We start from the raw sequence: 243,800 nt of genomic DNA on the forward strand, positions 1-243,800 counted from the left end.
CCTCCCCCGCGAGGCCAGTTGTTACGACTTTGTTCAATTAACACACGTGGTGCCCCTTGGGGAGCTGGCTGGACAACAGGCCCCGAGAGAAACGGAAGCAGAGCAGTTTCCCCCTCGGGGCTGGAGGGGCCCGAGCGCGCCTGGAGGGGCGCGGGGGGCGCGGCAGCGAGCAGACCCCGAAAGGTAGGACGGGCACAGGCCTCTCCGGGGCCCCGGGGCGCGCGTCGGGGCCGGGCCGGGCTGGGCAATTCAAGCCAGATGGGCCTGGGCTTGGTCAGCGCCATGGGGTCTCAGCTGGGGCGCACCAGGCACCCGGGAGGCGGGGGAGGCTGTTGACCACAAGGGCTGCTGGGGCCGTGACAGGGCCTTCCAGTCGCTTGTGCCTGCGGGGACAAGTGTCCTTCAAGGCCCTGCAGACCCCAGGCTAGACTGTAGATCCCAGGCAGCAAACCCACCGAGTAACTTATCTACACTGTGCACAGATGAACGCTCAGGCGAGAATTTATAATTTACCCAGCGAGGCACACACGGTGCCGCCTGGATCTAAGTCCTGTCTTCTGTCGGGTCTGAGCCACTGTCTCTGGACAGTTATTTTTCTCCCGGGTTCTGTGCCTTGTCTGTTTTCCCCGGTTGGCTCTGACCGCGGCCCTGTGCCTCCGGCCCATCCATTCCCGGTTCCCTCTCTCTGCACCGAATTGCTGAGCTCTGCCTCCCTCTGCTTTCTCTTCAGCTGAGTCTAATCTACCGTTGGGACACGGTCGTTGAGTCTTTTAATGTTGAGTTTTAAATGTCAGTGGCTGTGTTTTCCATTTCTATACGCTCTGTGCGTTTCTTTCCCAAACAAACCAGTTACCTTTCCTTTCGGCTTTGCTTTCATATGGTTTTCAGTTTGGGGTGGTTGTTTTTTTAATTGTTTTTTTAAAATCCTCTTGGGAGGATGTTCGGAGAGAGTGGGGTGGGGGGAGAGAGACAGACAGACAGACACATCCATTGGTTGCCTCCCCCTGACTGGGGCCATGGATCAAGCCTGCAGCTGAGGTGCGTGCCCTTGGCTAGAATCGAACCCGGGGCCCTTCAGTCCATGGCCCGATGCACTAACCACTGAGAAAAACTGTCCAGGGCTTCAGTTTTTGTTATTAATCCTTTTTAAAGATAGTTGTTTTCATAGAATATCTGGTTTTTCTATCACCTAAAATACTTGGGTTTCTTATTTCATTTAAACGTCTGTTGACCTTCCTGGTGGACTGATTCCTCGCGTTGTGTAATTTTGCATCGTGAATTCATTTCGGGTTTATATGTCAGAATTCTGACAAGCATGGGTTAAGGGTGTCTTCCTCCAGAAATATTTTGTTTGCTTCTGTAAGTTGTTTTTCAAAAATCAGGACAGATTTCTATGTCAGTTGTTCAGTTTTTCAACTGGGACAGGAATTCAAGATTCTAACTCATAGGATGTGCAGGTCAAGGCTTACGAATCAGCAGGGTAATGACTCTTTCGCACCCAGAACCCAGGAAGAGACAGACAACGTTCCTGTGCAAAGGAGCAGGTTTTTCTCCAGTCTGCCCTCTCCCCAGATGCATAGATTTTGGACATTTCTGAATGTATTTCAGTGCCAGTTCTCTGCCCTGTGTGCCCAAGGCCGTGTCTCTCATCCCCCTAAAGTCTTTAACACCCAAGTTGTTGCATAAACGAAATTAAACCCACAGGGCAGCTGCACCATCAACTCACTAACTCAGCGCTGGCTGTCAGTTCCCTCCGCCCAGCTGGCACCTGGAGCTTCACTTCTTTCCTTGCGAGCTCAGTTAGGCGCGGGAGAGACTGTTCCCTGTTACCCTTCATCGTTTCCACCTGTCTACCGTCAAACGGTCTTCACTTTGGGCAGCCTACCATGTTGCCAGAGAAGGGGGTCCTAAGCTTACACATTTAATACAAACGAAACATATAAGCCAGTTGATTGAGAGATATCAGGAGATGTCATGAAATTGTTGGTTTAACAAAAATGGTCTGTGGTACAGTGTGTGGCCGTCTGGTTTAATAATAAATCCATGTTGTTCCAGTTATCATATATATTACAAAGACAAAAGGGTACAATTTAGTGTGGAAATTCTTGATAGATGTCATTTTACACATTATGGTGTATATGTCTACAAGTTCACAGTTATGTTCCATTACCAATGCAGTTCAAAAATGAATAAAATTCTTTTTAAATAGATCCGCAGGCACATAACCCCTATATAGCATTGGGATTGTCCCGATACCTAGTAGAGCTGTTGCTTAATGGTCTGATTTATTCACATACGTCAAAACTCGATATTCACAGTTAGTATAACTACAGATACACTTTATAATTAAGTCTATTCTAGAAAAACACCTCTCTCTAGAGAACCATTACCATTCTAGCATTAGTTTTAAGAAAGCAGGCTTTTCCTAATTCTCTAACTTGGTAACTATCACCTCGGGATGAATCTCTGCACACAGTGACACTGCACTTCTTGCTGAAGGATTTCCCACATCCAGGATGTTCATTCCCAGATGTGTCGGGACTTCATGATAAAAACCCTCTCATGTCACCCACAGTTTCTCCCCAGTGTGGGTTCTGTGAAATCTGATGGAGTTTGCCTTCTGAGAGGAGGTTTTCCCACAGTCAGAGGATTCACAGGGCTGCTTTCCCACGCGAGTTCTCCCGTGTATGATAAGACGTAAGCTCTGGGAGAAAGCTTTCCCACGCTCGCCGCACTCATAGGGCTCCTCTCCCAGGTGAGTCCTCTGGTGCAGGACCAGGTGTGACTTCTAGAAGGTGGCTTTCCGACGCTCGCTGCACCCAGAGGGCTTCTCCTGTGTGGGCTCTAGAATGGATGGTGAGGCGTGGCTCCCGGGAGAAAGACTCCCACATTCTTCGCAGCTGTAGGGTTTGTCTCCCATGCGAGATTGTAGTGTTTGATGAGATATGACTCGTGGGAGAATGTTTTCTCACATCTGAACACTTCTGAGGCTTCTCTTCACCGGGAACTGTCTCAGGCACAGACAGGCCGGTCTTCTGGGGGAATATTTGAGCGCAATTGCTGTTCCCACCGGGTTTCTCTTCCGTGGGATTTTCCCTACATTTGTGGAGGCGGACCTTCTCCCTGGAGCCATCCTGTTTGGATTTCGTGCTCTGCGGATGCTCGGATATGCCGTGAGCGCTGATTAGTGGGAAAAGCCTGCCCCGCATTTGGCGCACTCGTGGGCTCTCCCACCGCCGCGGGTTCCCTGGCGGGCAGGAAGGGCCCGGCGGCGGCTGAACGCTTGGCGACACCGGTTACACCCGTGCGGCTGTGCCCCGGGCGGTGGCGCTTCGAGCTTAGGGTAGAGAACCAGGTTCCCCCGCACGTCGCACTCAAACCGCCGTCTGGCCAGGTACGTGTTAGGGCGGCCGGCGGCCTCGCGCTGCGGGCTCGGCCCACAGGAGGCACATTCGCGGGCCCGTGGTCTTGAAGGAACGAGGCTCGTATTCCGAGGGGCTTCTTTTTTAATTGTATTTCCTTTGTGGGGCCCTTTTTTGGTCAATTTTTTCTTGTGTAGGAACACCACTTGCCTCAAAGGTTTGTCTCCACGTTCCTGTTGTCCACCTGCTTGAGTATCAACTTGCAAAACTTCTAGGAGAAAAAAAAAAATGACACAACCGTTACAATCTTTCCAGGATCACATTAGAACTAAATTACTTGAGACGTGTTTGCAAAGAGGGCTAACCTCATGGTTTCAAATCTAGTTGCCCAGAGTAAATAATACTAATCCTATTACAAACACCTCCAAGTTCCGGGCTTTTGAATGGAAAAAAAATTAGATACTGGAAATAGGGATAAAACGTTGACAACGACTAACGGGAGCCTTGCTGTTAACAAGCCTGACACAGCACGTTGGGACGCTGAAAACACACACAGGAAACATTCGGGCATCCCACGTTCCTGGGCCAGATGCCACAGCTGCTTGCAAAGACCTAAGGCTTTTACAGAACAGTCGCCTGAAGCATGAAAAACCCAAGGTTCTGCTTTGTGACCTTCTGGAACCGTATGCCCGCGGTCCCCCTGCAAGCTGGTTCTCTTACCTGGAAGGCTCCACCCTTGGATTTCTTCTTCCTCCATCCATGGCTCTTGCCCCAGCTCCAGCCTGGAGATCACAGCTGGTTTGGCGGCTTGACACCCTGTTTGTAAAAAACAGTGACCCGAGTTATGCTGAGCCATCGAAGGAAGCGGGAGGTTCAGGTCGCACAACGGACATTTACATCTCGGCCAAAGAACAGATATTTCACTAGGGAGGTAGATTCACAAATAACCTGGGTGAGATGAGAGCAAGGCTCTTTGACGACAGAAACCCGAGGCCAAACGCTTTTAGAGCTTAGGAGGTTTTACATAACCGAGGGAAGGAAGGAGCTGAGGCATAGCTGGGGAGCACGGGCGCCTTCCTCACCCACTGAGACCAGGTGACTGTAGTTCTCCAGCATCACGTCCCGGTACAGGGTCCTCTGCACAGGGTCCAGCTGTTGCCACTCCTTCTGGGTGAAGCCCACGGCCACATCTCTGAATGACAGCGACGCCTGGAACGGCACATCCCTGATTAACCTGGTGCACTCCGCACGGGCTACTAGGGCGGAGGCGGAGAGGAGAGGGACCTCCCCACCTTCGCACTCAGGTTTCCCCGGAAGTTATACAGGAACTTAGCTTGCCCCTGACACTGTCTATTTTGTGGAGAGAGAAAAATGATTAGAAAAGATCTCACTCCTGGATCTCCATTCAGTCGCTCCTTCACTCAGTGGGCAAGCATCTATTGAGGACCTGGCATGTGGCTGGCATTCTGCTCCAAAGCTGGACGCAGCACTGCTCCTGTCCTAACGGGGTTTATAGTCTGGTGGAGTGAGACGGACGGAAGAGACTTCTGTACGGTAAGAGTCCGCCGAAGGCCGTGACGCAAAGATGACCGCAGTCAAATGCAATGTCTTGCTGTCAGGCCAAGCTCCCCTGGAGGCCGTGTCTGAGCCGGCACGGAGAATGAACAGCGAGTCCTGATGCTGGGAGGATGTTCCTGCCGAGAGGCAAGTAGTTCACGGATCCGTGTCCTTGGGGTCCCTTACTGGACCTTTATTCAGTGCCTTTGGCGGCGTTATGTTTACTTGGTTTTTCCTGATCCTTGTAGCCCTGCATTGGCACCGGCATCTGAAGGAACGGTCACCTCTGCCAGCCTTTACCAGCTGGTTTTGGCACCTTCACCAGTCATCCTGGTGAGAGATCCTGGGAGGGGCGGTTGGTGGGGTCTGTGGGCAGATGACTGCCATGGCCCACAGGGGGGCCTGCAGGCAGGCGGGCTGGGCTGCTGGTCCACAGGCAGGCAGGGCAGCCTTTGGGGCCCATGCCTGGGTGGATTGCTTGGCTGGGGATGTGGTATTGGTCAATAAAACCACCATTCAGCTCGGTCGGTAAGAGCCCAGTTCTGTGTGTGTCTGTCTGTATTCAGATCTCAGCCCATCACCTATTGTGCGATCTTCGGCAATTTGCTTAATATCTCTAACCTCTGTTTGCTCATCTTGAAAATGGGAAGGATTAGTATCTACCTCCCAGGATTATTCATGAAATAATAGAGAAAAACAGTCTGGCACATACGTGCTCAACAGATGGAGTCCTGTGACTTTCACTGCCATTATCTTTACTGCAGACGGCCCTCACAGAGGGAGGTTCCCAATGAGGCCGGGTTTCCTACAAAGCAATAGCTTCCCCAAAAAGACACCAAGTAAAACCTCTGGCTTCGTGTACAGGCCCAACAGCCTCATGTTCCAGTCACCTCTTTAGAGAAGGCTGTGGAGTTAGCACCTAATTTTCAACCTCTCATGCTGGCCTGCCCCCCCCACACACACACACCCCATCTCTGGTAGCAAACATCAGATAGTCCCAGCCTGACTAAGCGCACATACTCCCATTGAGATCAAGACGGGTCCCAAGCTAGAACCTAGGGCCCTGTGACTGCGCTTCTCCCTGCAGTGGACAGCTCTCAACGTGTGTCTGCGAGGCCTTGTCTTCCTCGGGGACTAACATTCTCCCTCCCTGCACGCCCCCCCCCAAGCACGTGGCAGACCCAGCACCTCAGCCCCAACCTGGACTCAGCTGGACCCGTCCAGATCTTTCTCAAGGGCCCTGCAAACGGGCTCTATGAAAGCAGACCGGTCCCTTTCTGTGCAGGATTCATGCATGTGAGGCGTGCACAGCACCTAATGGACGTCCTATTTCTGGCCACATGGATGAAGTCAGTATGACAGAAGGAAGTAACAGAAATAGGGACAAGGGACATGAGACTCCTGGCGACCCCTGGGCTCCTGGATGTCACCGTCTCTGAGTCCCACAGTGCGCGGGCTGCCTAGATTCTGCCTTTGACCTAAAGCGGTTGGTTCTAGCTGGGTTTCTGGCTCGTGATCTCTGAGCAGTGACCATCCCTAGAGCCCAGGGACAGAGAGGGCCTTTGGGAACAGAGAAATGTGAGGATGCAGACGGGCTGATGGAAGACAATGCCAGTGAGTCTGAAGAGAAGGGATGACGACTGAGTGAGAAAGGGCTCCGAGGAGGCCGAGGGCAGATGTGTGAGTCTAAGTCCTGAAAATGGAGACGGAGGCGCCGCCTCAGATGTGAGAGAAAAGGCCAGGACGGCTGGGCCACCTTCCCTCCCGCCCGGCCGAGGGCTGAGATTGGGAGCTGTTTGCTCTGTCAAAAGTCACTGGAAAATCATCTGAAGAGCATGCTGTCCATCCGTTCCTCCAGACGCCGCAGTGTTTTACCAAGGTCAGCCCGAGCCACACCCGGCTCTCCACGTAGACCCGGGTGCTAATCCCCTAACTGGGGCCACAGGTTTCTGCGCTGCCGTAAGGTCCGCTGTTCACACTGAAGAGAAAGGTCGCTGTGGGGCTCGTTTCAATGTCATGGTCGAGGACCCACCGGCTAGATCGCACGGGCGAAGACCCATCACATACATTTCTAAGTTCCCCAAAAAGCTTGATTTCCCCAGAGATGGTGACATGCTCGCCCCAGACAGACCTCACAAGTCATATGTTGGATGGAATCTGACTTTTTTAAGTGCCAGGAATGCCAGGCGTAACTGTACAGGGCAGCTCATGACGCCAGCGGCCCTGTACGGCATCCGCCCGCCCTTCCCACGGCCTTGGCTCTCCATTCTCTCCGCATTTTCACTCATCCCGATTTCGGTTTGCATTTTTAAAAATTTATCTTTATTTTTGAAAGTATTACAGATGTTCCTGTTTTTCCTCATTGACCACCCTCAACCCCACCCCCAACCCCGTTTGCATTTTGTTTTATAAGCAACCTGAAATCCATGGTTCAGCAAAGCCCAGTATAAAGAAAGGCCACACTCACCTGGTACATGGCGCCCCCCTGCCGGCTGGGAAGAGCAGACACCTGCAGAGGCAGAGAGGGGGTGGGGAGGGAAGGACGTCAGGCCAGGCTCCCTGGGCCTCAGAACCAGCTGCCACGGCCCCGGCACAGGGGGAGGGCAGGCTGGTCCCAGGGACCACTGGCCTTGGAATGTGACTGGGAGACTTGATCTTGTGTTTTCCTAGTTAATGAATATCCATATAGTATATCCCTGTGTCTTGGTAATTAATTACTACCCTCTGTCTACCATTACCCAAAAGTGTAATAGAAATGTTTTTCTGAAGAAATAGTCATGTGCTCAGGCAAAGATTTAGTGGCCAAGATCTTTATTACAGATTTGGTAAAACTCTGAAAAAACAGAAGTAACTAAATATCCAACTGCAGAAGACTAGACTGCGTCCAAAGGGAAATAAACGTTTTGCAGCAAAAAGGTGAAATCACAGAAAACTATTTAATAGCATTCTGATCAATGGAAGTAGTTGAACACTATGGGATCCAGCACCCGCACGTGCGCACATGCACACACGTGCACACACATGTACACACGCACATGCTCATACGAAACGGTCTCTGGAGTGACTGGAGACCAGAGGCTCGTAGTCGTTAGCTTTGGGTAGTTGGATAATGACCATGCAAAGTTTTTTTTCTTTGTATTTAGGTGAATTTTCTAAGGTTTTCTATGACCAATGGGCATTTAGTATACGATCGTTTCTGAAAAGTTATTTTTAAAATATCAGTAGCCTACTAATCTTCGAACCCAAAGCTCTGTCACCGGTCCTGCCCTGGTGCTGAGCAAATTGACAGGAAAACACAACACGGGCCTGTGCAGCCTGCTGAGCGGAGGCTCGCGAAGGCCCGCGGAGGGCGAACCGCCTGCGGCACTGGGCTCCGTCCCTGGGCCCCGCTACGTGTCGTTCGCTTCTCCTCTCGAGGCTGCCGTTGTCCACAGTGACCTGTACTGAGGACTGTCCTGGCTTAGGAAGCGGTCCTGGTCTGGCTCTGCCACTTACCAAATACGGGACAAGATCTGCCGCCTCCGCCTGAGCCCTCCTGCTTCCTCATTTTCCCCGGGAACAGGAGCGTGAAGGTTCAGGAGCAAGTCTACTGTGGCCGAAGCGTCCACTGGGCCCCACACCTATCTGTCCTGAACAGGCACGAGGCTGGCCTTAGGTATTTCCTACGGGGGCAGTGGCCACTGCAGTCTGATCCAGGGAGTCTGCAGAGACACTGAAACTCTAGGATTACAGAAACTTCACGGAAAGTCCTGAGGGTGTTTTTTTTTAAAAATCAGAGACTACCTAAGTTCTTAAAAATAAAAGACTGGTTAATAAATTATGATACAGTTGAAGCATGCCAAGCTAGGATCAACTTAAAATATCGTAGAAGAACTATCTGGCATGGCCAGACCTTCCAGCAACACAGAAACTGGAAAAAGCAGGTGCGTAAGCATGTGACCCACAGATGAGGAACAGGCGGATGGATGGAGTTTTCCCAGGTGCCTGGGAGTTTTAGCCAAACCCTAAACACCCCAGATCCTAAGGAGCAGCATGTGGGAGGCAACAGATCGATGTCTCGCTCTCACATCGATGTCTCTCCCCCCCCCCCCGCTGTCCCCTCCCTCTCTCCTTAAAAATCAATGGAAAAAATATACTTGGGTGGGGGTGAACAAAAAAGAAATAGAGTCTTTGCAGATGAGGAAGTTCAAATGAGGCCCTGAGGGTGGGGGACCCTAACCTAACGTGGCTGTGTCCTTACAAAAAAGGGAATTTGGACCCAGAGACGTGCACAAGGAGCTTGTCACGGGAAGACAGAGGCAGAGGTCGTGGTGGTGCAGCAGAAACCAAAGAACAACAAAGTTGGCCGATAACCCTCCAGAAGCTAGAGGGGGGGAGCCTGGAGCTGCCCCTCCCTCCGGGCCTCCGAAGGAACCAACCCTGCCGACACCCCGATCTTGGACCCTCTGGCCTCCGGCGCTGAGAGAGGTTTCCGCGTCGGAGCCACGCAATTGTTGGCACTCTGTTGCTGCAGCTCCGGGAAACTAGCTCAGGAATTTGGGGGTAAAATATAGTAACTGGAGAGGCTTTACTGCGTTTCCTGTTTGTAAACATCAACTTCAGCAGGTGGGATGGGCTTTTATAAACACAGAAAGAACAACTTCTGTAGAAAACACACAAAATGTTAACGGCGGTCACCCCTGCCTGGTAGGATTCTGTTTGTTTTTACATAGTGGCATTTCCGATTTTTTTTAAACAATACGCGTGTTCGTTGTTTAAGATTTAAGTATTTCAGAAGAATAGATATATACCGTCTTACTGGGCTTTCTCTCCAGGACCTCCTATCAGAGTCCTTCCCCTGGGGGAGAGGAAGGAAACAGGAGGCCTGAGGGGCGGAGGTGGGAAGGGGTGGGTTTTAGGGGTGCATTGTGGACAGGAGCCCTGGGGGCTGGTGCTGGCTCTGTCTCTCGTGAGCTGGGTGGCTCCGAACACCTCTCTCACGCTCCTTTGCTTTCATCTTTAACATGAGAAGGAAAAATGAAATACTCTTAGATTAAGAAAGCAGCTTCAGCCCTGGCTGGCTGGCATGGCTCAGTGGTTAGAAGGTCGTGGGTTCGATTCCCAGTCAAGGGCATGTACCCAGGTTGCAGGTCAGGGTGCGTGTGGGAGGCAACCAATCCATGTGTCTCGCTCACATAGATGTTTCTCTCTCTCTGTCTCTCACCCTAACTCTCCACAGCGGTGGTCAAGGTCGTCCTTAGTCACGGGGACCCCGTCTCTCCTAGTTCATCTTCTAGACCCTGCCCCCCCCCCCCCCCCCCCCCCCGCACGGCGTCCTAACCCAAATCCTAGACGATCCCTGGATGCGGTGACATCACCCAAATTCGCTCTGTCAGCAGGTGGGTCGGGCTGTTTTAGGGACACGTCTCTGGAGGCCGCCCCATCCTACGAGCTCCGCCTTCAGCCCTAAGCTACAGAGGGGCCTCAGAAGAGGGAGCGCTCCTTCCAGGAACGCTGCTGCTCCCCGGGTCGCTGTCCTGGGGAGAGTGGCCTGTTCCCGGGGACTCCGGGGACTCGGACTGGAGGCCAGGGGCCGGTAGTGCCCCAGCTCGGCTCTCCCGCTGAGAACTTACCGTCAGTGCGGGCTGGGCTCCCGACTCTGCGGGTAGAAGTGGACTCGGATACGCGGGCAGGACCGAGCGCCCAGCTACAGTCCGCTCCTGAGCCTGTGCAAAGACACTAAGAACACCTGGAAATAAACAGACGACACGTGAGGCTCGCGTGAAGACACCAGCAGGACACTGGACGTCTGAGTCGGAGAGCGGGCGGGGCAGAAGGGAAAGTCAGAGAGGGTGGAAATTGGAGAAGACTCCCGCATCCCGTTTCTGGCTTTAGAGATGGACACACCGTGTGAGGAGGAGCTGGGGGAGGACCTCCGCTGACAGCCCGCAAGGACTCGGGGGCCTTCGGCCTAAGCCCACTCTGTGCGCCCCTGACCGAGCCTGAAGCACACTGTCCCTCGGAGGGGGTCCCAGGGAAGAGGCCAGCCCGTCCGACTTGACTTTGGCCTTGGGAGACCTGAGCAGAGCCCCTGCCCCCGCCCTGCCCCCAGCCTTCTGCCTGCAGAGCTGTGAGCCGAGAGGCGGGTGTGACCAAAGCGCTCAATTTGTGGTCATTTGTTACAGGGCCGCAGAGAACACAACACAGACCCCACTGAGCGCTGGGGAGGGAGAAACGGGGCCGACAGCGAGCAGACGGGCGGGCTCCTGGAGGCGGGGACTGGCTGCCCCACTGGGAAACACAAGCCCCATCCTTCTAGAAATTTCTCTCCTGGGGAACAAAAGCCCCCCACTGCTGGGGGAAGGGCAGGCAACCCTGAGGCTCCCAGAGCCCGGGTAAGACCGACCACAGACGGCAGGGAGAGGAGGGGCTGGCACATGCCCTGGGCTCACACCTTTAGAGCCTCCTACAAGGGGCGGGGGGGGGCATCCCCACAGGCCCCAGCCCCGACTCAGGGCCCCAGGGCCCTCCTAAGCCTTGAGGAAGCAGGAGCACCCCGGCCCTCCACCACCAGACTAGCCGGCACTGGGGGTGCATGGGCGGGAGGAGAGCCAGGGCCGGAGGCCTGCGGAGGGGGCGACAGTGATCAGCCCGCCGCGTGCACAAAGCAGGGCCGGCGGTAACCATAGCAACAGCAAACGCTGCCCGCTGGACCCGGAGCGCCGCCCCTCCAACACCCTGCGGCCTCCCAGCTCCGCCCGCGGTGCCCGCTGCGCGCGGGTCTCTCTTCTGGCCAGCACGCGGTGCTCGGAATTCGTCAGAAAAAATACGAGCGAGACACACAGAAAGCAAGAGGGAACCACCCTCTGCAAAGGGGCACAGCAAGGGCCAGAGGCCAGCCGGACCTGAGGCCCCTGTCACCAGTAAACGCTCCCCGCGCGCCGGGGCGCAAATGCGTGAAGCACACAGGGAGGGGCGCGGGGAGCCGGGCGCGCGGGCCCCGCGGGGGAAAGTGGGCAGCGAGGTTCAGAACTGACCGCCGAGGGGGCGGGGGGGGGGGCGGGGGTGACTTAAAGGCCGCTCTGCTGGGTCGGGCAGAAGCGTGTGCTCCATAATCCGAGAGCATGTATTCTTTTTAGGCATATTTGGGGTAGCTATAAAAGCTGGCAGGTGAGCTAAAAAATAACCCTCAGCGCCCGGCCGGCGTGGCTCAGCGGTTGAGCATCGACCTAGGATCAGGCGATGGGGGTTCAATTCCCGGTCAGGGCACATGCCTGGGTTGCGGGCTCCATCCCCAGCCCGGGCGTGCAGGAGGCAGCCGATCAATGACTCTCATCACTGATGTTTCTCTCTCTCTCTGAAATCAATAAAGATATATTTTTTAAAAAATAAAAAATTTTAAAAAACACTCAGCAAATACATTGGAAAAACAATACCGCACAGATGCCACCCTCTGAACCAAAAAGCAACCAAACTTGAAAATAATAAAAAGGCAAAAATAGTTGATGACGACCGCAAGAGCACCACACATCAAAACCGGTGAGCAGTTAACAAGCCCGCCCGTGAGGGACGGTCACAGCCCTAGGATACGCATGAAATGGAACTGAACGTCCCTGACCCTCCACTCGGGAGGGGGGCGCAGGGAAAAAGAATACACCCGGAAAATGTGAAAGAAAAGAAACAGGTTTAAAAGAAGTGATCAAAGAAATAGAACAGATAAAATAAAATAAAAAATACCCTGATGCAAATGTATTATCCGAATCTACCCGTTATGGAACCTGCGGATCTTTCTATAATAACTGGCCCGGACTCCTCAAAAATGTCAGTGCTGTTAAAGATGATGAAAGGCTGCGCCCGGGTCCAGAGCCAAGGAGACTGAGGAGACTTGGGGGGAAAGTGTGATGCGTGGTCTGAGATGTTCTTAGCCAGAGAGGGCGTTATAGGGGCAGACCAGTGAAATCCGCATAGGGTCCGGGGGTTAGATAACGGTACTGTGTCACCGCCAATTCCTGGTGTGGACCATTAATTCCTGGTGTGGATCATTACTGTCCCGTGCTGGGGTGACAGAACACCTCTGTCTCGGGGAAATGCACACTGAAGGGGGCACATGCACACGTGTGTGCGGGGAGGGGGGAATAAAGCAGGCGGCTGTGTAAGTGAACCAAAGACAGCTCCGCGCAGCCACCCAGGTCAGCTGGCCGAGACCACAGCTTAAAAGACCGAACTGAAATGTGGACACATGTAAGTGCTGTAAACAGCCCAAAGAGAGGCCAATTTGTGGTCATTTAGAACTTGCCTGCTTTGCCCACCCCATGAAACTGCACCCAGTATCTGGTAGGCACAGGTAAAATACACAAGACCCCAAGAGGCTCTGGCCCAGAGATGTCTGGGGGCTCCCTTGTCCTCCCCCCGGGAAAGTGGCCCCTGGGCTCCAGCCTCTGGGGGTATCTGTACTTCCAGGGACACCCCCCGCCCCATGAACATTTCCTAAATAAAGCTTGTGTATGCTCCTGTCACCTCATGGTTATATCTTTTCCTAAATCAGCCCTGAAATCCCTTGACACACACACACCCCCGTACAAATACGGTAAAATGTTAATATTTGGAGCATTTAGATGAAATGTATTTAGGGATTCTTTGTACTATTCTACCATTGTGACTTTTCCTTAAGTCTGAAGTGCCCCAATAAAAAAATCTTAAAGAGAAAACTAAAATCAATTTTTAGAGTATTATTCAAGCCAATAAAATAATTGGTTTGTATTTAAAACGACTAAAATAGACTAACTTCAGGCATGACTGATAAAGAGAAGGCAAATATATACACTATTTAGACAGGAAAAAAGGCTGTTTCAGCAGAGGTATTTTTTAAAAATTATTAGACTACATTATAAATGTCATAAACCTAAAGTTAAATTGGACAACTTTCTAGAAAAATATAAATTACTAAAAAAGACAAAGCAACAGGAAACCGAATAAACCAGTAAACAGGAAATGAAGTGGATCCATACTAAAAAATACACCCATCAGAGAAACCCAGCCAACTCCTACTCAAGATTTTCTCAATGGCCATAAACCAGAACACATTGGTATCTAGAATACGTGAAAAAATACTAAAAATAAATAAGAAAACGACAATCCCAAAGAACTGCAGGCAAAGGTAAAGAATACACTAAACAAAACCTGTTGTTTGCAACTACGTTAATACTTAGTAAATAAAAACAAGCAGGGACACATTGTAACTTCAGAACGCCTGACCTCGCTGTGACAACACATGGGCTCCCGCGGTATTTACAACGTTTCAGTTCTTCGGAAAATCGGAAACAAACTTTCAACATTTGCTCAGTCTGGACGGTGACTCCAAATGTTTTTTGGGGTTTTTCTTTTCACTTTGCCATGCATCGGAGATATTTTCTATGACTCAGTAAACATTTTTTAAAAAAGAATCATGGATTATAGTAGGAAAAATCTGTAATAAGACCCAAATTCAAGTCGTAAAAAAACAAAAGCCGATAGTTGGCCTTGTCAAGATGTGAAATCATAGTCCCGGTGTCATTTCCCCCCCAGCTCAAGTCTGCCCCGTCTTGAAAAAAGCATCGGAGACGCGGATCCATCACCTCGGCATCGCTTCCCGCCCGCGCCGCCGCCGCGCACCACAGTCCACACCGACCCGCCACCTGTTCGCGCGCGGGCAGGGCCCCCGCACCTCCGCGAGCCTCCCGGGCGCCCCCCTAACTCACTTTTCCCGCTGCCCTGGTTCAGCCGCCATCCGCTCGACTCGTTGCCGGTAGATTCCGACCAAAGACAAATAGAGCTGCGCCACTAACTCCCTTAAAGCGCTCCGGGCACCAACCGGACCCAGCCCGCACCCCCGAACCACCGTGGCCCTGGTGGGCTCCCCGAGCCACCCCCAGCCTCACCTCCCCGAGGCTCCTCCAGGGCGCCGGACCCAGCGGCGGGCGCGGGGTGGTGCCTCTTACCTTTCCGCTGTCCCTCCTCCTGGGGTGATAACCCCCCCCCCGCCCCCTCGCGCCCACACGGACCTTACTTTTCTCTGCTCTTTCGTCACACCTTCCCCGGCGGGAACTGACCTCCCTCCCTGTGTCCACGCTTCCAGCAAAGGTAACTATCAGGGCGCCCACGCGCGGGAGCCCTCTCTTCTGTTCACGTGACCCACGTGGCCACAGGACCCCCGCCTGGGAGGGGACCCGGACACTCAGTCAAGGTTTGCCAAATGAAGACAAGACACTGTAGATCCTTGGAATAAAGGATCATGTCACAGCCTTCAGGGCGCAGAGCCTACGGGTGGCTGCGCCGCGGGGTCCACAACACTGAGGGAGGGGCGGGGAGGAGGGGGCCTTTCCCCAATGCTGCCCCCTGCCCAAAGGAAGCCTGGCCACCTGAGCAGAGTTGAGGGGCCTGGATGGGCAGAGGAGCTCGGAGTCAAGGGACGAAAACAAGTCCACCCTCGGGAAGGAGGGGTGACCATCCCGGGGACAGCTGGCCGCCAGCTCACCCAACCAAGGCTGCCCCTGGGTCCCCTGCGAGCGGTGAACTCCGATGGGGCCGAGCTGCGGGAGGGCAGAGATGCAGTGAGACCCCGCCGGCCTGCGGCCCCCTCCCCCAAACCAGACGGGGACCCTGACCCTCTGCAGAAGACGTCAGAGGCAGCCGCCCACCGGACCCCGCCTGGAGCACCCTTCCCAGCGTGGAGTCTGCCACACGCGTCCGCTCTACAGCCTGGCGCGCGGGGAACCGCCAATCCGAGGAGCAACGGGGGCCTCGGAACCCACCGGGTCCCAGGTGTTGGCCACCCCAGAGCAGCCCGGGGTCCGGAAGTGCACAGATCACAGTGGGAGACCTCCCAGCACTGCGTAGGTACCCCCGGGACTTGGGTGGGATGGAACTACAACTCCCAGGAGCCTCCGCGGCCAGGCGCTTCCGGCGAGCGGACAGGCACTTCCTGCCACGGCGGCTGCGGTGGCGAGGGCGTGGCGGCGGGCGTGGCGCCGTGGACCGTGGACGGTGGCAGCCCCGGTGGACCCGCGGGCTGTCCGGAAACGCACCCTTTTCTGCACGGTTGCTGGGCGGCAGTGGCCCCGGCGGCTTCCCGCCAGATCTGCCCTGAGCCCCGCGCCATCTGGGGGCGGGTAGGGCTGCCCCAGCCCTCGCAGGTCCAACCTGGGCCGGGCCACAGGCCTCATCCCAGAAAGGCTGCCGCCTGCAGGGGCTTTAGTTACAAACAAACAAACAAACAAGCCGCCTACCCTTCAGTCCTCGTGATAATCCCCCAAAGAGGTATCATTCGCCCCATTTCCCAGGTGAGGAATCAGAGGCAGCCCTTCTCGCTGTATTTACTCTGAAGCAACCCTTTTAATAATTCCCAGGCCGCAGGGAACCCCTGCCTCAGGGTTATGTCTGCAGCTCCTGCCAGAACAAGGCGATCCTGAGGTTATACCCCTGAGGTGCTGAATATACACGGGGACAGTGGCCAGACCATTTATAGAAACAGGACTCTGACCTGCCCCCTCCCCGCCCACGGGTGGGGGGGCACGACCAACCCCCCTCATGTACAATAAACACCCTGGGGAGCCCGATTGCTGTCTCTAGAACAATCCAGGAAGCTAAACAGTAACCTCTGTAACAGTTTGCCCCAAATGGCCAGGGCTTAATCAGTAACTGACAGCTTCCCTGATTTTTGTCCCCACTTCTAAGTTAGAACCAACCAGAAAAAGTGAAATATGCACCCCTAACCAATCACATAGGGCGCCCCACTTCTGGGGAGCCGCCTCCAGCTTCCCCAAGCCAACAGCCTGGGATGGGAGCCTCCTGTGGGCCCCTGGGACGCTTTCCCTTTCCTCCGCCTGCCTCTGCGTCTCTGCTGAACCCTGAGGGGCCCGGGCTCTGAATCAATAGCTTTGGCCTGTTCTCATTTGGTTGGTCTCCGTTTATTTTCAAAGATGTAACTGTCAACATTTTTCTGTAGATTCTGTTTATCTTGGCTACCTAGCCTTTTGTGTGGTTTTCCCCTCATTTGCCATTAAAAGTTTTATTGTTCGAAATTCACAAAGAAAGGGAAGGTAAAAGAAATTTCAACTTTAAAACGATGCTCTTTATATGTTTATACCATTTACGCTGTTAAAGTTACGAAAACCTAAACTTTGGGATAATCCTGTATTACATTATAGTGTCAATAAACTGGAATTTTTATTTTACAGTCTTCCTGGAATTGCCTGTAGAGTTTGAATAACCAAGTATGTTATTGGTCTAAAATAGGTATTTTTTTCTTTCTTTTTTTTATCCTCAGCTGAGGATATGTTTATTGATTTTAGACCAATTTTAGAGAGGGAGGGAGGGAGAGAGAGAGAGAAAGAGAGAGAGAAATATCAATGTGAGAGAGAAATAACCATTGGTTACCTCCCATACGCGCCCCAACCTGGGACTGAACCTGAAACCTAGGTACGTGCCCCAGCCAGGACTGGAACCCACAAGCCTCCTGGTGTCTGGGACGACACTCCAACCAGCTGAGCCACCCGCCGGGTCAAAATATCCTTTATGTTATGTACGGTTTGAGAAAGAGAAAGGTTAGGGGCAATGAATGTCATCATGTGATTTTAAAACTGTTGAAACAAGTTTAGCTACTTACTAATACGTTCAAGTCGTAAGTTGCAGATCAGTACTTCGCATTAGTATTGGAAACAGCCCATTAGATTCAGCTCATGCTTTTTGGGGGGGGGCAGGTAATGTGTTTTTGTAACATGGAATCGCTCCTTCTTTTGTATCCCTTATCAGATGTGGGCATCAGGAATTTGAGTCCTTTGAAAGGTCAGCTACATAGCTTTCCATCCTTTGGTTTGTTCTTGAGAGAATTATAAACAGACATTATCTCCTTAAAAAACTTTCAAGATTCATTTGTGAACCTTCTGAGTACAGAACCAATTATTGGATAATTCTTTTGGTGTGTTTTTTTCTTTTTCCTTTGGTCTTTTGTTTATTTCTTTCTGTTTAAATGATTTTGATAATATATTTTTTCTTCCAAATTGTCCTTTAATTCAGTATTTTCAAGTTTTTTACTAAGTTATTTGTTACATCTATTTATTACTTCATTTAAAATTTGCAGATCTATTTTTAGAGAGCTTTCCAAGAACCGGTATCACTTCTATATTGATTAGTACAACCAGAGATTTGTTTATCACTTGTATATCTTTTCCAAAGATAATGCTCTAGATTTCTCTATTAATTCAATTTTTTCTTTTCTTCTCTGATGAGAGAGAAAATTAAACTCTCACAGTTATCATCTTCTGACATCTGGATTACACGCTTCTTGAAGGGGAACATTCGCTTCTAATTACAAACGAACAACTAAGAATGGATGGAGCCGCCCTGGCCGGTGTGGCTCAGTGTTTAGAGCGTTGACTCATGCACCCAAGGGTCACGGGCTTGGCTCCTGGTCAAGCGCTCGCACCCAGATTGCAGGTTTGATCCCCTGCCCACAGTGTGCGCAGGAAGGCACCCAACTGACGTGTCTCTCTCACATCGACCCCCCCCCCACTCTCTAAAAATCAATGGAAAAAGTATCCTCAGGGGAGGGTTAACAACAAAAAAGAAGGGATGGAGCTGTGTTATTTAGACGTGGATACGTGGATAGAACTGCTGTGATGGAGACGCCAGAACAGCAGCGCCTCGTCATAGGAAGTCATTTCTCATAAACGCACCTGGGCAGCTCCCAGGGAGTCGGAAAGCAGGCCCTTCTAAATGACTGCCCTGCCGTCCTTGGGTGTCCCCCGCCTGTGTGGTTCCAGGTGGCCAAGGCTGTGTCTGCGTCTCAACCGGCAGCCAGAGGGGAGAGGAGATGCCCGAACGCCCTTCCTTTAAAGGCACAATTGGAAGGGGCGCGTCACCTCTGCTGGCATCCCATGGCCAGGTCTTAGCCAGGCGACCGCTGTCACCTGCAGGGGAGACCGGGAGATGAAGCCTTTGTTCGGCGAAGGCAGTTTCCAGCTTCTGTGGCCGTAGAAGCGGAGAGCAGCTCCTGGGAGATCAGCAGCCGTCCCTGCCACAGGCGACGAGAGGACGCGAGGTGGCACCGAGAATGCCGGCCCGGCAAGTAAAGTAGGTGCTGGTATCGACCGCGAGCCAACTCCCGCCTCATCCAGGTAGACGCCAGGATAGCACTGAATTCTATTCATTTTCTCCATTTCGCCAGAGGACCAAATTTCATCTTGTAGGAAATGAGAAGCAGTAATAGCTGCCCAGGATATGCTGGCTGGAGCTGCAGACAAGGGCATCTCGCTGCTCTGATTGTCGATTTTCATGGTTTTCGATTCATTTGAAGGACACAATGTGTGTGTGATGTAGCAAATCAAACAATACAAGTACATAGAGAAAGCTAACAAATATAAATAGTATCCATTCTTTCATGTAATTCCCCTGCCCGTGTATCATATAAAATCCTACCAAGACCATTCACATTTCATATGATTGTTAGCACGGTTGGGTTTAAAATCTCTCATCTTGCTGTGTGTTTTCTATTTGTCCCATTTGTTGTTTGTTGCGGGTGGCAGTGGGGGGCATAGATGTGAGAGAGAAACATCGAATGCTTTCCTCCCCGACGTGCCCTGACAGGGAGTCAAACCTGCAACTTTTGGGTGTACAGGGCGCTCCAACCAGCTGAGCCGCCCGGCCACGGCTCCTTCTCATCTCCCGCTGGCTTCTTTTGGATGAATTGAACGCTTTTCGTGGTTCCTTTCTCAGTCCCTTTCGGCTGCTGTAGCACACCACCACTGACTGGCTGGCTTATGAGCTGGAATTTCTCACAGTTTTAGGAGCTGGGAAGTCCAAGATCAAGGCACCAGCAGCTCCAGCGCCTGGTAAGAGCCTGCTTTCCGGTTCACAGAGGCAGGTGTTTTCACTGCGTCCTAATGTGGTAGGAGTGGGGAGGAGTTCTCTGGGGTCTCTTTTATATGGCACTAATCCCACTCATGAGGGCGCCTCCCAAAGGCCCCACCTCCCAGTGTCATCACATTGGGGTTAGGATTGCAACAGAGGAATTTCGGGGGGACACAAACATTCAGTCCATAACAATTCCATTTTGTCTCCTTTATTAGCTATAACTCTGTGTCTTTTTTCATTTTGCCGATTGCTTTAGATTCATAGTATCCATTTTAACTTATAACGTATCTTCAAGTGACATTATATGACATCCTGTAGAGCCATCTCTGGCACTCTGTCCTGACTCTCAGGTCCAGCTCAACTCAGGGAGTCCCCTGGACTTCACAGGGGTCACCCTCTTTGTGCCTAAGCCTTAAAACTCTTCCAGGGCTGTAAACTAGGACCATCACAGGCTCCTTCGTCTGTTCCCCAGCTCTCAGGAATCACTGTTCATGTCCTGACGTCCCGTGTGTCACAGGTAAGTGTTTCAGAGATTTTGCCTGGTTGCATTTTCCCTGTTGGAAGGGTGAATCTGGTTCCTGTTACCCTCTCTTCACTGGAAACAGGATTCATCTTCAGTTTTGAAAGGTATTTTCCCTGGGAATAGAGTTATAGGTCGACGGGGGGCAGTTCTGTGTTTTCTTTCGGCACTTTAAAAAATGCTGTTCCGTTTCCTTCTGACGTGTAGAATTTGTTCTTTTTCTGCATAGAAGTTGTCTTTACTCTTTCACTGTGTTTATATGTGTATGTTTCCATGTTAGGAATTTTAGGAAAAGAACAGCAAACTAAGCCCAAAGAGATCAGAAGGTGAATTATAGTAAGATTGGAAGATAAACTGATGAAACAAAATAAATGAAAGTGGAGGGGAGCAAAAGTTCAAAAGACCTAGTTGTGAAAAGGAAAATTATATCACTCTGAGAAGATACAGGAGACTATCTTCATGATTTTTAGAATGGGGAAGTTGAGCCCTGGCCAGTGTGGTTCAGTGGCTAGAGCACTGGCCCGCGGACCGAAGGGTCTCGGGTTCGATTCCTGGTCAAGGGCACGTACCTCGGTTGCTGTTCCATCCCCGGCTGCCTGGTCGGAATGAGCGTGTAGGCAACCAGCCAACGCGCCTCTCACATCGATGTCTCTACTCCCCTCCCCGCCCCCCCCCTCTAAAAAGCAATGGAGCCTGGCCGGGCGTGGCTCAGCGGTTGAGCGTCGACCTAGGATCCAGGCGATCGGGGTTCGATTCCCGGTCAGGGCACATGCCCGGGCTGCGGGCTCGATCCCCAGTCGGAGGCGTGCAGGAGGCAGCCGATCAATGACTCTCATCATTGATGTTTCTATCCCTCTCTCCCTCTCGCTTCCTCTCTCTGAAATCAATAGATATAAATCAAAGATATATATATATATATAAAAGCAATGGAAGAAAAAACCACAAAAGTCATTAACTATAAAGGAACAGCTTGGTAAGCTCATATCAAGAGCAAGGATGCCATGAAGAGAATGGATGAGCCAGCCGTAGAGTAGGAGAAGATGCCTGTATTATGTCTCCTTTACAGACTCATCTGTAGAATTAAGATTTCCTACAGATCAATAAGGAAAAAGCAGATGATGTGACAGAAAAAAAATTGATTAAAAAAAAAACACACCAACATGAACAGGCATTTTCCAGAAGAGAAAATCCAAATGGACAATGAAGGATCCAAGAAGGTGCTCAGCTTCAGTAATGACCAAGGACATGCCCACTGCAGGCCCCAGACTGGCACCAGCAACACCAAGGACGAGCAAGGCTGTGAAACCGTGGACCACTCATTACGGCGGGAGCGGAAACTCATACAACCACGTGGGCGACATTTCGGCCTTCTGTCCCCTGCATCCCAGCAAGCCCGCCTTTAGGTACAACCTGTGGAGCGGGGATCCTCAACCTCAGCACTGCCGACATCTGGGGCCAGATCACTGTTGTAAGGGGGGGCTGTGCTGTGCATGGTGGGCTGCTGAGCAGCACCCAGATGCCAACAGTGCCCTCCACGGCTCTAACTAACAAAAAGTTCTCTAGAGTTTGCCAAATGTCACGGGGGGGGGGGGGGGAGAGGTGAAATTGCCCCAAGTTGAAAACCACTGTTGATCCAGTCCAGTCGTTTATGTGACTTGGGCAAGGAGTTTCTGCCTCAGCAGACTAGACATTTGGAAAATTAGTAGCTTGAATCTAGAGTGCGTGGCCTGCAAGGTAGGGTCTGTTTTCCTTCATCCACAGCTGAAGCCTGGGCCACCTTCCATGGGAACTGACAGGCCCTTTGGAGAGCTGGGGTCCCTAAAGCGACTACAGAACAGGGTTTATCACTCATTCCTGTGGGAAACGGTGCCCAAATCTCAGCTTCAGCTTCAAATCTCTTTCCAAACACGGAAACTTACCCAGAAGGTAAGGTACTTTCTTGAGACAATAGCAACTTAACAAGTGGTCAATGACGACACAGTTAAAACATCACAGTGAAAACACTATCAAAGTCCCATATTTCAATAATAGGATCCCCTGTTATCATCAAGCTTCAACTAAGGAATCAGTGTCCCATAATGAAATCTCCTCGTTCTAGAATTTAAATAAAATAAATCTCTTAACCCTTACTTTAAAAATTCTACACAGCCCCACTTTGTGGGTTTCAGGCGCCAAGGTGAAGTCTGCACTGTTTTCCATTAGACATCACCAGGCGTCGATTCATTCTCCCCAAGGCTATTGTGTTTTCACTTTTCCAAAATCCCAACTTGTATATTATGTATCTAAAAATACAGAGCAGATGTAAGGAGCTTAGAAGTTGCCACTCTATCCACACAACAAGCTAAAAAAAAAAAAAAAAACTGAGCAAACTGAAAAATCTATACCTCTTAGATCCATCAGAGAAGTGAGGTCACAGGGAAAGCTGCTGCCCCCAAACTGGAGCGACAAACAGGTAGACTCAGAGAATCACAACTTACCGGAGCAGAAAGCTCCGCGTGGACCAGCCGGGAGTCGGAAACCCTGGACTGTGATAGATGAGTGGCTGTAGGCCCGGTGCAGACAAGCGTGAGAGTCAAAATCTCCAGGGAGGTCCCCACACTTTTGTGAGTCTGACCTCTGGGAGCTCGACCAGGAGAGAAAAACCCCCTCGTGTTTCCATTTGAAATACAGCAGAGCATTGTGTTCTTAACAAGGTCTGCCCTCAGGAGAAACTAGTTAACCACGGCCTGCCTGCTGGGGTCTTGCCAGAGCCCAGCTGGCCTGGGGAAGGGAACCATCCCGCCCCAGCTGGCTGCAGCCTTCCACGTGAGAGAAGGGAAATGCCCGACTCCTGCCCACTAACTGGACTGCCCCAGGGAAAGGGGGGGCCCGAGAAACCCTTGTGAGCTCGCAGCCCGGAGGCGCAGGCTCACCGAGAGACTGAGGCCTGGCCATTGAGCTGGGATGCTTCCCCTTACCCCTACGTTACTAAAGGCCCATTTGCAGCAGTTGTTTTGTTTTTGTTATTTTACCCAGTACAACCGGGTCCTCAGGTAACGCCGGTTCATCCAGTGTCCTTGAGGTGTAACACAATGCTTGCTGCATCCATCAGCCTGGGGTGAAACCGGCTTCATCCCGGTCGTCTTGCTTGAGGTCGAAGAACCTGCCGACTACGCCAAGTGGGGGGTTAGCACAGGTCACGGCCAGCACTGGACAAGAAACCACAGGGCGTAGGAGCTAAGAGGCGAGAAGCGCCCTCCGAGGAGACCGGGCAGGCATCAGGCCGAGCGTCGGGCGCGGCAGGGATGCGGGACGGCCCGCGCCGGAGGCTTCGTGGGCCGGTGGACAGGCTGGGGCTGCCGTGGGAAGAGCAGACGGCGACAAGGCCAGACGGGCAGTGCGGGGAGAGGGGGAACCGAGGACAGGTCAAAACACTGTGACCCCAACAAGGATGCCTTCGATGGGCTCGGCGCTCCCTCGAGTGAGACCGGGCAACTTTTCATGTTTAGAAGCATTTGCCTTTCTTTCTCTGCGAACCGTCGGTTCCTACCCGGTGCGCGCGTTTGTGGGGGGCTTCTGCCTTTCTCTAACGGTAGGAGCATTTTCTGTATTACAGATAGTAACCCTTTGTCTGTGACACACAGCACAGATGTTTCCCACAGTGAGTCAGTCATTTGTCTTTTGACTCCGGCCATCGTTTTCGTGCTATGTAAATGTTTTCCATTTTTATTCAGTCAAATTTTTTAATGTTTCCCACTATCGTGAGTGGATTTCAGGTCATAGGAAAGCTTTCACCACCCCCAGCCGTAGAGGAATTTCCCCAGGTTCTCTTCCAGTACTTGTATGGCTTCACTTTTTATTTTACATTGAACCCCCTGATTTATTTGACATGACTGGGACTGTGGCTCGAGGAACCCGACTCCCAGCACTTGGTTCTGAGACGCCCCCACCTGATCTGTTTCTTGATGGCCCTCAGAATAGAAGCCACAGAGGCCTAGTGCCGTCTCTGCCTTAAGCCCATGTTCTCTGTCGGCGGCGGCCTCTGGCCTCCTCCCCGCGAGCTCCCCTCTCCCCTCCCCGAGGCCTGAGAGCACCGACCCCGACCCCCGTCGCACCTGGGGAAGCTGCACCCCCAGCCGTTAGCTATTACTCAGTGGGTTAGGGGCCAGGTGCGACTAGAGCCTGATTTCCTAACTCCTGCTCCCTCTACGCCCTCCGGACACCTTTCCCTGGCCTGTTCGGAAGGGAGGCGGCCAACGAAGAATGGCGAGGCACCCAGGGGACTGGGAGGACAGGGAGGCTGCGCCGTCACCCCAGAGGCCGGAGCAGGAGTGGACGCTGTGCGCGGGAGACCTGGGCCCAAGCAGCAGCCCTGCCTTGAAGACGCAGGCGACGCGCACTGCAGCTCAGGCCAACCTACCTCTGGCCCTGGAAGAGGCGTTTCAGAGCCGCTCTAGAGCCGTTCTCCTGTGGTGCCCTGAGGCGGCCGTCTCCCTGTCTAGCCCAAAGTATTGCTTTTGTTGAGATAAAATTTACATTTTCTGTGAATGCACAGGACAGAAGTGTGCAATTTGGTGAGTTTTGACAAATGTATACACCTATGTAACTAAAGCCCGGTCAGGATATGCAGTTGTCCACCATCCCAAAAACTTCCCTCATGTCCCCTTCGCTCCGTCTCCATCCCCTCCTTGAACCACGGGTCTAAATGGTCTGACCCCTTCTGGAGCACCCCAGCCTCCTGGGTCACTCCGCTCGCCAGTGGCTCCTGGCAAGCCATCCAGCCGTGGTCCAGCCGGGTCCCTGTGAAAGGGCAGTCACGGACTCTGACCCTGGCACCAGCTTTGTGAAGACACCAGTAACCACACCATCTGTGTTGCTGGCTGTCACCTGAGGCCGCCCAGGTCAACCAGTGGGTGTGATTTTTCACTTCTTCCAGGACCTTCCACGAAGCTGATTTTCCCTCCTCTCCCGTGGCCCCGGAAGGCCCCCCTCTCTCCGAGCTCATTTTATCCCGTGGTTAATATCTGTGACCACGCAGGCCCTGATTGAGAGGGTGAAGATGCCTGCAATTACCTCAGCCACAGAACACGCTGTACACTTGAGTCGTTTAGTCCCATCCCCATAGCAACACAATCACAGCATCCCGGCCATTTGGGGCCCAGCGGCAATTGTGCCCACTTAGCCCAGCCCTTTAGGTTCAAACAGAAACAAAAACAAAACACAAAAAGCGTCATTTACTGCTCAGATGGCCTTCGCAGCCTCAAACATTTGCTCTGTTCAGATTGTTTCTAATGGATGTTTATGATGATTAAAATAGGACAAGCCTGGGAGTGTCCATTCTGGCTGCTAATTTCAGGGCTGATTTTCAATTTGAAGCTTTTGTGCTGCACTGTTAGGGACAGGGGAGGGTGCTCGCTTGCTGGAGGCAGAGCGAGTCTGCCAGAGAAGAACGTTCCTGGGAGGCGGGCAGTGGAGATGTTTACACCAGGGCACACAGTAGGGATTCCACTTAGCCAAAAGCTATGGCTGCCACCTGGCCACTTGGGTCCCCTTATGCCGACAGACCAGCAGGCACAGAAAGGAGTTGCTCCGCTGGTCGGGGTAATAGACCCTGATGATCAGGAGCCACGGTGCTGATGATATGTGTTGAGCAGGAGGTAGGAGTATGTCTGGGGCTCCAGAGATGCACTGAGTTCTGTCTTAGGGCTTCCCGCCTAGTGACAATCGGGAAAAGGCGAGAACAAAGGCCTAACAAGGGTGCAGACCTCTCAGAGAGGAACGTGGCCCTCCCCAGCAATCAATTTAGATCAACGGCAGTGCTGCTTGAAGAAGAGGCACTGAGTGGGAGAAGCGAGGCCGAGCGGGTCAGTGTCGGACGGGGGCCTGAGCTGGCCTTACCTTCACTATGTCCCTTCCTCTTGTCGCTTTGGGTTTGCCTCTGGAGTTCAATATTTAGACTCTTTCCTTTCTTAAATGGGTTAAAACTAAGCAGCTGTCACTATGGACTTCTTTGACATGAAGCGGTTTCTCGGTCATTCTGCCCTAAATCTTGCTTGGTTTCCTTGCAGTTCCCATTTCGCTTGATTTATTTAGTAATATGCTATTTCGTTTTCAAACGTGGGCGTTTTCAGCCTGCTTTTATTATTAATTTCACATTTTATTGCTTTAAGGGTGGATTGAGTATTTTAATTATTGTAGTTCCCCTCCATTAACACGTTATATATAATTTCATGATTCTGGAGTTATTTACCCCTGAGATTACAACATACATCACCGGGCTCTTGTAGTTTCATCTGTTCCCGGGACAGTGCCGGGACGTCAGAACACTCCAGCTCCGCTTCCCCGGCAGGGTGCAGCAGGAGCGGTGTGCTGAGAATTCCAGGCTGAGGCCCTCGGCCCGGCTGGCAGCTCCTGTTGCTTCTCTCTTACAACGTTTGCTCTTGGGAGGCTGCCTTATGGAATCCAGCTTTCTTTTTTTTTTTTTTTTCTTAAGAATCATAGCCCAGCCCAGCCGGGTGTGGCTCAGCGGTTGAGCGTCAACCTAGGATCCAGGCGATCGGGGTTCAATTCCTGCTCAGGGCACATGCCTGGGTTGCGGGCTCGATCCCCAGTTGGTGGCGTGCAGGAGGCAGCCGATCAATGAGCCTCTCATCAGTGATGTTTCTCTCTCTCTCTCTCCCTTCCTCTCTCTGAAATCAATAAAGATATATATATATATATGTATATAAGAATCATAGCCCACATGGAAGGCTGTAGGGAGAAAAACCAAGGCTCTCTGGTCCTCAGCTCCTGCTGAGCTTCCAGACATCAGCCAGCACCAACTGTGAGCCCAGGCCGTGAGCGTGTAGGCCATTTCGCCTCAGAGGATGCGGTCCCAGGTGACATCCTCAGGAGCAGAACGGCCCAGCTGAGCCCAGTCAATGCACAGAGTCAAGGGAGATGATAAAATGTTTTTGTGCTTTAAGCCACAGTTTCAAAGGTTATTAGTTTCAATACCCTGTTTTCTACGGAAATGGTCACCAGATTTTCATCTTACTGGTGACATTATAGACCTTAGTAATTGTTAATAAATGTTTATTTCAAGAGGGTAAGTTCTCCACGTCAGCTGAAACAGGTAAAGTTAAATGCAAATGAAACTTAGAGCTATAGAAGTATTTGGAAATGTGCTAAGTAAATTACTGTCTCAAATATGTTGCAATACTTCAGCAGAAATCATACTTAATTTTCGTCAACATGTAGCGTTCGGTGCCTCATACCTCAGTTTCTCACCAATAGCACACTCCTTACTATGCTTATCATCAAATGCATTTGTAAATTTTACCTAGTTGCAGCCATTCACATGCATCATAATTCTGGAACTTTAAATCCAGGGCTGGAGATCGTTTTTAATTATCTCAGCCCCAGAAATTCTACTTGACTCGTGATGGTGACCAAGAAGGTTATGGTAGGTAAGGTTAGAGCAATCCTGACCTGAATCTGGAACGGAAAAATTCACACAGAGCAGGAAAATGAATCGGACATTATCAAGTGGCAAGGGGAAGAAAACTCTGGAAACGAGAGAAATGGTTTGGGAGGTAAATCATTGCCTTGCGATGGAGGCCATTTGATTTAATGAGGTGCTCGTAAAAGTTTAACTACCGGCTCTCTGGGGGGAGAGCTCAGGTGTGTAGCACTTGTTGATTCCTATGGTGTAAATGCTCCCACCACGGCCTACTTCAAGCTGCCAGTGTGACCTCACTGAACACAGAGTTGGGAAGAACTGCGCACCGTGGGCTCTGCCTGCTCCTGCACACCGCGGACCTGGTGGTTCACCCCAGGTTTGGTGGGGGCAGACCAGGTCTCTGGGGTTTAGGAGCAATTGGAGGTTCGGGAAGTGAAAACAACGAACAGGGACTATGTTTTTATGAAGATGTACTGCAAAGGGAGGGTGGGATGTGGAATAATAGCTAGAGCAGGACCCAGAACTGATGAAGGGTCTGTGCGTGTATGTGTGTGTAAAGAAAGGAAATAGTCCAAGGATGAATATGTTGAGGGAAGAACCCAACTGAGAGGGAAAGTTTGGATATTCAGGAAAGAGAGGATAGACCCTGATTCAAGAAAGACCCTGTAGAAAAGAGAGGAGATAGAAACTAGAGGGAGGGTAGAGGAGTCAGCCTCAATTAGAAGAAGAGGCACCTTCGCCTCAAATTGAAGGGTAAGGAGAGATAGTGGGACCCTCTAGAAATCAGTGGGCAGGCTTGGAGATGGAAATTTGAGGGAGTCTAGGCAGGATATGCCAATATAGCCTTTCAATTGAGTTAGGTAACATGATTGTCCTCAGTGTATTGGCAAATAAGGTCAGATGATGAGAAGGCATGAACAGGTATGGAGGACTGGAAAAGCTGACGTGGAAAACATGAAAGAGACCTGACCCAGGAAAAATAAAGTCTTGCAGAGTGACCCTGAGAGCCCCGCAGAGTGAGAGACCATGAGTTGCAGTAGTCTCAACCCACACTGTTGTGGGAAATTTCTCTGCAGCGTACGGGAGGAGCAGAGCAGTTCCAGGCTTTTCTCGGGGCTGGATGCGTTCAATTAGCAGATGTGCCATTCAGCAGGGGCATCCTCATAACTCCAGAAAGCCTCTGAAGTGCTGAATGGTCAACGAGACTGAGCCAATACCCTAGAATTAACACCAGCTGTGGATTGGAGTGGAAAGGTTGAGGATGGATGGGGAAGTTTACAGGAGTAACCAGGGCTTACCCCAGTGTATCAGAAACAAGACCTGGAACAACAGGAATAATTTAAGACTCAAGTGCAATAGGAGATTCCAGAATACCTCCTGTCTTGGCAGTGAGGTGCTGGATCCAGCTCATACCATGTTGCAAAAGATGGCTTTTACATTTTAAAGAATTTTTCAAGGCAGTTGACATCAAGTTGGTGGTTGAAATAGGCCATGGTGGGAGAACTTACCCATGGAAGTCACCAAACAATGCAAGTTAATGCATTTGAGTATATTACTCAAAAATAACAAGGAATAAAGCACTGACATACATAAATAACATAGAGGAATCTGGAAAAACTTATGCTGTGAAAGACTTCTACAATGAAAACTATAAAACACTGTTGAAAAAAGACAAATAAATGAAAACACATCCCATGTTCATGGATTGGAAGACTTAATTTTGCTGAGATGTCAGCCCTACTGGAAGCAATCTGCAGATTCAATGCAATCTGTATCAAAATCCTAATGATGTTTTTTACAGAAACAGAAAAACCCATCCTAAAATTCATATGAAATCTCAGGGGACCCCGAATGGCCAAAGTGGTCTTGACAAAGAAAAACAAAGCTTTTTAAGAGAAGCCACACTTCCTGATTTCAAAACTTACTACAAAGCTGCATTTATCAAAACAGCATGGTGCTGGCATAAAGACAGAAATAGAGACTAATGTAGTACAATAAAGGGTCTAGAAATAAGCCCTTGGGTATATGGTCAAATGATTTTTGACAAGATTGCCATTCAATGGGCTAAAGGACAGCCTTTCAACAAATGATGCTGGGAAAACAATGTCCGCATGCAAAAGAATGAAGTTGGACCCTTAACTAACTCCATACACAAAAATAAACTCAAAATGGATCAAAGCCTAAATGTAAGACCTGAAACTATAAAGCTCTTAGAAGAAAACATAGAGGAAAACCTTTATGACATTGGATTTGACGATGATTTCTTGGCTATGATGCCAAAGGCATAGCCAACACAGCAACAAAATAAATGAGCTGAGCTTCATGAAAAAGTTTTTAATTGTGTATCAAAACCCAATATCAACAGCCCTGGCCGGTTTTTCTCAGTGGTTAGAGCGTCAGCCTGAGGACTGAAGGGTCCCAGATTTGATTCCGGCCACGGGCACATACCTGGGTTGCAGACTCGATCCCTGGCCCCAGTTGGGGCATGTGCGGGAGGCAACCAATCGATGTATCTATCTCACATCAATGTTTCTTCCTCTCCCTCTCTCCCCCTCCCTCCCTCTCTTCTACTCTCTCTGGAAAATCAGTGGAAAAATATCCTCAGGTGAAGATTTAAAAAATAATAATAAAAATAAAAAAGCATTGGCAAGAATGTGACAAAATTGGAACCCTTGTGCACAGTTGGTGCGAATGTCAAATGGTAGAAAACTATGTGATAATTCAAAAATTAAAAATAGAATTACCATATGACTCAGCAATTCCACTTCTGGGTATATACCCAAAAGAATTGAAAGCAGGGGCTCTAAGAGATACTTGCATACCTGTGTTATGCAATAATGAATAATAGCAATATTATTCACAATAGCTAAAGCACAGAAGCAGCCCAAGTGCCCATCCAAAGATGATTGGAGAAGCAAAATGTGGTCCATCCTCTTAATGGAATATTATTCACCCTTAAAAAGGAAGAAGATTCTGACAAATGCTACAATGTAGATAAACCTAGAGGACATTATGTTAAGTGAAATAAGCCAGTCACAAAAGGACAAATTCTGTATAATTCCACTTACAAGAGGTACTTAGAGTCGTCAAATTCATAGAAACAGAAAGTAGGATGGTGGGTTACCAGGGGCTGAGGGGAAAGGAGAGTTACTGTTTAATGGGTATAGAATTTCAGTTTTGCAAAATGAAAAGAGTTATGGAGATAGATAGTGATGATGGTTGTAAAACATTACAAATGTATTTTAATATACTTTAAATGGTTAAGATGATCAATTTTATGTGTATTTTACCACAATAAAAATACCTGAAAAAATAAGCATGTGTTGAGCAAAAGAAACCAAACACAAGAGTACATGCTTTATGGTCTCATTTATCTGAAACTACAAAAAAAGCAATTCTAAAGTGACAGAAAACAGATAATTGGTTGCCTAGCACCAGGGATGGGGGTGGTGGATCGGCTAGGAAGGAGCACAAGGGAATATTCTGGGGTGATGGAAATGATCTCTCTCTTGATTATGGTGGTGGCTGCACGGGCATATAAATCTGCCCTAACTCATAGAAATGTACACTTAAATTGGGTGCATTGTATTGCATAGAAATTATACTGCAGTAACATTGATTTAAAGGGGAAAAAAAAGCAATGGGTCAGAATGGCAGGAAATTACTACTTCTGAATGCAGATGGAGTTCAGGAATAATTCCCTCCATGGCCAGACTAGCACAGCCTCATCTAGATAACGCTGATGGCAATACCGCAGGTAAGCTCTTGGGAACGAAGCCATGATGCGGGAACTGTGAAAACAGCCGACCTCTACTATTCTGAGTGATCTTACAGGTCACAGGCACATTACCCTAATTGTAACCAGAGAATGAAATAAAGGAAGCGGTGCGGTGGTGACTCATTGCGAAGGCTCGGAGAGCTCCTGTGTGTTGCACACCTCCGCCAGGACCTCGTGGATGTAGAGCCAGAGCCAGTGCAGGTGACGTGGAGTTCCATAGAATTTCCATGCTTCTTCCCAGAAAAATAGCCAAACGTCACTTGTTGACAATAGTTTTATCTGCAGGGTGGTATCTTTCTCCCCTTTTGATTTGTTTTTTTAATTTTTATTGATTTCAGAGAGAGGAAGCGAGAGGGAGAGAGAGCAATAGAAACATCAATGATGAGCGAGTCATTGATCGGATGCCTCCTGCATGCTCCCCACTGGGGATCGGGCCCACAACCCGGGCATGTTCCCTGACCTGGAATTGAACCGTGACCTCCTGGTTCATGGGTTGATGCTCAACAGCTGAGCCACACCGGCCAGGCCCCCTTTTGATTCTTGATGCTGGTTAACATTAAAAGCAAAAAGAAAAAGTGACTGTTCTTACTGACATTTATCCTTTAAACTAAACACAAGGACCAAATATCCCTTTGCTTCTGACTGATTACAAATAATTCCATTCTTCCCTTAACAAAGCTTATTTTCAGTTATACATTTCACACCTTGATTTAATTACCCCTGATTTAATTTTTATTGGTAATTCGTTAATTTGTTTAATTATACATTTTAAAAAATTTAATAACATTTTATTTCATAGAATCTGTTTTTATGGTTACTTTCTGTTTATGAAAAGTGAGACTTGTATTTTATTTATATAGTGAAATAACATTTTCTTTTAAAACAAATGTATTTTAACAAAAAAATGAATCAGTCTAAAGAAAAATATTACTAATAGGCAATATGTGGATTAGGCAAATATTGTGGTGGGATTGCTCACCTATCTGAAGTTTGGGAAAAGCCATTCCCTTTGCAGCTCAGCTGCTTTGTTGTTCAGTGAGAGGGTGGCTGTGACCTCCTGTGTGGCATCTTGATAGGGTGGAAGCAGGGTTAGCAGTGCCCTATACAGGTGAGACTTCTTTTAATCTTTTATACCATATTTTTACTGTAGCTTTTCTATGTTTAGATATGTTTAGATACATAAATATTTGCCGTTGTGTTATAATTGCCTACAGTATTCAGTACAGCATCATGCTGTATAGATTTGTAGCCTAGGGACAAGAGTTATATACCATATCGCCCGATGTGTAGCAGGCTGGACCATCTAGGTGTGTGCAAGCAAGTGCTCTCTCTGATGTTTGCACAATGATGGAACTGCCTGAAGAGGCATTTCTCAGAACACAGCCCCACTTAAGTGATGCACAACTGTAACTGCCTATTGAAATTGCTACTTAAGGTTTGCTGGCAATTTAATATGTCCAAAACATCTTCCCTTCTCCCTGCTCTGGCTGAAATCTGCTCCACCTGATTTCTCCCCATATTTGAGAATGGAACCACCACTGACCCAGCTGCACAAGCCAGAAAACCTTGCAGTAATCCTTGGCTCCTCCCTTCCTTTCTCACCCACATCCAATCCATCCGTGAGTCTCTCTGTTCCACCTTTAGAAAAAATTCTCCTCTAATTCTCTCTCCCCACCTCCTCCCTGACCATCCTGGTCTGAGTCACCGTCACCTCTTACTTAAGACTCCTGCTTGCCCGGCCGGGCGTGGCTCAGCGGTTGAGCCTCCACCTAGGATCCAGGCGATCAGGGTTCGATTCTGGGTCAGGGCACATGCCCGGGTTGCGGGCTGGGCAGCCGATCAATGACTCTCTCATCATTGATGTTTCTATCTCTCTCTCTCTCTCCCCCTCCTTTCCTCTCTCTGAAATCAATAAAGATTTAAAAAACAAAAAAGACTCCTGCTTGTTGCTTCTTGACCAACCGCCTTTCCTGCTCCTGATCTTGCCTCTTCATAGTCTGTTCTCTAAACAGCCACCGGAGTGACCTCTGCCCCACATGAGCAGACAGACTCATGCCCCTGCTCTTCCAAGTCCCTAGTAGCTTCCATCACACTTTGCAGAAAATCCAAATTCTGTCTTGAGACCTTCTATGACTTGGGCACCCCCCACCTGGCCAGCCTCATTCCCTACCCCTATCGCCTGTCTCAGCGCCCTGCAGCCAGGCCGTTTTCCCAGATGCCAGGCCTATTGCCATGCTGGGGCCTTTCCCCCTTCCATGCCATCCGCTTGAGGTGCTCTCCCTCTGGGTGCTCACCTTGGCTCCCCCCCCAACCCCACTCAATTTTGTGCTCAGTGTCCCCTCCCTGACCACTCTCCTACCCCCATCACTCTCCATCGCTTTCTCTGCTTTATTTTTCCTATGGTGCTTTTTTTCCCTGCACACTTCCTGCCTGAGCCAGTATCTTACTGAGTCCACTAGTTAGCTACTGACTTACTTGCCCGCTAGAAACATAAGCTTCGTTAACACAGCGACCACCAGGCCTCTGCATCCCCGGGCCGAGCACAGCGTCTGGCACACGGGGAGCCCTCCGAAAACACGCCCTGAAGGAACGAGGGACCTGTCAGAGGCAACGGGTGCAAGCAGGTGCACACCCAGCAGCTTTCCGTGGCCACCTGCCCCCGCACCCTTCTCAAGTCCCGGGCCCAGGAAGTCCTGACTCAGCGGCGGGAGTCCCAGGTCGTTGCGGCCTCCCGCCTGGCGGGGGAGTCAAGACTCGCCGGGCGGTGAGCGGGTGGAGCCGCGCACGGGCGGCCCTCTCTATGGTCCCGCTCCCCAGGCCCCTCCTCCTCGCGCCCGCCGTGCCTCTATGGTTCTTCCTGTCATTAGTCGGGAGGGGGCGCTGTGCGCAGGCGCGAGGTGACGCCGCGGCAGGGCCGGAAGGAGCGCGGCCGTGGCCTCCGCGGCGGCGACGGGCGCTGTCGGCCGCGGCTTGTGGTGACTGAGAGCTCGGGCGACAGGGGCGGCCGAGCCCGCCTCGCGAGCCGGCCAGTTGAGTGGCGAGTAAGTGTCGGCCGCGGGCGCGCGCGCGGCTCCTCGGCGGGCTCCGGGAGGCGAGTGGCGTCCGCGCCCGGCGCCTCCTCCAGCGCGGGTCGGGCCGCGGGGTCGGGAGGGGGCCTCGGCCGTGAGGGGCGGCGGGTCGCGGGGCTGCGGGAGCGATCCAGGCGCGCGCGGCCGCGGACCCTGCGCCGCTCCCGGTACTTCGGGAAGTTTCGCGGGCCGGCCCGTCAACCTGCGGCGCGAGGGCGAAAGCGCCGAAAGTCCCACTTTCCTGGGCGACACCTCACGGGAGGCGGCGGCCGTGGTGCCGAGCGGGCCTGGAGCGCGGGGGGCGAAGCGCCGTGACTTTGAACTCGGGCGGCCCGGGCCCCGCGGCGGGCGGGCCGCGGCCCCGCACCCTGCGGACTCAGCCCTTGGAGGGGTGTGTCCCCAGGAAGCCGGCGACAGCTCCGCTGCCCTCGAGACGACTTGCAGGGGTGCCCGAGCCCGCGGCGCGGGGAAGGCGACCCTGAGGGATGTACCTGCAGCGCCGGGCGCCGAACCGGAGCGACGCTCCCGCGCGCGACGCGGCCGCAGCCCTGGGCACGGCGGGCCCAGCACTTCGGGCCACTCAGTGTCGTGACAACCGAGCGCCCGCGGTCCCGGCTCGGTTTCTAGGGCCGCTTCCCACACAAGCCAGCCCGGGGGAGGTGTGAAAAACTCGGGCGCGCGGCGCCGAGGGCCCCGCTGAGGCCTGACCCAGCGTGTGCCTCGCGGAGAGGGAAGCTGCTTCGCCCCGGGAGAGGGCCGGGGACTCGGGGACAGGCTCCGACTCCAGCACCTTGTCCCGAGGAGGACCGCCCCGAGGGATTTACTGCGGCGCCGCGCGGGGTTGCCTTTGAGGAAATAGCTGGAGAGCCGGGGGCCAGCCTTCGGACCTCCTTGCAAAACCTAAAACAGAGGTTCAGCCCCTGCAATAAAGGAAGTTGAGATGTGCGTCAGGGAGACCGAAAGTTTATGAAAGTACGGCAGATGGGAGCATCCGTGTTTGCTAACTCTGAGAGCTGTTTTTTTAATACTATATTTTTATTGACTTTTTAGAGCGTGAGAGAGAGAGGAGAGGGAGGGAGGGAAACGTCCATCGGCTGCCTCCTGCAGGCCCCACACCCGGATGGAGCCGGGCTTGTGGCCTCACCGGGAATCCAGCTGCCAGCCCCTCAGCGCATGGCATCTGTGCCCAACCAGCTGAGCCACACTGGCCAGGACAGCTAATTTGTTTTCCTTAATCCTCACCCGAGGATATGTTGATTGATTTGAGAGAGAGGGAGAAACCTCGATGTGAGACAGAAACGTCGATCCGTTGCCTGGCCTGCATGCCGGGACCCAGGCTCAAACCCGAAACCTAGGATGTGCCCTGAAACCTAAGGATGTGCCCTCACTGGAGTCAAGCCTACAGCCCTGCGGAGTGTGCCCGGAGCTCCAACCCACTGAGCCACGCGGCCAGGCTGGGAGCTGCTGTTTAACCAGCGTGGACTATCTCCTGGGCTGTTAGGACTTTCACAGACAGCGTAACTAACGTCACACCTACCCATGTTTTGCCCTCATTGCTACTGGTCACAGGACAGAACATGATGCTGTGCTCCAGGCACTGTTCTGAGCGCTTTCTGCACCGCGACTTCTCACCCTCAGTGCCTGGGGTTTCGTTCTTCTTACTTTTTAAAGGGGAAAACGGGGTGCTGAGAACAGCTTAGCTAATAACAAAGCTCACAAGGGGTGGCTGGAACTTGAACTCAGCCTGATCCCAGAGTTCATGCTCCTAATTATCCTGTTACACCTGTGAATGTTTATTCGGAAGGCTCTTATGGAGTATTTACTTCGTGCCATGCAGTGTGCTATATCCTGGGGCTATGGGAACGAATAAGATGTAGGGTCCCACCCTCTTGGAGCTTGTTTTAGCAGAGGAGATGGATATTAAACAATTGTAGCTTATTACTGTGCCACGTCTCCTTTGAAGGAGTGAGAGATCTGTGCATGAATACTGGGGATAGTCAGGAAAGGTTTTTCTTTGAGGAAGTGACATTTAAGATGCAATGAGGGATGATAGAGTTCATTTGGTGAAAGAGGTAGTGAAGGGTAATCCAGCCAGAGAAAAGAGCAGAAGTGGAAAGAAGGAGCATGGCACGCTCAAGAAACAACCATTGCCACTGCCAAATGGGGAATGGAGGGGAGAGGTACAAGGTGAGGCTAGTTGTGTCAGCAAGGGTCATATGAGGCAGCGTTTTGCAAGCCATGGCAGTGATTTTGGTTCTACCGTGATGAGATTTGTGGTTTAAAAAGACCTCGCAGCACTATGTTAAAATGTAGAACCTGTAGGCAGTATTGGGATAGAAAGGACGGTGTCAAGGGGATTCAGTTATAAAAGGTCATTGAAAACATTGATATATTTTTTAAACCCCTTGTAGATGAGGATGTGCTTAACTATCCTGGTTTCTTTTTCTTTTTTTTTTTTTTAAATATATCTTTATTGATTTCAGAGAGAGGAAGGGAGAGGGAGAAAGAGAAAGAAACATCAATGATGAGAGAGTTGTCATTGATCGGCTGCTTCCTGCACGCCCCCCAACTGGGGATTGAGCCCACAACCTGGGCATGTGCCCTGACCAGGAATCAAACCGCGAAATCCTGGATCCTAGGCCAACGGTCAACCGCTGAGCCATGCCCGGCTGGGCGCTATCCTGGTTTCTGAACCAATATTCAGTTGACAGTTAAGGGAAATGTTTTTTGTTTGTTTTAGAGAGAGTGGAAAGGAGAGAGAGAAAAACATGGATGTGAAAGAGACACATCGATTGGTTGCTTCCTGGGTGCGCCCTAGTTTGGCGGGGGATCGAGCCTGCAGCTGTGGTACGTGCCCTTGGCTGGAATCGAACCTGGGATCCTTCAGTCCTCGGGCTGATGCCCTAACCACTGAGCCAAACTGGCCAGGGCTTTTTTTTTTAAGGGAAATCTTAATGTTACATGTTAAACTCTTTAGCCCACCCAATGAAGATTTTTAATTTAATTTTTGGATTAAAATCTCTCCTATTGTAGAAAGATACTTATTACAGGATTTTTAGAGCTCTTTTAAACTCTGCTTAAACTCCAGACTGTTTGTATAATTGTATGCGTAATTATGGATGATATTCTACCTTAGTTCTTTTTGTCTATGTATTAAAATTAACGTGCATTGCATTTTCTTGTTCTGAACTTATCACCTGCCTTTTTCTTCGTTAATATTATCACCATCCTGCCCGGCCGGGCATGGCTCAGGGGTTAAGCATCGACCTAGGATCCAGGCTATCAGGGTTCGATTCCCGGTCAGGGCACATGCCCGGGTTGCGGGCTGCAGCCGATCAATGACTCTCTCATCACTGATGTTTCTAGCTCTCTCTACCTGTCCTTTCCTCTCTCTGAAATCAATAAAGATATATTGAAAATATATATATATTATCACCATCCTTCAGTCACCTGATCTCAACATCTAAGTTACCTTTGACTCCTTTCTTTCTCTTGCCTTGATGGCTAATTACATTAAAAAATCGCATTGAATCTAATTCGTAGTCAGTATCTTACATCTTTTTCCTCCCCTGCTTACTGTTAACTCTAGTTCAGACTTCACTAGCTCTTGTTTCTGGGTTTCCTGCCACCAGATGTCTTCTACAGTTGGCCTTATATGTTGCAACTAGGTTGATTTTCCTAAAGCTCAACTCTACATTGCTTCCCATTGGATAGAAAATAAACCTTAAGCTCTGCTTCAGTTAGCTCTTGACGCATAGCAAACCACACCCAAACTTAGCGACTTAATGCAACAATTTTATTAAAAGTTTTGTGAGTCAGGAGACTGTGAAGTGCTCACCTGGGCTATGTTTTTTCTGATCCACATGCTGTCAAACGAGGTGGCTGGGGCTGGAGGACGCACTTCCAAAATGGCTTCTTCACTCCCATGTCAGAGACTGCGGGAAGGCTGGGCTCTGCTGGCCTTTCCCTCTCCATGCTATGTGTCAGGGCTTTCCATGTGGTCTCTCCAGCAGGGGAGTTAAACTTCTTACATGGTGACTCTGGCCTTCAAGAGCCGGAGGTGAAAGCTGCTGCCTCCTTTAAAGGCTAGGCCTGGAGCTGGCACAACATTCGGTTTAGCTTAAATACTGCTGTCTCCACTAAACATTTCCTGACTGCCTGCCTCTCCCCAACTGGAATAATCTTTTTATTGCACTAATGACTTTATACTTTTTAGTATACTTAATTATATGCATATTTTTTCTCATTGATGGGACTCCCAAGTTCTTTGAAGCAAGATCCATGTTGGATTTTCTTTGTATTTATTCACCATGATGTACAACACATTATTTACACCATGTGGTAAGCCCACAATAAATATCTTGAATTCTTTTAATGTATTTTAAGTGTTAATGTAAATAATGCCAATTTAGTATAGGAAAATCAGGAAATATAAGGAAGCGAAAAAGATAAACTACCTTAAACTTATTACTTAGAAACAGCCATTATTAACTTTTTGTTGTGTTGATTTAAGATTGATTAAATATTAGTACAGGCTTATAAAGAATGGGTATCCAAATATTGGTTAAGATGAGAAGCTACAAGTTGAATGAAAAGCAAAAATAATTTATAGACAATTGAAAAATATGCTAGAGCCAGCCGGGCTTGCCTCAGCAGTTGAGCATCAACCTAGGATCCAGGAGATCAAGGTTTGATTCCTGGTCAGGGCACGTGTCCGGGTTGCAGACTTGATCCCCAGTCGGGGGCGTGCAGGAGACAGCCAGTCAGTGACAACTCTCTCATCATTGATGTTCCTCTCTCTCCCTCTCCCTTCCTCTCTCTGAAATCAATAAAGATATATATATATATATATATATATATATATATATATATATATTTTAAAATGCTAAGGAGGCATTGTGGGGGGCTTGATGGATGTCAGCTTCTCCCAGCCTGTGTTTCACTCTGCTTTGCCCACCTTTCCCTGGAATGTTAAGAGATTAACTCATTAAATTTGAAACATCTTTTATTACCCCCAAATAAGTGTTTGCAGCAGTGACAGGCATATTCATGGAGATTACTCTGGAAAACGGGAACACTGCAGAACTCCAGGACCATGCATGTGGAAGGAGAAGTGGAGAAGCAGCACAAATAGAAGACTGAGAAGAAAATGATTGTTAGAGACAGACCCGACCAGTCAGTCTCTGGGCACGAGGAAGCAAAGATGCAAATCTGAAAACCAGAAAATTGTGTGAGGGAACCAACCATGGATGATACCCATTTTTTCCCCAGACTTTGTTTTCCAAATTTTCTATAATGGGCCATACTTTATAATTGAAGAAAATCCTAATAAAAACTGATTGTTGTCACTTAAGCCACTTTACCTGACTCTGGTTACATATGGCTGTGTTTCACAGTTCCAGTCTCTGAAAGAAAGATGTTTTTGGAGTCACTCATTTATAAGTCACCTGTGAGATGCTGGAAATACAGCTGTGAGTAAGACATAGTCAAGGGCATAGGGAGGAAACAAAATGTGAACTCTCTCATATGTTGATTCATCCATAAAAGGAGGGACAGTTGTAGGAGTGGAAGAGAACATGGAAGAACTGCCATCTAATTTTCTTAAAGTTTTACCATATAGTAGTACTACCGAAGATTCTCTACAGTTATGAAGTGATGAAATAAGTGCTAATTTTTGGTTTTTATTTTGGAAAGCATTAACTGATACTTGACTATAAAGTAGAGTCATAAACATACATATAACTTTTATAATAAAGGGAAGAGGCAAGAACTGAAATAATCTTTCTTGGGTGGCATTTACAATTTCTGGACTTCACTTTTGTTTATTTTCTTTAGTTGTCTGATCAAGAAGCGAAAAGACATAGATAGCTTCGTGCTACTTCCAGAGGGGAAATGATGTCTCTTTTATAGAAAGAAGTAAACGTTTTACTGTGAATAGCTATAATACTAGTGAAAAGTAACTTGTAAGAGGAAAATACAGTGTCGTTCCCCCCCCCCCTTGTTTGGCTATATTACCAACTCTTATTAATAAACACCACATCTATGTGTACTTGAGATAAAGCTCTTGTTTTGATGGCTCCTACCATATACAAAGTGCCTTCTTATGTATATACTTTTTAATCCTCACCAGAAGATTTTTTTCCCCTTTTCTTTTTATTTTTTAGAGAGAGAGAGAGAAACATCACTGTGAGAGAAAAGCATAGATTGGTTGCCTCCCATACGTTCCCGACTGGGGATTCAACCTGCCACCTAGGTATGTGCCCTGATTGGGAATTGAACCTGCCACCTTGTGGTGTACGAGACAATGCTCCAGCCACCTGAGCCATCCGGCCAGTGCTGCCTTCTCATATTTAATCTTCAACACAGCCTTACAAAATAAGAATAGCTATTTCCGTTTCACAGATAATAATAATAGTCATAATGTGACACTTGCTATTTCCCAGGCTCTATGCTAAGTACTTTATACATATTTAACTCAATTGAAATTTAAAATAACCATATTTTTATTTTACAAATGGGGGATCTAGGCCCAAGAGGTTAAGCAATTTACAGTTACTGATTTACTAAACAGTGACACCAGGTTTATACCTTTGCAGTCTGATCTGAAACCCAGATGAGAGGACCGAACGTCGGGGTTGAGGGACCTTTACAGAGAAATTAGTCAGAAGTAGAAATTTCATCAGATTCTTTTTCTCAGTGCAGCTTTGGGCTGCTGTGTGTACCATTCATGAGGAATGTTACTTTTAAAGCACCACTAGTAATCTGTTTAACTACAAGCTTGACATTCTAACTAAATTAGATGTAAAATAAGTCACATTTCCTTTTGATTTCCAGTGTAAAACTGAAGAAACCTAATTGTGGTAAAAGAAGAAATAAGGAACTTGGGTATTATAATTAAGTGTTCAAGATACTTTTTTAAAAATTATATTTGAAAGAAAAGTATTTGAATAAATGCAGTTCAAATTTGACACCAGAGCTCTTTCCTTTATACCATGCTATTTATAAGTAACATTACTGTTATTTCAAGTGAGAGAACCAAACTATTGCTTGGATGTGTAATTTTTTAAGTTTGAGATACCTTTGTCTGGTTATAGATAACCAGAAAGTTCTGTGGTAAAACAATCTTGATATACAACTTTGTATTCTCTAAGTTGGAAAATTCTGATATTATTTGACTGTTAACTCTTTGTGGACGTTAATGAGAGAAACCAGGATTTGGAGCTTACATCTTAAAGCACATGATTTTTCCCAGGAAGGCAAAGAAAATTGAGCTTTTCTTAGGGGTGAAGGAAAAAGTTGAGTGGGTAAGCTACAGATGGGGTCTTGAAACTAAAGAGGTCCATAGCAGTCATAATTGTACCCTTTTGGTTCTTATTTATTGATTTTCATTCTTGTCATTTTTATCAAAGTAAAGCATGAAAATGGTTCAAAATCAAGCTACAGAAAATTAAAAGCAATAATCCTGTCCTCCTGATCCCCAACTACTGTTTCATGTAGGCAACCACTTTTTCCCCCCTTATAATGGCTTTGTTTCCCCTAGCTTTTACATTGTGAAATACAACACACCAATAAGTTTCATCCCAAACAACTAAGTTTAAGCCTATGCCTAAACTTTGTCTAAATGGGAGTCATTATTTATACACATATATATATGCTCTAATCAACTGAGCCACCTGGCCAGGGCCAGTCATTATGTTTTAATATCTATCCATGTTGTATGTGACTGTAATGGCTTCTTTTTTTTGGTATTGTATGAATATACCATAATGTATTTGTCCATTCTATCATTGATGTGTGTCCCTTTCAGTTTTTGGCTTGTAGAATTAATGCTGCTGTATTGTGCATAGACTTGCTGCATGTAAGCATATGATTTTTGATGTTGAATAATATGAGTTCTTTATATATTTTGGATTTTAACCCCTTATCAGATAAATGATTTGCAGATATTTCCTCCCATTCCACAGGTTGTCATAATTGAGTTTTTAAGTATACTTTTTGTTTTTTATATGTCCCATCTGTTCTTCGATCTCTCATTTATCTTTTATATGTTCTTTTGGAGTAATTTGGTTTTTTTATTATTCCATTATTCCCTCTTTTATTAGCTTTTTAGTTATGCATTCATTTAGGGGTTTTTTGTTGTTGTTTTAGTGGTGGTTTCACCTTAAGCTTAGAATGCTACTGCCTTGACCAGATACGTGGGAAGAGTTTTGATCCTTCCCTCATTCTTAATGTTCTTTTTTTCTTCTTTTTCAGACCCTTTGGAACAGGTAGTCACACCATGTTTAGATATTAGCAAGCACATATGTGTGTCCGCATTTCAAAATGGCAGAGGGAAATAACAATGAAGAGGTAATTCACTTGAACAACTTTCATTGCCACCAGAGACAAGGTAAATGTTGGTTCTCACTTTTTCCTTTTCACTGTTTTTTCCCTTAGTACTATAGTTATATCTTTTTCAAAAATGAACCTGTTTTGCACCATGTAGAACCCAGAGATGTTTCATTTTTAGGCCTCAGAGCATCAGGTATAAATGGACTCATCAAACTAGAATTTTGTGTCAAATGGTGATACCTGAATGCATGACTGAAGTTTAAGAATCTTCTCTCACAAGTAGATTAATAAACTATGAATTATCAGGCTAAAAAGAGCTGTGAACATGTAGTCCTTGGATCTTAAGAGGCTAGAGTTTGAGAACAGTGGCAGTTACCTGTTTTTGAAGGAATGGTGACTGCAAAGGAACACTCCTCCTGACCTAAAAGTACTAAGGCTGCTGCTAAGCATTTGCCAGAAGATTGTGGTTTAGCCTTACACGGAATTTTAGGACATGTATTTTTTCATTTTATGGTGTTTTAAATGTGGGGAAATTTATTGATTTATAAAAGGAAGGAAGCCTGCACTTCTATAACTTCATTCCTAAATGCATACAAAATTTCCTGCCAAATCCTAATTCACATTTATACATCACTAAAAGAAGAAATGTTATGCCGATGAGTAGGAAAAGTTCATTTTTTGTAAGTATAAATTTCATGAAAGAGGTTGTACCATGTTTTTTGGTGTTTTTTCCCATTGGTAATATTTTGTGCTTATGATGACTTCTTTTCCAGCAGAGGGTAAATTATATGTATTTGGCTTTCAAAGCATTTAAAATTGAGTAAATTTTATTAAGCAAATAAATTGAGAAAAATAAAATTGCTTAAGCTATGTAAATTATGAGTACTACAAAAGAAATACTGATTTTTTAAAATATATATATATTTTATTGATTTTATAGAGAGAGGAAGGGAGAGGGAGAGAGAGAAACACTGATTGGCAGCCTCCTGCACACCCCCTGCTGGGGATCAATTCCCCCATCCTGGGCATGTGCCCTGACTGGGATTGAAACCAGTGGCCTCTTGGTGCATGGGATGGTGCTCAACCAACTGAGCCACACCGCCGGGCAAGAAATACTGATTTTTTTTTTTTAAGGGTTGTTTTTTTTTAAATATGTTTTAATTTATTTTAGACAGAGGAAGGTAGAGGGAGAGAGAGATGGAAACATCAGTGATGAGAGTCATTTATTGGCTGCCTCCTACATGTCCCTTGCTAGGGATCAGGCCCACAACCCAGGCATGTGCCCTGACTGGGAATCGAACTGGGATCTCCTGGATCATAGATCAATGGTCAACCGCTGAGCCACACCAGCATGGCAGGGTTTTCTTAATAGTATATTCTAACTTGATAGTGATTATAGCTATAATTTATTGTGAATAAGAAAGTTTTAAATATTAGCTATAATTTATATATGTGATCATTTCCAAAATTCCTGAACACGTATAAATTAATGTTGTAGTTTTTTAATTGGATCTTAAATATACTTGAATGTTTCTTTAAGCACAATAATATTCTTTTGAGAAATCATTGACTTAGGAGGCGTGTTTTTTTTGTTGTTTTTTTTTAAAGCTCTAATTGGCTTTATTAAGCAATTCATGAATCAGGGAGCATCCCATCAAACAACTAGAAGGGTACTCCCTGGAGGTATATTTTTCTGTTAGACAAGTTTTATGTATTACACCCATCATGAGGATTTTTTTAGGCTACAAAGTTGTGTGGTTTTTTTATTAGCTGTATTAATAATTTTTATGCCAACTTTTATAGTTATCTTTGCAATCATCTTTATTGAGCTGTAATTTATATACAGTAAATTCACACATTTTAAATGTATAGTTCAGTGAGTTTTAAAAAACAAATACACCTATATAACCACCACCTTAATCATTATATAGAATATCACCCCAGAAAGATTCCTTTAATGCCCCTTTTCCATCGGTGTTTACCCCAGTCCTGGATTAATGAAACCACTGATCTGCCTTTTGCCACTATACAATTTCATATCAGTGGAAGCATGCAGTATTTACTCTTTGTGCCTGAATTCTTCTGCCCAACATAATTTATTGTGAGATTCATCCATGTGTTGCATATATAAGTAATTCAGTTCATTTAATTGCTGAGTAATATTCACCTAGAATTCTATACCCAGTGAAAATAGGCTTAAAAATTAAGGTAAAATAAAGGTTAAAAGTACAGGAATGAAAAAGATACATTTTGCAAATAGTAGCTAAAAAAAACCAAACTGGTATGTCTATATTATCAGGTAAAATAGACATTCCAGCCAGAAGTTTGTTTGTTTTTTAAGTATATCTTCATTGATTTCAGAGAGAGGGAAGGAGAGGGAGAGAGAGATAGAAGCATCAATGATGAGAGAGTCATTGATCGAGCCCACAGCCTGGGCATGTGCCCTGACCGGGAATCGAATCCCGATCGCCTGGATCCTAGGTCGATGCTCAACCGCTGAGCCACGCCCAGCCGGGCCCACCCAGAAGTATTAATAAACATTTCATAATGATAAAAGCGGATCAGTGCACTGGAAAGATAAAACAATTCTAATCCCTACACACTTAGTAACATAGGGTCAAAATATACAAAGCAAAAATTGACAGAGCTAGAAGAAGAAATGAACAAGTCCACAATCATAATGGGAGATTTTAATATATTTCTTTCAATAACTGGGAGAGAGCAAGCACACACAAAAATTGTATGAATGTAGAATATTGGAAGGCATGATCAATAAACCTGACATGTTAGACATGTATGAAATAGTGTACCCAATGTATTTACCAAAATTGATCATATTTTGAGCCACAAAACAAGTTTCAAGTTACAGAGAATTGAAATCATAGATTATGTTCCCTAACCACATTGGAATTGAGCTATAAATCAATTATAGAAATATAATTAGAAAATCCCTATATGTGTGGAAAATAGGAGTACACTTCAGAACAACCCATGGTTCAAAGAAATCACAATGAAAATTAGGAAAATTTTTGAACTGCATGATAGTGAAAATACAATCTATTGAAACTTATGAGATGCAGCTAATGTCATGTTTTGAAGAAAACTTATGTGTGCATAAGAAAAACAAAACTAAATGTCAAGAAAACTAAAATGCACATATGGGTAAGAAATAAAGCTCGGAAATTAGTAATCTAAACTAGGCTCAGCAAACTGAAAGAGCCAGATAGTCACTGTTTCAGCCTTGCAGATCATATGATCTCTGTTGCAACTACTCAGCCTATTATACCATTGTATCATGAAAGTAGCTGTAGATAATATATAAATGAATGAACATGTCTGTGTTCCAATAAGGACATGAAGTAACAGGTTCTATTTTATACTGCTGGTGGGAGTGTAAATTGGTGCAGACAATTTGGAAAATTGTTTGGCTTTGTCTACTAAAATTGAAAATAAGCTTTCCATATGACCCAACTGAAATGTGTATGCCCAGAGACATGTCCAAGCATGTTCCTAACAGCACTGTCCAGAATAGCCAAGACTGGAACCAACCCAAGTGTCCATCTGCAGAAGAATAATTAATTTAAGGTATAGTCATATAGTGGATGACATAGAGCAACAGAGCTACTACAGCATGCAGCAGCATGGTTACATCTTGGACCTGTTATTTGTAAGGAAGCTAGAAACAAAAGAATACACTCAAAAACAAGCAAAATTAATCTGTGGAGTTAAGAAGCTCCTAAAGTGCTAGAAATGTTGTATTTACTCGCCTTAGTGATGGTAGTTCCACAGGAATATACCTTTTATATTAGTTCATGGAGTTATACACTTGATTCATAGACTCTGTTATACTTTTAATTTTTTTAAGTATATTTTTAAAAAGCTAATGTGTTTATACATGGTGTGTTGAGTATCTTGTCAACTACTGGGCTTCATTGTAAGGTGATGGATTTCAAATCAACTTTTTCATTGGGTCCTTTTCTTAGGCTGATTCTTTCAGAGAGGAATCTACAGTTTCCTGCATCTGGAATCTAAGACTGCCAGCATTCAGGGTGCCAAGCAGCAGAAAGCAGCTGTGGTCTCATTCACTGTGCTATTTCAGTGGCACCCCTTTCCTTTCTTGATCCCCTGCCTGGTGTCTAGTGCCTCTGCCTCAGAAGCTAGAATGGATCTCCACTGGATGGGTCTTCTGAATGGCCAAGTGAGGAGCTTGGCAAAGCCTCTCTGCAAAGTCAATGATAAAGTTAACAAAATTGTCAAAAACAAGTATTTAAAGACTGGAAATGACCAAAGACATACAATAATTGAGAATATTTGCTCAAGAAAATCTAGGATTCTGCAGCATGAATTAGGCCACTGCTGGTTGGTTGCCTCCTCTGCAGACTGGGTTTAAGCCTTCTCCACCCTGCTAGAGCTCTTGCCATCTGTTTAAATCCCTTGCCAGCTATCATTTCCTTTCCTTTTCTTTGTGTACTTGAGAGGTTATACCTTAAGTTCCTTTTACTATCATTTTAGTGGTATTTCAGGAGGTAGTGATGATAACCACTTGAATTCATCCTGCCAGATTTAACCAGAAGTCCTCTATCATGTACTTCCCAGGCTCTCTGTTCAGTTGGTTATTAGATTTATCAGCCTACAATGTAGGTAGCAATGGACTTAAAATCCGGCAACTTACTATGTGTCAGGTACTAAAATAAACAGACATTTTATGTGAGCTTTCTCAACTAATACAATTACTTGAGGTAGGTACCACTGCTAACCTTTTTTTAGTGTTAAGGAAATGGATGTTTAAAAAAGTTAGATAACAGCAGCATGTAGCTAGCATGTGGTAGAACTGAGATTTGAACCCAGGCAGTTTGACTTTAAAGCACACAGACTTACCTGTTTTAAACTACCATCCCTGGCATTACCACAGCTCTGTTGCAGGAATGAAATGAGATAATTGATTTTAGATTGCTTTTCAAATTGTTCGGTACCATAAAAATACATATATGAGGCATTAACCTTGAGAAAGACATTAGAGCTTTAATGGAGGAATTTCAAAATTTGTAAGACCTCTTTCTGTTTCTTTTTTTAAAAAAAACCTTTTTTTCTAGCACAGTCAATGCGTTTTCTCTTCATTGCCCATTTTAGCTTTAACCATCCCATGGAACCAGACACACAAAAAATATCAGTTTGTGTTATTCAGTAATTCACATCCAACATGATCTATTTTCAAACAAATTAAAGGAGTTAGAGACCTTGAACAGAATTACTATATCTAGATAGTGTTTAGCTCTAGTTACATTTAAAAAGAAACTAGAAGAGTTAAATTGCTTACTGTCATAGATGCTCTATGAGTGTTTGGCTAAAACACTGAAATATGTTTGTATAAATAATACTTAAGGTTATGTCTAAGGTGAGCACATTTTAATATTAAACAAAAATTTTACTATTTTTGAGTAAATTTTTTTTCTGATCAGTTTGAATGACAGTGTTTTATTCCCTGGAAGGATTAGACATGGGATGAGTTCAAGGCCATGATTTCACTTTTAAGGAATTGACATATTTCATCAACATTTTTCCAGCCTAATATAAGAAAAAGTTGATAATCTTGAGCATAGTAATTGTCAGATTTTCTCAAGTGATTCCCAAAATGTATTATTGGTAAAGATCAGAATGGAAACATGGCTCTTAACGCTTAGGTATGTGTCACTTGAGGAGATACCAGTAGCCATGAACTTTGCTTTAGACACGACCTTTTGCATGCCAAAACTGAATTAAAGGACTGAATGTGATTGTGCCCACCTCCTGGTAACAGTGTTTTCTGCCTATTTTTAGACTGGATCAATCTCAGAGAAGGACCCATCACCATATCTGACGACTCTGATGAGGAAGGAGTTCCAATGATGGTCACCCCAGCTCCTCAGCAACATGACGAAGAGGACCTGGATGATGATGTCATCCTGACAGAAGTGAGTTTTCTTAAACTTATCAGGATGAGGCATTATTTCAAGTTAGTGATCTGATTCTTCAGCCACTCAGTAGTGGCTATTGGGGCCTTGTGTAGGATAGTCGAGAGCACTGCTTGTGCTACACATGTGGCACTCTTGGCACTTGTTCTGTGTTTCTGAGATCAGCCGCCTTCCACCCTTCCTGATGTCCCCTTACTTTTAGAAGCCACATGTTTTCATGTTTCTGGACTTCTGTGCACTATTGCTTTATCTGACTCTTCATGTACCTAGTATACACTATTGTAATTACTACAACCTTATAGTGTATCTTAATCTCAGGTAACGCTCATCTCCCCTTATTACTCTACATTTTTCAGAATCCTGGATATTTTTCTGTTTGTATTTTTATATAAATTTTAAGATCAGCTTTTTAAATTCAGATAGATTCACAACAAATCCTATTGTTATAGCACAATTATTATAATATTGATGTTTTCTAAGAGCAAGTTTTGTCGATTTAAGTCTGTTGGTTCTTATATTAATTTCATACTCAGCCACCTTATTTTTGTCTATAGTAATTTTTTCAGTTGGCTTTCATAATTTCTTAATGGATGGCAATTTTTTTATCTGCCAATAATGATACGTCTAGTTTCTTCCTTATGTAATTATGTTAAGTGATACCTCCTCAAAAATTTTAAGTAACATTAGTAATGGAATAAGAAAAATAGCCACTGACATAAGTGGGAATTCTTTAATGTTTCTTCACTAAGTGTGGTGGTGGCTTTTTTGCTTGAGATAAAATTTTTCAAAATTATGCCAAGGAAGTAGCCATCTACTTTGTTTCACGTTTTTATTAGTGAATGTAGAATTCTGTCAGATTCTATATATTTATCTCCCAATTTAAATACTGTTTTTTTAAATATGTTTAAATTCTGTATACATTTTTTAAAACACTGCAATATGTTTTTTGTTTATACAGTCAATTATTCACTTTGCCTTGTCCAAATTTTTTTGTTGTTGTTGCTGCTCTTTATTCCTTTCATCATTTCTGGCCTTAAAACTGAGATTATTTTTCTTCTACCTAAAGAACACTATTTAATACTTTCTTTACAGTAAATCTAATATTTTCACTGAGTATAAATTTTGTGTGGAAGTACAGAGACTATTCCAGTGTTTTCTGGTTTCCATTTTTTCATTGAAAAGTCTGTAAATTTATTTTTTTCCTTTGAAGGTAATATGTGCTACTACTTTTAAGAATTAATTTTTTTGTATTTGATTTCTGCAGTCTTCCAATGCTATACCTAGGTTTCTGTTGTTTGGGGTTTTAAAAATTTATCCTGCTTAGATCTTTAAAACAAATCAAGTCACTGTCCTTCTTGAATATTTGTATTTTGTCTTCAAATATTGCTTATTTTTCTCCTTCTAGAACTCCAGTTATATAGTTGATAAAACCTTTTTTTTAACAAGAGAACATATCCATTTTATTTATTTACTTTTCAATAAGTTTAAATCCTTGGGTACAGCATTACATGGATTCTGTGTCCAGTAGCCTTAACAGAAAGATTGCTTTGGAGTTTAGCACAAACTATCCACTGTTTCCATGAGCACGAGTTACCTTTTCCCAGGTTACCTGGTTTTGTTTGGTTTCCGACCAGGAGTCACTGTGTTGTTTTTGCTTTGTATACATAAGAACATATCTTGCCTAGATAGAATTCATTTTCATCTTGAGCATAAACACCTTCAATTTTAAGAAGAGCCATGTGCTCTCTCTGGTTCCAGAGACCCCACTTATAGCCAGCAAAAATGGCGTTGGACCACAGTCTTCCAGATATATTTGTCATTACAAAAGTCCTTTTCCCAGCAGGCCTCCACAGGCTCCAAGATGGCAGAAAAAGTTGGTAAAAACCTTTTCACTATATTCTTTATGTCTTCTATTCTCTTACCTAATTTTCAATCATTTTATGTCTCTGTGCCTTATTCCATTTTTTTCTGACCTGTCTTCTAATTCACTGATTTCTTTCTTCAGCTGTGTTTATTTAAAATGCTATACACCCATCCATTGATTCCTAATCTCAGTTTTTATATTTTTTCATTCTGGGACCTCCCTCCCTTTTCTCCTTCCCTCTCTTTCTTTCTCTTTTTCTTTCGTTTTTTCTTTTTTCTTAAATTTCTAGTTCTCTGCTGAAATTCTCAATCTCGTATTTTATTTCCTTAAGTATACTAAGCGTATTATTTTAGAATCCATGTCTAATAACTTTACTATCTGCAACCTCTGTAGGTGTGTTTTTGTTGTTTGTTACTTCTCTTGGTTTGGTTTTCTATAATGTTGCATCAACTTCTTACATGCCTAGTTATTTTTTATTGAATGATAGTCATCGTTGTATATGAAAAATTTGAGGTTCTAGATGATGTTATCTTTCTTCAGAGACGGCAGGCTTTTTGCTTCTCAAAGAAGGTTATGGGGCCAGCAATCTCAGATTCAGGAATCTAAACTGTGCAAACTAGGATTTAATTTTATTTTTACTTTTTTGTTAATCCTCACCTAAGGATATTTTTTCCATTGAGAGAGGGTAGAAAGGAGGGAGAGGGAGAGAGAGAAAGAAACATCAGTGTGAGAGAGAGACATCGATTGGTTACCTCCCACACGCTCCCCATCCGAGGTCAGGGAGGGAATCTGAAACCTAGATATGTGCCCTTGAACAGAAATCGAACCTGCAACCCTGGAGTGCTCAGCCCTGCGCTCTAACCACTGAGCCACACCAGCCAGGACTAGGATTTAGTTCCTGGGAGGTCCAGCATGTTTCCAGTTTGCCCTTATTCAGTAGTGTAGCCCTTCAAGGCCTTATACTAGAGCTTAAAATTTACCAGAACCCTTACCCATGGTGAATTCTGAATTCCTATTTTTGTACCCTTAGCTCCTCATTCTTTAGCTAAATCTGGAATTGGCAGGTGCATCTGTAGGGAAAAAGTACCCCTATGTGGGGCTTATTTTGCTGTATTTCTTCCTTCTGGTTTCTGTTCCCCTGGATCTGAGGCCTTCAAGTAGATGTTTTGATTTTGGTTTTGCTTTGATATTTTGACCAGTTTTTCTGCTTTTACTCTATTGCAGGGTTTATCTGAATGACCTAGCATTCCATTTATTGGAATTGGAAGTCCACTGTTGTGCTTTTTCCTATGTGCTTTCTGAATCAATGTGTTCCGGTAACTCTTGATTATATAGTTGGGTTTTGCTTAGAGGTTCTATTTAGAGATACTTTTCAATTAAATAAGGTGAATTGATCTTGTATTTATTAATGTGGCTATTATAGTTTGTTTTTAGTTTCCTTGTAGCATTTAATATGCTTTGTGTTTTTATTGCTTTTAAGAGGAAATTTTCACTATATCCCTTGAATCTTTGAGGTTATCTTTTTATTTATATTGAAAGCATGTGTTCTTGGTTAATTTGAAAGGTTTTTATCCATAGTTTTATTAATTTTCGTTTTTCAAGTAGTTATTTTTATACTTTCAAATGTTGTTCTTATGTATATAATTTGATTTATCAGCTTTAAGTGTATCATTTGACCCCCAGCTTCTCTGCTTCCTCTCCTGACTTTTGATGGTTACCTTATTTCTACAAAACCATAACTTAAAACATTTATATTAAAGAGGTAATTATTTCATTACTTCTTTGTGTCCTTGTTTTTATATTTTGTCATTATTTCATCTGTGCAATGCTGATTTTCTAGTACATGTCACACATCTACTATTCTTTTTTTAATAGGCATCTTTATATAGTTTCTGGGTTAGTTGTTGGTTATTATTACTCAACTTTGAATGCAATTTTAGTTTTCTTGGGCCAGTTTTTTATAGGCAGTTATATTGGGAAAGGGCTCAGGCTAGCAGTAATTCTCCTTATGACAGAGAACGTGTGGGGGAGAGTGTTTACATACATGTGCTTATATTTGTTTAGCTTTTACTTCTTTCTTTCTTTATTTAATCCTCACACGAGGATATTTTTTCCATTGCTTTTCAGAAAGAGTGGGGGGCGGGGGGAGACATTGATTGGTTACCTCCCACACATGCCCCAGCCTGGTGCTGGGGATCGAGCCTACAACCTAGGTATGTGCCCTTGGCCAGAATTGAACCCAGGACCCTTCATCCACCGGCTGGCATTCTAATCACTGAGCCAGACAGGCTAGGGCTAGCCTTTACTTCTTACCTCCTGGCATAGATGGCTAGTTCAGAGCAGTCCAATTCAAAGTTCTCTCCATCCTGCCTCCTGCAGCGATCTGTTCTCTTAGGGACAAACTTTAGAATGTCTAATTCTTTCCTTTTTATATTGCAAACATTGTGGCACTGAATATCCTTGTATATGCCCCCTTTAGACACTTAAGGGGGCAAAGCTAGGAAAAAAGTGATGTTGATAGAGCATAAGGATATATATTTTTTATTTTATTGATTTTTTTTTTTTTTTTAAGAGAGAGGAAGGAAGAGAGAGTGAGAGAAATGTTGATTGGTTGCCTCTTGCATGCATCTTGACTGGGAATTGAACCCACAACTAGGGCATGTACCCTGACTGGGAATTGACCCGGTGACCCTTTGGTGCACAGGCGACACTCAACCAATTGAGCCACATCACCCAGGGCTCCATTTTTTATTTTAATAAATAATGCCAAATTGCTCTTCTAATTTCTTTTTTTATTATTTTTTTTAATTTAAAAATTTTTAAATTAAATATATCTTTATTGATTTCAGAGAGAGGAAAGGAGAGGGAGGGAAAGAGGGAGAGAAACACCAATGATGAGAGAGTCATTGATCGGCTGTCTCCTGCACGCCCCCGACTGGGGATTGAGCCTGCAACCCGGGCATGTGCCCTGACCAGGAATTGAACCCCAATCGCCTGGATCCTAGGTCGATGCTCAACTGCTGAGCCATGCCCGGCCGGCTGCTCTTTTAATTTCACTGGCAGTTTTCCCACATCCTTACCAGTACTTGATATTATCTAACTAAATTTTTCTAGCCTTGTGGGGAGAAAAAGATCTTGTTTTAGTTTGCGTTTTGCTGATTACTAAGGAGAGTTACATTTTTTTTATATGTTCAACATTTCTCTCTTTTTTTTTTATCCTCATTGGAGGATACTTTTTCAGTTGTTTTACAGAGAGAGTGGAAGGGAGAGGAGAGAGAGAGAGAGAAAGAGGAACATCAATGTGAAAGAGCCACATCGATTGGTTGCCTCCCACATGTGTCCCCACTGGGGCTGGGGATTGAGCCTGCAACTGAGGTACATACTCTTGGCCAGAATCAAACCCGGGACCCTTCAGTCCAAAGGCCAACGCTCTAACCACTGAGCCAAACTGGCTAGGGCAACATTCCTCATTTTTTCACTGTGTTTTCATTTTTTCATTATCTCCTGTGCAGTTGTTTTTGATTTAGTGGTCTCAGGTAAAATTATAATTGAAACAATAATTCAGACTTCGGTATATGAATGGCTATTTTAATTCTTATAGTGAGTGTAGTATGATCAGATTTCAGCGTTACCATAAGTGTGAAGAATAGGTTTTGTGGACGAGAGTGTTTTTGTTTCTTTCCTGCCCTATCTCAGAAGCTGCATATTAATACATAAGGAGGCCATAGACATAGGAAAGAAATTGAATTATTATTAAAATTTCATTTTTTCTTAGACAAGTAAACCTCAGACATCACGACCCAATCTCATCAAACCAGCTGCCCAGTGGCAAGATCTCAAAAGTTGGGGAGAAGAAAGGCCTAAAAAGTCTAGAGCAGCTTTTGAATCAAATAAGAACAACTATTTTGCAGTGTGTAACAGCTCATTGTTTGATTCTGGGGCACAGGATGATTCTGAGGATGACTACGGTGAATTTCTGGATCTTGGGCCTCCTGGAGTTTCTGAATTCATTAAGCCAAGTAGCCAGACAGAAAGAGAACCCAAGCCTGGACCAAGTCATAACCAAGCAGCAAATGATATTGTCAACCCTGGATCAGGGCCAAAAATCTTTATCTGGAGAAAAAGTGGCCTTCTTATTCCAGATAGCGATCCTTTGGACATTCAGAACCAGTCTTCTGAAGACTCAGAGACAGACCTTTTATCAAACCTCGGAGAATCGACTGGTATCCTAGAAGATCAGACCATCGAAGAAGACTGCTGGTTAGAAAACCATCCTTACTTCCAGTCCCTAAACCAGCAGCCCCGTGAAATAACAAACCAGGTTGTTCCTCAGGAGCGGCAGCCTGAAGCAGAACTGGGTCCATTGTTTTATCAGCATGAGCCCCTAAGGCTGGCTTTTCCAAGGCCGGCTTTTCCAAGACCAGAACCCCAGCAGGATGGGATTCCGGGCCCCTCTTCTCCTCAGCCTGCCCATCCTCTAGGAGAACTTGAAGACCAGCAATTAGCAATAGACGATGAAGAGCCAGGCCCAGCCTTTCCACTACAGGGATCCCAGGAGCCCAATTTGGAAAACCTTTGGGGGCAAGAAGCTACTGAAGTAGACCAAGAAGTCATTGCACTATTAGTGAAAGAAACAGTAAGTTTGATTTTATTAAGTAAATAATTATTGACACTAAATATACTGAGTTTTCTTTTATTGCAAAAACATTGTGTGTGTGGACGTAACTTTCCTAAGGGATATATAGCTACATTTATAGAAGAAAAGAGAAACACTGAAAACATGAAAATTAAATCAGAATTTCTTAATCTATTTTTAACCCCCCAGCAAGTCCTTTGGGATTCTAGGTGTAGGTTATGGATAACTTAGTGCTGTCATAATAGCAATCCCTCAGTTTTTAAAAAGGCATTGAGTTAACTCCGAAGTCAAACCCTTAAAGCATGTTTACCAAATTACCTAGAGCTGCACTGTCCAAAGTTTTGTTTTCAGTGGCATCAGTCACATTTTAAGTGCTCAATAGCCACATGGGGCTGAACAGCTGCCATATTGGAAAGCACAGAGTAGTACATCTCCATTGTTGTAAAAGTTCTGTTGGATAACACTGATCTAAAAAGTAGTGCAGAGCCCTGGCCAGGGAGCTCAGTTGGTTAGAGCGTTATCCGGATACAGCAAGTTGCAGGCTCTATCCAGGTCATCCAATGAATGCATAAATAAATGGAAAAACAAATTGATGTTTCTCTCTCTCTCTCTCCCTCTGTTGAGAAGAAAAAGCAGTGCAGAACGTTATGTCCTGGCTCTGCTGCCCTTCACCTGTGAACATTCACTTAACCCTTCTTCCCCCAGGTTTTTTCATTTGGCCCACTAGGTCATATGCTTCTTGAGGGTAAACACTAGATTGTGCTTTATTTGTTTTTGGACTCCCTTGCCTGGGCAGAAATGTTCAGTATTTATTAAAAGAGTGAAGGACATACCAAATGGGAGCAGAGGACCAGATGATCTCTAGGGACCTTTCTACATTCCACATTCTATGTATACAGATAAATTTGGGCACCTCGTATGGAGTTTTAAGCCAGACACAAACCTGCTTTATAGCCCTTTCCTAGTTTGTAGTCATTTATATACTTTTTGACATCTGGTTTTTATTGCAATTTGAAACCATTCTAGTGGATGAAATATAAATGTTTTTATTCCTTTCCAGGAAGCAAGATTTCCAGATGTAGCAACTGGATATATTGAAGAAATAATTCGTTTGAAGAATTATTATGATTTGAATGTGTAAGTATACCGCCATGCCTTTTCTTTTTTTATTGTAGTAAAAATATACAAAACATAAAAATTTATAATTTAACCATTAAGTATACAGTTGCATTAAGCATATTCACATTTTTATACAACCATCACGACACCATCTCCAGAACTTTCTCATCTTCCCAAACTGAAACTCCATATCCATTAAAAAACAACTCCCCATTCCCCCTCCCCTAGCCCCTGGCACCCACCATTCTACTTTCTCTCTCTATGAATTTTACTGTTCTAGGAACCTCATGTAAGTGAAGTCACACAGTATATGTCCTTTGTGACTGGCTTGTTTTACTTAGCATTACATCTTTTTGCTGTTGTTAATCCTCACCTGAGGATATGTTTTTTCCATTGATTTTTTTTGTTTTTTTAGAGAGTTAAAGGGAGGAAGGGAGAGAGAGAGAAGACAGATAAGATATTGATGTGAGAGAGACACATCTATTGGTTGCCCCCCGTAGCGCCCCGACTGGGGCCAGGGATGAAACCTGCAACCCAGATACGTGTCCTTTATTGGGAATGGAACCCGCAACCCTTTGGTGCATGGCCAATTCCCTAACCACTGAGCCACACTGACCAGGGCAGCATTACATCTTACTTAATGGTCCTGTTAGAAGAGTTCTAATTGTAGTCAGAGATAGACTTTTTTTTTAATCCTCACCCAAGGATATGTTTTTAATGATTTGAGAGAGAAAGCGGGGTGAGGGAGGGAGGGAGGGAAACATCCATGTGAGAAACATCGATCAGTTGCCTCCCAAGCATGCCCTGACTGGAAGTCAAACCCACAACCTGGATATGTGCCCTTACCAGGAATTGAACCTGACACCTTTTGGTATATGGGGAAGATGCTCCAACCAACTGAGCCACACTGGCCAGGGCAGACTTTTTTTTTTTTTTACTTTTCAGAATTCTGCACGTTTGGTTAATTATGAGCATTGCTACTATCTATATTTTGGTTGGGATATTAAAAGAGATTATTTTTCCCAATATTTGTACCCGAAATGTCCTACAACCAGTTCACCTGCTTAATAAAAGTTTCCTAAGGGATACAAAGTGAAAAATCAGTCTCTGTCCTCTTACATCTTTTCCCTCTTTTTAGTCTGCAGGACTGAAACAGTTGTAAATTTATAAAGAACACTATAATATTGGAGTTAATCAATTTTCAACTAATTAATACAGGTGGTTTTATTTATTTTTTTAATCCTCATCTGAGGACATGCTTAGATAGAGGAGGAGAGAGAGAGACACATCGATTTGGTTGCCTTCTGCACTCACCCCAAGCGAGGCCAGGGAATGAACCTGTAACCTAGGTATGTGCCCTTGACCGGGAATCGAACCCACGACCTTTTGGTGTGCAGGCCAACTCTAATCACTGAGCCAAATCGGCCAGAGCAAATACAGGTTACTTTAATTAAACAAAAGAGGTAGTATACTTCCAACACCCTAGATCATTTTCCATGCATGCCGCTTGGAAGCCACAGGCTTTATTCATGGGTGGCCATTCTAGCAAAGATTGTTTATTATTTAACCTTTTTATCTTTCCCCAAACCTCTGGTATCTCGCAGTTTTTTGGTCTGTGGTAGCTACACTTACCAGAACATTACCAACAGCCAAATTTAAAATGGAAGAGCTGCCTGGCCAGGCGTGGCTCAGGGTCGACCTGGGATCCAGGCGATCAGGGTTCAATTCCCGGTCAGGGCACATGCCCGGGTGGTGGGCTTGATCAGTGACTCTCTCATCATTGATGTTTCTATCTCTCTCTCACTCCCTCTCCTTTCCTCTCTCTGAAATCAATAAAGATATATTTTTAAAATAAAATAAAATAAAATGGAAGAGCTGTTCCACATCCATTTATAATACATCCAGGTGTGCACATGAGAGGAATTATTGGAAACTCTAGGCCTTTCCCCACAGATAGTGGATTTTTTTTTTTTTTAATATATCTTTATTGATTTCAGAGAGAGGAAAGGGGAGAGAGAGAGAGATAGAAACATCAGTGATGAGAGAGTCACTGATCGGCTGCCTCCTGCACGCCCCCGATTGGGGACCAAGCTCGCAACCGGGGCATGTGCCCTGACTGGGAATTGAACCCTGATCCCCTGGATCCCTGGTCAATGCTCAACCACTGAGCCACACCCAGCTGGGTGATAGTGGATTTTTAATGGTGGCTAATTCTCAGATCAGCCTTCAGAGCTCTAGAAAACCTACAGTGCTTATCATTTTATTCTAGAACAAAGAATTACCATCAATGTGGTGGTTTTAAAGGGAGGTGTGCTCAGAATTCTTGACTAGAGGTGTCTCCCTTTGCTATAACTATAATGTGGGAAGAGGGGCTTTTTCCCTCACCAGGCTGCTGGTACTGTGTTTCAGAAGAGAGGGCATGCCCAGCCGGGTGTGGCTCAGCGGTTGAGCATCGACCTAGGATCCAGGAGATCGAGGTTCGATTCCCGGTCAGGGCACATGCCCGGGTTGCGGGCTCAATCAATGACTCTCTCATCATTGATGTTTCTATCTCTCTCTCCCTCTGCTGCCCTCTCTCTGAAATCAATAAAGATATATTTTAAAAAAAAATTTTAAAAAAAACAAAAACAAAAAACCTAATTGTTAAAAAAAAAAAAGAAGAAGAGAGGGCGTTGTTGATAGGGAAGAGGAAAGCTTAGAGAGAAGAGGCATTTGGGGCTCCCAAAAGTGATGGTGAAGAAAAAGTGTTCAGGTGTGCTGACCAGTCCTGGAGCAGGATGAGGAGGGTGCTTGCAGTTGGGCCAGTGCTGAGGGTTCTCGGGCTTGCAGAGGAAGTGTGCCTCCCCTTTTTATGGTCCCTGAGTGGGTGAGGAGAGGAGCTAGAGGTGAGCACTTTACCTCTATTCTCTTCCTGTTGTCCCTGTCTTACTGTTAGAAGCTCCACTATTAATGCTAGATAGGAGGGACCTGGAACGAAGAGAGTCATGTGAGAATTATGGGTGGGGCACCTATGAGCAGTTGGACTCATCCTGAGAATCTGCAGGATCAGAGAAGGAAGGATGAGGGCAGGGGAAGCTCCACTTGCCCTCTGAACAGAGGAGCTTTATTCGTACTGAAGTGACTCAGGCTGTACACTGCCCAAGCTGACCTCAAACTATGGAATCTTCCCACTAAGCACAGTTTGTTGCCTGATTTGGTTGTTACAGGCTGAAGAGTCTTGCTAGTTAACATTTGTTAAATGTGGGTGTGATACATTTGTGTGTGTTACCTTACTCTCTCTATTCTCACTGGTGCAGTATTTCATAGTAATGAAGACAAGGCTGTGGGTTTGGTGTGAAGAGCAAACATGATCTGTTCCTCAGCCTTGTACTTGGCTAAATAAGCTGAGTGTCACTCATATTGCTTATAGGGATTGATGTAACCACAGGGTTACAGAAGTATTAATGATTCAGGAGGACTCTTATATTCCATTCACTTATTCTCTTAGCAAACTATTGTAATTATGAATGAGAGTACACACTTTTTCACACCCCTTATTTGTTGAATAGTTTTTTAACAAATAGATACTTTATATCTAAATTCTCCAGTTCTGTACAGTTCAACCAATAAAAATTTCAACAACTTCGTTGCATTGATACCCCACTAATAGAAAAACTTCAGAGGGCTTTGCATTCATCAGTATGCTTATTGCTTTTTAAACTAGCAAGCAAAAAATAGAAAGTCAATGTAATTGTCTTTTATTTGTCTATTTGTTTTGTTTTCCTGATCAGCAGACATTTTAATTTCTTGATAGGTCACTTGTAATGTGTAACTAGGGACTTCATTTTCAAACATTGAGTTTGAATCAATGGGCAGGTGTGGAATTTGGAAACAGTATGAAAATAACATCATTTATTTTTGTAGACTTTGTAATTTTCTTCTGGAAAATCCAGATTATCCAAAGAGAGAAGATCGAGTCATTATCAACCCCAGCAGCAGCCTGCTTGCTAGCCAAGAGGAGACAAAGGCAAGTACCAAGCTCTTGTTTTGCAGCCTCTGCCTGGAAGTGCTCTGCTTTTCATCATCTTTACGTGAAGAAAGTGCTTTGTCAGGACACATGTTTAAAGACTAGCCAGGAAAATAGGATTTCAGAATATATTTATACTTCAGTGGTATTTCCCAATTTGAGCCACTTTGAATTCTGTATTTAACTTCTTTTATTGTTTCTCTTTCTCACAAAAAATTAAACAAATCCTCCTGTCTGGCTGGTGTGGCTCAGTGGTTGAGCATCAACGTATGCGGTCACTGGTTTGATTCCTGGTCGGGGTACATACCTGGTCAGATTTCAAGCTAGATTCCCAGTTCGGGGGGTGCAGGAGGCAGCTGATCAATGTTGATGTTTCTCTCTCATCGATGTTTCTCTCCTTCTCCCCTTTCTCTCTAAAATCAATAAAAACATATTTTTTAAAAATCCTCCTATCTTTAATCCTACAAAATAAGTTCCTAAAATGAAACAAGAATTGGCCAGGATTTTTTATATCATATCAGTTATTTTTTACCATTGAAAATTGAAAGTATATGAAAAAGTTTAATTATATAGTCATGTTAAAAGATTTTACATTGATCACCTCTATACCCAGCAGCGGTACTGTTAAAAGTTAACATTTTATTATATCCATTTTGTCACATATCTGTCCCTCTGTCCATCAGCACCTCTCTCTTATATTTCATTTCATTATAATACATTTAAAACGAAATCGCAAAAGCATTGATATACTGCCCCAAACATACTTCAACCTGCAGATCACTGCTTAGAGTTCAATATCTGATTATAGTTTTCTGTTTATTTGTTTTTTCCTCACCCAAAGATATGTTTTTTGATTTTAGAGAGAAAGGTGGGGGGAGGAGAAACATCGATGTGAGAGAGAAATATCGATTGGTTGCTTCCGATACGCACCCTGACCAGGGATTGAACTCGCAACCCAGGCATGTGCTCTGACTGGGAATCGAACCCACAACCTTTTGGTGATGGGACGATGCTCCAACCAACTGAGCCATCTGGCCAAGGCTGTTAATAGTTTTAATATAAAAATTATATACAATGTGTATACCTGTGTAACCAAATCCTGTATCAAAATATAAACAGTTTGATTTTTTTAAATCTTAATCATTATCACCCCAGCCGGATGGCTCAATTGATTGAAGCATCGTCCTGTACACCAAAAAGCTTGTAGGTTCGATTCCAGGTCAGGGCGCACACCTAGGTTGCAGGTTCGTTTCTCTCTCTCTCCCTCTCTCCCCCTTCCTCTTTTGCTCCCTCCCCCGTCCCCCGTCCCCCTCCCCCCCTTCTCTCTTCTTCCCTCTCTCCCCCTCTCCCTAAAAGCCATAAACATATCCTTTGGTGAAGATTTTTAAAAATCTTAATCATTATTTTCATTTGTGGTCCAAATGAACATTTAGGGTACGTGGTGAAGGAGAATACAGTTCAGAACCACCTCATTGGGGTCTGTTGCTCCATCCTTCTGTTCCCCACAAATTCTTTGGACTTATCTCTTTTTTGTATCTTGTAGCCAGAAAAATTTAATTTTTCTAAACATTGTGTGGAAAGAAGGTGGCTGAAAGATTGGGTTGAAATCCCCAGCTATACTTTTTTACTAGTAAAACTGGCCTCCAGACAGCCATTTAACCTCTCTGAATCACCATTTCTTCATCTCTATTCAGGGCTGGTAATCTTATGAGTAAATATGAATGAGAGTATTCTATTCTTTAATCAGCAAACCTTCAGATGATTTCCCTCTGGTCTCTAATGCTGTGCCTCTCTCTCATTTCAGTTGCCTAAGATAGACTTTTTTGACTATTCTAAATTGGCTCCCCTTGACCAGCGCTGCTTCATCCAAGCTGCTGACCTCCTGATGGCCGACTTCAAAATGCTCAGCAGTCAGGACATCAAGTGGGCCCTGAATGAGCTCAAAGGACACTATGCAATCACCCGAAAGGTGCTCTACTTCGTCTTCTGGTGGGGTTACACCTCTCGAATACTTCTTCCTGTGATAACAGAATGGAGTTCAGCTTGTGGAAATTGGGGTGGTTTATGATGGCAAAGGGCTAAGGAGTTTGTCAGGGTGAAGATAAATAGAGAAAGGTATTTGCTGCTCAGGAAGAACTGAATGAAAAGAAATAATACATTAGAAGCAGCGGAGTTCTGGCTTGACTATAAAGTCTTGGAGGGTAATGAATTTTATCGAGGGATGCAGGATGACTAGTGTGTGAAAGATGTGTTCCAGTGCTGCTCCTTCCAGATGTGCTTTTTGGCTTAGGGCAGGCCACTCAAATCTGCCCCAGACGGGTCAGTTGTCAGGTACATGAGGCAGGGTCTCTAAAAGAGCCCGGGAATGCAGCACTGCTTGGTGAGTAGTGTTTGCCTCACAAGAGAGTGGGCAGCTGCTTGAAAGCTCCCACTGTGCTGCCCACCCCACCCTCGGGCCTAAATAAGACTCCGCTTGAGCGCCTCTGTTCCAAGGCTTTGAAGAGTCCTGGTGACTAGTGGCTAATGTGGACATGCCTCATTAGTAACGTCCACTGCACAGCACCTGTTTCATGGCAGGACAGGAAAGAACACCAGCAGGTCTTTGGTGTGTTCCTCTTCCTTTCTTCTGCTGAAGTTCTTCTGATTCCCAGCAAACAGTATGCTTTTTTCCAAATGACAGACAAAAATGGAGTTGTTTTAATGGTTAAAGCACCCACTGTGTCTTAACCTGAAGGATGGTAAGCCCCAAGTGAATGTGACCTCATGCTGAGTCTAAGATCCTTCTACCTTTAGATTGCCAAGAAGATCCAGACTACTGTCAAACTCCTGATCGTAGGTTAATTTTAGGTAAAATTTTTCTGAAGGAATACAGAGTTAGTGGTTTCTATTTCCGAATTTCATTCCCCAGGTCAGGTAACTAGGGGATGTCTGTACTGTCACTGAAAAGTGAATGAGCTTTCCCACAGAAATAGTAACTGCAGGAAAGCTGGGACTCTTATCTTGAGGCCTGCCTGGCGCTCTACTGCTGCAGTGGTTCCTTAGACCTTTCCTGAGCTCCCAGGGAGCCCAGAAGAGAAGTTATCTGGGGGATGGGTGGGTCTTCATTAGTAATGTCCATGCCAAAGTTTTGATCATCCCACAGCCCACTTGTTATTTGGTGGGAGGTTGTAGAATTTTGTGGCTCAGTTTCCCTCATTTATACCTTCATTATCCCTTTCCTTATCTTTCTGGCCCTTTACATCTTTTATGGTGTCTGCTTGTTTTGGTGGGTAGTTTGAAATTTTACATGTTATTTGAATGAAAGCGGGGTGTTGAAGGGAAAGTACTGTTAGCTAAAATCTGGTGTGCTCAGTTACAACTTCTCTCTGCAGTGTGCAGATGGTGTGCAAGAGTTCTTCCCTGTAGAAAGTGACACTCGTGGACAGGGATGTAGAATGTACACCCAGAGATGTTTTGTAATTATAGAATAACACGTCATCTCTGTGTGTGCTGTTCCTCAAACATGATGATGGCTTAGGGGAAGTATGTTCACTGTGAAGACAATCACATTTCCCTGCATTTTTTTTTCACTTTTTATTATAAACATCAAACATATATTTTAAAAGAGATCATATTATAATAAGCCCATGCTTACCCATCACTCAGCTTCAGTAATTATCAGCTCCTGCACAATCTTGTTTCATCTCCACTGGCTCCCCTCCCTCCCAGACTGTTTTGAAGCAGATTAAGAATTTTCTCTTCAGTCTGTAAGTTCTCACTCTCCCCTGCCCCAGGCTTGAGTCTCTATCCATTCCTCAGCTTTTATGTCATCAAATGCCCATTATAGTGTTGTTTTTAAGATTTTTTTATTGATTTTTTTAAAGAGGAAGGGAAAAATATCGATGTGAGAGTGAAGCATTGATCAGCCGCTTCCTGCATGCCCCATCACCAAGGATTTAACCCGCAACCCAGGCCATATGCCCTGACCAAGAAACCAGCAACCTTTCAATGCATGGGACAATATCCAACCGTCTGTCTTTAGGTCCTCCCTTAAAGGACCTTTGGCCATTTTCACAAATACCCTAAAAATCCTAGTAGGCTGTATCCTTGATTCTCAGAACTTATACCTCGAATGGGTATTTGATTTGTGAACATGAGCAAACTAGAGGGAGAAATGCCAGATAATAGCAACAGGAAAAATTATGCTTCAACATTTGTTCATATGTTCCCTGGTAGGTTTTTTGAGCACTTACTGACTATCCCTTGAGGACACTGGCATCATGAAACAAAATTAGCTTCCTTCCAAAGAGCTTTCAGTCTGTTTGATGAGATATTTAAAAGGATTAAAGCAGTGTGATTGTATTATGAACGAGAGGCAGGTACATGAGAACACTAGGAAGGAAATGAAGGTGGCATTTGAACAGTCTCAAAGAATAGATGTCTTCACTAGAGAATGTAGCAAAGGCTACGAAGCAAGAAAAAGTAACTGTGGTGCCTTTGGGGTGTGTGGGTGTGAATTATAACTAGCAGGTCTCGAAAAGAAGGAATTCTGATAATCTAATTTTATCTGGTCTATATGACTAGACCTTCAGTGGCAAAATCTTTAGCACATTTAAATACTTATTAGAAAGATCTAAGAAAGGTAGAAGTGGAAAGGTATGGAAGGTGGGATTATCATTGGCATAAGAACTTTGTGCTCCAGGACAAAGATGAAAGCAACGAGGAATGTGAGGGGAGTGGAATGGAGTGTTGACCTGAGAAACAGCATGTAGGTAATCCCTGTGAAGTACAACTCGCTAGCTATTTGTTTTGTGATTTAACCTGTACTCATTCAAGGACAGTTGAGCAGTTTCTGTTTTCTTATGTTGCCCTTTAATTTGTTAGCAAGTATTTTGGTTCTGCCATTGTAGTAGTTTATGAAAGTCAGAGAAAACAAAAATAAGTAATTAAATGCTACCTGTTTATTTTGCCACTACCTATTTCTGTAAGCCATGCAGGGGAGATAGCTGAGACTGAGTTAAAATGAGATTTTGGAATTGCCTGTGTTTCCCATATTCTTGTGTCCCGTCTATCGTGGTAACCTTTCCCTTTCTCAATTTTTAGGCCTTTTCTGATGCCATTAAAAAATGGCAGGAGCTATCGCCAGAAACCAGTGGAAAAAGAAAAAAGAGAAAAGAAATGAATCAGTATTCTTACATAGATTTCAAGTTTGAACAAGGTAATGGCAAACTGTATGAAGCTGCTGTGCAGAACCACCCCCTTCCCACACACACGGAAGGGACGTCATGGTACAACTGCTTAGGGAATGTCCTGCAGACGAGCCCAAGGAGTGACCTTAACATGGACTGCTTGGACCGCACATCAGTGTTTTAGAAAGTGGCTACAGTTGTCGCCCTCCTTCTTTCTGCTGAGGAGACACCATGACAGGAAAATTTCGTGCAATGTTAGAGAATTCGCGCATGGGAAAGTGTTTGGGGCACCCTTAAGCTTGGGAGAAAAATGGTCTTGGATGTTTGATGAGAATTCGCTTTATCACTAGTAAAAACTATCTAGACCAGAGATTGCTTACTGCTGAGGGATCACTTATACACCTGAGAGTGGCTTCTCACAGAACAAAACAAACAGCTCTGAAGTAGTCACTTGCTTATTTAAAATTCTGTTATTCTTATTGATTAAATAACTGCTGAAAACTCTTCCAAAAAGGTTACGTTAGGTCTAATCTCCGCAAAAGGTAAACTTGTTGAACTTTACAGCAAATTTCATCTGTGTTGCTTATGTTCAAGGAAAGAGTCCACTACAACTTTTCCTATAGATTATGTCATAAAAAGGAACATTTCCCTTTCCTTTTCTGTATCTTACTGTTACATCTGTACTTAGTTTTACAATTTGATTTCAGGTGTGACTAAATGGAAACTCCATGATATAGCTGTAGGGTTGAAAAGTATTTGGATTTCTGAACTCTTCAGGACCTAAAAGAAAATATTCTAGGCCCTGACTCCTAAGGTTCCCAAGCTAGTCTGTGGAGCAGTGCTCTCCTGATGTGATGTTCTCACAGGTCTGTGGCAGAATGAGAAAGTGGGGACTGTGCGAGTGGCTTTTTTCATTCAGCTACATATGTTCGCACTTTAGACTAGGCGTCCCTAATGCATAGTTATGTCATATTTGTTTCTGACTTCTAGTGGTAGAGAAAGGAAAGTAACACATTGTAAGATGGTCCACTCCCTTGTTAGTCAGCTCTGTCGTTTAAAAAATTCTTTTTTATCAAGCCAAAGGGAAAGGGTACTTCCCGAGATTTCCCACCTTGGTTGTCGCTTTCGCCTCGGAGAGCCTTGGAATCTGCCTGTTGCCGCTTTTCTTCCTGGTTTCCGTCTCCGTGTGCCCCTCACTAGCATGTCGGCGCCTCTGAGAGTTGGGTGTAGCGGCCTAGACAGAGTTTTCCAAGTGAGGCCCGCTGTGAGGACAGAGCTCTGATTTAGATTCTGCTCTTAAGTCTGTACAGCCTAAGAATGTTATAGCTTTGTAAAATCAGGTATGTCCCACCTTTGGCTCACAGTGAGCCCTGGTCTGTTCATCCTCCTCGATTTTACCTCACTGATGTCTCAGTTTTGATGCATCTGACATTTTTCCCTGTTAACTTGGTCTTCCTAGTTTTACCCATTGTTTCAGGTATATCCTTTTTAATTTTAGATTCTGGTTCTTATATTGCACTTATTAGATCATCTTTAAGAACACTGGAAGTTAGAAAGAGAAAATACACTTGATTTACATTAGTAGTCTAATGTTTTTGACTTAGAGATACATTTAACTATTTTTTTAAATCCTCACCTGAGGATATGTTTTTATTTATTTTAGAAAGAGAGGAAGGGAGAGAGAGAGAAGCATCAGTGTGAGAGAGAAACATCCATTGGCTGCCTCCCACATGTACCCTGACTGTGGATCGAACCTACAACCTGGGTATGTGCCCTGACCAGGAATCAAACTGGTGACCTTTCAGTGCACGGGACAGTGCTCAACCGAGCCACACTGGCCAGGGCATAAAAAAATATATATATATTTTAAACATATCTTTATTGATTTCAGAGAGAGGAAAGGAGGGGGAGAGAGAGAGAAACATCAATAATGAGAGAGTCATTGATCGGCTGCCTAGCCCGCCACCCAGGCATGTGCCCTGACCGGGAATAGAACCCCGATCTCCTGGATCCTAGGTCCATCTAGGTCGATGCTCAACCGCTGAGCCACGCCCAGCCGGGCAAAATATTTTTTAATATGCATCAAGAACAAGTGGAGTGTATTCCAGATATGGAGTGTATTCATATTCAAAAATGAATCAGTGCGATCCACCATGTTAATAGAATAAGGAGTAAAAATCACCTGGTCATATCAGTTGATGCAGAAAAGGCATTTAACAATATTTAACACCTATTCATGATTACAACTCTCAGAAAGTTAGGAATTAAGAGGAGTTTTCTCAGCTTGATAATGTCTACAATAAAATCTATTCCTAACATGCTTAATGGTGGGTGAATCCAAATCCTTCTCCCCCACCCCCAAGATTGGGAGCAAGGAAAGGATGTCCTCTATTCACTGCTATTCATCATAGTCCTAGTCCTAGAAGTTCTAGCCCATGTGATAAAGAAAGGGAAATAAAAGGTACAGATCAGAAAGGAAAATAAAACTCTTTGTAAGCAGATGACATGATAGAAAAAACTTTAAGGATTCTACCCTAAACTCTTAGAACTGTTAAATAAGTTCAGTAAGGTTGCAGGATATAAGATCAACCTACAAAAGTCAATTATATTTCTGCATACGAGCATGTGGAATCAAAATTAAAAATACACCACCACCATTTATAGTCACTCCTCCTGTAATTAAATACTTAGATGTAAATCTAACAAGACATGTACAGGACTTGTATGATGAAAACTACAAAACTGAAGAAAATCAAAGAAGATGTAAATGAATGAAGATACATACTGTGTTCATGGATTGGAAGGCTCAACATAGGAAGGATAAAAATCCTTCCGTAATTATATACAGGCAGACCTCATTTTATTGCACTCTTTGCTTTATTGCGTTCTGTATTTGCATCAGCATTGAGGCGAGACCTACCACCAGCAAAAAGATAACAGCTTGCTGAAGGCTTAGGTGATAGCTACCTTTTTTTAGTAATAAGGTATTTTTTAATGAAGGTATGTACATTGTTTTGTTTTTTAGGTATAATGCTACTAAACTTAATTCCAGTATGACATAGATGTAATTTTTATTTTATTTTATTATTATTATTTTAAAAATATATCTTTATTGATTTCAGAGAGAGGAAAGGAGAGGGAGAGAGAGAGACAGAAACATCAATGATGAGAGAGTCATTGATCCAGCCCGCAACCCGGGCATGTGCCCTGTCCGGGAATAGAACCCGATCTCCTGGATCCCAGGTGGACGCTCAACTGCTGAGCCACACCCGGCCGGGCATAGATGTAATTTTTATATGCACTGGGAAACCAAAAGGTTTCTGTGACTTGATTGTGGTACTAGCTTTATTGTGGTGGTCTTGCACTAGACCGGCAATATCGCAGGTATGCATGTACAGGTTCAGTGTAATTCCTATTTGGTCCCAGCAGGATTTTTTCGGTAGATAAAATAGATAAGCTTATCCTGATAGGGAAAGGTAGGTACTAGAATAGCTAAAGTAGTTTTTAAAACGAGTAAAGTAGGACAAATACTTGATTTCAAGACTTACTACATAGCTACAGTGATTAAGACCAGGTGGTGATGGCAGAAAGCTATACACATGAATAGATGGAAAAGAATAGAGAACAAAAAACTGGTTTTCTAAGTAATAAAAACTTTTTAATTTTTAAAAACTACTGAGAATGAACAAGAAGAAAAAGAATATCTGGAACCTGATATAGTAAATATTGATAAAAATCAAAAGATTTACTAAGAACAGGCTTTTGTGAGTAAATAGAAAGTCTGGATGGAGTAGACAATTTTCTAGAATTGAAAATTATCAAATCAACAGAAGAAATAGAAAATCTGAACAGACCAATTTTACATGATGTGATATTTATCATTCTGTTACCTTTTATTCTAAGATTTATTGTGAATCTAGGTCTTATATTCTTTCAGCTTTTCCATTTGAAATCTTCAAGATACAAAGTTTAAAAACATACATAAAACACATGTGCACCTACCAGAATGGCTAAATTTGAAAACTGATGATACCAGGTGTTGATGCAGATATGGAATGACTGGGACTCATACGTTGCTGGTGGAGGGAAAGTGTAACTTGGAAGAACCACATTGGAAAACTGGCGCTGTTTTCTAAAGCTGATGCAGCAATTCCATTTCTTCCTGTGTGCTCAACTGAATTGTAGACATATGTTCAGTAGCCCAATTTATACTAACGCCAAACTATAAACCCACCTGTCCTCAGTAATAGAATGGGTAATAAGCTGGTATATTCACAGCACGGTACTGTCGGGCTAGGAGAGTTGCTCCAATTGGAATATAAGAAGGGGAAAAATACATGAAAGTCAAAAAGTGCATATAGGTTAGGGGGTGGAATAGAGTCCAATTTCCCCAAATGGTGGCACATGCAAGAGAGGAACGAAATGTGCTTCTAGAAAGTAGGTGGGGCCCATGCCACAGAAGACTGGGATGACTGGCCTAGGTTCCTAGCAAACAGTTGTCTGCATGATTTTGCATTGTCATGTCTCCTAGGTGACATAAAAATAGAAAGAAGGATGTTCTTTCTGGAAAATAAGCGGCGACATTGTAGGTCCTATGACCGGCGTGCCCTCCTTCCAGCTGTGCAACAAGAGCAGGAGTTCTATGAACAGAAAATCAAAGAGATGGCAGAGGTAGGAAGATGTGTGTAGAATGTGTTTCTGGGAGTCTGGTTTGCTTTTAGGGCTTACTATAAAATTATCTTTTAAGATTTGCCTTTTCTTTTGTGTGATTGATTTGAATAAACTTTTTTGTTTTGTTTTTTAAATATATCTTTATTGATTTCAGAGAGAGGAAGGAAGAGAGAGAGAAACATCAATAATAAGAGAGTCATTGATGGGCTGCCTCCTGCACACCCCCTAGTGAAGGTCAAGCCCATAACCCCGGCATGTGCCTTGACTGGGAATCAAACCTCTATCTCCTGGATCATAGATCAATGCTCAACCGCTGAGCCCCGCTGGCCTGGCAACTATTAAGTTTTTAAAAGGAAAACTGGGTTTTGTAATGATACTAAGTTTCACAGTTTCATAAGTCAGATTTATGTCAGGATTTTAATTGGAACTTAGCACACATTCTATTTGACCTCCCTCGGCCTCTAATAGTGGGTAAAAACCAGAGAGAGAGGCCATTGAGCTCTTTAATTCTTCCAAATCTACCATCAAATGCCAGTCAACCAGAATATGTATTTTGGGTTTTTTAATAGATATTTTCTAGACCAGCAGCCCTGAAAGTATGACCCACGGATCCCTGGCTTCCCCAAGACATTTTTTTTTAATTGATTTTTGAGAGAGAGAGAGAGAGAGAGAGAGGAAGGGAGAGGGTGAGAGAGAAACACCGATCAATTGTGTCCCACATGCACCTGACCAGGGATTGAACCACAACCTAGGTATGTGCCCTGACCAGGAATTGAACCTGCTAACCTTTAGTTTATGGGACGATGCTCCTACCCACTTAGCCACACCAGCTAGGGCCCCAAGACTCTAGGTGTTCTGCAAGGTTACATCTCTTGTAATAATGATAAGACATTATTTATCTTTTCACTGTTGAATTTTTACTGACAGTACAACTGTGCCTTAACAGGAGTCAAGCCAGTGGCACCAGATTGTACCAGTAATCATTTTCATCACCACCATGCACACATTTTTTTTTTTTAAAGGCAATGTCACCTAATGTAGCAGATGACAGGTAGGTAACTCTGTGACGGATTGATCAAGATGATTTCTCCAAAATTCTAATTTCTGCTTGAGTTCTAGAATTTTATCATTGGCCACAAATAATCACTTCATTTGGTTTCGAGAAATGTCTGCCAAATACCTAATTTTGAATAATCAGAGTTTTTCTGTCATTTTTTTTTTTTCTGTTAAAAAAAAAGAAAAAAATGCCTGATTCAGCAGCTTGCAACTCAGTAGCACAAGGGCTTCTCCTTGAGATGACCATCATAGGGTACAGCAAAAGCACTTTGCACATTTTATCAGAGTATTGAAAAGATGTTTTTGAGGGTCAAAATTTGATAAATTTTAAACTACTAAACCATGTAACTAAAGAAATGATTATTAATTATAGTTCTTTTATGTCTGTGGAAATAAATTCTAAATGGTTTGTGACATCTTTACTAAATTTTTATCTGCATGTCTCGTTTTTTTGTTCCTCAGCATGAAGACTTTTTGCTTGCTCTGCAGATGAATGAAGAACAGTATCAAAAGGTATTTTGAAAATTCACCTAATTCATTTATCCTGGTATTTTTCATGGGCCGTTTTCTCTTATCACATTTCCTCAGCATTTTGATGGCACACTGGTTCCCGGATAATCTGTTGATCTGCTGAGTTTGTAATCGCATTGCAGTCAGGTACTTGAAACATTGTCGCTCTTAATACCAGACTGGATGAGAATTGAAGGGGAGATGATAGAAATGTTCCTGTTAAGGAACACTGCCTAGAATCCATTGGAATAAACTCTTAGAGGAAAATTTAGAACTCAGGTATTGCTGAGAGTTAGAAGGCAGAAACCGGTATAACCTCAGGGCCGGATGGGTTTTGTACTCTTAACTGTTCCTCGCATAGTGGCCTTTTCTTTCATGGTAGGAATTTGCTTGTGATTGCTGCTATAGTTAGCTTCAGTGGTTCCTTAAGAAAAAGTTTGGGTTGGGAAATGATCTTCTCACATAATTATCCTATAGCAAAAAAAGAAAATCCAACTTTTGAAGCTTTTTAGGTAACATCTGTCATGCCACTTGTCCCTGACTCTTACAGTCACGTTAGCAATATAATCTGATTGCAGATGGTGCAGTTCTGCTGGCACCATGGAATTCATAAATATGATCATTTTAAATAAAGGATGACACCAAAAAATACCCAAAAAAGTGAAAATCTCACTTTCTTTATGTATTGGTATTTGTACTGGCATTTCAAGTTACATTTATACAACAGAAAACAGCTCATCGTTGTTCTGTGGCTTCTAGGGGTTGCTCTTTACCTCTTGGTGAGGGTGGGGTGGGGAATATGAGACCTGCAGGCCTTCTACTTGAATGTGGGAAGTTTCACATGTGTTTGTGACGGCCTGCAGGACGGCCAGCTGATTGAGTGCCGCTGCTGCTATGGGGAATTTCCATTTGAGGAGCTGACTCAGTGTGCAGATGCTCACTTGTTCTGCAAAGAGTGTCTCATCAGATATGCCCAGGAGGCAGTCTTTGGATCTGGAAAGGTAAGAACTGGAATACACCCACAGACAGGAAACATTCAGAGTCTGAGGAGACCATGTTTATAGACAAGTATAAATACCTTGTGGAAGTGCCTTTGCTAGAGTGAGGTGGACCTTAAGCTACGCTGAAACACACCATTGGTTCAGCACCACTGACTTAGAATTTAGAACAATGGGTATAATGTAACAAAGAAAGTCCCCCGACACAAAGGACACCACATAAGCAAGGAGACAAGCAATCGCAGAGAACTTGACTTCCTCCTGATGATCCTGAACATCCCTCGCTCCTCTGGTTGAAAGCATCCCTCTGCTAAGACATATTAATGTGTGTGATTCCTAGACAGTCCCTGATTTGTGTGATTATGTTGGTTCCAAGCACAGCAGATTTCTTTTCAGGGGGTGGAGTTCTTCTGTGCCTCTATCCTTCCATGTCACAGGAGCACCTGCTTCTTCCTTCATCTTCCAGTTCCTAAGAAAAATGAAGGACAAACTCTAAAAGAGAGAATCTTGCAGCCTGTTTGAATGTATGGGAGAGCAAATTAGTAATTTTTAACTGATTTTTGAAGGATTTTATAGCTGTATTAAAATCAATAACTGTTTTATACAAGATCACATTTCTCTTTCCAGAGTTAGTTTCTCTTGACACTGTCATAACACAATACGGAAAGGAATTTATTTTGTCTTGATGAATACTTAAAAACCAAAATTGTTTTTCATAAACACCCAACCAATAATCAAATCACTCATTATCATCAATTATTCTAAGGTCAGTTGTGGTGTAGTCAAGGACTGAGTAACAGTGATAAGCAGAGTGGTTGTGATTGGCAGAATAATGTCCCCCCATCCCCAAGATGTCTACCTTCTTATCCCTAAAACCTGTGAATATGCTACCTTACATGGCAAAGGGAAATTAAGATTGCTAATCAGATCACCTTAAAATAGAGATTGTCCTGGATTATCCAGGTAGGCCTGGTATCATTACAAGGGTCCTTAAAAATGGACAAGAGCAGCAGAATTGGTCAGAGTGCTGTGGTGTGAGGACTCAACCTGTCATAAGTGGCTTTGAAGATGAAGTCCAGAGCCCTCTGGTCCAGTGGTTCCAGAGACTGTACTTTCTCCTGGAAGAGTTTAAGTCACCTGACTCCATCTGCAGGGGGTAGGAACTAGAGACTTTTCAAACAGTCCTCCAGTTTTTATTCCTGTCATTCCCTCCCTTCCTACTACTTACATCTGCCTTCCAAGATGTCTAGACCTCCAGCCTTTCCAGGGGCTGTAGAGGGAACCAGTTTGCTGCTCACGAGTATCTCCTTTTCAGACACTGAGCTGCGACCTTCCCCCTCCAGTCTGCTTAGACTTTTACCCTTCCTCATCTACTTTCCATCGTCATGTATTGTGGATTGGGCTGATAGAGGTCCTTTGGGGCAATCAAACATGGGCTTTGTGTTTTTGTTTCATGGTTTCCTTGTTGTTTGGAGTATGGTTTCTCAGAAAAGAGAGGACAGATATCTTTATCATCTCAGACCCTGTGTTCTCCCCCCCCCCCAACCCAATGTTCTTAATCACCATTTATTTGCTTTAGATGCATTTAACCACTGAGGCTTTTCATTTTTCTGAAACCATGGTTGAATTTTCTTTTTTCTCTCTTTGCCTCCTGACTTTATCATTCTAGTCAGAGCTCAGCTGCATGGAAGGTAGCTGCACATGTTCATTCCCAACCAGCGAACTGGAGAAGGTGCTTCCCCAGACCATCCTGTATAAATACTACGAGCGGAAGGCTGAAGAAGAAGTCGCTGCAGCCTACGCTGACGAGCTTGTCAGGTGAGTGCTCAGAGCTGGAGTGTGTCGTCTGTCTGCTCATTCTCTGTTAGGAAGGCTGCCTGAGCACTTGTACCAGGTGGTTAAGATTCTGTAACAAAGCTGTATTTTCCAGATTTTCTGGCATTTGTTGCTGAATAATAAAAGAATAATTTTATTAATGGAAAAAATCTGCAGTTCAAATTTTTGCCTATATCCTTTGGCATTTCTTAGTCATATGGCTTATTGGTACAAACATTGTATATTGGGCTGGAGGAACAGCGACATGTGCGAGGAGTTCTCAGAAAGGTATGTTTATTGAATAGTTTGCACTGAGGCAGGACTCAGAATGGCACCTGCATTTCCTGGTAAGAGCCAGAACAAAGGAGAACCTCAGTCCATGTTTTAATGAAAAGTAAGGAATAAAAGGAAATGTGGCCGTCCAGCTGAAAACTCCATTGTGTATGAACAGTCACATGGAACCACATCAGGGTTTACTATTCTGAATAACATTCTTTCTGCTGTTTGACTCTAGGTGCCCCTCCTGTAGCTTTCCTGCTCTGTTGGACAGTGATGTGAAGAGGTTCAGTTGTCCCAATCCTCGTTGCCGAAAGGTAGGAAGGCAATTTTTTTTCTACCTTTATATCTGAATTATGGTATTATGAGCTACCCTCATGGCACACATATCTACTGGTTATCTGTGTGCTGACCCATGAGAAGGTTTTGAGTACTTTTTTTTTTTTTTTTTAATGAAAGCAAATGAAGATCATACTTTGTGAATGGTGGTTGACATGGTTACAGAGATGGGGGCCACTGCGGAATTGCAGTCACAAAGCTCTGGATCTCTGTTTTATGCCATCTTCCTGTATTGTAATGTGAAATATGGAGAGTTTTGTGTTTCTTCCACAGTGCTGGCATTATTCTTGGTTTCCCTTTTCACCACCCTGTTGTACTCAAATAGTTTCATACCCTGCAATTTTCAATGTCTTAACCTCACTTCTTTGACTAAAGAGCTGGGCATCATGGTGGCATCTGTTATGGTAGATTATTCACTCAACTGTTCTCATGAGAATTGACTGTGTCAGGTGAGATCAAAGCTATTTAATCACCTCACTGTTGAAAATCTCTTTAACTAGACTCCTATTCTGTGTACTAAGAATGTCTTAAAATTTGTGAGCTATCACTTAGAGTTGTTTTTTCTTGACTTTTAGAGAGAGAGAGAGGAAGGGAGAGAGAAATATCAGTTTGTTCCACTTATTTATGCATTCATTGGTTGGTTCTTTTTTTTATTGATTTTAGAGAGAGAGAGGAAGCGGGGGGTGGGGAGAGAAACATTGATTTGTTGTTCCACTTATTTATGCATTCATTGGTTGCTTCTTTTATGTGCCCTGACTGGAGATTGAACCTGCAACTTTGGCATATTAGGATGATGTGTTAACCAACTGAGCTACCTAGCCAGGGCCAGCCACTTAGAGTTTTTAATGAATATTGGCATCCACTTAGACAAGTATCTTTTAAGCCATTTTTCTAAACTAGCATGATCAGAATTGAATACTGTATCTCTGCCTTGAAATGAAAGTGGATATTGGAAAAGGAAGAAAGAAACTAAATCAATGGACTAAAACTTTATTTGTTTTGTTTTCAACATTAACATTTCTGTGTAAAACCTGGGTGTATTCTCATAACTAATGTGTTCATTTACTAATTTGTCCCCCACCTCAGGCTGTTGCTATATAACAATTGTCCTAAGAGTCTCTGGCATCTTAGAAGTAAGAAATTGGAGTAACTGACGATCCAAAGATACAGAGAACAAGGAGGCAGTAACCAAGGGAAGGAAAGGGTAGGAGTGAAGTGTAAGTGAAGATGTTGGAATGTTCTGAGTCCAAGGAGCAGTAGCATCCTGGACACTGACTAGTTCTGGGAGTGTGAAGGGAAAGGTTCATGAGCTGGGTAGGGCCAGAGCCATGGGGCCTTGACACCATTCTGAGGCGCAGGGATGAGGGGACTGAAATATCAGGGAGATCTCTTTGGCTATTGAGTGATCCAGGTGAAAGATACATGCAGAAATCAGTTGTTTCTTTACACTAACGACAAACAATCCAAAAATGAAATTAAGAAGGCAATCTCATTTACAGTAGTATCAAAAATAATAAAATACTTAGGAATAAACTTTAACCAAGAAGGTGAAAGATTTGTACACTCTAAACCACAAAACATTGTTGAAAGAAATTAAAGAAGACACAAATAAGTGGAAAGACATCCATGTTCATGGATTGGAAGACTAATATTGTTAAAATGTCATACTGCCCAAAGCCATCTACAGATTCAGTGCAATCCCTGTGAAAATCCCAAAGACATTTTTTGCAGAAACAGAAAAAACAATCATAAAATTCATATGGAACTACAAAGGACCCAAATAGCCAAAACAGTCTTGAGAAAGAACAAAGCTGGAGACCTCACACTTCCTCACTTCAAAGCATATTGCAAAGCTTATAGTAATCAAAACAGTATGGTCCTAGCATGAAGACAAACATAAAGGCCAGTAGAATAGTCAAGGATGCCAAGACTACACATGGGGAAAGGATAGTCTCTTCAAATGTGCTGGGGAAACTATATAACCATGTGCAAAAGAATGAAATTGGACATTATCTTATACCTTAACTTAAAAAGCAACTCAAAATGGATTAAAGACTTAAACATATGACCTGGAACTATAAAACTCTTAGAGAAGACATAGGGGGAAGTTGGTGATTTTTCTGGATATGACACTAAAAACAGATAGCAAAAACAGTAGATAAATGAGATTACATCTGCACAACAAAGAAAACCGTGAAAAGGCAACCTATAGCATGGGAGAAAGTATTTGCAAATCATTTATCTGATAAAGGATTAATATCTGTAATATATAAGGAACTCCTACAGCTCTAACAAACAAAAAACAACTCTATTAAGAAAGGGGCAAAGGACTTGAATAGACTTTTCTCCAAAGAAGACATACAAATGACCAACAGGTATATGTGAAGGTGCTCAACATCACTAATCATCAGGAAAATGCAAATCAACCACAGTAAGGTATCACCTCACATCTGTTAGGATGGCCACTATCAAAAAAACAAGCAGCCCTGGCTGGCGTGGCTTAGTGGAAGAGCATCAGCTGGCACACCAAAGGGTCACCAGTTTGATTCCTGGTCAAGGGCATGTACTTTGGTTGCTAGTTCGTCCTGGCCCTGGTCAGGATGTGTGCAGGAGACAAGCAATCAATGTGTCTCTTTCACATCCACGTTTCCCTCTCCCTCTCCCTGTCCCCCTCCTTCCTCTTCTTCCCCCTCCCCCCTTCCTTCCACTTTCTCTAGAAAGCAATGGAAAAAATATCCTTGGGTGAGGATTATGTTGAGTCTTGCTATCGAAGTTCAAAGTATGTCTTTCCATTCAAGTCTTGTTACGTTTCTCGGTAATGTTTTGCATTATAGGGCATTGTCTATTACGGTGTGCTTCAGAACTTGATCCTCGCCTGTGTATAATACCATTCACGTTCTAGACTTGCTTTCTACTCTTAGGGGAAGGTCTTCCAGTGTTTGGCCCACCATAGAAAATAAAGTGAAAATTAAGTCTCATGGGAACCTGAGGCAGGTTGCAGAGCAGTTCCCACCCTGTCCTTTGAATAGGGAGAGCTTATAATTACAACCAAGACCCATCCTTATTATGAGCTATGGAAAGAGTTGCCACTAGGTGGCACTGATGCTCCATGAGGAAAGGTTTTTCTCTTGAGCAGTTTAAAATGTATATGTCAGCAGAACATTGTCTTGTAAGCAGGATTGACATAATTCTTTTAGGCTTAATACTGAAGCAAACCACTACATGCATTCTGAATGTAATGTCAAAGATGTCAGTATTATTCCTCCAAATTCTCCTTATAACATCCTTTCTCTTCAGCTAGGAGGCTAAACCAACCGTTAATCCCGAGGTAATTTTGTCCGCTGTGAGACTAAGGGCATCAGCTTCCTCATTGTAGTGATTTTGCCAGTAATCATAACTCCAGTTAGATTTCCAGGAACTTGGCACTCTGAGATGAGGTGTTTATATTAATGCATTGTCTGGAGGAGGGCTCGAATGCCTGCAATCATTCCCCTGAAATCCCTGAATACTAAGACACTGTATCTCTGATGAAATGAGGGAAGAGTCTTGGTTTCATTGGTGATTTGGAATGCTTTGTCACGGCCCTCAGTACCTGTTTCACCCATGTTCTCAGGTAAAGGAGTCATCAGTTTGTTTTCAGCATGTTACTCTTAGGAATGAATTGGATGTGTTGGGTTTGGGACTGCAGTGTTGGATAAAAGGAAATTTGAAAGCAATGCTCCTGGAATATTTATTCTTAGGGTCAGAAATTTCCGTGTTGAGTCTTTTCTATCTTTCCAGAACCATAACTTTGCTCCATAAAGTAGAGCTTTCCAGAAAGGTAGCCAGGGCCCCAAACAAGGTGGAAGTTTAAGAGTACTCAGGAGACAAGTGCTAAAGAAGGGGATGGTGACACTTTAATCAGAGTAACTGAAGAACACTGAGTTTGGAGCCTGAGAATGTGAATGTCTAACCCCTTATCTCTTCTGTATGTCACATATTTGTTTTTAATGTCTCTTTCTCACTCACCAACTCTCTTACCTTCTTTTTTCATCTTTTCCCACCCTTTCCAGGCCCCTTCCCATCCTTTGTAGCATTTAGTGTTATTGACTACAAAAGTGAAATATAACCAAAATTCACATCTGCAGTGAACCAGTTTGTTGCTTTAAAAAACTAGGCATCTGCAGCCGCCTACAGTAGCTGAATGACTATGTGAAGAGAATGTAAATGAGTCGGGACCAGCTGTCAGTGCCAGGGCGGCACCAGCTGTGACAGTGGACGGTTGGCACTTATTAGCAGCACTATAATTTGAAGCCCAGCCAGTCAGCTGACTTGTGCCCTGAGTATAGGACTTTACATTTATCCAGATATGAATGAAGCTTGATCTTCTTGTTCCCACTGTCAGGGAAGAGCTTTATTCAGGAAGTAATGTTGACAAAAACTAAATGTCTAGATAACAAAAGGAGTTTTTTGTGTGTTTTTTTTAATATATCTTTATTGATTTCAGAGAGAGGAAGGGAGAGGGAGAGATAGAAACATCAGTGATGAGAGAATGGTCATTGATCAGCTGCCTCCTGCACGCCCCCAACTGGGGATGGAGCTCACAACCTAGGTTTGTGCCCTGACCGGGAATCAAACCACAATCTCCTGGATCCTAGGTCAATGCTCAACCTCTGAGCTACGCCTGGCCGGGCAACAAAAGGAGTTTTAAGTCCCCAGAATGAGGGCTTATTTACTGGTGTGGAAGTCCATGCTACATAATGCAAGTCCACGAAAGAAGTAGGGGGAGGGGTCCTTCTCTGAAATTTAGCCTGTTCCTGTTTTCTCTCAAGTTGAGGTGCTTCCTTCAGAGCCTCAGGGTTCCGGCTGAATAGCCTAAGATCTCAGGCTGCAATGATTTTCAAGAGTGCCTTGCAGAGTCCTTACTCTGGTTGGTCCCCACAGCCACCCTGTAAAGGACACCAAAGTGTAGTCAGGTGATGATAAACTGTGGAGCTAAGAAGCCAAAGGGAGGCCCTCCTACCCCAACATAATTCCAGAGTGGATCCCAAACGCCAGCCCTGTGAGCCTCCCTCCCATCAAGCACTGAGCAGAGCTGGCATTGTAGCAATGAGGTTTCAGGATTTAACTCTATTTTTGTCAGTTTGCACTCTTTAAAATTCACCATAGTAAACCGCATAGTGAATCTGTTCATAGGCATTCTCAGTCCTTGAGAGATTTGGGCTGATAATCATACATACTTCCTTACTTGACATTTCATATATCAAGGGCTCTGATTAGAGAACCTGGTTCTTTCATTTTGTGTGTGTGTGTGTGTGTGTGTGTGTGTGTGTGTTTCCTTGAAGAACAAAAGCCACAAAGACAAATACTGCTTACCTCTCTTGCCACCCTACCTTTCCAATAAAAGCCAAATAAATACCCTATCTGCTGTTGTTTGCAGTGCTTATTTAAAAAGGAGATAAACATCTACCCAAAATAGGGAAAGGTAAAAATACACATGTTAAACTAAAATGTCAACCTGGATAAAACATTTATTTTTGGTTCCGTTCAGCCCCACAGAAATAGTTTTTATTCCTATATTCTATCCTCTTTATCCCTTGATTTAGGCATTGAATGGTGAAAATAACTGCCTCTCTCTCTTGTCCTGTTTTATAAAAGACTACGAGACTGGTGCGCGGCATGAGCGGGCACTGCCATGCCTGCCCCTCCTGAGGGCTGATGCAGCTCTCAGATTCTTCCCCTTGAAACTCCCAGAGGCTAACTTCTGGCTTTCCACCAGGTGGTGGAGTGCAACTTTAAGTGAAGCGGCCTGGCGGCCTGAGCTGTTAGTGTGGGCTCGACTTCCCTGACCCCTAGAAAATGGGCATTGTTCTGCCTTGCCCCCAGAGAACATTCTGGAGCTTCTTTTCTCACCTAGTCAAGAAAAGATGGTTAAAATATTGTCACCTTCCCAGAGACAAATCACAGAATTTCCTATTCAGCTCAGAATGAAGAGGATTTTGAGTTTCTCCTCTGTCAGCATTGCTTGGGAAAAGTCCTTTTGCTGGTCTCGATTAGTGAGTTTTCTGGTTTGCAAATTCTTTTGAAGACAGTATGTGAGAAGTATTTATTGATGTGCTACTCGGTCCGGCACTGTGCTCAAATATTAGAGAAATCGTGGCTCTCACTTATATTGCAGCTCAGGAGACAGTCTTGCCCGGTGACTAAGACAGATTTTGACATTAAACCTGCTCATGCTTTAATTCCAGCTCTTCTACTTCTTGGCTTCGTGACCTAGGATAAATACGACACCTCCCTGAGCCACATTTTCTCTCTATAATGAGAACAATTGTACTTCCATCATAGAGCTTTGGTGGAAAGTAAATGGCATGTCTGTTGTATCTCAGTGAAGCGGGGGGTTGGGGAATTTGAGGGCATGAGATAGGTAAAGCGCTTACTCCAATACCTGGCACTTCCTCAGTCAGGAAACAAGGAAGGCAGAGACTGATGCTGACAGGTTTGCAGGTGTTGTACCAGCTCAGGTGAGGAAAGGAGTTCCTAAAAAGGAGGAACTTCTCCCAAGTTTGTCAGTTTGCTACTATAAGATCATAGAGTTCGCCTAAAATGGGCAGATGGGGGAACCAAAAGATGTCTCCTCAGTTACCTTAGTTCTTCAAATCATGTACAGTCACATATTGCTTAAAGACAGGGACACATTTTGAGAAATGTGTCTTCAGACGATTTCATCATGCAAACATCGTAGTGTGCACTTACACACACCTAGATGGTACAGCCTACGTCACACCTCAGCTGTGTGGTGTAACCTACTGCTCCCAGGCTACACACCTATACAGCAGGTTACTGTACAAAATCACATGAGATTAAATCAAGGACAAGAGAAGATGTGATTGAGAGATGTGGTAAGCACAGGATGTCTGGGAGCTGCTGCTGGCATACTGTTTTTCAGCAAACTTTTTATATGTGTAGAAAGTACACTCTAAAATGACACAAGTATAGCATAGACCTGGCCAGTGTGGCTTGGTTGGTTGGGCGTTGTCCTGTGCACCAAAAGGTTGCTGGTTTGATTTCCAGCCAGGGCACATGCCCCAGTTGCAGGCCCAATCCCTAGAAGGGAGGGTGTGCAGGAGGCAGCCGATCATTGTTTCTCTCTCACATCAATGTTTCTCTTTCTCTCCCTTCTCTCTTCCTCTCTCTAAAAATCAATTAAAAATCTTTTTTAAAAGTACAGTAAATACATAAACCAGAAACATAGTTGTTTATTACCAAGTATGTAGTATACATAACTGTATATGCTACACTTTTATATGACTGGCAGTACATAAGGTTTGTTTACACCAACATCACCACAAACATGTAAGTAGTGCGTTGCCCTGTGATATTACAGTGGCAATGATGTCACTAGGTGATAGGCATTTTTCAGCTTCATTATAATCTTAAGGGACCACTGTCATATATTTGGTCAGTGACCAAAATGTTGTTATGTGGCGCATGACTGTACTCAAAAAAACTCATTTCTTACTAGCATCTACAATATAGAGGGGATAGACTTTTTAAGCTAAAATTTTTCCTAACCAATATGTTCTGTAAGAAATAATCACTCTCACTTTAGCCCACTTATTCAAGTTCAGAGAAGGACCCCGTGCTGCCCTAAGGAAGGCTGCCTGTGGGTTTGCCTCCAAAGCCTCAGTTGCCTGGTTTACAGCACTTCTGTATTCCCCTCCTCTTAGGGTTCTCATTGATGTTTTTTTATCTCTGTTCAAAAGGATTAGTATCTCAAGGAATGATGCTCAAAGAGAGGAATGTAGAAAGGGCCTAGAAACAAAAATGATAGTACATTTTGCTTGAGATCTCAGAATTGGGTGCAAAATGAGGATTAAAAACCCATGGTTTGTCTCGATGACTCAGTGGTAATATTTTTTGTCTTCCTGGAAAGGCACTCACCTTTGAGTCCTGACCACCCCACCCCACCTCCAGTGCAGCAGGCAGGCCTGGAGATCCAAGCTATCACCATTTACTGTCCTTGTAGTGAAAGGACATACCTCCTTGTCTCTCTCGTTTTGGTCTCTACTATAATGCACTGTCTATAGTACTTAAAGAAATAGGTTTGTATGGGCACTTATTAAAGTAGAATTCTGACCCTGTTCCATGGTTTTTGTGGCCACCACTTATCAGTCTCATCACAGCCTAACCCTGTTCACAAACCATAAAGGATCATAAGCTTTGAGTGCCTCCACTTCTGGAAACCACACATTACTTGTTTAGTGCTTTTATATGTTTTGCTAAAATGACTTAATGTCATTTTTCTTTTGCCTGTGGCCTCATCAAAGGAGAGCTGCATTTTGATTCAAAGTCTTTAGAAATCTCACTTTAAAAATCCCTCAAGAATTGATATCTACAAAATATCTTTTTATAGTCATTTGCCTCCTTTTTGTCTTTACACTAATTGTGTGTTACCAGGTGTCAGCATCTTAATTTGATTTAGTGATTCTCATTGCGATGACCTTGAGGAAGGAGTGTATGCACGCGCACATGTGTTGGAGTGCAGAGCGGTAGTGTCCCCTGTTTGCATTCTTGGCACAGAGCACTGCGGGGCTTCCAGCCTTTCAGGTAGAAGAGAAACTGTTGCTATGGTGATAACACAAGCATGAAAACACCCTATATCCCTGTGGGTGCCTGTGTCGGAGGAGGAATGTGGGCAAGGGAAGCTGTAGTAAAGAGGAAAGAATGTTCAGAGAACATGGAGCAGAATCAGAGTGAAGCCTAGGCTAACTCTGCCGCTGAGGGGGAATTTCTTGTGTTTACTGTTGAATTCAAGGTCATTTTCCGATTGCTCTGTGGTGGCTGAGAAATGTAAATAGCCTTTGACTCCTCAGCGTCCTTCCCACAAGCATACAGAGAATGAGAAGGGCCTCTGTCACCTTCCTAGTCCCCATAAGTCACATAACTTTCTCTTAGACCACAGTTAGAAAAGCATGTTTTTATCTGTGGCCAGTGTACCATTCCAAGTGGGATCAGCCACCCAGACCCACTGTCCTTCGTGTAACTGGTTAAGGAGCCAGCCCTGCCATCTCTTTGGAAACTAAATGGCAGCTATGTGCTCTCTGCATGCACTGTGTGCTAATGTCCATTGAGAAGATAGACTCAGAATCACCTTGGTAACTCAGAAGAGCAGTGCTGAAAAACTAAATCCGGTCCTCTGAGGTTGGAGTGAAGACCACAACCCCAAGCTAGTGTGCTGTTCTACCAAAAAGAGCACATGTAGTCAGTGTTCCTTGAGGTGGGCATCTCACATTATAGTTAAAAAAGATGGAAATCAGGGTACCTGCCAATAGAACCCTTAGCATGTTGTAGGGGCTTTCTACTCCTCATCTGCTCAAAGTCACACAGCTAGCAGGTGACATCAGGGGTCAAATCCAGGGCCTCCTTACTGTATTTGTGTTTTCAGGTATGATTTTGGTATGATAGGTTGACTTTAAGAGTCCTTATTTTGTGGAGGTACAACCTAAAATACTTACAAATGAAATTATTTGTGATCTGGGATTTGCTTCAAAATTATACTGGAGGAAAGAGGGTAGATGGGGTCTAGATAAGGTTGGATTGAACATGAGCGATAGGTAATGGGGTTCATCATACCTACTTTTGTATATATTTAAATATTTTCCTAATAAAGAGTTAAATTTTAAAAACACCAACTAAAGAAATCTAGGTCTGTTCGACATTCTTTATCTTTGCTCGTACCTATATTGTTTTGCTGCTCTGAGGCACTTCACTCTCAGAAACTGGAAAGACCCTTACTCAAATGTTTTCCATATTCTGTGGCATGGTCACTGTTTTTTGGGTTTTTTTTTACTTTTTTAAAAACTGATTTTAGAGAGGATGGGTGAGAGAGAGAAACATCAGTGTGAGAGAAACATCAATCAGTTGCTTCTGTATGTGCCCCAACAGGATTGAACCCACAACCAGAGTATGTGCCCTGAGTGGGAGTCGAACCCCTCTTTGATGCATGGAATGACACTCCAACCAACAGAGCCACACCAGCCAGGGCAGTATGGTCACTCTTTTAAGATATGAGGAAAATTTGTAACATAACAGGAAAATGTCAACAGCTATTTGTGGGAAGATTAAATGGCTAGTCATCCTGGAGCAGGGGAGGTTTTGTGGGTAGTTTCTCTATTTGTACAAGGTTGTTCCCTAGAAGTGCTGGTGACCTGGTGTTTTCCAACTTCTCTGAGAAAACAGACTTCATCTCCCCATAAGGAATCCAGAATGGATCCTAGACCATAATATAACCAGTGAATTGGGTTCTGGGAGCCTGGGGCCCTGCACGGGCACTCTCTAAGGACTCCTGGACAGCTCCTACCACAGACTCCTTGCTCTAGCATGACTTTCAACAAGAAGTCCAACCTCGAGGCCAAGAGAGAGACCAGGTGACCTTTCGAGTGTCCTTCCAGTCCAGGGCCTATGCCTTCTAGAATACTGAGAGTTTTCAAACTGCCATTGGCATTTGGTTTTCAAAGAGAAATAAGCTAAGGGAATTTCTCAGATCAAATCCCTGTAGCCTCATAAAAGCACTTTTCAGTTTTATTTCCCATCAGAAGTTCATATGAAAAGCATTTAAGTTTCAAAAGCTCTCTGTGTCTGAGAAGCTGATTCAGATTCTAGCCCAAGGAGAGATAGGTTACAATTTTTTCTTCTCTTGTTTTTGCAGCTCTCCCCTCTTCTGTCAGATTTTGCAGCTAAAAACATCTCCTGTGGCTGCTTCTTGTGTTACCACAGTCATCTTAGCTCCAAGGTCCTCTCCTCTCACTTCCCATTAAAAAAAAAAAACACCTTTTCTTCTCCAAGGCCAGTGCCCATGCTGACCTAAGCTCATCTCTCCCAGCTTGGACCTTTTCTCCAGGCAGGCACCCTAACCATTACCCATGGTTCTGCCTGCTGTGCAGCTCCTTCCCACTCTTCCCCCTTTTCTCTGGACTCACTTTTCCCTAAAATCTTTTGCCTAGTCATTGTGTAGAAGAAGCTGATGAAGGCCTTGCCCCTCAGCCTCCCCGACATTTCTTTCGTCTTTGAACACGTTCATTAGCTGCTCCCTCCACATAGGCTTGTGCCAAGACAGGTGGAATATCACTGCTTTGGTTGGAATTCAGTCATTCACTAAGCAGCTATTTATTGAGCCCTGTGCCTGAAGAACTACAAAAGGGGCTACCACAGCCCTAACCTAAGAGCTGGGCAGGGGAAGCCAACTCAGACACAGACATTTAAATAGTGAGACGGTGATGGTGATGGCCATAGGCAATCTGATGAGGGGATAGTCACTGATTTGGCATGATTGGGAAATTACTTCATGAAAGAACTGGGTCTTGGCCTGACTGGGCCCTGGTGGGACCTAATGGGTAGAGATAGGGAGAAAGTACTCCAGGGCCAGGGAAAGACTCCAGCAAAGCTGTGTAAAGGGTCAGCCAGTAGACATGTGACAGAGCAGGTGGAAATGGGACTCAAGATAAATAGACCCCAGATGGAAGAGGACTTTGCAGAGCAGAGTTAGGAAGGTGGATTTGATTCCAGATACCTCAGGGAGCTGTTGCAGGCCTAACGCAGAGCCAGTGTGACAGAATGCTATTTGGGGAGGATGGACCTTGTAGAGCCATGAAAGAAGGTGGGAGTTAGGGAAAGATTAGACACACATGTTAGGGCACCTGGCATCTCTTCAGTTTAGGTATAACGGGTCACTTCTAGTAACCTAGTGATGAGACCTGGGAACACACAGTGCTCCCATAGTCCTCAGTTGGTAACCTCCAGTCCCAGGGCTCGTTCTTGTGCTGGCACAGGTCTTTGCTAAGGTTCTTTCCCTTCTCCGGAGGCCTCTGTGGAACTGGATTGCCTGAAGAGACAGTGTGTCTCCTGAGGGCTGGCTGGGGGGTGCAAGGGAGAGATGGCAACAGTCAGGAGCAATGGTGAGCTGGCTTGTCCACGGCTGATGGTGGGCACAGGGTGGGCACATGTCCGGGAGGCCGTCTCACGTTGCTCTTCCCTCCCATGGTAGCTGTCCCTGGAGCACAGCCCACAGGTAAAGTGAATGGCGTGTTGGAGGGAGCCACGTTTCTACTGCAGAAAAACAGGAGACTTGGCCCTTCTTTCCTTAGCTGCTGTGTCGCTACATTTGTGTTGCTGGCCTGTGTTTTTAGTCCTTGGGTGCCTTAAATATGGAAGAAATCGTGCAACCATCACAAGTTTTTTTTGCCACTCATTTAAAAAGACTTGTTTTCCAGCCGAAAGCATGTTGGATAAGTTTAATTTCTCTCACTCAGATAAGCGTAATTTCCCTAACTCTGATGTGCGTACAGATAATTGCCTAATTCTCCTTTTGCAACATGTTTTCCCAGCTGCTGGGAGGCCTGCTTTTTTTCTGTGGGCCTCCTGACAGAAATGCAAACAGTTTAAAGCACCATGGTATCAACTGCTGTTTGTTACCATAGGAGCTTGAATGTTGGTGTGTTTTCCCAAGGAATGTATTAACTGGAGTTCAGGACCATGCTCCTGTCCCTGTGTACCAGACAGGGGAGAGGGCTCAAGGCTGGGCAGGGCCACAGCAAAAGCCACAACCCCTCTCAGTGAGCTCTCTCCTTCCTGCCCAGCTCCACTATGTCCTTGTTATGCAGGGAAATGAATTCTGTTCCTTGGATGCATTCCCACTGGAGCCCTGTTTTCTGGGGCACCTCTGCTTAGATCCTTCAGCAGAACACAAACAGCCTTTTTATACCTTGTTTTGTGAAACATGCACTTGCACAAAAATAAGGCTTGACACTGTTCATAAATAAACACATCTCTTTGCAGGCAAGGCAGGAGGGGACTGCATCTGGGAGAAGTTTGGTAGGGTTTTGCTTTCCCTCACTGAGTGCCTGGCTTGCACTGTCCATCCAGGGGTGGCTGAGGGGAGAACACTATTTTCTCACTGCCAAAACCACAACAAATGGCAGCTTTCCGTTCTGTCATCTCTCTCAGCTCCACTGCTGTGCATGCAGTTCATTTTTCTACCATAAAAGGGCAGTGGAGCTTATGCAGAGCTGCGGTGCCTCCACTGCAGGGAAAGAGCACAAGACAGGGCCGAGGGATGTGTGCTGCACTAACAGCGGTGCTCACCCGGCTCACAACGCTGCAAAAGCCAGGCTGCAGGCTGCAGTGTGAGGTCCGAGCAGGCTGCGGTGGCATTGACACCTCACACTCAGCTGTGGCACATGAGTGTGTCGTTCAAACCCTGTTAAGAGGAACTGCACAGAACCTGCCCATTGTTTCTAGATTGTGGGCATTTGGTTCGCTCCATTTGTAATTGCAGGTGCTGGACTTACAAAGGGTCCTGGAGATCACATAGCCCAGACACCTTCACTGGGCAGAGGTTCAGGCAGCTTGAAGAAATCCTCAAACTTCCGTCTTCTGGTTATATGTCTGTTTGACTCAGTTAATGGTGAGTCACAGAAACTTTGACAGTAGAAATACAGCTTTTAATTGGTGGGTTTGGTGGGTTTGTGTGCCAATCAACCAGGGTCTTCAGAAAGTATCTCTAGGGGTGGGCAAAAAGTAGGTTAATAATAAATAATACATGTACTTACTGTAAACCTACTTTTGCCTACCGCTGTATTCTTTGTATTGATACATGTAAAGTTCATGGGTCCTTTAGGTGATTGTAAATAAATGTTCAAAGTCAGTACAGGAGCAAGTAGAGAGCAAACACTTAGCTATTTTGACACTTAGAGGACTTTGGAAACATGGACTGCAGAACTCCTGCCCCATGCAACCTGACGAAGGAACTGGGATCCCAACTCAACACACACTGAGCAGCAGTACAGAGAAGGTCATTTCAACAGGAGCCCTATGGTCACCCACACGAATCTGTGCTCCAGGCCTCTGCCTTCTCTGCCAGGAGAGAGCAGTCTCTCAGCTTCAGCCAGGAACAGTGCCCACCTCTTTTTGCCTGGCTCCCTTGAAGCTTTTTCTGTAAAGAACTGAGATTCGTTGTTTAAACTTACCTTGATTCTAACTGCGTGTCTGACCTCATAGCAGATGCTGGAACTCCACCAAGCACATTCCTAAGGGAATAAAAACCATATCCAAGAATCTTGCTGATCTGGAAATTTGGGAGGAAAGCAAGGATTTTCAAGGTTAAATTTTATTACCCAGATAAGTGCTGGTGGTCAGAATAGATAGATTCTGAGCTCATTGGCCCAGAATCAAAAGTTAACTCAGAAGTCGTTCCTGAAAGAATATCACTTGAGTAGCAGTGGCGGAAACCATCTCAGTATGAATGAATCAGTATTGCGTTCCTAGACCTTGCTGGAAACTGTAGGACTAGTTTAAAACCTTACCGTTCCTGCAGATAAAGCGATCGACTAGGCAGTCGTCAAATGGAAAGTGTACAGTTCTTTTTTAGCATGACCTTTCTAAATTCTTTCTTTCTCAGTAGTGTAAAACTGAATAGCTTATTAACCTATCAAAGAGCTAATTGGTAAATTTTTTCTCTGATACTTTTCAAAACCTTCACTGCCTTTGGAATAAACAAAAGGATTTGTCTCCACTGTGCACCTCACACATTCTTCCCATGTGAAAACCTTGGAAACTGTTCTTTTGTCATCAGCAGCAAGTAAATTTTGTCTTATAAAACAATTATTAATTCTCGTTCAGTGTAATTTTTGTAAGGCTAATTTCTTGAGCAAATAGCATTTCCTTCTTAGACTGAGTCTCCTTCCTCATCCATCACTGTCTGTGCATGCCAGTGACCAGCTTAGAGACATCAGCCTGCTTGCTTCCTAATTTGGTCACAGTATGCTTCAGGCAGCCTTGCCTAACTTAGAAAAACACAAACACAGGGATTAACTTTGATATAGCAAAGGGGAATTTCCTCTTATCAAGAGACCTACAGTTCTCCTCTTACTTCCTCTAAAAAGAGGAAGTGACACTTTGGGAGGTTAGAGCTCAATCACCCTAAGTTCCCTCTTTAAGTCTGCTGCTTCCTGCTGGCCTCTTCCCAGCTAGTTCGTGCTCTTCCTTTCCTCATCCTTCTTAATGCCTCTCAACATTTAGAGTTTATTCTTAAGGAATTTTAAGGAATGAATATTCATTAACAGGGAACAGGTTAAGTACATTTTGGGTACATCCATACAGTGGCATGCACCTGGGGTTGGCAAACATTTTCTCTGAAGGGTAAGATAGTAAATAGTTGAAGCTTTTCAGACTATGTAGTCTCTACCACAGCTACTCAGCTCTGCCTTTGTAGCTCCCAAGTAACTGTAGACAAAATATGGGCAAATGAGCATGGCTGTGATCCATTAAGATGATACTGTATTTACAAAAACAGGCAGCAGGCCAGATTTGGCCCATGAGCTGTAGTTTGCTAACCCCTGGCATACACCATAGCATTAAAAAGAATGACATGGGTCCAATTGTGCCAGCATAGAGCTGTTTCCAAGATGTATTCAGTAAAAAAAGCAAGGTACAGAACGGTTGGTATAGTGTGCTTCTGTTTGGGTCTCAGCTGGGAGGAGGAGGAGATGTGCTGTGACTTGTACGTAAAAACTTTGTGGGAGGGTAAATAAGAAATTGGCTGCAGAGCATTTCTGTGGAGGAGGCTCACTGAGGTGTGTGTGTGTGACTTTTTCAATTAAAAAAAAATTGCACCCATTTTTATCAGCCCAGTCATCTCTGACTTTTAAAGCAAAAGGATTTTATTTTGTATTATTTAAGAGAACTTGAAAAGAAGGATTTTTAAAATGTGATTTTTAAAATATTCTTGTATGTTTTCAAGCCCATAGTCATTTCTCCTGGATCCCTGTGGGGGCCGACTTTACCACCCTCAAAAGGAATGCCTTGCCTCAGTGTAGGTGAGGTGATGGGATTTTGTGGCAGGTAGGAAGAGCTGGATCAGCAGCCCTGCATTTCTTCTCACTGGCCTTTTTGTAGGAGCCCCGCCCACAGCACATGCTCTGGAACTGCTAGGCGGGTATGCAGCCAATGAGAAAACGTTGGCCCAGAAGTCAGAGCCCCATGGGAATAAACACAGCTTTCAGGAATTGTGATTCAGGACTGCTTCCAACTGCTTCCTTTTCCCACAGAGACTATTTCTGACTAACAAGTAAGGATTGATTCTGATTCACCCAAGCATTGCAATGACCGATTTTAAAAATATCTGCTTTGGGCGGTGAAACCAGCAGAGAGTTGTCACTTTTCTAGTATGTAAAACAGTTCATGTTTGGTATGTGAGGGACACATGAAAAGTCTAGTAGCAAACCCTTCCCTTTGCTCAGAAGGTGGTGTGAATATGAACAGCTCAGGTCACAGATGGTATCGGCCTTGCTCCATTGCCCCTCCCCCATCTCTCAGACAGATATTTTTCAAGTAGCCATACTGATCCTTTTCTAGGCATGGCTTGCAGGCTTATTTACAAAGCTCTGTGCTGGAATGTCAGATAGTGTACCTTTTGAATGCCCCCTTGGAAACACACTGATGTGGGGATTTGCAGAGATGAGGAAGCAGTTAAAACAACATGGTCCTCTCTCTTCCACTAAAGGAGTGCCTGGTTGCCAGGCCTATTCTGCACCACTTGTCTTGACTTTCCTGTAAAAGCAGTAAGTGGGCCCTGGCCAGGCATGGCTCAGCGGTTGAGCGTCGACCTAGGATCCAGGTGATCGGGGTTCGATTCCCAGTCAAGGAACATGCCTGGGTTGCAGGCTCGATCCCTAGTCGGGGGCGTGCAGGAGGCAGCCGATCAGTGACTCTCTGGTCATTGATGTTTCTCTCCCTCTCCTTTCCTCTCTCTGAAATCAATAAAGACATATTAAAAAAAAAAAAAAAAAGCAGTCAGTGGGAAGGTACCAGTTCTGCTGAACAAGCAGGCATTGCCTTTTATAAGAGAAGTCATTTAAAACATTGAAAATATGTTTGAAAGGTACTGGTGTAGTTTTCTCTGACCTCAGTTTCATACACTAGTAACTCTCCAGTGCTGGAGACTTAGTGCTGACACACTCCCTGCCAGGTGGCCAGAGACATGTGTCCACTCCAGAAGAGAAAGGAAACTGTCCTTAGCTTGATCAAGGACACTAAGAAGTTGTGCTTTGCAATACATATTATTGCCCCTAAGGGAAGCTGGGCGCTTTATAAAGTAGATTTCAAACTCTCTCTCTCTCTCCCTCTCTCTCTCCCTCTCTCTCTCCCTCTCTCTCTCTCTCTCTCTCTCTCTCTCTGGAGCACACATACACACCCACTCTCTCCATTACTGCTTTTAACCTTGAAACCTCTGTTGTACACTTATGCATTCATCCTGTTCCTGCTCTTGAATTATTAATGGACCTGCAGCAATCCAGCCAGAACACTGACATTACTAATTACTGCTTATAACTGAGAAGTAAGGAGCAGGGAGTAAAGTGGGTCATGAGACAGTGTCATGACAATAAAATACTGTTTTCGGGCAAAATCGCTTGGTGTCTGTGCTCTTTTTGTTCAGGGTTTAGGTAGGCCTTCACCAGAGACCCACCCTGCTGCAGAGCCCCTGCTGGCAGGAGCGGTGTTCTGCTTCCCATCTGTCACCCCAGGCTCAAGTCTATGCACAGGATTAGAAAAGGGGATTTGTTTCTATCAAAACTTACAAACATCCAGAATTCCTGTTCTGGCAGAACAAGCCCTTTGCAAACAGGCACTTTGTGTTGGTCATGTGAGCCAAAAGGAGACTGCAGGGAAAGTGCAGGCGACCACACAGCTGTGTGCTGTGTGCTTGGATCAGTCCTTCACCTCCAGGTCAGTCTGCTCATTTGTTAGTTAAGTCTCCTGACTGCCTCAAGTCCCAATTCCATGACAAGCGTGTACATCAAGGCAGGTTGACATGCCAATGTGAGCTGGTATGATGGTTTCTGTGAGAGATAAGGGCAGCACTTCCACCCACGGCCTAAGTTGTATATGCTTCAGGGAGAGAATTTCATTCTGCCATAGCCACTGATGAATCTCAGGCCCTTAATGTCACCTGGGAAACTTTAGCAAAAACCCACCCAGCTTCTGAGGAACACAACAAATCTTCTAGAGGAACAGGAAGTAGAGGGACTTTAAAGATTTGAGTAAAATAAAATACAGTCAAACTCTGTACACATGGGTTACCTGCCCCCTTGCATACCATTTTCTTGAACTCTGAATACCTAAGTTATTTTATTCATGTCTACTATCCTGGAATTACAACCCCAAAACTACATTTCTTATGCTTTAGAACTTTACTTGTGGAAAATCCAAGAAAAAAAAGGAAAACTACTTTGAAATAAAATTTAATTGTTGAAAATCAGGAAAGATCATTTCAAGAGTACATAAAGCTTAGATTTTTCTTGAAAAGAAAACAGCTTTGTGAAAGTGACCAATTATTGATCACTTGACAACATAACCCAGAGGATGTGGGCTTCTAGGTGCCTTGCCTCCTGGTCTTGAGACTTTTTTTTCTTTTGCTTTCTTTTTTCCTTTTTAATACTACAAATGTAGCCATAGAAGAGAGTATTGGGGTGAGTCATGGTTCTCAAAACTGAAAATAAATCCTGTCACTTTTCCCATGTCTCAGGCACCAGCAAGATGCTGAAGGTGGCTGTGTGGGCAGGGCAGGCGCTCTGTGAGAGGGGCACGGAGCAGCGCTGGCCCAGGGCCCTCCTTCCTTGCGAGGCTTTGAGCTCTCCTAGTGTGCACATGTGCACTGATGGTGACGGAGCTGCATACTGGGAATTCATTCTTACAGTCTTGATTTCCTGTTTTTCTTCCACAGAAGGATCATATTATCCAAAGTTTCTCCAATCCACTTGAGGAAAAAAGGGCTATTTCCTTTATTCAGTTCTATGGACTTTTTTTCCCTGTTCCTTCACTCTGTTAACTTTTGAGTTCAGGGTCTCTTAAATTTTACTTTAAAAAGCACAGTGATATGCATAATGTTAGCTGTTATCATTTAAGAGCCTGTATAAAAGCATTTTATCCAAAGCAATGTTTTTATTGATAAGAAAGTGAAATACTTAAATTGAGAATTTCCCAGTGCTAGAAAAAATCACCAGTAAAATTTCACATAACCCATTCCAAAAAAATGAGACAAACCTGTAGGTACCAACCGGGAACTTATCCAAGAAATGCACTTACAAGTGAAAGTGAGGTACAGTGGGTGCAGTGTGAGCTTTTGGCTCCTTGAATATAAATGTAAAAGATTTCTCTGTTAAATATGTATATTTTTCTGGAATGAAACAAACTGCAGCCCTGGCTGGGTTTCTCAGTGGTTAGAGCATCAGCCCGAGGACTGAAGTGTCGTGGGTTTGATTTCAGCCAAGGGCAAGTATCTCGGTTGCAGGCGCAACCAATCGATGTGTGTGTCTCTCTCTCCCCCCTCTCCCACCCCGCTTCCACTCTCTGAAAAGCAATGGAAAAAATATCCTTGCGCGAGGATGAAAACACCAAACTGCAGAAGGAAGGCTTGAAACAGGAAGGCTGCTGTCACTCTTTTTTTATATTTTTCTTTTACCAGTGTCAACAGAGATTTAAGAAGAAAAAAACCTAGCAACTCTAGGATGGAAATCCAGGTTTTAGCATCCTACTTCGTTTACTGTCTACTTATACTTTCTGTAGCTTTTTCTCTCAATTTAAAAATAATTGAAAGAAGCCGGGTGCAGTGGCGCACGCCTTTGTCCCAGCCACTCAGGAGGCTGAGGCAGGAGGATTGCTTGAGTCCAGGAGTTCTGGGCAGTAGTGCGCTATGTCGATAGGGTGTCTGCACTAAGTTTGGCATCAATGTGGTGACCTCCCAGGTGCAGGGAACCACCAGGTTGTCTAAGGAAGGATGAACTGACCCAAGTAGGAAGTGGAGCAGGTAAAAAATAATTGAAGCCTACTCATAGCTAGAAATAACTTCCATTTTACACAATTCTGTGCATTTAACAGCAAAATGAAAGCCTGGTGTCCTTGCTGGCCAGTGATAGGAATTCAGAACTTGAAGCATATAATATCCTCTTGACTGTTCCAGGAAAGCTTGGCAGGGCTTCATGCAGTTTTTTAGATAGTAAAATTCTATTTTACTCACTTGAACTGAAGTGCACCCTCCACCTGTTAGACCTAGAGTTGTGTTAAGGTCTTTATTTATAATCGTGTAGAAGTAAGTGAAAGTCATTAGGCAGAAACTTTGATATTAAAATAAGCGTTTTAAGTTTTCTCAATTAGGGAACAGAATCACTACACAGAACACAAAGATTCGTTCCTCTGATGTTTATTTACTGCTCCAATCACATTTTTTAATTTATTTTTTAAATATATCTTTATTGATTTCAGAGAGAGGAAAGGAGAGGGAGAGAGAGACAGAAACATCAGTGATGAGAGAGTCATTGATCGAGCCCGCAACCCGGGCATGTGCCCTGACCAGGAATCGAACTCAGATTGCCTGGATCCCAGGTAGATGCTCAACCGCTGAGCCACGCCCGGCCGGGCTCCAATCACATCTTTAGTTTCATTTCCAAAAGCCCCAGGATTTAACATCAAATGTAAGTAAAATTGTCAGAACAGCAAGGTGTGGTTTTTTTTATAGAAAACAGAGAAGAGAGTATAGTAGGGTCTTAATTGTGGTATGACATTGAGAATTTTAGGCAAAATCTGTGTGATCTAATCAGGTCATTTAGTCTCTTAGTAGCTTGGTTTTCTCACCTGTGAAATGGGTATAATGATGAAGGAAGGGATAAGTCCTTGAAAATGTGGGTGGGTTCATTTATGTTCTCTCTCCCCTGGAGCTTAGAAATTAAAAAAAGATGAGTGTTTTTATTGTTCTTGATTTCTCCTCATTTGCAGTATTTAGTTTCTCTGCTTTGGTTTTCTCCTCTGGAATGAGATCTTCTTACCTCACATCTTACTAGGGACAGAGGAGCTTATCATAGACTTTTGGACCTAGAGGAAACTTAAGATGATGTTTAGATGCACAGGTATCAATATGAGAATCCTTTGTCCAGAAATTAGATATGAGTAGACTCTTTGGTTTCTAAAGACTCCACCTGTTTTCTTAATTTCTAGGTTTTGTTTTTGAATCTGGTATTCCTGACAGATTTATGGTAATGAATCCAATTGGAGTAATCAGGGCTTCTGCTTTTATCTTTTAAGATCTTCTATCGATAAAATTGACAAGTTTTCCAAACCCAGCAGTCTTAGCTCAGACTTCTATAGCAAATTACCACAGACTGTCTGGCTTGAACAGACATTTATTTCTCACAGAAGTCCAAGATCAAGGTGCGGGCAGATTCATTTCCAGTGGGAGCCCCCCCTCCTTGTTTGCACATGGCAGCCTTACATGGCAGTGAGCAGAGAGAGCTTATAATGAGTCCCATTCATGAACCATCACATTGGGGGTTAGCGTTTCAACATATGAATTTTTCAGGGAAACAACACCACTGTGTATTTTAAATAGTTGATAACTACAGTTCTAACAAAGTCATGCAGTGCAGACAAATCATGAGAGCCCTTTGTAGGTGACTTGCCTGCATTGCAACAGCCTTTCCTAAAAGCACCGATGGTTGGAACCAATAGCGCTTAATCAGAGAGCTGATAGCATTCAGACTCTCCTCTACTTGCTTTGTGACCTTCAGCAGATTATTTATTCTGACTTCCCATCAGAAAAATGGGCTTGCTAATTCCTGTTCCAACTCCCTTTCATGGTGCAGGGGAGGGTGGGCAGCTCTTTGACTTGGTCAGAGAGCATGCAGCAGCACACTGTTTTAGAAATGGAAGATCGGGGACCTTCCCTCCAAGACACACAGTTTATTGGGATGACCAGTCTCAAAAGGTTGATTATTATAGAGAGATTATCCCCAGATGATGATACAAAGCTGTCCCAAGACAGTAGAAGCAAAGGACTTTCAAGATGCCTTGGGGGACCCAGAGGGGTGAGGATCAGGGAGAGTTCAAACTAAATGGAGATTATCATTAGGTAAATAATGTGGAGCCTGAAAGTGAAGATGTTTAGGGACATTTTTCTGAAGCCCATTGTGGACTGAGATTGTATCTGCATTCTTTCTGCCATGTAAAGAATTCACACTTTGAAAATGTTTTGCTTTTATCCAAGCCTTCTTATCATACATATTTAATTACAAGGCATGAGGATTAATGGAGCTTTGAATATTTAAAGCTCTTTTCCTGAGATTAATCTGATTTAATTACTCCTGAGATAGATGTTTGCAGCCTTGGTGACTTGCCATTTGGATGTGACTGTGAGAGGAGAGGGGCTAAACCAGGACTTCTGTCAGGTTCAGCCTTTGGCTTTTTTCTTCTCTCCCCTCCTATTTTCAGCACATCACTTTTTCCTTTCAGTTTGGGGAGGAAAGAGGAAAGGTAATAGAATTTGTCCTATGGAGTTTATCTTGTAGTTTGCTGTGTTTTCAAAGTAGTAGCAGTTAGTGTGCATCCATTAGCACCCAGGAAAATAAAGCAACAGAACAATTTCTGCAGCCCTGCTGTGCAGACTGGAAAATCCTTTCTTGCACCCTGAGTCCCTTCGACCCTGGTGCCCTGTGTGGAGCAGAGGGAAAAGGCACAGGCCCACAAAAGAGCTTGGACCCCAGACTGGGGCCAGTGGGAGTCTGCCTCTCCTAACATTCATCATGTTTATCCATTTAGTTCTACAGGCAGAGGTCAGGGAGCCTGTGGGGCAAGAGGAGGCGGTGGCTATTCAAGTTCACTGTTTCCTTTCAATCTCAGCTGCCACCACCAGCAGAGCCTCCCCTGTGTCCACACAGCTGTGGTAGATGACGATCATGGGGGGCTTCCCAGGTTCCCACAGCTTGAGCCCAGCGACTAATTGCTCATCCCTCTTTCTGCATGAGTCTGGCTCCTTGTAAGAGTCAGAGTGGAATGCCCAGCCAGTGGCAAAGGTGGCTGGGTGGAGGGGAAGCAGAGGCACGGCCTGCAGAAGCTGGCTTCATGCAGTGTGCAGCTCACCACCAGCAGTCCCCAGCACCCTCTTCCACACCTCACCAGTGGTTGGGGAGCAGCAGCAGGCTGCCCCAGCAGGTCTCGCTTTCTCTCGTGGGGAGATAAATCAGTGTTTTGCTGACCTCTCCTTTATCCACCTCAAAAAAAACTGTGGCATGGTACTTGATTTGCTGACAGAGAGTACCTTACAAAAGTAAAGGTTTTATTTCCCCTTCCTGCTTGTGAGGTGCCCACTGGAAGAGCTGTTACACTCTGTGAGTCCCCTCCCTCCCCCACTGCTGAGCCGCCTGGGCACAGGCACTTGGACCTGAGTGGAACTGGGGACATAAAGGACCACCTGAGGTAATCTTCACTGCCACTGACATAGCCAAGCTTGCATTTCCAGAAACTGCAGGGAGCCCCCTAGGGCGGGAGTGGTGCTTCCTGGAACAGGTCTGAGACAACAAAATCTGGCAGGAGTTTGAACCTCAGGATTTTCTTTCATTTTATAATGCAGGGGTTCAGCTTACAAAGCCCAGCTAATGGAAACTCATGTTCAGCCATCACAGATCAGTGCCAGCTACTGACCAGATAGAAGTGCTTTTCTACCCCTTGTTCATCACACATCACCATCTACTTTGCTTTTTTTAAATCCTCACCCGAAGATATTTTTCCCATTGCTTTTCAGAGAGAGAGAGATGTGAGAGAGACACATCTATTGGTTACCTCCCGCATGTGCCCCAACCAGGGCTGGGGATTGATCTTGCAACCAAGGTATGTGCCCTTGGCAGGAATCGAACCTGGGACCCTTCGGTCCAAGAGCCAACATTCTAATCACTGAGTCAAACTGGCTAGGGCATCACTGTTTACTTTTATCCAGGCCTTAAGTCAGCCATGGCCAGCCTTCTCACCATATGTACCTTGTCATATCATAATATTGCCATATTTCTGTAAACAAAAGCTACCCCCATCGCCATCCAGAATGAAGCTGGAAAATCCTGTCTCTTGTTTGTCTCTGGTAATTGCCAGAGTAACCAGGCCGTAAACTGCTCAGCTCTTCCTGAGCTTTTTATTACGATTTTATCCCAAGACACTAACTACCACCCCACTCCCTCCAATAGTAATTGTATGATTCATTGATTATCTGCAGCTGTGCCAAGCACTTTAAAAACTATTCCCCATCCACAAAGTAACCCTGAAAGAGGCAGTGGCATTATCCCCATTTTACCAGATGGGGGCACTGGAGCTCAAGGTTTACGTACCCCTTTACACACCTGTGAATTGCAGGGCCAGAATTGAGGCCAGCACGTCTGTTTGGAAAGTTCTAGTGAGAAATGGTTAAGATTATGATGCCCGTGTGCCTCTGGCACCTATCTTGGGATGTAGTGAGGAATGTGACAGCACCGTCTGTCTCTCTGTCACTGCTGTCATTTACAGAGCACATGTATTTTTTCATTTATCTTTACAGAAATCCTGCCAGGTACTTTTTCCCCCCATTTTTATTGATGAGGAAGCAGAGGGCAGGACTTGCTCAGGGTCACACAAATTCCTCTGGTCCCCTGTCTCCTGCTCCTTTCACCATGTGACGCTGCAGCTTTAGCTTGTGGTCCAGCATTTGGTTTTTGTTTGTTTTTTAACCCTCACCCAAGGACATGTTTTTCATTGATTTTAGCAAGAGAGGAAGGGAGAGAGAAAGAGAAGAGAGAGAAACATTCATATGAGAGAAACATCAATCAGTTGCCTCCCATACGCACCCCAACCAGGGGATCAAACCTGTGGCCTAGGTAGGTGCACCATGACCCTTTGGTGCACAGGACGATGCTCCAACCAACTGAGCCACAACCTGCCAGGGCCCACTATTTGGTTTTCACCATATGGTTGTAATCATTCCATATAGACAACACTATACCCTGTGTGTGTGGGGTTTTTTTGCTTAGTATGATATAAGTACCTTCTGCATTCTTAAGCAGTTTGTAAACCTATGTTATGCATGGCTGTCATTCCATCAAACAGATGTGCTTTGATTGACTTACACACACCACCGAGTTGGAAATGTAGTGTGTTTTCCATTCTTGCTGCTGCAAATAATGTAGTGCACAGCTTTGTAAAGCCTTTTCTTTTGTAGAATTATTCCTAAGGATAGATCCCTAGAGTAGGACTCCGGGGTTCAAGATAATCAATTTTTTTAAGAATCTTGAAACAGTTCCAAATTTCTTTCCAAGGGGTTTCACATGGTTCTGTTTCCTCTGGTACATGCTGATTATTTTAAAAGGAAAAAGTCTGTTCTTTAGCCCCAAGCTGAACAGTAGCATGTGCTGCATGGCTGTCCTTCCAGAGGGACATAGGCGCCTGCAAAGGACTAATTTGTGGTGATTCCAAAGGAATCAAAACATAGGAATTTGTTCAGATTTGAGCAAAAACAAATGTGGGCCAGCACACAGGTACAGAATCTGACAGCTTCGCAATTTAGAAAAGGGGGGAAACACAGTTTGTCCTGACAGCATGGCACCCATTATGGTCTCAGTTGTCCTCCTCTGAGTGGACAGCTGTGCTGGCATTTCAAATGCAGGCATTTCTTTATTTTCTTTTTTTCCCTGTCACCATTTATCCCCCCTACACCCTCTTCCACCTCCACCCTCTTGCTTATTTCTGCCATGAGGATAGCAGCTGCTGGGGTGAAGAAATGGCGTGAGAGAGAACCAGAACAGACGGCTGTACCTCTGAAGCCATCACCATAAGCGTGTATGCACGAGTCCATCAAGATTGCTGTTGGCTTGGAGTTTGTCACCTTTGTTCACTTTTGTAACATTCTTTAGAAGATCCCTGGGGCCACCACCCTTTGAGGCTCTACAAATCCTGTCTCAGCTCTGAACTTGCTTTTAAGCTTGGTCTTTTCTCTTCCTGTTCTAGGTCTGTTTCTTTTCTTTTTAAATATATCTTTATTGACCTCAGAGAGAGGAAGGGGGGGGAGAGAGAGAGAGAGAAAAATCAATGATGAGAGAGTCATTGATCGGCTGCCTCCTACCCGCCCCCCGCTGGGGATCGAGCCCACAACCCAGGCATGTGCCCTGACCGAGAATCGAACCGGAATCTCCTGGATCCTAGGCTGATGCTCATCTGCTGAGCTACACCCAGCTAGGCTGGGTCTCTTTCTTATTTGTAAAATTGGGATTGAGGGGTGGGCCTCATCTGCTGAGCTACACCCAGCTAGGCTGGGTCTCTTTCTTATTTGTAAAATTGGGATTGAGGGGTGGCGTTGATTGGACATTTTGATCTAAGCTGTCTGTGTCCAGTGAGGCTTGGGCCAACACACCAGACAGAAAACTGTCCCAAGCTGAGGTATGGGATTCATCTTTGACGCTTCTAAGTGAGAAGGACAGATAAAGGGTCTTGACATGGTCAGTCAGTAGGCTGAAGGAGAGAGGAGGACACCTGTCCTTGGTGCTGAGGGTCCTCCCTGACCCTTGAGGCTTTGAGAAAACCCTTAGAATAAACTAGAGAGAGAGAGAGAGGTGCTGGAACAGGACCAGTGGTTTTCTTCCCAGAAGCTTAGAAGCTGTTGAGACACCATAATCCAGTCATTTCTCTGTAGCTATAAATGTGACACTTGTTTGAAACCAAGGATCGCTTTTTTTTCCTAAAGTACTCTAGATAAATGATGGAAGATAAAACAGGATTAGAATTTAGATTCTGGCCCCAAATAATAATAGATTTCCTGACAGGAAAGATATGTTACAAGAAACATTTTAGTGCTGGAATAGCTGAGCTGGCTGGCTCTTCAGTGCCTCTGAAGAACAGCACACAACTTGGGTACAGTACAGATTTCATAGCAAGAAAGTGCAGTTTTCTTGGCCTAATGTAGTGAGAAGCTGACAGTTACAGCAGCCAGCCAGCAGAGGGCCCCAGAGCCTCACAAATACTGTAAGCCTGGACTTTGGCTTTCTCTGGGATGCTTGCCACTTGGCAAGCAAACACACACTGGAGTGCTCATCTCTGAACTGGGAGGAAACTCCAGCACCTCTGTGCTTGACAGGAGTCAGGTAGAAGGTAGAAGTTACAGTTATTTACAGAACAGTTGCAGAATCTGGTGACCTGATAGTCATCTGTGGTCTTACATTGAGGGTGGGGCATGGGGCTGTGTGCCATTGTATGTAGAAGAAGAATCCACTTGCCTCCACTGGAACTAGGAAAGGAGCAAGAAACTATCCAATTCCTTCATGTTCTAGTATCTCCTTGCCCTGATTTTTACTGGGTCTTGATTCAGTCAGTAATCCTAATGGTCTCTGCATGTATGACCCTCCCCCTGGGCAGAATCTTTTTTGCCTGGGAGATCCTGAGCACTCCCAGGACTGTGGACAGTCAATGCCAGAACAGGGTTAAGTAGTTTGGCTCTTAATCCTCAGTATTAGCAATTGAGTGACAAGATTCCAGACTGGTTCTTAGTAATTTTTTTCTAAACTGAGTATCCTGAGGATAAGTATGATTGATAGCTTAGAACAATGCCTTTATAAGTGCTTGCTATTATTACAATCTAACCAAAACTGTATGCAGGCCTTTGAATCATGGCCTGGATCTTATACTTCACTCCCTTTTATGTATGTAGAGAGGTTTACCACTTTTTTCTCCTTGATAGTAGAAAGCTTGAAGGGATCTGAAGAATGCAGAAGAATGCAGATATATCATTAGCAATCACACCCTACAATGGGTAGACCTTATCTCATGTTCACCTTTAGTGAGTGTGGGAGGTGTTGCCTGTGCCATAGCGTTCAGAGGCAAGGGAAAACAGAATAATTGGTGACCGTTTGATTGACACAGTGGCAGTGTGTTTTCAGCAGTCTCTAAGTAATGTGTTTTCTCTGAAATGAACACCTCAACAGATAAGAAATTTTCCAGTACAAAATAAAATCATTTCCCCACTATATGAGCTCTGTCATAGTGCTCTCAGAATGGATGGGAAGTACATGCACTCATACACGTGTGTTTTCTGTAGTGGTATTTTACTTAAATCAGGCCATCAGTTAGATTCCTTAAGAACGGCACTTATATGGTTCAGTTTGTTTTGGTTTTGTTTTGGTTTTTAAGAATGAATAATCCCACCTTAGCCAGTGTGGCTCAGTGGCTAGAGTGTTGGCCTGAGAACTGAAAGGTCCTGGGTTCAATTCCGGCCAGGGATACGTACCTCAGTTGCAGGTTCAATCCCCTGCCCCAGTCAGAGCACATGCAGGAGGCAACCAATCAATATGTCTCTCTCCCTTTCTCTCTCTCTTTCTCCCACTCTCTCTGAAAAACAATGGAAAAAATATCCTCAGGTGAGAATTTTTTAAAAAGAAACAACCCCTACCCACTGGAACTATGGGCCTCGAATGAGATTATATCTGGCATTGACTGGTCCCATTTTGGAGCACCCCAGCTGGACACACACCTGGTCTAGGCCCACCACGGTCAGCCTTGAAATAATAGCATAGGATAATGGCTGGAGGGGAAGCGCTTTGAACCTGAGGCCCAAGGAAGACTGGTGATTTTCTGAATGTCACAGTTCTCATACTGTACTGTGTTTGTGAGTCCTTTATTTCTTTCCCAGTTGTTAGGCCTGAAGTGCCGTGCTTCCAAAAGAATAAGGGCTTTGTTCCCTGGCCGGTGGGTTCAATGGTTAGAGTATTGGCCCACAAAGGGTCTTGGGTTCGATTCCCAGTTAAGGGCACGTACCTGGGTTGCAGGATCCCCAGCTCCACAGTCAGGGCTCATGCTGGAGGCAACCAATCAATGTCTGTCTGTCTGTCTCCTTCTGTCTCTGCCCCCTCTCTTCTCCCACTCTCCCTCCCTCTCCCCCTCCCTTTCCCCATCCCTTCCACTCTCTAGAAATCAATGGGAAAAAATATTCTCAGGTGAAGATTAAAAAACAATAATAATGTCTTTGATTGGACCAGCTTTTTCTGGCTCAAAGCTACTATTCCCAGTTGTACACCACCTGTGCCTCTCAGGGTATCCAGGACGCCATTTTTGTTCCAAAGAGCACCCCTGAAGCAGTAGCTGGGCAGACAGGACTGAGGCAGTGGATCTAGAGCAGACTGCGCCGTGTGTTCTGCACAGACATGCTGTGCAGACGGGCTGTAGGGACGGGGTCACTGCCTCTGCTGTGAGTGTGGCTTGTCTCATTTCAGAGCAGTACTTCTTGCACCTGCTGTCAACACTTTTACTGTCAGCTTTGTTTTGTGTTAAAATTTGCATAAATTTTTAGGGTATGGCACTGGGGAGGTAGGAATTTCTTTGGAAAGAGAAAAACTAAGAAGTGGTTCTATGATCTGTGTGGTTTTGCCTCTTTCCCGCATCCACTGAGATACAGCGAAGGAAAGTCCCCTTCAACTTCCCCTTTGATTGACTGATCCTGAGCCTTCAGCCTTCTGAATCCAGAGCCTCAGGTTCTTGTCTGACTGACCTGATGTCTATGCAGGATAGTTAGGAATTGACGAGATGCTGGTTGTGAAGCTCTCAGTACAGCAACTAACACAGAATAGGCACTTAACCAGTGGTGCCTTATTAAAGTGTTCCAGAGCTACTTCTTTCTGTTCCATTATCTTAAAATCAAAAACCTTTCAGTTAGCCCGGCTGGGTGTGGCTCAGCTGTTGAGCATTGACCTAGGATCCAGGAGATCGGGGTTCGATTCCCAGTCAGGGCACATGCCTGGGTTGCGGGCTAGGCAGCCAATCAATGACTCTCTCATCATTGATGTTTCTCTCTCTCTCTCCCCTTCCTTTCCTCTCTCTGAAATCAATAAAGATATGTTTTTAAAAACAACAAAAAAACACAACCTTTCAGTTAAACTGTGGGAGGTCTGCTGTGTTACATAGGAAGCTAGCTTTTTCATACATAAACTGTTTCTTTGGGGGTTTTTTAATCCTCACCCGAGGATATTTTTTCCATTGCTTTTCAGAGAGTGGAAGGAAGAGAGAGAGAAACATCAATGTGAGAGAGACACATCAATTGGTTGCCTCCTGCATGCACCCCGACCAGGCTGAACCTGCAACCAAGGTACGTGCCCTTGGCTGGAATCAAACCCCGGACCCTGCACTCTGCGGTCCAACTCTCTAACCACTGAGTGAAACCAGCCAGGGCCATACATGAACTGTTTTTTGCATCCACATTACTTTAAAGTCTCCCCTTTGTGCTTCTGCAGGTTGAGTGAGCATCAGTGCCCCTTTGACCAGGCTTCCCAAGAATTCCATGGCTAGCAGGCTTTTTTAATAGGCTGTGATGACTTAGAGTTGTTTGGGTTTGGGGGTTTTTTGGGGGTGTTGTGTTGTGTTGTTGTTATTTTCAGAATGGAGCCAAATGGAAGAATTCCTTCAGAACTTCACATCCTTCCATTTCATAGGTCTACTCTCTCACTCTTGATGGTATCCTTGGCCTCCTGTACTTGGTTCCCTGACTCTCTCCTCCTCCCTCCTGTATGCCCTATAATGTCAAGTCTGCCTTGCTGTTCCTTCATATCACCCCAGTTAGATTCTACAGTGGCTCCTAGAACCCCAGGCTTTTGTCACTCTCTCTAGTCTGGCCCCTTCCTCCTGATTTCTCACAAACCAGGCCAGGCCCCACCTGCTTGCATCTGTTCATGTAGATGCCTTCACCTTAGACCATCTTCCCCCATTCTCTTCACCTGTTTTCCAGTTATCTCCACAAAGCCGTTTCCAGCCTACACTGCTCAGTTGGTCCTACCACACTAGGTACCATATGTAAGCAGTCAGGCAGAGGATGTTTTACTCTTTGGGGCTCCATAGAAGAGTCTTAGTAATTACTGTATGTTTAACCTACTTCTCCCACTCAGGCGTAGGGCTGTGCCAGATGCAGTACTGCCCACAGGTGGGATTTGGTGTTGGAGACAAATTGGTCAATAAACTGGCTCAGAGGGTCCAGATAGAGTAGAGGGGATACCCCCACCGTGCATGTGTGTGCCCGTCCCACCGTGAGTAGGTGAAGAGGCTGATAGACACCAGTCCATATCTCTTGTTAAGACACAACAAAACCTATAAATCGCAGCTTCTTAGGCTAAGGCCCAGGAAATCCCAGTACTTATGTAGATTTTTCTGACCAAGGGATCCCCAAAGGTCAAGCAATAGAATCCAGAGAGATAAACTCAAGGACCTCTGGCCAGAGAAGCACCTTAGCAGTGTCCAAGCAAAGATACATGCTCCACGTGTCCTGAAAGGCATTGGCTTCTCACCTGCCATCCTAGACCCCTACCCTCCCTTCTCCCTGCAGCCCCACCTCCACTTTCCCAACCTCTCACCCCCTGTCCTTCACCCTGTACCCTCACCTGCATTTCCACAGCAGCCTCCTAACTGGGTTCCTGCTTCTGGAGTGGCTGGTCTTCCTAAAGAGCAAACTTAGCTGTGTTACCTCTCACCTAAAACCTTCCGGTAGCTCCCCCTGGCTCTCAGGATGTCCCTTAGGAGGCCTTACACATCTGCCTGGCTCTACTCAGCCTCGCCAGGCTCCTCCCTACCACATATACCTCTCCCAGCATCTCATTACAGCCACACACTCCCTGAGTTTCTGCACTAGCGAGGCTTTCTCCCATCTCCACATTTGTACTTATTGCACCTTCTACCCTCTCCTGGGCGACTCTTCCTCAACCTTGGAGCCTCAGCCAGACCCTCTCTGTGCGACCTTCCCTAGCCCCACCTCACCCATACCCCTCCCCTGAACACCTAGAACACCTGGAACATCTGAACCAACTTCTTCCTTGCCCCCCACTACTCTGCAGGATCCATCTCTTTTAACTGGTACTTGCTCAGGACTTCGTATAAGCATTTGTTTGAATGAACACGTGAGTCAGTCATGAGGAGTAGATCTGAGAGGCTCCTGCATCCCACCTGGTCAGCCGGGTTGAAGCCCAGCTGAATAAATAAGTCTCCCAGCCTGTTACCAATCTGGTCTTGGGGAGGAATGCTAATAAGATGGCCAGTATCCCTGCTTCTTGGGCCTGAATGGCAGCGCCTGGTCTTTCCACTTATCTGGCTCACAGTGTGTCATCAGACCTAAGCTGAGATAAAGTGGACAGAAAGAAGACCTTTCTTTCTAAGTTTGGCAAAGAGTAGTAGCCAAAGTATATGTGCTGTCTACTCAGGAATCCACAGAAGGAAACTAGGCAGCCTGTTGGGTGAGGGTCATTAATTAGCATTTATTTGGGAAAATCAAATCATCAAGGGAACAGTCATGACTGTCCTAGAGGAAAGCCACCAAAGCAGGGCCTCCTCACAGGAAGATAGGGCTGTGATTCAGGTGTGCACTAGCTGTAACAGAGTATCCCAAGAGCTGGTCCTGCACCCACCCAGGGCCACTGTGTCAGAATCGGCCTCTCCTGGTAGCAGCCCTGGTGATTCTTCTACACACAGGAAACAAGTGCCAGGGCCAAGGGTTCTGTTCAACAGCACTGGTCCAGAGGCTGGATTTTCTCACACTGGCCCAAACGAAGTCCACATGAGATCTGTACAAATCAGAATGTTAGTTTAGTTACAGATGTAGCTGCCACATAAGATACTTAAGTCGGCCTTCCAGCACATGCTGCCCAAGGAAGGGAGAAAGGTCCAGTCATCTCATGGCCAGGTGTCAGCGCTGCAGGATGGTAGCTGTGACAAGGCCAGAGCTATTGAGCTGCCGGTGCAGTTCCCTCTCCCTTAGAGTATGTGGAGTCAAGCTGACAAATTCTTTGATTTCCCCTTTTTCTAACCTCAGCTAACTGGAGTAACATGTCTCTGTTCCTCAGATCTGTTGGAACTTGCACTAGCCATAATGCCCTCCTGTTTGATTTGCATTGCCTCTTCTGCCACTTGTCTGTCTCCCCCACGAAATAGGGGCATTTCTCATGTTAGCCCTGAGGAAGACAGTACCTCCTCTCCAAGTTCTGCCCTGTGAGGGGCCCTTGCTCTCTGCCTCCCCCAACACCCTTGCCTTGTTAGCTGACTCCTTGAGACTACAGATGCAGTCTTGAGTGGGAGGTACAGCTTTTGGTTTTAATGAGATCTGGAGCCTCGTTTCCAGGGAGTGGAAATAGTGGGGTCGAGAAGGGAGAGCTGGCTTTGCTGGCTGCTTCTGCCAGGCCCAGCTTCCAGGAAGTCCAGGAGTAGCCTTGCAGGGAGCAAAGAGGTCTGCTTGAATTTGTTTTTGCCCAAGTTCTAGCACTGTTTATTTTTGACAGGTGGAAATGATCTCTTCCTAATAGTTGCCACCACTTCCTAATAGTTGCTTTGCTACTAAGCCCTTCTAAGCGCTACTGTGCTGCCTGATTCTCATGCATTGTTGCTCACTAGGAGCATTCCCTCCAGGGAAAACTGGAGATGGGACCATTTTTCAATTCCTCACAATGGTCCCTGGGAGTTCCTATTATGAGAAAGATCCTCTCTGATCCTTTAAAGAAACTTTAGGTTTTTGAATGAATAAATGAATTGTAAGTTAATGGCTTTCAAACTGTTTTTAATGTGACCTGTAGTAAGAATATATTTTATCACAAACCAATACATACATAAATGTACACAGATATATATGTGTATAACAGAAACAGTAGTTTTACAAAACAAATGCCTGACATGTGGAATGCACTCTAGTATCTTCTTTTCTGTTCTAGTTTTTTTTTAAAAAAAAAAACACAACACTGGTCATTATCTACTAAAATGATTTTGCAACCCACCAATGGGTTGCAATTCTTAGTTTAAAAATCATAGCTGTAAGTAACTTTGCTTCCACAAACTTGTATTGTTGTATCAAGTATCTGCTGTCAGCAAATCCTTTGGGTGGGGCTTAGTCACAGCCTCTGCCCTCCTGCCCTTTCAAGCCTGAGTGAAGTACCAAGGCCTGAGCTCTCTCCATGAAAATGGGTCCAGCACAGAGGGGTGCTTTGGACCAGCCTCACTCAAATCCTTGTAGAGAGAATCCTCTTTAACCTCTGTTTACTCTGATAAGCGTCAAAGTCCTTATTACCTCCCAGGCCCCAGATACCTTCCATTCAGCCTCTACTGGCCCTCTGCCCCACTGCTTATGTTTCTTACTCAGCCTCTAGCTCTTTTCTCTTTGGCACCACAAGACTCACTTCCTCAGCTCTCAACTTTTTGCTCAGACAGCTTCTCAGAGAGGCCTTCCCCAGCCACCCACTTTATAATTGTGAACAATTTCCCTCTCTGCACCCCAGCATTAGCATTCTTCCTTTCTGTATTTTCCTCCTTAGCACATAAATGTCCACTTCCTGGCATTGCCTTGGGTGTTGCCAATATCCCAGTGATTCTGTTACATAAATGGGCATTTGAGAAAAACAGTCATCAGTATTTGAATAACTGCTATATAGGAACTGATATTTTTGTTTGTATTATTCTGGTAAAGGTAAAATAGAACTTGTATGTATTCCAGGAAGCATTGACCTCCCACTTTTTCTTAAAAGTCCTAGTCCCCATAGTAGTCAAAAGCTGGCAGCTGTAGCTTTCCCAGTCAGTATTTCTCAAGCATTGCCCTCTCCCAGACAGTGTAAACCTGGTGGGTTTCAGTGCCTTTATAACTTTCTGTCTCTAGAGGGCAGCATTAGCACAGAAACCAAAGTTGTGGCCACCTGTTTCAATTTGTCACCACCTACTTCTGGTGGATCCAAAGGAAAGAAGTGCTTGACTTCTTTCTAATCTGCAGGAGTAAGACTTGGAGATTTCTTTCTTCAAACTCTGCTTCTGTACATAGAAATCATAGGGTGCACATCCAGTGCACACATTTTTTTAAACCCCCCTAATTTAGTGCATGACCATTAAAAACAATAATATGAAATCTTACCCAAAGAAGTAATTTCCTCAGGAATGTTTCCCAGATTTGAATTTCTTCACTTAGAAATCTAGGCTCTCCTGCCTCCAAGAGATGATTTACTCTGAGGAAAAGAAAGAAATCCTCTACAGAGAGAGCTCGGCTTCTCTTTGTGATGCAGTCAGATAATTACAAGACAGCACTAAAAGAACTAATGTTTGAATTTTGTTTGCACTGTAAGAAAAGTGGACTCAGGCAGGCTGGATGTCTTGTTCTGGTCGGCAGGGGTAGGAGGAACCTATGATCTAACCTTGGGTGGTAGCTGACTTCTAGAGCCCCTGGATTGGGGAGGTAGACCCAGGCTGATTTTTCATCCTGACCCCTCTTAAACTAGAGGTTCCAGGCACAGGTTGGCAGGCACTACCACTTGTAAAGCTCCTTTTACGAAAATGAAGAGATCAGTTTCCACGTATTAAAGGTATAGGAGAAAATCAATAGAAACAGCTTAATTGAAATATATTTAGCCCAGCCCGGCTGGCATGGCTCAGCAGTTGAGCACTGACCTAGGATCCAGGAGATCACAGTTCAATTCCTGGTCAGGGCACATGTCCAGGTTTCGGGCTCCATCCCCAGTCGGGGGCATGCAGGAGGCAGCCGATCAATGACTCTCTCATCAAGGATGTTTCCCTCCCTCCCTCCCCCCTTCCCTTCCTTTCTCTGAAATCAATAAAATATTTTTTAAAAAGAAGAAGAAAAGAAACATATTCAGCCCTGGCTGGTATGGCTCAATTGGATGTTGTCCTATGCACCAAGAGGTTGCTGGTTCGATTCCCAGTCAAGGGAATATGCCTAGGTTTCAGGCTCAATCCCTAAGAGTCAGCTGATCGGTGTTACACTCTCACATCAGTGTTTCTCTCTCCCCTGCCTCCTCTCTGTCAAAATCAATAAACTATTAAACAGAAGAAGAAATATATTCAGTACTTTCTCAAGCACCATCTGCAAGCATTTGGCCATTAGCTTCTTGGTAATAACTGATCTTTCCAGTTTTGTGCATTGGATTTCAAAAGGGAGATAGGGAGCAAAGAAAGGAACCACAATGAAAAATATGTATATAACCTGTATCCTTAAGACATAAACCCTAATGAATTAACCTGAAAGTGTCTTATATGTAACTTGATTTTCTCATAAAATCATCATACTTTACGTAATTATAAATTTGAAGGCCTGAGAGGGAGGAAATGACATTATTTTGGGCAGGAGTCGTCAAGAAGTCTCGTGGCTTTTTCCCCTGTGTGAGTTCCACGTCCCTGGAGCAGTGGCGGGGCCTCTGCCTGGAGGAGAGTGTGCTTTGTCTTGCCGCCTTCTTCTCTCTGTCACTTTTCATGTATTCAGCCCCTCCTGTGGGTTAGACCTAGTGTGAGGCCCTAGAAATTCAGAGATAACTGGGGCATAGAATGGTAAGTAAGCTCTTTGCAATCAGGAATTTGAGGCTTTTTTTTTTTTTTTGCGTAGATGAATTGAACCCTTCATTCCAAGCCTGTCTACATTGACCAGCAGGGCATAGTCTTTGCCTGCAAGGAGTGCTTGGCTTCTTAGAGTTATGATGTAATCAGATAATTATAAGACATTATTAGAAGTGCCATAATAGAGTGGGAGTCACATGCTCCAGGAGTCCAGGAAAAGAGTGCCAACTTTTGCCAGGTCATTTCAGTTTCCTAGAGCCCCTGGTATTTGAAATGAGAACTGACGAGTACATGTTGCCAGAAGAAAAAGGACATCTAGGCAGAGCATTGCATGGTTGAGGATGTTGGGCGTGTGGCACTGGCAGGAGGCCGACCATACTGGCCCTGGACAAGCTATGCTGCCCGCTGTGGGTGCTACCTCTCTGAGCTCCTCTCACTCTACTCCCCATCCTGCTTTTACTGCTCTACTAGATACCCTCAGGTTTGAGCTGAAACGCCAGCTCTGCATGAGGTGTCCTTCACACCAGTGTAAGATGGCAGCCTCCCTGCCTGCACTCCTGCCCCAAGCCTCTCCTACAGAGTACATGTCCTTCTGTCTGTCTGCCCACTCACCCACTGCCTCCCAGAACGTAGACTCTAGGAGGGCAAGGCCTTTATCTGTTCACCGATCCTTTGCTGAGAACAGAGCCTGGTCGCTATGGACACTCTAGGAAGTATTTGTTGAGGAATGAAAGAGGAAAAGTGAGAGTTTTGTCATTCCTTTCAGTGCAGAAATCGCCTCCATTACCAGTACCATTCGGAATAGGGCTTTGACCCAGAGCAGTGTGGGTGATGGTAATGATCACAAGCATTGTCATTAACAAGTCTTCATATATCATAGTCCTGGCCACCTTTAGAGAAGTGAGTGCAAGTACTTACGAGTCTGGGCCCAGGGGCTGGTTGAGAGGAGGACCAGGTAGCTGATTTGGCTCTGCTGTGGCACACCCACGTGGAGCCTGCCTGTGTCTGTGCATCTAATGGGAACCTAAAACGTGCCTCCTTCTGTGTCCTGCCGACATGCAGCTGGCTGAAGGTGACAGGACCAGCTACTTCCTCATGTGTCCAGTCTAAGGTTGCTCAGTGATTAGAAGTTTCCTATCACCATTAAGAAATCCCAGTCCATCCTGCGTCTTAATGGGTCATTCCTCGCTCTCCGGGAAGCATGGGGAGCTGGTGTCCTACACAGCTGTGGCTGGGCGTCCACGTCCTCGAAACCCTGACACTCGGTTCTCCGCAGCCATGCTAATCTTTCATTTGTGGTCTCCTTACACAAGATACCCATTGTAACCTCAGGGTTTGTCTCATACCGTAGTGCCCTTGCGTTTTCCAGTAAACAATGACCTGTTCTTGCTTGCAAACATGAGAATAGAGGAGAACGAGCAAGTGGATTTGGAATCATGCAAACTTGAGTCCATAGCTCTGTGATCTTAAACAAGTTAATATGCCTCTCTGAGCCTTCCTTTTCTCATTTACTTGGGGGGGGGGGAGCTATGTTCTAGTACTTCCCTTATGGAGTTGCTTTTGAAAATTGAATGAAAAGCACCCTGTACCAGAAGATGTTTGAATTTGGAACCCAGAGCCAGTAGTGGGGTAGTGGGAGGGATGTGAGAGTTCAAGGTGCTTGTTAAAGGTGCGCCTTACCTTGCCCTGGCCAGTGTTGCTAAGTGGTTAGAGCATCAGCCTGCACACCGAAGGCTTTCAGGTTCAATTCCCAGTCAAGGGCACGTACTTGGGTTGCAGGTTCGATGCTTGGCCCAGTCGGGGCACGTGCAGGAGGCAGCCAATCGATGTGTCTCTCTCACATTGATGTTTCTCTTTCTCTCCTCTCTATCTCACCCACTCCTTCCACTCTCTCTCAGATATCCTCAGGTGAGGATTAACACTCAAAAAAAGGTGCCCCCTACCTTGTAGATGACATCCAGCGAGAAATTCATCTAATGAGCCAAAATTGAAAAAGAATCTTTTAAAAATAGTAATCAACTCCATTTCTGAAACCATATAGGAAAAGCAGTCCTCTTATTCCCAACAAGAATAGACAGGCATGCTGCCATTTCCCCAGTTCGAGGTTGGTCTCAGCCCTGCCAGGCTCAATGTTGGCACAGCTTGGTTCAGGAAGGAGTTTGTGGGGGGCTGTGGAGGAAGTCTGGCCAAGAATAGAATTCAGACTCTAGGGCTTGTTCTCCTAGAAGTTATCAACTTGGTCCTAGTGTAGTGAGGGGAGTTGCTACAAGGTCCTACAGCCTAGCTATCCATCCCTCCACCATCAGCAGCCAGAGTGATCTTTTGCAAATGTAAATCAGATCACTTCACCTATTCAGTCTGGCTTTCCAAATTCCCACTGCAGCCTCAGTGTCTGCACGCAGGATTGACCACTGTCCACTCTAACTCCCTACCCTACCCCCACCCCGCCCCTTGGACTCCGTTCACACCAACTTCCTCTGAGCTCCTGGAATGAGACAGGCCCTCTTCCTTGCCAAAGCCTGCACACATCCTCTCTTCCCTCTGCTCAGAACACCCTTCCCCCATACCTGCTAACCTTGCTCACCCTTCAGGGCTCAGCTTCAGTGTCACATCCTCAAAAAGGCTTTTCTGACCCTGGCTAATTTTTTTTTTCTTTTCTTTAAATCCTCACCCGAGGATATTTTTCCCATTGCTTTTCAGAGAGAGGGGAAGGAAGAGAGAGGAAGGGGGGGGGGAGAGAGAAACATCAATGTGAGAGAGACACATCGATTGGTTGCCTCCTTCATGTGCCTTAACTGGGGCTGGGGATTGAGCCTGCAACTGAGGAATGTGCCCTTGGCAGAAATCGAACCCGGGACCCTTCAGTCCATGGACCAGTGCTCTAACCAGAGCCAAACCAGCTAAGGCTGACCCTGGCTAATTTAACTCTGCTGTTTTACACTACATCACCTGATGCTTTTCCTCTGAAATGTTCCTGTAATGGTTGTAGTTTTGTTTGTTTCATATCTATTGTTGGGTGTGTGTTTTTTCACTAGAACATAAGCTCCAAGAAGGTAGAAACTGAGTCTAACTTGCTTATTGCCTTATCCCCAACATCTCATACAGCACTTGACAAATGATAGAAATTCCTCAGATACCGAGAATGAATAAAGACTCCAGTCTAAAATTAAACTTATGTTCTCACCTGTCCTCCCACCCTCACTCATATCTGTTCCTCCTGCATCACTTGATCCAGGTTTATGTTGCCACCAGCCCAGCTGGAGTCCCAAGTTAGAAACCCAGAAGTTACTCTAGACTTCTCCCTCATCACTCTCAGAGACTCTTCCAGTTGTGCTTAACTGTCTTCCTTCCTCCAGTCTCAGCCTCTTCAGTCCACCAAAGCATTAGCAAACCAAGCCCGGACAGCTTGCTGCCTTGTCGTGACTTCCCATATCTAGAGCAGTAGGTGCACAGCTCTGTAGTCGTGATTTCTCACTGTGTAGAGCGGAACACCCCGCATTATATGTGTTCATTTATAAGTCGTGTGTATGTACTACTGTTGTAACATACATTACAAAACATGAGGAAATATAGACAATTTTAAAGGGTGATTTTAAATAGATCTTACTTTAAAATAATTTTATTTAATGATATGAAAACCTTCTATGCTCGTTAAAATGTTAACAGTAAATATGTATCATTGTTGAAATGTTTGATTGAAGGTCTGGTTCTACATTTTATTTTATTTCTTTAAGTATATCTTTATTGATATCAGAGAGAGGCAGGGGGAGAGAGAGAGACATCAATGATGAGAGAGTCATTGATCAGCTGCATCCTGCAGCCCCCTACTGGGGATCGAGCCCACAACCTGGGCATGTGCCCTGACCAGGAATCGAACCATGATCTCTTGGATTATAGGTTGATGCTCAACTGCTGACCCACGCCGGCTGGGCTGGTTCTACATTTTAGTTACGTGACTGTAATGGCTGTCATAGCTGGGAAAGGTACTCCACAAAGAATGTCAACCCAGATGGGAAAAGTTCTTTACTAGTTGCCTGGCTGTTCTCACCGCTCACAATATTCTATTCAGTCCCATGAAGATGCCAACTCCTCCATCTGACATAGCCCCTCCCCCTCTCCTTTGCTTTCTCTCCCAGATGTGCATGTGCGGGTGTGTATACTATTACGTTTAACTCCACTGTGCTCTACTTGGTTTGCTCCAATATCTGTCTTCCTCAGGAGACTGTGTGCATCCTTGCCCAAGGCAGAATAGAAGTTCATGGATTCCGTTAAAGAAAGGAAGGGAAACCCACTGATTTTGCCTGAGCTTTGAAGTTTCCAGCATGTCTCACTGTCTGTTTTTCTGTCTTAAAATTGGTCTCTTTCTGGACTTAGCTGTTATCCATATGTCATTGGAGCCTGGAATTTCAAAGATTAGATTTGGATTGGACACCAGCTCATGTCCCATATCTAGGTCAGCAACTTCTCCCCTCCGGAGAGTGAGTCTATAAGTCTCACCATTCAAAACTTGGTGAGCAGTTTCTGCTGTGTGCTGCTTCTGAGACAAGGCTGGAAGTCAGGCAGGTAGATGCAGCGTGCATGGGGAGCTAAGCAACTTCAGATAGTCCTGGAGGCATAGAGAGCAAGGAGGGCAGTCTGCTGACTTGAACCCTCAGTCTCATCTTCTCTCAGGTTCTTTACCAGCAGCAGGAAGCTCTGCTGAGTGTAGACAAGGTGATGAGACTTAATCTTATGCCTTACCCATAAAATGTTTAAGCAGCAGAAAACAAATGAAGGGAGGCTGTATTTTCCTTATATTGCAAAGTTAAGACCTTTAATGAATAGTCAAAACACCTCAATGCATCATGAGGACTAAAGGGCAACATAAAATTTAACCAGAAATCTCTCTGATGTCATGAAGAACATGGACTGATAGCTGCTTAACCAGTTAACCAGTGTGTACACAGCCCTCTTCATTTGGAGGGAAGGAGCTGCCTCCTTTGTTGTATTTGGGTGACGATGAATTTAACTGTTTCCTCCTTATCTAAAAGTGCACACAGGTGATGAAAAGCATGGTCTCCTATTCTGTTTGATAGCCAGGATGTGCATGGCCTTTGTGTCTTGAAGTTACTTGTTAAAATGTACTCTCCCTTCCAAAATGGTCCTTGGGACTTTCTCATTAACCTCACTGTGAAGAATGTGATTTCTTCATGTCAGAAACACTCAAGAACATTTCTTCTGCCTAATATCGTTTAAGCGTTTGTTGAGTCTAGGAACAAAGCCTAGCTGTGCTTGAGAGGAAAGAATTACAATTTAGTAAAGTATATACTGTGTTTAGAAGTGGTCTTTTTTTTTTTTTTTAATTTATTTTTATTGATTTCCGAGAGAGGAAGGGAGAGGGAGAGAGAGAGAGAAACATCAGTGATATGAGAGTCAGCATTGATCGGCATCCTCCTGCATGCCCCCTTCTGGGAATGGAGCCTGCAACCCAGGCATGTGCCCTGACCTGGAATAAACCTCTATCTCCTGGATCTTAGGTCGCTGCTCAACCGCTGAGCCATACCCAGCCAGGCAAGAGGGTACATTTTTAAAAAGAAAGCTCCACATGTTAAATTTACTCAGCCTGCTGTATGCTTACCTTGTTTTAATTGTGGGCCTCCATGTGTAACTAGCTAGACTCTTCAAAAGACATTTTAGCCTGGCCAGCTTGGCCCAGCAGTTGAGCATCGACCCTATGATCCAGGAGATTGTGGTTCAATTCCTGTTCAGGGCACATGCCCGGGTTGTGGGTTCAGTCTCCAGTGGGGGAGCATGCAGAAGGCAGTCAATCAATGACTCTCTCATCATTGATGTTTCTATTTCTCTCTCTCCCCCTCTCCCTTCCTCTCTATGAAATCAATAAAGATTGTTGTTTGTTTTTTTAAACACATTTTAGTTTTATTCTCTGGGACCCCTGGGCCCTTCAGTGAGAAGTACCATGGCTGAAAATCCACACATGGACCTAAAGGAGAACCACTGTGATTTTAGAAATGAATGGTAGCTTCACAGTGACCGCTTACAACTGACTCAGCTTGGCCAGGTCATCTTGCTGTTGTGGACCTGTGCCTCACCTGGAAAATGGGTTCTTCCCTTACGAAGACGGTCCCATGAATTAATAACTGCATCTCCAGGAATGGCACAAAGTACTATCTAAATGCAGTGCATTGTTTTCAAGCTGCTATTCCTGGAGTGTGGCTAGGTTAGTATTGTTTTGAAGGTTAGGATCCAGATACCAGCTCATCTATTCTCCAGCTGTTGTTTATCCAGTTTCCCAGAATAGTCAGGCACAAGGTTTTATAAAAATGGGGTTTGTTCCTGGCTGGTGTGGCTCAGTTGGTTGAGCATCGTCCTGTGCACAAAGAGGTCACTGGTTCAATTCCCTGTCAGAGCACATACCTAGGTTGTGGGTTAGATCCCTGGTTGGGGTTCATATGGAAGACAACTGACCAATGTTTCTCTTTAACATCTGTGTTTCTCTCTCTCTTCCTCTCCCTTCCTCTCTCTCTCTAAAATCAATAAAGAAATAAAAAATTTTAAAAAACATTTTTTAAAAATGGGTTTTATGCTGCTTTTGGTGTGTAATAATTAAGTCACTACTGATTTAGCCTCTGTTTACTGACAGGGATGTAGTTAGTTAGTGAACTGACAGAGAACATCGTTCATATTGGAAGCAACAGCATTTAATATAGAATTTCTGATCAGCTCATCTCCACCCCTACCCCACCTCATTACATTGATTGAACCTTTTTTACAACACCCACCAAAGGGTTGTTCAAGTTCTCAGCTACCCATTACATTTTTCTCTCTTTAAATTTTGTTTTGTCTTTTAATTAGATAGTGCATTTATATAGTATAAGATTCAAAAGGCCTACAGCCCGGCCGGGCGTGGCTCAGCGGTTGAGTGTCGACCTAGGGTCCAGGCGATTGGGGTTCAATTCCTGGTCAGGGCACATGCCCGGGTTGTGGGCTTGATCAGTGACTCTCTCATCATTGATGTTTCTGTCTCTCTCCCTCTCCTTTCCTCTCTCTGAAATCAATAAACATATATTTAAAAAACAAACAAAAGGCCTACAGTAGTAAGAAGTCTCACCCCTGCCTTCCAGCCACTCAGGACAATCAGTACTACCAATTTCTTGGGTATCCTTTCAAGTTGGTTTTATATATCACTATCTTTTCCCACCACCTTTTTTATGTAGAAATGGTAGCATCTATATTGTACATTCTATTCTATGCCTTTTTAGAATCATCTTAGCGGTAGATATTAGAAAATTTTCAATAATAAGTGGAGAATACAGTGATCAATGTTTTTAGAATTGATGTGAAGATATAATCGAGTAACTCTTCTGGTGATCTCTAGCCCATCTGCTCCCAAATGCTTAAACATTTACTCCCAACTACCTGCCTGACATCTCTGCTGGGTGTCCCACAGGTTCCTGTGCCATCACCACCCAGATCAAATTCTGGATCTTAAAGCCTGCCCTCCCCCTACCCAATCCAGTCCTTTCCCACTGTTCCCAAGCTCCATCTGTGTTGCTGTTACCTTGTGTTGCACAAACCAGAAACCAGGGTGTCATCCTTGACACGTCCCTCTCCTTACTCCCAAAGCCAGGCCATCACCACACCAGCAAGTATGGCTTCCTAAATTTTTCTCAAGTCACTCAACTTTCCTTCATGCCCTCACCTAACTCCCTATGTCTGGGTGGGCCTCCTTGATCTCTCTCCTGGATGACTTTAAATAGCTTCCTAACTGTCCTTCACACTTTCACTCTTTCTTCCTGTCAACCTGTTCTTCACGAAGAATGATCTAAAATCACAAAGCTAATGATACTACTTCCATGCTTGACACCTTTGGATGCCTTCCTAGTGCTCTTAGGATTAAAGTCAAACTGATCATCACACCCTACAAGGCCCCTGTGGGCCTCACCAGGCCCACTGTCTGCAGTTCAGCTACAGAAACCAGACTTGCCCTGCTTCACCTCCCAGCTCCTCTTACTTCCTTTGCCCCAATGCTGTTCTTTCACTCCCTTTGACTCACCTTTCAGATCTGTCTCCACCTCCTCAAGCCTTCACTGTCTCCCTAGACTAGAACGGTCCCCAGTTAAAGGTGATCGTATCTTTTCCTTCACTGTATTTACTGGGGTTGTAATTTCTACTTATGGAAATTAAATTGGGTTAATTTTTTTAAAATTATTATTGATGTGACAATTTATAAACTACAAAGGATCCTAGAATAAAAAGTAGTAATTTTTAAAAATTCATGTTTATAAATGAAGTTAAACTCTGGAGAATGAATCCATGTTTATGAGGGAGGAGTACCTCTGTTAAGGACCTCTAGGTATCCTGTGTAGATCATTCTTCAGTTCAACAAGAGTTCTCTGTGCCAGACAACACTGGAACACTGGGCATAGGAATTGCAGAAATTTATAAGACCCTGACAGACCATGCGCTCAGGCAGCTCGCATGCAGTATTTTATTTTTAAAAACTCAAAATCTCATCATAAGTTTGTCCTTTATGGGCGTTTTCCAGGTGGCTCCTGGCATTTTAGAAAGCCTTATACAAATCAGTGTTGGAAGCAATGCATCCTTTTGATCTAAGGAGAGAAAATTTTCTCATGTTTTTGTCTAATGATTCTTCCTCTTATATTGAGATGTCTGTAGAAATATGCCTGCTGAAAGGGAGGGAGAGCTTCTAAAAGAATTCAGGCCAAGTGAAGCTTATTTCCATTCCCTGTTGTTGAACAGAAACTTGCATGGGTTCTATCACCAGCAGCTGTGTGTCTCTGCTTTATCCCCAGGAAACCTGTAGGAAGTGTCAGGGACTCTGGAAAGAGCACAATGGCCTCACCTGTGAAGAGCTGGCTGAAAAAGATGACATCAAGTACCGAACATCTATGTGAGTAACATAATTCAGAGGTGTTTGTTGACTAATTTGCAACACATACACAAACACACATGCATTAAACTGCCTTTTTGGCAAAGAGGGGCAGTGAGTATTGAGGAGAGAACTTGTTCTCAAGCTACCCCAATCTAGACTGACCTCAAGGAAGTGACCTGATCCCTGAGCCTTCATTTCCTCATCTCTGCATCCTCATAGAGCTATTCCCAGGATCAGTGTAACATAGTAAATGCCTGGCATATATGAATTCAATATATGTTGGTTCCTCTTCTTATTGTCTAAATAAGCAAATAACACATTTTAATTAGGTTGCTTTTATCTGTATTTCCTATAGGATACTGGTGGCCTGTGACATTGAGTAGAATCACAACCTCCAGAATGCAAATTAATACAATTAGGAATAAGAGCCATTATTGTGTAGCACTCCCTGTGTGGCTGAATGCTTTATACATATTAATTTATTAAATACATTGACTTAACCAATACAAAAGTTTATTTCTCTCTCATATAATAGTCCACCCTTGCTAGAGGGTGGAGCAGATCTGTCCAGTGAGGTCATTCAGAGACACAGGCTCCTTTATGTCATTGCTTCACTGTTACCTAAGGCAGTGTTCTCATCTGCTTAAATGTGACTGGGCTGCAGCCACATTTATACTCCGGCCCGTAGGTGAGGAGAGAGAGACAACTTGCCAGCCAGGCAGCTTTTCTTTGATTTTTAAGTTAAAGAATATATATATACACACACACACATATATACATATACACATATATGTGTGTGTGTGTGTATAAATATATACATAAATAAATTGTGTGTGTGTGTGTGTGTGTGTATCACTTCTGTTCATACCCATTTGTCTAGACTGAGTCACTTGGCCACAGCCTGCTCCAAGGCAGACACTGTATGTAGCCTCTAGCTGGGTGATTTTATGTCCAGCTTAAATCTGAAGGGTAAGGAGCAGGGTTTTTTCTTTTGGCAGGGTGGTAGTGGTGGTGGTGGTGGTGGTTTTTTAATCCTCACCCAAAGGTGTTTTTCAGTGCTTTTCAGAGAGAGTGGAAGGGGGAGAGAGAAACACTGATGTGAGAAAGAGACACTTCTATTGGTTGCTTCCCGCACAAGCCCCGGCTGGGGCTGGAGATGGAGCCTGCAACCCAGGTATATGCCCTTGGCCTGAATCGAACCCAGGAGCCTATAGTCCGCAGGCTGACGCTCTAACCATTGAGACAAATCAGCTAGGGCAAGGAGCAGGTTTTGTTACTGAAAATAATGAAGTGGGAAATGCCTATTTGGGGTAGTTAACTGTATCCAAATCTGCACCACAGGTAGATACTATTACCCTCATTTTGCAAATGACAGAACTTAGACACAGAGAGCCCAGGTAACTTATCCATGGTCATGCAATTTGTAAGTGGCATAGCAGGGATTTGAAACCTAGGCAAATGGCTTACCTCAGACTTGGTAGGCAGAATAATGGTCCACAAAATGTCCATGCCCTAATCTCCAGAGCCTGTGAACAGTGAATATACTACCTTACATGGCAGAAGGGACTTTCTGGGTGTGATTAAGGTTATGGACTTTGAGATGGGGAGGTTATTCTGGATTATCCAGCTAAACACAATCTAATCCCATAACTCCTGAAAAGCAGAGAGAGAGCCTTTCTCTGATCAGATGGAGATGCAGTGATGGACAGAGTCAGAGACATGAGAAGGACTCAACCTCTCATTGCTGGCTTTGAAGATAGAGGAAGAAGGCCATGAGCCAAGGAATGCGACAGCCTCTAGAAGCAGGGAACAACCTTCAGTTTCCAGCCACCAAGAAAACAGGGACCTTGACCCTACAGCTTCAAAGAACTGAATTCAGCTGACAGCCCAAATGAGCAGCAAACAGATTCTCTCCTAGATCCTCCAGTAGGTAATGCAGCCTGCTAGCACCTTGATTTTGGACTGACGAGACTTCAGTTGTGCTAGACTTCCAGCCTGCAGAACTGTAAAATCATAAATTCGTATTAGATTAAGCTGATAAATTTGTGGTGATTTGTTACAGCAGCAAAGGAAAACTAACACAGATTTTGGTACCAGAAGTGGAGCACTGCTGTAACAGGTGCCTAAAAATGTGGAAGTGGGTTTGGATTTGGGCAATGGGTAGAACCTGGAAGAATTTTGAGAAGCATTACAGCAAAACACCTAGATTGCCTTGAGCAGACCGTTAGGAGAAATATGGACATTAGAAACTCTACAATTAGGGGCTCAGAAGTAAATGAGGAACATTCCAGGCAACACCTAAATTGCCTTAGAGAATACTTAGATGATGATCACCAGACTGACTATTAGTAGAAATATGGGCATTAAAGACAATGCTGGTGAGGACTTAGAAGGAAATGGGAGCATGTTATTGGAAATTGGAGGAAAGGGAATTCTTTTTATATAATGGCAGCAAGCTTAGGTAATTTGTGTCTTGCAAAGTGTTGAAGAGTGAAAAATGCAAATGGAAAGAGATAAATTGAGGGGAGGGCTATAACAGAAAGGGACAGGATGTGATTGTTTCTGAAATTCTCATCCAGATTATAAAAGACCCTAAAATGGATGGATTCACTGTCAGGAAAAGCATGCTTTAGAGAAAAAAGCAAGGACTTGTTCAGAATGTCGAGAGTGTTCAGTCATACAAAGGCTCTTTGAAGAGATTGCGGGAGTGACTCACAGATCCTCGCAATCTAACCAGTCTCTAGGAAACTCGGGCATTAGCCCTCAGCCATCCCAGCACAAGTCAAAAATAAAGGTGGGGTTATCTAGGAAATACCTATGAATGAGCTTCATGCCTAATGGAATGGATTCCTGTGACATAAATGGTAGATCCACAAGGTTCTTGAGAATTTTATATCAGCAGAAACACTATCAGCTTGGACTGGAAGAGACAGGGAGTATGAAATGAAGTCTGTCAGACCCCCAAAATTCTACAAGCAGGAAACAGGCTGATTAAAAACTGCTGAGCTGCAAGCATACTCTACCTTTTTTTGAAAAAAAGGAGGATTACTCAGAAAGTGGAGCCATGAACCAGGAGGGCAGAGCCTCAAATCTCAGGATTATTGTCAGGTCTGAAATATAAGGGAGTTTGCTCAGATGAATTTCCAGATTGATTGGGAGTGGTGACTCCTTTTCTCCTTCCATTTCCTCCCTTTTTGAACCAGAATATCTGTAATTTATCCTGTACCTGTCCCATCATTGTATTGTAGGAGCAAGTAATGTTTTTCTTTAGTTTCTCAGGCCTACAAATGGAGAGGAAGTGTGTCTGAGTGAATCATATCCAGAGTCTTACCTGTACTCATTTTAAATGATGAGATTTGGGACTATTGAACTGAGATTTAGATAAGATTTGAGACTTGAAGTTGATGCTGTAATGGATGAGATCTTTAGGGTTCTTGGAATGAAGTGGCTGTAATTTGCGTGTGGGATGGATATGAATCTTTGGAGGCCAGAGGACAGACTGGTAGGCAGAAGAAGGGCCTCCAAAAATGTTCATGCCCTAATCCCCACCACCTGTGAATATTGTCACCTTACATGGCAAAGGGACTTTGCAGATGAAATTAAGGTTATGGTAACAATAGAAAACTAATACAACAACGTACATAGAATCACAAATGCCACTCCAACTAGAAAAGTCTAACATTGCTTCCTCAAATCTAGGCTTACCTTTGTGTCAGCCAGCCTTTATAATTCAGAGTGGCCACCAGCCTGACCAGAGGCATGGCCTTGAAGTGATTAACAGGTCAGAAATTATTCTTTCTTCAAAGTAGTTCTCTTGTCAGGCATGTACTGATTTCAGCAGTTTTGCTATTGCCTAAAACACTAAAACACTTTAAACTTCTCATTTGGACTTGTCTTTTAGCCGATTTATGAGCCAACTCCCAAAAAAATCTGTTCTCATTACTGTGGACGTGTCATTTCTGTTTTGAGTTGGGAGCAGGGGAGGATTTCTTTTGTCGCTGTTTGGCCTTTGTTTTTCTCCTAAGGAGGATGTCTTATGTAGTCAATATGGATTTACTGAGTGCTCACTATGGATAGCCATAGTTAAGAACCTTGAACAAATTTCTTAATTTTTCTGTGCCTGTTTCCTCATCTATAAAGTACAGAGCATAATCATAATCAACTTATAAGGTTATTATACAGATTACTGTGCCCAGAATGATTTTTGCCTCATGCTCAGGCTTCCGTAAGCAGAAGGCCCTGATTTACAAATGTGATGCAAGAACATAAAAATAACTTATTGCATTCAGGGCCTTTTAGACCTGGTCACATATATTCTACTTGGAGTTGGTGGTGGAGTGTCGTCCCACTCTCTGTACTGGTTCTTGATGCCCCAGGGTCAGGCACCTGGACTATTCCAGGGCTCAGTCATGGGCTAGGAGATGTTCTTAGAAGGAAAAGAGCTGGTTACTTTTTGAAGCAGAGCCCCCATTATTGTCCTGTCAGTTCCTGCTGCTGGCTGCATTTAGTGTCTTGGTCTGCCATAAACCCTTGGAGTACCACTGAGGCCAGGAGCATCTGGAAAGTCTCGGTCTGGACCCTGTTTAAACCTGGCAACCTTTTATATCAGCAGTAAATGGGCCAGAGCAGCACATCCAAATGTGAAATATGTTGATTCCAAAATCCAGAAAGGCTTCCCACGTGTCTGACTTCTTCCTTCATGGTAGGGGTTACAAGATACAGCAACATGTGCTTAGCTTTGGAAGGACTATCCTAATACACACACCTGACCTCCAGATCACCAGAACTTCATAAAGATTACAGATCTCAATCATTTTGAGGGACTTATCTCTCACCATCTCACAGGCATACACCTTATTAATGTGTCGTAGAGTACCTGCTACTTCTTGTTCACCTGGTTCTATCTGCACATCATTTAAATAGTAGGCCAGTGTGTGTTGTCCTGTTGGACAACGAATGACCAACGTCCTTCCCAACTGCTTCTGGTGTTCTCTGCTTATCAGACAGAGAATAAAAGCATTTTCCAGATCAACAGCTGCATCCCAGTTGCCAGAGGCTCTGTTTACTTGCTCTGGTGAGAAACGACATCTGGAACAGCAGCTACAATTAGAATCAGCATCTAATTAGGCTTCCAGTGATGCACTGGGTCCAGGACCCATTCTCTGTTCAAGCCAGAGAAGTAAAAGGAGATGTGATGGCAATCAACAGCCCTGCAACTTTGAAGTCTTGTTGGTGGCATCAATCTCAAAGATGCTCACAGGAACTTAGTATTTTTATAGTGTGGGGTGCTCTAGAGGCTTCCACTTCCTGTCCCCACCACACAGTGCTTTCTCCATGGACCAGAAAGCCAAGGAATCCTACCAGTTGTCAAGTGGCAAAAGTAAGAAACAGCAGGGTACACACAGGAAATTCTAGGAGTTTATTGTTGCTGAATCATAAAATAAAGCATAATAAATGATATGAAATGAGTCAGGTCTTCCAACAAAAATGTGTCCAACAATGATCAAAGCAGCACTACTTATAATAGTCAAAACATAGAAACAGTCCAAGTGTCTATCAACTGATGAATCGTAAACAAAGTGCCATATATCCATAGAATGGAATAGTATTTGGCTGTAAAAAGGGAATGAAGATACATGCCGCAGCATGGATGAATCTTGAAAACACGCTAAGTGAAAGAAGCCAGTCACAAAAGGCCACATCTTATATGATTCCATTTATATGAAATGTCCATAGGCATGTGAATAGTTACCTATGTACAGAATAGACAGATCCATTAGAGACAGAAAGGGAGATGGGGGGGTGACTATTTAATAGGTACGGAGTTGGATGGTTGCACAACTTAGGCAATATACTAAATACTCCTGAATTGTGCACTTCAAAATGGTTAAAACAGTAAATTTTATGTGTATTTACCACAATTTAAAAAAAATACATACACACACTCACAAAGGAAAGCCATTTAAGATTTGAATAGTATATGCCACAAGAATGAAGACAGCTCCCAAAGTGGAGTTCCCAGCATATTTAAATAGTGGTGAGAAAAATAATCATGGAATCATAGGATCTCTGTTGGTTATGTAGAAGAGGGCAGCACGCCTTCCTGTTTGAACATGAGGTCAGCAGACACAGCTGCAGCTCAGTCCTCTCTTCCTGTTCTGAACAGGAACACATCCTGTGGGGCTGTTTGTTTTCTGCCTAATTTAGAATCTACTTGCCAAATCACCTTCCTCCCAAAAGAATCAACTGATTTCTCCCCTGTTGCAGTTTGCATTTTTATATTACTGGATAGGTGGCCACCGCATCCCATAATAGCAGTCCTTTTTTGGTACAAGGCCTTTCTGGCCCTACCCAGTACTGTTCTTTTGCAAAAGCAAAGGACTTGAATGGATATTGATGCAGTGTTGAATAGCTGTTTGAACACTGTAGCAACCAATGTTGAGTTGCATGGATCTTTACATATTCCTCATCCATTTAGGAGGGCCTTTTCTCCCTTACCACACCCACTATTATTTCACATTGGCAGCTGACAGTGTGGTGGGACAGAGCAAGCAAATGCACCCTCTTTCCAAACCTTCAGGAAGAACTGTGTAACCTTGATTCTTTTTAGTCACTTCTCTCCCACACTACAACCTATTAGCTGCCCAGGAAATAAGTCAGTCAGCCCCAGGCAACCGAAGTACAGTGGCTGAAAGCCACACCTCAGTCTCAAGGGTGCTCTTACACAAAGTCAGTGCTGTAGAAGATTGCAATTGTGTTTTGGTCATAGCTTTTCAAAATGGAAGCTTTTTCATCAGAGCCTTGTGAGGCTTAACGTGGAGCATTGACCAGTGTCCTCACAGTTGCTGAGTAACTGAAATCATGAACGTGTGTATTATATTAGTTGGCAGTAGTAAACTTTGTCTCCTTGACAATGTTTCCTATTCAGCAAAACTTAGAACTCATTTGTTCTGTAACTTGAACTGGATTTAAATTCTTTTCAAGACAGAGTTCTGCCTTCCTTCATTTTGGGTCATTCAAAAATTAAACCTAAATGAATAGCAGCCAATTTCCTAATGCATTTTTCTATTTTTAAAGAACGGTCTGGCTTCTAAGGAGCATACTACCACAGCAATCTTCTAAATATAAGTAATTAAAAACACTTGCCTATCCCTGGCTACTCTTATTTAGCAGAAGAACTTGGAGCAGTGGGAGAAAAAAGGCTGCTTTTTCTCAGCCTGAGGAGTCTGCAGATCAAAACTCATCCCCAGACTGTTACAGTCATTGCCATGCATGGAGCAGTGGCATGAGTCCCAACGTCAGGGCTGTCCACTGTTTGGGTCCTACATACTCTTTCCAGGTCTTGGTAGTAGGCATACCTTTTGACACCTTCCTGTCAAGACCATACTTCTTCATGCCAGCTGGGTATACCAGCACAGCCTCTGCTCTCTACCTTCAAGGAACTCAACTTAGAGGAAGACAGACACATAAACAATTATTGGCCAAGTAGCAAATGTTATGAACAGAGCACCATGGAAGTGACTTAGTTCAGCAGTGGCAGCTCATGACGAAGAGCCAAGACCTATCTTCTTGATCCTAGTCATCTGCGCTTCCATATCAGTTAAAGTGCTTCTGGTAACAAGTAGCCTCCCTACAAGCTACCCACTGAGCCATATGTGTACCCATCCCCTTGCTGCCAGGGATTCTGGGAATGTAGGATTCCATTGGCTATTGGATCATTCCCAGCTGTGTCTATCACACCTGCATGCCAAGTATTTAAAAATCCAAGGTGTGAATATAGCTAAGATTTAGGCTTACTGGCTCACCATTATCCAGCTTTGTATGTATAAAACACATTATTTCAGAACACTCTGAGTGTTTCTAAGTGCTCTGTGCCAGGGTACTTTGTATTTTACCTGTAATCCTCAAAACACTGTGAGAAAGTTGGATTTTCCCTATTTAAAAGTGTGGAAACTGAGACTCCAGTGAGTTGAGTAATTTACCCAAGGTTAACAACTGATAAACTGAACCCAGTTCTCAGACTCCAAAACATAGGCTCTTTTCACTCTGAATGTCAACAAAAGGAGAGGCAGTCATATGTGGTAAAAAATAAACACTTAATAGCCATTTTTTCTTTCTTCGTCTTCCCTGCTATCTCCAACCATGTGTTCTTTTTTCAGTGAAGAGAAAATGACTGCTGCTCGCATTAGAAAGTGCCACAAATGTGGGACTGGCCTCATCAAATCCGAAGGCTGCAACCGCATGTCTTGCCGCTGTGGGGCCCAAATGTGCTACCTCTGTCGAGTATCCATCAATGGGTATGACCATTTCTGCCAGCATCCTCGCTCTCCAGGAGCCCCCTGCCAGGAGTGTTCGAGATGTTCTCTCTGGACCGACCCCACTGTAAGTGAACGCATGACTGCCTGTTGCTTTGTAGGGAAATATCAGTAAGGTGATATAATGAAGCGAGGTTTTATGTATACGTAACGTATTGTGACCCATGAAAACATAGGAAATGCATAGACCAATAACCAGAGATAAAAACTGAGTAAGTCCTCAAAAAGCTAGTCCTCAGAAAACAGCATGCCCATTTTATGAGCAAATTCTTTCAGTCCTTTAGGGAATAAAAAAAAAAATCTTTTTAAAATATTTCTTTATTGATTTCAGAGAGAGAAAGGGAGAGGGAGGAAGAGATGGAAACATCAATGATGAGAGAGTCATTGATCAGCTGCCTCCGGCACAACCCTGCCAGGGATCGAGCCCGCAATCTGGGCATGTGCCCCAGCCGGGAATCAAACCATGATCTCCTGGATCCTAGGCTGATGCTCAACCGCTGAGCCACGCCTGGCTGGGCAGGAATAAAAATATTTTATGCCATCTGAAATATTTCAGAGCATAGAAAAGTGAGGAAAGTTTTACATATTATTTGCATAAAACCTGCATAATGTTGATACCAAAACGTGATAGAAATAACCCAAAAAAAGAAAATTACAGCCCGGCCAGCATGGCTCAGCAGTTGAGCATTGACCTAGGATCCAAGAGATCACATTTTGATTCCTGGTCAGGGCACATACCCAGGTTGCAGGCTCGATCCCCAGTTGGGGGCGTGCAAGAGGCAGCTGATCAATGACTCTCTCATCATTAATGTTTCTCTCTCTCTCCCTCTCCTTTCTTCTCTCTGAAATCAATTAAAAAAATATTTAAAAAAAGAAAAAGAAAACTACAGATTCATTCTACTTATGACTGTAGGTTTTAAATTCTCTAAATAAAATACCAGCAAATAGAAAACAGCTAGTGAGATTGTTCCAGAAATGTAAGGATGGCTCAATATTTAGACCTCTTAATATAATTCACCATATAATAGCTTAGATGGTAAAAAGATATTGAATAAAAATCAGATATCCAGTCTTAATTTTGAACTTTAAAAAATAGAAGGATTCTTTACTTAATAATATATTTTTATTCACAGTCCATATTTCAAAACAGTCATTATTAGGATGTATTTAAAAATGACATACAGCCCTGGCTGGTTTGGCTCAGTGGTTAGTGTCGGCCCACAGACTGAAGGGTCTTAGGTTCGAGTCTAGTCAAGGGCACTTATCTTGGTTGCAGGCTCAATCCCTGGCCATGTGCAGGAGGCAACCAATTGATGTTTCTCTCCCTCTCTCTCTCTCCCTTCCATTCTCTCTGAAAATCAATGGAAAAAATATCCTCAGGTGAGGACTTAAAAGAAAAAAAGGAATACATAGAAGCATTCCCAAAAAGTCAAATGTAAGATTATCACCACTGTTTTGTTCTGGAACTGCTAGTCAATACAGTTAGCTAAGAGAATGAAATAAAAGGTACAGATATTGGAGGAGATAATTGCTAATGTTTATTGGGCACCCACGTGTATCAGACACTGTTGTAAGCACTTTGATGTGTAAAAAAAGAAAAGCAGATTCACCATGTTAGACCTGAGAAAAGACAAAATAATCAACTAGAAGGCTATTAGAAGTAGTAGATGGCTAGATACAAAATAAATATACAGAATGCCACTCAGTAGTAATATAAATCATAAAATACCCTAGAAATGAATTTCAATAAGAAATGTGAAGAAAACTATATCAAAGGACATGAAGAGACTTGAACATATAGACAGATGTGCTTTGTTCCTAAATAGTTTTATATATAAAATGTATCAATTCTTAAAATAGTTTTAAATTTGAAACTATCACAGTCCATTGTAAGTTGCTCTATAAGGATAGCAATGTGACATGGAGAAGACTTATTCTACCAAAAGGTGACTCAGCCTAACAGTGAGTACCCTGCCAATTGGGAGCAAATGAAGGTCCTTGAGGAAGGGCACCAGAGCCCGTGGGGTGCCTAGTGACAGCCAGCACTCCTCAGCTTCCACCTGAGATGAGCGAAGATAACCAAGGTTGTAGAGAAGCATCTTGTCCCTCAAAGGGGAGACTCAGTATTATAGAGAGATTAGTTCTCTCTAAAGTAATCTAGAAGTTGACTGCGATTCACAAAACCGGGCTGTGAGTGGGTCTCAACGGGTGTGGTGGGTGCTATTGCCGGGCTTATGTAGGAGAGTGACTTGGCCTGATTTACGTTTTCAAAGTCACACTGGCTACCATGTGGATTGAGAAACAAGGGAAAATTGTTGTAACATATATATGATATAGGTTAATTAATATGTTAATGTATAAAAAGTAATGTTACTCAATAAGAAATCAGTAAAAATCCCTATATTAATAAGGATCATTTTGTCTCTTACTATCTGAAAGCCCAAAAGTAGCAGTGGCTTGTACAATATAGAGGTTTATTTCTCCCTTATGTATAAGTAATAGTGGTAGACAGCCCAGGGGTAGGATGCTCACATTAGTATAGTATACAGCTATATAAAGCAATGCTATATATCTATGTTTAAGAACTCAGAGAAAAAAAACATGGAAAGATTTACACATAAAATACACACAGCATGCAGCTGGGGTCACAGATCCAAGTTACCATAGGGACAAGTAGTAACATTAATGATTGATGAATATGAAGTAGGCCAGGTCTAGGGCACAGTAGGGTGTGGTAGGGACTGTGGCAAATAGGAGAGGGTGTGGGCCAACTTAAGCGGCTGCTACTCCCCACAGCTTGTTACCAGATGAGATTGTACTCAGTTACCATGGCTTAAGATTTTCCAGAGAGGCTGGAAATCTGTACTTTAATGTGAAATCTCCCAATTTTTATTTTCTATTTTTTATTTTTTTAAATATATCTTTATTGATTTCAGAGAGAGGGAGGGAGAGGGAGAGAGAGAAACATCAATGATGAGAGAGTCATTGATCGGCTGCCTCTTGCACGCCCCGACTGGGGATCGAGCCCGCAACCCGGGCATGTGCCCTGACCGGGAATCGAACCCTGATCGCCTGGATCCTAGGTCGATGCTCAACTGCTGAGCCACGCCTGGCCAGGCAAAATCTCCCAGTTTTTAAAGATTGATTATTAATCCAGTATCGTTAAAACATGGTTCAGTGAGAGACAACAAGATGGCGGCGTAGGTAACAGTGGTACCCGCTGCCTCCCACAACCACTCAAAATTACAACTAAAATACAGAACAACCGTCATTCAGAACCTCCTGAAATCTAGCTGTATAGAAGTCCTACAGCTAGGGAACTGAAGAAGCATTGAGACCAGTAGGAGGAGCGGAGACGCAGAGCAGAATCTGGGCTGAATCTCAGGTACACGGCCAAGGTCCCACACCCAGGTGCTGCAGTTTAAAACCAGGAGAGATATCTTGGTGGTGGAGGTTTTCCGAAGTGAGGGGTCCCAGCCCCACATCAGGCCCCCCAACCCAGGGAGGTTTCCAGTGTCGGGAAGAGAAGTCCCCACAACTTTGGACTGTAAAAACCAGTGAAGATTGTGGCTGAGTGACACTGAGGCTGCGGGAGTCCCAGGCAGTTCCTCTTAAAGGGCCCACACACGGACTTACTCAGACATGCTCTCTCTGAGCTCCAGTGCTGGGCAGCAGCTTGAAAGGAAACTGGGACATTCAGGGAGGAACTAACTTGCCTGGAATCAGGGAAAGAGCTGGAGGGGCAGCTTTCTCCCAGACAGAAGAGCTGGCAGAGGCCATTGCTCCTTTGATGAGCCCTCCCCCCACAGAGCCCACAGGCAGGCACCATATCTAAATCTCCATCAACCTGACTCACACTTATCACCCACCCTGTTGATTCCTGGAGATCCCACCCCTCCCTACTTGCAAATTCATCCAAGCCATTTCCAGTGGCTTTTCTATGCAAGCGGCCTCTCTAGCCTCATACTTAGGACTTTCCTAAAATCTCTCAAACAAGCAGCAGCTGGCCTCAGCGTGCCCCATACCTCTCAATAAGTGGCCCCAGGCCTGGCACTAGCAGCAGCCTGCATTGGTTCATAGCTTGACCTCTCCTGGATACCTCCAAGACCAGCACAAGTAGCAGCCATCAATGGTTTGCTATGTAGTTAGGTGGCCCTGGGCAAGGCACAGGCAGAGGCTGACTTTGCACCTTCCGGGAGGCCCCAGAGACAGTACCCTGGTGGTCAGCTTCAACCATGCTGAACTCAACCCTTCCACATCCACGAGTGACACATTCAAGGGGTGGACTCAGTGAACACCAAAGCTCCACTGAAGTAAATCCTGCTCCATAGGGGTGTCTCCAGCACAGGAGCTCTTCAGCTGCAGCTGGTCCTCACAGCAGATTGGCCTGGAGATCAGTTCCTCCCAGTGACGCCAGTAGCAACCAAGGCTCAACTATAACAGGACAGTGTACACGACCCACACAGGGGAGCACCTAGAAGACCCAGCTAAGGTGACTGGGGAGGCTGAGCCACTGGGCCCTACAGGACACTTACTACACAAAGCCACTCTACCAATTCCAGGGGACATAGCAGCTCTGTCTAATACATAGAAACAAACACCTGGAAGCAGCCAGAATGTGGAGGCAAAGGAACATGTCACAAAGGAAGGAACAGAAGAAATCTCCAGAAAAAGCACTAAATGAAATGGAGCCAAGCAAGCTACTAGATACAGAGTTCAAAACAATGGTTATAAGGATGCTCAAGGATCTTTGTAAGACTATTAGGGAAACGAGTGAGACCATCAATGACATAATAAAATACCAATCAGAAATGAAGGCTACACGAACTGAAATGAAGAATAATTTACAGGAAATCAACAGTAGAGGACGCTGAGAATCAAATCAACAATTTGGAACGTGAGGAAGCAAAAAACACCCAACCAGAAGAGCAAAGAGAAAAAAGAATCCAGAAATATGAAGATAGTGTAAGAAGTCTCTGGGACAACTTCAAGAGGCCCAACATTCGCATCATGGGGGTGCCAGAAGAAGAAAGAGCAAGAAGTCGAAAACCTATTTGAAAAAATAATGACAGAAAACTTCTCCTACCTGGAGAAAGAAATAGACTTACAAGTCCAGGAAGCACAGAGAGTCCCAAACAAGAGGAACCCAAAGAGGCCCACAGCAAGACACATCATAATTAAAATGCTAAAGGTTAAAGACAGAGAGAATCTTAAAAGCAGCAAGAGAAGAGCAGTTAGTTACCTACAAGGGAGCACCCATAAGACTGTCAGCTGATTTCTCCACAGAAACCTTGCAGCCAGAAGGGAGTGGCAAGAAATATTCAAAGTGATGAAAAGCAAGAATCTACAACCAAGATTACCCAGCAAAGCTGTCATTTAGAGCTGAAGGTCAGATAAAGAGCTTCACAGATAAGAAAAAGCTAAAGGAGTTCATCACCCCCAAACTAGTACTACAGGAAATGTTGAAGGGTCTTCTTTAAGAAGAAGCTAATGAACACAGTAACCTGACAAACAAAATAGAACCAGAGACATTGAAGCATGCAGCAGACAGTCGTATCTCAGAGGGAAGGGGGTGGGGGGTGGGAAGAGATTATCCAAAGAAGTTATATGCATATATGCATAACCCATGGACACAGACAATAATGGGGTGAAGGCCTGGGGAGGGGGTGGGAGCAAGGTGGAGGGTGTCAACAGGGGAGAAAAAATGGGACAACTGTAATACTTTCAACATCAAAGATAAATTTAAAAAACAAAAACACGGTTCATCCCTGGCCAGTGTGTCTCAGTTGGTTGAGCATTTTCCCATGCACCAAACGGTCACCGATTCAGTTCCTGATCAGGACACATACCTGGGTTGAGTGTTCAATCGCCTGTCAGTGCGTGTACAGAAGGCAACCAATCGATGTTTCTCCCTCTCCCTTCCTCTCTCTCTAAAATCAATAACAAACTTTTTTTAAAATACACAATTCAAGCCAGTACTTTCAAGACCAAGCCAAAGACAAGGTCTTGTTAGCTATCAGTCTTTACTCTGGTACAGGACATCTTCAATATGCCTGACAAAGAGAAGGTGTCAGGGTAACAGGCAGCCCCTGTGAAAGCACGAAGACTCTGCTGGTGGCCACACACTAATCCTCAGAGCCACCAGTTTTGAAAAGCAGTGAGTGGTCTAGAAACTAGGTGTCTGCATATCAGGAACAACCTCCTCACTGGTCAGGAAATTGGGCTGAGGCCCCAGGAGTTGCTTTTATTCCATAGCTCTAGGACCCCATAAGTTCCTTAGTAAGCCCCCCTACCCCCCCCCCCCCATTGCTGAGGAAAAACTGAAAGGGGAGACTTAGTAAATAGAGGAGTCATCCTTCTGTTGTCGGTTGTGTGAGGGGTGTATGGGCCGCAATGGGAGCACTCGGCAAGGTGATCCATGCTGCTTTTTGTGACAGAACTTCACAGGACATGGCAGTTGACTCACTCCTCTGTCCCATCCCACTAGCAAAGGGGGGCCTGAGCCTCTCTAGGAACTTCATGAGGAAATAGGATCCCTTTTCTCCAGCTGCAGCTCCTGTGAAGTATTCCCCCCACCCACCCCATCTTATCTCTAGAAACAAAGAGCAGAGTGGGAGTTACCATGGGAGGGAGGGTGCTTGGCAGTCTGGCCTGTTCTCAGTTGTTTTTCTTTTTTCTCCCTTCTCCCTGTTCTTATTCCCTCTCCTGCCACCTCCTCTTCTTCCCACGCATGGAATTGATTATAAAGGTTTCTCGTGTTCTGGCACTGTGTTTGGGTGCCATAGTATGTGACTGCCCCCTTGTTTTCTTGTTGAATTGTCTTCTACCCTGAGAAAGGTTCTGGGTTTGCTCAAAATAAAGCTGGAAAGGAAGGTCAGGCAAATACAAACCCCTTCGATTTCCTCTGGTAGCTACAGCCAGAGATTTTGTTCCACATGTCCCGTTCCCATCAAAACTGGGATCAGCCCTGTTTCCTTGATTCTCACCAGGAGACCGATTGAATTCCAACCCAGCATCTGTTGGGGCTTCTGAGAACACAAAGCCATTCTGAAGTTCAGGGAAACAAAGCATGCCCTGTCGACAGAGCCTGTTTTCCGCTTAATGAACCAGTGGAGCCAGGAAGAATCTCTCGTTTGTCAGCAAGGGAATTGTCCCTTCATGGTTTGGAGAGAAGTTGAGATTTCATCCTTAATTACGAGATTGCTTGGGAACCCAAACTACATATTAGAGAACTAAATTGGTGAATAGTAATGTACTTTTTCTGTTATCAAAAATCAAAACATTCAACCAAGAATCTTACAAAAACAAGATTTTTTTTTTAGAAAGAAAAAAACAGAGAAGCAAACATAGTCACAGCAAACCACAGTTCTTGGTTTAGGGGTCAGAATGCAAAGCCAAATCTCGACACACACATGAACAAACGTCATTTCACAATGGGGGAAGGGTTCTCCTGGGACTCGACTAGATCCAAATATGCTGACTCTTCTCTTGTCCGTGTGCGGCTGGCTACATGAATGGTAGGGGCTAGCACTTTCTATCCGACATTTGGGATTTGTGTTCAGAAGTCACCTGGCAGTCTGGATTCTACAAGTGGGGCAAAATTCCTTTAAATACAAAGCAGAGGCAGTGTTGAGCGAGTGTCTTGGCTATCAAACTGCACAGAATTGTTTTCCACAACTTTGTTTTCTGAATGTAGGGGTTTGAAGCATGTTCAGTTCAGATAAAACCCAAGGCTTTTATAGCCAGTTTACAATTTGGTACCGTTATCTCCTGGCCATTATGGGAAAACCGATTTATTTTTCCCAAGCCTGCTGTGGATCCGACTGGACATCCATATGTGTTCATATATTTAATTCTGTAGCAGTTCCCTAAGGCAGATGTGTCATCCCTGTTTTACAAATGAGGAAACTTGCTGAAGATTGTGGTCAGTAAACGGGAGCATGAGTTTCCATCGCAGTTCATTTGTTCCCAGTGTCTTAAACAAGCCACTGCCTGCCTCCTCCCCTCAGTGGCTCCACCTCTACCCAGACTAGACCAGTGTGCAGGTCTTCCTGATAGACAGGCATGTAGAGGGCTCTGGGCATCTTGGAGACCCTTCCTTCAGTGGCCAGGGAAAGGAAGAACTGATTCAGTAATGGCAGGGAAGAAGGATATTTCAGGGAGGACTGATGAGGAAAAGGTGGAAACCTACCTGGAGGAAAGATACTCCAGACTTGAGGTTGGTAACTAATTTTTGGTTTCAGTATTTTTTTTCCTAAATTTTTTTTTTACTCCTCACCCAAAGACATGCTTTAGAGAGAGAGAAACATCAATCAGTTGCCCTCCATGTATGCCCCAACCAGGAATTGAACTAGCAACCTTTCAGTGCACAGGACATCACTCAACCAACTGAGCCACTCCAGCTGGAAACTTCGATATGAGAGAAACACATTGATTGGTTGCCTCCCTCATGCACCCCAACCAGGGGCAGGGATCGGAACCTGCAACCCAGGTACATGCCCTGGACAGGGTATCGAACCCATGACCCTCTGGTGCCCAGGCCGACTCTCTAACCACTGAGGCATGCCAGCCAGGGCTCTAGTCACTGTTTTTGTTTCTTGTTTTTAATTTATCTTTATTGTTGAAAGTATTACAAATGTCCCCTTTTTATTTCTCCATTGATCCCCTCCCAGGCCTTCACCACACTATTGTCTGTGTCCATGGGTAATGCATATATGCACATAAGTTCTTAGATTAATCTCTCCCCACCCTCCCCCTCCACCCCACCTTGGTAAAACCGGATTCAAGCTCACATCTTGTTCCAGATGTCGGCTCCTTCCACTCCAAAAATCTCCACGCCCTGGAGTGAGAGGTCCCAAATACAAGTGCTCTCCTATAGGTGCCCACGGGATCCCTGAGCCCAGTGAATCAAGCGGGCTGCCTCAGGGGTGGAACCCTCATGGGACCCCTTCCCCATTGAGCAAGCTGCAGATGGTGGAAAGGGAGCCTGACAACTCCAAACTGAGTGCCCCTGATAGAGTTTGGATGTCACTAGAGGACTTTACCAAGGAGGGTGGCAGCATGGTTTGGTCCAGTAAGCATGGCTTGTGGGTATGTCTCGTCTTCAGCAAATACCAGCTGAGCACTTGACCCTGACAGGAGTCAAAACATGGTCACACTCCAGGCTGCCTCCAGATCCCTGTGGGGGAGCTCCAGACAGAAAGGTGTTTGGGGGCTGGGCCCTAGGAGATAGCTGCAGAAGCCCGCCAAGAGCCTTGGGCCTTTGCTTCTCCCCAGCACATTGTCCAGACCCCAGCTGCACAGCATGTGCCCCTCCTGGCTGCGCTTCACCCTCCTCCCTGCAATTTCCTGTTGCCGGGGGACAGCTGGAGCTGTGGGTTAGGGTCTGGTGTTGCTCTGCGATCTGCAGCCGATCTGGGAATAATTTGAAACTAAATCCTCAGCTCTTTGGAAGCCTTTTATGAAATCATTGCAAGTTTATTAACAACAGCTGTGGCCACACATGACCTGGATCCCACCCCCACCCCCAATATCACAGGAGGGAAGCAGCAGTTGACTTGCAATTCCCAGTCACCTTTTTATGGGGGGGAAAGTTAAATGAAGAAAAGTCGCGCATCTTTCCTCCCTGGTCACAGGACAGCCGGCAGGCAAGCAGCCAGCCCTGCTGACAGACATTTTGAAGAAAACAGGCTCAGAAGAACTGTTCAAAGCTTTAACAAGACAGCCCTGTGCCAAGTGCTAAATGTCTGTCTTAGGCACCTTCAGCCTGTGGCTGGCAGTCATCGTTAATACGGATTGGGAGAAACGTTCTCTCGCTCCATGAACCACTTGTAGTTTCTCTGCCTTCATGTTCTCCTGTCCAGACCCTGCTGCCCTGGTAGAGCTGGCAGGCTTGTTGAGAGACAAGGAGTGTTGGGTTTTGTGGCAGTTTTTTTCTTAATTAGAACCTCTGTTGAATTCTACCTCACTTCCTGCCAGCGCCTGCATGCTGAGTCGGTATTTGGCAAGGCTGGGCCCTGCCGTCCACCTCATGCTCCCGCCAGGCCTTACTCCCCACCCGCCTCCCCTCCCCATGAAGCAGGCATGCCAGAGTCTCCCTGTCAGGCCGGTGCTTTCTGCATCCTGCTGAGCTCAGGAATTCAGGGAAAGGAAGGAAATAAACCCTTCTCCTTGTTAAGATGCAATCTGCTTGGTTCTTTATTTTAAGTGTCCTCCAGATCTGCTAGGCAGTGAGGCTCCATGTCCCATTCTGCTTTAATGCTTTGTCCCATGTACTGACCCACCATGGATATTGTACATGCTCCTGGCATGGTTCTCAGAGTGGCATACATGGCTCACTTCTATTCCACCTGGTGTTTTTTTACACTCAGTCTTTTGAGACCCACCCATCTTGGGACATCTTGATTGCTCACCAGTGTCCACCCCCTCCCACCCCAGCCTAGCCTTGCTTATACATACACATTCTGTGGACTGTTGGAAAGTTTTCGCTGAGATTAGGAGTGGCCAGAAAGGGCAAAGAGGATTCATCCAGACCTACTGGATGTGTCTTAAAGGCCAGAGAGAGTTGTGCTGGGTGGGGGGATTTAAGCCTCAGTGGCCATTCACTAGGGCTGTTGGGGTGTCCAGCACAGAGTACGTCTGTTCCTCTCACAGTTCCCTCCTGACCAGGACAGGCAGGGTGTGAAAGGGAGCTCAGGTCTCAAGCTCCCTCCAACCCTATTGAGGGCAGAGCAGTTGGAGGGGCCCTAACAGCTCACTCCTGGGGTCAGCAGCCTCCAGCTTCCTACAGAGTCCAGAAGTGACCAGGCACCCCTGGCGTGTAAGCCCAGAAGGAGCGCCAGCCTCTGCCCAGGGCCTGATTTCACTCCTCACCACTCGGTGTCTTCGGCACATAACCGCATCCTCAGAGCCAATTGCTCCTGGGTAGAGTCCCTGCCCACCCCCTGTGGCCTGGAGAGGTACTTGGAGAGCGGGCATGTATGAACAGGAGCAACACACATAGGGAAGGGGACCTGTGTGCAGAGACAGCCTTCTAGGAGGGAACCTCAGGGACTTTTTGAAAGTGAGATGTGGATACAAAACCAATGGGTATTAGGCCAAAATGTGCCCTGGAGTTATCTCTGGTGAGGTTAATGTGTGTGAGGATCAGAACCCTGGGGTTTTTTTGTGTGGCAGAAAAAGGAAATTCCATGGTACACCATAGTATGTATATAAGTAACTCGGATGCCTCGTGAGAAAATGTGCTGGGCAGGGAAGTCTGGAAGTGTTCATTCCACATTCAAGGTGGGCCAAGAGCAGTACCCAGTCAGGGGTGATGGGAGACTCAGTTACCATGAGCCAGCAGGTCCTCCAGCCTCAGGGATGGGGCCCAGCCTGCAACTGAGGTTTCTGAGCTCTCTGGGTCAGTGAGGTCTGCTGGTTTCATCTCAGAGGCTGAGTGCCAGGGAGACCAGAGATCTTCGAACGGGTCATTTTAAGGGATGGCATATGTACTTCTAGATGAGCTGACCCCAAAAAAGTAAGATTTTCCTAAAACTTTCCAGGGACATCACCCCCTTCTCTGCTGTATTGGCTACTTATCTCCTTGAGGAGAGGCATTTTCTGTTTTGCCCTATTCTGCATTTAGTGGAGAAAGGAGATTTCAGAGTTCTGCCCTTCTCAGAAAGAAAGAACCCTCTTGTATTTCAAGAGGGGTAAGATACACTCTTTCTAGAACAAAGAAGGGCCTAAAAATAGTCACCTCTGACAGTGACGAGGGTGGGGCGGGGCAGGCAGGGTTCCTGGGCCTCTGGTCGCACTGCTGCAGAAGCTCCATTCAGAAGCCTGTAGTTTCTGTGGGAAAGAGCTCAGGCTCTGAGACTGGGCCTTGGTTTGCTCATCTGTAATATGGGAATTAGTTGATAGTACCTAACTTGTGGCGTTATGGAGATTACTTTTGTACAAGCTGCTTAGAATAAGAGCTGGCAGATAGCCCTCCAGTACGCCTGGATTTCCTGTGAGTGACTCAGGCCCTGCTGGAGAGCTGAAGGACAATTAATTCTGTGATCCAGCCCACGCACCTGGCCCTCACATCCTCTTTCCTCCTGTTCTCTGTTTCCAGCAGCCTAGGTGTGTCCTAGATTTGCAGAATGGCAGGCCTTTTTCAGTGTTCTTACTCACTGTGAATGGTGACCGTCGAGGTGCTTAGAATGTTTCCCGGGGGAACTCACCTCCAGGAGGCCTTCAGTAGCCCTGTCTGACACTCAGCCCCAAACCCAAGAAGTGTTTTAATTGTGGTAAAATATATATAAAATAAAACTTTACATTTTTAAAGTGTATAGTTCAGTCTGCCTTCACTCTTTACTTGAGGAATTTAAAATGCTTAAGGGAAACTGCTTGTGAAAGGAACTTACACCCCAGATGAAGAAATCTTCCATTTGGAGTCTAACACATTTGACTGAAACTATAATTAAAAATAATAATAAATATATATATGTATATATGTGTGTATATATATACACACACACATATATATGCGTGTATATGGCAGTGTTTTAGTTCTTAGTTTCTAAACTTGGTGTCCTGTGACTTCAGTCAGTTGGAGAAAGTTGAAATCTGAAACCCCTGACCCCTATTCTAGGCGTAACTGACAATTTACTCATTATTTATGCTAACAATCACTGCACAAAATAGTTGAGCACTGACATTATCTGGTGAAATACAGACTGAATTCAGACTCCAAGGGCACTGCCTACCAGAGGAAGGACAGGGCTTAAGGACAAACGGTCTTGAGTCCATGTACCAGATCAGGAGTGATCAGAGCAAAGGAAGGAAAGAAGGGAAGAGGCTCCAGGTGGCTCTCTTCAAAAGGTGAAGAACTCAGAGTTCCCAGGCTCCTCCTCCCCCTCCTTCAGGAAGAGTCTCAGTGGCAGCCTGGGCGTCTCTGCCAGCAGGCGCACCTGGCCGCTCTGTCCTCCAGAAGCTGGCAGATCCGTATCAGTAAGCTCAGCTCACACTCCCCTCTGCAATGGCCTCAGACCCCTCTGAGGGAATTCTCACACTGCGTTTATTCAGTGCTGAACTTCCACCAGGAGCATTGGATTTGTCACAGGAAGCAGTGTTGATAGCAATCAGGCAGGTGCCCTGCCCACCCACCCTCAGGAGTGTGATAAGGGACCTAGAATCTTCTACCCAAAAAGGAAACCTCTCTTATCCCTCATTCCTCGATTATCCTGACAGAAGTATGTGGAATACCAGCTAAAACTGATCCCAGAGCAAAAACAGAAGCTCCAGGAGGGGCGGGGCCAGGTCTGCCTTATTCTCTGCTGTGCACCCAGCACAGGGCCTGATGCACTCAGTACTGACTCTTTGTTTTTTGTTTTTTTAATCAATAATTTAAAAAAATTTTTTTATTGACTTGAGAGAGAGGAAGGGAGAGGGAGAGAGAAACATCGATGTGGGAGAGAGACATCAATCAGTTGCTTCCCACACCAGGAATCAAAGCCGCAACCTGAGTATGTATCCTAAGCAGGAATCAAACTGGCAACCTTTTGGTGCAAGGGATGGTGCTCAACCAACTGAGCCTCAGCAGCGCTCAGTGCTCACTCGTGAAAGAAGGAGCACATACACCCTCCCGATTTTCCCATCAAATAAGCAGTGGGGACAGGGAAACCTTCACGACTACTCTGTGCGTTTTCTCCAGGAAAGCTATTTGAGTGACACTGTAGAACAATATAAAGCATTTGCCTGGTCCTCCACCAGCTAACCGTAACATTGAACGCTGGGACCTCTGTTTCTGTGCTATAAGAAGTTGGAATGGGTGATTTCTAAGGTACCTTCTGTGCTGTCAGAGGCTTTGAGCCGTAAGCACAGTTAGGTGATGCAGTAGAAACAGGGACACAGTGGTAGTGATGGTGAAGGTGGTGAAGGTGATGTAGTACCAATAGTTACGATTAATAAATGACCAGTCAGGAAACCTGTCACTTGTACCATAAAGAAGCCATTGAAAGAAATGTTGGAGGCAGTCTGTGCCACTTTTTCTTGAAACCTCTCATCTTTCTGCTATTTGTTGGAACTTCCTACCTTTAATAATGAGCACTTACTTTTTGCTGAGTCCTTTACACACATGAGCTCATTCAGTCCTTCCAGCAGCTTATTTTACACGAGGTGCTGAGACTCAGGTGGTCAGGACTTCCCCCAGGTCACCTGTTGAGAGGTGTAGACCACAATGCTCCCACTTCCCTTCGTCTTGACCACTTTCCTCTTTGTTTTTGTTTTATCTTTTTTTCCGAGGCATGCCACTGGCACCAAAATAAAGAGGCTTGCCAGCTCCTAATCTGGATAATTGGTAGAATTTATCTTAACATTCACATGGAGACCTTCAGACTGTCCACCAAACCCTGAGTTACTGGAGCCCTTTGTGTTGATTGGCTTAGTGAATACATTGTAGAGCAGTAAGTTCCCTGTGTGGAGTGTTTGCAGAGAGGCTGGATGACCGTGTCTTGGATTTTTTTTTAGCATTTTTATGCATTACCTGGGGTGGACATGACACCCACCAGGATCCCTCCTATACTTAGGATTTTCTGATATGCATAAGCACTTGGCAGCTTCTGAAACGCATGATGGGATCTTAACCTTTCCTCTCCTCTTCCCCTTGCCTTGCTCAGAACACCTGGCCAGCTGAGGCTAGAAAAGACTTGAGTGGCCCTGGCCAGTTTGGCTCAGTGGTTAGAGTGTCAGACTGCAGACTTAACTGAAGGCTCCCTGGTTCAGTTCTAGCTAAGGGCATGTACTTCACTTGCAGGCTCGATCCCTGGCTGTGGTCGGGGCGCGTGCAGGAGGCAACCAGTCAATGAGTCTCTCTCACATTGATGTTTCTCTCTCTTCCTTCCACTCTCTCTAAAAAGCAGTAAAAAAAATATGCTCAGTTAAATACTTCCAACAATAAAGATGAATTTTTTTAAAAAACCGTAGAAGTGGATGAGAATAAATGAGAGATGATTGGAAATAAAGAATCAAGGTGGTTTTCAAAAGGAAAAAAAAAGTGAGACTACCATATCAAAAAAAAAAAAGAAAAAAAATATCCTCAAGTGAGGATTATAAAAAAGAAAAGACGGGTGTATATGGTAAGAATTTCCAAATGTTGGAGTTGGAAAGAATCCTTGGGATCCTTGAGTCCAGACCATCATTTGGCGTCTGAGGCCTGGAGAATGTAAGCAGAGTTAATGGGGCCTCCCACTGTTTCCCGCAGAGCCCACTCCCCAGGGACTCTGTCCTAAAATTTTTATCTACCAAACAAAGGGAATATATTGTGTTGCTATTTACTCATTCCATCAGTTTCACTGTTGATCAGAAGTTTAACACGTAAACTTAGGATAGTGTCTAGCACAGAGTAGGTGTCTGACATGCTGATTGGGTAAACTCATGATTCCAGAGTCATTGAGGGCTCACAACTGTACGGCAAAGTCACAGATTGCTGTCTTGACTTTGACAGTAGTAACATGCTTAAGTAAATCTGCAGGCTGTCCATTGCTCAGCTCCACACTGGGGCTGCCACACTCTCCTCTGGTCCAAGGATTTCCAGGGGTCCTTTACAGCTCATGTTCTGCTCTGTGGCTCCATTCACATCTGAGAAGTTCCATGGGTGTCATCAACCAGTCAGAGCCTCAGGTCAGATGGAAAACCCAGACCCACCACTGATCCTGTCCCACCCAGAGTCCACCCAGCCATGAAGAAGGCTCTCATGCCTGGTCTGGGGAAACACAGCTTTCCAGCAGGCTCTTAAAGTACCAAAACTTCCTTGTGCCCTCTTGCCCCCATTTTGGTCACCACTGCCCTTCCCCATACTTCTAGTGTGGCTGCTCTTAACTCCTAGAGAAGCAGCTGGAAGACACCAAAGAACAAACCAGGCCTGCCTGTCACTCAGTTTGAACCAGTGGAGCTGATGCGCGTCATTCAGGTTTGGGCTGCAGTGTCCTACCTACCGTGCTCCTCACTGAGCCTCACTCTGAGGGCGAGGCCTTACTCCCATGGCCTACACATCCTTGCTTGTGCAGCAGCAGCCCTGCCATTGGCCAGCAAAGACATGCATCTTGGGGTTTTTCAATCTAGCGCGTGTCCTTTCACACTCCAGATACAGTGGTACCTGAGTTTTCTAACGTCTCTGTTGATGAATGTTTCGGTTTATGAACGCCATAAACCCAGAAGTAAATGCTTCGGTTTTCGAACACACCTCAGAAGTCAAACGTGCCACACGGCTTCCGCTGAGTGCAAGATCCTGAGGCCTAGCTGTTGATCCCTTGGTTTTAGAACGTTTCAGAACTCAAACGTTCTTCCAGAATGGATTACATTCGAAAACCGAGGTACCACTGTAATTGGAAAGCCTCTGCTAGGCCCCTGAGCGGTGGGTGAACTTAGCACATAACATGAGGCAGCAGCCCAGTGCTCCCACCATAGTGCACAGGGCAGGTAGAGACGTGGGAACTACACAGACCTGGTTCCCTGCTTGCCCAGAGCTTCCCTGGAGAAGCCCACACTTCTGCCTGTGCCCAGAGCCCCTCTTTGGCTCCTTCCCAGGCTGGGATAACCCAAGTCTGAAGTGCCAGTGAGCACAGCGGGTCCACCAGGTGTGGGTTTGGGAAGGGGAAGTGGCAAGGTCTGTTCTGAAACTGGTGCCCTCCTGTGCCCAAGGCCTGCCCAGGCCACCGTTCCGCTGGCAGGTGCTGCTGGCCCGGTTCCCAGGAGGAAGCCCCTCTGAAAGACTGGAATGAAGGAGCGGAGCAGGGTCTATGCATGACAGGTGGCCTTCTGGGGGCTGGGCCCCTGCTTCTACAACCCGCCAACTGTCAAGGAGCTAAAGTCCAGCTTGAGAGCTTGGCCGACCTGAGTGGACATTTGTCCAGCCCACTTCAGGGAGTTGGCAAGGCTGCTGGGCTCAGAGTCTATAAGCTCAGGATCCACCAGGCCCTGCCCACACCAGACTTACTAGCTTCCCAAACCTTCAGGTTCTTGGTCTGCCCCTCCGAGCTGCATGAGACAGGTTCTCCCTGTGCTCACCCTGCAGCTGAGTGAACAAAGCAGGCTCTCGGCTGGTCGGCAGCAGATTGCTGGCTTCATCCCATCGCTGACCAGCGGCAGACTGGTGTCCCCAAGGGGCCTCCACACAGCATGCAGTTGGTTGAGCGCCAGCTTATCTTGTTATTCTTCTAGGAAGATGATGAGAAGCTGATTGAGGAAATCCAGAAGGAGGCTGAAGAGGAACAGAAAAGGAAGAATGGAGGTAAGTGCCCCCCTACTCCCAGCACAGGCCCCTCGCCCAGTGCACTCCCCACTGCTGGCCCACCCTGGGGATCCTGGCACTCTTCCCGACCAGGGACCACCCAGGTAGTGCGGTTCCTCAGGTGGCTCTAGATATGCTTCAGCCCCATGTCCTGCACCCTGTGGAAAGGCCATGAAAGCTTAGATACAGTTCTAGCATCTCCTTGATGGCAAGAAGGTCCCAAGGGGTAGGTTTCAGCTTAGGAAGCAAGTAGCAGCCAGATCAGACTAAGACGACAGTAGGCCCACCCTGAGGTTAAAAGGAATGAAATGGTATTCCTGTGAGGTGCCCTCTGGGCCCTGGCTCTAAAGGGGAGTCTCTCAGAACCTCATCCTGTTCTGAACTGGATCAGTCCCCCCACTTCCAAGGTGATCACTATGGGGTGTAATACTCGGATGAAAATGTGATTTTGTTCTTAGTGACGGCTGGCGGGGGTTGGAGGGGAGGTCCGTGTGTCTGCTGTTTTATACTTTAATTGCCAGCCCTCCTGTGTACCCAGGTAAGAATGATGCTGAAGGTCACAGGTTCCTTGCCTCGCCTCCTTCTCCGGGCTCTCAGCCCCCAGCTCAGGGCAGGTGGGACCAGGATCAGGATGTACACCCAGGTCCCAAGCCAGATCCAGGCACAATTGACTTTAACTGTTTTCTCTACTAAACCCCATCTCCTTTTCAGAGAACACCTTCAAACGCATCGGGCCCCCCTTAGAGAAGCCTCCAGAGAAAGTTCAGAGGATCGAAGCCCTGCCCAGACCTGTCCCGCAGAACCTGCACCAGCCTCAGATTCCCCCCTATGCCTTTGTTCACCCACCCTTTCCTCTGCCACCTGTCAGGCCCATGTTCAACAACTTCCCCCTCAACATGGGTCCCATCCCAGCCCCCTACGTGCCTCCTCTGCCCAACGTGCGGGTCAACTACGAGTTTGCCCCCATGCACCTGCCCCTGGAGCACAACTTGCCCATGCACTTTGGTCCCCAGCCACGCCATCGCTTCTGACACCTGAGCCCTGCCCCTCCTGGGAGCCCTACTGTGCAGCATGTGCAGGCAGGGGTTGGATAGATCCCTGTTCACCCCCACGGCCCTTGGCTCTGCCCATGCTTTTTAGGAGGGACGATGGGCTCGGCTCCTGAAAGCATAGGCTGGTCTTCCCACCCCTTCCTGGGAAAGCCACTTCCCCTCAAATAGGAGCTGGCAGGCTAGTTCTTGCTGGCCAGAGAGAAGGGGGCAGCAACACCCTTTAAAGAGTTCTGCCATCCTAGAGCCAGTGCAGGGGCCTGGCCACAAGTTCATCTTTTCTGCTGTTACCCACCTCCCTGCAGAAAGAGAAAAGGGAAACATTTGCCTCCATCCCCTCGCCCACTAGACAACAGAAGTCTCAGTTACAAACACAAAGACCTTCCTTACCATAGCGCTGTCTGGTTCACAATAAAGCTGAAGTTACAAATTGTGCTGCTTGGAGAGAGCTGAGGCGTGGGCCAATCACCAAGGCCAGGGCCTGCTGCCACCCCCTTCACTGAGGCCCACCCAGAGTGAGGTGCCCGGCTGCTCTGAGTCCGCTTGCCCCAGTGAAGAGGGCAGAGCGGCAGCCACAGGCCCAAGAGCACCACGCAGGATGGGGAAGCTGCAGACCATTCCCCCACATCCAGAACCCCAGGACACCACCATGGTGACAGTTCTGGGGTCTGCCCTCTTCCCTCTTGGCCCTCTCAGATGAAACCATCTTGTGCTGTGGGCTCATTTTGTGATTTACCTAAGATGTTTGCCTTTGACTTTACCCAGCTCTCTGTGGCCCACTAGACTCTCCCCTGGTCTCTGGAAAGTCACGTGTTATCCCAAATCAGGCAGCCTGTGCCGTCCAGATGGCCTTGGAGCTTTTGCCAAATAAAAGGTCCTTTTGAGGCAGCTGTAACTGGTCTGGTGGCTCTCCCAGGCAGCAATTACTGGGGAGTCTTCTCTGTCTCCAAACAGGCAATGAACAGCTCCCCTAAGGTTTGGTGGGGACAGTGGGTTTCCCCAGGCAGATAGGTGACCCAGATTATGCTTAGCACCCACCCAGCGTGCCGCCCCACCAGGTGCTCTGCAGGCCTAGCAGCTGCCCTTTCCTGAGGTTAGGTGAGACTCATTCTGGATCTGCCTGGGGTCCTTGCCATGTCCTCACTCCCTTGTCTCATTCGGCCCCAGCCTGGGGTTTGAGCCACATCTGAGGCTTCACCCACCCCCTTAGTGGTATGTCATACCCCAGCCATGTGCAGAGCAGAGGCTCAGCTGTGACCGAGCCTGCCCAGCCCTGTATTGGCCTCTATCTGCTGCTATGTCTCTGAGGCCTGTGGGGTTCCCAGAAGTTCAGAGCACACTCACAGGCCTCCGAGAGGAGGGGGAGCCAGTGACTCCTCCCTGACCCTGTTTCACTCTCCTGCAGCCAGAGGCCTGCACCGCCCAGGCCTGCTCACTTCTATCGGGACACTAGCAGCACTATTTGGTCACCTGCTGCCAATGACTTCTCAGATGTATTTTAAGAATTTAAAATGGAGTAAATGTGCTGAGTTGCACCTGACTGCCTCCCCCAGTGGAGGGCTGTGCAGCAGCTGGTCATCTGGGCATGGGATGGGGCCCATGGGACAGGCCTGCACCGCTCTCCACTGCCGGAGCTCCTCCATGGGGGCTGCCTTCACCTCACTGCCAGCCTGAACGGCAGTGACAATACCTTGAAAGCATGTGCCCTGTGCTTCCCCAAGGGAGGGTCTCAGAGCAGTGAACCCCCAACAGACATCCTACCAATGTGGAGAGTGAGCTCACACACTGTCTTGCCCCACTAGTGACAGCGCTCACCCTGGCCTCCTAGGCCTGAGCGGGTTCATTCCACCGCTTCCCCACAGCTGGGGGTATGTGGCTTCATGGAGGGCCGGAGGCGGGTGGCATGCCCATCATTGCCATTCAGCAAGTCCCTTAGCGCCTGGCATACAAAGGACCATAGTAATGGTTCCCCCCCAAGGCCAACCCGAGACCCTGTGCTTTGAGAAGGATTCTGCCTATTTCTAGGCCCACACGGCTGCTCAGGAGGCATTCCTGCCAGCACCAAACATTCTGCTCACCAGACAGGGGGATTCACAGGTCTGCAGATGTGGGATAGTCACTTGCCATGAGTTCTGACCCTGCATGACCCTCTAGGCACCTGTGTCCTAGAGGCAGGACCTGGATCCTGGGCTCCTGGAGAAGCAGGCATACTAGCTCACAGGGTTTGGGGAAGAGATGGGGCCATAATCATCTTGCAAGCCAGCAAGTGGCTGCAAGATGCAAATGACAGGAAACCCGCAAAGATCAGCCCCTTTCTGGGGGACAAAGCAGGACCCCCAGAGGCACCTGGCACCTTCCCCTCTCTGGGCCAAGTGCTTGCTCCCCCGAGCAAGAGACTGCCCAGCGACAGTCCCGTTCCACTTGCCTTAAACTGGAGAGAGGAATCTAGTATTTGCACTTAGTAAAGGATTTTAAGAATTAAAAAAGTGCATGACCTGTCACTTTGTATAAAAATAGTAAAGATAATTACTAGATGTTTTCTTTACTTTCTGGTAGTAAAAATACATAAAATAATTGTTTTAACTACTGTGTGTAAAAAGCCTGTATCATATATGTACCTTGGACTTTTTGTAAATAAATGTTTGTGCACTCTGCTCCCTCTGATTTTGTTTCTTCGCACTCCCCCCCCCCCACCACCACCACCACCATGGGCTACACAGACAGGGTTCCCAGATTCCGGAGGTGATTAGATCTAAACACCACTCAACGGAGAGATCACGGCAGGATTTGATCCCAAAGTAGCAACCCTGCTCAGGAAGAAAGCTTTTCCCACCCCTCCCCTGCCCAGGGGGAAAACGGGTGATCCGCTATGCCAGCCCTGCTTGCGTGCCTGCAGAGGCCCAGGGTGGGCACAAATGGCTTATTTTTTTGGTTTTTTGACACAGAATCCCCTTTGAGAAATTGTGGTCAGCCCCTCTCCAGGCCACTGCAGCAGATTCACCCTGGAGAGCAACTTGCAGAAGCTCTGCCTCCACCTCCCGGAAGGTTGGGTGCGAATGGGAGAACCTGAGACAAAGGCAGGAGACCGGAGCACAGCCCTACTGCCAGAGGGCCCCCTCCCTCGGGCACAGCCTCAGCCCCATCACAGCACCTTGTATTGGGTGCCAGGCTCCCACCTGCAGGAATCAGCCCCAAGTCCTGGAGGGCATTCTGGGCTCAAAAGGAGCTTAAAACTTTAATAAAACACGGGGCTACCCTTTACTGCCATGTGCAACTTTTTATTCAATGATCTTTTTTTTTATGTCTGAAAAAAGTACAGCTGACCCTTGAACAATGCATGAGGGGGCACCAACTGCCCACACATGGGAAATCCAAGTGTAACTCCAGATTCCTTCGCATACCTGGATTCCCAACTGCCAGCTGACCCTTGAGCAGCGCAGGTTCAAACAGAGGGTCCTGCGCAGTTCAAGCCCGCGCTGTTCTAGGGTCACCTATATACTGAAATCAATCCAAGACAAAAGTGACCTGGGTTCTCACCTTCTGAACGGGGCAGTGTGTTTTTAAATTTACCCGTGCCAACTAGTCCTTGTTCCTGGGCATGCTTTGTATTCTGCAAATTTGAGGGAATATAGACTTTCTACAGTTTCAATAATTTTAACAACAGAAACAGAGCCTCTTTAAAATGGAGCTGGAGCTGCCATCCCAGAGGAATTGCCATGGTCGCTTCAGGCCTCCAATCTTTGGAACTTAAAAACCACAAAATAACCTTTGGACTGGGCCTAGGGCGGCACTGTGAACTGTCCCTGTCCCCTTCTCATAAACACCCCCTGCTTTTGTCTCCTAATCAGAACACTATCTGGGCTTCTGCCTGAATTAATAATTCTTGAATAGCTATTCTTATTGATCTCGAATAAAGGCTTGTTGCCCCTCACTTTGAAAGGCCTTTTCATTTTTAAGTTAGCTGTAAGTAGATAAGTAATGGCTATTTTTCTAAACTGCTGCAATCTTTTCTTCCATCCAGGTAACCAGAGCCACAGGCACCTGCTGGCACGTTACAACGCGAAGACCTGCAGAAAGGGTCAGGCCTTTGTTTGTTTGTTTGTTTGTTTTTAACCCTCACTGGAGGATATTTTTTCCATTGCTTTTCAGAGAGAATGGGGGGGGCAGTATTTTGATGGCTTTAGCCAGCTTCCTCTCCTGCAAAGCCCCGCCACTCGGCCATCACAGGGGAGCTCTGCGCTGGGCTCTGCCCCCGGCTGGCCCACTGCGTGCTCGGTCTCCTGTCCTCATGGAGGCGTCGCCTGTATCGACACCCCTTTCTTTAGATAGAGCTTTCAGGTCAGGAGCATTTGTAATTCTAATGTCCAAAATTTTCGTTTTCCATCCTTACGAGTATCTCTTTTTATATACACACATTTATCAGTTATAAATGTTTTCAAATAGAAAAAACTTGAAGACATGGAGAAGTATAAAGAAAAAGAAGTGCTCCGTTGTACAAAGGTAGCTACTGAGAGCCCTGGCCAGGTGGCTCAGTTGATTGGAGTGTTGTTTTCTCACACCCATGTCTCTCTCTCTCTCTCTCTCCCCCCCTCCCTTCCTCGCTCTCTAAAATGAAGGAAAATATACCCTCCAGTGAGGGTTAAAAAACAAAAGGTGAGCCCTGGCCAGTTTGGCTCATTGGTTAGAGCATCGGCCCGAGGACTGAAGGGTCCCGAGTTCGATTTCTGTCAAGGGCATGGACCTCCATTGCAGGCTCGACCCCCGGCTCGGTTGGGGCGTGTGTGGGAGGCAACCAGTCGGTGCATTTCTCTCCCATCGACGCTTCCCTCCCACACGGGATCTGCTAGCCTTCTCTTTGGACTTCTCAAAATCACTTTTCTCAAGGCTGGTGCAAAGCTACCCCTGCCCAGCCTGCTGGCCCTTTGTTCTCATGACCCCTGGGGGAAATGTCACGGCTAAACCCCCATCTGTGTTGTGTGTTCCCCCACTCAGGATTAAGTCATGGTGTCCAGAATCTTCCCTGTGGACCCTGCAGCTGTGCAGATCCCAGCTCTGCCCCTTCCAGCTGGGAAGGGGTTAATCACAGCATCTTTTCACCAGGCTGTGAGTCTCAGAGACAGGAAACATGCTTGACCTGAGGCCCGCACCTGAGGATGGAGCAAGGGAGGAATGCTGTGGAATCCCCTTCTCGCTGGTCCTCAGAATCCTTTCTGGGGTCCAGTTCAGGCCCTTGAGCATCCACAGGCTGTTGTCCCTCACCCCTCTGCTGGGGGCTCTTTGGGGACTAAGTACTGTCACTCCTGAGGTGTCTGGTGCGTCTGAGATTGCATCAACCCCCACGCAGGACTCTTGAGCACTGAGTCCGTGTCCACGCCTGCACATGGTCCACGGCCGGCCACCACCTGTGCACGTGCAGCTGAGGGGCACAAGCCTGGGCCGGACCCTGGGAAGGCGCCTCTCAACTGGGCAGTCAGGAGAGGGCCTCTGCTGGTGCGGCCCCGCCCCCAGGTCGCCCTTCCGGTCATCCCTTGTCCTGGATTTGGGCCTCCTCCCCGCACGGGTGCGAGCACCTCCCCCATCAGCCTGAGACTCGTCCCCCTCCGGGACCCACGGCCTCCAAACGCGCAGCCACGTGGCAGGCGCCCAGCGCTGCAGAATCGTGGCTGAGAATCCGCCTGGCTGGAGGGTGCGCGCCCCGCCCGCGCCCCACCCCGGGCCTGGTCGAGCTCCACTCGGGACGTGCAGCTGTTCCCTGCGCGTCAGTGCACCTCCTCTGGCTTCCAGCCCGGCTTTAACGGGCGGTGGGCTGGCCGCCAGGACCCCGCTGGAGACCCAACATCCCTTCCTAGCTCCCATCTGCCCTTGTCAATCTCGAGAATCCCCCCAGGGACCACCAGTCACAGCACAAGCATCTCAGTTGCAGCAGCAGCAGCAGCCAATCGGGGCTTCCGCTGACTGCTTCCCGCAGCGGGGTGGGAACCAGGCGCGGCTCAAGGCCGGCGGGCCCCCAGGTCCTGGCGGAGCCCCAACTGCAGGGCACCCCCGCTGCCCACCCCTACCGCGCATCCCAGTCCGTCCTCAATCACCACCTTACTGGACATCGACGTGGCACCATGGTCCTCCTGACACTCTGTAAGCTGGGAGCCCAGCTCCTCCCACCCAGGGGTACCCTGGGTTAAATGAGGGACAGCAGAAGGGACCGCCCAGAGCTTGCCTGCTTAGACCACGTGGTGGTCAACCCTGGGCTCAGGACCCAGGTCCCCCCTCATAGCTGGAAACACACACAGCTTCTTGTCTGCAGATGGGAAAATGCCTCCCTCCCACCCACCCACCCAGAGCTGGGCCAGGGGTCCTGCTTTGTTGTAGGGACCCACCCTGATCTGCAAGCTTGACCAGCCAGCCAGCCCACTCTTCCCAGGCCCTGTGCTCAGCATAGGCCGCCTGCACTGCTGGAAGGGGCCGGCCCAGGGCCCCACACCTCCAAGTTCTAGACAAGGCGCACCTGCCTTGGCAGGAGGGCCTGCTCTCCTGGGTGGGAAGAGGTGGGTGCCCATCTTACAGAGGGGCAGGTGGGCCAGGGTGCCACGTGGATGTCCAGTAAGGCGGTCTGCTGTTGACTAGGGCTCTGCCTCCTAAACATGCAGACGCAGGCCCGCCGCAAATGCCTCCTGCTCCAGGCAGGGCATTGAGGAACCAGAGTCAGCCACCTCCCCACCATGGAGCTCCGGTCCCATACTGTGTCGTGCGTGCGTGCGTGTGTGTCCCCACTTGGGACACCGAGCCAGCCTCTAGGATGAAGCAGAGTCCACACCTTTGCAAGGCCCTCCAGTCCCTGGAGGTGCCTGGCTACTCAGACCACCCCTTAGAGCCCTGGGCCCGCCCCTGCCCGCTGCCTCCATCCCCAGACACACACAGGCCAGCCTCGGTGCTGGATTTGTGTTATTTTATTTTGCTCTTTCCAGTCTTAAGCTACTATCATGGGCATTTAGAGTTATACAAATGACACAAAAATAAAAGACCAAGACACCCAGAGTGAGATGCATGGCGGAGACAAACCACGGTCCAGTGGGGGGGAAGGCTGGCAGGGGCACGGCTGGGAGCCAAGGGTCGGGGGCTGGGTGGCTCCTCACAGGCCCCCAGCTGAGGGTGACACCCGGCTTCATCCCACCCCGAGACCCAGAGTCCAGTCAGACAAGGAGCACCGATCACGCTGGCTGGAGGCTCTGGCTGAGGCAGCGAGCGGCCCAGCACCACCAAGTAGGGATCCAAGGCTGGGCAGGTGGGAGGGACCAGCGAGAGCCCCTGGGATGTGGGGGCAGGTTCTGGATTTGGGGAGGTGCCCTCCCTGCCACAACACTAGCAAGCAGAGGGCACCAAGGTCTGGAGATGTTGTCCCAAGACCCCTTGAGGACCACTTATAGCTCTAACCAGGCTTGCCAGAGCCGCCTCCAACAATAATATTTCATTAAAAAAAAATACTGATTTGGTCATTTTCTGTTTCCAGTTAGGCCAGGGTGAAAGAGACAGAACAGGGTCCCCAGAGTACAGGGGACTGCAGTGGGCAGGCCTGCTCCGTGCAAAGGGACAGGTGATGGGCACTCCAGTTTCGGCCCCCTGCCCTGTAGGCTGTCCTGATGCAGGGCTGGTGCCCCCAGGGGGCCACCGAGGAGCTTGGGGCAAGTGCCCGGTTCCTGGCAAGTTGGGGGGAATCTCGGCTGGGGGGGGCAGGAGTTTCCAGTTACACCCCCGCCACACCCAGGGCTCCCAACCCCCACTGCTCCTCGGCCACTTTAGGGAAATAAGGCTCAGAGTTGTCTGAGGTCAGAAAAAAGAGGTGCCAGCCTCACCCACTGCAGAGAAGAGAGGGCAGAGGGTCCCTGGTCCCTCTGAGGGCCAGGCCGCAGCCGCCCAAGGAGAGGCCACACGGGACAACAGGTGGGAACACCGTTTTCTCTGGGTTTCCAGTTTGAAAGGCAAGGGGCTCACCACCCTCGGTGGCGCCCACCTGGAGATTTAGCAGGAGGGGTCGGGGCGGGTTGGGGACAGGGACTCAGGTGGCAGGGCCTAATACTCCCACAGTGTGGCGGGGTCGATGGTCTCGGCGGAGGCCTTCAGGACCCCCGCGTGGTCCCCCTTCAGGTAGCGCCCACCCACCTTGATGGCCACCTTGTTGTAGTCGCAGAACTCAAAGAAGAAGTCGACGGGGGTGTCACTGCTGCTAGTGACCAAGGAGTCACTGCCCACCGTCCAGTACTTGCCTGTAGAGTCTGGGGGAGAGGGAACCCTGTCAGGCTCTGTTCCCTACCCCGCAATCATGGCTTCCAGAAGGGGGGTGAGGTCGGTTATGCCCACCCAAGCCTCCCACCCACCCATCCTGGATGGGGCCCATCCCTACCCCCAGGATTTTGGTCCCATAACTCAGGTGTGCGTCTTCCCCTGCCCACCCCTCCGGAACCCGGCTCTCTATCTGCTCTGGCTCTGTCTGGGGTGGCTGGTTAGTCTCCCCCCTATACAGACAAGAAGGGAGGGGACTGCTCCCAGTCCAGAGCCCCTGGTGGCCTCAAGACATTTATCCCCCTGGGACTTGGAATGGCCCAAGCCAAGTTACAGGGAGGCCAGGCTGAGCCCCAAAACGAGGGCCATGCACAGCAGGGGGACCATCCCTGGCCCGGACACTGCCCCCACCCAGCACGGCCCTGAGGAGAACCTGCCTTTGATGTTGTAGGCGCCGTCGTTGAACTCGAGCTGGAAGACGTCGTAGTTGGAGCGGTTGGCGTCCAGGGTGCCCGTGACCTTGCGGCAGCCAATGAAGCCGTGCTCCCCACGGAATACGATGATGGGGCGATTGATCAGCTTCATGAGGAAGAGCTCCGTGTCCCCTGTCCCAGAAAGGGGAGGGGCTGTGAGCCCTGTGGGGGTGTGGCTGCCGCTCAGAGAGGGAGAGCAGGGGCCTGGGCTCACACAGCATGCCAGCCTGGGGTGAGACTGGGCAGGGACTGCAGGGGATGCCCAGCACAGGGCGGGCGTCAGGGTGTGACCACACGGTCAGACCTGCAGGGAAGGGGGCTTAGGGCTACCTGCTGTCTCCACGGAGGCGGCCAGCTGTCCGTTCTTCTTGGCCGTCACAAACTTGCCGTTGGACGCACGCAGTGTGATCCGCCGATCACGCCACTCGATGTCAAAGTAGCAGCTGGCATTCCTGGGTGTGGTGGGACAGAGTCAGGCAGAGCCACCCAGGCCCGGTCCCACAGGAAGGGCGGCCTGGCGAGCGAGCGAGAGCAGCCACCGGCAGGCCGGACACTTACTTGGTGGAGGCGGTGGACTGCACGCCCCCGGTGGCCGTCAGCGTCCAGTACTTGCCCGTGTGCGTGCGGAAGGCGCACTTTTTGGTGTCCCGGTCGATCTCCAGTTGGAAAGTCTCCTGGTCAGTCTCTTCGTCCTGATTGGCCGACAGGTCCATACCTAGGGGGAGAGCCTCCAGCTGGTACCCACGCCCTGCCCTCCTCTTGCCCGGGTCCCCGAGACCCTGCGGCCCCCGCAACAGAGGCCAGAGCCAGGGCCAACCCGGGAGCAAGGCCGGCTGCACCAGTGTCCATGTCACCTTCTCTGACAACAGACCCGACACCTTCCAGCAAACCAACTGCAGAAAGACATTCCAGAGCTGATGGGGGGGCCATCAAGTGACCCTCGATTAGATATGAAAGGATTAATTATTGTTAATCATGTTGTGGTTATGTAAGAAAATGGCCTCATTTTTTCGGAGATACAGACAGAAACGTTTCGAGATGAAACGCTCTGATGTCAGGGATTTGCTTTAAATACAACCAAAAACCATGACTACAGGGACAGATGGAGAACTCGGCAGAGTATCGCTTCCGGGGAGCGGGTGGACGGGGTCACGGCCTCCTTCCCTCTTCTGTGCAGGTGTGACAGCCACAGAGTGAAACCCGAGAGCACAGGTTCTCGGGAAATTCAGGAAACTTATAAATGCATAAACATGAAGCCACACGTCGGCCCAAGCACCCCAGGACAGCACCGGGACAGCACCGGGGCCTCAGCTTCCTTCTGCAGACACCTAAGCCGCCTACAACCTCGATTTGCATATGATCTGCATCGTTTTGCATACCAATGCTGACTCCTCCAGCGAAAGCCTGAAACTGGGGTCTTTGTCCCAACAGAGGCGCTCTGGGCTCTAAGAACCACAGCCACCAGACCTCTGCCCAGGGCTCGGGCTTGCCAGCATGTCACCCTTTGGGCCTTTATAAAGTCGAGACCATGGTGGTGGGTGTCAAGTGTCCCTTTGGCTAGGGAGCTGGGAGCTTGAGGGTAGTGGAGCCCAGATCTGAGCACACCCTCCCCAGGACCCATCCTCAGTTCTCCAGCCACCCCTCCCAGGGCCTGAAAGGTGTCAGCCTCTTCTAACCTAGAGACATGTCCCCACATCAGCACCAAGGGGTTGCAACCTTCACCCCCGTTTCACAAAGAGGGAATCTGAGGCAGAGAGGTGGTGTCCTTGCCCAAGGTCACCCAGAGAGAAACTAAGGGGTCCTGGTGGATCTCAAGAGGGAAGGTGGGCACACTTAGGCTCCTGCAAGGCCCTCTCCCCCAGCCCTCCCTCCTCTCCATGGAATACATGGAATAGTGGATGTGGCCTCTGTGGGTCCCCCAGGGCCCTGAACCAGATCCTCTAGGAACCCCTTAGGCTCAGCCCTCCAGGTCCCTGGGTCTCCTTGGCCCCAGTGGCAGGGATCTAACAAGCTAGGACCAAGGTGGTGAGCTGGACTCACCATCACCTACACCCCAGAGAAGCCCTGAGCCAGGACCAGGTCAGAAGGGCTGGGCCTGCTGAGCACTGAGGCACCACCAAGAACAGACCATCCTAAAGCCACACCCAGGAGCATAACTTGGGATTAGGGTCCCCTCCTTGTTCAGACCTCACCCAGCAAACTGGACAGCCTGCCCCACCCCCACTTCGGCAGAGCTGCTCCACCCCGCTCTCCAGAAACCCACCCTGGGGGCCCCAGCCAGTCCCAAGCTGCCCAGGGCGTGGGGGGCTGGCCAACCCGAAGGGAGGGGAGAGACAAAGGAAAAGCCCCACCAGGTACACCCAGAAGCAGGAGAGAGAGAGAGAGAGAGAGAGAGAGAGAGGGAGAGGACTCCCCAGAAAGAGGGGCAAAGTGGGCAGGGAAGGGACCTGGGACGGAAGTCTAACAGTCACCCTGGGATTCGGAGGGCTCGTCCTAACCCAGCCTGGCAGGCCAACCAGGCCCTCACCAGCCTGTCTGAGCTCACAGCTGTCGAGTCAACAGGAGATCAATGGGACCTCTGGTTGCCCTGTGCTACCTGTGGGCACGTGTGGGTGTGAATGTGTGTGTGGAATTGTTACTGAAACCCTCCTTCCAAGAGGAACAAAGGGAGGCTCCCCAGTGCAGGTCACTTGCCCAGGGCCATAACTGCCACCATCTGCTCTCTTACTCAGACCCCATCAGCCTGGCGTGTCCAGGTTTGATGGAAAGACCCTGGCCCCCGCTTTGTGTCCCAGGCTGAGGGACACAAAGCGGGGGCTAGGCAGGCACCCTTGGGAGAGTACCTTCCCCTCACTCGGCCTCAGCTTCTCTCTCTGCCCATCCAAAGGGCCCACCCTCTCTATTCTACCAGGAGGTTGAGAGAATTTAAGGGCCTGGTGCCACATGGACACCAGGTCTTCCAACCCCAACGAGAAGGGGTGGGATAAGGGGAGCTGCCCACCCCCTACCACCCAGCAGGCCCCTCCTGGCTCCAGGGCCAGGCCCAGACAGGAAAGGCCCCTCGGCCTTGGAGTCTCTAATTGGAGCTGTGTTACTATGGAAACAGGGTTTTGGGATTTTTCTTTTCATCAACAGCAGCACAGAAAACCTGAGTCACAGGCCCACAGGAGCCCTGGGGAGGCAGGAGATGCTGGGGGAGGGGGGCTCAATGGAGCCCATGGGCACATCTCCTCCTTCCTCCAGAGAGCCCTAGAGAGACACCTGGGACCTCCCCACCCCCCTCCACCATGGCTTTCTCTGTCCTCATCCACCCCCTCCCTAACATTCCCCCCCCCCCGTCCCCACCCCCCTCAGCCTTAGCATTTCCCAAAACTCCCAGGGAACTCCCCCCCCCTCATTCAGTTTAGGGGAGGGGTCTGGAAGCATCGGTGGGAGGTGGCCTTCCCTCTTTCCAGCCACTCTTACCACTACCTGACCACTTGAAATCCCTCCTCCATTCTCTCATGAGCCATTCCCTGGGCCTGAAATGTCCGGCTTATGAAGAGAACTCTTACACATCCTGCAAAGCCCAGCTTGATCAGTCTTTCCTCAGCCAGCCAGCCTCTCCTTCAGGCGGCTGGGACAGGGCACTTCCTGAGTGTGGAGTCCCCCGGGTGCAGCTGGCCAGATGCAAGGAGGCTGTGGGACCAGCTGGAAAATGTGGTGAGACACTGCCCAAGGTCTGGCTGGAGCCCAGGGCAGGTGAGGTTCCCAAGGGGCAGTGCCCCTGCCATCCTCCACCCCTGCCCAAGCCATGTCCTCACCTATGGTGACAGCCAGGACCAGGGATGAATGTACATGTGCCATCTGCCACTCACACCAGCTCTCCGGCCCCTGGACCCCACCCCCGGGTGGCAAATCCTGCCTGGAACAGTGGCCGTGAGGGCCTCCTCCCAGAAACAAAGCCGGGTTGAAAATGTGCACAGGCCAGCCTGGGGCCAGCCCTTTACAGATGGGGAAACCGAGGCAGGAGAGCAGGCTGCAGCTTCCTCAGGGAGCACCCCGCCCCCCACAAGGCCGGCGGAGGAAGGCCTGCGGGATGATTCACATCCCACAGCCGCTGAGCCCAGGGCCCTCCTCCTTCCTGGCTGCGCTTCCCAGCGTGTGTGTTCCCCGGCATGTGTCGGAAGCAGCCTCCTTGCCACGCAGGCCTGTCCAAAATGGCCTCTGCAGACACCCCCTGCCCCCGCACACACACCCGGTGGCAGCTCTGGGTCCTCTGGTCACCCTCATCCCGCCAGAAGTCCCAGGGTCAGCAAGGGTGAGAACAAGATGAAGACCCCAAGATCTGAAGCCAATGGAGCCCGGGCATCAGCCCCCAAAGCCCCTCCCCCAGTTCCAGATCCCCCTAAACTCGAAGATGAGCCAACACACCTCTCTTGGCCCAATTTCCGGCTGCTTCTGCCCCGTCAGCCTGAATCACATCATGACACCCCCAGCGAGCTTTACTCGAGAGGAGCGGGCAGCTGTCCAGGCTCGCCCGTGGCTGCCAAGAAACGAGCTCACTCTGGGCTTTCGGCTCCTTCCTGCCTCGGGGCCTTTGCACCAGCTGTGCTGCAACCACTCCCCGCTCGTTCTCAGGTCAGCTCAAGCCTCGGCCTCAGAAAGGGAACCCCCCACCGAATCTGGAACCCTGATATACTTCCTGGGCTCCAGGCCTTTGCTCCACACCTCTGGAGTGTTGCTCATGTCCCGGTGAGAACAGCAGCCCCAGGGAAGGATCCAGGACATGCCCACTTGCTCACCACTCAGGCCTCAGCGTGTCTAACTGGGCAGGGGCTCAAAGTCTGCTGAACAGGTGGGGAGACCTACCCCACCCAGCACAGTGTGAGAACAGAAACGGGAAGCCCAGGTGTGCCCCCGAGGCTGCAGGGGGTCCAGATAAGAGCCCACTGTAGAGTCAAAAAGATGCAGCTCTGCATGCTGCTTCTTAGCTGTGTGACCTTGGGCACCAGGCTTCACCTCTCTGGGCCTAAACCCACCATCTGTAGGATGGAAGCATCCGGCAGGAGTCCATCAGCAAACTCGGGCACAACACTGCCTTTACCCCCACTGGGACAGGAGCTGCGGGAGAGTGGCCATCAGAGGAAGGTATCCCTCAGCAGGAGGAGGCCACTGACTGGGCTCCCATCCAGCCACCTCCAGAGGTGGGGTCCAACTTCCCGTCCAGGGGAGCAAGACCCCCCAGAGGTCCCTCAGCGGGGCCTCTGGCTGCCAGGAAACAACTGCCTTCTTCACTAAAGAAAGGACAGGAACCCCAGAAGGAAGAGAAGCCGCCTGGGGGGGGATCTGAGGAGGGAAAGAGGGGGGCCTACTTCTGGTTCGGAAATGGCCAGGTCGGCAGGAGGCCCTGGGAGAGGGGGCAAAGGAACTGCAGCCAACTGTTGCGGGCAGGGCCGCGGGGGTGGGCTCACTCGAGGGAAGGGGCTTCCAGGGGACCCGGGCTCACGCTGAGCCATGCGCACCGGCCCCGGGACGCACGGCGCGCGCAGGGCGCGGTGCCTGGCCGCCCGCCAGCCGCGCCACGCCGTCCTGGGTCCCCGGCGCGAGGAGCGAGGCTGCCTCCCGGAGAGGCTCCAGACCCCGGCCCGGCGTCCAGGGCCGGCGCGGGGGAAGTCCTCAGCAGGGGGACCCGCGGAGAGCCGTTCCCCTCCCCCGCGCGCCGCATCTGGTTTTCCCATCCGCAGAGGCCGAGCAGGACAAAGGGGGCGAGGGAGGGCCCTGTCGAGGAACCCGCCCCCCTGTTCACAAAGGCCGCGGCCTCTAACGAGGGCAGACGCGGGAGGAGGGGCTGGGGGAAGGGCAGGCACTCGGGGGCCCCCACCCCAGCACAGCCCGACCCCTCCCGACAGCAAGAGGTGGAGAAAGGCAGGGAGGGTGGAGAGGTGGAGCGCACCCTGCGGGGATCAAAGCCTTCCCGCCCGCCTTCCAAAGGCTGCTCGAGGGGGTTGGGGGCGCGCCCAGGGTGCGTTACGACCCTCGCCTCCGCCCTTCGGCTAAAGGCCGGCTGAGAGGGGGAGGGGATCGCGGAAACGGCGAGTGGTGTCCCCTCCCCAAGGGTAAGCCCGCCGACCCCAAGGGTCAGCGCGCTTGGGGAGACCCCAGATTGGGCAAAGGGGTCGGAGAATGGCACACAGGGCGGCGCACATGCGGAGCCTGTGGGCCCCAAAACCAACGCAGGGGGGGGTAGCGCAGCGGCGCCCAAAGCTGGGCGAAGCCACACCCCTCGCCCCCTCCTCCGGGCCCGAGCGCACGTCCCGCAGCTAGAGGGGGCGGCCTGCGCGCCTGGCGGGGGCGCACCGGGCCCCGCGCGGAACTGCTGCGGCGCCGCGGGCGAGAAAGGGCGGGAGGCTGGAAGGCCGGGGGTGGGGTGCGCTTTGTGCGCCGGCCGGGAGAGGCGGGGGCGGCGTCCCCACTCACCCTGGCGCGTGGACACGTTCCTCTCGTTGGCGGCCTGCAGCACGACCTGGGCGCAGCTCTGCTCCAGGGCGAAGAGCTCGTCCTTGCCCACCTTGGTGGCCTTGCCCGCCTTGAGCGTGCCGCTGGGCCCCGACGGGGCCAGGTAGCGGCCTTCGCAGTCGCGGAAGGCCACCTTTCCCGAGCGGAACTCGAGCGTGTAGCCGGTGGCGGGCTCCGGGCGCGCCACCAGGCGGCCGTCGTGGCGCAGGAAGCGGTGGTCGGCGGTCTGCACGCTGTAGCGCTGGTCCTGGAAGGCCAGCGTGATGAGCGAGTCGACGCCCCAGGGCACGTCGCGGTCCACGGCGATCTCGTCGGCCGGCCGCGCGCTCAGGTGCGCGTAGCGCTTGCGGGTCAGGCTGTAGATGTTGACCTGCGGGTGCATGGCGATGTGCACGCTCCACTTCTCGGCCGGCGACACGGTCTGCGCGAAGCACGACAGGCGGTCCTCGGTGCCGCCGAAGTAGCGCCGGTGCGCCTCGGACTGCAGCGACCAGCGGCCGTCGTCGTGCGCCACGATCAGGAAGCGGCAGTCGGCGCCCGGCGCCTCGCGCTCGCAGCTCACGTTGCCGTCCTTGTCGGCCGCCAGGTAGCGGCCCAGGTGGCTGCGCAGGCACACGGCCGCGCTGCCCGCTTCGTCGGGCGGCTGCTCCAGCGTCCAGATCTGCTTCTTCTTCAGGCTGCTGGCCGACGCGTTCACCTTGAACCCGAAAGCCTCGGCCGTCAGGTACTTGTTGCCGCAGTTGATGAGCCCGAACTGGATCTGCACCGCCTCGGTCGTGCCGTTGGCGGTCATCGTGGCGGCGGGCGGCGGGCCCCGGGACGTGGGTGGCGGGTCCCCGCGGCGGCAGCTCCCGGCTCCTTTGTTCGGCGACCGCGGCCCCGCGCGCACCCTCCCTCCGCAGCGCTCCACAAAGCCGGCTGGGGCGCCCCGGCCCCTTTATAGGCCGGGTGACGTCAGCGCCGCGAGGCCCCGCCCCGGCCTCGCCGCGGGGCTCGGCGTGGGAGGGGGCTGCGCGCCCTGCGGCCCCCGGGGGCGCGGGGGACGCTCGGCTGGACCGTCCCTTCCTTCTGCACCGCGAGCCCCCGCAGCCCCCCGCCTAGGCCGCCGGCCCTGCCCCCACCGCCAGGGCCCCGCCGACGGAGGACTCCCCCGGAGCCCCGGACCCCTCGGAGGCCCCCCGCCCCAAGCCGGGCAGGGAGGATGCACCAGGCAGGTTTGAGGATGGGACAGAGGTTGTTTGAGGTTGTAACTGGGTGGGCGGAGGTGGTCCTGAGGCTGCTTGGAGGAGGCGGCCTGGGAGCAGAGCCTTCAGGGAGCCCAGAGAAGCCCCTGCAAGGGGCTGTGGGTTCATGGGGTGGAGGGCGCGCAGCCCAGGAGCTGAGGAGGGGTCTGCAGACCCCAACTCACCCAACCCGGGCCTTGCAGTCAGGCCCTCCCGAGGGGGACTGTGGTTCCCTGAGGCTTCGCTCCCAAGGGCACTGCCTTGAAGGACAACCAGACCCCTCCCAGTGGCCCAGGCACCCAGCCGGGCTGGTCTCCGTGGCAGTGGCCTCAACAAGTAACCAGTGTTCCCACTGTGGGGGCGCCGAAGCCGCAGGGTTGTGGTCTAGGGGGCAGAGGAGTGAGCAGCGCCTCCTGCTACTGGGAGGGTCAGAGAGGGGCTACAACTCTGGGCGGCCCTGCAGGTCTGAGCCCAGGTCCCGCCTCGGGCCAGTGTGCCTTCCACTTTATACCCCGGACCCCAACGTCAAAGGCCGCTGAGCCAGCACAGGGAAGGGTGACACCCCCATCCTTCTGGACCCCAACTCTCCATCCGCCATCGAGGGGGACTTTCCCTACAGACACCCACCTCACCCCTGTCTAGGAGCACTTCCCTTTTCTGAGCCTCCCCGAAGGCCAAGACTTTTGCTGGGACATTCCCCACATGCCAGGCAGGCCCCTGGAATGCCAGCGTGACCACAGGCTGCCCACAGGTCTCCAGACGAGAAAGCAGAGGGCACTGCACTGACTCCCCAGCTGGTCTTCTGAGCCTGTGCCTCCCCCAGGCAACCCCCTGGAGTTTTATCTTCCAGGGGAACAAATGTGGCACGACCTTCTCACCTTTGTGGATTTATTGGTAGGGCCTCAGAGCCCCAGGCTGGCACACCCATAGCATCCCCTCCCACAAAGCACACCCCTGGAGAGCTGGGAAGCCGCATTTCTCATTTTAAGGTCATCTAATAGGCTTGAAACTCAGGCTCTCACTGACTGTGTAACTTAGGCCAGTTACTTAACCTCTCTGAGCCTCAGTTCTCCCTTTTGTAGAAGTTATAAACCACTCACTCAGGGTAGCCAGAGAGTCCCAGGGGGCACTCTCAGACACTGTTTCTGATCACTGTCAGGATCCAGGAAGACCTGTGTCGCCTGGCCAGTGTGGCTAAGTGGTTGAGTGTAGATCCATGAACCAGGAGGTCACAGTTAGATTCTTGGTCAGGGCACATGCAGGGGGTTTCAGGCTCTATCCCCCGTAGGGGGCATGCAGGAGGCAGCTGATTGATAATTCTCTCATCTTTGATGTTTCTATGTCTCGCTTCCTCTCTGAAATCAATAAAAAACATATTTTTAAAAAAGAAAAAAAAAAAAGGCCTTTGCCTAGTTAGGGAGACCCCAAATGTCTGGCCAACTACTAGACTCAGAGGCGAGGGGGTGAATAACAGCAGGCATTTAGGAATGGCGGTGGGTGCCAGGCTGAGTATTGGCGGCATGGCTGGAATATGCTGAGAGCCATTTTTTCCCCAAATAGACAATACATTCACATAGTTCAAAAGGCCTTGGTCCCCAGCCCACTCCCACTCCACCACCTTGGTACCTGCTGTTAGATTTGCTTCTTGTGTTTTCCTTTCTTTAAACAAAGACAAGCAAACGTGGGTCTGTTTATTATTATTATTATTATTATTATTATCATTTGCATTTTTAAACAGTATTTTCAACCCTGCTTTTATTACCTGATGTATCTCAGCACAGTTTCTGCTTCAGCATATAAGTGGCTTCCTTGCCCTTTTTTACAGCTGCGTAATATTCCATTGACTGAATATGCCAAGTCTGACTGGTACCATGTGGATAGACATTTGGGTGGCTGCTTTGACCAGAACCCCCTCCCAACAGTGAAGCCCTCAACCACAAACCAACACTGTTTTTGTGCTTCTCTTTGCCCAGCCATGGCTTATGCACAATGTAAAAAATTAAGGCTGTCCAGTCTTGGCTTGAATGCCTTTGGTGATGCGGAGCTCACTCTTCTTTGTCCATGGCAATTATGCATTAAGGCCTCCTGACTCTGGCGTCCAGTCCGTGACTTTTGTGCTGCGGTGCCCCTTGAGATTTATTTTCAGGCAGCCCCTGCTCATCAGGGCTGGGCGCAGGGAACTCTCCGAGGCTGCTCGGCCATGGAGAAGGGGTCTTGGTCTCCAAGACTCAGGAAACTGGGTTCCGGCTGGCTGAGCAGCCCTTCCCAGTGGCCTCATTTCCCTCCTCAGCTCAGGCAGTAGGGAGCCCAGTGGCCAGCCCAGGAGTGGCTCGGGCCTGGCCTCAGCCATGCCCTTGTTCCAGGGCAGTTCAGGTGGTGCCTGGGACAATAGCGTCCCTGTTCCCATCCTTCCCCAGAGGGACCCAAGGCGGGGCCTACAAACAGGACATGTGACCTGCCGGACACAGAGGTGCCCAGTGTAACTGAGAGTCAGGGAAGGCCAGAGGAGGGAGCCCAGATGGTGCAGAGCAGGGAGTGTTTTTGGATGGATTGATTGATTGATTGATTGATTGACAGCTACATAGGCAATGTTGATAGGTACTTAGATCTAGAAATGCATAGCTCTGTTTCTGAGGACTTTTGTTTTATTTGGTTTTGGCTTTGGTTTTTTCGCCCTGCATCTTGCTTCCATGCCTTGGTGACTTGTCCCAGTGTGTCCCCCTGTCACCACAGCTACTTCCACCCCATTTTCGAGCAGGTGGATGGTCATTGAATTCCTACTGTGTTTCCTACTTAACCCTGGGACAAGGACTGCCTGCCCCAGCTGGGCCCTCGCCTCTACCTGCCCCTGAGGTAGGCCCTGTCACTTGGGCCGAGGCTGAGCAGCGCTGTCGGGGGGTCCGACACCTTGGGCTCCTCCTTGCAGGAATCTCCCAAAGCCCCACTCTCCCAGCTCCAGAGGACTGGGTCCTGACACCTGGGCCCCCTGCTCCCACCAGACTCTGGGGTCGCTCCCACTGGACCCTGCCCTCAGAGCATAGAGTCTGTCTGGTGGGGGAGGCAGGCACGAAATCACTGACAATCATAAGAATTCCAGGCATTGTGCTTTATCTGCTTAAACTTCTAACAGACTTGTTATCCCCATTTCACAGATAAGGAGACTGAGAGGTGAAAAACCGGAACCAGGAGAAAGCAGATTGGGGCACCCTGGGGCTGGCACCCTTGGGGGGATAAAAATGCTTAGAACTGGGGAGATGTGACATTATGAATGTACTAAATGCTGCAGAACTGTATACTTAAAAGAGTTACTTTGATATTATGTGAATTTCACCGTAACAAACAAATCGATCCATCTTGGAGAAAAGAAAAGGGAATACAAGTAATTCCGCCCCTGGGAGGCGATCGAAGCAGGACTTGAACCCAGGCCTTCAGCTGTCGACTGTGTGCTCGAGGCAGCTGCTGTGGCTGCGCCCCCTCCCTCCCTGAAGGTACTTTCCTGAGTCTCCCGGCTGGGGTGGCCCCACACCTCCTGCCCCTTCTGGGCCCCCCTTTGACTCCAGCTCCGCAGACTCACGCTCGCTCTGCCTCCCAGCATCCCAGCGAGATACTGGAACCCTCACCCCGCACCTGCGGGGGTTTTGCCCGTTTTCTTGGTGGGTCACCCAGACTCCAGGGTTTGGGGCCTGCCAGGTGGCCGTGGGCAAATCGCAGCCTCGGTCTGTGAAAGGACACGGGTGTGACATGGCCCTGGGAGCTTCCTGCCAGCATCACATAGAGCTGCGTGGTGGGGAGTGAGGCCTTGTCCTCTCTGAGCCTCAGTTTCCCTTTTCTCAAAAGGTGACAAGTGCAGCCCAGGTTTGCATAAGGGGCAGAGGTGCCATCCGTGTTACAGACGCACGAACAGCCACGCTCCATCCACCAGAAACGACCGGCCTTGCGGCGCGAGCCTGTGAATGGCGCCTTTGTGGTCCTGCCGCCCCTGCAGCGCCCCCAGCGCAGCCTGGTACGGCCGTGCCCTTCCCCGGTGCCTCTGCAGTGGGAGGAGCGGCTCCAGGGCTGACCACGGGCCCAGGCCAGCTGTGGCACCCAGGGCCACAGGCCACATCCCAGGACTCATGGGTCAGAGCCAAGGAGGGCAGGATGAGGCCATCACCCCATTGCCCCTGCCAATCTCAGCCTCCTGGTTACAAATAGGTAAACTGAGGCATGGATAGAACAGAGGCTCTGGCTGAGCTTGAAGGAGAGAAATGCAGTTTTCAAGGACCCAGGCTCATGGCTCCCATCAGATTTGCCAAGGGATTTGCGACCCCCGACCCCTGCCTCTAAACTGTAACCCCTTCAAAGGCAGGAACCAAGCCTGTGAGTGCCCAGGGCGTGGCCCACCTGAGGAGCTGCAGGGGGGACTCCAGAGTCACCTGTGAGCTCCAGGAGGGCCTCCAGGAGGAGGTGATGCCTATGCTGGGTGAATAGGAGTTCAGCAAACGTATGACGTCTGGCCTGCCCTGTGTCTATTACTGAAAATGCATCCCTAGAAACCATTTCTTTTTCTGTCACCCTCCTGGGTGGTGATGCCCAAGGGGAGGAGACCTGGATTGGCCTCTGCGGGCAGCTCAGAGGCCCCACTTGGCCATCCACCCGACTCACAGTGTGGCAGACGCTGGTCCAGCTCTGAGGCCTGAGCCTGTTTTGCAATGAAGCCGTAGTGGCGGGCGCCTGGCAAGTGCCTGGCTAATTAAGAGGACATTAGCACCCCAGGCAGAGCCCTACTCCTGCCAAGATGTCCTTGCCAGGAGCAGGGCCGGATCCCCTGGCCACGGAGAGGCCGCGGGCTGGTGCCAGGCCTCAGCGTCCCCCACCTGGCCGCCACCCCACTGCTGCTCTGGACGCCTGCGGCTGCCCTTGGGACTCCCCCACCCCTTCACCAGGGCCTGAAACCTCAGCAGCACAGGCCTGTCTCTGGCCTCAGCTCCATCCCTCCCCCAGCCCACACGGAGCCCTCTCTGCCACCAATGCCCACAGGCCCAGGGTCAGCTGCAAGGAACGGGGCCACCCTTCCTCAGCTCAGTGATTCTGAGCTGTTCTGACCAACTCCTGATGCTCAGGCACAAGAATAACAGGAGCCAGCTCTCCCCTTTGACCTCCACCCTCAGGCCTCCAGTCCAGCCCCAAAGCAGGCAGACGGCTCCCTCAATGGCAGGTCTGATCCTGCCCCCTTCAGCTTAAACCTGTCCCAAGGCTGCCAGTGCCCAAAGCCCAGAGCCTCAGGGCCCCTGGGGTCCGGCCTCTGCTCACCTCTCCTGTCTCCACTCCTCCTCCCCTTCACTCATTCACACCTGGTCCACATGGGGCTGCTGCTCTCAGCCTCAGTGCCCTCGCACATGCTGTTCCCATTGCCTCTACACCCTTCCCTGTATTCTCCAGCTGCCAACACCCTGCTCACCCTAAAGACCCAGTTCAAACCTCACCTGATGCCTCCAGGGAGGCTCCTGGCTCCGCTGAGTGCCCACAGAGGGCAGCTTTGGCACTTTTGACCCAGGTCTAGGTGTCCCAGGGTGGAATCTAGCCCAGTGCCGTCCAATCGAACTTTTTGCAATGATGGAATGTTCTAGAATCTTCTCTAAGACAAGCGCCTCCAGTCGCACACGTGGCCACTGAGTATTTGAAGTGAAGCCTGTGTGACTGAGGAGCTGAACTTTCTATTTACTTCACTGGGATTAATTTAAATGGGAAAAGCCACACGGGACTGGAGGCAACTGTATTGAGTGGCGAGGGTCTGGGCACCCCTGGGGGCCCCGCCACAGCCTGGGCAGCCCCCCTGGGAGGCTGGAGCAGAGTTTGGGCACTGGAGGGATGTCTCATGAGTTACAGATGTTGGCACTCCAGCAACTTTTGGTGACTTTGCTTTTTTGCTCTCCTGCCGCCCCAGTGGGCAAGGCTGTGTGTGTCCCTGTGCCAAGCTGTGACACCCACGTCAGCCTGTGGAGACAGAGGGACACAGAGAGGCAGGAAGGGGCCATGAGGGCAGAGGGCCCAGACCTCCCTCCCCTTCCCGGCCTCCTGGGCCTTTCTTGGTTGAATCCTTCTGGTGCTCTGGCCTCCCGGGCTCCAGGCCCCAACAGTTCCCTAAGCGGGCGTGTGGCCCCCAGACCTGCACTCTGCCTGCTTCCCTGAGGGACCCTGCCGCTGGGGTCTGCCCACCGAGCGGGGCGTTTCAGGGGATGCCCGCTGACCGGGAACAGGGGCCAGGATGTTTGAAAATCTCGTAGGGGGACTGGGGAAACATCTGTCTGCCTGGCTCGGGGGTCCCAAGCTGGCACAGTCAGCCTTTCCCTCCCCCACCCAAGGGTCAAGGACACTACAAGGGTCTGGGGCATTGATGGGTCTTTGAGTGGGGACAAGGGTAGTTTGGGGGCATGAACAAGAGGCCCATCTGCTAGGCGGTCCCTGGCAGAGGAAGTGAGGTCCTCGCCAGCAGGGGAACGGGACAGGCAGGCTGAGAGTGGAGCCTTTTGAGGGTCTCCCCCCAGCGTGGCTGTGTGCATAGAGGCTGGGGGAGGGCCAGCTCAAGGCCCCCTAGACAAGGCCTGCACCCTAGCTTGGGGGCTATGGCAGCCTGGACGGAAAGGGACTTTATTTATTTATTATTTTTTAAATATATCTTCATTGATTTCAGAGAGAGGAAAGGAGAGGGAGAGAGAGAGAGAAACATCAACGATGAGAGAGTCATTGATCGGCCGCGTCCCGCACACGCCTGACGGGATCGAGCCCGCAACCCGGGCATGTGCCCTGACCGGGAATCAAACCCCGATCACCTGGATCCTAGGTCGATGCTCAATCGCTGAGCCACGCCCGGCCGAGCAGGACTTTATTTTTGCCAGAAGTCACAGCCCCAGCCAGGGCACCTTCCCGCACCTGGAGGAAGCCGGCGGGATCCTGTTCTCACCCTGCTCGCCCGGACCGTTCCCGGACCCCTTTGGAAACCCCCTCTCTCAGTCATGATGCCTTCAGCGCGAAAAACAGAAAACTCTGACTCAGCTGTTCAAACAAGGCTGTCAATTCTGGCAAGAAGCAAGAAGTCCCGAAGAGGGGAGTTCCCAGGAGTGGATAATTCTGGTATGAGCTGGGAAAGGTCCCTGGAACTTCCCCCACCCCTCACTCCACCGTCCTTACCCAGTCAGCTTGGCCCTCAGGCTGAGCCCCTCAGAGTCACAAGGTGGCTGCCGGGGCTCCAGACATCAAATCTTCCCTACATTATCTAAACTAGGCTTTTGACCACTTGTGAGCAGGAGAAAACAAACAATTGCGAAGGAAATCAGTGCCATTGACGCTGTCCGCATGTTGTTTAACTGGGACAGGCCGACATGAATACATTAAATAGCAGCAGCTAGCCGGGGTTCGAGAACGACCGTGATTGGAATCTGAATTGCTGCAATTCGTGTAATTCGGTCTAAAGTCATCGGTGCAGCTGGTGGGGACAAAGCCACGGGTCCCCCGGGGCTTGCCGCTCACGTTCATAAAGGAGGGAGATGCTGAATTCAGCCCACGGTCAGTCTTCTGTCCAAGTGCACAGGCTCCAGGCTCCCTGACCCAGCAGCTCGCGTGGGAAACCGAGACCCCGCTCGGGGCCGCGCAGCCCACCTGCCCTCACCCAGCGCGCCCCTCGGCCGACCGTGGGGTCCAGCAACTCTGCACTGGGTTCCCGCCCCGAACCCCAAAGCTGGGCTCAGGCAGGGCTGCTCGCCTGGGCTCCGAGCAGCTGGTCACAAAAGCCAAAGGTGGGAGCAACCCAGGTGCGCGGCGTCGGACACTCAGAGGCAAAATGGGAACCGTGCCGCGGCCAGCTTGGCTCCGCGGTTAGAGTCCCGCCCACGGACTAAAGGGTCCCGGGTTCGATTCCAGCCAAGGGCACGCACCTCGGGTGCAGGCTTGATCCCCAGCCCCCATCAGGGCACATGTGGGAGGCAGCCAGTGGATATGTCTCTCTCACATCGATGTCTCTCCCTCTCCCTCTCCCCCTTCCACTCTCTCTGAAAAGCACTGGAAAAAAATATCTTTGGGTGAGAATTTAAAAAAAAAAAAGTGCCCGGCCAGCATGGCTCAGCGGTTGAGCGTCGACCTAGGATCCAGGAGTTCAATTCCCGGTCAGGGCACAGGCCCAGGGTGCGAGCTTGATCCCCAGTCGGGGGCGTGCAGGAGGCAGCCGATCAGTGACTCATCATTGGTGTTTCTCCCTCTCTCTCTCTCCCCTCCTCTTTCTGAGATCAATAACACACACACACACACACACATATATGGGAAGGACATCCTGCCACCTGCCACAGCATGAATGAACCTTGGGGACATTATCCTCAGTGAAATAAGCCACAATAAAGGACAAATGCTACACGATTCCATTTCCATGAGCTCCCTGGAGGAGTCACACTCATAGAGACAGACAGCAGAAGGGTGGGTGCCAGGAACTGGGAGGGGGAGGAGATGGAACAACGCTGGTGAACTGACATGGCCTGACTTGGTGACTTACTAAGACACCCCAGCAATGACGACAGTGAAGGCCTGGAACAGGACCACACACAGAGCACCGGAACGGGGAGCTCCGGTGGACATACCGGTCCATTCTCAACGAAGAAACAGAGGTCTGCACGTGGACACGGAACAGTTACCGAGGGGCAGTGGGGCGGCGCTCGGCCACCTGGCTTCAGCCCGCGCCTGTCCTCTGACTTCCTTTCTCTCTCACCTCAACTTTGTCATCCATGAAATGGGTATAATACTTCTTCCCTCACGGGGTTGTGGGGAAATGTTCTGACAAGGGTGATGCGTCCGCTGGAGCCAGCAGGGGAGGAGGAGCCCAGGATCCGGCACAGGGGAGGGGACAGGTGTTGGAGAGGCCAAACCCTGCAGGTCTGCGCTCCGGGGTTTATCCTGAGGGCACTGGGAGCCTGGAAGGTTGGAGCCGGGGAGGGACACGCGGCAGTTCCCGCCTGGAGGAAGTGAATGAAGGTGCGGGCCTGGGGCTGAGCTGGAGCAAGGAGGTGAGGGCGCAGGACAGTGAGTCAGCCTGGGGGGAGCCGGTTCTGAGGGTCACAAGGGCGGAGTGGGGCCCAGAGGATACGCCTGGAAAGCAGTCATAGTTCAACCCAGTCCAGTCCAGATGTGGGCCTTGCAGTTTCGGGGGGGAGAACTTTGACACCGTGTGAGGCCCTGGCATAGGGGAATGTGAGTGGGGCCAAGACAGCCTTTGGGAACCACAGCCTGCTGAGACTGAGGCCCCCAGGGCTGGACCCCACAGTACCTGTGCCTCCCACTCTCCCCGACTCCCATCTCCTCCTCACCTCCCACCCCACGAGGCCATGATCGTGAGGAAGGCAGCTGATGGGGGGATGGGGTGCAAGGCCCAGAATGCCCACAGTGGCCACTGCCCCCCAGTAGCTGGGCCAGCCCCTGTGGGGGTGATGGAGGGGCCAGAGGTCTATGGGGTCCCCAGCCTGGTCTGTGGCCCAGTTACGGGGTTTTCTGGTAAAAGCAATGCAAGACGAAATCCTAACAGAGGGACCCCTTAGAAACTGCTTCTCCCCGACATCCACCCTCCAGGCTGATTGCAGACTGTGGCGCTGGTCCTGGAGATCCCGCTTTTCATTCCCAACGCATCAGGAGCCCAGCTGGGAGCACCTCTGGGGGTCAGGGACACGGGTGCCTGCTGCCTGCCATCTGCAGTGCCCTCCAGCCCTGGGTCTGTGTCCACCCCAAGCAGCACCTCTGCCAGGAGGATGGTGGGGCTCAGAGAGGTGCAGTGACTTGCCCAGGGATGCCCAAACGGTCAGGCTGGGTCTGGGTGGAGCCAGGGTCCCAAGCCTGTGCTCTGTGAGGAGATCTCACTGGTCGCTCCCAGTGCCCTAGTTTCCCTTCTGTTCCTGGGTGAGCGTTGCTCCAGGGGCTCCCCAGCTCCATGTATGAGCTTCCTGTGGCTGCCGTCACAAATGATCATGAACCAGTTGGCTTAAAACAACAGACATTTATTTCTCACAGTCTGGAGGCCAGAAGTCAGAAATCAAGGTGTGGGCGGGCTGCTCCCTCCATGTCTTGGGGGAATCCTTCCTCCAGACTCCCAGCTCCCAGTGTCCCTGGCTGTGCTCACGTCCCCCTATTTCTGCCTCGTCTTCAGACGTCCTTTCTCCTTATGGCTCTCTCTGTCCAAAGGCACATCCGGAAAGACCCTGTTTCTAAAGAGGTCATATTCTGAGGTTCCTAGGGGACATGAATTTGGGAGGTCACAGTTCAACCCAGGCCAGTCCAGACGGGGGTCTTGCAGAGCTCAGGTGCCCTTTCTCTTCTGCTGCCCCGCAGACCCCCTGCCGTCATTCCCATCATTCACGAGCTCCCGAAGGCCAGGACCAGGCAGTCGGGTGGCCGCTGTGTCCCCAGGCCCCGTGCAAGGCCTGGCTTGTTAAATCCCCAGGAGCGTGCCATGATGGGAACACCAGGGACCGCTCCACAGACAGGAAAGAGCACTCACTATGTGACTCCTCATACCTGAAGTTCAAGAACAGTCAGGCTAGCCCTGGCCGGTGTGGCTCCGTTGGTTGAGCATTGTCGCAGTCAGAGCACATGCCTGGATTGTGGGTTCAGTCCCTGGTTGGGGTAGCTGATTGATGTTTCCTCTCTCTTCCTTTCTAAAATCATTAAAAACATATTTAAAAAGAAAAATAACAGGCTACTCTGCAGTGACAGGGGCAGAGACCTCTGGGGAGGTGGAGGTGCTGGCTGAGTGGGGCCCAAGGGGGCTTTGGGGCCGGAAATGCTCTTTACCGGCCCCAGATATAACTTAAAATGTCCAGCAGCCACATCAAAAAGTAAAAATAAACAAAATCAACATGAATAATATATTTTATCTAACCCATTCATATGTCCACAATAGGACCATTTCAACGTGTAATCAGTATAAATACTATTGAGAAATCTTAGGTCCTTCTTCTGGAACCAGGCCGAGCCCCACCTCGAGGGGTCCCCACCAGGAGGGTGACATCTCTCAACACAGTTGTACTGAAGCCCTGCACAGTCCGGGTGAGTTAAGCCTCAATTAAAAAAAAATAAGTAAAACACACAAAAAAATAAATAAAAGAAAAGCATTTTCCTTGTGAGTGACTGAGTCCTGGAGCCAGGGCAGGGCCTCTGCTGACCCTGCAGCGGCTTGGCTGGAGGCGCAGAGCGACGGGGACCAGAGGCTGCGGGTTGGGCTGTCCCAGACAGCCGCCCAGAGGCCGAGATTCCACCCAGACTGGGCCCCTTATCTCCAAGTCACAGACGCCGCGGCCCATTGTGTCAGGAAGGAAGGGGAGCGGAGAGGACCTCGGGCCTCTGTCCAAAGGCCTGGCCCTGCCCAGCCCTCCCCAGGCACCCCGTCCCCTCCCGCCCCCTCCAGCCTTGTCTCTGTCTCTAGACCCATAGGGGCGGCCCTGGCAACACCCGGCACCCCTCCCGGGCACAGTTCTACCTGGAGACCTGTAGGAGAAACCCTGTCGTGTTAAAGCAAAGGAAGCACATTAATCATGGAGTAAAGTGCACACTCCCAGTGACTTTTCAAGACAAAGCAAGACACGGAGGAGGCCTCTTCCTGCCTCTTCCCTTTGTCCCTTCTTTCCTTTCCTCCCAGAACAACTGAGTCCTAAAGCCATTAGCCAGAGCCAGGCAGCATCCAGGTACAGGGTGGGGAGCGATGGTGCCGAAGGGGGGTGGAGAGGGCTGCTGTGGGGGATGCAGGAGTGGAGGGGCTGGCGTGGGGAGTCGGGTGGGAGTGGGGAGCGCATCTTGGCAGGAGAGTGAGGAGGGAGGGGGAGAGGCCCTGTGGGCCCCTGGGCCTGGATGCACCAGGGACTGAGGTAATAGGCAGGGGCATTAGGACTAGAGCAGCCAGGTTCCCGCTGGCAGGGAAGGGAGCTATGTGTAAGTATGGAAAGGGGGGGCTGGAGTGGACGCCGTGAGCTGTCCGTGAAAGCGCACTTTCAATTAATACAAATATTTCCTCAGCTCACTCAGCTGATGACCCCCCACTTGGCTCCCAGGTGAGAGTCACAGCCCAGCTCTCCCTCACATCTGGGCAGAGACCTCCTTATTTATGCCTTTCTGACTCAAGGAGCGTGGAGGTCACTTCTGGTCAGCGCCCCACAGACACAGTTCCCCGACCTCCGTCTGCCAGGCAGTGTCCAGCTGCCACTGGCAAGGAGGTTCAGGCTGAGGCCCCGGGTTTTGTCTCAAGGGCCCTGGGGAGCTATGGATGATGTTAGGTCGGGGGAGACAGGCAAGCCCACTGCATCCCCAGGCCCAGGCCCAGCCGCAGGGGCCCCTCTTCTGGAGTGGACCCTTCGCGGGGACGAGTCCAGCCCCGCCCAGCTTGGCCGGGCAGGCGCATCTCCGGCGCCACCTGGTGGCCGCCAGGTGCCCACGCAGCCTAATCGGGAGGTGGGAGGTGGCGAGGGTTCTTCAGGGGCTGCTTACGGGGGCGCCTCCCGGCCTCGAGCCCCAGGAGGAAACTGGCCGCCTCTTTCGTCGTTGGAGTCGTGGACGGCTTCCCTAAGGAGGGCAAGGTGGAGCTGAGCCATGCAGGGCACCTGAATTCGCCTGCTCCGTCCGGCCACCCCGGGGTGCAGGGGCCTGAGCGTGGTCTTGCCCTGAAGTAGGTGGACAGAGTGCGGCTTGGCCGCTACCTCCAGCAAGTCTCGTTCTTGGGGTCGTTATACCCATTTTATGCATTGGAAAACTGAGGCTCAGTTCTTAGAATATTGGCGCACTGCCCTGGTCCAGTGCTCAGACCTTCCCTCAGGCCTGCCTCATCAATGCCCAAAAAATGCCCAGTCTGCCACCGGGGAATTTGTGCTCATCCTTGAAGATTCTCTTTATTTAGAGGAAGGAAATTAGTCCTGGACAGGGCCTCAGGAAGTCCAGACGGGGCCAACTCTGCTCGTCCAGCCACCGGCCAAACGCCTGGGCCCCGGGATTGAAAACAGAACCAGCCGCCACCCCCAGCCCAGATCCTTCCAGTATGCCTCACCCCACCCAAGGCCAGGCTCAGAGATGGAGGTTCCAGGAGGCTGGGGAGAAACCCCTTCCTCCCTAAATCCTCAGGCTGCTCTCCCACCCCTAGTGACCCCCAACCCCGGGCAGGTGCGGGCAGGAGCCTGGAAGGGGTGGGGAAAGCGCGGGTTGGGCGTGCCCCACGAGAACGTGGGGGTGTGGCCTCCGCAGGGCGACGCCCCCTCCCCGGCGCTTTTGGAACATCCCACCAGCCAGCCCCAGTTCCCAGGAATTCCGCTGAGTCACTTCCGAGGCTACAGCTGCGACCAAAGCGAGAACAGTAAGTGCCATTCAGCTCTCTAACGGCGGCCGGCCCGGGCACTGTCTGGTCTAAACGCCTCCCCGTGGGCACACGAGGCCAGCCCCACCCCCGGGCCCTGCCGTTCTCCCCGGACACCCTAGTGGTCGCGCAGGCTCCCGCCTCAGGGCGCTGCACTAGCCGTGCCAGCTGCCTGGCACTCCCCCCCCAGCACCTGTAGCCAGCGCGTCCCCCCCACCGTCACTGCCAAGGTCTCTGCCCCATCGGGGATGCGTCAGGGGACATATGCGAGCCTGACCGGCAGGCGCTAGGATGGGCACTTAGATTGGCAAACGCGTCCAGGTGCAAACAGCAACCCGGGGGCGCCACGTGCTTCACGGTGCAAGCGAGCAGGTGTGTGCGCCCCGGCCGCGTAACCGTGTGCGGGGCCGCCGTGCGCGGCGTGAGCGCGGGCGCGCCGAGCCTGCACCCCGCGAATCCCGGGCTGGCGCGGAGGCCGGTCCTGGACCTGTGGCCTCGCAGCTCCAAGCCCAGCCCCTGGGGCGAGGCGAGGCCCCGGCCGGAGCCTGCAAACTACGGTTCCCAGAACCCCTGGTCGCCCGGCTTCCTGCCGGGCCCGGCCAGCAGGGGGCGCCAGGGCTCTTAGCCTTTCGGTTCCGCGGCCCGGTGTGGACTGCTGAGCCTGCGATGACGCTTAGGGACTCTGGCTAAGAACCACGCTTTTAAAAAATGTTAAGGCTTTAAGTTGTGTTTTTATTGCATCTTGTACTTTTTAAAATTGTGGTAAAATACACAACGTCAAGTTTACCATCCACTTTTACCTTTAGGGTTTAGTAGCATTAAGTGCGTGCACACTCTTGTGAAACAGCGACACGGAGCTTTTTCATCTTGCAAATGTGCAACTCCACACCTCCCTTAAATTCCCCTGTTCGCTCTCCCTGTGGGTAACCACCCTTCTACTTTCTGCTTCTATGAGTCTGACTATTTTAGGCACCTCATGTAAGTGGGCTCACACAGTGCTGGTCCTTTTGTCCGACTTATCCACTCAGCAGATATCCTCAAGGTTCACCCATGTCATAGCATGAGTCAGAATTTCCTTCCCTTCAAAGGTGGAACTACATTCCATTGTACGTGTATACCACATTTTGTTTATCCACTCATCGACTGGTCAGACTCGTGCTTTTATTTATTTATTTACTCATTTATTTATTTTATAAGAGAAGGTTTATTTAGAAAGCCCACAGAGGTATAAGTGAGCGGTAGAAGAAATGGGCTCAGGTAACGAGCTGCAGAGGCAAAAGAGGGCCCTTGGAGCTTAGGAGAGGCAAGGAAAACCCGCCTGCAGGAAGGGAGTGGGGAAAGGTGCCAGCATTCTCCTTAGACAGCTGCACCCAGAGTCGCTTTTAAATGCATAAAATAAGCCCGGCCAGGCGTGGCTCAGCCATTGAGCATCGACCTAGGACCCAGGAGATCGGGGTTCGATTCCCGGTCAGGGCACATGCCCAGGTTGCAGGCTCCATCCCCAACATCTCTCCCTCTCCCTTCCTCTCTCTGAAATCAATAAAGATATAATTTTTAAAAAAATTAAATTAAAAAAAATAAATGCATAAAATAAAGTGAGCATCATCGACCCATGAACTAAGAGATCACAATTGGATTCCGGGTCAGGGCACATGCCCAGGTTCTGGGCTCCATCCCCAGTAGGGGGCGTGCAGGAGGCAGCCAATCAATGACTCACATTGATGTTTCTCTCTGTCTTTGAAATAAAAAATAATATAAAATAAAATGCATAGAATTGCAAAGGAAACTTTATAATTTGTATAGGGTTGTGCACAAGTTGAAAGAACAGATTGTGAGAGTAACATACACATTTCTCTATGAATGTATTAAATTACATATCTCAAGCCTAGAAGCTCTAGACTGTTTCTAGACAGGTTTCTGTCCCCCAGACCTCAAGTTTTCCTGTTATATTGTTCAAGTGATGCTTTAGTATGTATCCCACCTACTTCATTCCTAAGAATATCACGATTATTTAACCTCCGTCAAAGATTCCTACAAGTCAGCCTGGCCAGTGTTGGCTCAGCTGAGCATCGACCTAGGGACCAGGCGGTCACAGTTTGATTCCAGCCCAGGGTTGCAGACTCGATCCCCAATGGGGGAGGGGGTGCAAGAGGCAGCCAAGCGATGATCTCTCATCATTGATATTTCTATCTCTCCCTCTCCCTTCCTCTCTCTGAAATCAGTAAAAAACAAAACAGATTCCTACAAGTCAGAACTTTCTGGAAACAGCTTCATCTCTGCATACTTTGCCCACTTCCTCTCTAGTGCTTAAGGACTGCCACTCAGCTTCTGCGGTGTAGGGTGCCATCAGCCCTCTGGGATCAGGAGCTCATCTCAGAGGAGCACCTCCCCTCTCACTAACCTCAGAGGACAGCCACACAGAGTCTAGGGATGATGGCACTGCCTCACCCATATATTTCTCAAAGGCGTGCAGGTCACTCGTAACAAATCACTTCCTTTGGATTCTTCCTCCCAATCATGCCAGGGATGTTCTGGCACGTTGGCCTCACTGAATGTAGGCCACTGATGGGCTGAAACCTCAATCTACAGGCCAAGCCAACTGTTGGAGGCCCTGCCTACTGTACCAGCTGACTCTCTGGGATGCGGCTCATACCTGTAAATCCAGCCCAATGCGGTGTCATAATCCACCTAGTTCCTATTCATGGAAACGAGCAACATTTGTCTTTCTTTTGGAGAGTAAGCTATTTCCTCCAGGGTCAACCGTGCCCTCCGAGCCCTGGGCTTGCTGGAATCTGACCCTAGTTTAAAGGCTGAAGGCTGGAGTCCTCAGATACTGGAGGAGGGGCCTGCTCCACCCAGATGTCTACACTCTCGGTGCCCAGTTCCACAGTGATCGTGTGCATGTGTGCACACCAGGCGGGTGTGTCCTGTGTACCCTCTGGACCTCAATGTCCTCATCCAGAAGAGACGGGAGAGAAATGTCCCTGCCAATAGTCACTAGGAGGCTGCAGCTGGGCCATTTGGTGGGTGGGTGACAGCTGGGCCCTTGTCCAGTAAGACCTGCGTGAGACAGAGCCTACAGAAGTGAGGAAGTGGGGAAAGGGCAGCTGTGGGTGCAGGTGCCTGTGGCTGATGGGGCCACACAGGAAGAACCCCGCCCGTCCCTAATGGATTGAGCCTAGACGTCACAGGTCCACCTTGCCGGGGATGACAATGTCCCCACTAGAGGGCACCAGAGAGGGAGGAGTGTCTTCCAGCAGGTCCTGCCCGCATCCTGCCCCAGCCTGTCATTTATTTCTTTCCACCCCCTTCTCTGGGCCCCCGCCCCTCCTTCCTTACTGTCCTGGCCTCCCCTTCACTGGGACAGCTTCACACCTCCTACCAAAGGCTCTGTTGTCCCCCACTCCACCCCCACAAGTCATACCTCCTCCTGACCTTGCCCTTCTCAGCTGGGTCACCTTGGCCTAGTCACTGAATCTTGCTGCATTTAGGAATCTTCATTCCCGGGAGCAGCATGGAGGGGGGAACAGCTTTCACCAGAGAGCCTGGGTGGGGTACCCACCAATGGGTGCTGAAAAGTAACAGGAGACAATCAGCCCACCCTCCTTTCACTTTCTTCTTCCCTCTCCTTTCCCAGATGCCCTTTCTTAACCCCCACCCTTCCCTTCCTTCCTGCTGGCTCCAGCTGGGCTGCCCAGAGCCCTCCGGAGCTCTCTGGGCTTTGCACCCCTAACAGTGCTCCCTGCCCCCCCATCACCACCCTGACTGCTGTCACCAGAAGTGCACTTTGCATGTAAGTGGGACGGAATCAGGCACCCCCAATCCCAGCCTGTCCTCACCACCCACAGAGGCTGCCTGAGGATCTGGCCACTTGGAAATGGGAAGCCAGTTGACCTGCCGGCTTATGTCCTGCTGAGTATGCTGTCCCTGAGACTTACCTGAAGTGACCCTGGCCCCGGGGACAGGACAGTCAGGACAGGACAGGACAGGACGGGCAGGGCATGGGGTTGGCTGGCCCCATTTGTCAGAAACACAAGACTTCCTGGCCAGGCCAGGCCAGGCCACTGGCCTAAGGGAGCTGTGGGCACAGACTTCCCACCCTGGCCCCCCACCCCAGCAAGTCATCCCTTCTCCCAGGGAGGCTGAGGAAAATGGGAGCCCCACACCAGACCCCTTTGTTGAGCACCTACTGAGTGCCTGGGGCTCCTGTGCCCTGAAGGAATTATTGATTGGCACACTGTACAAGAAACCAAGGGTCAAGAGGTTGACCCCCATGTCCAACTCCCAGCCCCTGTCCCCCCACCTCCACCCCGCTTCTTTATGAAAAGTGTGAAACATTGCAAATATACGGAAAACCACTGAGAGGAATATAATGCACCTCCGGACCTAGTCATTGTCTCACCATAGTCGCTTCAGCACTGTTTTCTCAAACAGGGGCAGTCGGATCAGTGGACGCCCACCCTTCCCTGGCTCCCCATGCCCTGCCACCTCTACGCAGATGTCCCTGGACAATATATGCGTGTCCCCTGTGTGTTCTTTTACAGTTCTGTGTGGGGCGTCATTTCCCTGCAGTCCAGGCCACCGACCTCAGTGTACAGCACCGTCCTGACCTACTGTGCAGCCGGGCAGCCACCACCCCAATCAGCACCCAGGGCATTTCCATTCCAGGGAGGCTCCCTGCGCCCCTCGCCCAGTTATTACCCCCCCCATCACCACCCTGACTGCTGTCACCAGAAGTGCGCTTTGCACGTCGGTGGGACTGAGCCAGACAGCTGAGGGTGGTCCTCTGGGGCTCCTGAGGGTGGTCGCGGACTCGAGGGGGCAGCACGCCCCGCTCCCTGCGCGCGCCGAGCTCCACCCCACATTCCTTTGACCTGCGCCCGCCCCGCGGCCGTATCTGGCGCTCGCACCCCGGGGTGTTCTTACATTTTACGGCCTGCACATGGCTACGCTGCACTTTTCTCCCCAGGGGACCTCGCTGAGATTTATCTCGGCAGCAACCTCGGCCTTCCGGGCAGGTCACCCTCCGGGCCAGGGGCCCACCCCGCGCCCGGCCCCGCCCCTCCCTCCAGCCGCGCCCGCCCCGGAGCCGGCGGGCCGGCAGCTCCGCGGTTAAAGCGCGGCGGGCCGGCGGAGGGGGGCTTCTGCCGCAGGTCCCCGGCTCAGGGGCCCCCCAGGCCCGGCCCCCAACCTCCCCGAGCGAGACCCCGCCCCAGGGCCCAGCCGCCCTCCGGCGAAGCCGGCGCGTTTCGAAAGCGCCCGGCCACCCCGGGACCCCTCCCCCGGGCCCTCCGCAAACGGGAAGCTCGGGGAGGAAGCTGCGCGCAGCGCGCCGGGCAGCCTGCGGGCCGATGACTAAGTTCGGCTCCGAGACCTGCCACCGTTTGCCTTTTATGGCGGCCTCGTGGGCAGCGGACGTGGAGCCGAGGGGCGGCAGTGACCGTGGGCTGGGGGGCCGGGAGGGGGCGCCCCCCGGGGCTGCGGCGCTCCGCCTCCCCCGCCGGGCCCCGCACCACCCCACCCCCAGCCGGTCTGGCCCAGCCTCCCCTGAGTTTACAGAGAGGGAAACTGAGGCCTGGAGAAGGCTGGGCACTGTCAGGGTCACATACCTCGGAGGGGCGGAGCCAGATGACACCCAAAGGCGCTGCTTCCCAGCCCGGGGCTAAGATACAGATGACTCACACTCCCTGGGGCGGGCGGGGATTGGCAGCTGCTTTTATTGGGCACCCACTGCTGGTCTCCTGGCATCTATCACTTGCCTTCCCCACAGCAGACCTGGAGAGAGGATGGGCTGGAGTCCCCGGCGCCGCACCCAGATGCCGGCTCTGCTGGGAGGGGTGCTCGGATGGGGGGGGGGTGCCGGGTGGGAAGCAGCTGTGCCCCCTCCCTCCTTTCACGCTGCCCCGCGCCAGGCCCCGGTTGGGTGTCCCACTTTATATTTGCACGAGCATGGGGGCGAGAGTCATCGCCCCCATTTAACAGATGGGGAAAGTGAGGCTGTGAGCAAAGGGAACGGAGAGGCCAGGGTCGCAGGCGGGCTACGTGGCATTGCTAGGGGCCCGACTGGAGTATAAGCGGGAGGGGGCCCCCGGCACCCCCACGAAGTGCATCCACACGGAGCCGAGGCGCAGGGTGACCCTCTGGGCACATTCGCAGTTTCTCGATGCGCTTCAGCGCCCCCCGCCCCGCCCCGGGCCCCCGGCCCAGCGCTCGGCCCCCCTCTCCGCTGTGGGTCTCAGTTTGCTCAGACACAAATTGGGGGCAGGGTGGACGGCGCGCAGCGCGGCGCGGGGGGCGCAGCGCCCGGAAAGGAGCGCGGTCGGGGGCCTGGTCTGGGGCCCGGGGGCAGGGGCGAGGCCCGGATTTAGAAAAACCTGAGGCTGGGCCTTCAGGTGGACGACGGCGCCCGGGGGGAGGGGAGCCGAGGGGGCGGCCCGGCCAGCCCACGGCCCGCCCCGCGCCCCTCCAGGGGCGCTCCCAAACCTCGCCTTTTATGGAGAGGAAGTCGGGCCAAGTGGGCCGGGCCGCGCGGGGCGGGGTGGGGGCGGCTGGGGCCCGAGGGGAGCTCCGGCCGAGCGGCTCGCGCTGGACACGGACTGAGGGCAGCCTCTTATCTCCGCGAGGGGCCGCGTGAGCCCTGCGGGCCTGGGAGCGCCCGATAATAGCCGCCCCACCCCGCCCCCCCGCAGCGCAGGCCGGGGGGGGGGGCAGAGGGGGCCTGGACCCCAGCGACGCAGAGGGCCTGTGGAAATGGGTCTGAGCAGGTTCCCCTTGCGGCCCCAGGCAGTTACCTACCTGGGTGGCCAGATGGGCCCTCCACCCTCTGGTTCGCTCAGACCTAGACCCCTCCTGGGAGTGCGAACCTCTGCTCTGGAGCCCAGTATCTGGGCCCAGACTCCCAGCCCAGAGGTCCTCCCTCGCCCTCAACTGCCACCACTCCAGCCCTGGCCACTGGGGAGGAGGGCTGTGAATGGCTGGGATTTTGAGAACCCAGTATTTTGCCCCATCAGGGGGTTCAGAGTCCACCTGGGACCCCAGGAGTCCAGTCTGAGGCCACTGGGCCCCACTATGCAGATGGGCACGCTGAGGCCGGGAGTCAGCAGGGCAGGGCCCAGGGTAGTGCGCAGGTCCTGCTTTTCTGCTGTAGGGCCATGTGAACTCCGGCTTTAGACACTGAAATACTGTCCCAGGTATTTCCAAGGGGGATGCCCATGAGTGGCCTGTGGCAGGCTGTGATTCTCCTGAGTCACCCAGAAATTCCCAGGTCTTAAAGAGACGTTGCCGCCCTGGCCGAGTTTGGCTCAGTGGTTAGAGTCGGCGGTGGACTAAAGAGTCCCGGGTGCGATTCCCACCATGGGCACTTTCCTCAGCTGTAGGCTCGGTCCCTGGCCAGTCTCAAGTGCAGGAGGCAACCAATCGATGTGTCTCTCTGATATCGATGTTTCTCTCTCTCTCTCTCTCTCTCTCTCCCTCTTCCACTCTCTCTGAAAAGCAATGAAAAAATATCCTCGGGTGAGGGTTACAAAATTAAAAAAAGAGAGAGAGAGATGTTGCCGAGGCCTAAAGATGAAAGTCAGAGTGGGGGGGCCTAAAGGGCTCTTCTGGTCCAGTTGCCTCCCTCCTAGGGGTTGGGAGTCAGGGAGTCCTGGCCGGGGTCCCAGGTGTCTTGCTCCAAAAGGTCTCTGGGCCTCTTCTTTCTTACTGTGACAGACACCTGCCTCCCGCCCCTGCCCCCAGGCCTGGGAGTCTGGTTATGGGAGAAGGGGGAGGGAAGGGGTGTGCTTACAGCCTGGGAGGCTGGCACCACACCCAGCGCACCCTGGGGTCAAGGTGCTGTCCTAAGTCTAGATAATACTACAAGTGGCCCCTGATGACAGGGAGAGGCCAGACTACAGCTCTGCCCTTTGCCCTTTGTCCTCTGCTCAGGGGGCGCCTGGGAGCAGGGCCAGGAAGTTCTGCTCATCAGCTGATTTCGGAGACACACCCTTCTCCTCCTCCCTGCCCCCTCCCCCAAAGCCCACTTGGATGGTACCATGGGGAGCCCCGCTGGCCCTAGGTCCTCCCTGGGAACGGGAGCAGGAGTCAGCGCAGCAAACTTTTCCCCTCAGGAGCCACGTGTGGTACTTTCCTGAGCCTACACACGCAGGTTTCCTCCTCCTGGCAGCCCCTCACAGTGCTCACCCCATTTTACAGGTGAGAAAACTGAGGCCCTTCCAGGTCAAGTGACCTGCCCAGTCACAGAGATGGCAGACCCTGCCCCATCTCACCATCTTCCCTTGGGGAGGGGTGACCTTGGGCGTGTCCCCTAACTCCTCTGAGCCTGGCCTGTGATTTGGGGAACCATCAAGGCCCCTGCCTCATGGGGCAATTGGTGTGGAATGAGCAAGACAGGGCCTGGCTCCTGGAGGCCGTGAAGGGACGCTTGGGCCTAGGAGGGTGGCTCACCCAACTCCCCTCCAGGTGGGCACCTCCTCCAGGTGGGCACCTCCTCCAGGTAAGCACAGCTCTGCATGAAAGTGAAGGAGCTGTAAACACCCCAGGCCGGTCCCCATCCCGAACTGTCATCCTTGGTACCCACAACTATAAAACTGTAGTGAAAGCTGTCCAGCCTCCCTCTTGTGTGGCCCTGGGAACAGAATGAAACTCTAGAGCATCGGGAAAGTAAAATCATCCCAGCTGCTCAGGTGATTATCCTCACTACTGTTATTTTAATTATTCTCACACCTCTGGTATTTCGAATACAAACTTCTACTGGGCCAGAGGCAGCGAGAAATCTGAAATCTGAGGCTACAGAGTTTGTTTTGGCGACCTTCTGGGCCCTTTCACAACATGGAGCCATCTGCTGCAACAGCAGACGTGGCCTGTCCCTCTCCTGCTCCTGCAGCCTCTATAGCTCCCTATCACCCTCACAGGTCAAAGTCCCAGCTCCTGAGTTTACGCCAGCTCTCTGAGAACACGCCTGCCCCAGGCATTCTGGATGCCAGCTAATGCCAGGCTCTGGAAGCACTTTACCGCCTCCTGGCCGGACGCCAATGCTGCATCCTCCCTGTGGCCCCGCAGCTTACTGCCCTCTCTGGTCCAGGACAGAGGCAGAGGAGAGGAAGGGCACCTGACCAGCTTTGGGGGAAGGAAGCACAGAGGTCCCACAGCTGTCACCTGGGAGGCCTGGTTCAGAGTTCCAGATCCCAGTTCCCAGCAAGGTCCTTGTTGGGTCTCGTGGTGATCCCAGTGCTGGGTCCCAGGGGCGGGTCCATGTTTACTCTGGGGGGTGTCTGTCTCTTATGTCTGTGGGGTGCCCAGCCCCCAGGAGGGCCTGTCTCTGTTTACTTCGGGCTCCAGACCTAAGTTTAACCCAGGTTTGTGAGTCTAGGCTCTATCCATGTTCGCCTCGCTGTCCTCATCTGAACAGTGGGACCTGAATTCAAGGCCCAGCACATTCCTCCTGAAGGGTAAGGACTCAGCCCCCCCCCCCCCGACCTCCTTTCCTCCAGGCTGTGTCCTGAAGCTGAGGGCCCTCCTGCCTCACCCCACCCCAGCTCACCCACTGAGCTCTTTCTCAGTTGGGGTCTCCATGTGCTCTACTGAGCATTGGCCAGAACAAAAAGGGTGCTGAGTCCGGATCTCCCCACTGGGGTTCCCACAGATTCAATTTCCAAAGTGCCCAGTCACATCAGATGTTTGCAGTTCTCCCAGCATACCCTCTTTCAAAGCCCTCTCTAGATTGTCTCCTTGGTGGACTCCTATTCAAACTTTAAGGCCCAGTTCTAAAAATCCCTCCTCTAAATGGCCTTGCCAGACCCTCAGGTTGCCCCTCCTTCAGGTCAGCCCCTCAGACATTCATGATGTCAGACAGTTGTTTCCCCTGAGAACCTCCAGAAGACGTGGTTGGAGTCTGACCTGTGAGTGTTATCAGAGTCTGGCTGAGTCAGCTGCAGCTGAGAGATCTGAGGACTTCCTGTGACACTCACTCTCCACTCCCCTCCTGCCAACATCCTCTGGAAGGTGTGATCCCTGAGCTGGCCTGGCCCCTTTCTCCCTTGGCCTATTCCTCATCGGCTTTGGCAGTCCCAGAACACCACTCCTGCCAGAGCTGTGCCCACGCCCTCCTGGGACAGGATGCTCACACCCTTGAGAGACAACACATCCATTCCTGCCTCCTGGCCTGTCTCCCTTCTGTACAGAGCTAGGTCCCTTCCTTCCTTCCTTCCTTCCTTCTATCCATCCATCAACCCATACATCTGCAGACGGAAGCTGAAAACTTCCCTAACCACACACCAGGAGTTGGGGATCCCACAGTGAGCAAAGCAGATGTGGTCCCTGCCTGTGGAGCAGGGAGGGAGAAAGAGAGTAAACCTGTAATCACACAGATACATCTAATGATCAGATGTGAGGAGCATGACAAGTGCAGGAACCACAAGAGCCCTGCCTTTGTCTGGGGATCAGGGAGGGCTTCCTGGAGGAGGTGATATTTCCACTGAGCCCTGAAGAATAGCAGAACTTAAAGAAGCAAAAAGGGTGTGTGTGGGGAGAAGGGTCCATTACAGACTGAGAACAGCAAGTGCAAAGGCCTGAGACAGGCAGGACTCTGGGCCGGCGGGGCTGGCAGGGCCACACTCCCAACCTAGCTGCTGTCTTAGGAAAGTGCATGCGTCGCTTGTGGGCAGCTACATGAATTGCCCCAAACTGGCTACTTCTGCATACCCTGCACCCAGATCGAGAGGCATTTCCAGCTCCCAGAAGCCCCCTCGTGCCCTATCCAGTCACTACCCGCAAAGGACCACCGCTGACTGTCCTGACTTCAGCCGCCCGGATCCGCTCCCTGGCCTTAAACCCTGAGAACTCTGACTCACACAGAGGCACTCCTTTCTGCCCGACTTCCTCTGCCCAGCATTGTGTTTGTGAGATTCACGTGCTGCCCGGGCCGGCAGTTTATTCCAAATGCCAGGCCTTATCTGCTCATCCTGCTGCCGAAGTGCCCTTGGGTGTTTGGAATTTGGGGCTGTGCTATAATATTTGTATATTATAGATGAACCTATATGACCATCCCTGTATGTGTCTTTGGTGGACACGTGGGCCAGCCTGGCCCTCCCAGTGGCACGCAGAATGCCCAGCCTCTGGCTGCCACGGTGTTTGTGATGTTGGGCGAGCCTCTGCCAGCTCTGGGCCTTGGTTTCTGCTTTGCTAAGAAGGTATTATTTGGATAAATACCTAGCAGTGGAATTGCTGGGTCAAACTTTGAGCAGGTTATAAAGTTTGCCCCTGTCCAGCCGAGTGTGGCAGCTCCAGGTGCTGCCAGCTCGCCCCGCACAGTCTTATCTTCACTGGTGGGCAAAGCACTATCTCAGTGTGGTTTTAGTTTGCATTTCCCAGATCACCCATGTCGAGCATCTCTTTATCTTTAAAAAGATTTGGATCTGGGAGGCCTCTTGTTTAAAGGGCCCGCTGTTAAGGTTTTCGCTCACCCCCTCTTTTTTTTTTTTTTAATACATCTTTATTGATTTCAGAGAGAGGAAAGGAGAGGGAGAGAGAGAGAGAAACATCAATGATGAGAGAGTCATGGATCGGCTGCCTCCTGCACGCCCCCGACTGGGGACCGAGCCCGCAACCCCGGCATGTGCCCTGACCGGGAATCAAATCCTGATCGTCTGGATCCTAGGTCGATCCTCAACCCCCTCTTGAGCACGCCGGCCGGGCTGCTCACCCCCTCTTGTGCTGCAGGTCTTCTCTGCTGGGAACACAACCCAGAACCCGAGGGAGAAGGTAGCTGTCACTCCCTCCTTTCGCCACCCACCCCTCCCGGGCCTGCTCTGTGTGCTGGCTGAGGAGGTGGCTCCAGGGCCAGTGGGCACATCCTCTCCCCTGTCGGGGCACCCTCCCCTCCTGGAGCCCCCAGCAAGTGGGGGATGAAGTTAAGGTACCAGGGCCTTCATGCCCAAGGTCACCAGCATATGGTCCCCACTATACTTGCTCTGGGCAGGCCCAGTCTGAGCAGTTCAGTTCATTCTCCTGTCCCCTCCCTACAGCTCCGCGAAGTAGGTGAGCTACTTGCCCAAGGCCAACTCACAACCAGCTCAGCTGTGTCCTCAGTACAGGAGATGACAGAGTTGGACACTTGTAACTTTCTGTCTACTTCTACAGTCCCACTGCTGCCCACACTGTGCCAGGAACCACCAGGAACCAGCCTGGGCCCTGCCCCTCCCCACCTTCCACCTCCACCTGCAGAGAGGGCTCAGTGGGGCCTCAGGAGCAAGCAGGGGTTGGCAAGGAGTGTCCCCAACCCGAGCCTGACCCTTTGAGCGACCTGAAGTCCGTCTGACTCGAGGAAGAGTGAGGCTGAGGCTATGAGGTCGGCTGGGCTGGGTTGGGTCAGGTCAGGGAGCTGAGTAGTTTGGGCCACTCAGGACACCTCAGAGTCATCGTCCTTCCTGGCCTTGGAGAGTGGGTCCTGCACCCATGCCGGACAGACCAGCCTGGCCTTCCCGGTGGCACGCAGAATGCCCAGCCTCTGGCTGCCACTGTGTGTGTGATGTTGGGCGAACCTCTACCAGCTCTGGGCCTTGTTTTCTGCTTTGCTAAGAAGACAGGTGGTGGCCAGCTTCCAGGGTGTCTGTGACAAGCCCCTGAAAGGTCCAGAAACCCACCCAGGAGCTGCCATCCACATGCAGTCTGACCCTGGTGAGCTCAGAGATGCCCAGTCACTTTCCAGGACGTCCAGGGGCCAACGGACCGGACAGAACCCCACTTAGCATGGAGCCTGACAGTGTTCAGAGAAAGACGGGGTCAATGGGAGGACACTGCATTCCAGGGGGGACTGGGCCCCCTGCTCTGGGGTTCTTTCCTCTAGGCTTCTCTGAGGGCACAGTGTGCCCACCCTGTCCCGACCCCTCCCACCCCACCCCAACCCTGTGCACAGGGGGCTTATTACTGAGTCCTCCCTGGGCCTGGACGAAGCCCCAGCCTCCCTCACCCTTACATGTTCTGGTACCCCCCCCCCGTATGCCCCCCACTGGCACCCTCAGTGCTATGGGTCTCAGCAGCCCAGGTGACTTAATTAGACAGCCCAAATTCCTCCCTAGTGATGCAGGAAATGAGGGGAGGGGGAGCCCTGGTTGCTGCCCCCAGCCCCAATGGTGGCCAGTGTGCCACCTGCCCATGAAACCCAAGCCCACGAGTTTAGGCCTTCTCTGGGCTCACACAGGACCAATGTCACCAAGTCAGGACTGTCCCCAGTAGACAGTGCAGGCTGGGGGGCTCCCCTCTTATCTCCAGCAGCTGACGCGGGGCTGGGCCTGGGGGAGACATCAGGAAGCGCTGGCAATGACACCTGCTAGGTTCCTGGTGAGCCCAGAGGAGGCTGAGATTTCTGGCTGAGGAGGGCCCGGTTACACAGCAACGTGGCTATGGTGATCGGGTTTCCACTTGGATGGGCCCCAGGCCCCACGGCCAGAGGAGTGGCATCTGCTGACAAGTGCCCCACGTGGAGCCCCGTGTGTGCCCACGGCTGGCCAGGCAGGGTGGCTGGGGAATGCACCTCTGCTACTGCCCTCTGGCTGCTCTGAGCCTCAGTTGGCCCACTGGGGACATGAGGCTGAGAACAGTGACCACTGAGGCTGGGGGACTCAGAGGGCCCCTTCAAGGTGCTCTAGGGGCATGGCCCCAAGCAAGGCCCTGGACTCCCAGGTTCCAGTACATTCCGGTGTTAGTATGCTACTAACTGCAGGGCGGGGTCTCCCACTCTCACTGGTCTCAGTTTGCTTGTCTGAGAAATGGGGAGATTCCAGCTGAGCTGGCAGAGAGTTTTCTGTGCTGACACAGGCCCAACTCCAGTCACAGCAGCCCTCAGGGACTCTGCCTTGCCTTGTCCTCTCAGGATTGGGGAGGCCAGGCTGCGCCCTGAGGTGCGTGAGCTGGTGACCTCTGAGTCAGCTACTGAGAGTCCCGCAGCCCCGCCCACCTGCACTTTCCCAATACCTCCCTCCCCCACTCGTTCCCCTTTCACTTCCTCGGGCCTCCCCTCCCCCTCGGATCTTTACTCCCCAGTTCCCAGGGCCATTCTGAGCCCCTGGGCCAGGCAGCGGAGGGGCCACCCAGCTAGAAAGCTGTTGAGTCCCTGACACCGATCATGTCATTCCTGGGTGCCCAGCCCAGTACGGGGCCTGGGACATCAGATCCCATGTCACTGATGGCTCCTGGGCCCCCAGGGTGCCAGATGCCCCTCTGCCCTTTTTCATAGCCCAGGGACACAGGCCTGGGGCACAGGGTATGTGTTTGTGGCAGGGCCTCCTGTTCTTGGGAGTTCTGCAGGTGTGTTTGCTGACACCCCAGCTGTCAGGGCCAGGAGTCTTAGAACCCCTCTTGGCCTGAACTTGAAGTTGCTACTGACTCCGCAGGACTTGGTCCAACCTGTCACCCTCCCTCTCAGGCCCCCATGTGGAGAGCCTGGCTTCGGAGGGCTGCCTTGGCCTCTAGGTGACTTTGCGCAGGTCCCTCCTGCTCTAGGCCCGTTGCTGTGGGTTGGGTGACCAGTGTGCTTCAGGAATCTCCTGGAACCACGATTGTGGGGAGACCTGTCCCAGCCTCCCCACACACCGCAGTCTGCTGGAAGGGTCTTTGGGCCCCAGGGGGTCCTCTCCTTCCTAGCACTCCGGGTCTGGGGCGGGGGGCAGCAGGAGGGTCTGGGGAGAAGGAAGAGTCCAGCTGGTGTGTGTAGGGGGAAGCCCAGGAGAGCTTGTTCTCTGTTCTGAAAAACTCATGCAAGCAAGGCTGGGAACTCCCCAGGAGTGCCCGGGGCCTTTCTCCCAGTGCCCACGGGGATGGGAAGAGAGGGGGTGGTTTTTAAGGATTTTTAAAAATTCTCCTAAGAAGCGTCAGGAGTTCCCAGTTTCTCCAGGACAGGGATCCCCCGTTCTCAGGTGACTCTGCCAGGGAGCAGGGGAGGCCCAGGGCGGGCTGAGCCACTGACAGCCCTGGGAGGGACTCTGGATAGAGGCCAGGCCTGGGTGGGGACCAAGGTCCTGGCTGCTGTCTAGGAGAGCACACTGGCCCAGCCCCTCTCTCCTGCTCTGGGCCCCACTTCAGGGGCTGGTCACCTCCAGGGGGGAGGGGGCTTCCCTGACTGTCTTTTCAGAAGGCCCCTCCTTCCTAGGGAAGCCACTGCTTTCCTTCCCAGCCCTGGGAACTTGGTCTTCTTTGCTGTCTTGTTTGAGGTCTGCCTCAGGGATCACACCTGCTTCATTCAGGGTGTTGCTCAAAACAGTGTCTGGCGCTGTTCCGCTTTGGTAGGGTGCCTGCCTGGTGGGTGCTGGCTTGTGGGATGCAGGAGCGGTCAGATCCAGGAGGTCCAGCTCCTGGCTGTGCCTGCTGTGTGTGATCCCCACTAGGTGGCTTCCCCTCTCTGAGCAGGAAAGTTACAGCTGTTCTGCTGGAGGGGGAAGGAAGTGATGGCAGGCTTCCCAGGGGGCAGCCCAAGCCCTGACCCTGAAAGCGGGAGTAAAGTTGGACAGGAGGCAGCAGAACCCACCCCAGTCCCTCCCGCCTGAGGTCCAAAATTTCCTCTTGATCCAATCCTGGGAGCAGGGGAGGAGTGCAGGGAAAAGAGGCTGCCGGAAAGAGCAGGCGTAGGCCCTGAGGGCCCTCTGCTGTGTGACCGAGGGCTAGTGGCTGCCCTCTCTGGGCCTCCAGAGATAAGCACTGAGGACGAAGGTGGGGCCCAGGAATTCAGACTCTGGAACCACCTTTGGACCCAGTCCCGGGGGCACTCCAGGGCACCCTTCACCCAGGGAGGGGTGGTGAGAGGCCTCGGGAAGCCTGGGCCTAGAGTCTTTGACCCTGGGCCTGGACCTGTCACCAGTCCTGCCTCAGTGTCCTCATCTGTGAAAGGGGGGGCTGTCTGCGGGAATGCTTTGTCCCCTCATTCACTCGGTTACCCCTCACCGAGCACTTGCTGTGTGCGGGGTTTCTCTTCCCTTTCTCAGCCCCACCCCCGTTCCTGCCTCCGAGCGATGGGGCTCGGGGGTCCCCGCCTGGCGAGGGGCGGGCACCTGGCACCGGGGCAACAGCAAGGCGGGGGTTCGGGCCAGAGGCTGGGGCGGCGCTTTGGCGGGGGCCCTAAGGGCGCCCTGGCCCCGGAGGGCTTCCAAGGCTGGCGGCCCGCGGGCGGCGCAGGCGGCGGCCGGGCCGGTGGGGGCCCCGGCGGAGCTCGCGTGGGCCGCCCGCGGGCCGCCAGGCAGGGCTCCCGGCGGGACCCGCTCTTCCTGCCGCCGGCCCGCCCCCTTCCTCCGCGCCCGCACTTCCTCTTTCCCTCCCGGCCGGCTCGGCCCCCGCCCCGCCCCGCCCCCTGCCCCCTGCCCCGACCCTCCCCCTACCCCCCTCCCCCTGCCCCCTGCCCCCCGCTCCTCCTGCCCCCCTGCCCCGACCCTCCCCCTGCCCCCCTGCCCCGACCCTCCCTCTGCCCTCCCCCCGCTCCCCCTGCCCCGACCCTCCCCCTGCCCCCCGCTCCTCCTGTCCCCCTGCCCCCCGCTCCCCCTGCCACCCTGCCCCGACCCTCTCTCTGCCCTCCCCCCCCCGCCCCCTGCCCTCCCTCTGCCCCCGCTCCCCCTGCCCCGACCCTCCCTCTACCCCCCTCCCCCTGCCCCGACCCTCCCTCTGCCCCCCCATCCACTCCCCCTGCCCCGACCCTCCCTCTGCCCCCCCATCCACTCCCCCTGCCCGGGTCCTTCCCGAGGGGCCACAGCGCCTCCCTGCCCCGCGCTCCTTCCGCAGAGCGGGGCCCCGGGGTGGGCGCAGTGCGAGGCGGTGGGGGTGATGCAGGCCCTGGGAAGGCTGCCTGAGAAGGGACCCTGAGCTCCATTTCTCAGAGGAAGAAACTGAGGCGGGGCTCAGAAGGGCAGAGAGCCCCCTGCACAGAGCAGTGCGTGCTCGGCCGGGGAAACCGAGCGAGCGAGGGGTGCGGCGCCCAGCAGCCCGCGGGGCCGCTGCGTGAGCGAGCCAGCCCCGGGCAGGGGTCTTCCGCGGGGAGGGTGACGCTGCACATGCTGGGGGCTCCCGCTGAGGAGGGGCTTTCTGGGCTGGGCCTTGACGGGCACAGAGGAGAGCACCAGGAAATGGCTGCTGCACGGGGCCAGGGGTGTTCCAGTCTCAGGTCGGGCGGCCCCTGGTTAAGAGGTGAGGTGGCAGCACAAGCTCCTGCTTGGGGACCAGGTCTGCCCTCCACCCCATCCCTTGTCTCCCATCCCTTGTCCTATGTCCCTGGTCCCAGCCTGCCCTGCACTCCTCCAGGCTCATCAACAGGGAACAAAAAGTGTCACACACACCTCCCCCCCCAGCTGCCCCAGTCCTTGAATGGCAGGGTTGGCAGGTCCTAAGGTGGCTAACCAGATGCCCTTGAGTGAGACACAGGCCAGGAACAGGGTAGTCTGGCCCTCAGGAGGCAGGTGTGGAAGGGCTGGGAATGTTCGCCCAGGGCTGGGGCAGTGATGGGGGGAGCTGCAGCGAGTTTCTTGGCAGTTCCCCGGGAATGCTAGCCTGTGGGCCCTGCTGGGTGCCGGTCACCCTATCTACCTGGTTGTGGCCTCTGCAGCCTTCAAAGAGACCTGCCACCAGCCTCCTACATTGGGCTGGACCAAGAGACCTCTCCCCTGGACACACATTCCACATCCATATATGGACTAACTGGTCACTGGTTTCAACACAGGCAATGAACACCTATCCTATGCTGCAAAGCCCTGGGCAGGCTGGAGACAGACTGGTGGTGAGAGGCCAGTGCCTCCACGAGACCATCTTCCCTGTTCTCCTTCAGGCGAAAATTCATCTTCATGTCACCAGCCCTCAGAAGGTGCATGTCCTCTAGGCTGAGCCAGATGTCCCTCTGGGGTCCCTGGGCCCCTGGGCTGCTGTCTGCCACACACTGATCACTGTTGGCCACCATCTGGATACAGGCTCTGCCTGCCAAACTGGCAGCTCAGAGCAGGGAACCACCCAGAATAGGGCACCCAGGTCTTGCCAAGTGTTTGGAGAGACCCAGGGCAGGAAAGGGTGACAAGGAGAGGGTCTGCTCCAAGCACAGCTGGCCTTTAGCTACTGTCCCTGATGCCCCCTCCCAAATCATCTCTGGCTCATTGAGTGTCCTTCCCAGGTCCTTGGGGACCTCCAGATGGTGCACGAGGGCAGTTCAGCTGCGGCTACATGTGACAGATGATGGACGGTGGGCCCAGAGTTGTGCTGAGCAGTCCTGCCCGCCTGAATCCAGCAGTACCTGGTAGCTAGCGGCCTGGCCTTGGCTGGGTGTGACCGGGCAGCCCTCAGAGGCAGCCTGGCTCCACGGGAACAATTTCTCTGACCTACAGAGCCCCCTCTCCCCAAGCCTGCAGCAGGGGAGCCTTGGAGCCCTCTTCACAGGCAACTTCCAGGCACTGGCCCCTGGGCCTGCCCTGTCCCTGGCGACTGTGGCCATGAGGCTCCTAAGTGGCCACAAGCCCGGACTCCCCCATACTCCAGCCCCACTTAGTAAGCTGAGCACCCGCAGCTAGAGCCCCCACCCCCACGCAGGCTTTCTGGGCAGTTGAGCTAGTGTTGGCAAGGGGGGGGGTGTGACTCCCTGACCACCCCTTCGCCAACTTCTTAAACTTAAGGGTGCACCCAAAGCAACCAGGGACCTTCGCATCCCTGCTGACCCTTGTGCCCACTGCTCATGTGACAGCCACAGCCGGAGGGTCCCTGGGTGCGGTGCGGGGACGCCGAGACACAGGCCGGACGGAGCCCCGCGGGCGGGGCAGCCCTTGGCGCGCACCCCGGGCCCGCGGGCCCAGCACCCTAGGGCGGCCAACAGCAAAACTCTATCCCTCCTCCTCTTCCTCAATCTCGCTCTCGCTCTCTCGGTCCATCTCCTTTTTTTTTTTTCCCAAAAGGAGGGGAGAGGGGGTGAAAAAATGCTGCACTGTGCGGCGAGGCCGGTGAGTGAGCGGCGCGGGGCCAATCAGCGCGCGCTGTTCCGAAAGTTGCCTTTTATGGCTCGAGCGGCCTCGGCGCCGCCCTATAAAACCCGGCGGCGCGACGCGCAGCCACTGCTCAGCTCGCGTCCAGCCGCCAGCACAGGCCCCTCGACCTCGCCGCTCTTCCACCCTCGCCGACCTACACCGCCTCCAGGTAAGGCCCCGCCGGCCGGGCGCCCCGTCCGCGCCGAGCCCTCCCCTCCCCCGGGCGGGCGGCCCCCTCGCCCCTGCCCCGTGGACGGCGCCTGGGCGCGGGGAGTGGGGCTTACGCCCTTGTCGCGGGGCCGGGCTGCGCCGCGCTGCGCGCGAGGCGAGCTCCCAGGGCGCTGCCCACTGTCCTGGGCGGCCGCGGGCCTCTGGCCGAGCGGGCAGTTACTCCACTGGATGGCTGGACGGCCGGGCGGGTGGGCGCGGAGGGGCCACACCGGCCGGGTGGGGGCTGGGGACGGGACTGCGCGTGCTCGTGCGCTTGCGCGTGCGCGTTAGGGCCCGGCGCCGCGGCCCGGGCCCGGCGGTGCGGCCGGCCGGCCGGAAGGGGTGGGGTTGCCGCGGCGCGTTTGCGCCTGCGCACACTCAGCCGCCTCGTCGGCTCCCGTGGGTGTGGCCTCCGCGCGCCCGGCCTGCTCCTTTTTGAACGGGGCTGGGGCGGGGCCGAGGGCCTGGCTTCCTGCCGCGCGCCGCGGGGCCGCCTCTAACCAGCGTTTGCCTTTTATGGTAATAATGCGGCCGGCCTGGCTTCCTTTGTCCCCAATGTGAGCGCGCGCCGGCGCCCCCTGGCGGTTCGAAGGCGTGGCGCGCCGGAAGTGGGCAGGGCGGGGGCGGCCCCACCCAACCCAGGCTCAAGGTGGCCCTGCTCTCCCCGTAGCTCGCCATGGATGACGATATCGCTGCGCTCGTGGTCGACAACGGCTCCGGCATGTGCAAAGCCGGTTTCGCGGGTGACGATGCCCCCAGGGCCGTCTTCCCCTCCATCGTAGGTCGTCCCCGGCATCAGGTAGGGCGCCAACCTCGCGTCTGATTGGGTGGGTGGGTCCCCCTCTTGGAGCAGGTGGAGGACGAGGCCCAGCTCCTGCACATGGGAGTCCTTTGGCTTTCTGGGTGGGGGTCTGTGGGATTTTTCCCACGCTGAGGGCACCTTGCGCCTCTTTCTGCAGGGTGTGATGGTGGGCATGGGCCAGAAGGACTCCTACGTGGGTGATGAGGCCCAGAGCAAGAGAGGCATCCTGACCCTGAAGTACCCCATCGAGCACGGCATTGTCACCAACTGGGACGATATGGAGAAGATCTGGCATCACACCTTTTACAATGAGCTGCGTGTGGCCCCCGAGGAGCACCCTGTCCTGCTCACTGAGGCCCCCCTGAACCCCAAGGCCAATCGTGAGAAGATGACCCAGGTTAGTTGCCTGTAGGCTTTCCTGGTCAGCTACCCCATTCCTCTTCTGTCCCTTCTGTGCCACGCCCTTTCTCACTTGTTCTTTCTTCTGCCATTCTTCTAGGGCTTTCTTCTCTGACCTGAGTCTCCTTTGGAATTCTGCAGGTTCTATTTGTTTTTTTCCAGGTGGAATCTTTTTCTCGTGTTTTGCTTTTCTGGCTAGGTGTTTAAAGTAAAAACTGCTGTGGGTGTAGTAGGTACTAACACTGGCTTGTGTGACAAAGCCAAATGAGGCTGATGTAAAGTGATCTTGGAGTGTGTATTCAGTAGGTGCACAGTAGGTCTAAAGTGAACCCCCATCCTGGGGTCCCCAGCACACTTACCTGTGTTCCTTGCACTCTCTGCATGTCCTTGGTCTGGCCTGACTGCCTGCCCCTGGTGGCTTCCCGAATGTGACGTGGCCCATTTCTCCCTACAGATAATGTTCGAGACCTTCAACACCCCCGCCATGTATGTGGCCATCCAGGCTGTGCTGTCCTTGTACGCCTCTGGCCGTACCACTGGCATTGTGATGGACTCCGGTGACGGGGTCACCCACACTGTGCCCATCTATGAGGGGTACGCCCTCCCCCATGCCATCCTGCGTCTGGACCTGGCTGGCCGGGACCTGACAGACTACCTCATGAAGATCCTTACGGAGCGTGGCTACAGCTTCACCACCACAGCTGAGCGGGAAATTGTGCGTGACATCAAGGAAAAGCTGTGCTATGTCGCCCTGGACTTCGAGCAGGAGATGGCCACTGCAGCCTCCAGCTCCTCCCTGGAGAAGAGCTACGAGCTGCCCGATGGGCAGGTCATCACTATTGGCAACGAGCGGTTCCGCTGCCCTGAGGCCCTTTTCCAGCCCTCCTTCCTGGGTGAGTAAGGCTTCTTTGTCCCTGCCCCACACTACATTCAGGTCACCCTTGTGGCTACACTGGAAGCTAAGTCTGGCTTTCCCTTCAGGTATGGAATCCTGTGGCATCCACGAAACTACCTTTAACTCCATCATGAAGTGTGATGTTGACATCCGTAAGGACCTCTATGCCAACACAGTGCTGTCCGGTGGGACCACCATGTACCCAGGCATTGCCGACAGGATGCAAAAGGAAATCACTGCCCTGGCTCCCAGCACAATGAAGATCAAGGTGAGGGTCTCCCCGGCCCAAGCTGGCCTGGTCACGTGGAATGTCACAGTGTGGCCTTGGTGGGATGGCCCCTGTGGTTGCCATACTGGGTCCTTAAGCTAACTGTCCATTTCTCTCCCCAGATCATTGCGCCCCCTGAGCGCAAGTACTCTGTGTGGATCGGCGGCTCCATCCTAGCCTCCCTGTCCACCTTCCAGCAGATGTGGATCAGCAAGCAGGAGTACGACGAGTCCGGCCCCTCCATCGTCCACCGCAAATGCTTCTAGGCGGACTGTTACTAGTTGGTTACACCCTTTCTCGACAAAACCTAACGCGCAAAAAACGATGAGATTGGCATGGCTTTATTTGTTTTTTTTTGTTTGTTTTTTTGAGATTTTTTTTTTTTTTTTTTTTTTTTTTTTGGCGCTTGACTCAGGATTTAAAAACTGGAACGGTGAAGGTGACAGCAGTCTGTTGGAGCGAGCATTCCCAAAGTTCTACAATGTGGCCGAGGACTTTGTACATTCTTTTTTTTTAATAGTCATTCCAAATACAGTGAGATGCATTGTTACAGGAAGTCCCTTGTCTGCCCCAAAGCCACCCACTTCTCCCTAAGGAAGGGCCAGTCCTCGCCCAAGTCCATGGGGAGGGTGAGAGCATTGCTTTTGTGTAAATTATGTAATCCAAATTTTTTAATCTTCGCCTTAATACTTGTTCTTTTCGTTTTTATTTTGAATGGCCAGCCATCATGGCCCCCCTTTTTGTCCCCAACTTGAGATGTATGAAGGCTTTTGGGCCCCCTAGGGAGTGGGTTGAGGTGTGGAGGCAGCCAGGCCCGGGCTTACCTGTACACTGACTTGAGACCAGTTCAATAAAGTGCACACGTTAAAGAAACTTGGCTTGCTGGCTTGCATGAGTTTTGGGCAACTGGGTACAGCTGGGAGAAGGGTAGGGGCCAGGCCACTACCTTGGGGGGGGGAGGTGTGCTCTAACCCTGACATTGGACAGTCTTAGGGTACGGGGACTTGGGAGGAGTTAAGGACCCTGGTCTCTAGACCTTTGAAAGGATTCCCTGGCCTGGCCCTTCCACCTGTATTGCAGCTGGCCCTACTTTATTCTAACTAGGTTCTGAAGTGCAGATGGCTTCAAGAATTGGGAGTCTGTTCCAGGAACCACACACATCTTGGGATTGGGTGGGCACCTTCTGTGAGTGGGGTCTCCAGAGAGAGAGGGTCTCTTTCTGAGCTTGGTGTTCTCTTGGAAAGGGGCAGTGGTGCCCCTTAGGCCACACACTCCACGGGTCTTGGGCTCTGAGACTCAGACTGTGCCAGCTCACCTGGAATGACTCCCTGCACAGCCAAAGAGGGGACTTTTGTAGGGGTCTGCAGGGCAGCACCCTGTGTCCAGGGCTGGGGGTGTCAGGTTGGCAGAGATGGCTTTGGATGGCTCTGAGGTATTGGGGTTCTGCCTTGTGCTTGGGGGTTGAATCCCTTCCTGTACACAGTCAAGTGCAGTCTGGTCTAGTCCTGGAAACCCTGTAGGGGAAGTAGCAGGCTCCTGGAGGCAGTTTTACAAGGGTACTGTGGGTATTTCTACCTGGAGAGGTAGGAAACTAGTGTGATACTGTAAGTATTCTGGTATGCTAAAAGGGAGGGAGAGAATGTGCCAGGGGCAGAATCATGTTCTGCCCTTGGTCTAGGTATTTATTCCTTTCCTCACTGTGCTACAGGCCAGTATCTTGAGTTTTCTTTCGAAGGGCTCCAAGTCAACTGCTCTTGAAAGCCAAGCCTGGCCTACCCTTCCCTCTGTCAGCAGCTGCTGCAGGCACAAGCAGAGGATGAGGGAGGGAAAGGGTAAGCCCCCCCTCCCCCAGGGATTTTGCCCCATTTCTCCAGAGGGAATGAGGCACAATTGGATCCCCATCAATCCAGATCTGAGGCTTGAGGAGGCCCCTCCCCTCCACGAGTCCCCCTTGGAGGGGCACCGGCCCTTGGAAGGGTTATCTCCCAGAGGAAGGAGTGATTTGCCCATTCTGACCCAAGTCATTTTACTCTTAGTGTAAGGTGATTCTCTTCTGTTAGTGGGAAGGAGACTGTTCTAAGACCTTGTCATGGCTTCCAAAACCAAACAGGAGCCTGTGGTCCCCTAGCTCGCTTGGGCAGGTTTTCCTAGTCTAGTTCCTAGAACACCACAGCAGGTACACATACTTGGGGTGCAGCTGCTGGTCCAGAGGAGGTGGCAGCAGAGTGCTGCCCAGGAAGTTCCTTCTGGACCAGTTCCAGCTCTTTTGGGCCAATGGGGTGATGGTGCACCCTGAGCTTTGGGAGCTACAAGTAAGTTTCCAACATGAGCCACTTACTCATTCCACGGACATTTATTCACAGTGGGCCCCCTTGCTGGGCCTGGGGCTACTGAGAGCCTGGACACAGACTCCCTGGAAGAGCTGTCAGTCTGGAAAGACACCCCCCCTCTGCTATTTGAACCATGCATGGTGCCAGGAACCGAGGTGTAGTGGAGAAGAAACCAGATACGCTTCCTGCCCTCAGGAGGTGCCCAGTTTAATGGGGGAGACAATAAATATGTAATGAATATACAATTAGTTGTGATAATGAAGAGTCCCGCGCTGTGGGAGAAAAGAGGAATCACGGTGATGGAGATCGTCATCGTGTGGATTGTGGTGATGGTGTCATGGGTGAAGATGTACATCAATAGAACGGGAAAAGATTAGGAAATACAAGGAAGTGATAATCGTGCCTTTTTTGAACAGAAAAGGTGGTAAAAGATCATAAACCCAGATGACTGGTGAGTGGGGTGTGTCACTCTAGAGCAGGAGGCTTCCCCAGGCTTTCTGTGGCAAGGATGCCTGAGCTGGCCCAGGAGGCCAGTCATCTGGGCAGGTGGAGGTTTGGGCATACTTCTCTCAAACAGAGGAATGGACTGACTGGGGACAGAAGCCCGGGGATGAGACACAACCATCCAGGAAGAATGGGAGGGTGGTTGGGGCCAGAAGCCTCAGGAAGTCATGTCACTTGTCCATTTGCACACCTGAGAAATGGGAACATCAGGAACAAGTGGAGGGGTAGTTTCAAGCAGGTGCTCCATCAATCTTTTCCTTTGAAAAGCTCTGGAAGTGCAGCTAAGACATACGTTTGACCTTGAGGGTCCTTTAGGCCCTGTTCCTTCCCTCTGAGGCGTACACAGCTGGTCTGACCACCTGATGCCTGGCTTGGAGCAAAGGCCCAGCATCACTTGACCCAAGCCAGGCTCAGAGAGAGGATGTCACATTGCCTCCCACCCTCCTCTTAGCACACATTGTACAGGTTAGGGAAATGAAGGAGAGGACAGGTGGCTGGCCCCAGGTTACACAAATTAGGGTCAGGCTGGAGTTTGACGCTAACACCTAGGCAGTCGGATCACTGCCTGCTTCACTGCGTCCCTGCACAGATCATGGAGCCAGACACACTCAAGTTCACACCTACATTGCTCTGTTTTATAGAAACGGGGAATTTCCTTCTCACTCCTCCGCAGCTTCCCCTGCCCTGGGATGGGAACAACTTGCTTCCTCAGGTGGCTGGCTCCCCCGTGAGGCGGCTTTGACTACCTGAGGTTCACCTTTTTTAATGAACTGAGACCCTACTCTCTGGAATGTCCCTCCTCTACAAAGCAGCCCTGCCTGCGCGGAAGTGCACCCCTAATAAGTCTCTGTGAGGGGAGGGGAGTCCAGGCAAATGCAGACGCTGGGAACCCAGGGCCCTTCCCTTCATCCTGACACCTTCCTGGAGGCTGCTCATGGTCACACGGATGCAGGGCAGTTGACTTCCCCGCGGGGAAACGGGAGGCCTGGAGGGTAAGGCAGCTCCGAGGTGTCAGGATTCGAACACGCGTTCTGGCCTGGAATCCCCCGAAGGACACAGAAGCTGGAATCGCTGAGAAACCCCTGCCCGGGGCTGGTGCCCTCCTTCACGGCGCCGTTCATCATTCAGTCGTGTGTTTTACTTCATTTTTAAGAACGTGTCTTTATTGATTTCAGAGAGAGCGGACGGGAGAGGGAGGGAGAGAGAGATGGAAACATCGACGCTGAGAGTCACTGACCCGCTGCCTCCTGCACGCCCCACACTGGGGATCGAGCCCGCAACCGACCCCCTGGCTCAACGGTCGACGCTCCACCACTGAGCCACGCCGGCCGGGCACGTGTGGCTACTTCCCTTTAACTTACATTTAAGCGAGGAGGTCAGAGAGCAGGCAGGGGGCCCCTGGCGGTCCTCCTAGGCCCAGCCCGCGCCTCGGCTGGACCTTGTCGGCGGCCGCGCGGGGCAGGGCCCGGCGCCGGAAGTGCGTCACCCAGGGCGCCGGAAGTGAGGGAGGCCCCGCCCCCGCCGGGGTCTCTGTGGAGCCGCGGACGCGCCGGCTTTGAGCGTCCCCGGTCGCCTAGGCGGGAGGCCCGCCCTCGACATGGCCAGCTCCGGAGAGGTACGGCCGGCGCCGCTGCTCGCCGCCCCGCGGCTCGGCGCGCTCGGCCTTCCCCATCCCGACTCCGTTCCCTGCGCCCCTTTCATCCCGTTGCCCATTCCGTTCCGGCCTTCCCGCCCCGGCCCCGGCCCGGGCCCCGGCCCCGCTTGGTCCTTTCCACCCCAACCCTGGCTTCGGCCGGGCTGGGTCCTTTCCGTCCCGACCCTGAACTCGGCCTCGCCCCGTCTCTCCCATCCTGATCTTCCCACCCTCTGGGCCTTCGCCCTGACCCACGAAGGCACACGCTGTCTTCTGGTTCGGGCGTCCGTGCTTTTCCCAGCCCCAGGTTCCTGGTCGCCAGCGGCCTTCCCCGCCTCGCCGCCCCGTTTCCGGCGCCTCTAGCCTCCCAGGCACTCTCCCCGGGCCTCCGAGACGTTCTCCCTCCGTAACCTCTTCGCTTCCCATCCTCCGTCTCTGAGGGCTCAGTTTAAGCCCAGCCCTCTTTTCTCTGAGCCTACTTGTTGTGTGACTTGGGGGAGGAGGGCGGTGGGTAGTAAAGGAAAAGCCATTTCACCTGGGGGGCGGGGGCTTAGGAGTTACCGGAATTCCTTCCCCTATGCTCCGCAAATCTGGGTCCCATGGAGAATCCTGGACGATGACTAGTGTCTTCCCTTTTGGTGCTCCCCACCTACCTTTATGTGTACCTGTGCTTCTGCCTGTCATTTGGGACTGGGAGCATCTTCCGTGTCTCAGGGGCATGCCCGGGGCTGGGGAACAGGGGTGGATGGGACTTGGGCATGTGGAAGGTGGTTGGGAGTAGCTGACAGCTCCTCTAAATTTGAAGTGAATTTGTCTCAGAAGTGGCCCCTGTGGCTCCTTGGTTGAGAGGGAGGGTGTGGTGGTGGATTGAAGGGCAGGAAAACTGCAGTTCCCTGAGGAAGAGGCCTAGGGTACCTGGCTGTGTCAGCAGATTCTGGTTAGTTGTGTGTACTTGAGGTGGGGGTTGGATGAGGGGTGTCTGCTGACTGCTTCCTTCGTCTTATGGGGTTCTGGGGCAAAGGCCCCCCTGTTCCTTGAAGCACATGTTGGGAACCTCGCCAGTGAGGCCTCTTGTTGCATTGTGGGTGTCTCTTGGGTTGAGGAGAGAGGAGTCTTGTTCCACCATGGATGTGGAGGTCTTTTTCTCAGATGGTCTAATTTTTTTGTTTATTTATAGAGATATAGTTCACATACTATAAAACTTGCATTTTTTAAAGTGTATGATCCTCACCCTAGGATATTTTTTCCATTGCTTTTCAGAGAGAGTGTGTGTGGGGGAGGGGAGATAGAAACATGGGTGATGAGAGAGTCATCATTGATTGGCTGCCTCCTGCACACCCCTGACTGGGGATTGAGTCTGCAATGCAGGCATGTGCCCTGACCAGGAATCGAACCTGGATCCTAGGTCGATGCTCAGCTGCTGAGCCACGTCCCGCCTGGCCAAATCTAGGTGGTTTTAAGAGAAATTTAATATTAGCATAATGAAATTATTTGACATTTTATGCAGTGTTTTTCCCTATGTTCTCACTCTGCAGTAGCTTTCTTACTTTAGTAAATCTACAGATTGGGGATCAGGAGGGGTAAACTTCAGGCCCCCTTCATTTTGTCCCCAGGCCCTCTTGGTGCCAGAGCTCTGTTTGCCAGGCTTGCTTGCTGAGGATTGTCCCTGTTCAAGCCTCTCCCTGGAGATGGAGTCCCTAGGTCTGGAGTGGGGGCTGGGTATCTGATTTTTTAAAAATATTTTTTAATTGATTTTTAGATAGAGAAGAAGGGAGAGGGAGAGAGAGAAACATCGATTGGCTGCCTCCTGCATGCCCCCCACTGGGGATCGAGCCCAGAACCAGAGCATACACCGTAACTGGAAATGGAACCAGTGACCTCTTGGAACATGGGACGACGCTCAATCCACTGAGCCACATTGGCCGGGTGGGCATCTGATTTTTTTTTTTAATCCTCACCCAATGATATTTTTTCTATTTTTTTTTTTAAGAGAGAGTGGAAGGGAGGGAGAAGGAGAGAGAGAAACATCAGTGTGAGAGAGGCACGTTGACTGGCTGCCTTCTGTATGTGCCCCAACCCACAACCCAAGCACATGCCCTTGAATGGAAATCGAACCCTCCACTCTTTTGTCCTTGGGCCAGTGCTCCAACCACTGAGCCACACTGGCCAGGGTGGGAGTCTGATTTTTAACAGGTGCCTGGGTGATCTCAGATGATTGGGTCTGGGACATTTCTAAGGAAACTCACTATGGCCCAAAACATTGGACCTAGAATGTTGCAACCCAGGGCAGCTGTGGACTTGGTTCTGATGGCTGCTTCCTGCCCATGTAACCGTGGGAGTAGGAAGCTGGAATTGAGGGCAGGTTGGGTGGAAAGAGCGCAGACATGTCTGGCTGCTGCCTCTTATGAAGAAAGGGCGTGGGAAGGCCGAGCTGTTGAGCAGGTGGATATATTCCGGGAAACCCTTTCCTGGCCTGGCGAGGTCTTTGCAGTGCAGGACCTGTCAGGACAGGGTGGAACCCACAGTGCCTACTATGGGCTGCAGACAGGCTTTCCTTCCCAGACTTCACAGTTGCTATGGCAGCAGCAGGGCTTTCCAAGCCTCCACGCTTCCATCCATGAAAATATGTGCAGGAAAAGCAGACTGGAGGAGGGGCTTGTGGGAAGAACTGCTGGAAAATGCCGTGGAGAGAATGAATTCTGGGTACTTTCCCAGGAGTGGTCAGAGAGGCACCCCTCAGACGTTCTAGAGGCAGGAGGGCCTAGTTTGGGGAGGTGTCTGGGAGACATGGATTCCTTCCCCTTGGTCTCCCCTTAGAGCGTCTGAATTCCCTTGGCCTTGCTTTGGTGGGGATTTCGTGTCACACTAACCTAGGTGTAGACCCTCCCTCCTGGTTGTGCATATTAAAAAGGCATTGACTGCCCGGCCAGGCATGGCTCAGTGGTTGAGCATCGACCTGGGATCCAGGTGATCGGGGTTCGATTCCCAGTCAGGGCATATGCCCGGGTTGCGGGCTCGATCAATGACTCTCTCATCATTGATGTTTCTATCTCTCTCTCTCCCTCTCCTTTCCTCTCTCTGAAATCAATAAAGATATATTAAAAAAAAAAAAAAGGCATTGACGGCCCACATCCAGGGAGAGATCCCATGCAGGTATCTATGAAAGCACAGCGAAATGTGTGCGCATCTCATGGGAAATACCAACTCGAGTTTCTAACCAGATGCCTGATGAATGGAGTAAATTGTTCAGTCCCTGTGATTTATTACTAATCTTGACGTTGCGCAATGTCACCAGTCTAGTCGGTGCTGTTTTTGTTTGTAAGGACTTATAGTTTCATTCTCAGTGGCGGTCCCTCTCGTTTTACTTGCTGTTAATGACAGTGCTGCAAAGGGTTACTGTCTCCCACGATTCTGCAGATTGTGTGTGTTGACTTGTTTGCCCATCACGGCAGTCCTGTGAGGTGAAGACCTGTGATTATCCCCAGTTATTGTCGTTTCTTGACAGAATTCTCCTACCCAGGGGTTACAGTGCAGCTGGACATTTGGGGCAGGGGTGGAGGCAGAGACAGGACAGCAGCTTTCACAAACGTAGAACCTTGACCAGTGGTCATAAGTTGAGTCTAAAATGTGCCAGACTTGACCAAAGATCTTTAGCAGGAAAAATCTTTGAAATTAAAAAAAAAAAAATGAAATTGCCTTTTGAATCTGTTGCTTTTGGAGAGAGATCCTGGTGTTGAGATTGGAAAGAGTGGTTGGAGAATGTCATGGGTTCTCGCTCTACAGTTCAGAATTTTGGGTTCTTGCTCTACAGTTGTTTCCCATGGACAGTGGTGGGGGCCCCTCTGGGCTTCTCCAGCTGGGGAGGCCAGGCCAAGGGCTCCCAGTGGAGATCCCATGGAAATTTGGTGCCCCCTTATTCCCAGGACCTGTCCAGTGATGGTGATACAACCTCTGCAGCAGCCACGATGGCGGGCAGTGCCCACCTGCTGGGCTTCTCTGACGAGATCCTCCTGCATATCCTGAGCCACATCCCCAGCACAGACTTGGTTGTGAATGTCCGGCGCACCTGTCGGAAGCTGGCAGAGCTATGCCTGGACAAGAGCCTCACCCACACTGTGCTGCTGCAGAAGGACTACCAGGTGAGGCACAGGCGAGGGGTGCTGGCTCATGGACAGGGGCAGGAGATGGGGAACAACCGAAACGCCCATCTGTGCAGGGGGGCACTGTGCAGCTCATGACAGGAGGCAGTCATCAGAGTCCTGACTGGGACAGCCTCCAAAATACCTATGTGACAAAAGCTAGGGCCCGAAAGTGCAGGGAGTGTGCCACCTGGGAGGAGGGTGCAGGTATCAGGACATTGTTCTGGGAGGGCCTCGGGCTAAAGGGGAGACTTACTTTGCAGTCAACCCCCAGGAGTGGAATTGCTGGCCCCACCGTAGGTGTGGGAACTTTCCTGGTAAGTTAAACATCGGCTCTGAGTGGTGTGGGGAGGCACTATTGTCACACCACCAGCCGGGTATCCTCTGTCTGGTTGCTTTACATGCTCATCAACACTTGATGTTGTCATTGTTTTAAGTTTTAGCCATTCTAATGGATGGGACATGGCATCTCATGTGGTTTTCACTTGCGCTTTCCTGACGAGGGCTGTTGTGGATTATGTTTTCATCAACTGTGTGGGCCATTTGTGTGTCTTTTCAGAAGTGACTGCAAGCCTTTTGCCCATTTATCATTGTCTCTCTTTTTCTTCGTGAGTTTCAAGAGTTCTTTGTATATTCTGGATACACATCCTTTGTCTTGTCAAACACACGTATTATGAATATTTTCTCTCATAGTCTGTGGCTTGCTGTTTCATTTTCTGAACTGTGACTTGAAGAGCATATTTTTGAATTTTTGAATTCATGCTTTTTGTATTCTGTTGAAGAAAGCTTTGTGAAACCTGAGGTCATAAGTTTTTCTTCTATGTTGTCATCATCTTATACATAACATTATATATTAGCTTCAGGTGTAAAACGTAACAATTTGATATTTATATACATTGCAAAATGATGACCAGAATTTGTCATCTTACATAGTTACAAATTTATTTATTTTTTAAAAATATATCTTTATTGATTTCAGAGAGAGGAAGGGAGAGGGAGAGAGAGATAGAAACATCAATGATGATAGAGTCATTGACCAGCTGCAGCTCGCAACCCAGGCATGTACCCTGACCAGTAATCGAACCCTGATCTCCTGGATCCTAGGTCGATGCTCAACTGCTGAGCCATGCCCGGCCAGGCAGTTACAAAAATTTTTAAGATTTACTCGCTTAGCAACTTTCAGGTAAGCAGTACAGTAGTTGCCATGCTGTACATTACAGCCCCATGACTTATTTATTTCATAACTGGAAGTTTGTACCTTTTGACCACCTTTACTCATTTTCCAAAAAAAATACGTTTTTGTTGATTTTTAGAGAGAGAGGAAGGGAGAGAGAGAGAAACATCGATGAGAGAGGAACATCAGCATCGTTCCACTGCCTCCTGCCCACTCCCGTCTGGGGATTGAGCCACAACCTGAGCATGTGCCTTGAACTTGAATTGAACCAGGGACCTCCTGGTGCATAGGTTTACACAACCACTGAGCAACACCAGGTGGACCCACCTTTACTCATCTCATCTTCCTCCATTCCCTCCCTCTGGCAACCACCAATCTGTGCTCTATCTATGAGCATGGTTTTTATTTTATTTTTTTAGATTCCATGTGTAAGTGAGATCATATGGTGTTTGTCTTTCTCTGACTTATTTCACTCAACATAATGCCCTTGAGGTCCACCTGTGGTGTCACAAATGGCAAGATTTCATTCTTTCTTATTGCTGAGTGTATGTATATACCACAGTTTCTTTAACTCGATCCGTTGGTAGATACTCAGGTTGTTTCCTTATCTTGACTATTGTAAGTAATACTGCAATGAACATGGGGATCATATCTTTTCAAATCAGTGTTATTGTTTTCTTTGGATAAATACCCAGAACTGGCATTGATTAATCACATGGTAGTTCTATTTTTAATTTTTTTAGGAACCTCCATACTGTTTTCCACAGTGGCTACCCCAATTTACATTCCCACCAACAGTGCATGAGGGATCCCCTTTTCTTCACACCCTCATCAACACTTACCTTTGTCTTTTTGATAATAGCCATTCTAACAGGTGTGAGGTGATCTCTCATTTTGGTTTGGTTTGTATTTCTCTGCTGATTAGTGATGTTGACCATCTTTACATGTACCTGTTGACCATCTGTATGTCTTTGGAAAAGTGTCTATTTAGATCCTCTGCCCATTTTTTAATTGGATTGTTTGTTTTATTTGCTGTTGAGTTGTATGAGTTCTTTATATATTTTATATATTAATCTCTTGTCATATATGTGACTTGCAAATATTTCCTCCCATTCAGTAGAGGTTATCTTTTCATTTTGTTGATGGTTTCCTTTGCCGTGCAGAAGCTTTTTGGTTGGATGTAGTCCCACTTGTTTATTTTTGCTTTTGTTGCTTTTGGTGTCAAATTCAAAAAATCATCACCAAGCCCAGCCAGGCCTGGCTCAGCGGTTGAGCATCAACCTAGGATCCAGGAGATCGAGGTTCAGTTCCTGGTCAGGGCACGTGCCTGGGTTGTGGGCTTGATCTCCAGTCGGGGGTGTGCAGAAGGCAGCCGATCAATGACCCTCTCATCATTGATGTTTCTATCTCTCTCTCCCTCTCCTTCCTCTCTCTCTGAAATCAATAAAGTTATATTTTTAAAAAATCATCACTAAGCCTGATTTCAAGGAACTTACTACCTATGTTTTCTTCTAGGACTTTTATGGTTTCAGGCCCAGCCAACTGAGCCACACTGGCCAGGGCTATCTTAACCTTTTTCAAGTGTACAGTTCCGTAGTGTTAAATACTTTCACAGTGTTGTGCAGCTGTCATTGCTATTTCCAAACTTTTCATCACCCTAAACGGAAACTCAATCCATTAAGCAATAGCTCCCCATCCCCTTTTCCCCAACCCCTGTACCCTCTGTTCTACTTTCTGTTTGTAAATTGGCTCTTTGGATATTTCATGTAAGTAGAATCCTAAGTGTGATCTTTTGTGGCTTGCTTCTTTCACTGGGCACGATGCCTCAGGGCTCCTCCGTGTCAGCAGGCATCGGCATCGGCCCTTTCTGTAGCTGAGCAGTACCCCATTGACGATGGGCCCGTTCCGTTTGTTAGTCGTCTGTGGGTGGGCACTTGGCTTGCTTCCACCTCTTGGCCATTGTGGGTAATGCTGTTGTGCATGTGGGTATGCAGGTATCTGTCTGAGTCCTGGTGTTCAGTTCCCTGGGATGTACCATTTACCTTCCCACCAGCTGGGGACTTGACTGTGGGCTGAAGGTAAGCGTGTGGGGCGGGAAAGCAGGTGCCATCTTTCCCTGGAGTGGCCCTCCTCCACCGGAGGACAGGGCTTCTGCAGGTCCTCATGCGCCTTGATGTCCTGAGGGCTAGGGTGACCTGAGCGGTGACAGTGAGGGAGACACCAGGGTGCCTTCAGCCCCTCTCCTGTCCCCATCCCGTCCTGCAGGCGAGCGAGGACAAGGTGAAGCAGCTCGTGAAGGAGATCGGCCAGGATATCCAGCAGCTTAACATGGCCGGCTGCTACTGGCTGCCGGGCTCCACCATCGAGCACGTGGCCCGCTGCCGTGGCCTGGTGAAGGTGAACCTGTCGGGTTGCCGCCTGACCTCCCTGCGCCTTTCCAAGATGCTGTCGGCCCTGCAGCACCTGCGCTCCCTGGCCCTCGATGTGAGCCCCGGCTTCGACGCCAGCCAGTTGAGTGGTGAGTGCAAGGCCACGCTGAGCCGCGTGCGGGAGCTCAAGCAGACGCTGTTCACGCCCTCATACGGCGTGGTGCCCTGCTGCACCAGCCTTGAGAAGCTGCTGCTCTACTTCGAGATTCTGGACCGCACACGGGAGGGCGCCATCCTGTCAGGGCAGCTCATGGTGGGCCAGAGCAACGTGCCCCACTACCAGAACCTGCGCATCTTCTACGCCCGCCTGGCGCCCGGCTACATCAACCAGGAGGTGGTGCGGCTCTACCTGGCTGTGCTCAGTGACCGCACCCCTGAGAACCTTCATGCCTTCCTCATCTCTGTGCCTGGCAGCTTCGCCGAGAGCGGGGCCACCAAGAACCTCTTGGACTCCATGGCCCGCAATGTCGTGCTGGACGCCCTGCAGCTGCCCAAGTCCTGGCTCAACGGCTCATCCCTGCTCCAGCACATGAAGTTCAGCAGCCCCTTCTACTTCAGCTTCAGCAGGTGCACCCTGTCCGGTGGCCACCTCATCCAGCATGTCATCAACGGAGGCAAGGACCTCCGCAGCCTGGCCAGCCTCAACCTCAGTGGCTGCGTCCACTGCCTGTCCCCAGACTCCCTGCTGCGCAAGGCGGAGGACGATATTGACAGCGGCATCCTGGAGACGCTGGTAGTGGCCTGCTGCAACCTGCGGCACCTCAACCTCTCGGCCGCCCACCACCACAGTTCCGAGGGCCCAGGCAGGCACCTGTGCCAGCTGCTGGCCCGGCTGCGCCACCTGCGCTCCCTGTCCCTGCCCGTCTGCTCCGTGGCCGACTCGGCACCACGGGCCGACTGCAAGCCCGCCCAGCCCGCCATGCATGCTGTGCCCTGCGGCTTCGGCAAGAAGGTCCGCATTGGCGTGCAGTCCTGTCCCAGCCCCTTCTCGGGGCAGGCAGGCCCCCAGCCCTCCTCTGTGTTCTGGTCTTTGCTGAAGAACCTGCCCTTTCTGGAACGCCTTGAGCTGATTGGGTCCAACTTTTCCTCTGCCATGCCACGCAATGAGCCTGCAATCCGCAACTCTCTCCCGCCCTGCAGCCGTGCGCAGAATGTCGGGGACTCAGAGGTGGCTGCCATTGGCCAGCTGACCTTCCTGAGGCACCTGACACTGGCCCAGCTGCCCAGCATTCTGACAGGCTCTGGCTTGGTCAGCATCGGCCTGCAGTGCCAGCAGCTCCAGTCCCTCTCACTGGCCAACCTGGGCATGATGGGGAAGGTGGTCTACATGTCTGCCCTGTCGGACATGCTGAAGCACTGCCAGCGGCTAAAGGACCTCAGGTGAGGGGCCCACAGCCCCTCCGTGGCCCTGGCTGCATCCTGGAGGCCCGGAGGCGGCAGAGGGGAGGCGAGTAGCAGGGCCTTGTGTTGGCAAGCGTTTGCATACCTACTGTGTACCTACCCAGACGAACCAGATGCAGGCCTGCCCTCCAGGAGCTGAGTTCTGGGTGGGGGCTTGACCAGGGACTGTGTGTAGTGACAGGGCTCAGGGCAGTGCAGCGGCCGGGGGAGCTGTAGTTGGCAGAGTGGGGCCGCTGTGAGGTGGTGGTGATGATTGAGCTCCCGCCTCGTCCTCGTGACTATGGCTGTCTGATTGCACCATGGGTGCTGCTGAGTACGTAGCCTTCAGTCGGCATAGGGAGGGGTCCAATTTCCAGTTCAGAAAGGTTCCTTTGCATCCCACCTGGGCTGCAGGGGCGAGGATTGGGGAGATAGACTGGTGGGCTCAGAAGGGGGAACTGCACACTACTGAGAGGTGACGGTGGTCCCCTCTGGGCCAGGATGGCAGGGCCGATCCCAGAGTGAGAGGAGGTAGAATCCACAGCCTCGGAGAACCCAGCTCAGGCTCTTGTCATGGCACAGCGTGGATACCACTGAATCATGCCGTGGACTGAAGGGTGTTCTCGCAGGGGCCCAGCATTTCAAGGGTAAGCCTTTGTTAATTTGAGACGTATTTGAAAACCTTAACAGGTCTTATCTTGAAAAATTGTATAATTTCCCAGAAACTACCCAAAATGTAGTGCTGGCAGCAGACCTCTGCTCTTGGAGAGCTTTGGGTTGGGAAGGACGTGGCTGCAGGTCTTAGGCCACTTAGCTGGTCTCTCTGAGAGGCCGTAGCCAGAGGGGCACTGAGACGTGTTTCATTTTCCCCAAGACAGTTAGTGCTCACTTTGTGCCTAGGGCCAGAGCCAAGGGCTTTCAGGCACTGTCTGGGTTAATTCCCACAACGTCCTTCCCATTCCACTGTGGAGGATGTGGGGCTGGAGGGAGGAGCTGAGATTCACAATTTACCTGGGTCAGTCTAGCTCCGGAACTTGACCTTGGCCCTTGAGTCATGGAAAATGGAGACAAGTGTATCCTTTGCAGACCTTCACTCTCCCACTTTCCCGTGACAGGAAGTGAGCCAGATTTGAGCTGGAGTCTTCCAGAGCTTCTCTGCCAGCTGCATGCTACTCCCCCCCGCCCACCTCCCCCTCCAAGCCCAGCAAGCACGACCCTGGCCTTCCAAAGGGCAGAGCAGGTCCTGTGAGCCTCGGTGTTTTCCTGCCGTGTTGGGTCAGCATGCTCTGGATTTACAGCTTTGGTTCTCAGCCTGAGTGTCTGCGGAGCCCACGCCTGGGGTGGGGGATGCTCATTTATGCTGTGTCCTGTGCATCCCAGCCACACTTGCTTTGAGAACCTTAATGCCGTTCTCAGAATGCTGGTTTAGAAGTCTGAGTCAAGGTCGACTTAATGCAGACCGTGAGGCTGGCTTATTAAATACGCAAGCCACATGTACTGTAGCCTGGTGTCCACAGGTGCTGCGCTCTGGTGTGGCCCCCAGCCACCTTTGGAGCTCACTAGGAGATGAGATGAGATGAGATGAGATGAGATGAGATGAGATGAGATGAGATGAGATGAGATGAGATGAGATGAGATGAGACAGTTGAGAACGTGTGGCAGGCAGAGCTGCTGTTCCCATTCCAGGGCCCTTTGGGACCCTCCTTCCTGCTCCAGGTGCAGGGGTGCCCAACGGGCGAGAGCTGCGGGCTAGCTCTTCACTTCCTGATTCTGCTCTGTGTCCCTCTCCCTGCTCACCTCTGCCTCATGGCCCGAGTCAGATCCTTGTGTACATTTCTCTGGCTTGGGCTCTCTCCTGCCATGTTGGCAAGGGACATCACCTGCTTGCAGGAGTGGAGGAGGGGCTCTGATCACAGCCTTCACCGCCCCCTTCACTGCCTCTTCTCAGGACAGGCCTAGGCTTTTGACTTTTGGGGGGTATGGATGCCTGCCTTCTCACCCTTCCTTCCCAGCAGCCACCAGGAACCAGCTCCCACTCTCTTTACTGGTTCATCTCTAGTGCTCTTCCCCCGTCTCTTCCTGTGCCTTCACCGTCACATCGCTGGCCCCTCCGGAGGGAGGAGTGAGTATGTGGTCAGAGGGCCATGTGTAACTTGAAGCTGCAAATGGATCCAGGACACATTTCACAAAAGAAACACTGCCAGGTCCGCGCTCCTGTTACCCCGGGGGAGTTTCGTGATCAGGACTGGAGTATTCTGTAATTCGGGGAGCCCAGTGAGCATTCAAGTTCTAATTAACTGAGCTCCGAGCCAAGGGGTTTCTGGACTTCTGGGTCTGTCACTATTGCCATTATGGCTTTTTTGCTTATTGCCAACCTGTTAGACTTCACACCTTTTCTAACTGTACTGCAGTCAAACCTTTTTGCCGTCATCGGGAGACTTTGATAAAAAGAGAAGTCAATGAAAGCAAAGTAATGCATTCAGGTAATTTAAAAAGTCAGAGTACTCAAAGGCAGATAATGAAAGCTGCTGTCTCTCCCCCTGCCTGCTTTACGACCAGAGCATTATTGTAAGAGAGAACTATGATCGGTTGCCTCCCTAAAGCACCCCAACTGGGGATCGAACCTGCAACCTAGGTATGTGCCTTGACTGGAATTGAAAACACAACCTTTTGATGAATGAGCCACTGGACCGGGGCTATTGATCCATTTTGCAGATGAGTAAAGTGAGGCAGAAGGTTAATGAACTTGCCCTGGTGATATAACTGCTCTGTGGGCAGTTGGGAATGTTTTCTTCCTCCTTGACCATTGGGCATTGAGCAGGGTAATGCAGCACATTTAGTGGTCACCTAGTGGCTTCCGGGGCTTGGATGTGATCCTGGTGGCTGAGGTCTTCCCCAGGAGCAGGGTTGTGCACGTGGCCTGAGTTGTGTGGCTGGGAGGCTTGCGGGACTCGTATAGATGGGTTTTGTAGGCTTCCTGAGAACCTGGCCGCAGCTGATAATGGCCTCTCTGTGCACACCGGCTGCTGAGAGCCACGTCCGATCGGCCGGTACTGCCTGTTCAGAACAAACGCCGGTTTTTCCTGAACGCGGCCAAGTGGCCCCGTTCCTCTGGATCCTTGCCTTCTGCGGGAGGCTGGAGTGAGAGGAGCAGGTGGCGCCCACTGTGTGGGCAGGACGCAGAAAGGAGATGGTGTTCTGCGCTCAGCAGAGGCTGGCATGTGGGCAGCTCCTGCACTTCCCCGAGCAGATTCCTGAGGTGGCAGCCCTTGGGATCCCAGGCCGCTGCCACCACTGCCTCCACCAGTGAAGCCCATGAATTCCAGCTTTGTGCCAGCCGGGGCCCTGGGCTGGGAGCTGCCTCTGTGCAGCCAGGACAGCTCCTGTGGGGGAGGTGTGGGGACCCTGTCGTTCTGCTGGGGCCTCACGGGCTCTGTGCTCACTGCAGCAGCGAGAGGTTTGCAAATCTGAGAAGGCACCTTCTTTCCTGAGACTGATTAAGCCCTGCCTTGGGGGGGGGGGGCATTACCCTGAGTCACCCTAGGCTGCCGTGACCTGGAATCTGGGAAGCGTCTGGGCGGAAGCGAGAGAGCCTTTTGGAGCCAGGCCCTGGAAGCTGTCCTGAGATCGCCCTGGAGGCCTGGGCTCTGCAGGGTTGCCTGAGAGCTGGGTGGGCAGATGAGAGGCGGCAGCCCGCACCCTGTCTTTTCCCACAGAACCTCAGAGAGCGAGCCATCTCTCCAGGGGTGTGTTGGAGGCCAGGCTGAGGCATGGCTGGGAGGGAGAAGGGCCACAGGCCCCCCCAAGGCAAGGCCACTCATGGGCGTACCTTTGCCTCATCCTCTGCCCAAACCACAGACCCTGCAGGTCACTCACATCACGTCCGCTCTGGCAGCGCACCCAGGGCACTCCCACCAGGCCTGCCCCACCCTGAACACCTCTGACTGGTGGCTTCCTTCAGGGTGGGGAATCTGGAAGTGGCTAGCTAGTTGAAAACATATTTTAAAATGTGTTTGTACACAACACAGTCTCACTCCCTGCCTACTACTTGGTTTGTAACCCAGGAGGTTGGAGTAAGGTCTTTGAGGATAGTGCAGACCTGCACTGCCACCTAGTGACCAAGGCACTAGCCTGTCCCTTCCTGCTGGCCTGCTCCAATCCTGCTCCAACCCCTCTCAGCCCTGCTCCATTGCAGCCTAGAGTCAGATCACCTTGCAGCTCGGCAGCACCCGCTCTGGAATGTTGACCCCTACGATGTTCCACTCTCGGGTCTGCGGAGAGATGCTTACTTTAGGGGTTTTTCAAAGTTTGTTTTTAAAAGAACCAAATAGTGTGTTCAGGCATTTTCTTGAGGGAACAACCTCACAGCCAAAGTGGGGACAATACTCGCTTACTCTCTGGGCTCTATAGACCTAGGTCACCACCTTCCCCTTTGTTGGCATGGGTTTGCATCTCAGAGACTCTGCTCTCTGCTCACGACTCTGAATTCCCAGTGTTTTCAGCATGAAACTCATTCACTGGAGTCCAGGGTCAGGCTCCATGTGTGATATGTGTCACTGATGGCAGTGGCTGCCTGGGCGGTTCTCTCCCTGGTGACCATGCCTGGGCAGCCCTGTTGGGCTTCCTTACTGCACACCTGGGAGTGTTGGCTGTGAGGGGACACGAGGCTTTTCAAAATTGCACCCCAAAAGGACTCGTGCTTTCCCCCACAGTCTTAGTGTCAGGAACTTACTAGAATTTCTGCTTACATTTTACTAAGACAAAATTCAAACCCAGTCTCACTGGTGGCATTCCACTGACTGGTGGCTCCCGGGCAGGGTGGCTCAGAGTTAGACAGTCCAGCAAGGCAGGAGCTCCTGTGGGAGGCCTCTGGATGACCAAGTTCTGCCTCTGTTCTCACAGATCCAACTTTAACCCCTCCCTACCCTTGATGTGTGACTCATGCGTGTCCCCGGGTGCTGGGAGATGGAGACTGCAGTGCGAGACCTCTGCAGTTCTCGTTTGGGTTTGGGGACTGGAGGGGCGCCCGTTGACCGCGCCTTCCTTACCTGCATCCTGGTTGGGTTAGCCTCTCTCCTTGTGTCACTGCATTCAGAGCTCCGGGGCTCTACCTCCACCTGGGGACTTGGGGGGCCCTGGACGGGACACTGTCCCCAGCCCAGACCCACTGCCTTCTGGGGGTGGGGGTGGGCATTTCTTGCTCATCCTGGGAGCTCCTCTCCTTTTATGAAGAGAGCTCAGAGCTGCAGACCACATTTCAGGGGCATCCCAAGGTGTCATCAGCCTGGCCTTGTCGGCTTATGCTGAGAAACAGGCCTAGTGGGGTTCCTTGGGGGTGTTGCATGCAGATGAAGGTATTGCCCTGACCCACCCCCAGGTGGAGGGTGAGGGGGTGTCTGCTCTGTGGGCAGGGCCATTGCCTGGAGAGACACTGTCCCAGGTCTGACACTGTTTTTACAGGGAGTGATTTGCACAGTGCCTGGGCCTTGGGGGTGAGGCGCAGTGTAGATAGCTGGATTTGCTTGGCTGGACTCTGGGGACGGACATTCAGAACGTTGAGGGAAGAGAACAGTGTCACCCCGACCTGTGGCAGTGTCCCCACAACTGGGGCTGTAGCCTGGCCAGCACTCACTGTCCTGTGCCTGGTATCAGGGTCGGTAGCTTGCTGGGGAGGCTGGGTCCCTACTATGCTTGGGGGCCCTAAACCAGGAGGCCCCGCTCACAGCGCATCTGTCTGGTCCACCAACAGCACAAGGCAGGTGTTCCCACGGGACTCACACCACCCTCTCTCCCCACAGGCTGGAGCAGCCCTACTTCAGCGCCAACGCCCAGTTCTTCCAGGCGCTGAGCCAGTGCTCCATGCTGCAGCGCCTGTGCTTGGTCTCCCGCAGTGGCACCCTCCAGCCCGAGGCTGTGCTGGCCTTCATGGCCCGCTGCCTGCACGTTGTCGTGTGCCACATGTTCACCGGGGAATCCCTTGCCACCTGCAAGAGCCTGCAGCAGACCCTCCTCCGAAGGTGAGTGGGATGGCTGGGCGGGGCTGCAGGTGCCAGGAGGCCTGGGCAGCCGCACCATCCCAGTGACCCGTCCCTGAACGGATCCTGGTTGCTGCTGTGCGCTCAGGCTTCACTGAATGAATGCCCCACAACTATTTCCTGGAATTTGAAACCACCGAGCAGAGCCCTGGCTGGTTTGGCTCAGTGGTTAGAGTGTCAACCTGCAGACTGTAGGGTCCCAGATTCTATTCCAGCCAAGGACACGTACCTTGGTTGCAGGCTAGATCCCTGGCCTTGGTCTGGGTGCATGCGGGAGGCAACCAGTTGATGAGTCTTTCTCACATCGATGTCTCCCTCCCTCCCTCTCTTTCTCCCTTCTACTCTCTGAAAAGCAATGGAAAAAATATCCTTGGGTGAAAAGTAAAAAAAAAAAAAAAAAAAGAAACCACTGGGCAGAGATGAAGTGCGAGCACAGGGTTAGTTTCCACTCACAGCAGGACCTCATCTCCCTGGGTGTTCTCTCTGCCACATGGTTCATTTCCTACAGTTGAAGCCCCCTCACCCCCAAGGGCAAAAGTATTCTCATCTTACAGCTTCCCGTAATGACACCTCCTGTGTCCCCATAGTGCGCTCATCAAAACGGGTGAGGGACGCAGTGCAGCTGTTCCACCTGGGACCTCAGGGTCGCCTCAGTGTCCTCACTGGTCGTTTCAGGGTTCCGTGCAGAGCCCCCAGGCTCCACTGTCATGCCTCCCTAGCCTTCAGCCTGTGCCTGTTTTCAGTCTCTCCTGGCCTTTCCTGACCTTGACACTTTTGAGGAGCAAAAGTGTCACTGGCCGGGTATTTGGTAGAATGTCCATCAGTTTGGGTTTGTCTGGTGTTTTTTCGGCCAGAAAACCACAGAGATGATACTGTGTCCTCCTCACTGTAGCATTTCAGGGACACATGGTATCCTGTCTTCTCGCTGCTGAGGTTAACCTTGACCGATGGGTTAAGGCGGTGCCTGCCAGGTTTCCCTGCTGTGAAGTCACTGTTCCCTTTCTAGGTAAGAAACAGCTTGTGGGGAGACAGTTTAAGAGTCTTCAGGTACCCCATTTCTCGTCAGGCTGCCCACCAGTTTTAGCACCCATTAGGGATCTCATAGCACTTAACACCGACGCCTGCCCGGTGATGGTTTTCTGTTTCCTTCGTTCCTTCTGCGGTTGATGGGAGCTCTGCTATGAGAAAGACCTGTCCCTTCTCCCACTTGTTCGTTCATTCATTCATTCATTCAGATGTTTCTTATGGCATGGATCTTGAGCTTCTGTAGTGGATTTCAGATTGTTCCAGGTGTGGCCCATTCTTTCAGATCAGTTCCTGTGCCCTTTCTACCTGCCCCTTCCTATTTTGAGCACTTTCTTACTTTCAGTCACTACAGGACATGCCAAGGTCATCTGGTGTTTCCCCTGCCCCAGCCCTGGAATCAAGCATCTCCAAGGAAACCTGGTTCCTTGTGTGGGAGAGTAGCATTTAGAAACCAAGACCTGGGCATTAGGTGTGCTCATTGCTACTGGGCTGTCCCCACCTCTAGGCCCTCTCCTGGACAGAGTAGGATATGGATCCATGTACCACACACACCTGTATTTATTTCCATGTTACCCGTGTGCGTGTACATTGAAAACGAGCTCATACTGACACTCCGATTCCAGCCCAGCATCACAGGGTTCCTCATAGCCTGCCCCTTCCTGACGGTGACTTCTCCCTCCAACAGCGAACAGCCTGGCCCTGCCATCCACAGTACATTTGCTGATTTGTTTAGTCCTAGGGGATGTGTGAGGCAGTTTCAGAATCACTAGCCCACTGCGCTATGACAGACAAACCTGGAAGATACTTGTGCCGCTCTTTGTCTTAGCCTCACAGCATCCAGTCAAAATACCACTTTCCCAGGTTCTCAGGAGTGTTCCTTGCCTCTTGCCGCATCCAATGTGGCCTGTCACTCACATGTAATGCAGTAGGGTCTGCATTTGTCACCAGTAACATTCTTTACATTCACCCCACATCCTGTTTGGTTTATTTCTTTGTTTTTTCAGCATGTGAAGTTTTCTGTGGTTCTGAGTCAGCTCTGTAAAAGGGGTTCTGAGTCAGCTCTAAAAGCCCCTCCCCTTCCCTCCTCCACCCCCCTCTCCCCGTCACCAGTCACCAGTCTCCTTTGTCCTTTCTGCAGGTCTCTTGCAGAGGAGCACATCCATGGGTATTTTCTTCTACCTGCTTTTCATATGTGCTTTGGTTTTTCACTGAATAATAGATCTTGGAAACCACTCCTTCATGCAGCTCTCGCTCTTCTTCATAACAGCTCTGCATTCTTTTATTATTGTGGTAAAGTATAAATAACAAGATTTAACATTTTAACTGTTTTTAGAGTCCAGTTCAGTGGCAGTAAGCACATTCACATTGCTGTGCGGCCATCACCACCATCCATTCACAGACCGTCTCATCTTCCCAAACTGAGCTTCTGTCCCCATCAGACACGCACTCCCCACCGCGTCCCAGCCCTGGGAACCTCTGTTCCACTCTCGGTTTCTATGAATTGATGCAGAGATCTTTGAGCTCCAAAATTTTCATGTCTTTGGACTCTGTTTAGATTTGGTAGCGGTTACTTGGATGGTTGTGGGTAATGGCGGTGGATTTAAAAACAACTCTCCTCCCTGGGGGCTGCCTTTCCCCTCCAGACCCTCTGTGGGGGCCCTCTGTCAGGAACCCTGTGGAAGCTGTGCCCTCCTGCCTGCTGTTCCTGTAAACCAGGGCCTAGCTCCCCCTGGTGAGGGTGGCCTTTCCAGAGTTGGAGCTGGGACTTAGATGAGCACCCAGAATTGAACAGGTCAAGAGGAGTGAACTTGACCCAGGCAGAACTTGTCTGGGGGGGCCAAGCATTAGAGACAGTGTCTGAGGAAATGCCACAGTGCTCTAATAGAATGTGACTGAGAGGGTTGAAGCTTCCTCCGCCAGCTGTGACCCCACTGGTGGGGGAGATGACAGGGAGGAGAAGAGCCATCAGCCAGGTCTGCAGAATCAGGCCCAGTGGACGGCAGGCAGACTGTATGTTGTTTTGTCTTTGTGGTTTGCTGCCGAATTTCCCAGGAGAAATCCTGGTGAAGGTTTTCCACTCCCTGGTTGTAAAAATAATATGTGTTGAGAATATTTCTAAAAACTTAGACTGTGCGTCAAGCTGTTTTTTGTTTTTTTTTTTAACATATCTTTATTGATTTTAGAGAGAGGAAGGGAGAGGGAGAGAGAGTTGAAACATCAGTGATGGGAGAGTCGTCATTGATCGGCTGCCTCCTGCACGCCCCCGACTAGGGATTGAGCCCCCAACCCGGGAATGCACCCTGACGGGGAATCGAACTGAGATCTCCTGGATCAAAGGTCGATGCCCAACCACTGAGCCCCGCCCAGCTGGCCGGCATGCTATTTTTAAGTGAAGGCTCCCCCTGGTTCCACCAACCAGAGGTCATCGTGACCAGCAGACTGGGATGTGGCTCTTCTATGGTTTTTGTAGTCTGATTTTTAAAATTTAATCATGCATTTTTGTGTCAATAAATAAAGCTCCTGATGATCTTTCTAAATACTGTTCGGCATCCATTGTGCGGGGGTCGTGGTGGCCTCTGGCCAGCAGACCTCTGATCATTGATCTCTTTCACTTTGGACCTGGTTCTCCAGCTGTGTAACCGAGAGGGGCTGGGTGGTGGAGGGGGCGCCCACTGCTCCCATCGTGCCCCCTCACCTTGGCATCCTTGTTCTGGGACATGGTGCCAATGCCTGCTGGGGTACTCAGTTGTCAGAGGGCTGGCTGGGGTACAGGCTGGGCAGCATCCAGTGCATGGGCTTCGGGAACCGGGGTGCAGCCACTCCACCCAGCGGTCTCCCCCTCCACCTGCTTTCTGTCCGCTGGGGGAGGCAAAGGCTGGCTTTCTCGGGTCCAGTTCTGTGGCCCCCATGTGTGCTCCTCCGGTAAGCACTGTGGATTCCGGGGTCCTGGCTAGCTTCTCTTCATCAAGCACCCCATCCGTGCGGGCACTGTACTGCCTCTGTTGTTCAGACCTTGCAAAAGCCCTATGAGGTACGTCCCATTAGCCCCAGTTTACAGGTGGGGACACCAAGGCTCTGCAAGGTGAGCAAATAGTGCATCCAGGGCCCCAGCACAGGAAGGACGGAGGGGAGAAGGGCACCCACACCCTCCAGGGGATCATGTGGGTGCTGGGCGGGGCTGTCCCCTGGCCCCCTGGTCCTGTGCCCCCCCCCCCCATCCAGATGGAGGCTCACAGGCTATGGAATCTTCCATGTTCAGCAGGGCTGCGTTCAGACCTGGGGTCTGCCTTTCTCCCCAGCCCCAGAGGATGGAGAGACCTCTTGGTGTTCATCTGCGTGGACATCTTCCTAGTCCTTCCTAGGCCCACACTTCTCTGTGGTGCGGCCCTGCGCTGTGGGTCTGGGCCATCCAGAGAGGCCTCTCCTGGCTGGGAGGCAGGGACTCCAGGCACCTGTCTGCGTGGAGGGGACCTGCTGGCCTACCTACCGCTTTCAGGCCTAGCCCCCCCTGCTGCCCTCCCCTTAAGGCCTTTGCTGCTGTGCGGTGAGGTTCCCCCTGCTTTTCTGCGAGCGCCCAGCAGATGGTGCCGTGGCTCCCAGTAACTGCTCAACCTGAGCTGCTTTTTTGTCTTCTCTAGGTCTTCAGGCCACCAGGCCAGGAACGAGAAAAGCAAGAGGCTGGACTTTGCTGTCACTTCTTCTGATCCCTTTCTTTTTTCTCACCCTTTTCCCTGCCTCAGCCTCGAGCTCAGAGAACTATTGAGGGGGAGGAAGCACCTGGTCTATTTTGTTACCTGCTACTCACCTGTCTGGTGTTGAGGTGTCACCTGTTTCCCCCGATGAGCAGGGCTGATGTCGCATCTGCAGGGCTCTTGCTGGGGAAAATGTCGCCTCTTCACATGTGGCCAGTCTTGGACCTGCAGTGGGTGGTCACTGACAGTCATTTCTTACTGTCGGGGCCTTTGCGGGTTTGACACCAGGACCTGCGACCCCAGCCCCACTGGGACCTGAGTTTGGGCCCCCAGCTCTTGAAGCGCTGGCCACAGGTGGCTGCTTCCTCAGGTGTAAGGCTTGGAGGTCGTCGTAACAATGGGGGGTGTCTAGCACGAAGCCCAGCACCCTGACCAGGATTTGCTCTCTTCCTACATCTAGGCTTTACTCTTTCAAGTTTGAACCTCTCTGCCTTTCTGTGGCAGTCAGCCGCCACTAGGTTCTGGAGCTGCTTTTCCTGCAGCTCTCCCCCTCTGGGCCCTTCTGGAGGCTCTAGTGAGGGGGCTTGAGTTAGAGTTTGGGATAGTGCCATGGAGAGCAGCGACTCCTTGTGGGCACTGGAGTCTCTACACTCCACAGTCCCTGGGTTGGAGTGTTTGCCTCCAAGGACATCCTGCCCTTTCTGTTTCATTTCCTGTCTCCTAGAAGCTCTGAGTCCGTCCTGGCCACCTTAATAACGCATGGCCGCCCTGCTGGGCCAACACACCCCAGGGGCCATCTGGCCCCTGGTCGGCCTGCGGTGGAGGCTGTGTGCCCTCTGTCGTGGGACTGCCCTCTGATTCTTTTCTCTATGCTGTGCTCTGAGCCACCCTCTGCTGTTCACTTCCCATACAGTGCACTGGATGGGGAGAACCCTTTTGAGGGCATCTCACAGCTTTTGTGATTTCCTTTGAGTCTCTCACTCCTGAAAGTTCCCTGTGAGGCCTCGTGACATCTGAGGTTGGCTGAGGGCAATGTCGGCACTCCAGGTCTCTTGGTTTCCTACAGAGTGACAACAGCCAGCTTTGGTCTGTGTGGCATCCTGCTGAGGTCAGACCACATTACACCCTCAGGTCCCATGACCCGGCTCACATATGGCCTTTTCTTTTACTGGCTCTGTGACTTTGACCGAATCACTTCCCTCTCTGAGCTGAGTTTCCTGTCTGTAAAGTTGCAGCTGTCATTCCTGCCTCCCAGTGCTGCTGTCACCTTCTGGCGGTGGCATCTGCATTGACTCTGTACCAAACAATCACATGGTAGCAGTGCCTTCCCCTCTGCAGATGAGACAGCCAGCTTGGTGAGGCCATCCCGCAAGTAACTGGCTGTTCCACTACCCTTGACTGCCCCTCCATGGCCCACAGTGCCCTGTTCGAGTGGCAAAGGCACTGATTTCCCGGAAGCAGGATATGGGGCAGAGGGGCCTGTGCCCGACCCTTCTCTGTCTGTGGTTAGAGCCATCAAGGTAAGGATGTGCTGGTCCTGAGCATGATGGCATCCTGGTACCAGGGTCCGTGGGGGGCCTTGTCCCTCCTGATTGCCGATGTGTCATCTGTCAGCCTGAGGGGCGTTGGGTTGGGGGTCGGGGTGGTGTAGTTTCCTTTCTCAGGAACACGAGGTACCCCGTCTCCCCCCTTGTCTCTGCAGGCAGGTTCTGTTCTTCTTAAGTGTTTATTGTGGTAAATCAACTATAACGTAATAGTTATCATCTTAACCATTCACAAGTGGGTGGTTCAGTGGCTTTAAGTGTTGTGTACCCATCACCACTATCCACACCCAAAACGTCACTGTTCCAAAAAGAAACTCCACATGCACTAAACACTACCTCCCCACCTCTCTCCCCCGGGCTCCTGCTGCCTACCCTCTTCTTCCTGTGCGAACTTGACGCCTCTAGGGACCTCACAGAAGTGGAGTCACACAGTGTCTGTCCTTTCGTGACTGGCTTATTGCACTTAGTGTAACACCCTCAAGGCCCATCGTGGTATAGCCTGTGTCGGCATTTCCTTTTTCTGGTTGAATATGTCATTGTATGGAAAGACCGATTTTGTTTGTCTGTTCTTGTTGATAGACACTATTGTTTTTAATTTGTATTTCTCTAAGTTGAATATTTGCGTGTTTTTACTTACTTTATTGTTCTTACTGTTATGGTTTTAATCCTCACATGAGGACATGCTTTTATTGATTTTAGAAAGAGAGGAACGGAGAAAGAGAGGAACGGAGAAAGAGAGAGAAACATCAGTGTGAGAATGAAACATCAGTTGGCTGCCTCCTGCCCATGCCCCAATCAGGGCGAAACCTGGGATGTGCTCTGACTGGGAATCAAACCTGAGACCTTTCAGTGCACAGGATACGCTCCAATCAGCCGAGCCACACCCGCCAGGACAAATATCTGCATGTCTTTAAAAGTCATTTACAAAAAATGATAAACAGAAAAATCTGGGCGTCACATCACAGGCAAAGGTCTGATTCTATCATCAGCCTACACCTCAGTGAGGACAAACAGGAGCAAAGCCCGGGGCACTGGGCGGGCTGCACCTCAGTGAGGACTAGACGTCAAACAGCACAGAGGCCTTGGCTGCTGTGGCTCAGTAGTTGGACCATTGGCCACACACTGAAGGGTCTCAGATTCAATTCCGGTCAAGGGCATGGACCTGGGTTATGAAAGTTCACTCCCCGCCCCGTCGGAGTTCATGCGAGAGGCAGCCAGGCAACCATTCATTGCGTCTTTCTCACATCATGTTTCTCTCCCTCCCTCCCTCCCTCTCTGAAAAGTAATGGAAAAAACATCCTCAGGTGAGGATTAAAAAACAAAAACCAGGTACAAAGCCCAAGGGCACTGGATAGGGCTACAGGTGACCCTTAGACCCAGGAGAAAACACAGTCTCATCTGTAACAAAAACAGGACAACCGGCCCTGAGAACAGTTCTGTTCCTAGAAGTGCAGAAGCAGGCGCTGGTCCCGCTGGTCCACCCGGGTAGAAGTGGCGCTGGGACCGCCCTCCCTTGGGGGGCAGTGGTGGATGGCACCAGGGGCTTCTAGGCAGGGCTGGTGTCTATCTCAGTGTGGGTGCTGGTCACACACATGTGCTCTGTCTGTGACGTTCATGGCACATGTTGCCCTTCAATGTGAAGTAGCAGCAGCCCCCTCCTGGCGAAGACCACATGTGTTAGTGGAGAAAGGGACAGGCTCTGTGGCTCTTGGCCACTGAGCCACCTCTGTGGAGGCTGAGCCTGCAGCAGATCTGAATTCACACCCTTGACCAACATGTTTCCCACCTCCAGGACCCGGTTCTCCCACAGGGTTCACCCACGGGGTTTGTGCAGTGAAGACTGCAGCTCTGTTGGCTTTAGCAGAAGACTGAAAAAAGCCTTTGCCAGCATTGCTCAGTGGTTAGGGTGTTGGCCTGTGCACCAAGGAATCTCTGGTTCAGTTCCAGCCAAGGGCACGTACCTGGGTTGCAGGTTCAATCCCCGGCCCTGATCAGGGCACATGTGGGAAGCAACCAATCATTGTTTCTCTCTCTCCCTTTCTCTCTCTCTCTCTCTCTCTCTCTCACCTACCAAGGCCCTCCCTTCCACTCTCTCTGAAAAGCAATGGAAAAAATATTCTTGGGTGAGGGTTAACAAAACAAAACAAAAAGACTGAAAATAACCCAGTGCTGGTCAGGGGGAGACTAGGAAAGAAATGGGAATACACACGCGGCGGATGGCACGCAGCTGATGAAATGATGAGACCCTCTTATGTCCTTGAAGAGAGGGCCTTTCATTGTAGAAAGCAAGGTGTGTTCAGAAACACAGGTGGGGAATAACAGATTTGTTTGCCTTCATATGTGTGAAGGGTTTCTGGGAGGACTCATGAAATGTATATTGTCGCCCCAGAGAGGCACTGGGGTGTCTGTTGGGAGGCGAAGGCAGGAAGCCCCAGGGACACCCCAGACCTACTCCCCTGCAGTCTAGTCGTGAGGGAAGCACAGTTGCTGATCAGGCTTTTCCAGTCCAGGAGCCTGTGGCTCATGTTACCGCCTAGTGGTCCTGGCCGGTGGGACCTGTGGACGCTACAGCGGGGTGATGACAGCTGGCTTGGAGGGTTTCAATCCCGGGGTCCTCCCCACCCCATCCTCTGTACGAGGACAGAGGAAGCCCTGCTGCCCTTCCTGGGCGAGGCAGATTTTGGGCAGAGCCCAGTCAGGGCAGACTCCAGGTGGGCTCTGTGTGTCCGCAGGCTTGGCGGGAGCTTGGGGCCACCACCTCCCGAGGCAGCACCCCATGGCGTTCTGTGAGCCCTGGTGGATGGCTCGGTAAGCTGCAGGCTGGCTGTGGGGTTCTCAGCCACCATCTCCCTCGGTGCTTCTTGACTGTAGTTGTTACAGCTCGAGTGACTTTTATAAAATATCTTATTACTTTGGCTTCTCTATAAGGCCTTTACTTGGGGGGAGGAGGCTGTCAACTTTAATTTTGTTTCTAGTTTCTCAGGCAAAGAAACAAAGCCAGCAGGTGTTTTTTAGGTAAAAAGTCTCTTCTGCTTCCTGGAGTGCTCAGAGCAGGCTGCTAACGGCTGGGTGTTGGATCTTTAAGGGTCCTTGGTGTGTGTTTCAGGCCTCTGCCCTGCGAGGATCCCTTGCAACCGTTGTAAATTTCAGAGTTCCTGTCACTCTTCTCAGGGTGTCTCTCTGAGAGCCCTAGTGGATGCCCTCAGATCTTCCTCAAGGGGCAGGCCTTTCTGCCCAGATCCACGGTGAGCCCTGGGTGACCTGCTCCTCAGGGTCTCCACTTGCTCCTCAGCTATCCCTTCTTGCTGCCTCGCATGGGAGCCAGGCGGCTGAGCTCGTGGGTGCTGGGTGTCAGAATCAGATGGCAGGCCCTGCATGTAGGCTTAGTGCCTGGTTTCTGTAGACCTGGCCTCTTTGGTCCCTAAGTGACGACCCTAGGAGGATAGTTCCAGAGAGGCCATGGCTCCTGCCTAGTGCACCTCTCAAACCAGCTGAGGGTGGAGCTGGGCCTGGGGAATGCAACAGGAGGCCTCTGCGGGGCGAACCCGCCTGCTCACAGGCCTGGCCTTTGTCCCGGTGACTCCAGACCAGAGGCTGTTAGAGATGTGATCAGCCCCGGTCAGGGGAGAGGTCCTGAGGGGGGACCTGTCCTGCCCTCACTCACCAGTCGGCCTGGCTTCTAAACGAGTTTTGCTTTATCTCATCAAATCTCTTTACTTAAACCTCAAACTACACTTGAGTCACACACAAGCATATTATAATATGTACTCGAGTCATACAGCCGAGTACACGGAGCACATGACCCCCCACATGCCTGCTCTGCCAGGAGCACGCCTCCATCCCAGAAGGCGCCCCAGCCCTGCACTTGGAAGTGAGCAGTTTCTTTCTCTGTACTTGCCATCTCTCACTTTCTTGTCACCAGCTCCAGGCCTCACTCCGTGCAAGGCCCCCCTCCGCGTGGGGACAGGGAGGGTCTAGCGGAGAGTGTAGCAGGCAGCTCCTTGAGGACCAGAGATGGGCTTTACAGAAAGAGGACTGAGTGTGCGCACTGGAGGTCTGCCCCAGTCCAGGTTAAGCCAGGTGCAAACTGAAGGGAAGGCCTTCAGAGGGAAGTGGTTTAATCCTGGTGGTGGCGCCTGCACCCACTGCCCTCCTGTTCAGTCTCTTCGGCCACCTGGAGCGCCCCGGGCTGCGTGGGGGAGGAGCCGCAGCGGCTGCATTCCTGGCTTTTGCCGAGAAATCCGTCCCCTTCAGCAAACTGACAGCTCATTACAGCCCCGGGAGGGAGGGCGGGAGGCTGGCCGAGCGTCTGCACGCACCTTCTGAGAGTACTTTGTTTCAAGTCCAGTCATTGGCGCGGGGGTGTGCAGGCAAGGACTTGTCGCAGGTTCACGGTCACCAACGGTGCCCCCGAGCAGACACTGTGCACAGAACCAGTGCACAGAACTGGGAGGCATTTCCTCTGCGTCTTTATTTCCTCAGCGTCTTTAAAACATCAGGTTTTACGAGTGCTTTCCTGCATCCACTTTACATGAGTCGTTATTCCAGTGCTGGGGGCCTCGAGGAGAGGCCAGGACCAGGTTTCCTCCTTCCTTTAAACAGGCACTGGGTGGGCGACTTGCTCTAGTTTTGGCAAATGCCCAGGTTCCCTATTGTGTGGCTCTGAGGTTCTGGGTGTCTTATGTCTTGTTCTGGGGGTTTTCTCCATCCCTCCCTCTCCTTGAACTCCAGGTGGCACTTGATTTTGTCTCCAGGCGTGTGGGCCAGTCCCAATCTGACAGGGGCAGGGCCACTCTGCTGTTGACCAGCTGAGGACTGTGGCCCAGGTGTTGCCTTCCCAAACCCTACTTCCTCAGGTGGGAAGGGGATGGTCACTGCGCTGGCCAGCTGCATGCGGTCTCAGGGAGGGCGACACACAACGTCCGCTGGTCCTGAGCACAGTGCCTGGCCTGGCCACGGCTCCATGGAGATTGTACGCTTGTGCTTTTTGTCCACTGCATGGAGGGGATCCTGTGGGTACAGCACAGGGAGGTGATGTGACAGCTGCTTGTCACATGTTCCGGCCATGGCTCTGGCTCCCAGCAACTGCCTTGGTTTCCTTTCCTGGCAGACTTTGCTGCCTCACCTGACCAAGGAGTTTGTACCCCTCCAGGGTGGCCTGTGGGCGTTGGACCCTTTTCTCTACCCCCCTGTGGGTGCTGCTGTTGGTTCTGCAGCTCCTTGTGCAACACCCCCACCCCTGCTCCAGGATACCTGCCACCCTCTGCCCAGGAATGCGAGGCTGTTCCTACAGGCTGGCCTTAATTGGCCTCCATTCCTCTGCCTGACGCCCAGTGGGTGCCTCCTCAGTGCCCAGACGGAAGTGTGACAACATCCCCCATAGGCAAGGCTCCCTCTGTCAGCCCCGCCCCTCCAGGCCTCTCTTCCCGCCCCAGCGGGAAGGGCTCCCCAGGCACATCTTTGCAGCAGCCGAGGAGTCAAGTCGGGTAGACACACTTGAGCTGCAGCCGGGACAGGCGGTTCCCCTGTATGTGGCCCCGTGGCCCTGCTAACCGCTTGCCTCTGGTTCAGTTTCCAGGCTGAGCGGCCCGCGCTGAACGTTGTCATCTTCCCCCTGCTCCACGAGGGCCTGACTGATGTCATCCGGGACGTCCCCATGGTGCACCTGGACGAGATCACCTTATTTAAAAGCAGAGTGGCCGAGGAGCCGCCAAACCTGTGGTGGTGATGGGGATGCTAGCACAGGCGAAGTTGCTCCCGTGGCCGAGTCCCCCACTGCTGCTCGTGGTTTTCATGGCTGAGGAAGCAGGACTGCTCGATGGGCATGTGGTGCCTGGGCCGCCACCGATGCTTACTGCCTGTCTGTACACCCCGGGTTGCCTGCCAGACAGTGGGATCCCTGGGTGAGTCACAAGAGGAAGGGACACCTCTCCCTGGCCCTCCTGTGCCCATCCGGCCCTCAGGGGCTCCCAATGCTTCCTCTTGCTTTCTCCTGTGAGGACCTATTGCTCCATGAATTTGGGCTGTGATGGTGTGAGGACAGGTGGGAAGAGCCAGCGGTCAGTGACTGTCAGGCCTGGCCGTGGGCATTTTCCAACTGAGACACGGACTGTGGCGCCCTGACTCCTTGGGGCTCTGACCAGTCTCCAGAGCACCAAGTGGTCCCAGTGCTGCCCCCTCACTTCAACCCCTAGGAGTATCCCTCTGCTCCTGTGTTCCTGGTCACCTGCCACTGGGTTACTTGGAGGGGTGGCCTGAGGCCCAGGGATGGGGTGATCACGCCCACCCTGTGAGATGAGCCCTGCCCCCAGGTCAGCTGTGAGCTGGACAGCGAGGAGCTTGCAGGTTTGGGGCTGTAGGTGTGGGGCTCTCTTGCCCAGTAAGACACGTTTCAACCAGTGTGTTTCCAACCAGATCAGGGCCAGTGCTGGGCAGGGCCCCCTGGGGCTGGGATGCTGGGCAGGGCCCCTTGGGGCAGGGATTGTCAGCCAGGGCCCAGGAGGAGGCCTCCCTGGTGGCCCACATTCAACGCTGGAGACTGCAGTTCCCTGGGGAGGCCTGTGTTTCTCGGGAAACAGATGTGTGTGGCTTCATTAGAAAAACTTGAGAGGATGCTGAAGGCTAGAGTAGTGGTCAGATTACCCCGTTTCAGATAACTTTACTTAGCACTTTAAAAATTTCCAACGCAGCTATTCCAAAAATGAGGACTGACCTCCCAGTGGGCAGGACCTCCCCGTGTCCAGCCGCCGCCTCTGCCTTTTCAACCTCGAGACCCTCCTGCACTGGGCATCGTTGGGTGGCTCCCCAGGTTGGGCTTGACTCACCCCACCTCCATCTCCCTCTTGGCTGGGGGTGCAGAGCCCACAAGGCCCTGTCCCCACTCCAGCTGCCCATCCTGGCTCTCAGCTCGGCTGTCTTCCTACTCCGTTTCTATGGTGACAGTCACCCCCACTCCATGTAGTGCATCCTCTGGTTTACCTGCTGTTAAAGTAACAGGGACCTTGCCCTTTGGCATCTTCCCATGACTGTCCCTGGGATCTTGAAGGGCAAACAGTTCAGCAGCCCCCACCCTGCTGGGTGAGGGGGTCCAGGAGGCCTTCTGATGGCTGCTGCAGGAGGCGGGTAGTCCTGGCCTGGGGGCCCACAGGCTCCTGTGCTGATTCTCCCTCAGCGCATTGTGTCTGGCAGCCTGGCCCCCAGCAGCTCCAGTCTGCTCTGCCTGCCTGCCCTGACCAAGTGGATGGCGTGTTTGCACACATGGAGCTGGGATGAGCGCTCACCTCCTCCACTCTGGTTTTCCTGCCGTGGGGGCAGCCATCTCTGGAGCACAGGGTGCTCCCCATCCTAGGCTGCAGCTGAGGGCTCGTTGTCTCCAGGTGAGTGCCCGACAGCAGGCCCCACCAGACCTGCAGCCTCCACCTTGGAGTCCTGACTCAGCCTTAGAGCTACAACTGTGTCTTGTCTCTTCCTGGCCTCAAAGGATACAGGGCAGGCTCTCCTGGGCCCCAGAGAGGAGGGCCAACGTCCCTGTTAGGACCACATTGCCATAGATGAAGGTCTGAGAGGTGGTGGGGGCTGGGTGTTTTTTTTAGGTGGCCCTAGAGACCACCAAGCGAGGATGATCAGAAGGATGGGACACAGCCTAGGAGGAAGGCAGGTGGCCTGGCTGTCTCTGGGACCCCCATGAGCTAGGCCTTCCCTCCTCCCCCAGCCCCAGGTGTCTCTGGGTGCCCTTCTTTCATCCAGAGGCCCTGGGCTCAGGTGAGAGAATGACCTTCCCACCGGGAATGGATCCAGAGGCTGCGGTTGTGTTTTCACGCTCTCTCGCCTGCATGGGCTGTTCTCATGAGCAAGCACTTTTACCCAGTAGCGTCATTTATGCCGACAAATGCTGGGAGGGGCTGCTCCCGGGAGGCTGGGGCACGAGCTGCCTTGGGAAGTAGGAAACCTGTGCTCTCAGTGTTCCCTGCAACCATCCTTTCACTTGGAGCAAGACTGCGCCGCTCCTGCACTGAGACAGGATTCAGCAGATGTTAATAATGGGCTTATTCTCGCTAAGTGCTATTTTGGCACCAGTGTTAATTGCAATTTATATTCTGCAGCATTTTACGCTGGGAAAAGAACCCACCCTAATGGTCCCCAGTTGGCAGGACCGGGCTGTTAAGCAGCAGACCATATGCTGCCTGCTGAGAGGGGCCTGGTCAACACTGGCCCATGTGCACGTGTTTGTGCGTGGTGTGCTTGTATGTCTGTGCATACACCTCTATGTGTAGTCTGCAGTTTACGTGTGCATGGCGTGTGCGTGTGCGTATGTGTGTGCCCAGCTGTCTGTGTGATCAGGTATCTGCATGTATGCACATGTGTGCATCGTGTGTGTGTGAGAGAGAGGGCGACTGGGGGAGAGGGAAGAGGAAGGCAGGATCTGGCATTTATCCTTTTGTTAAAAGAGAAACCCCCCACCCCCCAGCTGCCCTCTTGCCCACCACACCAGCTGCAGGTGCTCCCAGGGAGGCAGCCTGAGCCTGCGGGACGCAGAGACCGAGGAGCCTGTTCCAGCCCCAGGAGCTGACTGGGGACACTCCACTCCATACAGCAGGGATTCTCTCCCTGCCTCTCAGCTGCCCTTCTGAAGTTCCAGGGTCCTTTCTGTGCCAGGACTCCGAGGGAGGGCCGTGTGTGCTTGTGGTGGGAAGGCGGGTGTGTGGGCACCCTGGCTGGGGGAGGGGGCAGCTCTGCAGCCTGGACACTGAGGGCCACACTCCCTTAATCGGCCGAGGGGACAGAAGCATGGAGGTCTGGGCTGGAAAGGCTGGGTGGAGGCGTGGGGCCTTTGGAGGGTCTGAAACCAGCACACTCAGCCCTGGCAGTGCCCATGCCCTCGAGTCCATGCCAAGGAGGCCCCTGCCTGATGGACGACCCCCCTGGGGTACTCGGTGGCACTGGGGCAGCAGCAGCCTCTGCTGCCTTTTGCCTCATTGGCCCCTTTACCAGGATTTGAGAATTGCTGAGACCTTATAAGAAAAAGTAAGCTGGCAGATGCGGAGGAAGCAGGGCGGTCGGCAGCAGGTTCCAGCCCCTTCAGCCCTAGAGCCCCATGTGAGGTGAAGGAGCCCTGAGTGGGGCGCGGGCGCGGGAGTTCTCAGGCCTCACTCGAGTCCCCGCCTTCCCTGGACAGGAAAGGGACAGGATTGTCAGGGAGGGGCTCGGGGCCCTCTGAGGGTCACCAGTCCCATTTGCACGGGGACACAGGATTGTAATTAGAAGTGTCCAGGTCTGCTGGGCACGGTGAACAAATACGACACTTAAAAAACATCTGGGGATCTGATACAGGCGACCGGTGTTACCTAAATGTTGTCTAACGACTCCACTTTCTAAAGCTCTTTCCCAAGCCACTCAAAGGTGCAGTTTGTCTTACTATCACAGGGTCAGGGCACCTGCCATGCTCTGCCCCGGCCCAGTGGACCTGGGGATGTGGTGACCACGGGCTGCTTGGTGGCCAAGCTTGGTCACAGAGCTGAGGCCAGGGCCTGGCAGAGCAGGTCGAGGGAGGTGCTGCTGTGCTGACCCTGACGAGGCGGCGACGTCCATGGCCCCCAGGTGAGCCGAGGCCCCCTGCTGTGTTCACCCAGCAGGCGTGTGCACACGTGGCTGTGCATGCTACTCGTGACACCACCAGTTTCTCGGTGGCCTTTCCAGCACAGCCATCCCTCCAGCCGCTGCCTGTCCAAGTGTGACTCTGACCAGAAACAGTTGAGCCCAGCGTGTTTCTAAGGGGGTCGTGGGGTTAGCTGCTGAGGGTCTCACGGTTTGTGTGTGACCAGGTGCTAAATGACCCAGTGCGTGTCACCTGCCTTTCAGTAACAGACCATGTTCGTCTGGTGGTGCCTGCTCCTAGTTGTGTGTGCAAACTACATTTTGAGTGGGTATTTTCATGTAAACTTGTGGCATGTGAAACGTTTCCAATAAAGTGGACAAGATTTAGAAAACCAGGCAGCTGTGTGGTCCTTCCAGCAGGGCACTACCCACCTCTCCCTGGTGACCCTGTCCTCAGCCCCTGAGGGTGGCAGAGGCATGCCTGCCACCCACTGCTGTTCACATGTTGAGGACGGGCCTTGCTTGGGATCAGGGATACCTGGTGAGACCCACAGAGGGGAGCAGACACTGCCCGGGTTGCGGGCTCAGTCCCCAGTAGGGGCCGTGCAGGAGGTAGCTGATCAATGACTCATCATTGATGTTTCTTTTTTTTCTTAATATGTTTGTTTTTATTTCAGAGAGGAAGGGAGAGGGAGAGAGAGAGAGATAGAGACATCTGGGGATCGAGCCCAAAACCCAGGCATGTGCCCTGACCGGGAATCGAACCATGGTGTCCTGGTTCATAGGTCATTGCTCAACTGCTGAGCACACAGGCTGGGCGAGAATGAACAGCTTTGTCACCAGGAGCTCTGAACAGGACTTTCTCGTTTCCCGTGTCCCTCTCCTGACGGCCGGGGACAGCACCCGAATGCCAGCCTTTCAGAGTGGAAGGAGTGAGGCCCAAGGCCCGGCTGCCTTCAGGGCCGCACCCCAGGGAGTTGGTCGGTCGGTCGGTCAGTCGGTTAGCTGGTTAGGGTCTCTCAGCCACAGAGCCCAGGCCAGAGGACGGCGGGTTCAGGGAAGGCGCCCCCCTCCACGTTTCCCATGAGATTTGCTGCCGCAGCCTCGCCAAGAAGTTGCTAGAAGTGAATTTCGCCTCCCTCCCCCTGGTTTCAAGGCGGCACACGGCGAAGCCAGTGGCCGTCTGTGGAGAGGACAGACCACCTGCCCCTCGAGGAAGGAGAGGGGCCCTCCCCCGGCAGCGTGGACGGACAGTGTGGGCACAGCACATGCAGATGGGACGCCAGCCGGACCGTCCACCTGCGCCTGCCGGTGAGGCCTCCCCCGGCGGCCGGAGCTGGGCTCTGACCAACCTGCAGGGCTGCCCGGCCCGGGGAGCCGGGCTCTACCGCTGACCCCCCAAGATACGCGCCCTCAGTCACCCCGGGGCCTCGCGCTCACAGCACGCAGCCAGCACACTCCCCCTCAGGTTCACCGACTCACAGGCACGCTCGTGCGCACACCTGACAGCCGCGCACACCCGCACGCGCACACGTGCATACTCCTATCACACAGTCAGTCCCGCCCATCCTCACAAGCACAAGCGTGGATTCACCCCCCACACACACCCCATCCGCCTGATCCACACGCAGGTGCACACACTGCCATTCACAAACTCACACACTCCTGCGTTCACGCCACCCTCACACCAACACATGTTCACACACACGCATGTAACATGCACCCACATAAAGGCGCTGGATTAATTTTACACACCAGTTAGTTAACCAATTCAGTGACAGGTAAGCTTTTCCGCCCTGGCTGGTTTGGCTCAAGGGTTAGAGCGTCAGCCTGTGGACTGAAGGGTCCTGGGTTCGATTCCAGTCCAGGGCACGTACCTGGGTTCAGGCTCGATCCCCAGCCCCGGTCAGGGGCGCGTGTGGGAGGCAGCCAATGCCTGCGTCTCACGTCGCTGTTTCTCCCTCTCCCACTCTCTCTAAAAAGCAATGGAAAAAACATCCTCGGGTGAGGGTTAAAAAATAAATAAATAAAGGTGAGCTTTTCCATCGCGTCCATCCCAGGAAACGGGAACAGTCCGGAGAGCCCCGGGGGAGAGAAACCGGCCGCGTTCAGCCGAGCAGCCTGGCGGCGTTTAGCCCCTGCCCTCTGCGCCGGTTCGCGCGTTTGAAACGTGCCCGTCGCTGTGGTCATCCGACTTCGGGCTGCTGGACACCCGCTGCCACGGCAGCCTGGCCGCGCCCTCCACACTCCTCGCTGCAACGAGGCGACGTCGCTGTCACCCCCCCCATGTGGGACAGTTAGCTCCTCTCAGTGGCCTTCCCGGAAAGCCGGCCCTCGTGGGGTGCTGGGCCTGGTCGGTCCGGCTGTTTCCCTGAGACTGGGCAGTGAGGTTCTGGGTGTGGGCTGCCTTCTTCCAGGCTGGCCGGGCCCTCGGAGCTGCAGTCCGCGCGTGGGGCTCCTGCGGCTTTTGAGGCTTGCGCCCCTCTCTTTTCTGCAGCCTGCTTCGGAGAGCCTGGGAGAGCCGCGCACGGCCTGCGTTTCGCTGGCTGGCCCGGGGGCCGTCAGCGCGGCTGTGGTTCCCGCAAACTGGCAGCCGGATCCGGAGGTTTGATCGGACTTGGGTTTCAGCTCTCATTTTTTAAAGTATTTTATTTATGTATTAATTTTAGAGAGAGAGGAAGGGAAAGGGAGAAAGAGAAACACTGATGTGTTGTTCCAGTTTTTTATGCAGTCGGTCAATTCCTGTATGTGCCCTGACTGGGAATTGAACCCACAACCCTGGCATAGCAGGAGGACAGTCTAACCACTGAGCTACACTGGCCAGGGCCCAGCCTTTATTTTTATTTTTATTTTTTAAAATATATCTTACTGCCCGGCCGGACGTGGCTCAGTGGTTGAGCATCGACCTAGGATCCAGGCGATCGGGGTTCGATTCCCGGTCAGGGCACATGCCCGGGTTGTGGGCTCCATCCCCAGTCGGGGGCGTGCAGGAGGCAGCCGATCAATGACTCTCTCATCATTGATGTTTCTATCTCTATCTCCCTCTCCCTTCCTCTCTCTTAGATCAATAAAGATATATTTTTAATAAATAAATAAATAAATAAAATATATCTTACTGATTTCAGAGAGAGGAGGGGAGAGGGAGAGACAGAGACAGAAACATCAATGATGAGAGTCATTGACCGGCTGCCTCCTGCATGCCCCCGACTGGGGATGGAGCCACAGCTGGGGCACATACCCCGACCGGGAATCGAACCCCGATCGCCCGGATCCTAGGGCGATGCTCAACCTCTGAGCTGCACCAGCTGGACCCAGCCTTTATTTTTAAACGTTAATTTTTGTATTACTAACTTTGCTTTAAGTGTAACTTTTGGAATAGGAATACATTGGTGGGATTCAACAACGAAACATCAGGATATTCCAAGTAAGAAGCCCTTTCTTTTCCTGCCCCTCACCCGCCCGAGTCACGTGCTCTTCCTACCGAGATTCACTCGTTTTCCTTAAATAAACGCTCCCAGGTTGCTGCAAAGCTCCAGTTAATTTCCAGGGTTCTGAAGAAGTTGATTCTGATCATTTTTGCCAGTTTGTTGTTGTTGTTGCTTTTATGAAAGCGTGAATTTTGGCCTGGCCGGCGTGGCTCAGCAGTTGAGCATCCAGGATCCAGGAGCTGGTGGTTCAATTCCCGGCTGGGGCACATGCCCGGGTTGCGGGCTCGATCCCCAGTTGGGGGCGCCCATCAATGGCTCTCTCGTCATTGATGTTTCTTTCTCTCCCTCTCCCTTCCTCTCTCTGAAATCAATAAGATACATTAAAAAAAAGAAAAAAGAAAAAAAAGAAAGCAAGCTTGAATTTTCAAAGGTCCTTACTCGGCTGTTTTCTCCTGACCAGTCCATCCTGATAGCTGCGTAGTACTCCACTGGGTGGGTGGATGGCAGCTTACTTAACCCATTTCCTGTGGTTGGATGTTTAGATGGTTTTCCATCTTTCATGATGACGTACAGTGCTGCAGATTAATAACCTGCATGTCTGTCATTTTACTCAGGAGCAAGTGTCTATAAAATAAATTCCTAGCAGTGGAATTGCTGGGTCAAAGGGTACATGCGTTTATAATTGTGATGGATCCTGCCCAAATTGTCTTCCACGGCGGGTGGTGGAACCAACGTGCATTCCCACTAACCATGTCCAAGGGCCTCTGTTTCCCTGTCTTGCCAATAGGGAGTGTTCTCTAACTTTTGGATTTTGCCAGGTTGGGGGGGGGGGGGTAAGAGACAGTATCTCGCTGTAATTTTACCCAGGATTTCTTTCATGAGCATATTTGAGCACCTTTTTACATATTTTAAAGACCACAGGGATCCCCCTTTTTCTGTTATTTTCCCCCTCATTGGTTTATGAACGCTCTGTATTAGGGAGGCCAGGGTCTTTATTTTTATATAAATAAATGTGTGCTTCCCAACACTTTTTACATACCTTGTTCCCAACGGACCCAGAGACGGTGGAGAGTAGGTTCTGGAGGCGCCCACGCGGGCTGCTCCTGCTCCCAGGTCAAGGCCAGGGCCCCGAGCGCCCCCTGAGTCAGGCCGGGGACACACCCGGGGACCACTTGTCTCCTGTCGGTTGGACACACTTCTCCCTCGCTGGTGCGGCCCTTTTTCCGCGCTGACGTCAGCTGACGTCACCGTGTCCCTCACAGTGCCGAGGACTGACGGCAGCCTCTTCGGAGCGGTCCCCCGGGTCCGGCCCTTCCAAACGGGACAAACAATTTACTTTTCTGCACGACTTCTGACCGTGGTCAGACTTTCGCTGCGAACTGCCATTGTCCTACTGAACTTGGCTTTTCAGTCAGTCTTTTTTTTCTAATAAAATAAGGCTTATTTAAAACAATATAACGAATGCCCTGGCCGGGGTGGCTCGGTTGCGTGCGCGTAGTCCCCTGCACCAAAAGGCTGCTGGTTCGATTCCAGGCCAGGGCACGAGCCAGGGTTGTGGGCCCGATTCCCGGGGCATGCAGCAGGCAGCCGATCAGTGTGTCTCTCTCCCTCTCCCTCTCTCAAAATCAATTAAAAACCATAACGAATATAGATAAACAAGAGGAAAGTAGTTCAATCCCAACATTACTATTTCAGAGGCTGCCTCTCGGCCTTTCTCCTCAGACTTGCCCGTGTGAGCATCTACTGAAAAATGACACCGGGTCCTGCCCCCAGGCAACTCTGCCCAGCGCCCTGGGCCTGGGCGCTGCACGTGTGTCTGCCTCGCGTGACCGCCTCATGTGACCTACGCCACGGTTTGTGACACTTTTAACGTCGCCTGAGTTATTTCACTGGCCCCCGAGGATGGGACACTTAGGTGGTTCCCAGCCTTTTGCTTTTATAAACAGAGCTGCAGCGAGTGTTTTTACGCACTTAACCTTTGTGTGTTATGGCTTCTTTAAAGCAGAAGACTCCCCGGCCCGTTTGGCTCCGTGGTTAGAGCGTCGGCCCTCTGACTGAACGGTCCTGGGTTCGATTCCAGCCAAGGGCACGTACCTCGGTTGCAGGCTCCATCCCGGGCCCCAGGCTGGGCTTGTGCGGGAGGCAGCCAGTTGATGTGTGTCTCTCACATCGATGTCTCTCTCTCCCTTCCACTGTCTCTGAAAAGCAGTGGGAAAAATATCCCCAGCTGAGGGTTAGCAACAAAACAAAAACAAAACCAGAAAGCGTCCTTAGAAATAAAATGTCAAGGTCCTGAGTTACTTGTAATTGGGGGTGTCCATGCTGTGTTCACCCCCGCAAAGAACAGGCACCTTCCCTGCGGCGGAGGGGTCAGGGCTTCGCATCGGGTGAACCCACCGGCTCGCCTGTTCCCTCCCCGACGGCAGGTCCCCTGGGAAGGTGCTGGCGTGTCTGTCCTGTTCGGCACCCAGCCCGGGCATGGGGTGGGGCTGGCTGCTGAATGTCTGGGGACTTGGATCCAATCAAAGGGGGAGGGAGAGACTCTAGGATCCAGTTTGGCTCCTGGGACTGCTCGTGTCTGGAAAAAAATCTGATGGTAGGGATTTTGTTCCTAAAATGGGTTTGAAATTCTACATGTGGAAATGCACCAGCGAACAATGAGGGTAAAGCCGGGAGCAGGGAGGCACCTGCTCCTCCACACGAGCCCACCGTCGGGGGGCTGGGCGTCCTGCGCGGATAAGCCGGTCGGGGCATGAATGACAGACCTCGTGGACCCCCCCAGGGCAGGGCTCCTGCAGGCCCAGGCACCCCCTGGGTGGGCAGCAGGCTCGGGCCCCCTGCCCACCTGGACCCCTCCTTGGCTTGTAGTCTTGGCTACTTCTTTGTACCCCTGGCCCAGCGCACAGTAGGGCCTGAGTAGGCACAGTAGGTCCTGCAGTCAGATGGGGTTGGACCTGGTAAAGCCATGTGTGTGCATGTGTGTGGCCTCATCAGGGTCACCTAGAGCCAAGGGCTGCCGTCCCTGTTAGAGACAGGGAAACCGAGGCCACACCAGCCGGCTGGGCTGGGGACTGTGTGTCCAGCCCACAGGTCGTCTGCCAAGGCCCCCCGCTCACAAGGGTCCCCATCCTTGACCCCCTCCCGGCTCCCCAGCCGGGCCCTGCTTCCTCGCCTCCCCTGCCTGGGCCCAACGGGAGGTGGGACAGCTGCCAGAAGAAAGGTAGGCAAGGACAAAAGCAGGGGGCGATTTACCGCATAAACACAGCACTTGTGTGTGGAAGAAAAATATTTTCTTTGAACAAACAAGACTCTCAGCCCCATTTCCCAGAAGCACTATTATCTCCAAACAGGCTGCTTCCAAGGAAGAAAGAAAATGCCGTCAAGGGCAAGAGCTGGGAGGGACGCCGGTGGGGGTGGGGGTGGGGGTGGGGTGGCAAACGGCAGAGGCAGGGCTGGGGGACAGACGTAGGCTGGGTGATGCAGGCAGGGTGGGGGACGAGCACAACGGGGGACAGGCAGGGTGGGGACAGGGGGAGGGCTGGGGGATGCAGGCCCAGCAGCCCACAGCAGATTAGGCTTCAAGGCCACTGCGAACACATTTGTGAATGGGGACCAGGGCAGGGCGCCCCCACCACAGAGTGCCCTGCACAGTTGGGTTTGGGGCTGGGTGATGGAGCTAAACGGTTTGGTTTCTGGATCAGCTGCACACGTGATCCAGCAACCGCTATGCCCTCCTGCCAGAGATTAGCGCAGAGCTGGGCCCCGGCAGGCCCCGGGTGCAGCTCTGCAGCCACCTCCAGTGTGTCCAGCAGCCGCCGGTAGAATCCTGGCCCCCCTGGGGTTCCCAAATCAGACAGGCGTTTGCTCACAGCCGCTTTCAGAGGCCCAGCCCTCCCCCAGGGAGCGGTGTGGGCATTTCTGCCCCATGAGGGTGTTTCACGTCTTCTGCATGGTGGGCTCCTCGCTTCTACTCCGTTCCTCTCGGCCCCCGAGTACTTAGGGGTGGTACCTCCCTGGGGGCTCCCCGCAGTTACCCGGCAACGGGCTGCTCCTTATCAGCTCCCAGACGGGCTCCAGCCAAATCCTGAAATGGCCCCACCTGTTTTTCAGTTTGTGGTTTAGGTTTTTAAATTTTATTTTAGGAAGTGAAATGAACAACACTCGTTCTGGAAGGGGAAGATAAGGCTCGGATCTGCCCGAGTGATGTCTGCTGGAAAGAAATCTCTTTTAACTCGTGGGCAGTTTTCCAGCGCGCTCGGGTGGTGCGGAAGCTGGCGGCACACTCGTGGGGGGACTCGGCGGGCGGGCCGTGGGCGCGGGGTGGTGGCCACAGGGCCGGAGATCTGGCGAGCAAGGGGCCGGGGCCGTCCCTGGGTCAGCCCCCCACGCCCCCCCCAGCCCCCCGAGGCATTGCAGGCCTTTTCGATCCAAGAGCTGAATTTCCCAGGCCTTCTGGTGCTTTCTGAAACCTAGCTTCATCCTGTCCGATGCTGCAGAGGCACTCCTTGCTTTACTGCCACCTGGAAACGGTTTTGTCTGGCTTCTGAGGGGCCTCGTTGTTGCAGTGAGTCTCTGGGGGAACTCAATCCCGCCCCCGTATTAGGATGTCTTTGGAAGCAAATAATAGAGAACATAACTCAAACCAGCTTCATAGTAACAAGGGTTTATTGTACTTAACAAATGATATGGGTGGACTTCAGGTCAAGATTGATCCAGCAGCTCAGTGATGCCTCTAAGTACTCAGTTTGGGATAGTTATTGGCCAGCTGGGCTGTGGGTTCCTTGCTTATTCCCATCCCTGAAGCAATCACCAGTGTAGTGGGCAGAGGCAGAGGAATAGAGTAGGGGTGGGTGGGAGGTCCCCCCACCTTCTGGGGGTCCCAAGTGGGTGGGAGGGGTTATTGAGTTTGAGATGGGAACCCTGGAAGCCTGGGATGAGGTGATGATTCAATTGGGGTTTCTGATTAGGGGCATGTGGTGAGGCCTGGGGGCTGGGTGCAGACCCCCTGAGCTCTGGGGGTGTCAGGTAGGAGGAAGCAGGAGGAGGGGGTGACGGAAGAGGAGACAGAGATGGAGGCCGAGGTTGGGTGTGGAGTGAAGAGAGATGAGGGTAGGTGGGGGTGGGGGCACAGCGTTTAGGGAGAGTAATGGGAGCTGTTCCCAGAAGAGGCATGCCACTGCTGGTGGCCACCCCCCTTGTGTGTCCACATGCCCACCATCCTCCCAGGGCGACCCCCACTCACTCTGTCCCTTGCTGGGGAGCTGGGAGGCCCAGCAGGGTTGCTATGGTGATGGGATGGTGGCCAGCAGGTGTCAGCAGAGCCTGCAGAAATGGGAAGAGCAGGTGTGGGTAGGTGGGGACACCTGGGGCCCCTGTCCTGGACCCTCCTCCAGCTATGCCAGAAGGGACCCCCCCCCAGCAGTGCCAGGCTCAGAGGGGCCCTCAGAGCCGCCTCTGCCAGGAGCCCGGGGCACAGCTGCCCTGCCATCGCCATGGGGTGCCCAGCTGGGACAGCAGGGTCCTGGGGTGGGGCCGTGGGGAAATCCTGGGGTGGCGTTTCTCCCCTTAGGCTGGAGAGCCTGGGCTCCACTACTTCGGGTGTGGGGCAGGCACCTGTCTCTTTGAGCCTCGGTTTCCCCACCTGTAAAACTGTGCCACGGAGGAGCAAGGGCCAGCTCAGGTGCTGGGCTCGTTCACCCATCGGCTGGGCGCCTTGGGTCAGAAGCCGCTCTGCCGCGGGACCAGGCGCCCGTCGCCTCACGGAGCCCGGAGCCCGCCCGTAGGGCAGCGCAGCCCGCCTTCCACGCAGGGCTCCCTCTCCTGCTGACCCCATTGACACAGTGGTCGCCGAGGCCCAGGGGCGCAGGAGCCCCTGCCGTGCCCCCAGCTGGACCATGTGGCTGATAGATGGGGAAACCGAGGCAAGCTGGCCTGGGGCGAGTGGTGGAGGGAGCCGCCAGGAGGGAGTCCGTGCAGGAATGAGATGAATCCACAGGGCTCCGGATTCCCTCTCCCCCTCCTGGCGCTCTCCCCCCCTCCCCGGTCGCTGCCCACGTGATGTGGGAAATGCTGAGGTCGGCTCTTTCCTAAACAGTCTCCGCTGCCTCCATTAGTGTGTTTTCTGCAGAAGCCAATTAAAGGGGCTGCGGAGGGAGCCTGGGTTGGGTGGGTAGGGGCTGCTCCCACCAAGCCCCTGCGCCTGTCAGGGTGGGTGTACCTGCCTGGTGGCCTCCATGGCCCCTGGGGCCTGTCTGGGGCGAGGACGGCCCAGCTCATGGTCCACTGGTTCAAATTATAGATCTCCAGCCAGAGCCTTGGAGGGTGGAGGACATCTCTCCCCAGCCACATGGGAGGGCGTCCAGCTGTCACCTACTTGAAGTGTGCCTCCCCCTGTCCAGGCAACACTGAGAGAGGGGGAAAAAGACTCAGAGGGCTCTCATCTGTCTCCTGCCAGGGAGGGGGTGGTCTGAGGCAGGTTTCCTGGGGCCCCATAGCTGCACCCAACTGGGGAAATGCTGTCAGACCAGGCCAGGGGCAGCAAGGACTGACCCACC

At 50.0% G+C, this 243,800-nt stretch overlaps 5 protein-coding genes and 1 pseudogene across 11 annotated transcripts; 3 read left to right on the plus strand and 3 right to left on the minus strand.

Annotated features, from left to right (window-relative positions):
• Window positions 1–2,010: 2,010 nt before the first annotated feature.
• Window positions 2,011–14,898, minus strand: LOC308556672 (KRAB domain-containing protein 4-like). The gene is made up of 6 exons (XM_081136099.1): window positions 14,876–14,898; window positions 10,532–10,647; window positions 7,387–7,428; window positions 4,445–4,571; window positions 4,083–4,178; window positions 2,011–3,633 (listed from the first exon to the last, which is right to left on the minus strand). Exons 3-6 carry the CDS (start codon window positions 7,393–7,395, stop codon window positions 3,185–3,187), a joined length of 681 nt encoding a protein of 226 aa, XP_080992225.1. The 5' UTR covers window positions 7,396–7,428; window positions 10,532–10,647; window positions 14,876–14,898; the 3' UTR covers window positions 2,011–3,184.
• Window positions 14,899–34,389: 19,491 nt separating this feature from the next.
• RNF216 (ring finger protein 216) lies at window positions 34,390–151,365 on the plus strand. 3 transcript variants are annotated; one of them, XM_081137014.1, is made up of 17 exons: window positions 34,390–34,546; window positions 42,827–42,962; window positions 48,722–48,855; window positions 54,666–55,355; window positions 56,416–56,492; window positions 60,378–60,480; window positions 62,285–62,449; window positions 65,563–65,677; window positions 70,180–70,319; window positions 71,838–71,888; window positions 72,749–72,886; window positions 74,553–74,701; window positions 75,213–75,291; window positions 120,277–120,374; window positions 128,516–128,738; window positions 145,859–145,928; window positions 150,999–151,365. In XM_081137014.1, the coding sequence occupies exons 2-17, from the start codon at window positions 42,896–42,898 to the stop codon at window positions 151,088–151,090; spliced, it is 2,391 nt and encodes a 796-aa protein (XP_080993140.1). In that variant the 5' UTR covers window positions 34,390–34,546; window positions 42,827–42,895; the 3' UTR covers window positions 151,091–151,365. The 3 variants fall into 3 exon arrangements, with proteins under 3 accessions (XP_080993140.1, XP_080993138.1, XP_080993139.1); XM_081137012.1 differs by lacking the exon at window positions 150,999–151,365 and adding an exon at window positions 146,640–149,632 and having other exon boundaries at window positions 54,495–55,355; XM_081137013.1 differs by lacking the exon at window positions 150,999–151,365 and adding an exon at window positions 146,640–149,632.
• On the minus strand, window positions 50,340–50,710 carry LOC308557053 (large ribosomal subunit protein eL33 pseudogene; annotated as a pseudogene). The gene has a single exon. The product of its transcript is annotated as a large ribosomal subunit protein eL33 pseudogene (transcript).
• FSCN1 (fascin actin-bundling protein 1) lies at window positions 145,764–163,126 on the minus strand. Of its 2 annotated transcripts, XM_081137016.1 has the most exons (6): window positions 162,184–163,101; window positions 156,283–156,439; window positions 156,055–156,176; window positions 155,689–155,856; window positions 155,132–155,244; window positions 145,764–145,898 (listed from the first exon to the last, which is right to left on the minus strand). In XM_081137016.1, exons 1-6 carry the CDS (start codon window positions 163,013–163,015, stop codon window positions 145,839–145,841), a joined length of 1,452 nt encoding a protein of 483 aa, XP_080993142.1. In that variant the 5' UTR covers window positions 163,016–163,101; the 3' UTR covers window positions 145,764–145,838. The 2 variants fall into 2 exon arrangements, with proteins under 2 accessions (XP_080993142.1, XP_080993141.1); XM_081137015.1 differs by lacking the exon at window positions 145,764–145,898 and having other exon boundaries at window positions 153,906–155,244; window positions 162,184–163,126.
• Window positions 163,127–195,839: 32,713 nt separating this feature from the next.
• On the plus strand, window positions 195,840–199,211 carry ACTB (actin beta). The gene is made up of 6 exons (XM_081136240.1): window positions 195,840–195,933; window positions 196,645–196,773; window positions 196,934–197,173; window positions 197,630–198,068; window positions 198,157–198,338; window positions 198,461–199,211. The coding sequence occupies exons 2-6, from the start codon at window positions 196,651–196,653 to the stop codon at window positions 198,602–198,604; spliced, it is 1,128 nt and encodes a 375-aa protein (XP_080992366.1). The 5' UTR covers window positions 195,840–195,933; window positions 196,645–196,650; the 3' UTR covers window positions 198,605–199,211.
• A 3,469-nt stretch (window positions 199,212–202,680) lies between these two features.
• On the plus strand, window positions 202,681–234,212 carry FBXL18 (F-box and leucine rich repeat protein 18). 3 transcript variants are annotated; one of them, XM_081137541.1, is made up of 5 exons: window positions 202,681–202,787; window positions 206,729–206,944; window positions 210,384–211,927; window positions 217,726–217,944; window positions 229,796–234,212. In XM_081137541.1, the coding sequence occupies exons 1-5, from the start codon at window positions 202,770–202,772 to the stop codon at window positions 229,950–229,952; spliced, it is 2,154 nt and encodes a 717-aa protein (XP_080993667.1). In that variant the 5' UTR covers window positions 202,681–202,769; the 3' UTR covers window positions 229,953–234,212. The 3 variants fall into 3 exon arrangements, with proteins under 3 accessions (XP_080993667.1, XP_080993669.1, XP_080993668.1); XM_081137543.1 differs by lacking the exon at window positions 217,726–217,944 and having other exon boundaries at window positions 202,705–202,787; window positions 229,796–234,206; XM_081137542.1 differs by lacking the exon at window positions 206,729–206,944 and having other exon boundaries at window positions 202,707–202,787; window positions 229,796–234,206.
• Window positions 234,213–243,800: the final 9,588 nt, after the last annotated feature.

This window comes from Miniopterus schreibersii (genome assembly GCF_964146895.1).
Source record: "Miniopterus schreibersii genome assembly, chromosome: 4".
NCBI classification, from domain to species: domain Eukaryota; kingdom Metazoa; phylum Chordata; class Mammalia; order Chiroptera; family Miniopteridae; genus Miniopterus; species Miniopterus schreibersii.

What these genes read in the sequence shown, in the direction of transcription:
- LOC308556672 (XM_081136099.1), bottom strand. An exon ending in CAGTCACCTGGTCTCAGTGG is followed by an intron (nt 4,179 to 4,444) that starts GTGAGGAAGGCG and finishes TTTTACAAACAG; the next exon opens with GGTGTCAAGCCGCCAAACCA. An exon ending in CCAAGGGTGGAGCCTTCCAG is followed by an intron (nt 3,634 to 4,082) that starts GTAAGAGAACCA and finishes TTTTTCTCCTAG; the next exon opens with AAGTTTTGCAAGTTGATACT.
- RNF216 (XM_081137012.1), top strand. Translation starts at nt 42,896, where the DNA reads ATGGCAGAGGGAAATAACAATGAAGAGGTAATTCACTTGAACAACTTT. An exon ending in ACTATGCAATCACCCGAAAG is followed by an intron (nt 62,450 to 65,562) that starts GTGCTCTACTTC and finishes CTCAATTTTTAG; the next exon opens with GCCTTTTCTGATGCCATTAA. An exon ending in ATGAAGAACAGTATCAAAAG is followed by an intron (nt 71,889 to 72,748) that starts GTATTTTGAAAA and finishes GACGGCCTGCAG; the next exon opens with GACGGCCAGCTGATTGAGTG.
- FSCN1 (XM_081137015.1), bottom strand. Translation starts at nt 163,015, where the DNA reads ATGACCGCCAACGGCACGACCGAGGCGGTGCAGATCCAGTTCGGGCTC. An exon ending in GAACGTGTCCACGCGCCAGG is followed by an intron (nt 156,440 to 162,183) that starts GTGAGTGGGGAC and finishes CTCTCCCCCTAG; the next exon opens with GTATGGACCTGTCGGCCAAT. An exon ending in CGGCGCCTACAACATCAAAG is followed by an intron (nt 155,245 to 155,688) that starts GCAGGTTCTCCT and finishes CCTCTCCCCCAG; the next exon opens with ACTCTACAGGCAAGTACTGG.
- ACTB (XM_081136240.1), top strand. Translation starts at nt 196,651, where the DNA reads ATGGATGACGATATCGCTGCGCTCGTGGTCGACAACGGCTCCGGCATG. An exon ending in TTTCCAGCCCTCCTTCCTGG is followed by an intron (nt 198,069 to 198,156) that starts GTGAGTAAGGCT and finishes CTTTCCCTTCAG; the next exon opens with GTATGGAATCCTGTGGCATC. An exon ending in CCAGCACAATGAAGATCAAG is followed by an intron (nt 198,339 to 198,460) that starts GTGAGGGTCTCC and finishes TTCTCTCCCCAG; the next exon opens with ATCATTGCGCCCCCTGAGCG.
- FBXL18 (XM_081137541.1), top strand. An exon ending in CAGCGGCTAAAGGACCTCAG is followed by an intron (nt 211,928 to 217,725) that starts GTGAGGGGCCCA and finishes CTCTCCCCACAG; the next exon opens with GCTGGAGCAGCCCTACTTCA. An exon ending in CAGCAGACCCTCCTCCGAAG is followed by an intron (nt 217,945 to 229,795) that starts GTGAGTGGGATG and finishes CCTCTGGTTCAG; the next exon opens with TTTCCAGGCTGAGCGGCCCG.